Source organism: Rhamphochromis longiceps, linkage group LG4 (assembly GCF_057381845.1).
Source record: "Rhamphochromis longiceps isolate RC_006_pf linkage group LG4, R_longiceps_female_GT1.1, whole genome shotgun sequence".
Classification (NCBI taxonomy): domain Eukaryota; kingdom Metazoa; phylum Chordata; class Actinopteri; order Cichliformes; family Cichlidae; genus Rhamphochromis; species Rhamphochromis longiceps.
This window is the reverse complement of record NC_140560.1, coordinates 9899846-10104596: the sequence shown is the minus strand read 5'-3', so window position 1 is coordinate 10104596 and position 204751 is coordinate 9899846. Positions and strand designations below refer to the sequence as shown.

At 42.3% G+C, this 204751-nt stretch overlaps 12 protein-coding genes and 1 pseudogene across 19 annotated transcripts; 4 read left to right on the top strand and 9 right to left on the bottom strand.

The window, feature by feature from the left end:
* Positions 1–552: 552 nt before the first annotated feature.
* txn2 (thioredoxin 2) lies at positions 553–6853 on the bottom strand. Its single transcript, XM_085403185.1, has 4 exons — positions 6758–6853; positions 3596–3873; positions 1570–1693; positions 553–1405 (listed from the first exon to the last, which is right to left on the bottom strand). The coding sequence occupies exons 2-4, from the start codon at positions 3871–3873 to the stop codon at positions 1289–1291; spliced, it is 519 nt and encodes a 172-aa protein (XP_085259311.1). The 5' UTR covers positions 6758–6853; the 3' UTR covers positions 553–1288.
* Positions 6854–15405: 8552 nt separating this feature from the next.
* On the top strand, positions 15406–22723 carry LOC146671023 (CCN family member 1). Its single transcript, XM_085403183.1, has 5 exons — positions 15406–15648; positions 16873–17086; positions 17759–18202; positions 18675–18853; positions 21643–22723. The coding sequence occupies exons 1-5, from the start codon at positions 15598–15600 to the stop codon at positions 21946–21948; spliced, it is 1194 nt and encodes a 397-aa protein (XP_085259309.1). The 5' UTR covers positions 15406–15597; the 3' UTR covers positions 21949–22723.
* A 1905-nt stretch (positions 22724–24628) lies between these two features.
* On the bottom strand, positions 24629–30486 carry ddx39ab (DEAD (Asp-Glu-Ala-Asp) box polypeptide 39Ab). The gene is made up of 10 exons (XM_085403182.1): positions 30330–30486; positions 29254–29470; positions 28787–28914; positions 26841–27117; positions 26603–26721; positions 26337–26468; positions 26088–26197; positions 25771–25915; positions 25480–25627; positions 24629–25142 (listed from the first exon to the last, which is right to left on the bottom strand). The coding sequence occupies exons 2-10, from the start codon at positions 29459–29461 to the stop codon at positions 25126–25128; spliced, it is 1284 nt and encodes a 427-aa protein (XP_085259308.1). The 5' UTR covers positions 29462–29470; positions 30330–30486; the 3' UTR covers positions 24629–25125.
* A 635-nt stretch (positions 30487–31121) lies between these two features.
* On the bottom strand, positions 31122–35891 carry LOC146671021 (volume-regulated anion channel subunit LRRC8D). 2 transcript variants are annotated; one of them, XM_085405105.1, is made up of 6 exons: positions 35802–35891; positions 35111–35470; positions 33890–34471; positions 33530–33780; positions 32814–33191; positions 31122–32708 (listed from the first exon to the last, which is right to left on the bottom strand). In XM_085405105.1, exons 2-6 carry the CDS (start codon positions 35453–35455, stop codon positions 31586–31588), a joined length of 2679 nt encoding a protein of 892 aa, XP_085261231.1. In that variant the 5' UTR covers positions 35456–35470; positions 35802–35891; the 3' UTR covers positions 31122–31585. The 2 variants fall into 2 exon arrangements, with proteins under 2 accessions (XP_085261231.1, XP_085261232.1); XM_085405106.1 differs by lacking the exon at positions 35802–35891 and having other exon boundaries at positions 35111–35782.
* Positions 35892–39573: 3682 nt separating this feature from the next.
* LOC146671020 (uncharacterized) lies at positions 39574–54724 on the top strand. Its single transcript, XM_085403181.1, has 6 exons — positions 39574–50146; positions 50949–51225; positions 51473–51642; positions 53008–53151; positions 53249–53414; positions 53520–54724. Exons 2-6 carry the CDS (start codon positions 50967–50969, stop codon positions 53714–53716), a joined length of 936 nt encoding a protein of 311 aa, XP_085259307.1. The 5' UTR covers positions 39574–50146; positions 50949–50966; the 3' UTR covers positions 53717–54724.
* A 1163-nt stretch (positions 54725–55887) lies between these two features.
* On the bottom strand, positions 55888–81770 carry engl (endoglin, like). Of its 3 annotated transcripts, none has more exons than XM_085403178.1 (17): positions 81433–81770; positions 79537–79652; positions 78900–79072; positions 77116–77253; positions 76860–77034; positions 76424–76595; positions 74357–74501; positions 73924–74116; positions 73160–73329; positions 72902–73057; positions 70311–70391; positions 69966–70217; positions 69321–69809; positions 67740–67881; positions 67566–67667; positions 58536–58643; positions 55888–57577 (listed from the first exon to the last, which is right to left on the bottom strand). In XM_085403178.1, the coding sequence occupies exons 2-16, from the start codon at positions 79604–79606 to the stop codon at positions 58537–58539; spliced, it is 2565 nt and encodes an 854-aa protein (XP_085259304.1). In that variant the 5' UTR covers positions 79607–79652; positions 81433–81770; the 3' UTR covers positions 55888–57577; position 58536. The 3 variants fall into 3 exon arrangements, with proteins under 3 accessions (XP_085259304.1, XP_085259306.1, XP_085259305.1); XM_085403180.1 differs by lacking the exon at positions 81433–81770 and adding an exon at positions 81038–81391; XM_085403179.1 differs by lacking the exon at positions 67566–67667.
* LOC146671019 (nucleolar GTP-binding protein 2 pseudogene) lies at positions 63420–66060 on the top strand (annotated as a pseudogene).
* A 1853-nt stretch (positions 81771–83623) lies between the features above and the next one.
* On the bottom strand, positions 83624–127991 carry pkn1b (protein kinase N1b). 3 transcript variants are annotated; one of them, XM_085403177.1, is made up of 23 exons: positions 127649–127991; positions 127429–127560; positions 101436–101736; positions 100258–100403; positions 100030–100150; positions 98099–98244; positions 97109–97322; positions 96812–97006; positions 96550–96659; positions 95368–95511; positions 95113–95188; positions 93226–93355; positions 91959–92049; positions 89840–89931; positions 89377–89449; positions 88098–88189; positions 87781–87957; positions 87284–87346; positions 87107–87183; positions 86855–86997; positions 85371–85478; positions 85112–85192; positions 83626–85030 (listed from the first exon to the last, which is right to left on the bottom strand). In XM_085403177.1, the coding sequence occupies exons 2-23, from the start codon at positions 127453–127455 to the stop codon at positions 84827–84829; spliced, it is 2811 nt and encodes a 936-aa protein (XP_085259303.1). In that variant the 5' UTR covers positions 127456–127560; positions 127649–127991; the 3' UTR covers positions 83626–84826. The 3 variants fall into 3 exon arrangements, with proteins under 3 accessions (XP_085259301.1, XP_085259303.1, XP_085259302.1); XM_085403176.1 differs by having other exon boundaries at positions 127713–127991; XM_085403175.1 differs by lacking the exons at positions 127429–127560; positions 127649–127991 and adding an exon at positions 105964–106283 and having other exon boundaries at positions 83624–85030.
* A 3188-nt stretch (positions 127992–131179) lies between these two features.
* prr36b (proline rich 36b) lies at positions 131180–170447 on the bottom strand. 2 transcript variants are annotated; one of them, XM_085403174.1, is made up of 6 exons: positions 170150–170447; positions 153056–153796; positions 152601–152679; positions 142603–142823; positions 137521–140928; positions 131180–134358 (listed from the first exon to the last, which is right to left on the bottom strand). In XM_085403174.1, the coding sequence occupies exons 2-6, from the start codon at positions 153687–153689 to the stop codon at positions 133415–133417; spliced, it is 5286 nt and encodes a 1761-aa protein (XP_085259300.1). In that variant the 5' UTR covers positions 153690–153796; positions 170150–170447; the 3' UTR covers positions 131180–133414. The 2 variants fall into 2 exon arrangements, with proteins under 2 accessions (XP_085259300.1, XP_085259299.1); XM_085403173.1 differs by lacking the exon at positions 131180–134358 and adding an exon at positions 161082–161179 and having other exon boundaries at positions 136366–140928; positions 170150–170442.
* A 7594-nt stretch (positions 170448–178041) lies between these two features.
* On the bottom strand, positions 178042–193416 carry mcoln1b (mucolipin TRP cation channel 1b). Of its 2 annotated transcripts, none has more exons than XM_085403171.1 (13): positions 193203–193416; positions 186940–187187; positions 186611–186772; positions 184810–184966; positions 184314–184395; positions 184109–184205; positions 183900–183999; positions 183697–183803; positions 180302–180451; positions 180065–180166; positions 179829–179951; positions 179101–179307; positions 178042–178767 (listed from the first exon to the last, which is right to left on the bottom strand). In XM_085403171.1, exons 1-13 carry the CDS (start codon positions 193243–193245, stop codon positions 178633–178635), a joined length of 1713 nt encoding a protein of 570 aa, XP_085259297.1. In that variant the 5' UTR covers positions 193246–193416; the 3' UTR covers positions 178042–178632. The 2 variants fall into 2 exon arrangements, with proteins under 2 accessions (XP_085259297.1, XP_085259298.1); XM_085403172.1 differs by lacking the exon at positions 193203–193416 and adding an exon at positions 191226–191734.
* On the bottom strand, positions 187491–190060 carry LOC146671015 (zinc finger MYM-type protein 1-like). Its single transcript, XM_085404995.1, has one exon. The coding sequence runs from the start codon at positions 189891–189893 to the stop codon at positions 187491–187493; it is 2403 nt and encodes an 800-aa protein (XP_085261121.1). The 5' UTR covers positions 189894–190060.
* Positions 193417–195934: 2518 nt separating the features above from the next.
* LOC146671013 (trafficking protein particle complex subunit 5-like) lies at positions 195935–198638 on the bottom strand. Its single transcript, XM_085403170.1, has 3 exons — positions 198489–198638; positions 197455–197727; positions 195935–197381 (listed from the first exon to the last, which is right to left on the bottom strand). Exons 2-3 carry the CDS (start codon positions 197722–197724, stop codon positions 197085–197087), a joined length of 567 nt encoding a protein of 188 aa, XP_085259296.1. The 5' UTR covers positions 197725–197727; positions 198489–198638; the 3' UTR covers positions 195935–197084.
* A 953-nt stretch (positions 198639–199591) lies between these two features.
* Positions 199592–204364, top strand: LOC146671012 (N-acetylmuramoyl-L-alanine amidase-like). The gene is made up of 5 exons (XM_085403169.1): positions 199592–199682; positions 200653–201480; positions 201622–201832; positions 201908–202202; positions 203187–204364. Exons 1-5 carry the CDS (start codon positions 199616–199618, stop codon positions 203199–203201), a joined length of 1416 nt encoding a protein of 471 aa, XP_085259295.1. The 5' UTR covers positions 199592–199615; the 3' UTR covers positions 203202–204364.
* Positions 204365–204751: the final 387 nt, after the last annotated feature.

Genomic DNA, 204751 nt, shown 5'->3' with positions numbered 1-204751 from the left:
TGGCACAGATTTTTATAGCGATACCCCTCCTGAAGAAACCTTCCTATTTATCTGGGGTTGAGAGTGTTGCTAGGTTAACAGTAGCCTGCGACTCCCCGTGGCTCAGGTTGTGTCACCTCCTGGAGATGAAACCCGGATGTTTCATGTTTTTGATTCATGTCATAATTATTAATTTCTGGTCCCTTAAGTGCCAAGTCTTTGGAGACTTGTGGGGGAGAAGATTCTGACACAGACACTGATGATGACTCGGACTTCAGAGTTTAAAGGATGTGTCTTTTTGAAAACTGACCCCAAGGTTCCCAGATAGGCGAAGTAAGGAGATCCAGAGCTACTTTAACTTCATCCATTAGGTAAGGAAAGCTTAATCCCCTTTAAGTAAAAACAACACAAATATCCATCTGGAGCTTATAACTGCATCCCCCGGGTGCTGTAAAACCAGCTGAGGGAGGGAAACTATGGTATTGCATCAGTGTCATTAGGGACAGCACAGCTCCAAGCCTTTGTCTCCATCTCAACCCCACACACAACCACAAACAATCCGTATAAACAACATCTTTTTACTCCTTTATTACTTCACTTGGTCATGTTTCTGGTACACAGAGTTCATTTTAGTAATAAACTAAAAATCTTCATCGCAATTCCCGCTCGACTTCAGTTTTACAGTCAGGAACAGGAGAGAAACACGTGCGCCTTCCTTTCTCACAGTATTAGGCATAACGGTGTAAAATGACTGTGTGCGACTCTGTGATGTTAGAGAAACGTTGCCCTCGTGTGGACACGAGCAGGATCTACATGTAACACTGTCACCAACCTCATTCAGTATTGTCAGGTTGCAAGTTAAATTCCCTGCACCGCGAAAACTATAAATGTTCATCCAACATTGTACACAATGAGTGCAGTAGAGCACATTTATTTTCCATCCAAACTTAAGAGTTTTTACAGAAAACTGTTACACACCAGCTTAGCGAGAGTAGTCACATTATGAAAGAACGTGGAACTGCTGCAAAATGGAGCACACACCCATCGCTTGACTAGTAACAAAAAACACAAGAGGGAGACAGAGAGAGAGCCCGAAGAGACAATGCACAGCTAAAGCAACATGTCAAGGGATAGGTGTGAGCATTTGAGAGTCTGCCAGCTGTAATTGTGGTTAGGTTTTGTTTACTTAATAGTGATTGCTAAACAGGCTCAAAATGGCAGCCCAGGGCTCGCCGGCCGTGCCAGAATCAGAGAGAACAGCATGAGAATGACGATGGTGGGGGTATGGCTGGGTGAGGACAGGTGGATTTCATTGTCCAATGACTTTGCTGACAAATGAGTCCAGCTCATCATCATCTTTGATCCCCACAAAGTGATCGACGACGTCACCTCCCCGCATGGCGATGACTGTGGGAACAGCAGAGACCTGAGGGCAGACAAGGCGGCGCATTGTAAGACAGAACTAGTGACACTTTGACTTAATAAAACATCATATAAATATGATGATAGAATTCTACATCCAAGCACAGCAGAAATTAACCAAACAGGAGGACAGGAGTGCCATAAAGATATACTTAAACTAGGTCTCACCCCATATTCAATGGCCAAATCTGTGTGGTCATCTATGTCAACTTTTGCCATGGCAACGCGACCTTTCTGTTTTGCAACAGCTTTCTCCAACCTTGGTCCGAGGATCTTACAGGGACCACACCACCTAAAAAACACAAAACAAAAGGAGACAAACAGTATTAACTTATTTTAAACAAAACAATAGAGCTCTCTCCCACAGCACACATTAAACTAGTCAGAGAATTAAAAGCACAGATGTCGTTAACACCAATTAACATCTTTCAGTGCAAGGGCGTAGTTAGACTTTGAATACTAGGAGAAGCACAGGGCAAGAAATGCACATAAAAGCTTGTAAAAGGAGCCGGTTTAAGGACTTGGTATATTGCATGCTGGCTCACTGTAATGGCATGCTGGGAAACCTGATGAAAATGGGCCAATGCTTACACACAGTTACACTTTCCCAGCATTAATAAATAAAAACTCTGAAATTCTGAGGTAGAAAACAAAACTGTGCCATCCTCACATCTACCATCTGATGACCTAGAAACTAAATGAGGTCTGCAGTTTGTTTTAACAGACCTTTCTACTGAAGGATTGTTGATTTGATAGACAGCACTAGACTGTATTAATCCTTCTTGTTACAGCAGCACAAGGGTCAGAAAGGAAAAAGTGAATCAGACATATATTAGAAAGTAATAAAAATAAAACAGAAATCAATAAAGTATAAGATTAATTTATACCATGTAGAAGTTCTATGTACTACATAAACCAAAAAACATGTCACAGACATTTTTCTGATTGGCAGGTATTTCTCCTGTGTGGGTACGGTACAGTGTGACTGCAGCCAGGATGAAGGATCTGTCATTTCAGTGACTTTAACAGAAATCTGATGCTATACGATGCATCCTTACTGCAGCAATTTCTGTAACTCTGTTGTTCTAGTTCTGGCTGCAGACTTCACTGTTTGTGCACTTCTAAGTGTTTTGTTCCATTTTAAGGCTAAAGATCAGAGTTCACGTACATACACTTACATCTGGACCAGTCACCGCACATTTACGTCGAGGTCCTCTTATGCTCACAACTACTAACTGCACAGTAGTTGGAGCCAATAAACAAAAACAAAGGACCGACGATACTACTTCCAAGAGTTATTAGGACCATGAAAACCCTGATGCAATCAAAAAGTACCAATAACACAGCAGAGCCCGAGCTAACAGCCTTTTAAAGATTATAAAATATGAGTAATAATGCATCGTGTACTTCCCTGACATCATTATAACTGGACAAGCCCCCCCCCCCCCCCAAAGAAAAGCTTTGAGATGACTGTGTTGAAGAATAAAAAGGTGGCTATACCAAATACTGACTCCATTTTTGTTTCACATAGTGTATTTTCATATATATTTGCATGTTTCAATAAAGCACTGCATCCATTTTGCACTTTCCTAACAACATGCAAAGAAATGAAGGGAGACTCAAAACCTTTGCACAGCATCGTATTACAAGGGAAAGGAAAAGTAGGGCAGAAAAAAAGTCCCCAGTGTTATTTCAGTAACCGCTGTGAAAGAGAGCTAGTATTTAGTAAAAATGTCTTGTGTGAACAAGGCCTGTGGGCTGTATTAATGACAAACAACCTAACAGCTGTGAAGATGCACTCCTATCTGTGAGACATGCTCTGTCTACTGTGGACTTTTGAGCAGCTGTCGTGTAAGCTTACAGGACTTGAGAGTTTAAGTCACCACTGTACATGTATATATTTTTAACAGCACATGCTGTATGTAACACTTGCAGTGTTTTAAAGAGGCGGGGCAGCTGTGGAACAAGGTCTTTTCCAAGGAAAGCGTGTACAAACGCAGCCAAGCGTCAGCAGATATTTTGACTGAACTGAATATTATCTACATTTGCAAAGCAAATCTGTATCTGCATAACTGCAAAGAGCTTTAGCACCAAGGTGACCAGGGTGGGACTGTTTTTCATCCATTTATATTATCCCTAGTTTTATTTAATACGTCCATACAGTCACTCTCCTTGGGCTCCCTGAGGTACTCACTGTGCATGAAAGTCCACTAGCACGGGCAGTTCGCTGTTGATGACCCTCTCTGTAAAGTCCTCGCTGTCCTGCACATTGAAGGAGACTTCTCGGCGGGAGGTGTGAGGCAGGGCGCGAGGCAGACTTCGTGACGGGGAGAGGAAGGAGACCCGGGTTGTACTGGACTGAAGGGATGTGGAATAACAAGAGGAAGCAACGGAGGCAGTGGATGTGGGGAGGCAGCGGATATCGTTCACAGACAGTGTCCAGAGTCTTCGTAGCACGAGCCTGTGAGCCATCTTTGCACAACAGGCAAAGATACAGAAGATAAGTGTTACTTATTCTAATATTAGTATTGCATTTCAGATACTTCTGATTATAAGATTAAAAAATAATAAGAAGAAATGTATCCAAAACCGCTATAGGTCCCATATGTTTAAAAGTAAACATAATGAATCCACTCTTAAACCCTGCCTGAGCTTTACAAACTGGCACCAGTTACTTGTCAGGACTAAAGTTAAAGATATATGAATTACATGGTGACACCCACAATGTTTATTTCCAGCTCCATAATTTCATTCTTGACTTGTACAAAAGTAGTTTTGCATAATTTACTATTCTAAATAACATTTTTTTTTTTTAAAATAGGCTTAAGATCCTTTTTTCCCCCCTTATGCTGCACTTGGTATAAACTGTCGAAATAGTGATACTCCCAGTTTATCCAGTACCTGAAACAAGGTATTTAAGCTCCTCTTCCTTTAAGCCAGTGGTTCTCATACTATGCTGTGGTGTTCCTGCTGGGGCACCTAATCAGTGCACATGGTGCAGGTGGGGCATGGATAAAGTGTAATAAAAAACAAATAAATCATATTTATGTGTGAATGTGAGTGTGAATGGTTGTGTCTATTTGTTAGGCCTGCGACAGACTGGCGACATGTCCAGGGTGTACCCTGCTAGCTGACAAAGACTCATTCACACTGATTGCAACATGTTGGCAGTCTGTCTGTATTTATATGTTAGACAACAGTTATCCCCTAAACTTCAACAATCTCTCTCAAAGTGACTGCACTCAGTCCAAATCAGACTGCAACTGTTTGCAGAAAGGTTACGTCCCATCAGGTGACCTGCGCAATCAACTTCTGATCAAAAGTGGTTGTGTGGTAACCATTTAATCACCACCAAGTTGTAGTACATGAAAAAATTCAATACAATCACCAGAAAGTCACCCGTGTAGATGTAAGGAGGTTGCTGTCCTATTTTTGTTCGTGTGACTGAGCCATTAGCTTGCTCTGCATTAGGAGGCATCTTTGTAAAGCTAAGTGCAACCAGCGTTTGATGGTTTATCAGTTGGGCTGATTTAATGCAAGTTTGCTTGGCTCATCTCATGACGTGAGCCTTCTTGTTCATAGTATTTTAATTTTTTAATTCATTTATCAATACTTGCTGTTCCTGTATCAGTGCAATAATGCAACACAAAATATCACAATACAATGTTGTATTAACCCCCCCACCACACACACACACACACACACACACACACACACACACACACACACCTCTACATGAGAATGGTGATATGACCTGCTTTCTTTGACATCATATTGTCATCAATGCTGTTTGAACTGAGGTTTTGGCTCCCAGGGGGATTACCTGTATATGCACAGACCTTTTTATTTGTAACTTTGGCCATGTTAAATATAAGCATTCGCCAACAAATTCAGAAAAAGCACAATAGGTTTGCTTTTAACACATAAGTAAAAAAAATAAATTAGCTAAACCAGGTAATGGATATTTTCTTATGTCAGCAAATTGCTCATTTCAAAAACTGGAACTACTGGAAATGGTCCGTGTGGTTTAAGCAAAGGAGGTGTCTGGATAGATGGGATAGGAGGCAACAAATACTGGACTGATTTGTATTCGTACACACCTGACACATCTGTCAGGCAAGTTGGAGAAAAAAGTTCAAGGAATAAGATAAGATAAGATAAGATAACCTTTATTAGTCCCACACGTGGGAAATTTGTTTTGTCACAGCAGGAAGTGGACAGTGCAAAAGTTATGACGCAAAAATTAGAATACAATAAGAATAAATACAGTACACAGCTGTACAGAATAGAATAAAATAATATACTATATACAGTATAATAAAATAGAATAATCATTTGGACTGCTTTTAAGGAAAATTATATTTTTTAAAAAAAAATCAGTAGTTAGAACTTCTGTAATGCTACTTTCTGGAGGATTTTAGATTCAGTATTATTTAATTAAATATCAGGATCTCAGCTGCTGGCCCAAGAGCAAGCGCTGAGGTCCACTTGGGTTTAGATCAGGGGTAGGGAACTCCAAGCCTCGAGAGCCGATGTCCTGTAGGTTTTAGATCTCACCTTGGGTCAACACAAATTAATCAAATGATTAGTTCATTACCAGGCCTCTGGAGAACTTCAAGACATGTTGAGGAGGTAATTTAGCCATTTAAATCAGCTGTGATGGATCAAGGACACATCTAAAACCTGCAGGACACCGGCCCTTGAAGCCTGGGGGTTCCCTACCCCTGGTTTAGATGATTATGACATCTTTTCTCCTTTTTTGCAGAAAAAACCTGCAACGTGCTGTGTGCGGGAGAAATAATCACTTCGAGTATCCTCTATAATACACTCACAGCTGACATTGTTTTGAATCACTTAGTGAAAAACTTCTAGTCTCACACGGTTTAAGCTCTCGAGCACGAACTGTTTAATGAAGAATCAGCGCTAATTAACGTGATTAGGGCTCGTGAGCGTCATATAACGAGTGACGTGAACAAACGAGTTTATTGGCAGAACACACTCAGCCACGTTGCCTTGTTGAGAAACACTTTCTTAATCCCACGATGGCTAAAGAGCTTTAAGTATTCAGCATTTCCCCACTGAGAACGGCTCACTCCCCTCCAGCTCTCTGAGGGGTTTTCTCGGCCTGACATCTTGTGTTTGACGCTTTTCTACCGGCAGCTCGCGTGCTCCATTAATCTACGTCACGCATGAGTTTGCCCTCTTCGTCCTCCTCCTCCTCTTCCTCCTAAACCTTCCCCCGCCGCTGCCTCCTCGCGTAAAGCAGCACGCGAACACCGAAACCGGACACTTTGAGAATAACACGTTCTCAAATGTCACACACATTAAAACACGCGCCCGCATTTTCACAGCTTACCTCGCTTCTTCTGTCGGCGCTATTCTTGATCTTGGCCTCGCGGACCAATGAAGTACTTCCGTTTTGGTGCCGCAGGAAAAAAGGGAACGTGCGGCTTTTCAGACGACACAGATCAGTGAGTGGCGCCACCGGCTGGCCAGGTTGGGAAGCACAGGGTCGGATTATCAGCGTAGCATACTTTTATCTACTATATATTAACCTGACAGCTAGTTTTAGTTGTAGTTTATAGTAGGTCTATGTTAAAATATAATTAGAAGCATCATTAATATTAATATTCATATTAATATGAATAATAATATGAAGAAAATTCATTAGTAAAGATTAGCAAGTGTAACTTGTAATTTCCAGTAACAAAGTTTGTATGATGTTTGTGTAAGATGTTTAATTAACCATCCATTTACTAAACAGAGAAACAGCCTGTCTATGAAAAAATAAAATACACTAAAAATAAAATAAATTTGCTATTTATTTTTTATGTATTGTATGTATTTACGTAAAGGTACAATGAAAATAAAATGCTATTCTATTACTGAGCTTAAAAATAAATGCTGCTGCTGGAACTCAAAGACAGACATGACTACTTTAAAAACACCTTACCTTAAACTTTATGTACTTGTCAGTAAGAATGCTGTAAGAAGCACAGATTGATTCATATTTCTGGCGGAGCTCAAATTGAGCAGTCCATTTCTAATGACTTGCAGCACAATGGATTTTGCATATTGTGCAAGATTTGACTCTACACTGGTCTGACACCGCAGGTAGAGTGCATTGTCCAGCCATCTTCTTTCACTATTGCACTATTGCAGAGCTAACACAGAGAGGCAGATAACCATTCACCCCCTACCAACATTCAAGAGTTGCCAACCAACCTCATCCATGCATGTCTTTGGACTGTGGGAAGAAGCTAGAGTACCCAGTGAGAACCCATGCAAGCCGGGGGCGAATATGCAGACTCCATATAAAAAAGACCACCTTGCTGTGAGACATCAGTACAAACCATTGCACCACGGTGGTGTTGTTGGATGAAGTCTGTCAGACATGGGCAAATGGTTTCCCTTGTTTCTAATCACTCTCCTAAGCTAAGTACACAGTCAGCTTCCAGTGGCTTATTTACACAGACCTGACTCTAAGTCTCTCCAAGGCTTCCCAAAATGTCCACACAATGAGACAATGAGCAGAAAAATATAGTTTTAGATTAAAACCTCTGTGGAGAAGCTTTGCTCCTGTGAGCCATGTCTGCTAAGAAGCATCATCATTCCTGTAGTTTTATATAGCAGACACGTCCATGCTTCACCTTCCTTTATTTTTCACATTTTATCACATCAAAAGCCACACTTCCTCCAGGTGGACACCTTTTTTTCTTTCAGTGGAGGGTTTTCCTGATCTGATCAAGGATGTAGACAGATCAAGGATGTAGACAGATCTGTCTACGGGCCTGTTTGAACAAAAGCACTGACAGGAAAGCAGGACTGTCTTCAGCTCTCGGATCTCCAGCGCTGTTTTGCAACATCAACCGCCTGGGCTCTTAGCCAGCCTAGCCCTGCACAAACTGCTCCACTCTTTATTCTGCAGCTCTGGAGCCGTGTTGCCTGCAAACACACACACCCCTGAAGCTTCAGGTAGCCAGTTGCAGGTGTCAAACATACGCCAGGAAACCATGTGCAAACAGCGATGTGCTCAGAGGTTCAGTCCAGAACCACACAACTGGATGCCATTGAGCCTGAAGTGCACTCAGATCTCCACAGATCAGGGGTTTAAACATAAATGTTTTCTCTAGTTTTAGAATGCCCTGAAAGACAAACTGCACATCAGGACAGTCCATCTCCAACAACAACAACCAGTGGGAGAACCAGAGGTTGGCGGGCCAGACTGGTGACCCCACTTCAGACATCAGAGGAGCCTGCGGTTAAAGGAAAGACGCAGCAAAAGAGGAGAAAGAGGAGAAGAGAGAAGCAGAAATATATCATGCCATGTCAGATGTTTCTGACACAGTGAGTCAACAGAACATCTGGAACAGGACAGATGTGATGAAAGGGAGGAAGTTTCTACAAACCACTGCACCCAGGAATCTATACCCATCTTGGCCCTGATGGTCTCCCACACACATTTTTCCCCAGGATGAATGTATCTGTTGATAATAAAATGTTCCTGTTACCAGCCTGCAGAGCTTTCTGAGTGTATAACCGAATGTAAATGTGTATAAATTTTCAATTTGTTGAGATCATCCTCAGTCTTATGTTAAAACCTCAAAGGATCAAATTTAATATACGTATAGTAGCTGTAGGCCTCTGTGGAGTGTGTATGGATGACGTCATCACTGCGTAGCACTCCCCAACAAGAAGCCACTTTGATCTTAAGTGGGCCGAACATGTGAAACTGCCCTTTCTGTCACTGTAAAGATGTTGAAGTACACATTTAGAAAAACATAAAGTGCAGTTTCAAAAGTACTGTCTCAGTTTTTCTATATGATAACGAAATAGTGCTGTAGTAAACAAAAGAAATCTATCATCATAGATAAATAAATGTATAAAACTGCAGAGGAAGTTACGGTGTGTTTTTTATTTCCTCTGTGGACTTATTGTAAAAAGTAGACATTTATAGTACGCAATGGAAAAAACAGGAACTTTTCTGTGATTTAACTCTTTATCATTTACTTCATTACTTTGGTTTCTAATAAATGGGCACGGGGGAGTACAGTAAAAAAGTCCAAAATTGATGCCTTCCTATTCATTTCTCAAAGCTGTCAACTGGAATCTTTGCTGGGCCGATTCTGGCCCCAGGGCCTTATGTTTGACACCCCTGGGCTAGCGCCTCTGCTCATATATGGATCTGGATTTTTTTCCCCTATATATCTTATTCAGAAAAAGACATTTTAGGTTCTTAGTTTGTTTGATCTCAAGTTTTCTTTTAACATCATGTATCCATTTCTCCAGCAGAGGGTGCTGTTCATAGTAGCCGGGGTGGGATGTTGATCAGGCTGAGGCGGTTGGGGCCTGAAACAGAGCGTTGCTCTGTGTGTCAGGACCAGAACACATGAGCCTCAGTCCCGCTTACCGCTCGTTTCACACACACCCCGCCTGCACATGTTTACTCTCAACCAACCCAGACTGTTTGTGAGTGAGGCCCTTTTTTCACCCCCCTCCCCACAAGCCCTCTCTTCCTGCCAAATAAACATTGCACCGGAAATTGCAGGGATTGCTGGGATTTTTCAGGGGGTCCTGGCAGAAAGGAGGAGACGACCAGAACAAGGCTCCTCTCTGTGACACCTTGGAGGTGAGTGGTAGGATGCACGTGTGAGGATGGGGGATCCAGAGTGGAGGGCGTGACCCCTGCTTTAGGTGGTTGATGGGTGTTATCATTACGATACAAACAGGTAAAAGTGACCCAGTTTCCTGTGACACCCTCCTCGACTTCAGGAAGACCAGGAGGGTGTGCTAAGTTAGACCTCAGTGAGCTAAAGGTCAGGAGGGAAGTGATATTCTTGTGACCTTCAGTGGACTCTGCCGTGGATCCAGTGACGGTGCACCTGACCATTCTCCTCTTCTCGTGGCTGTTTATTCCCTCTCCTATCTGCACAAGCCAGCAGTCGAGGGAACACAACAGCCGCCGATGGAGCCGGGCTTTCATAACAGCCCCCTGACAAAGCACACATGAATGGCAGGGTGTGTGCCCTTTGCGTACACAGAACGCTCCCCTCCCGCCTTTGTGTGTGAGTTTTGTCCCAGCTCGCTTCCCATAAATCCCAATGTCTTTACTTGATAATAACAGCCTGGAAAAGCACACAGTATAAAGCCTGTTATTGAGCAGATTGCACCACAAAGATTATTCCACTTGATGACCTTCTGTTTATCTCAGTTAGTGTGAGAGAGTATCCTCTGTGGACAGTCACATATTCTACAGCTGGTGAGCCATCACATTTTAAACACTCTCGCCGCCAGCCTGTAATTAGGATTCTCTGCCTATCCACCACTTCTTAATTATGGTCAGTTAGATCAGATGCATGGTACATGTGCTGTATACACATATGCAGCAATGATATAGCACCAAAGGAAGTTCAAACGAACGCTTTCTCATTTTTCACCGAAGGTTTGCGCGCGCGAGTATCTTTAAACTGAGCAGTGCGCCGTGTTTACAGGACGACGCGTACACATCCTGGTGTGAGTGTGGCTGTGAGACCATAAAGCATGCCAAACGGTGGCAGGCGTGTGCTTAGAGGATGCATGTGCCTGGATGTACACGCACATACGGGATGACACACTTGACAGATGCATGAAGCGTGTGTATATGTGTGTGTGTGTGTGTCTATGTGTTTGTGTATATAAGCTCCCTGTCTTCTTTTCTCAGCTCTGCTCCTATACCGATCTATGATTCTGTGTTTGGGGAGTCAACAGTAGAGTTCCTGTCCTTAGTTTAAAAATAACTTTGGGACTTAAATTCCTTGCCCCCTTCTCATCCTTGCTAACTGGTACTCTCCTAACCTCGCTCTATGCTTGTTTTTCTTTCCCTTTTCTCCTGTTTTGGAACAGTCTGTACCCTTGGTCTCTTTTTTTTCTTTTCTTTTTTTTGTCAGTTATCCTAAATCCGTCTGTGGCAACAGAGAAATGCCTCAAATTACCAAGGGACCGCTAATAAAAAATTCTTTGACTTTTCCCAAAGACAGCCCTATTTCTGTTACAGTTTTTAAAAAAGAAACAGGGTTCTCAAGATTAATAAAGTTAATATACATTATATAAGCAAGATCTAGAAACACTGCTGCCTACTCTGGACCCAGTTCAGCCAAATGGACTGGCTTAATTCTGAGAGCGGTCCATCAGCCACAGGCTAAAGAGGAGAGGGAGCGTTCGGTTGGCAAGGGTAACTTGCTGTTCTGTGAAGACAACGTGAACACTGAAGAGTATATAGAAGGTTTTGGAGCTGCTATCCAGCCTCAGGAGGTAGGTCGTCTGCTAGCTGATTGGTAGTTTGATCCCCTGGCAGTATGTCCTCACAAGTGTGTGCAAGTGTTTTGAGTGCACCTTATACATCACTCATGCTCAATAAAGTTTTTGATACTTTGCTAAAAAAAAATCACAACTTTATTGCGTTATGCTGAAAAATAAACCGATTGCCCCCATATGATAAGAAGCCATGGTGACACAGGTGTCATCGCCCCTTTACACATTGAGGAAAGTTTCTGTTAAAGTTTCAAAATTGACTTTCCCATAGTTTTCCTGGCAGTAAAAATGGGTCTGGGCTCTTATGAGTTAAACTTATCAGCTCCAAGTGATCCCAAATAAGTAGGAAAGCTCTACTCAAACTTCTAAAAGGGTACCTGATGTTAAAATATGCCAAATAAAATATGTGGAGCTGTGCGCTGTGGCGACTCCTTGTGGATAAGGTGAAAAAATCAGTCCATTTGCCATTCAGCGGGTCTCTTTTCAGAGAAGGCCTTGCTTATTTCAGCAAGACTATGCCAAATCCATATTCTGCATGTTTAATAATAACATAGTTCTGCAGTAAAAGAGTCGGGGTATCAAATTAGCATGCCTGCAAGGAGCCCCACCTGCCTGCGGTTTAAACCTTCTGTTTGAAACAGACAGGCAATCAGAAGGAAGCTGGCAAAGGGAGAGTAGCCTAAAAGGTAAAGGAATTTTAAAAAGGCTTGTTACAGACTGAGGATAAAAAGACGGCATCAAGGCCCAGTTTGAGATATATATGAAAATTTAAAAAAAACCCATTCTGCTGGAAAAGAGCATAAAGGAGTCCCTGTAATACTCAGTTTACCGTGTTATTGAGATCAGACACCTTTGGCTACACCCTGAGCACCAGCTGTATCTCGAATTTCTTGGAGTGTGTATGTCCACAATTCTGTGAGTTGGCCGCGCCACTGAAAGAGTAAGAGGAGTGTCGTGGCAGGTGTGGCAGGAGCTCTCCTAAACAAACACTCCACACCTGTCTTCCTCCCTCCTCGTCCTCCTCCTCCACTTCCATTCCCCTCTGTGTATAAACACACGCTTTCTCACAGACACAGAAAGGCGTTTCGTGGCGTTTCGTTCTCTGCAGCAAAGAATCACGTGTGAAAAGTGAGCTGCTTTTGTTCCACTGACCTCACACTATTATCCTGTTCTATCTTTTATTACTCACTATTTAATATTTCCTTGGCTCTTTCCATGTGCCTTACACCTCTCTCTCTGTCTCGCACACACACCCTGTCTGTCATTTATTTCCACTGAGTTGTTTTTGAAGGTTTGATGTGTTTCTCACCTGCCATGGCTTGCCTTTTTTTTTCTCTTTTCCTTATTACCCTCCTGTCCTTTTGCACCTTCCCTTTTTTAATAGCAGCGACAGGGAGCTTTTCCAGCCAACTCTTGTAGCAGTTTGGGTGGGTTTATGGGCTGACGTTCACCGTTGAGCTCAGAATACAAAGGTCACCACTTGCTTTGATGACTATGCCTTCCATCTCCAAGAGACCCAACAAGTTTGTTTATTACATCTGCTGCAGATGAGACTGAGACCAAAGTGGAAAGTACAGATTCTCTGATGAGTCAATGGAACCTAAAAATTCAGAACAACAACTGTATTTCTCAGACTGCAGCGCATATGTGTGTGTGCCTTTTTGTGAGGGTCGGTGCACACACAGAAGCTTCAGCAAAATCCCGTGTTTTTTTCCCTCTCTTCATTTTCTCTCACCACGCTGGGCTTGTTTACACGGGCCTGTTACATCACCTCCGTGCCCTGACAGAGAGAGATGGATTGTGTGGGAAGAGGATGGAGGTTTGGTGAATACATAATTTTAGTTTTCTGTGTAGGCCTTTGTGCGAGTGAGGACACACTGTGCATATGTATAATGTATGACAGTGCATGCTCCTGCTTTGTGGAACGAGCTGCTGACATACAAATGTAAGCACACTTGCACAAGGGGGTGCATGCAATATGTATAATCTACCTTAATTGATGCTTGAAGACTGAAATTGTGTTTTTTAGATGAGAGTTTTCTGTGTTTATAATCATATAGAGTGTGTAAAACAGTGTCTAAAAGGATAAGCTAAGAGCAAGCAGGTGCTTTGAAGCTGCATTATTTCTACTGGCCAGCAGGGGGCAACCCCTCTGGCTGCAAAAAAAGTCCAAAATTGTGGGAGTCTATAGAAAACATGACCTTACTTCTCACTTGATCTAAAAGTGCAGTAAACACTTTCCTGAGGAGTAAGTGTTCTAACTCAGTACTTTCAAATATTTTTGAATACATCATGATGTTAACTTTTTGAATTACGGTCCTATTTACACTAAAATAGACAATAAAGTACGGTATACTTTACGGCGAGCCTAGTTTCTGCAGTATAAGTAAATGGGCTGGTACTTAAACAGTACGTTTCTACTCAACCTGAGGACTCAGAGTGATTTTTACTACAAGCCTCATTCATCTGACCACACACAAGCATCTCCAGAGGAAAGGCATGCAGTGGTTCTACTATTGCTCCACCTATTGCTTGTGATGTTTCAAAACAGGAAAATGGCAACATGATAACCACGGTGATGTCGTCCATCGTTTATTTACAGTTCATAATGATAACGTTTGGCTTTCATCTATTTGGCTTTGACTCCTTGGAAAGGTGTTTCACATATCAATCGATAATTGATTATCATATTTATACTATTAGCACAAAGAGGTAACGGGACAATTTCTTCTCCCGCTGGCACAAATGACCACAGGTTTGCTTAACAATCATTGTAGAGAACAACAAACCCTTCTCACACCTTTCAACTAGCAACCTACTCCATGCATTTGTGTCTCCAGTGAACAGTTTCATGTCTGAGAATGTACTAATGTGGAAAATGTCTACAGTGCTTCTAAAGAGAACAGCAATGTGAGTCCCTAAAAGGGACTTGTTACCTACAAGTTCAGGTACTGAGAATGGCTGGTTTTCCTGTGTCAAAATGACACAGAGACTGTCCAGGCACACATCCCTGGCCTCTCTAACACTCTTACAGTGTACAGATACAGAACTGTTTTTTATGGGTACTTGCTGGTGCAAGTACCCATGAAAACAGGTTGTGTGTGGGAGACATGAGGTCTAAATAGGAACTGATGAATTACACTGATTATTTCAATGATTTTCAGACATCCCTCTCACTCTGTTATGCAGTTAAACCCAGCTCCTAGGAACACTCTGTTCTCCATGTGTTTGCATTTGATCTGCCCAACTCTTGTCTAATAGTATTTTTATAAAGTGGCAGAAGGAAATTCCTAGCTGTTTTCCATGGCTGCTCCCAGTATTAATGTAGCGCAGACGAGCAGCTGCGTATATTTATTTTACTCCTCACAAAGCGGCAGCCGGACAGAGGCTTGCGTGTGAAAAGGACTTTAAAGCATCGAAAATATTATTTTCGCTCGAACATAAATAAATAAACATCCCAGAGCCAGCTCCTCTTTGGAATGTAGTAATTCTGATTTTTTATGAATGAGTGCATTCATGGCTGGCCACGCCCCCTCCCGCAACCAAACCTGTGTTGGAGGTCCAAGCCCCGCCTCCTTCCAATGCCCTCCCGCCCTGTTTTTCTTTTTTTTTCCAACTTTGGCCGCGCGCCTGTGTCCTAATTGGTTAAAGGAGGGCTGGGGTGGGCGTGGTTGCCATAAAAAGAAAGGGAACGATATAAAAACAAGGCTCAAACTTTTGGTCTGTGAGAACTTGAGAGATTGGTGGAAGACGTGTGAGGATACATAAATATATATATATTTTTTGCGAGTCGGATTTTACTGTTGTGGACCAACGCTATTGCTCACTTGAAGGATTTGGGCTTTTCCTGTCACAGAGCGCTGTTTTTAAACGCTCTCCCGTCTTCCATGTGAGCACGCTGACAGCATGGGGACGCTGCTATTATTTGCTGCCTTACAAGTGGTTACAGTCGCTTCGGTGAGTACGTGAAGTGTTCTCCCTTCATGCAAACGCACGAGCTCTAAGGTCTCACGCGCCCGTGCTGCTCTCGTGCTGTCAGGGTCTGCTCTCCATGCTGGTGTTAGCGCTGCGTGCCAAAATAATAATGGCCCAGTGGCTCCCAGCACTGTTAAGATTGTCATCGCTTATTAATACGGCGGCTACTGTGCTTTCTGGTTGGCTGGTTTCCAAATTGAGGCTTGAGGAGCAATAAGAGGTCTTGAGCGGTGTTTCAAGAGGTCCCATGTAAAGTCAGTTGAGTCATTTTACGATTTGTTTGGCGGTTTATTTCCATTACATTTTGTAATGTTACACTACAAATGTGATCACTAGTGTCCGAAGCATATTCAAGTAAAGGGGAAATATATGCAAACTATATAAATGTAATTGGTTACACTCTCTTCGCAGTCTAATTAAATTATCTGACAAGTAAAAGTAATAAACCCTACTATGTGTACACCGGCTTCCATCCAACTGTAGGTCTAAAATTATACCACAGTAATTTTATCCAATGGGTATAAAAATACACTTCGATATGAAGTCGTTCCGCTCCATAAATATCTCAAGGAATATTATGTGACTTTTGGCTGGGAGATGCTTTAACTTACCATGTTATGCACGGTGATTCACGAGTTATTGTTCAGTCTTTGTGTAATGTAATTTTAAACCCTCCCAGGAACCTCAGCAGTGAGTGAAAGCAGTGCCAGTGCTGGTTCTGGCACACCAGAACTTGGCCCGGGTTAAGAGAGTGGCGGCGGAGTCAGGAAGGGATCACTGTAGGTGATCTGACTGCGGACAGTCAGACTGACAGCTCCCTGTGATCCACAGGCTGTGTGATCCCAATAAATGCTGGGAGTGGTGAGAGTGGCTTGTGTGTGTGTCGACACAGAAGGGGGTCAGAAACAAAAGATTTAGAAGCCGGGAGGTGGGGGTCAGTGAACGTACCTTTCATCCCCTCTTGCCAGGCGAATGCCAAGCGGAAGGCGACAGAGGGCTACAGATACCCCTGTGGGGTTCAGGACAGTGCCGAGTATTCAGGCAATATTTTAAGCCACACACACACACGCATTCATACATACACGTTGAGGACTTTCTGTGATCTGGGTAACTTGAGTCAATCTGTTGTCCTGCCTGGTTCCAGTGTGATTTTTCTCTTTATTCCTTTTGGTGCAGAAGGTTAAATTACTCTGTCCCTTCCTGCAGGTGACTGCTGAGTGTCCAGTAGTGTGCGAGTGCCCAGCAGTGCCCCCATCTTGCCCCCCAGGGGTAAGTTCAGTCCCAGACGGATGCGGCTGCTGCAAGGTGTGCGCTGCCCAGCTAAACCAAGACTGCCATGAGGGGCGCCCTTGTGACCACCATAAAGGACTGGAGTGCAATTATGGCAATGATGTGGGCCGAACCCATGGCATCTGCAGGGGTATGTACCACAGAGGTGGCAGAGCAGGGATGGTGGGGGTGGGAAGGGTTGAGAAGTGGTGAATTTTTTTTTTTTTTTTTTTTTTACCCCTGCTTTAGATCAGGCACAGCTTTGGGGGTTGAAGTAAGGCAATGTGTAACTTCAGGGTGGGGAATCTGGCTTCTGAGCCAGGGCGGCTGGGGTTTCTCTTTGATAGGGGCTTGAGGTTTGAAGCCTGTGCCACGTTTCAAAAAACAGAGCACCTTCATGAGCCTGTGACTGAAACCCGGCCAGCCCCGGTATTTATATAAGTGCTGCAGTGTGTACACAAACAGGCCTGTGAAACACACAAACACACATGCACAGACAGTGGTATTTTTATATGTGTGTTTATTTGGGGGTGTTGCTATATAAAGGGGGGTGGGGGTATCCGGGGTGTTGTTTGGGGAGTCCCACTCAGGGTGTTAAGGGAAAGGACGTTGTAAACAAGTCAACGTTCCCTTTCTGGTCTAAGAATAGTGTTTGCTTCTTAAATGTGGAGATGTTGCGACTGTTCTCTCTCTCCTTTCATCTGTCCACCACACACATTAAATACACAGTCACATAAAAGTCTTGCTATTTGATGTCTAAAGACTAAGTGTGTGCTATTAAAAGCGTTCTGACCAGCTCGCCTGTCTTCTCTCTTCCTCCCAGCGAAGGCCGAGGGCCGCTCCTGCGAATACAGCGGTCGGATTTATCAAAACGGCGAGAACTTCAGAGCTGGTTGCAAACACCAATGCACTTGCATCGATGGAGCAGTAGGGTGCGTGCCTCTTTGCCCCAGCCACGTGCCCTTGGCGTCACCTTCCTGCCCTGCCCCGCAGCTGGTCAAGGTGCCCGGGCAGTGCTGCCTCAGCATCGACTGCCACAAGGGAACCACGGTCGTGCCCCCGGTGTATCGCCGACCCCAGCCTCCCGCTTTCCCTCCATACCCTCCATTCATTCCCTACCCAGTGTATCCCTACCCAAAGCCTTTCCCGAAGCCTTACCGGAAGTTTTACACTTACAAACACAAAAAGGAGAAGGATACCCTTGGCAACGAACTGGTGGAAACGGTACGCAAGTGGGGCAAGCCACGTGGAAACAAGCACCTGGCAGGTGAGGAGTTGGTGACCTGCTGTGGAGTGCGCCTGTTTCCACTACACAGTAAAGTGTCCTGTTTACGCTTTATTCACTTCAGCCCGCTGATGCACAAACGGCCTCGCTGTGAGCCGTCTCCCCGGCGTCCATGCATGTGTTTTGGCATTTATGTGAAGCTTGTTTTCCACTGGCTCCTTGCACACCAGAGGTGCTCTTGGTCGCACTCACACACACTGCTCTTTCACAGCACATGCCTCCGTCACCCAGCTTTCCCTGCTCTGTAATCATCCTCTCTGTGCGTCAGTGTTGCCTGTTCAGTGAATAAGGCCAGTGTGCTGTGCATCTGTGTACCTCTGCTTTTCCCTCAAACTTCCCAGTAGCCACTTCACTCCCCCTGCTTAACTCCTGCTGACCTGGCTTCTCTCTGGCTCTCTCTCAATATTTCCCATCATCGCTCTCCCTCACGTGTCCTTTCTTTCATCTCTCGTAGCCTGGAAGCAAACAAGTGATGAGTGCGTGGTTCAGACCACTTCCTGGTCCGAGTGTTCCCGGAGCTGTGGGATGGGCGTTTCTTCTCGTGTTACAAATGACAATGCTCAGTGTAAAATGATCAAGGAGACGCGCCTGTGCAACATTCGGCCCTGCAGCTCCATGTCCATCCCAGTCAAGGTGAGGAATGCATGAGTGTGTTTGGATGCTTTAAAGATCCTTATAAAGGCAGACCTTCTTCTCATGACCCCAGCCACGGAGTTCCAGCAACCAGACTAAATAAGATTCAGGAAAGAAGCGTCTCTCGAGGGGCAGTTTGTATTAATATCATGGCATGTATAAAGCCCCCTCCCCTCGAATCCCTCTGTTGCTGGACCCCTTTTTGATCCATTCTGTCTATTCAAAGTCCTGTTGCTGTGTGAGATGAAAACAGAGGGGAACGAGACCTGTGGCTTCAGCTCGTTGTAGATCAGAGTATATCAAAGTATATCAAAGTGTAGCTAATTAGTTTGAAAGTTTTGAAAATACCATTTCACATTTCCTGCCAGAGGGTTGGTTGTGATGATTGACAACACTCTCAATACAGTAAATGTCTTCATACAGTAAATATGAAAACTAGAATGAAACTAGAGAGAACAGCCTGGCTCAGTTCAAAGATCATAAAACGCTCTAATGAAATCCTGCTTTACTGGAACTGAATTATAAAAGTAAAATTTCAACAGGGCTAAGATCAGAAAGCCTTGCCTGGTTAAACGGCAAGTGCTCAACGCCAAGAAGTAGGCCACAACACATCCTGTAGCTTCATCACAACCTCTGAAGATGCAGAGCGTCAACAGACATACTTAATTACCTACACTTTGGAGTCATTAGAAGACATTAGGAACGTGTAACTTGTAATAAAAAAGTAACTGGCAACGGCCCTATCCTGTACATGGTACAGCTCATGTCATCATCACTTTGATCTACCCAAATATAATAAACCTAATTGGCTTAATTACTACTAAATATGATGACTACTAAAAAAGTTAAAAGCGCAACTTTAAACATTTTGCTACAGGTCAGACACTTTAACTTTTGCATTAATATGAATAACAGGGGCTTTTAATTTTAAACACAGAATTTAAGATGGAAATAACTGCAAAGGCAAACTGTGTAAAACAAACAAACAAAAACCCCCCACCATAGATCATGCAGTTTGTTCGTACAAATACACAGTAAAAGAAACCAAAAAAACATCATGGTGGTGACCAAAATGCTAATACAGAGGCTTCAAAATGCATCTTACTGTGTCTGTGTTTTTTTTTTTTTTTTTTTTTTTTTATATACAGTCTATAATTAATAGATTGATACCTGCTAATGCGACTTTCAGTTGCTCCTTTATTCACGAAGCTGCACTTTTTTTACTGGCTTCATGTTCACGTTTGAACTTTGACTACATAAGTGTGAATCGGAGAACTTTTTGCTGCTGCGACAGAGGAATAACTCTGTCTCCTTCACTGACGTGACACCGCGGCCGACAGCTGCACTCGGTGGCACTATGCTGTGTGATTTAAAGAGCACTTCGCCCACTCTGTTGCTCTCTCACATTTCAAACAAAACACTCTCAGAAACATTTTGCCCCCTGCCTCGAGCCACTCATGAAGCTGATTGGCTTGTTGTGCACCTGTTTCTCTGAGCTCTCCCAGTGTTTGCAGAGCTGCTGTGGGTGTTAATGGAAACAAGTGTCAATCCTTAACTATCGCTGGCACGCTATTCTCTCCGGCGCTCATCTGCTGTTCTGACCTTTTATTTCTTTCAGCCCATTAACTTTGTTTTTCACGTCATGAGCGATGAATAACAAGTTGCTTGATGCTGCTCTATGGTACGGTGGCAGCTCTAATTTCAAGCAAACGTGAAGCCATAAAGCTTTCACTGGAGCACAGTTTTAAACCGGCTACACACCACACCCATGCCTCCTGTGCCAAAGAAAGACTTTGTTAGCAGATTTTATGGATCACCCAGAGAGTCAAATTCTCTAAATATCTCGACAACCTTTAGACCTGGTAGAGTTAAGTATGTAAGGTGAATTTATGCGGTTATTCATGTTCCCCTGACTATTCCTGACATCACTGGATGTCAGGATCACTGGATCACTGTAAGGTTTGGTCCACATTCAGGGTAAACTGGAATCATAGAGTGTATATAAAAGATGAATTTAGCTCTATTAGCCATTAGTTAGTGATTGGAGGGTCTGACCAAAAACTCTGCATGCTCACACAATAGCCACTTGATAATCACAAGGTAAGCCCACAATTAAGCATACTATGTTTTATTAGCTATTTTGATCATAATTTATAAAACGATAAGACCTCAAATCGCTAAATAAAGACTAAAAATTCTGCAAGAAAGTGTTTAAAGAGCTCAGAGATCAAGTGTACAGTTGCCCTGAGAGGTCAAATGCAGTGCAACTTAAGAAAACACCAAGAAAATAGAAAAATGCTGCAAAAGTACACAAAACAAAGGAAGTGGTAGATGTTAGGATTGCACTGGGACGTGCTTTAAAAAAAAAAAAAAAAAAAGCTTATGTTCTATCTACTTTGTCTTCCTCATACTTGTGGCCAATTTTGAAACAATTGCACCTGGATGGTTAAGATGCACAGAGACAGACTGGGGTTTGAACCAGGAACCCTCTTGCTCTGTTTGCTAACTGATATTGTTTATATACATGTCCACCTTTTATATACAGTCTGTGATTTTTGGTGACATTATAGCAGGATCAACATCAAGTTTTAAATTTGGGCACTACTTTATGTCAGTGCCATCAACATCAGTTCATTTACTTTTCACTGGAAAACATTCCCCTTGTGACAGGCTAAACCAGGATGGTGAACAGTACAGCCTCACAGCCCTGCGTGCATGGCTGTAGACACCTGGTGAAGCCTTTTCACTGGAAAAACTGAATTGCTTCTTTCTTCTTTCTCCGTCCACAGAAAGGAAGGAAGTGCTCTCGCACCCATAAGGCCCCAGAGCCACATCGTCTGTCATATGCTGGCTGTAGGAGCACTCGCCTCTATCGGCCCAACTACTGTGGAGTATGCCGGGACGGCCGCTGCTGCTCACCACGTCGCACCCGCACAGCTAACGTGACCTTTGCCTGCCCTGACGGCGAACGCTTCAGCAGGTCCGTGATGTTCATCCAGTCGTGCAAGTGCAGCGACGAGTGCAACCATCTCAACGAGGCCGTAATGCCCCCACAGCTGTGGCTCTATGGGGACACGCACAAATTCAATGACTAGCGGCGTTACCCTGCCAAATCTACATTCCTTCATAAAAACAGACATTAACTCCCCCATCTCACCCCTGCCCCAGCAGTACCCATTATAGAGTAGTTGTCCTTAGTGGATCCATGAGCGGAACACACACCGAAACATTTGAGGATGAATGCGGAAAAGAGGAATGTGTCTCGGACTGGGCGTACCTCACAATGTGGAAACCGCAAAAGTGACCAGGCCCTGCTTTAGTGTAGATAAAAAGCTGTTTCTGGCCTTGCCAGACTTTAAACTGTGAATAAATCTTTGGGTGTAAGCAGACCCCATGTTAGTGCCCAGCTTCAAAAGTTCCCTAGAACTGTTTTTGGGAACAGCTGAGAAACACAGACATGCATAAGTCTTTCGTGTGCTGAAGGATTCACGGTGTGGATTTGACAAACCTGCTGGAATCACGTCTGCGCACTCCAGTATATGACAACTGATAGACTAAGTGACAAAGAAGAATAGGATGGCGTTGGTAGAAGATGGAAGTTTGTCTCAGATGTTTTGACGGGAATGTGGTTTGGGTCATTTTATGGTATTTATTCTCTGGTATTTATTGTCGAGACAGACATGATGACACAGCAGCCTGCCACTGGGGAAGGTGGCGCTGCTATTCTCGGAGAATCGATGTGGCAGAACAACAATATCAGGCGGACAATACTGCTGAGCCCAGAGAGAGGGTGAGGAACTGCCATCAAACCAGGACTTGACCCCGGGCTCAGATTTGGTCAGAAAGCCATATCTAATGATGAACAACAAATGATAAAGGAGGAAATGAGGTATATACAATGGATAAAGTTGGAGTTGAACTTGGTGGTTGGAGGCATAAGTGGGAAAAAATGTCAAAGGTTGTTTACGCAGCTGGACTCATCCCCTCGCCTTGCCTTCACAAGAAACTGAGACATTTCGCGAGCATCCGAAGAACACGCTCGGGATTCTGTCGCCAACAAGTCGACCACCTAATTTGGCCAGGTACAATCCTGACTCGTGATGGCAGAAGGAGACAATCGTCCACTCTGGTTTGTTTTATAAATGAATTTTGGAAAGCTGCGTGTGCCACGGTAAATGTGTTATTTGTGATTTGAAGGTGGAACTGCTCTGTCGTCTAATCTGGCTCGTAACTGAGCAGCCTCTTCGTGTTAAAGTGCATCCTGTTTCTGAGAAATGCTGTTGAAAGGCTGTTCAGTCGTTTCACACGGCTGTGAGAAGAGCTTTATGTAATTTTGTTTTCAGGGGGTTGAGGTCTACAGCTGCCAAATGTCAGCAGGAGCCTACCTCTAAGGAAACTAACACTGTCAAGTCTATCTTCAGGTTGTACGTTACGGATGGCTTAGCCCTTTATTATGATTATCCACCCGACTTGGATGTTTGGGTTGACGTTTGAGCACCTTACAGCAACCTTGATTCACAGCCTAATCTGGTATCCACATACAGATGAGTTGAAATCACGAACTGCCTTTTTTAAAATTACTGTATACAGTGGTAACTTCGTCTCAGTGGAAGCACCAATGTACTTTATCCGTTTGTGCCATAAATTACACATTTTTGCCCTGAGGTGAATGTTTTTCCCCCCCTACCATCTCAACTACAAAACATCTGCTGCCCCAAATCCTTATCAGGGGTTCTTTTTAAACTTTAATTTGCTAAGAAATGTCTTGTGTTTTCCATTGCTATTTTGCCCATGAAGATGCTGTGGTTTTGATATTGTATCTTTAGTTTTGAGGGAAACTATAGTGCAGCTATGTACAGACACATTGTTACCTTTGTAGTTCTATCTGCTGTATAAGGGCCAATCATTATACTGAAGTAGTCCATGTATAGTTTAGCACTGGACGAGGCAGGGTTCAGATCGTTTATGAGCATTAAGTGCCAATTTTGAAAGCTTGATGACTGTAGAACTAGTAGTGTACATTAATAAGTCTGTAATTTTCTGTAATGAGTCATGCTTAAGATCTTATGCTTAAAAAAAAAAAAAGTGTTCCTTGTGATTAACTCTTCTTGGAATCTGGTTAGTTTACAGTTGACTTTAAGAGCTGGAATGAGTTCATCATCGTTTCGCTTTTTAAAAAATAAAATTCTCTCTGACAATCACTGTTGAACATTTATCAAAAGAGGATTTTTTTTGTCACGTAGGTTAAATTATACAGCAACTCTATGGTGTAGCGCTTAACACATCCCCCTAACATGCAGATAAATGCATCTGGTTTAAATTGAGTCAGATCAAACATGCAGATCCAGCTGCTGTGGCGGAGCAGCCAAAGATCTGCAATTTCACAGCTATGCTAGCAGCCCTGCAACGAGCCATACTATGTTAACATTTAGCAGGCATTTCATGTATTTACACATGTACACTACAGTCACTATTTGGTACTAAAGAAAAGTTACCTTAGTGGCAAGATAAATTTGTGTCTGCCCAACTGCACTTAAGATATCAACATCCAATATCGAGTTACTGTGCAGCAATAAAAATTGCAGAGAACCATCACTATGACTCTGCACAGTGATGTTTATCCAGTATTGAATTGTTGCTAAATCATCTAAGCAGATTTCCACTTGTTTAACACTTTGAATTTTTAATACTTAAAACAAAATACCAAGAAAAAAAAATACAGTTAAACAGTGACATGTTTTGCCCCGTCAAAATCTGCAAATTCATCACTACCAGTTCATGTGGTGACTTCATTTATTGGAGGATATTCAGTTAAAAATCCATAGAAAGAGCTGCCATATGAGCCAAATTTGTGTCTTTACAACTTTTTGATTACCAGCCAAACAGCCACTTTTTTTGTACTGGGAAGGAAAACAAAACATCTCCTATACAAATCTTGCTTGGACATAAAGAAAAAGCACAGACTCCTATCACATGTTCCTCTGAAAGTTTCCCTGAAGCTCTGTCGCTGCTGAGACTGAAACCAATGAAAACTGAGCAGAGACAGCATCCTCATAAGTGACCACAACAGTAAAATGACATTTTATAAAAAGTTTTAATTCCATTAAGCAAAACAAAGACAAATTAAAACCAAACCCCCCTAAAAACTGACAATAAAAATAAACGTTTGGTGAACAGAGGAAAGGCAGAGCTTTCAAATCAATGGTGAAGTACGTCTACTTCCAAATACAAGACGAGATCCACGAAGAGCAGACTGCCGTTTGGCCGGGGACTCATCTGGACTGCTCGACTACAGAGGGGGAGAGAAGGAGAGACTAGTTGAGCACGCAAAACATCAGAACGATGAGCAACAGCTGAGCATACCGACGTTTCAGCAACAGGTTAAATATGTGAAGGATTTGAGGAGCGCTTCAGTTAACGTGACAGCACCAACTGTTGCGTCTTGTTGCCGAGTAAAGGTTTACTGCAATTTTCTGTGGGGAACGCTTCAGCATTAACGCAATGATTTAATAATAAAGTGCTGCAAAACTCTTTAATCCACAGATCACAGTGGTTCTAATGTTATTAAAGACATCAGTATGCTTTTAAGGAGGCATTCAGAAATAAGAAAAACCAAAAACACTTACTGTAAGATGAGATGTCAATCTCATCTGGCAGCTCGGCCACATTGACTTCAAAGCGGTCCTGCACATCGTTTAGAGTCTTGGCATCAGTCTCGTCTGACACAAAGGTTATAGCCAGGCCTTTGGTCCCAAACCTACCAGCACGGGCAACCTGAGGGGCGCAGAGAAGGTAAGAGTAAGTCCAAACTGCAACATGGACTACCACTAGCATTCACACGGTGCTTGATGAGCAAATAAGACAGCCAACTTTCCTGCATATGAAAAAGGAGAGGGGCTCAGAAATTCATTTCTCACCCTGTGCAAATAGGTGTCAGAATCTTCTGGCATGTCGTAGTTGAAGACGATATTCACTCGCTCAATGTCCATCCCTCGGCCAAACAGGTTTGTGGCCACCAGGATCCGCCGCTGGAAGTCTTTGAATTGCTGATAGCGAGACAGCCTGAGAGAGGGTAAGAAGGGGAAGGAGGACAGAACCATCAGGAGGATTATCAACAAGCACTCTCTGAAGACTAATGCGTTGAGTTGAAGGATGAGGCCTCCTGCTCTCAAAAATACACAACACATTTGAAGCTCAGCAGAGCATGTTTACGAGTTGAGAGTTTATAAGTCACCTTTCCTCCTGAACCATTCCCCTGTGGATGGCAATGGCAGGGAAATTTTGCTCCACCAGTAGCTGGGACAGAGCGACGCAGCGCTGAACTGACTTGACGAAGATCACCACCTAGAGGCAACGCACGGGCATTAAGGAAGCACCGAGTTAGACCTCTGATGCAATTTTTATTACAGCTTTCAATGAGTATTTGGGACCTTTTGAATACAAACATTAGCTTGCAACAATATAAAGATGTATGTTCCCTCACCTGATTGAACTCCAACACATCAAGCAGGTCAAATAGCTTGCGGTTTTTCTCGCTGTCCTTCAGCTTGCAGTAGTACTGTTGCAGGCCGTGGAGTGTAAGTTTGGTCTCGTCATCCACAAACACCTCCATGGGCTGTACATGAGATAGCAGGTAAGTAAAACTTCAGTGCAGCAGTTTTCAGTACAGACCGAAAGTGGTGGAGATGAGTTGTCTCACAAAAAACAACAGACATTCAGAGGTGAAGCAGCCCTCCGCTGCTTACTTACATCTTGCATGAACTTGCGGCACACTGGACGGATTTCCTTACTCAGTGTTGCACTGAACATCATGACCTGCTTCTCATGCGGTGTGATCCGGAAGATGTCCTGAACATCACGCCTCATGTCTGCCATGTGAAGAAAGAAAAAGAGTGAAAAAAATGACTAAGGTAAGATTCTGACTGACTACTGCAGTTTTGCTGCCGACTTGGTGAAAACTGGGAAGACAAAAGCAAAGAAAAGTCACCTAGCTGCTCCAGCATTTTGTCACACTCGTCCAGGACAAAATGCTTGACGTTCTTCAGACTGAGCGTCTTGTTCCGGATCAGGGCGAGGATACGGCCGGGAGTTCCGACAACGATGTGAGGGCAGTTCTTCTTCAGGACGTCCTCGTCTTTCTTGATAGGCAGGCCACCAAAGAATACGGCTGCTTTTATGGTGGGCATGTACTTGGAGAAACGCTCGTACTCTTTGCTGATCTGGAAGGCCAGCTCTCGTGTGTGACACATGACTAATACAGACACCTGGAGACAAGGAAACACAGATTAAATCCAAAAATCTATCAAAAAGTCAAAGGTAGGCAGAATAATTTGTTTAAAATGAACAGTTTTACATTACAAACGACAAGATGCATTTAATGTTAATGTTACATTTTTAGTGTTTTATGATCATCTAAGCATCTGTCCTTGAAAGAAAATTACATCCCACTGTAGCTATAACACCTTAGACTTGAAGGTCTGCAACTCTACAAGCCAGAACTGAGCCATATATCAACTCTTTGGTGTATAATTTCCACATAACAAGCACAACATGAAAATGCTACTTACAATCAAATAGACTGATGCTATAATACACAACGAATGTCATCCATCCTCTCAAATCCCCAAATTCCACCAGGATCGGCTGCGCTGCATTTCAGCACTGACACGAACACTTAAGCCAATCGACCCTTATGCCTGATTTATGCTTTAGCAGGAAATCTACATATTAAACGGAAACCCCTCTTATCCGCAAGCGTAACATAGAAAACCCAACATGTAGTAACATTTCTCTTGTCAAGTTATGTGGAAGGTTTTGGTGCAGCGTTAAGACGGGTTTCTGATTACGTCGTAGATTTCCCGCTAAAACATATTTTATTGTTGTCCTCAAAACTGCATATCCCAACAAAGAAACCTGCTGGTTATAAGTCACCTATGAAATCTGTTATTTGTATATTAATAAGGAATGTCATGATCCCAGAAATTCATCAGTTGGTACCAATACCAGTAGAATCACACAGCTGGATAGTGAAACAAAATGACTGGCTGGTGCCAGGTACTTAAACTGTTACTAAAACGTTTTAGAATTCTGATCATTTATTTAAATGTTGACATCATTTTACTGACAAGACCCAGACTGAGATGTTAGGATGGCTGCCGAGTAGCCCATTAGTGTTACTAGCAAGTGACTGTAACTCGTGTTAGTTACATTAAGTGAGCACAAACATTTCAAGGTTATTTTACAATGGGGAGTCTCAAACAAAATAAGCAGTAATCTGTGATTCTGGATAAGATTTGTAGGACAAAACTTTGGATGTCACTCTTAACTTATTCGTCCTCAACGTGAACTACATAAATAGCTCTGGATACCAGTCTTTCATGTGCCTTGCTAAATTGGAAGTCCAATTATTGTTTGCATATCGCCTCTTGCTAATCAATTATCTCAGATTTTGCAGCCACCTGAATGCAAAGTAGCTGCACAGCCGACTGCCTTCCTTAAAAAAAGAGACAGAGCAGAAGTTTGTTGCAGTTGCACAACTTTCCATCTTCCACCTGTTCTTTGACAATAGAATACTTTAAACCACATCCTGCCTCCTTTAGTTTTGGAAGGATTTCTGCCTCCCTGCATAAGCTGATGACGAGCACTGCTGCATCTCATAAATCTTGGTATCAAAATGGTACCATGGGTATTGATTCTGTTGGCATTCCCTAGCTCTGACTAAGACTGATTTTGATCAGTCTTGTTTGTGCTCTCTCACAGGTGGCTCTGACTTCAGCTAAGTTAAAAACAAAAACAGGACAACAAAAACATTTGGACCTCTATCAGCTTTTATTGGCTTGTTCATTAATTACCAGACTAATAACATTCATTGCCGATAAATGAAAAGCTCAACATTGAAGGCACAGTCAAAGCATGTTAAACACACATACTAACCTGTCCGTCAACGGGTTCGATCTGTTGCAGGGTGGCCAACACAAACACAGCCGTCTTGCCCATACCAGATTTGGCTTGGCACAGGATGTCCATGCCCAGGATAGCTTGTGGGATGCATTCATGCTGCACTGTGTTTTTAAACAACACAACACAAATATTAATGTTAAGTGCAGTCTTATTATTACCTGCAAATCAATTTCTTTGAACTGCTATAAAGAGCACAAGAGGAGTGGCAGTCCTGCTGGGAGTGGTGCATTTTTTTAGACGCACAAAGCAAGTCAAGCTATTCAAAAATTCTTAATGTATGCAAGCAATATAAGGTAAGCGCTGTTGAAGAACATGCAGACTTACAGCTTTTGACTGGTTCTACCAGTGTAGTGCAAGGGTATGCCATAAACAAACTCAATTGCCAGTTCCCCACTAGTCCCATTTAACAAAAGGTACCAGAACAGTTGAATGCGTCTCACCTTCAGATGGATGCTCAAAACCACAGTCAATGATGGCGCGGAGAAGCTCCGGCTTCAGAAGAAAATCCCTGAAACCAGAGCTGTGGATGGAAACATAGGAACCTTTCACCTCCTTCTTGCCTGCTGGGGTTGCACTCTCGGGGGCTCCTTGAGGCTCCTCATCCTCTTCATAATCAAGGAGCTCGTTGTCAACGTCATTCTCAGCCATTGTATTTGTCTGGAACAAAGAAAATACAGCTGAGTATTAATGATCACTGTCCTTCATCTGTGTCTGTAAGAGAGGGCTCCCTTTACTTAGATTATATGAAGCGAGGTTCTTATTCGAGCCCACTTGTTGCACATATTTTAATACATTTAAAAAGTCTTATTTTATTCTACCATTACAAGGCGGGTTTGACTTTGTGCAACTATGAAAATCGTGGTTGGTTATAAACGTGACTCCAAACATTAGCTCTATTGTGTATAACTCGAACTGAATTTTAAAGAGTAAGCCTGTGGTTAAGAAATGCTAAGCAAGAAAACACGCAACAGAGCAGGCCTAAATATGAATACTCTAGTGTTTTGTAGGCAGAAAATATTCTGTACGACCACGTACACTCAATATAACAAACAAGGTCAAAACCGTAACCGACGATGTCAAATTGACCAAACCGGTTAGCTTCTAAGCGCATACAACACTAGAAAGCCATTGTGTTGCATAACCATTGCTAACGTGGCAAGCTACTCTTCTACACGACAACAACTAATCCGCTACGACCAACTAAATATTCCCAACGGCATAAGAAGGCGATCTTTTCGTAATTGTAACGGGAGTGTTATATGGATGACAAAAAGGCGGCATATTTCGTGTAAATAAGGAAATCTAAGTGGCGATTGCTTTGCTAGGCTATCAAATGCTAGGCTACAAAACGCTAAGTAACACCGCCCCCTGAAACAAACAACGAAAGGTTATTTTTAGCGATAGCAAACACTACTGCAGCCCAAATTAAACAAATATAATTCACAAGCTTCTTTAGGTGAAACGAGACGCGGAAAGCCGCCCAAGCGGGACAATGAAGTAGTTCAAGGATTCCTACCGTTTCGGTGTTAGCTTCGACTGCCCCGATAGATCACAACCGCATGGAGAGGCCTCAGTTAGTTTATACCACCAACCGGAAGTTCCGCCTCGACTAAAGCGGGTCGATATCATTCGCCCGTTTATGCGACCTCTGTGAAAAGCAGCCTGTGATTGGACAAAAAGTGTGCCGCAGTCCGTCGCAGTTGAAAAAAGCGGGACACAGTTGTAGCTGCTCTCCGTAGGGGAGCTCGGGAGGGACACTCGAAATAAATTAATACAGTCACGTTTTGCTGCAATATAAGTATAAAATTAACCGGGATGTGTTTGCGTATGATAATGCAGGCCTGTGACCTTAAATATAAAACAGCTTCCTGGAATTGATTCAGGTTGGATCATTTTGTTAGTTTGTTTTTGTTTCACAGAAATCGTTAAAATTGTATGAAATCTAGACGTTCAAGTCGCGCGAGGCAAAACTCCTCTCCAGGATGTGATGTTAACAGTGTGAAGAAATTCGGACTCCATCAATAAAAGTATATGTAACTGTAATTTCTATGTTTCCTTGCACAAGTCTAAATCAAGCTTTAATTCTGGAAACATTAAGCACTGAGAATTAAAAGTCTTTAGTGCCTTCTAGTGGTCAATGAACGCATTAGTGTTGTACAGCATAAATGTCGTTGAAGCATTACTAACGTTTACAACCTTTTATTAAAATCAGAATTACGAATAACAAACGGGGCGCCAAAGGCCGATAATACGGTAACTGTATTAATAACGAGACGTATCAGTATTTCCAACTATCCAACATGGATACACTGGCATCAGGTCTCAGCTTTCATAATACTTTGAAGAATACTTTTATACAGGAAGCAATCAGGAAGTATCTGCAGATCTGCAGAAATCTTTACAAAAGAATAAATTTTATTGCTCTGTCATCTATAAAATCTCACATTCTTTAACAGGAAAACTACAAATACAGAATGACAAGTAGTGTTATTTAAATATATTAATGGAGATGTCCACACTCATTTGATTTTAACTCACAATTTATGCGTTCATCACAGATGTTCTTATTCAAAAATATTCCAGAAATATTTTTCAATGCAATACAAAGCAGTCCATCTGTTAGTTCTGCATTTTTTAAAAACAAAATGGACAATAAGGGCAGATTGGTGAAGAATTTGCCTGATGCAGTAGTTGAAGAAAAACCTTCTAAATTGTAAGAAACTCCATCAGTGCTTTTATTTTATTATGTCACCAGTCTGATAGCTGTTGTCCTTATATCTGTGATTCCAGAGCAGAAGAGAAGCTCCACTGTGTAGGAGAGAAGTAGGGAAAACTGTCAGACTCGGGCCTGGAATGCTCCTCTGTGTGCGCACCACCTGGGGTGTAAGAGCGGCTCAGGAAGTCTCTGACATGCGGTGGCAAAGAAAGAAAGAGCCAGTTTTCCACCAGGAGACCACCTCCATGCAGCCCTGAGCAGCAGCCCAGTTCAGCAGGCAGTTCTTCCAGATTGTTGCTGCGCAAGTCCAGCCTGCACAGTTGACTTAGAGCTGCAATCTCCCTGGGTAAGAAGCTAAGAGAGTTGTGAGACATATTCAGGGTGCGCAACTCCAAACAGCAATTGAAAAGCTCAGTGGGTAGCCTCTCCAACCTGTTCCCACTGAGGTCCAACTCTGTGAGCAGCTGCAGTGCCTTCACCTCAGCAGGCAGCTCCTCCAGCAGGTTACCGGCAAGCAGGAGCCTCCGAAGGCGTCGAAGAGTGAAGAGCGCTGGAGGAATGCTCTGGAGCTGGTTGTTTGACAGATCCAAGAGCTCGAGGCCTCTAAGCACACCCACGCTGGCCGGCAGTACCAAAACACGGTTGTAAGCAAGTCTAAGACAAGAGAGACGACGAAGGTGAGCCAGACTAAGCAGCTCCTCCAGAGTCCTCAGGTTATTGTGCTGCAGGTCAAGCACCCGGAGGTTGGTCAGTGCTAACAGAGCAGAGGGTAAACGCTCCAGCTGGCAATCCTGCAGATGCAGCTCTGTCAGGTAAACCATCCGCTTCAGGCCCATCAGCACAAGCAGCCTCGTGCCCTCATTCTGGATCTCCAGTCTCACCAAGCTGCTTGCCACCTCGCAGAGCTCACCGGGGATCCGCTGCAACATGCCTCGAATCACCAGCACACGTAGGTGTCGCAACTGGCGTAGGCTCCCCAGTGCCCAGCTACGGCCCACCCCACCGTCACTGCCTAAGCGACCAGAGAGGTGAAGCTCATGAAGGCCTCGCAAGGAGAGGACCCAGCTGGGGATCTCTGATGCCTGAGTGAAGGTAAGCTGAAGGACTTCTAGACGTTCCTGGAGAAAGGCAAGCGCGCTGGGATCCACAGTTGCTGTGCAGTGGTAGAGGTGCAGCTCCCTGTAGTTGGAATGCCACATAAAAGTCCAAGTTAGAGTCTAAAAAGAAGTGAATACTTTAAAAGAAATACTTTCAAAGACTACGCCCCTGCACTGTACAACTCACCTGAGTGAGGTCATGCTGGTCATGTGTGCAGTAAACCTGGTGTCTGCGATGAGCTCCAGTTTGAGGACCTGAAGCTGGCTGAGAGTGAAGAGGGCTGGAGGAAGGCGAGGCAGGGCCACCAGCTGCAGCCTGGAGCGGCCGTCTGCATCCACGCTGATCATGGCGTGCAGCTTCTCCTCCCCCCAGCGCCTCTCTAAGCTTTCCTCCAGCAGCCTGCTCTCACTGACAGGCGACAAAAACACAAAGAGACGCTGGACCAGCAGAGGGTCGTACTGGTCTAACATGTGTATAAGAAAGGCCAGGTCGTTCTTCAGGTCAGGAAAATCTCTCAGGGAGCTCAGCTCCTTCAGTGAATGGAAGGAATATTGCTGCAGAGAGCTGAATTGAATCAAACACACCAAGGCAGAAGAAGAAGAAGAAAGAAAAAACAAAGAGAAACATCAAACAGGATATTTTGTAGCCAAAAACACAGCACTACATTTTTTACCCCTGTAACTAGTTTTCTGATATGCTCATCATCAGGAGCATCATTTATTTATTTATGCTTTTTACATTTAGACTAGTTTCTCTCCTCAAAGCCTGTTAAATCCTGAAGTAGCACTCATACATACTCTAACTTTCTTTGGGCAAAACTATCCACTTTAAAAATATATATTCCTACCTTTTCTGCGATAAAAACACTGAAAAGTGCACCTTTAACATTTTTTTATTCTAACCTGCTTAAAATCCAGGTGAGAGTGTAAAAATTAAGCAGACCATACAGGCCCAGTAAGGTCAGGTAGGCCGCCAGCAGTTTGCGGAGAAGTGAGGAGAGCACGTGGATACACTCGAAGGTGGCGTAGCCCACCAGGGCCCGCTCCTCAGGGTGACAGGTGTGGTTGAAGGACAGGGAGCCGAGAAGAGGGACTGTGTAACTCATAATCAGTGTTACAATCAGGAGTTTGAAAACTGTCTGAGCCAAGTAGACCTGAAGAGGGAAAAATGGGCATCAAGACTAAACGATTCATGGAATTAAAAAAAAATTAAGGTAGCAAAGAAGTTGATCTGTAAATCTAGCAGACTAGAGGATCTCTTACCTTACAAATGACAGCTGAGCTTTCACAGTGGGACCTAAACTTCCTGACCCTTTCAAACAGCGCCCTCGCCTGTTCCCCATCACTTTTATCCAGACTGATTACCTGGCTGTGGCTGTCAGCCATTACTGATGGGCTGGAAGAAGGAAGTTGCTCCCGGGAGTCAAGAGATACACAAGACACAGTGGAGTTACAGGACAGTGTGGAGGGACAAGGGGATGGAGGGGTGGCAAATGCGCTGTCTATCCTCTTTAAAAGTGGGCTGTCTGTGCCCGAGTCTATGCTCGAGTGTCTTGTGTGGGTCACTGTCGGGGAAGTGGAAGTTCGGTGGTGTGGTTGTTGTGCTCGTCTTCCCTCCTCCACCATCTCCTGGATGCTCTCTTGGCGGGCGGCATGAGACAGGGCCTGAGATGTCCAGGGTGACTCACAGCACTTTGCCAAGATGGATAGGAACTGCTCTATGCGGGATGAGGTGTGGGGAAAGTGGAGCCAGAAGGAGCCACTGGCTACCAGGACGAGGGACTGAAGCAAGGCCATGTAAGGGAAGAAGCGGGAGGACAAAGGCAAAGCTTCATGGTAGCACACCTATAGAAACAGGCAAACAGCAATTGATTGTTTGACCACATGGGGGCAGCAGACATACACTGTGAAACATTAATAACAAAGGGTTACCTGTTAACAAAGGAAGAGGATTAGTATAAAAACTGAAATGGGTGCTAAAGTTATTCTTTTTAATTGAATTGATTTGAATGGGTAAAAGCTTAAAATACAGGATACACTGTAAGCCCAGTTCTGTGAGTATGTCTACTCACAGAACTAGACATACTGGTTCTGTGAGTAGACAGAACTAGTATATACTAGTTCTGTCTACTAGACATACTAGTAGACAGAACTACTAGTATGTCTAGTAGACATACTAGATATACTGTTTGCTGGTTTACTTCTATAGGTTGGCTATAGGGGTAAACCATGGTTCTATCTCCGAGGGTTAGTAAGGCTTAAATAAGCAACACCATGAGAGCTGTGAGTGAGCACTGAAACAGTCAAAGTGTGAATCAGAAGAAACTGGGAGATTAAAGTTCCACTGTAGAGCTGAGATAAGCGGTTTAATAACCTGTGGGTATGAGCAGGTCCTTTTACATAAAGGTTCAGAATGTTAAATATAGCTCACTCTATGCTTTCACAGAGTGAATAACAAAAACAACAAAGCCAGCACTACTTTACCTGGCTAATATAAATGTACTGCTGGTACACCAAGTGCGTGCGCCGACCCCGAGGTGCAGAGTGAAGATTTGGGCCGATTTTGTGTGCGTGGTGTATTTGAGGCTGTGACGATGGAGACAGTCCCACATTGGCACTTTTTGAGTGACTGTGATCACTAGTGTTTGTAGTTGAATCCAAAGGAATGCACACTACTCGGTCCCTGGACAGCTGCTCCGTACAAGCCAGGACAGATGTCATCAACATCAGGACCACCAGGTAGTCCATAAAGACCTCCCACCAGGGCTTCAGCAGTTTAGACCTGTTCTGATGCTGATTCAGAGGCGCTAGCTCTGACAGGGAAAACATGGCGTCCTCTGGGTCCTGCAAGATTTGCTTTAAAAATGAGAAAACTAAGAGGGAACTACAGCACTGACCAAATGTGGAAAGTTGTATTATAGGATCACATCATGAGCTAAACTGCAGAACTGAACTACAGTGAATTTTGTGAATATTTAACAGTCAATTTGATATAATACATAGAAAATCTTTTGAAATTTCAAATAGATGTATTCCAGAAAACTTTGAAATGCTGTTGCTAACTAAGAGTAAACGAATTATATATATATAAAAAAGTTCACTTAAGTTCTACTTGGCAACAATGCAAATTGGATCATAACAGTCCTTGTTGTTTTATCCACAGCTCTTCACCTACCTGTGCAAATAACTTCTTCTCTTGCTGTTCTCTCTCTACTTGTGATCAACCCACAGCCGCATTACAGAAACTCCAAGCCGGCGCTGTCTGGTTTAGCAGTGAAAAACTTCTGAAACTTACAAAACAAACTCCTCCTGAGCTGACTGGCACAAGGCTATTCAAAAGTTGCCATGGCAGCAGAGGATGTGTGGCTGAGAAATTTAATTCAATGCTAGAAGCCTGCTCAAGACCCACTGGGGGTTTGCTTGCTCCCTTTAACTCCTTCAGAACTGAAGTAGACAAAAATGTGACACACACAAAAAAACAGTGGAAAAATGTTTCCACTGGACAAAGTGAAAATACTTAATATGCATAATGACGGGAACACTTTACCAGCTTTATACACTGTTGGAAAGTTCAATTGACAACACTTCACAATACAGCCTGGTGAAATCTGCCTCCATAAGTCACCAACAGTAGTTCCCAGTAGGCTCAGTAGAACAAGGTGATAACCAAGAAAAGCGGACAGAGTACTTATAGCTCCACTTTCTTCATTCTAATTTTGCAGTACTAGTAGGTATGCGGGCTGTATTATAAACTACCCTAAGCCTTACTTTTTACATTGTAACTACACATTATTTTAGGTGTCAGCTGTAATATATGTCAGTTATTGTGTTTGCAGCTTCATACTTAAAATCCTTATATGGATTAAAGCAAATAATGTCTAGTGCGTCAGATAAAAGAGGTATAAGGTTGCATAACAACATAAACTACAGTAAAACAGTTAACTGAGAGCATTGTCCAGCAGAGGTCACTGAAGTTACGGTACCGCTCTGACTGCACTCAACTGTAGTCGCACACATTATCTGTGAATGCTCCTCTTGTGCCGCTCTCACCACTTAATTACAAAACCCGAGCTTCTGTAGTGAGACCTTAAAGGTCAAAGAACTTTGATGACCAAAGTTTTGAAACTGACTTGTGAGTATTTTTGTGTGTGTGTGTGCAAGAGAGGGTCATAATGTAAATTTCTGGTGTGTCATTTCCTTGATATTTAGGCCACTATACAATCTGGAGCAAACACTCAAACTGAAAATGAACCACAAGATGAGCTACTCCACACAGCTGGTGTATGTGTGTAAGTGTGAAAACTGTGTGTGTGCGCGCGCGTGTGTCTGCATATGTGCATGCTTTTGAGTGGGGCCTGGTTTTACAGAGCAGAAACGAAAAGTGGTGTGGAAGATGCAGCAGTGGTGGCAAACATTATGTGTGAGCGAGAAATGCATTCACTCATGCCACAGAGAAAAATCTCAAGATAAATTCTGCAACTGTGACTGACGAGGACAGTTCTTCAGATAACATGCTCAGCTTCTCTACGTAAACATTCAAACCCACAATACCGCCCCAGATTGCTGAGCGTTTATTAAATCTAAAAGCTTTACATAGCTGAGAATTGCAGTGCAGTTTTACACCGACTGCATTAGATTTTCTTCTAAAGCTCTCTTTCTCTCTTTGCTTGTATGCATATGTGGGTGTGGGTGTTTGTGTACGCTTATGCTGACAATGGTTATATGAAGTGCTGTATTAGTACCCCTACTGTTTACTCATAACAATCAAAAAAGCTGAATTTGGAAGTCTGTACACTTCTCGCCTTCAACCGTTGCCATCTTGGTTACATAGATGAATGGCAAAGACCGCTAATCGAAGAAACTTCTGGGATGAAGCAGAGTTAAAACATCTTCAAGAAACTTAAAGAAGTCCAGTCGCTTTTCTTTCTAAGCTCCTTAGACCTCTAATCTTTCCTCTTTCTACAAGTTTTAGACCAGTAGAAGAATAAATTATCATTGGTGTTATAACTATGGTCTCCACTAGTTAACAGTGCTAGATTGTTCTACCTTTTAGCTTTGCTCTTTTTGCCTTCATAGTTTGCAAATGAATATATGGAATCCTATGAAAAATTAAGTACTGCTGTACTCCCCACCATTCAATAGGTTGTAGAACCACATTTAGCAAGTTTAACTTAAAATAATTAATCTCGCTGAGATTTGGGCTGTCTCTAACATTGTACTCTTCTTTACTGTGTTATGCACAGCTCTCTTGCGCAGCATTTCAGTTAGGCTGAAGTCCACAAACCGAGCTCAAATCATCAAGACTCTACCACTGTGCTTTAAGAGTTGGTAGGAGGTGTTTGTGCTGGTATGCAGTTTGCTTGTGGTGGTGTGTATCACGGCCAAACATCTCTACTCTGGTCTGGTTTGTCCAAATCCAAGAAATGCAAGAATTCTTATGGTTTGTTCAAATGTAACTGCCAACCTAAGCCGTGCTGCCATGTTCTTTTAGATAGAAGATGCTTTCTCCTGGCAGTTGTTTCAACTCAAGCCTTACTTGTTCAGTCTTTTCTAATTGTGCTGTCATGGACTTTAACATTTAGCATGCTAATTGAGGCCTGTAGAGGCCAAGATGTAGTTTTGATTTATTTCAGTTTTTCTGAGCATTGGCACCATCTGACCTTAGGTTGAGTTTGCTGGGAAGATTGTTTGACATAGACGTGAATGTTTAAAACCAGCAAAGTCCACAAACATCTGCTGCTACTTTCGGCTGATTTAGACTTCTGCTATGAATCTTTGTATAGCCTACAATGTAATCTACGCAAGTAGTTGATGTCTCTGGTATTTAAGCTTTATGTGCTAATTACTATGTGATTGTTTTATATGGCGTGCCAACAGAAAGAAATGCTGTGACTTCTTCCTTCCTGGCCAATCACAGCAGTTGTGGGCAGCTTTGCAGTTTGGTTGGCATACGTCAGATTACGCTGTAGTGTTTCAGAGGGGTTTCGCTTTTCATCATACACACAGTTGTGTGAAAATGTTTCCATGTAACTGTATGTATGACAGATGCAACACATCAAATTATGGCGTTGCAATGGAACTTGTGATTTAGCGAACAACAAAGCTCATTATTTTCTCCAAAAGCTCCTTTGCTTGCTAACATGTTAAAGCTGAAATATCTGATTTCCTGGCTATTTAGAGTCAGCTCACTAAGCATTAAATGTACTATTGACCTTACATTTCTGCAGCATGTAAAGCTGTATATTAAGGCTGTATATGCTAAAAGTATTTGACAGATGAAAGCTACACTTTAGCTTTAGCTGAGGTACCCACCCCCAAGAGTCTGTCCATACTTATTTAAATGGGAGGGCTATCAGTATGTGCTAACTCACAGGAAGAAATTAATGCACTTCCATAAACGTCAGTCTACACATTTAGGGTAAATGCTTGTGTATGTGTAGTGGCCAGCCTCAGCACAGCTAAATGTGATAAACAAAATAATATTTGAACAAAAGTCATTACACAGAGAGCTAATCAACTCAAGTCTTTGTATTTTTCTCTTGTTTTCAAAAGAGAGCATATTATGGTTTCCATGATCTCACTGCAAAATAAACTGAGGTTTTTCTATCTCTTTCGGGGAACGTGGCTACAAAATTAGAAAGCAGGGCTGTGGTGCGATGAACATTACAAGGGGCTGCTATCCTATAAACACCCTCGGTTTCAAAGTTGTGCTCTAAACCCTGCGGCTTCACACCTTTTCAACTGCAATATACACACACACTGTGACGCACTCACACACCCTTGCCCATAGGCAGGGATGTTTTGGGTGGGGTTGAGTTAGGTGACAGGATTCACACGACCATGTCATGAAAAAACATCACAAGTTTGCAACAAACCTCACACATCAAATGGCTAACATCTTTAATCACAAGCAAACAGCTCAGACACCCTTCACAATGATGGCGAGTTTATGGTAAATATTCTGTAACTCCGATGGAATTATTAGAATTAGTAGCTGACTTATGATCAGAAGCAAGGCCCTTTCTGTAAATGTTCAAGACTTTTTAAATAGACACAAAGAAAGTACACCCGCTGTTCAATCTGAACTTTATGTATCAGGATGTAATAAAAATAATTTAGCTCTTTAGCAAGTCTTAAAATCACATAAATACAACTTTTGATGAACCACAAAGCATGACATATTATACCGTGTCTTTGTTTATTTATCTAACAAACACTAAGAAAAAATGTAGGCGCACGTGTGAATAAATAAGCACACCCTTAATTCTTTAATAGGAATTAGGAGGGCAAGAAACAGGCAGGTGCTACAAATCACTTGATTAACTGATCATCGCCAAGTGTGAGCACCTCTATAAAAGCTGACGCTTTGGTTGTTTGCTGGTCTGGAGCTTTCAGGTGTTTGTTAACACAAAAGCGAGGAGGAAAGACATCAGCAGTAACCCTAAATAAGCAACTGTTGCTGTCCATCAATCTAGGAAAGGTGGTATATGAGGTGTAAACAATTTGAAGTCCGTCATTCTACGTTCAGGACAGATGCCAGATCCCAGCAAAATCACCCCAACCCTGGCGTTTTGAGCCAGGCTGCCCACCATGATCGGTCAAAACAGCAATGCTAATGATGTATATGCAAAAAAAGAGAGAAATACAGTATTTAATCACATTATTTTCTCTTTAAAAATGCATTGCAAAGAATAATTGAACTCATTTTACTACTTTTTGTTCGTGGTACCACTGATGGTGTAGCTGAAGGGGAATTCTAGTTTCTTTTTCTCGCAGAAGGAAGGTAGGAGAGAGTTCATTGGGCAATCCAGTGTCAGTAATGAAAACAATGCTAGTTCCTGTATACTGTACTAGCAACTTGGTTTTGGCGTTCGGTGTATGCTCTGCCTGCTAGCATCTTGCACCCTGGTGTTATGTGCTGGACTGTCTCTGGAGCATCTTTGCACAGGGTGTGGCTGAGGTCTTGTCTTGTCTGGTGTGGTAGACCCCAACCTTGCTGGAGCTTCTGCTTTAAACTTGTTACTGTGCTGCCAGGATTAGTGCCTCTGTTCAGTCCAGGATTTCTCAGTATCAGCCACTTCCTCTATCTGCCGATGCATGTCGTGCAGGGGCCTGTCATTTCATGACAATTCCTCCTCTAGCTCCTCTTCTTTCTCAAATTTCTGCTGCCTGAGGTATTCACTAAGGGCATGATCAGTTTTGGCCATTTTCCTGATGTACTCATGGATGTTTGCCGTTTCGTCCTGGAAAGTGGTTCTGACACTCACTAGCCCTTCCTTCCACTCAGCAGTGGCTTCTGTCTCCTCCTTTGGTCAGCGTATTATCCCAGTGGGCTATCTGATGACTGGCAGGGTGTAGGTGGTGATTGCCCAGGTCTTGTTCTTCCCATTCAGCTGACTCCTCAGGACTTGCTTATGTGGTGTTGCAGCTTTCCTAGGTACGTGTTGTTGTCCTCAGTGTTTGCAGTGCTGCCTTCTGTTAGTACAATCTCCTCAGTTCTGACTACCTTCCCTCTCTTTGTTGCCATCCGACTACACTTTCCCACCTTGAATGACATTCCAATGTTATTGCTATAGATCCTAGTGGTATGGATCAGGGAATCGATGTCTCATTCACTCCTGGCATACGGCTTGTTGTCATCCATGTAGAGGAGGTGACTGATGTTTGCTCCATTCTGTAGCAGGTATCTATTGGTGGGGTCCAGGCCTGTGCAGAACATCAGCAGGGACAGCATCTCCTTGGTAATCCAGCACTCGATGGTCACTTGTGCTTTTGGCTTGAAGTTGGCCTCTAGTGTTGTCCGCCACATCCCCATCAAATTCCTGATGAAGGCTTTTAGGGTACTGTGGACAGTTCCAGGCATTCCAGGATCCATGGATCAATCCAGTTTAATGGACCATGAGGAGTGGCCATTAAAGCTGCCCCATAGCCTGTATGATTATATCGACAAAGAAAAAAAGTTAGTTTGAACTACGTCTAAGCCAGATTACCAGTATGTCATTTTACCAATCCAGCCTGCATGTAAGGCTCAAAAAAAAGAAAAGAAAAAAAGAGCTACATCTCAGAGTCTACAGGCCTCAGTCAGCATTTTAAATGTTAAAGTTCATGACACCACGATTAGAAAAAGACTGAGCAAGTATGAGAGAAAGCCTCTTCTCTCTAAAAAGAACACAGCAGTACAGCTTAGCTTTGCAAAGCTGCATCTGAACAAACCACAAGACTTCTTTGGACAGATGAAACCAAAGTGGAGAAGGTGCCCACATGAACCTGGGCACATTGCTGTAAGTGAGAAAACCATGAACTCCTCTGTGTACCAACGTATTCTCGAGTCAAATGCTTGGCTCGGTAAAGCTTGGCTAAAACTGGGTCATGTAACAAGAATAAGCAGAGGAGCAAATTTACCACAGAATGGCTGAAAAAGAAAAGCATCAGTGTGTTGCAACAGCCAATTCAAAGTCAGGGACATTAAGATAGCTGTGCATAAACAAATACCCGCAAACCTGTAAAGAACAGCAGGCCAAAACTCCTCCACAATGATTCATGGGACTCATAAAGATACACAGAAAATGTATCCGGTTGTTCAGTCTGACGTCACTAGCCGTGTCTGGGTCTAAACTCCGCTGCAGGTCCATATATCAAACGATCACTGTGGCATTACTGAGAGTTGAAAAACTGTCTAAAGTCTTTCATCTTTAATAAAATGATCAGCGTTCTGCTCTACCAGGTGTAACAATTGAGTTTAACATCCAGGCATCCATGAAAACGGAATTTATGACATTTAACGGAGTTAGAAGTTAGCAGGGAGTTAGCTCGCTAGCTTCTATCTAAATACAATATAGCATGTCCTGACTGCGGGGTTTTGGAAACAAATTAAAACATACAGCTTTCTTATCACTTCCAGCATAAATGAAGACAGAAAACTAAACAGCAGTGACGTTTGTAGGGTTACTGAAGTTTGGCTAGCTGGTATATAATGATGTGCTACGTGACCGCTAGCGACATAGCTATGTTAGCATAATATAAACAAGCTAACTTTTTTTCCACTCGATAAAAGTTAACGTGAGTTTTCTCGGTGGTCAGAAACAAATGTAATCGCATGGCAGGATGCTGTAAAAGGACCAAACTTCAGCCAGGAGAACAACTGAGATAATTCATCTACAATACAAAGTTAGTCATTCATATACTGCTGCATGGGCTGGGCTGTAGTTACATCCTAAGGTTTTAAAAACTGAGCTTAAATAAATGATTAGTGGTAATAAAAGCCGAGGGAGGTCAACAGGGATCACTGACTGTTTTAGGAGCTTTTTGAGATCAAATAGAAGAAAATACATAGCATTAAACATGTTAACAACACAAAAGCCATATTAAACGCAGACTACTTTAGACCCGGAAGTAGGATTCGTCGCGTCATCACTGAACAACCGGATTACTGCTAAAGATGGTTCTACAAGCTGCTGAATCATGGTTTGCAGTGCTTTTGCATTTGTTTTTTTGTTAAAGAAATAGAGACGGTGTAATATACTCTAAGATTGTACATAGATAGCTTTAAGACTTGGAAAAACCCAGATAATAAATTTTTTGGTATGCCTGTAATCACAGGTCTATTTCCTTTTAGAGCTTGTGGTTATATATTTAGAGTCTCTCTGGGGATGTAGGCAGCAGCTGTCTTGGGTACCTTGTCATTGATGAGTTCTCACACCCCCTTACCTTTCTGTAACCCTGCTCTGTCATAGTCACGCAAATCTCAGTTGGATGAATGTGTAGGAGTGGGGATGCCCATTTGCTTGCTAAATTTGAGAAAATTTCTGTCTCCAATATTGTCATAGTTACCATAATTTGTTTGTCCTCCTTACACAGAGTAGTGGCAGCTATAGTTAGTTTAGTGGCGCTGCGTTGGGTGGTAAGACTACAAACTCTTCTGGTTCAGTAATTTGTTAAATGAAAAAATGTGAAAATTTGGTTTTAAATTGAATCTGTGGCATTTTCAATCTGACAGCAATTGATTGAAAAGAGTAGGAGGATGTGATAAGCGGTAACACAGAAAGAAAATACCTCAGCAAAATACCTCCTTCCTGTTCAGTGGGTGGCACAGGCCTGGTTGGAAGTATTGTGGCTTTGCTTTTGTACATGGCCCTGTAATATAGTATAATATTGAGAGCTACAGCAACCAGTTCCCATGGCTATAGATACAGTGTTACACAACATAAGTGCATCATATCGTAAAGCACATCTGGTGTTTTTCCTGCCACTGCTGCGGCCCTTTTATGTTACTGTATATAGCGCTTTGTACTTTGACGAAGCGCTTACTTGACACACACTCAGGACATTACCAACATCGGCATCAAATTCTCACAAAGCTGTTAAACTTTTACGATTTCCTCCCCTCAGCTAAAAAAGAAACTCCTGAACTGTCCATAACCTTTGCTTTTTTGCCAACCAGAGTGAGAGAAAGTTGAAAAAGTTGCGAGGAAATGAGTGTAAAACGGGTGGGTGGGGGTAAACTGTAGACACAAGAGAAGCTGTTGGCCGTGAGAAAGTGGCATAGCGCTTCATTCGTCAAGTCCCCTGACTGAAACCACTGCAAGCCACCAGCCACAGCAGCTACACAGATAAACAGCAGCGAGACTGTAGGCTGACCTCGAGGCTGCCTGATAACGTGAACCTTCTCTTCCTTTGATCGTCGATAACGATTCATTTGAAGTAATGATGTCATTAAATGTGCTAGATACACCCACTCTGTTCTTGCCAGTTATAAAAAAGTACAAAGACTTTTTTCGTAATTAAGTTGCTGCATATGCAGAATATCCAGAAACATCGCTGAGATGTGCTGTCTGGCTCAGTGGCTCTGAACATCACATATTATGGAAAGTGATCCATCTTAAGCTGTAGTTTTTAAGCTCGACTAACCTGATGTAGGTGTGTTTGCTCACACAGCTGACTTTTCTCACATGGTCTGGTGCAACTTTGAAGGATATAATGGATTTACTATTGGTGCACTGTCAACCTGATGTATAATAATTAAAGATGGAGCTCAACTGCATGCTAGATTAAGCTGAAGAATAATCTGTCACTTGTTGTTCTTGCATTTTATCTCACTGCTAAGTGTTTACTTAAATCATCACTATCAGAGACTTTGCAACCACCATGTGATAAAACCAAATGGATGACATCAGCGCCCAAAACGCAACTTTCTGTTCAGCGTTCTCCCTTTTGTGGTACTGTTTTTACCCATGTGACCAATTAATTACAATATTTATTCCCCTATGTAGCAGAAATACAAATCTTAGAAAAATATCGCTTAAATGGCTTTTAAGGTCACAGAGGACACTATCCAAGTGTTTTCAGTGGTGTCTAATTATACAAAACTGACCCATAAAATAAATAGCTGGTGTAAAACATTTCATAAAGTAGTATCTGTTTTGAAAGAGTTCTGAGAACTATGCTGCTAAATATCTATCCATTCATTCTCTTCTACTTATCCAATCCAAGTTCATGGTTCTGGCTAACACACACACACACACACACACACACACACACACACACACACACACACACACACACACACACACACACGCATACATACTGTATGTGCGTGTGTAATGACCTCTTTCCCTTGTTTTAGTAGCTGCTGGGGTGTGGAGGAGGGTAGTTGGACTAAGACTGAGAGAGTGACAGTCGGAGTGTGACAGAACGGAGCAAACACCTCCAACGTGTGTGTATGGAAATATAAATAAGCACAGAATCCAAATGTGTGTGTGTGTGTGTGTGTGTGTGTGTGTGTGTGTGTGTGTGTGTGTGTGTGTGTGTGTGTGTGTGTGTGTGTTTGGGGTCTGTGTGGGGTCTGTTTTCCTTGTGTGTTTTGTTGAGTTTAGCTTCCCTCGTCTCATTATTCCAGATTTGCTCTCGCTGTGTTTCCCACCTGTTTCCTCTCTGCCCCGCTCTCCCCTGTGTATCGTCTTTGCCAGAGCGTACTGTTCAGTTCACCAGCATCATTTTGTCCCATGGTCTTTGTACCGATGTGTCTCTTTGCCCTGTGTCAGTTTATTGGTTCAAACTTGGGTTCTGTTTTGATTTCTGTTTTGTCTCATGTTGGTTTTCAATCAGTTCAATAACGGGCTCGCCTTTTGTTAGCCTCCATCTGCCTCTGCGTCTGTACCTTGCATCCTCCAGCAACACATACTGACATTTGGCCCACTCTTCTTTGCACAAGTGCTTTAATTCAGGCACAATAGAGAGTTTTTGAGCATGAATGTGTGATGGTCCTGGGTTTTTGACCCTGTCTTTATCTTTTTCGACTTTCAGATTCTGTTCATTTTTAAATATCTTCCGTAATTAATTAAATCCCTTGAGTTTCAGTTTTCCTGCCATCATTTCTTCCCCTGTCTAATGTTTCCAGCTAACCACCCACCAGCTGCAGTGATAGCTAGCCACCTTTCTGAGCCTGCTTTATCTGTTTTGCCATCCTCAAAGAGCAAATGTGGTCGCTGGTAACGCCTCGGTAAGCCTGAACACTGCAGCAGAAGTCAAGCACCGAAGGTCTTCCCACCTGGGTCAGTCAACCAGGCTGTGGCTAGCTCTGAGTGCAATCAATGCTAGGTCCACTCTGAGGTTCCGTCCTGGATTGATTAACACAAAGACTGAAGACACTAAAGACAAGAGCTGCTAGGTGCACATTGTTTTTGTAGCTGTGTCAGTCAGCACTGGGCCCACAGAGTGTTTCGCTGCTAGGTCCCAGTGAGAGACTGAATGTGGGCTGGCAAACCCAGAGACTGAGCACACTACACCTGTCCCAGCTGCGAGGGTGAGGGCAACCAGGCCACAGCCTCAACCCCAGCCTCCAGAGCTGCCTGTTGCCCTCTGCAGCCCCAGCCTCTGCAACCAAAGCATCCTGGACCAGCCTTTCTGCTTGCATCTACTGACACCAGGCTTTTCGCCATTGTTGACAACAATGAACCTCCTGAGGTATCCTGTCAAAACGTGAAAGTTGGTATCCCGACTTGTGCCATACAGATGATAGAGGGGAGAGTATGATAGTGCAAGGATAGAAACTGGAGCAAGGAAATGTAAGTAAGAGTTAATTTGAAGTTTCTCACAAGGGAAGTATAAAATGGACACACCGCTGAATAGATTAACTAAAAGACAAACACGGGAAAATAAAAAAAAATCACATAGAAATATAAATTCTGGGTAAAGAACAGAATTCATGGTACCATCAATACAGAAAGTCATCTAGATACTGAAACCCCAGTCTGCCATCACACTACCAGCACCAGGCGTGACTGTTGGTATAATGTTCTTTGTGTGAAATGCTATAATGCTAGTTTTATACCACATGTAATGAGACTATATATGTATGTGTGTGTGTGTAGTCACTTGAGGTACTGTAGTACTTATGTCATGTTTACCTTATAATAAAGGACAAGTAAAATATAAAGTACTATACTCCAGACTATCACAGCGAGTAAACATCTGGATCAAAACAAAAGGAAAATGAACTTTTGCCTACAATTGTTTTTTCTTGCCTCGCTCTGCTTCAGGTTTCAGGTTCCTAGAAAGGCAGTTTTCTGCCACCATCGGGGGAACGAGCAGCCCCTGAACCCCCCAAAACAAATGAAGTTGAAAACCCACCGAACCCACCAGCCCGTCTCGGCTCCCTGCACTCCTCTCGTCTGCTCTCCCTGAAAGCCCCTGGGAAAAGGTTGCCAGCCCCCCACCACATCAACCACAGTGCTCTGACATGCCTGTCTTTGTGCACATCAAGGGGAACTCAGCTTCAGTTTGTGTTGCTCACACCAGGAGTCAGATGAGTTGCTTGCAAAAAATACAGCCACACGGAGAAAAGCGTTGGTTTCAGTTCATGTGCCTTTGATTTGATTTCAGTCTGAGGTCAGATTCAGGCTCCAGAAGATATCTGTTCAGAAATGCCATTTTTTCCAGTTGTGTCAGTGAGAACTTGCATTGGGGAATTCTGACAATTTTGCTGACAATTTGGCAAAAAAGTCAAAGAAATTTCAAAGTCTTCTTTGTTGTTAATGACAGTCGAACTCTTAAGCAGTGACTAACATACCTTAGATACAAAGGTAGATAGGATAGATGATAGAAGATGTTTTCATCTTGTACATTTAATTACTCTTTGTGGCTGACATTTCCAGACAAACAAGGGTATTCATCTTGTAAAATGATAAGCAATAGTGTAAAATTGAGAGGTCGTGTGGAGTTTATGAGATATGAAAAGCGTGGTACTTTTCCCAAGTAAGTTTCAGAGAAACAGCCGAGAGTTCGTCATGCCCACAGGGGGCACGCTGTTAAAAGCTGTACAAACAGGGCAAGCTAACATCTGGGCTAATTATAATCTGCATTTGATCAAGTGCTGTGGCTTCTACTAAACTTACATGCCATCTGCACATATGCTGATTGTAAGTGTTTTTTATGAATAGTAACATCTTGAAGCCTGTAAGTAGTACAATTTAAGAATTTTTCTGCTGTCAGTCAAGGGGTTTGAACATTTTTGGGGCTAAAATTTGGGCAAAGATTCAAGAGATTCCGCTTTTGCTTAGCATTCGCACATGCAAGCTGTAGAATGAGCTGTGAAATTCTGATCTATTTCTGTCTGTGCCTTCAGTTTGATTGGTTAATGTTTTTCTCTCTTCTGTCACTCGAAATAAGCCCGATCTTCCCTGGGAGGGTGTTTTTATCAGACGTGGTATTTTTATTATGATCAAGATAAATGAAGAACTGATTAGTTTATGATACTGATTTCTGTGATATCAGTACAGATAAAGTAGATTTTTTTTTTTCCAGTCTTCTTTAAGCGTTTTAGAGAATAGCAGACATAGATTATGCTGTGCTGGGTACATAAAGGGTAAAGTACTTCCCCTTCAGTTCAAGGAAGGTAGGCTGTGTTTGATGTACAGTGAAAAGCACTAGTTTTTGCCTTTGCCATATATATGCATATTTATTTATTACTTTTCTTGTAGATTGTAGATTTGGTTCTGGGAACCATAATTAATATAATTTGGGATCATTTTTACACCGAAAATGTCACATGTTTGTAAAGTGTGTTCAAATGTTGGGGTATTTGTAAACTATAAGAACTTGTACATTTCCATGCTGGAGTTTAGTTTGGCCTGTTCAGGCGTTTGGCAAACTGAGACAAGTAACAAAGAAAAACACAAAAAACAGGGGCAGCAGATGCAATTTATATGATAAAAACAAGTCATTTTAGCCAGTTGCTAGGTGAATGCTAGGCAACGAGATGGTGTCATAATATATCCTGCATAATTCAGCTTTTGTGGATATGAAACTAAAACAGTAGGAGTGTCTAAATGGTAAAAAAAAAATGGATCAGATGATTGCCAAGCAACATGATGACATAGCTGATGTAGATGAGAACCCTCAGGAGTCTAAAGACGTACAAGGAGGAATCGTCTCATGAAGCACCGAAACACATAGATAGAGATTTGGTGCATGATAACAATGTGAAAACCCTTTTTTCACTTGTACTTCAACTAACCTTTGCAATGCTTTAAAAATAAACTGCCTCTAGTACCTCTTTCAAACTTATTACTTTGGTTATTTTAGTTAATTCTGGTAACTGTATAGATGGGCGGGGGTGCGTCTTGTCTTTGGAAGAAGAAAAAGGAAGTTGAATAAGCGACACAGTGACTCAGCTATTTTGCCTTTATTTTATTTACAACATAATTTATTAATTATTTACATGATTAATTCCTTCTAAACATTTACAAAGTGTAGCTTACTTAAAAAAAATATGATTACACATAAAGTGTACGATTATACCATGTAATGGAAGGTTTTTTAAGGCTGAAAATGTTAGCTGTATGGGTTCAGGTATAATTTAGGGAAGAATAAAAAATAAAAATATAAACTAAAACTGTGTGGGATAGGGGGACACCACATAAAACACTCCCACACGCTCATACACACGACAGGTAGGTCTACTGTGTAACTGCTACCTCAGTGTCTCAGAAGTAAAGGTTCAGATGTTCACATGAGAACAATGAGATATTCAAACTTTCCAGAGAATGCTTGGTGTATTTACAAGTACGCCCACATATATAGTCATTAAATCCAGCAGTGACACAAGCAAATTTCTCCCACATTAAATAAGGTTTCATCGTGACTTTGGCATCATGACAACTTAACTGATAGCCCCAAGACACCAGCTGATCAACCCTTTCTTTTATAATTTTACATTTTTATTTATTTATTTATTTTTGTTTAGGTTTGTATTTTATTGGGGTAAAAAAAAAAACACAACAAAAACAAAAAACTCCTATAAAACGATGCTTACAGTGAAAATAACTCATTTTTTACTAATAGATGCGAACGGGTCAGGGCATTTTGCCACCTCGTGCCTCCAGTCAAACAATGTTCAGCAGCCTTTCAAAATCAAATCAAATCTCTTTGTGTCATGTCATCAGTCGATGGGTGTGAGAAAGTGAAAAGAGGACGTTGTTAGCTACAAGGACACAAGAAACACTTCAGCTGCGCAATACAGAGGTAAGAAGAGCAATTTATCTGGTATCCACTTGTTACTGTGTCATAGTTAATCTCAGCTATATTTTTCCACATTTCTATTTGCACCTAAAACATGACAAAAGTAATCATCTGGTGCACTGTGACATTTGTGCAGGATATTATTTCAGAACATAGCGAGGTTAAAATATTGTTACCTACTGTCACTCAGGCTAAAGCTAGCGGAAGATTTAGAGGCAACATTTTTTAGCAAGTTTAAATAAACTAGTTTTACATCCATGCTGTTGCCTCGCCTAGTTGTCTTTTCTGTTTTCATTTTCAGGATCTTCTCTTCCTTGTTAAATAAATGAAATTTTATAATGCTAAATTTCAGAGCTACAAATATTCGCCCCTTATGTGGTGACTAAAACAAAAAAGGTCGGTCACAATATGAATCAGTTGTTTTGTGCACGCACTTGTTTCATTTTGAAAATGTGCGAGTCAACATGCGAGGTCAAAATCCTTAATGGCGCCGCTGCTGTTATTGTTCTTAAAAAAAGAGAGAGAACATCTAAATATATTGTTTGCACTTCAAATAAAAGTATAAAAAGTAGCAGAAGTGTCAGTTTAGAAGATGTATGACACCACAACAGGGTTATCCTCACTGAGGGCTTTGTGCAGGTGGCAGGCTGTATTTCTTAAGGAAACCTCAAGCTTTGGCATTGTAACTGAACACGTACAGGTGCACGACATCTAAGTGCACGAGGCTCTAAAAGTGACATGAAAGAGTTGGCTTATCAGACTCCTGCAGCTTTCTGATACATGATTTTTTTTTGCCTCCCATCAGTTCAGTCGACACTCTGCCATGCCAAGATCGTTCCTCGTCAAGAGTAAAAGGACTCACCTCCTCAGCCCGTCTAAGGATGCCTTTAGACAGCAGTGCCTATCCCAGAGAGATGCTGAGGTGCCAGTGGCTGGAAAGGACGGCAGACGTCCTGAAGATGCTGCGCAGCCTTCGTCCCCCATCTATGGGGTCAAAGATTTTGCGGCCGAAGCCTACTTGCCGTGGAGTCGGGTGGCGGTCCGATCTCACAGTGACCCCACGCAGGACCGTTGGCCTTCAGGTATGAATATTTCTAGCATTGTTTGTGTATGTCTGTGTATACCTGAGCTTGAAATACTACCACAGTAAATACGCAATGTGTGTCAATGTGGCTTGTTATTTAAAACAATACCAAACGGATTCCGGTTACACCAAAGTTCTTTGTTTTTCTTGTACTCAAAGCCACAAAAAGAAATGCAAAAATGGTTCAGAATGATTCACACATCAATGAACTAATGACATTTGTATTCTCATTCTTAAAAAAAAAGCCCCCTTGGAGAAAATAAACGCTCCTCTGCTGGTCTCGCCGTGGTTGGCAGACAGACACCAAGCATCTGAGAGAGAGCGAGAGCTGGAGAGACTGGTCTTCATGTTAGTCAACCACACATCGCACACTGACCTCAAATCCCCCGTCAGTGATTGCCCGCTGTGCGAGAAGGTAGGAGGCCTGTGGGTTGTGAGAATTATTAGTCTTTGCTGTTGATGTTCTTATCAGTGTCACAGAGAAAAAGAAATCACAAGTGGAGAGAATACTCTGAACCGCTTCATCTGTCTGTGCGTTCTCATGAGGAGGAATTTGAAATGAGTCCTGATCTCTCTAAAACTTTATTGATAAGAAGGTTTTGTTTGCATTTAGAATGCACGCGTTCGTATACGATCATAAGCTGTATGCTAAGTTGGAAGCTCATATCCAGAAAAATCTCTCTGCTTTTTGAATCAGCATCGATGACAGTCTAAAAAACGTTTATGCTGTTTAAATTGAACATCATTTGTAATCAGCTGTCCTGTTTCCTAACTGGAGCTGATGTTGGATTTTTGAGCTCACACTGATTTCAATAGTCTATAAAAAGACATAAAAGATTAAAAAACAAAACAAAACAGGATTTTGTTGTTGACCCTGTTTGTGTGAGCTGGAAATATTTGCTAATGCCCTCCTGGACAGAATGATACGGAATATTTGAGGATCTTTATAATAATTTCTAAATATGACAAATGTATTTTTGGCACATCTTATTATTGAACAGATGACACATTTGCTTATAACAGCGGTATGTGTTCACAAGTTTTAACTATTTATTGTGATTTCTAGCAGCATCGCAAATACAAAAGGTTTATTATAATAGATAATTAATGCAAAGCTGGCTGACGCCTAAGCCGCGTGTTCTCCAAATATTAAGAAAAGACCTTTTATTACCTTTATTCAAATGTTTTGCTGAAGATGAAATTCAATTTAAACAATCGAGGTGCTTTAACAGGCGCCGTCTGGAAACAAACGAAGAGTGAGTGCAGTGTTTGCAGAGCATGCTTAGAAAGCTGAAAGTAACAGTTCATGCATCAACCTACATGCGCCAGTCAGATGCAGCCTGCAAGGAATATTGCCATTTACTTTGGTTACTCACAAAAACAATTGCACTTTTAAATGATTGTGCACACTGTTTGAGCACCACTGGAGAATTGGCACAGCTGTAGCTCATCATGTTTTGTGAAAGCTTTGACATTTTGGGAAATGAGATAGATGAGATAAGTTATAACCCAACGACTGGAGACGAGAAGGAAGCAGCCAGCCCAGCTCTGCCCTCGGTGCCAAAATCTGCTTACAAGTGCCTCTCGTTGTTTTATTATGGATCGAACAAATGAAATGCAACAGTACACTAACATTAGACACTGATTACTTGTTGCAATCGTATTTCCAAGGCAATGGCGTTTTGATACAAAGCAATTTTCCATACTGATGAGCTGTTTAAATTCCCCTTATTTAAATAGCTTCTCACTAGTATTCTTCTTCATTGTCTGCCTCCCACAGTCCCTTTCAGAAGTCTTAATACCAGGAGGTGGTCTACAGGTTTGTAATGTTTTCTCTTCTCCACTGGCAACATCCCCCACGGCCACAGACATCTCCCACATGCCCTTTGGCTTCAGAACAATCAGCAGCTATGGTAGAGCTAAGGTACAGTAGCCTGATAATACTCAGACTCATAATAAGCTGAACCAAGCTAATCAACATGGTTCTTAATAGCTGTGTGTTTGTGTGTATAAATGTGCAGGAGCGTAGTTTTGGCTGCAAGGTGTGCGGAAAGGTGTTCAAGCGTTCGTCCACCTTGTCAACCCACCTCCTCATCCACTCAGACACTCGACCCTACCCCTGCCAGTACTGTGGCAAAAGGTTCCACCAGAAGTCAGACATGAAGAAACACACCTTCATACACACAGGTGGGTGAACGCAACAGTTTGATTTAAACCTTGCTCTTAAATGCTCCAGCTCTGAAAAAAAAAAAAAATGTTCTCCTGCCCCCTTTTTTTCCCTCATCTGCTCAGGTGAGAAACCGCATGTGTGTAAGGTGTGCGGTAAAGGATTCAGCCAAAGCTCCAACCTCATCACCCACAGCCGAAAGCACAGCAGCTATCGGCCGTTCAGCTGCCCCCGTTGTCAGCTCAGCTTCCAGCGCAGGGTTGATCTACAGCGCCACCAAGAGACGCAGTGTGGTTACGGGGACATGTACACTCAAACCTGAGCCCATGAAGCAAAGAAAGTAAAAGTGGGCAGGGTGACATCTGTTGTAAATGTAAAAGTCTGAAAAATATGCTTTTAGTAATAACATGCTTAGAAGGGAATAAAGGCAGACTGGTTAGCTTGAAGAACTCTACAGGGACATCTTTGATTAAAACTCCCAAAAGTCATTCACAAATGATGATAAGGTTATTTTCTAAAGATTTTTTGCAAAGCAAACGTGTTCCGAAGGTAATGAGATGTTATTTCCATTGCAATATACGTGCGCCTGTGCGTGATTGTCCCATTACTGACTGAAGAGCATGCTTAATGTCCTGCTGCTGGGTCATGACACAGAAGACTCACAGTGATCACTCACAGGATTCCCCTTGACTACTGCATGCACATGAAGTCTAGTTTGAATTTGCTTTATAAAAATAAAATAAAAACACTTTGTTACCATTTCAACAGCACATTTGGTAAAAGTGTTTAAAGTTGCAATATTGTTACATTAAAGTGGTCAGTCGCTTAAAAAAGAACAAAAGACATCCTTCCTGTTTTGGTATATCAGCCGCAGAGTTGTGTGCCTTATCTTTAAGCTAATTGAAGTAATTGGTGTCTTGCAGTTTAAAGCAGCAGCAATGGCTAATTGAGAAGAAAAACCAACAAAAATCACACAGGAACTGTTTTCTTTCTACACCAACCAGCCATCTATCTTAGCAGGTAGCTCCAAGACAGGCCGTGCTTATGTGAGCACATGTGTATTAAAGTGTACTGAAGATCTACCCAGAGTTCAAGTTTAAGAATGATCACATCCCACCCAAATGTCAGCAGGTTCAGCAGTTTAGTTACAAATATGAGACACATATTTGTAACACAGGCTGCTGGGCTGAATTGCAAATGTGCGTTTTCATATCAAAATGTCAATGTTTCTATGCAGCTGCTTTCCTGTGATGTTGTGCTTTAAACTATGACCATAAGACATGAAAGGAGGCTTCCATCATTAAAACCATTTTCTTTATCACATGAAACGAGAGCTGCTGAGTCTTTAAGCTCGGAGTCTGTCCCTACACAGCTCCTGTCCATGTCAGTCTTCCGTTAATCACGTATTATTTTTTTAAATGTATCAAATCGGACAATAATAAATATCAAAGTAGACTGAGAGCTTAAGTCCCCTGTAATTAAATGTAATTTCAGTGTATTTTATTTAAAACTACAATCTAATTATATTTAGCTACAAAAGCTTAAAGGCAGTGACACTGGTATAAGGTGGTAAAAAGTTTATTATACTGTAAGTAAATTTAAGTAAGTTTAAGCAGATGTAAATATTGTGAATGAATTCTGGATAGCGAGCAATTTCATGGTAATTTTGGGAAAAATAAGCAATATTTTCCAATCTTAAAATATGCTGTCCTTTTCAAGGCTTGGGCCATATTATGGAGTTATTATGTTCTTTACATCTTTATTTCATATTCATTATGTTGATGTGGATGATGGATTAATTATTATTAATTATTAATTATTCAACTGTCCTTTTATTTTACCACTATAAATGTGACAAGGACTGATCTGCCTTTCCAACTTACCAAAAATACAGTTGAAATTTGCAGGCTTATATGATCCTGTAACGATAAAACCAAGAGCCAAGTCTAACTTTTTTCACTATGACTGTTTAAACATAACTTTGAAAATGAGTGTTTGCTTTCCTGTCAAACACTGGAAAATTAGGCAAAGTTAAACCGCCCCCTAATTCAGCCTGTGTCCCAAAAAGGAAAGCGTACAATGGAAGATACTTTTCAAGAAAATGATCAAGATATTACACAGTGCTTAAAACTACTTCGATGTCATTTCTGTCTCCTTCGCTGTAAAGTTCCAAGAATTTGGTCCACTTTAAATGAGTTACAGTATCATTATTGCTTTGTTTCCTGTAAAAACCTGACTTGTTACCCCCTTATTCTAGTGTGCCTACCTTTAAGAATCAGTAGGTTAATACACTGAATTATTATAATTTCAAATAAAATACATCAAGATTCCATTTAATGAAAGGGAAAATCCACCCTTAATTTACTGACTGTATTATAAAGTGTTACCAATTAGACTTTTTCCAATAAGTGCAATACTGTTAAGTTACTGCGTTCCATTTTCCCCTGCTGCTTGATAGTGTCATCCTCTGCGTGTGCAGATGGTGTTGGAGAGAGGACAGGACGGATGGGACTTAACAGTGAGATGTTTATTTAGGATGGGTGAAAAACCAAACAAGAATACAAAACAAAAGGCAAAAGGAGACTCAGACTAACTAAACTGGGCAAAAGTAAACACTAGGAACACAGAACATGGAACCTGAAACATGGAGGGAGGTGAACTGACGTCCCGGCGAGGGACAAAGAGGAACTGACACAGTGAGGGTGATTAGGGAAAGCGGCGGCACGTGGGAACACAGGAGGGACAAATTAGGAATAACAAGACAGAGGAAACCAAACTGAACACAAACATGAGACGAGGGACTGCCAAAACAGGAAGTAGCACGCCCACCAAGGGGATAAAAAACATGGAAACACACGACAGACTGGGGGAGACAAAGGATGAAACACAGGGAGAAGAACGTGGAGAGCACAGAGTCAGGCTGTGAGAGACAGGGCGAGAGACATGACAGACGGGAGGGGACACCAAGCAACAAACCACAGACACCAGATCATGGGAGCGGGAACATAAACCCATAACCCTAAAGTAACCCTAAAGACCTCGAATAATATAGCAGGGAAATGACCAAACTCTACCATTTCTAGTCACAAGAACTAAACAAGAAAACCAACTTAATAAAATCACAAAATACATTTAACAAGATTCAAAAGGTCCAAAACACAGAACACAACAAATCGATCATTTCTTGAACTGAAACATCCAAAATGGAGAAACAAGTCTGGTCTTTTTTGCACGGTAACTGCCACAGTCTGAACCCCTGAGCAAGGCACAGAGATACATTTCACACCCAGATGCTGTCTACATCTCTTTGATGACTGCAGGATGTAAACATCAATGGCTCCGTCTCCGGTTGAGCTGCGAAACAGCCCAGCAGCACTTCTCAGTTTTCAAAGACAAAATTAAGGTTACTGCACCTTTCAAAATAAATCAGCACAATTGTGTGAAAGGTGTTACTTTTGTTACTTCAAACCCAAAGATAACAATCAGCCACGGCATGTTTCCCTTAAGCTTTACTAAGCATGTTTTGTCTATGACTTTGACGTTATGGTTATGCTGTTGAGATGGTTACATTTTTTTGAGACACGAGAGAGAAAGATTGAGGCAGATTTTAGCTTTAATACGTTTTATGTTTCCCACATACACAAAAGATTTCGCACACAGATAAATGCAGTTTTAACATCCAGCTGATTCACAACATAAATAGTGAAAACAAGTGTAAAAAGCTGACTGTTCAGACAGGCACACTGTGACCTCATCTTTGACCTCGCGTTCGCTCTGTACGGGCAAAAAAAATAACGTGGTTTCAGAGTGACTCGCTCGACCATGTTTAGGTTCTGTCAGATTCATATATGTGCCTCCACATGTGATGATTCGCTGCTGCTTTTGAAATGACTCTGCATCGAATGGTTGACAACACCACACAAGACAAAGAAGCTCCTTTTCACTTTGAGTCAAAACTCTTGACTCTTCGCTGCGATGAATAAGCGGCGCTGTATTCACTTTAGCATATACAGTATCAGTCTCTTACATTTCGGATGCACGGCAACGAGCCGTACTCGTGAGGAGAAATGCCCACACATGCACGCACACACACACACAAAGAGAGAGACAAGGCAGCTGCACACACAGAAGTTGTTGAAACCTCTGTCCCAGTTCTCCGTTCTCAGATTTGCAGGAGGAAATCCTGAGAAAGAGATAAAAGAATAACACTGTTCAGACCTATCGGGCATATCAAAGTTGAAATCTGCAGGTGCTCGACATAATGCTGATATATTTTCTGGAAACGACGGCGCTTCTAACCACAACAGTTTATTTTAAATGCACAGCTTTGACATTAGGTCTTTGCAGCCCAGCTGGAGTAAGACGTACAGTTCAACGGCACGGCGATAGATCCACACTTCTTTAAGTGAAACATAGTTAGAGTTTATAAGCTACCAAATGCCACTGTCGCTTTCACTTTAATGGTGGTTCAGTCATCACCCTAAAATAACAAGTGGTCTTATTAAAGTGGTGAAGTATATCCATGAAATTGTATTTTTGCACTAACAAGCTCATTCCCAAAAAGGTATCAGACAAATACTTGGGATTTCTCAGTATGGTTTGCAGTGTGTCCTCAAAAAAATTGAGGAAACTGGACAAGTCGAACGCAGCCACAGCCATCTGTAAAACACGGCGGAGGCTCTGTCGTGGCTGGAGGTGCATTTAAGCCAGATGTGTGGAGGATATTGTCAAAATTGATGGAATTATGGAATTTTCCTTAAATACAGCATCTCCATGCATGCAAGCGTTTCATTAAATTGCTGCACAATAAAAGAAATTAAGGCTGACCCAAATCCTCAGCACAGCAATGTAGGTTAACTGTTGATTCTAGATTGGCTGTAAATATGGATCAGTGTCTCTCTGTGTTAACCCTCCCTGGCAACCTGTTCAGAGTATACTCCTCCACATGACATGTTCCCCCAAAAGGCACCCTGTGAACCTCATAGTGATGACCAAGTTTTATAATTCCCCCTCAAACTAGAAAGTCGCACTGATAGTGAAATCAGAATATGTTCACAAAATGTAACAGTAATAAAATGTGTGCTTGACACAGTGTAACACATTTAATTCCCCTTTGAGTTACCTTCACCATCAGCTCTTACCTCACACTGAGCTCGAGGACTGATCAGACACTGAAGGCGGGTTCCAGATGTTTTGTTCTCCACGAGTCTGGTCTGTTAGATGATCTCTATAAGATGCTGGCCGCTCCGCTGTGGAATAATACAGAAAATATGCAGATAATAAGGTGTATCCTGTTTTCCATCTTTGAAATGAATTTGGGTTTACTGCTAAAACTGCTCTCTGTTCAAAGCACACGATGAAATTTAAGTTATGATAATTTGGAAGTTTCTAGCAGCGTGAATACATCCACAGATTGATATGCTTTAATTTCTGTGCCTTCAAACTGAAAATGTGAAATATGTAGGGATGGGTATCGTTTAGGTTTTATCCGATACCGGTGCCAAATCGGTACTTTTGAAACGGTGCCGGTGCTCAAACGGTGCTCAAACCGGTGCTTAAAGAATGGAGAACACAAAATTGGTCCAAAAACCTCTCATGTTCAGCTGGTTTTTGTAAAAAGATAACAATGTTAGCCTTTTCTGCAGCTATGGGGCATATATGGTATCACTCTCGGCTGGAAGCAGTGCTTAAACAATGGAAAAAACACAAACTTTATCCAAAAACCTCTCATGTTTAACTGTTTTCCACTTTTTCTTTGGTCATTTTAGCCTTTTTGGCCAGGGTGAAGGGAGTATCTGCCATCAAACAAGAAGACAGCCGCATGTAGCTATGATGATGTTTGCTAGTTCACCTTACATGCATTAATGTAATAACGTGGTTAGCCTACTCAACGTAAATTACACACGAACAACATTAAGCTACTCACGCAGAGAAGAACGGCTGCTGCTGCCATCATCATCCGTCATCATTTCTGCTACACTGGCAGGGCTAGGGGCCAGGACTCTATTCTTCGTGTTTTTGGGGGATGTTGCATAACAGGCAACCCACCCACAGTAGATGTGCTCGGTGTGAGGTCTCGCAGCAAGCTATGTCACTACCGGGAGTTTTCTTTACGATGGGAAAATGTTTTATTCTGTTTCTTTAAGTTCCCCAAGAAGTATGATAAATGTGTTTTTATGATAAATTTGTTAATACTTTTAGCTAAATTTTATATCCATAAATGTAAGTTTACTAACAAAACACCATATTTCTGTCATTATTTTAAGGATGTGGAAATGTACATACAATCAATATCAGACTCCACCAACAAAAAGGCTCTCAAAACAATTTATGTATGTGAATTTTTGCGTGTATTCTTATAATTGTTACCTTTTTCTTTTACCCCTGGCTTTGTGTGTTCATGTTCTGTTGTTTTGTATACTTCATCTGTTCGTATGTTGTATACTCATTGTTTGTTAAATAAAGTTTATTTAAAAAAAAAAAAAAAAAAAAAAGCTATGTCACTACCCGATCCGTACCGGAAACCCGATCGGTACCCCGCATGCGCAAATCTTACGTCACTTCCTCTCTTTGCCAACATTGCGACATTCAATATATTTGATTGATTTCCTGGTTTAAACCAAATGGAGCTTGTAAATCTAGAATAGACTATTGGCTAGGAAGTGACATCATTCTTAGCCACACTGTAAAAGTTGCGATGTCAAATGCACCTCTATCTGATCATTGCTTTATTGAACTGTGCTTAGAATCGGAAATTAGACAATCAAATAAAAGAACTTATTGGAAGTTCAATGCCAAACTTTTACAAAATGAAGACTACTGCAACATAGTCAAAAAAATTATAAAAGATATTATGGCTGATCATCTAATTGTAGGATATATCAATAAATGGGAATTCATTAAATTCAAAATTAGAGAATTTAGTATTCAATTCAGTAAAAACATAAGTCAAAAGCAAAGAGAATATGAATGTAAATTATTCCAAGAAATTACTTATTTCTGTAGTAAAGATGATCTAAATACCCAAGAAAGGAGTAAACTTATGGAGTTGCAAACTAAATTAGATCAGCTCTACCTAAATAAAGCAGAAGGAGCTTTTGTGCGTTCACGGGCCAAGTGGATTGAGGAGGGGGAAAGAAATTCTTCATATTTTTTTAATTTAGAAAAGAGCAGACAGAAAAGAAATTTTATATCTTCTCTGTTAATTGATGGCATTGAATGTGACGACCCTAAAATTTTGGAGAATGAAACTTATACATTCTATTCCAATTTATACTCCTCACAGTTCTCCCAAGCAGATTGTGATGTCTTTTTTGATCAAATAGATAATCTGATCCCTAAAATTGATGAATCATTTAAGGAATTATGTGAATCTGACTTCAGAATTGAAGAGTTAGATGCATCTGTTAAGAAAATGGCACTTAATAAATCCCCTGGTCCAGATGGGCTTACAGTTAATTTCTTCCAATTTTTTTGGGAAGACTTACGGGAAATTTTATTCAAAGCTATACTGGCCAGTATTGAAAAGGGAGAATTGATGTCTAGCATGAAACAAGGATTAATTACATTAATTCCTAAACCAAACAAAGATAAACGACAATTGGATAACTTAAGGCCCATAACTTTATTAAATACAGATTATAAAATTTTCTCTAGCTCAGTTGCAACAAGGCTCAAACAAGGGGTTTCAAGTATAATTAGTGAGACACAATCAGGGTTTTTGAAAGACAGGAACATTCATAATAATATCAGATTGGTTTTAGACTTACTGGACTACAATGATCTGATTAGTGATGACAGTTTTATTCTTTTCTTGGACTTTTATAAAGCTTTCGATTCAGTAGAACATCCTTTTATTTTAGAAACACTAACTCGATTTGGATTTGGGGATAAATTTAGGAAGATAATAGATATACTGTATAATGATATAAATAGCTCTGTGTCATTAGGCTATGGCACTGGTAAAAGATTTAGCGTCAAAAGAGGAATTAGGCAAGGGTGTGGACGCTCTCCGTTGTTGTTCATAATGGTTGTGGAGATGCTCGCAATTCTAATTAAAAACAGCAGCGTTGCCGGAATTGAGATTATGGACAATTCTTTAATAATTAGTCAACTTGCGGATGACACTACTCTTTTCTTAAAAAATGAACATCAGATTCCCCTGGTAAAACAAATAATCACTACATTCTCAAAAGCTTCAGGCTTAAAGTTAAATTTAAATAAATGTGAATTATTGGCATTAAAGGAGTGTAATTCACAATTACTGTACGATATAAAGGTGAAGAAGGAGGTAAAATATTTGGGCATCACAATTTCAAAAGATCACAAAGTCTTAGAAAAAGTAAATATTTTAGATAATGTTGACAAATGTAAGACAATCCTAAATAAGTGGTTACAAAGAGACATCACAATTTTTGGAAGAATATTATTAACCAAAATGGATAGTTTATCTAGATTTATATATCCAGCTTACTCTCTATCAATATCGAATAAAGTTATTAAAACAATTAATAGCTTGAATTTTAATTTTATTTGGAGGAATAAGTGCCATTATATATCTAAAGATGATTTGGTTAAACCATACATTGAAGGCGGTGGAAACGCAATTGATTTTGACATAATGAATGGTGTTTTGAAACTTAAATGGTTAAAATCCTTCCTAAATAATCCACACTCCATTTGGTTTTTTATACCAAGTAAGGTCTTTAACACACTAGGGGGTATCGACTTTCTCCTAAAGTGTGACTTTGAAATTACTAAGCTACCTGCTAAACTCTCTGAATTCCATAAACAGGTCCTTCTTTATTGGAAAATGTTATTTAAACATAATTTCACTCCACATAATAGCCCAATTTGGAACAATAGATATATACTGATGAACAGAAAATCTATTTTTATTCAAGATTGGTTATCAAAAGGTGTTTGGGCAATTGCCCATTTTGTAGATGAGGAAGGACATGTTCTAGGACATCAAGATTTTTGCCAAAAGTTTAATATCCAATGTTCTAAAAGTAAATTTAATCGGGTTATAAAATCCATTCCATTGTCACTTAAAAACATAGTTGTAAATGATATAATATATTCTGACATCTCCCCCAAGTTAAGGCAATTATATATAGATGGTATTCGATTTTGTGATGTTAAATGCAACAATAAGTTTCTTAGATCTTCATTAAGGAGTCTTTATTCTCCAAATTTACTTAGACGTAATTACATATTAAAAGATTTCCAAAGGGAAGAAATTGAAAAAATAAGAACTGATTATATCACCTTCCCTATCCCTCCTAAAGGGAAAGAAGTCCAATTTAAAATCTTGAATAAAATTTACCCGACAAATAGACTCCTTAGTGATAGATTCAAAATAGAAACGGGTAATTGTGTATTTTGTGAAACAGAAGAGGAGGATTTGGACCATCTATTCTTTTTGTGCAATTTTATACAAATATTTTGGTTGGATTTTCATACCTGGCTTTATTCCAGTGGGATTCAAATTACCCCATTTACCTTAAATATGATAATGTTTGGAGTGTTTTTGAAAGAAAAGAAAGCTAATTATGGTGTTAATGTGTTATTAATCTTGTGTAAGTATTTTATACATAAATGTCGCTTTTTTAAGATTAAACCAACACTGGCTCACTGGAAAAACGACCTAAACCTGTTGGTTAAATCTTTGACTTTAGTTAAAAAGAAAAAGGCTGCTTTTTTTGTTTCCTTTGTAGAAGATTTTGATTTAGTGAGTTAATAATCTGTTAATTTATGTGACCCCATCTTTATATTTTATTTTCACTATATATGAAAGTTGCTAATATGTAAGAAATGTTTATTCTCTGAATCTGTAATATATGGTGCATTTTGTTTGTATGTTTATATTACTAATAAAAGAAAAAAAAAACAAACCAACTTATAGTACGCACCGTACGTAGTACGCGTAGTGCGCGTACTTCAAGCGTGCAGACCCTGAATTGGGACACAGCCTAAGTACGCACGCAGGAGCTTTCTGATTGGTTCTCACCTCCGTCGCTCTATTGATGATGTCCTTCCTGTTCACCCTAAGAACACGTGTAGGGTGTACATTTTCGAGCTGAGGGGAATAACGGCAACAAAACATCGCCGTTCAGACACCTTCGTATTTTTTTTCTGTGGAAGGCTTTACCGAGTAAGAGGGCAACATGGGGAAGACACGGTACAAGGGGAAAAGCTCAATAAACCCCTCAACATCCAGCAGCAACCCCGATCGAGCCAAAGGTGCTGGTGGAAACAACATGAGGGACCGAGCCACTATCAAGCGGCTGAATATGTACAGACAAAAACAAAGATGTGATAGCCGTGGAAAAGTCGTCAAACCTTTACAGTACCAGTCCACAGTAGCTCCGGGAACTGTTGCCAGAGTTGAACCTAACATCAAATGGTTTGCAAATACCCGTGTGATCAAGCAGTCATCCCTCCAGAAATTCCAGGAGGAGATGGAGGCAGTAAAGAAGGATCCATATCGTGTGGTGATGAGACAAAGCAAATTGCCTATGTCCCTTTTGCACGATAGAGTCAAAGCCCATAACTCTAAGGTTCACATTCTAGACACGGAGGGTTTTGAGAACACTTTTGGACCTAAGGCTCAAAGGAAGAGGCCCAGTCTTGTTGTGGGCGATGTCAAGGACCTTGTAGAGCAAGCTGAGGCCTCAGCCCTAAGTTATAATGCAGAAAATGACAAAGACCTGGTTACCGAGGACACAGGGGTCCGGGCGGAAGCACGTGAGGAGATTTTCAAAAAGGGTCAGTCCAAGAGAATCTGGGGAGAACTTTACAAGGTGATTGACTCATCTGATGTCACCATCCAAGTGCTGGATGCCCGAGATCCTATGGGAACACGGTCTAAGAGCATTGAAACGTATCTAAAGAAAGAGAAATCCTGGAAACATCTGATCTTTGTTCTAAACAAGTGTGACCTTGTGCCCACCTGGGTCACGAAACGTTGGGTGGCTGTTCTGTCTCAAGAATATCCCACTTTGGCTTTCCACGCCAGCCTCACAAACTCATTTGGTAAGGGCTCTCTCATCCAGCTGCTCAGGCAGTTTGGCAAGCTCCACACAGACAAAAAACAAATAAGTGTGGGTTTCATCGGATATCCAAATGTTGGAAAAAGCTCGATCATCAACACTCTGAGGTCAAAGAAGGTTTGCAATGTTGCACCCCTCGCTGGAGAAACGAAGGTGTGGCAGTACATCACTTTGATGAGGCGCATCTTCCTCATTGACTGCCCTGGTGTTGTCTACCCCTCAGAAGACAGTGAATCTGATATTGTTTTGAAAGGAGTAGTTCAAGTGGAAAAGATCAAGAACCCAGAGGAGCACATCGGTGCAGTACTGGAGCGGGCCAAACCAGAATACATTCAGAAGACCTACCGCATCCCTACTTGGAACTGTGCTGATGACTTTCTTGAGAAACTGGCGTTTCGCACAGGGAAACTTTTGAAGGGCGGTGAGCCAGATCTCGCCACAGTCTCTAAAATGGTATTGAATGACTGGCAGAGAGGACGTATCCCCTTCTTTGTGAAACCCCCTGGACCTGAAGGGGATCAAGAGGATGAGAAGCCACTGCCAGTTGCAGGACCGTCGGAGGTAGTAGAGCATGTGCAGAAGGAACAACCAGACAATCCGGACGCCATCTCAGAGGAACGTGAGGAAGAACAGCAGAGACAGAAGGAACAGGTCCAGAAGATTCTGGCTAATGTCAGACAAAACGTTGGCAAAATCAGTGTGGCTCCAGAGTTCAGTGAGGAAGACTTAGTTCCCATGGACATGCCTGATCTGGACATGTCAGATTTTTCTGGCTCTGATGGTGAGGAAGATGAGGGCACAGAGGAAAACGAAGGCAAAGAGGAAGATGCGACAAGCGTTGAACCAGCTGATGAAGTGACTGACATCTCTGAGCCCACAACCTCTCAGACTGAAAAGACAAACGGCAGCAAGAGTTCACGGGAGGTCATACGTGAGCTGGATGTGAAAATCGCCAAGTACAAGCAGTTTCTGGACCGAGCCAAATCCAATCGCTTCTCTGCAATCCGGATACCTAAGGCGCTTTCTGACAAAGTGTTCACAGACATCAAGACTAAACAGTCAGCAGCGACTAAGCAAGCACAGAAGAAAGCTCCAAACCAGAGGGGTAAAAAGAGGAAAGCTGAGGAGGGTGAGGACCTGGCCCAGCCGAACAGACTCACGTCTAAACAGAGAAGAGCAATGGATCGTGCTCAGAGGACGAAGAAAGTTGGCGTACGTTATTATGAAACTCACAATGTGAAGAACAAGAACAAAAAAATCCCAGCATCAGGCACAGAAGGTCAAAATACCAAGAAATCGAAGCACTAGACTGGAGTTGAATAAAATAAAACACACATGTAAGAAATCTGTATCTAAATTAGCCTGAAGCTATTTTTATTGGGATAAAAAAAGGTTGGCAGAAGGTGGAACACTAAGGTGGTCTTAATCAACTTGATGCCTTATCTTCATGACTGTTGTAACTTTGTCCCCTCAGTGCAGAACTGTATTTGAATGACATTTCATTCATCATATACAAGTGTACTGCTCTCTTGACGTTCAAGAGCAATGTGCAGTAGTTGTTTGAAGTGTACTTGTTATGCCAGAACAATAAAACATTTGTAAATTAAAAAAAAAAAAAATAAAAAAATAAAAAAAAAAAAAAAATATATATATATATATATATATATATATATATATATATATATATATATATTTGATTGATACGGTTAGCGCCCAGTTAGCTCCTAGCATTTCTCAACAGCTCTGCCTCCTTTTCGACTGCCCGGGACATTTAAACAATGGATAATCCGTATGCAAAGAAATTCATGCTTTTCTCCTCAACAGAGAGCGTCCCCCGATTGAGCAACAGCGCCGTAAAATAAGAAGAATGGCGCCTAATTACAGAGTTAATAATGCAGACTTTGTAATATCTCACGTGTAGATTCATCAGCCAGATTAAGTGTTTACTGACAATTGACAGTGATAGCGCACATCATCATCACTATTCCAACAATCCTCTCCTCACAGACAAGCATAAACACACTCGACTATCGCTAAATCAGATTTAACACACGTTTGTAATGACGATAATTCAGTTTATAATAGGGTTTATTCGCTCGGTCAGCAGGTGGCGGTATCCTCGTACACTGGAGAGTAAACTGCTATTAAACGAACAGAAGAAGAAGAAAACATCTGCACATGCGCGGTATTGATCGGGTAGACCCGATTTGTAGAGAAGGATTTGTACGGTCAGACTTTACACATGCGCAGTAAGGATCGGAGAGTCCTGATCCGTAACTTTCTTTTTATTTTTCGTTTTTGTCTACATTGTACTGAAACGCTTCATTATTGCAAACATTTTAAGATATACTTGTTATTCTTAACATCTTAACTCTTACTCTGACCCATAACTATCGTAAAACGCTACGACCGGAAGTAGAAACCTTTCGCGCATGCGGGGTACCGATCGGGTTTCCGGTACGGATCGGGTGGTGACAAGCTATCAAATACGGCGCATTTCTGGGCTTTTAAAAAAAACGCTATGCGTCGCCAGGTATTTCATCGGATTTGAGGTGTTACCTCCTTTGACAGTATCACAGTATCAGCTTAAAGCACTTGTTGCAGGCTGCTGAGTTTGCATATTTTGCTGTGAAGTACAGCCAGACTTTTGACCGCTTCGCCTTGGGCATTTTTAATCTGTAGCTCTGCTCTAAAAGAAAGTACGTACCTGGACCCGCCTACTATCCTCGGAAACGTAAAACGATTGGCTAGAAGTGTATCACAGCTCAGGAAAAAAAAGCACCGAAATGTGCGCTGCTTTTCGGTCTGAACCGTTTATGTCAGAACCGGTGCACACCGGTACCCATCCCTAGAAATATGTGAGGTACACAAATGAACAATGCACGCACAATAAATATGTTTTAGATTCTGATCATCAGGAAATACAATGATAATTCTGTTACTGCTGATATCTGATATAAATAAGTGAAAAATAACTAAAGATATGATTTCCTGTGCTGCTGTTTCTTTCATAGACTTTTATAGAATAGTCTGGGAGCAGTTGGTGTATAAACCTGTATTTAAATGAAACTTGATAAGATGACAACATACAGAGAACGCACAAGCTGCCTTTGTTACCTGTATAATTATAGATGAACCACAACCCCCCCATCAGACCGACACCCATTACAAAGGCTGCAAAGACAAGTCCCATCACTGGTCCAGTCTCCACCACCCGGTCTAGAGTCAGAGGGTGATATATTTTAAAGACAAAGACAGTAACATCACCAAAATACAGTAAATGATACTCACTGCTGTGCTCTGGCTCTGGTCTGGCCGGCGGAGTGACGCTGAGTCTCTTGATTCTTTGGCCAGTAGGGTTCCTCATTTTAGGTGACAGTGAACTAATCGGGTGGGTGACCACCATGGGTCTGGAGAGGTTTCTGATCTCACACTGAAGTGGGAATACAGGAAAAGGTTTATGCTTTAGTTATACTGGCTTCACCTTCCAGTGCCATGATATCAGAGGAAAACGTAAGTGTTAAAAAGCATAAATCATAATAAAGTAATTTTAAAAAGAAACTAAACCGTTTCAGTTCTAAGGTTTTATATATCAGGGTATATTAAACATACTCTGGTCCTTGGCAGGTATGAAATTAGGTAAATATAACCTCAGAAGTACAAAACAAGACATGAACCTGTGTCATTATTTATTCAACAAAAATTAGAAAATTAAATGTTGAAGCTGTGTGAGTATATCCCATAATTCATTAGCTTCTGGAATCACCTTTTGAAGTCAATTCAATTATTTTTATATAGTGTCATATCAAAACAGTTGCCTCAAGGCAGTCTGGTATAATAATAATATGTTTTTTGTATTCTTACAAAGTTACTTCAGTTAATTGAGGTTTGCAGGCATTGATTTATGCACAGCTCTCTTAAGGCCCCATCACAGCATTTCAGCCAGGGTGAGGTCTGGATTTTGAGCGGGCAGTTGCAAAACCTTGATTTTTTTACTTTTTCAGCCACTCTGTAGTAGATTTGCAGCTGTGCTTGCAATCATTGTCTTGTTCCATGACCCAGTCTGGGTGAAGCTTTAGCTGTTGAACAGATGGCCTACTGTAGAACAATTTGGGATACAGAGGAGTTCATGGTTGACTCAGTAATTACAGAATGCTGGAAAACAAACCCAAATCATGAGGCATTTGGTATTCACCAAACACGGTGTTGTGCATTATAGCCAAACATCTCCACTTTGCTCCTGTCCTTCCAGAGGACAATTTTCCAGAAAATTTGTTCAGATACAAATTTTCAAATCCAAGTAATTCTGCCATGTTTGTATTCCAAACAGGTCACACCTATTCAGTCTTTTTCTAACTGTACTGCCGTGAACTGTAATATTTAACATGCTAACTGAGTCCTGCAGAGTCCGAGATGTAGATCCTGCGACTTTTGCAGTTTATCTAACTATAGGACCTGAGGAGGACCAGATTAATTCCCCTGATATACAAAACGATGTCCTGGTGTTTACCATGACTCTACTACAGAACTATTATATAAGGTTGCACATTCAAACGTGTTTTTAGCAAATATTTGGCTCTTTATTGTTTTAAATAAAGCTGACCTACTTTCTTACACAGCTTGGTGTGAAGGCTAACACGGTTCACTTTACCTACATTTTTTAAAATCTAAGACTAGGTATGCTAACTGGCTCCTGGCTTTAGGTTTCTCAGTGAGCTTTCAAACACATAATGGTTATCAATCTTCTCATCAAACGCTCCACAAGGAGCCTAACAGGCACTTTTTACAAATGACCAAGCTACAGTTTCCCTGCTCCATCTTAGTGCTTTTGACAAGATGATTTATTTGCTATTTCTTCTGGGGTTTTTTTACCTGATGCCCGGGTGATCTAGATAGAAGCAGAGGCATGCGTGGCCTGCCCTGACAGTCATTCTTTATAGTTTCCTTCATGGGTTCCCCTCTAGTTGTGTCAGAGACACAGAGGCGCAGGCTGCAGTGGAGGAACTGCATTGAGTCGTTATAAACTGGTCGTAGAATGAAGCTGAATCTTAAGGGCTGTATCTCCTCTCTCACACTCATGGTCCTCTTGTCTCTCCCTCCTCCACTTTCTGCTTTTTCACCTGTTTGATCAATTCTGCCATTTCCCAGGCCCTCTGTCTCTTCCGTTTCCTCTACTGCTTCAACGTTATCTTCAGTCTCCTCTTGCTCATGTTTTGACTTCGCACTGAAGGTCAGTGAGGGGTCAGAGGAACAGCCGTTACTTATCACAGTCCAGAAAGGCGATTTTTTGGGGTCTGAGAAAGAAGAGACTACACATGACTTCACTTCCACGACATCTGCGAGGGGTGCTTTAGCTGAAATCTGCAGCAGAAAAAAATGATGCAGAATATATCATAGTTATAATTAAGTAGCTTTCATGTTCATTAGATGTATTTAAAAAAGTAAGCTGTGAAGAAGTTAGTGTGACAGTTTACACCACAATATCAAATTGAAGCAGAGAAAACACATGAAAAAGACCTGGACATAGACACGCTGGTCAGCGGTGATGACACACGGACCAATCCGCCTCTGCTCGTAGCTGTCTGTGACAAAAAGCTCCAAAAGAAGAACAGGCCCAGATCTGTGTCTGGGTGTTGGGAAGTGGCTTAGGTCTGGGGTGGGCCACAAGCCCTCTGGCACCCAGGGGACCAGTTCTGTCTGCACAGTGTTTACATTCTCATTAGCAGCAGCACTGCTCGGAGGGCCAGGGACAGCAGAAAAACAGCTGAACTGAAAGAAAACAGCGCAAGGTTATGTATGAAAAATCTTGCATGAAAACTGTAAAATATAAGATGAATGTAAACAGACACACAGACGTCTCACACGTATGCCAAGTGGACCTTTGGACTTCTCAGTCTCATTGAGTGAAAGGATGGTCTGAGGTTTGTCCCTCCATAGTAACAGCTGGTCAAAAAGGACAAACAGAGAAATCAAACTCAGAGTCACTCTCAGTCTCCTTCTCCTGGGGCATATCTTTCCACTATGAAAATGAGTCTTTCAGGTGGTGTTTTCCACACAAAAATGATAAAATATACAAATAGTATCAATACCATCATAATGTATAAATTACATTCATCCTGTGGTGTGTAAGCTTAGTTTCATGCCCTCTGCTATTTTCTGTTTCTGTTCTAAATTTTTACTCTGATGAGGCACTAATGATTGGTCAGTATAGAAACCTGCTACTCTCATTACCTACTTTGACTTTACCAAGTCTCGAATGTTCCCAAACTTGCTGCAACTACATGACAAAAATCTAACTTTAGAAGTTTGTTCCAGCGTCTTTGGCTTTATTCCTTGATTAGACGTCTTTCAGAGAGAGTTGTAAAAAAAGTTGTTGAATAATTTGCAGATTAAAGTGACTATAACTAAGGACAGATCTACTGAATTTTCAAACATAGTTGCGCTAAAGAGTACATTGAAAATGTTGGGGGTGCAGGTACCCCAGACCCCTCTCTTCAGCTACACCCCTGCTTCAGTGATCTTGGGCCAACCCATTTGAGAAAACCTGACATCAAGATTTTCATGTTTACAACCTTTAGTCTTCTTCAAGGCCCATTTATTTTTCTGTGACTTTCATCAACGTAGCAAGAAGGTTATATGTGTCATGATCAAGAACGTAAAGTAGATGGAGGAAGCTGAGGGATGTTCTCCCACAGACTTCTACACAACCAAACTTTTCTGAAAACCAGAAGAACTGCCCCCTGCTGTCCATTAAAATTAATACAGGTTTAAGGTACATCCCTCTAATATTTGCAGTCTATGTTCTAAACGTTCTCATCTTTTCTGTCTAGCAAGGTTGTTAGAACAAATGCAAGGAAGAGGAATCCTGGAGAAGATTGTTCACACTCAGCTGATAGACTATCTAAATGATTTTCAAATTCCAGAAGCTCTTCAGTTCGGCTTTAAGCCGTTTCACAGCACAGAGACAGCTCTCATAAAGGTTAAACATGTCTTTCTTGTTTTGTTGGATATGACTGCTGATTTGACACAGTGCAACATGACCTGCTGATCTCTCGACTACAGCATTGTGTAGAAATTTCCGGCACTTTTGTGGATAAAATCATATCTCTCTAACAGGAGCTTTTGCGTTAAGTTGAGTTCGGCTTCATCCTCTGTGGCCCCTCTGCCATGGGGTGTAGCGTAGGGATCTATTCTTGGGCCACTAATGTTTTCATGTTTTCCTGCCACTCGGTGCGATCTTCCGAAAACAAAAAATTGAATTTCCAGGCCTGACTTGGAAACTGTCATCTATGCTTTTATAACCTCACGCTTGGATTACTGCAACTACCTTTTAATAGAGGTTGGCCAGGGCCCTCTGTCACTCCTGCAACTGGTGCAGAATGCTGTGGCATGGTTTTTAACTGGTAAAAGAACATTTGAGCACATTAATTTGCTTCTGGCCTCCTTAAACTGGCTTCCAATTGAATTTAGGATCTATTTTAAGATCCTTTTACTGGTTTTTAATTTGTTTTTACTCATTTTTAATTAATTTTTATTAGCTGGCCTTTGACTTAGTGGGTAACTGACAAGTTATTTTATTGTTATTTATTTTTTGTATTTATTATTCTTATTGTATTTTTTATATTTCTGCTGTACAGCAGGGCCATGTGTTGTTTTTAAAGTATGGTATGCTAACGAAGAGACACGAGGACGGATGAGCTGAAGCTCGCTCACCTGCTTCATCAGCTTTTCAGCCTTCCTGCCCGAATTCAAATTGGCCCAGATTGCCTCTTCACCTGCATTAACCCGCAGTCTGCCTGACTATCTCCAGCCAAGTCAGCCTCACCAGCTCCAGCGTCATCATTACCTCTACAGTAATAAATGTGGTTCAGCTTGTGGGTTCAGCATTTGGACATAATTTGAGTTCACTGCTTCAGCACAGTGGCCTTAAGCCTGTGTTGTTTGTCTGTTTTTCAATCATGTTTCCATCCAGCCTCCCACCTCTGAGGGGACATTTGCTCTCACTTAATTTGCCTCTGCGCAAACACCCATTTTAGGCTTGACCTCAGCAGTGTTCTGGTCACAATGACCTGGGTCGCAAGTCTTACCAGGACAACTTCCACTTAACACAAATTCAAGTGGCTGTTATGCACCACATGCCTTTTTTTCCTGTACCATGAGTAAAGGACATTTGTTTTTGTTTTGAACGCAGACGCTTTCCTAACTGTGTTCTGAACGTTTTCCTGTTTGTCCTGTTTCCTCCCTTCAGATTTCTTTATTTCTTTATTTTCTGACAGCTTGTTTTGAATTACATCCACAGCGATGCAGATTTTTTTCGAAGACAAGATCTGTATCATTCTTTCCCTCGTGTGACAGAAGATATAGAGAGGAAAGTTAGGGTTCAAGTAACAAACAAAGACAGAAAATTCTCCAAAGTTTCAATGTTTTGTTGTTGTTGAAATGTCTTATCTCACCATGTTTTTGTACTGCACCCCTCTAGGCTCTCCCAGGAGCAGGCCTTCTGTCCCACAGGAAATGACTGGGAACACTAAAAGGAAATGGCTCCCATTGGACTCAGCCTGGCAAGTCAGGTCACGCAGAGTCACGGCAGCCACCGGGACAGACAAGTTCTGAAAGAGAGCACTGATGTGAGGCACTACAGAATATCACAGTGTGAACAGCTGCTTTAGGTTTGTCGCTGCTTCTAATTTAGATTTTAAAAAAGTTAAGACCTGCAGAATGCTTCTGTCCACCGTCACGCTGAGGCGTCCGCCCTCACAGTTCACTGTGAAACCCTCCCGGCCTTCTCCTGCTCTGCTCCCACCATTCAGCCACTGCCTCAACCTGCGCTCCTCTGCCTCAGGAGGCCTTGCAACCAGTGGATTCGTCACTGCAAACTTACCTGTGATACAGAGAGGAGATCAAGAGATACAACCATTCACTCAAACATCAAAATCCTTCATTCAGCTGTAAATACTATATGGAATAAATACTATGAGTAAATACTATGGAATAATTTAAACGAAAAAAGACCAAACAAATGATATATACTTTCTTTTGAGTGAAAAAACGAAATTCAAATGTTCAGTTTATACAGCCCATTCTCACTCCTGAGGTGTAACATCCTGACGATTTGTCACGTCCTGCGGCGTTCCTGAGGAACGCGAAAGTTGACCTTCTGCGTTCTTATGCTACGGTTATGGGTGAAATCCAGTAGAATTACGGTCCCGCGGTACTACATGTTCCAGCCATCCCTAACCTTAACCAGCACTTTAATGGTGTTAAATAGTGTTTGCCAAAGCGATTTAAGCAAAATGAACGAACATGTGTAGATTGATTCCAAAAGGTTCTCATGTTTCCTCATTTTTTCCGATCTTGTCATTAAGGGATGTGTTGGGTGCCCGGAAGCGTAACATGTTGACGATTTGTCACGTAGCGTAAAATATTACGCTTTGGAAGTGAGAACGTGTTGGTTCAGACACAGAAGAGTCCCGACCTGCTTCTCCCTCAGCCAGCCGGATCACAAAGTGATTGGCCAGGTCGGCCTCAGTGTATGAGGTCACCGTGGTGAAGCCACTCTCACGGGCCCAAAGGAGAAGGTCCGAGATGCTAGACAGGTCAGGGTCGAGTGTGCTGGCCACTGTTAGGCCAGGCTCAGGTGGGTAGGGTGGAGACACGCTGTTGGAGGACTGTGTAGACAGCAAGATGAAGCATAATACAAGTAAAGATCAAGTAGAGTCAAGGACACTGTGGCACAGAGCAATACAATAAAGTATTTTAGACTATGGCCAGTAACGCTAGGACCAGTTCTTTTTGGATTTGGTCACAATGAGAATGATTTGTAGCCTTAGATTCCTGTTAGCTGTGTGTTAAAAAAACAAAACAAATTCCACCACGATGGTGATGTAAATGGCAGCTGATGCCCTTACATGAACAGAGATGCGACCCTGGACGCCATGAGCAGTAATGGCCCAGTTGACGGGCACAGAGCTGCTGAGAATCAACACAATCTTGTGCGCTCTTGAGTCGGCCACTGGAGGCACAAGCGATACAGTCACCTCTACCTGCATGGAGCTGAAGAAGAGTGGACAGAGAAAACAACGTTTAACCCAAACGGCATCATCTGGGGCCAAATAATTGAAGTAGTACAGAAAAAAAAAACCCTGCAGTTCCTTGAATCACCACAGGGGGCGACTCTAGAGTTGTTCTATGTCAAATTATCCAACTTTAAACTAGTTTCAGTACCCTTCATAACTACTCTATGATGGGTGAATGTATTTTAAACTGAGCTTTTTATACTGAATTAAGCCTTAAGCTTTATATTATTAGGGGCGTTTCAGGGGGGTTAGGGGGGTTATGACCCCCCCCCCCCCAATAATCAGACCCAACCAATATAAGCCCCCCAATAAAATTATGAATTATCTTGCATAAATAGGCTGTTGATTTTCTTTACTCATTTCAGGTATTACCAGCAAATTAGTTGCATGTTTAATCATCTCGGAATTTGTGTTTGTGCTGTTGGTGAATTATCTGATAATAATATTAAGGCTTACTTTGTGGTTCATTGTACTAATATACTGTACACTCTGAAGTGTTTTTCTTCTTTGTTAACCAATGTGCAGGTATGTGTAGCAGTGTAATGCAGCCTCATAACCAGGCTTGATAAAGATACCTGACAAATAGAGGTGGGTTTAGAAATTGATTTCCCCGATTCAAATAGATTTTAGCGTGAGTAAAGCAATATCGCTTCATGAAATCCTGAATCGATTTTTAAATATGAATGTATTTTTCCAGAAACACCAGAATCTCAGCTTAAAGCCCACAAAACAATTTCAGCGACCACCAAACAGCTAAAACGAGAGCAGAAACGGATTCTGCAAAAAGACGTAAACACAAAGCACGGATCGTTCAACCGACATCTCACAGATTCTGATGCTGCAGGTTTTGTCGCTGAACCAGCAGCAAAAGATCAAAACTACGCTTCACGTTTGATAAACATCGTCACTAATTCCCTCTTACTTTTGCTGTTTTGCTTCCACTACGATAAAATCCCACTTCCTGCACAGCTTTCTCTCCCTCAGTGTACTTCAAGAACCGTTTCCCATCTCAAATCTCGGTTTTCTGCATTATTCGCTTCCTTATTATGCACCAGTCTACTGTTTTGTTCAGCGCTGTTGCACATTGCTTTTTCTTTTATCTTAAAAATAACCTCCGACAAGAAAGCCTAATTTCTGATGTTCATACCAAAGAAACTTAAACTTTTACAAAATATGCCAAATTGCAAAACGCTTAGCTGTGTCTCTAATAAAACCTCTGTAACTTTGCTCAGCCTACATCAGGTAATTTTCATATCTTGATTCACGGTTTTCTTCATCTTTTAATTTTCTGCAGAATATTTTTAAGGCGGTTATCTGCCATAAAAAGCCAGGCCAGGAAAATCTGCATCATGTTTTTCTGTATTTTATCCTCCGTTACTTTTACACGATGCTTACATCTCTGATGAAGTCTCACAAGTATCAGCTTTCTTTTTATACATAGATATAAAAATGTGGATATGTACTGATAAATGATCAGAATTATAATATGAATTATAATCATAATATTACAGAATAATACAGAATTATAATATTATAATATGTCTGAGTCAAAATTGAATCAAATTGGGACCTTGTGAATGAGAATTGAATTAGTTGTAGAAATCAGTGACGATATCCACCCCTACTGACAAATATCATCATTTCTGCCTAGAAAAAGCAAGATGGAAAAACCCAAAATGCTAAAATAAAAAATAAGATAAGATAAGATAAGATAAGATAGAACTTTATTAATCCCTCGGGTGGGTTCCTCTGGGAAATTCGACTTTTTTTTTTTTTTTTTTAATGGCAAACAGTGAAACAGAAAACATTGGCTACCATCATTTATATACAGGCTTTGTGGCTGTAAATAGATTCTAATTTCTGCTTTTGCCAGGACATCAAGTGGTTGCTTGTTCTCACCCACAGAGGCCTGAGCCTGATGAATGGAGCTTGATTACGTGGACCTCAGGGCTAGCTCCACCTACATTCAAGTGGGCACAACCGTGCACTTCCTGTGGCTGCAAGTCAGAGGTCATGTAGTTGCGAGAGATGAACATGGACTGCAGCTGACACACAGCAGGCAGGTTTGGATCTGTAATATGGAGACAAAGTAAGAGAAAGTTTAGAAATGGAAGCTGACCTAATGCAAAAGTCTGGTAGAAGCAAGAGGGGAAATGACTCATCTGACTCATAAGCCATCAGATGCTTGCAGATGTTTGGATTCATCATTTGTTTATTTTACCGTAAACTATTTTTCATTTGTGGATATTTTTGTGTATAAAAACTGCAAAGCTTAAATACAAAATCACCACTAAATTCGATTTTTGAGCACAGGAATGTGGATTTGGTGGCTCACCCTCTCCCAGTTGAAGGTAGACTCGATTGCCATGTGATGAGTGTGTCAGAGAGGACAGGTTGCCATGATGCTTCAGAACCCAGCGATGCAGCGCACGGGGACGAAAAGGCAATGAATGCACCGTCTGGACGTGCAAACGCAGGGCGCTGGACTGTACGCTGGCGTTTGAGGACACCTAGCAGTTGAAGGCAAATTTATAATGAATGAAACTGCAGAGTGCACTCAATCAAAACTGCTCTTCTGCACAATGACTGACCTGCACCAGGACCTGGAGGTTGGAGGGCAGTCTCTCGGCCTCCAACCACCAGGTAACTGGGACTTTGGAGATGAGCACTAGGTGGACAACCCTCATAGGAGAAGGAGACAGAGACAGAGGCTTCATCAGCACTGTCACCTATAGGGAGGAGAGGAAAAGGCAGTCCGCTGTACGTTCAGCACTTTAAAGGATAAATGTACTTCAGACAGTTAGGGTAGCTCCAAAGCTAACTACATGTAGCAAACTTAACTTAAAATACACCAAACACATTTACAGCACTTGTACAAATAAAAATGTAACAAATAGAATGAAATAAAACTTATTTGTTAGTCTTGTATTTGTGTGCCTGTGTAAGCAGCTAGAGCAATTAAATACATTTCAGCATTTTTGGTTGGGAAGCTAACGCTACTTAAAATGTTTGGTAGCACTTTATAATATGACCCACAACTAACAGTGTAATTATATGTACCTACAAAGGCTTCCCAGCAGATACAGTAGAATAAAGGGGTAGAAATTCAAATTTTCACAAGAGAGAAGAAATAATTCTATTGTAAGAGTCGAGGTTTCCTCACTTTACAGCGTAAGTGTAGCTTGTTTATCCACTAAATTACCCAGAAGTCACACGTCTTACAACTACTTACAGTATATTTATTTCTTTCCTCTCAGATCATCTCACGCTGTGTTTTTTTTAACATGGCAGTCAGTTGACTACACTCTCGTGGACTCTGCAGTCACAGATCTCGATCCAAAAGATCACCCTTGGGATGTGGTGGAATCAGTGATGCAACTGTGTCGTCTCAATATGGATCAACATCTCTGCAACCCCCTGTTACAGCTACAGCTATGCCTCAAGGAAGAAAGGTAGTTATAAAGGCAATGGTGGTTCCAACACAGTTGTAGCAAGATGTACCTAATAAAAGGGGGAGGGAGTATACATCTCCAGTGTCACAGTGTACTAAGCCTGTAATCTTTTGCACAAATAATCGTCTGTTCACCATCGTGTTTGACATTTCAGTTACATTTTTATCATAATTAGTCATTCTAGACTTACAGGAGGTTTCATGGAACTTTGACCCTCTTCCTTCCCCCAACAAGTCACAGAGGTTTCTTCCTGTTAAAAGGGAGTTTTTCCTTCCCACTGTCATTAAGTATTTCCTCAAAAGGGGGTCATCTGATTGTTGGTTTTCTCTGTATTTTTGTAGGGTCATTAGCTTCCCATACAAAGAGCCGACTGTAAATGTAATTTCACACAATATAAATAAAACTATCATCATCAATCATCAGTGAGAGTTTGCACCATATTTAAAGAAATTCACTCAAGACTGTTGTGACTTTTATTATAAAGAAATGTCCACAAGATCATGCTGAGACTTACTATTATTTATTTATTTTGATGTTTTCCCATAAAATCTGCCTTTTTATAACAGAATCAGCTCAGTGGTGCTACAGTGAAATTCTGTAGGTAATGTCTTTGTGATATAAAGGGAATTAAATGGATTTAAAAAGCTTATTTGAGATAGTTGAGATGTTTAAAGCTAAACATTATCATCACATTTTAAAGGAAAGCATTTGGCAAAGAAACCTTGTTGTTCATGCGTGCTTCTGCTCTTAGTTTACAATCAATGAGACTGATTGATCAGCAAGTGACTGGAATCACATTTTCCAGCTTTCTTATGGCCTATTTGAGTCAAAACTTTAAAGCTAAAACCCGGACTCAAATAAAAGCCCCCCTGCTCCTGAAGCCGGGGTCCTTGGTTTTTGCTAAGTAATCGTTAGCCGGCTACCTTGTTTTCTGGGCTGTTGGTCACTCTTCTTAATGCAATGACATGAGTCTCCTTGTTTCCGCGTTCTCTAGCAGCACAGCCGGGGCCTGCCTCGAACCTTTCCAGCAGACCCTGAACAGGGTGTCGAGCACCCACTGGACCAGCCACTGAGCAGTGCAGCTCTCCACTCTGAGCTGGAGAGGAACAGTGCATGCATCACTACAAAATGTGTTAAACCTGAAATATATATGCACAGGAAGTACATTCATATCTGCTGCAGCAGCGTGATCACTGTGTAAAATAACAAATAACATGAGACATGAGTGCTTCCCCATGCAGGCCTCGCTGAGTTTCATTGTGAAACATTGTGTTTCTTCTCCTCCTTTCTCTCCCTCTAATGTGTGGGTGATACAATACTCTGATGTTTCTACATTTGCTCAAATCCCCGCCTGGGGGTGGGTGGGAACTTGTCCAAGAAAAAAACTATGTAGCAACTTTCACTTTCATTCTGACACTTCAAGTAAAGACCTTTGACTTGGGCACAGGAAATACCACATTTACAATTCGCTATGTCTTCACGACACAATCCTCATTGTTGCTGGTCTAGAAGATAAATACATCTCTTGCTGTGTCTCCTGCTGGGTGTCGTTGGACTTACCTTCTGGGTGCTCCAAGAGGAAAGAGAGAAGGAATAAAGTCCATCCAAGTCCAGACAGCGAAGGCATCATGACAACTGCTTCACCAGACTGACCGAATGCTTTTTTAGTGTAACACCTTAAAAACACAATCAAACATGCAGTTTATGTGTGATTTCTAACTCAGAGTTATCTCAGTATGCCTGTTTTTCGCCAGAGCAGAAAAGCTTCAGATAAGTTTGAAGAAGAAGAAAGTGTGTACATTATTGTACTTTATTGAGCCCCGTGGGGAAATTGCTCTCTGCATTTAACCCATTCACTCAGTGAAGCAGTGGGCAGCCATTGGGCACCCGGGGAGCAGTGTGTAGGGACGGTACCTTGCTCAGGGGTACCTCAGGGTAGCTGTTAAGGGGAATCGAACCCCCGACCTTCCGATCATGGGGCAACCACTCTACCTACTGAGCTATCCCTGCCCCCCTTGATTAGTAATGATCAAAATAGGGACTGTTGGTTGAAAAAAACAAGCAACCTTGATATACTCCCCCTGGACACATTATTAGAGACATCTGTTCAAATGGCCATTAATGTAAATATCTCATCAGCCAATCACATGGCAACAACTCACATTTAAGCATGTAGACATTGTCTGAGCTTCAGACCAGGGGAGAAACCTGACTGATGTAACATTGACATGGTCGTTGGTGCCAGACAGTGTGGTTTGAGTATTTCAAAAACTGATATTTTGCTTGGATTTCCCCAAACAATGATCTCTAGGATTTATGTAGAATGGTTCGAGAAAGAGACAGCGGCAGCTCTCAGGGAGAAAATGCCTCACTGATGTCAGAGATCAGAGGAGAATAGCTAGAATGTTTCGAGCTGAAGACGACAATAACTCAACGACCACGCTTTACAATCAAGGCATGAGTAATAGCATCTCTGAATGCACAACTCTCTCCCACATAAACAGGACCTCATCTGTACCCTTAATGATGAGTTTTGATACCTTAGTAAATATAAACAAAGATGTTGTTTGATGAACATTAGAATAGTTAATGTGTTTTTCCAAGTTTAGGTGCATCAGCAGAGACCACCCTCAATAATTTCTGATGCAAGCGCAGTCTATAACAGAAACTGCCCGGGTCAGAAAAGAGATTCAAGCGTCACTCTTAGTAGGCTTTCAAGGATAAAGAGTTAATGTACCCATCAGCTGATGGGGATAACACACCATCAAGTAACATCATGGATGTGCAGCAGCTGTTTGTTGCTATCACATTAATATGGGTCCAAAACTGCTGGCAGAAAACTGCTGAATAGAAAGGTGTACCTAATAAAGTGTCAGTTTAAAAAAAATAAACATTTAATAGCAATAATTAACAACCAATCAACCAAACATGTTCCTCTGGGAAAGAGTTTTACAAAATGAACTGTCACAATAAAAAAGTCTTTTAAATAATATAAAAAAACTTTCGTCAAATGTATTAAATCAAAGCTTTTATCAAACCATCCTGACTTAAGTGCACTGACCTCTGATTTACTCTTCTCAGCTTGTTTTTTCTTTTTGCTCGCAGAAATGCGCTGACATGGAGCAGAACGTGCTTGAGCATCAGTCTGATCCATGCATGGTCCACGAATTTACTGAGAACCAGTCCATACTGCTCAGGAAATCATGCAAAACATCCTGAGCAGAACAAACACGCGCTCTGCAGTCTGTGTGAGAGCTGCTAACTTGATTCATGCTTTAAGATAGTGAAACATGGAGACTGGTGTTCTCATAAATGTATTTTTGTTGCTGCTGTTAAATTCCAAGAAAGTTCCGGACAGATAAGTCGTGCTAGTCGAGTCTTCAGGAAATTGCAGGATTCCTAAAAACTCTCTCCCCTCCAGCGGTCTGCGCTCTTGGGGTGAATACAGTCACTCACCTGCGGCTCCTCGAAGGTACAGGCTGACTGCTGGTCCAGCTGTTTGCTTCAGACTTCACTGTATTCACAACTCTGCGCACACCCCTCTCATTTCCTAAACACACTATCACACACCCTCAACATGTCAAACAGACCAAATACAGAATAAGAATAAGGAAAAAAAGCGCAACTGTGCGGGCCATCGGGCATCTTTAGCCCGCTGAGGTGCGTCTTGTAAGCAATAGATTTCTCCGGGTGAAATTCATTTTACACATGGAGTAATGCCGAAGGGGAGGGGGTGTCGGGGGGTGGGCAGCTGTAAAGAAGGGGCAATGGGAGGGACTGCGGGATGGTGTGACAGAGTGGAGAGAGAAACGGCGAGGAGAGGAATAAAAGGCTCTGGAGACGTCTCCAAACGTAGATGGTAACAGGAAGGAGGAGTAGAGGGAGAGAAGGAGGGAAAGAGGAGGGAAAGAGGAGGACCAGGGTGGACCTCAGAAGTTTGACTGGCAGGGGAAATGTGAGGGTGATAACGGGAGGCGGGGTGGAGGGTGGTGGGGTATTTAAAAAACAAAAACCCAGACACACACAAACACACACATTAACTGGTGTGTCTTCTTATCTGAACCTCTGAAACACCTTTCTAAAGAAAACATGATAGCAAACCAGTGAAAGCCCACAGCAGCTTCTCCCCAATAAGCAGCCTGTCAGAGCTTCATCATCTATTTTATGTGTGGGTGGGAGGGGCTTGTAAGATCTTGTTTTTTCTTGGCTTTCAAAGTGGAAAGAAGTGATAACAGTGAGCATACATTGTCGAGGTTGTGATTTTGCTCACCTGAAGACCATAAGAACTGCGTTCACAGAGTTTTTAGCTCCATCTTTGGTCTCCCCACTCTCACTGCTGAGCCTGCTCGCTGTCCAGTGTGGTGTTGAATAGGCAGTATAAAGGCTTTTTGCCTTCTGGCCAAAAATTTTACTATGGGAAAGGGAGTCTGCACCAAAGCTGTAGAGTTGTGAGCACAACAACTAAATAAGGAGATAATTCTGCTATAAATTTCAGAAAAGCCAAAGAAATCAGGCGTGATTTCATGTTGTTATGGACGTGTAGACAGTCCAAATACCAAAGTTTTGCATGAGACAAAAATCTTAAACTGTGCTTTAACAAATGGGCATATCTTCTGAAATGTGAAGCCGACATGGATGTGCCTGAAACCTAATGTCTTTCTAATGGTCAGCAGGGGAGACTCAGCTGGCTGCATGATGAAAACACAAAACCTCAGCTCCCTCTCTCTTAAAGCTTTCCTGATGAGTCGTGGAGGAAAATCAAATATCACCTCATGATGTAGAGTTTCAAAAAACCCAAACAGATTACTGCAGATCGTGCATTTCTCTGACTTTTACAGTGTCTACATCCTTCTTTTTATATACAGCCCATTAAATAAACCTGAAATGAATCAGGGGGCTGTACCCAATCAAAATACAAAGATTCTCATCATATCATTGTAGATGTCACAGTAACAAGATTTACAGTATTAAAAGACTTGTCTAGTTTCCTCAGATTTTTTAAGAACAGACTGCACACCATGCCGACCTCTTTGTAAATCACCTTGTTGGTGCAAAAATCCTATTTTATGTCTGTCAAAGTGTTTTATCTTAGAGTCAACTAAATAAATGGGAACAAACTGTGGTTTAGTGACAGGCTGCAAGTAAATAAAGTGCAATTTTTAAACATGATCTGTGTCTGTGTACTTTAATTGCATAATAGTTCCCTTAAAGCACCAATAACGATACCAGCTGGGACCCTGAGTAACTCAGACATGTTTAGTCATCCTTTTACATTTTACCTGTTTTTTGTTTTTTTTTTTCCATCTAGGCCTTAGTGAGCAGGGATAATTGATCCACTCCCCAAATCCAAAATGCTGTGGGGTCAGTGCGACACAAGAAAGAAATTACACGCACATCTGTGTGCTGCTCTCCTGCAAATCACCTTTCAATTAAAGCAATCACAGAAACTCCGGATACATCTGCGCCATCGCTCAGTCAAAACTCTTTGGACTGGTCTTTCAGCTACATTGTTAGTTTTCATTTTTATTTCATTTTACTTATTGTTTAAAACATTTCCATTTGGTTTTTATTCATTTTAATGCCACTTTTAGTCCTTTTATTTATTACAGTACGGGGGTTTTCGGGTATTACGATAAACACCAAACACTTTTAGCCTAACAAACTGTTTGTACTGAAGCTTCCTGAGGCTTGTTGACAAACATCACTAAGCTGATATAGAATTAAAATCAAACACACTTTCTGATTATTCCAAGTTTATCTTAATTCTGTAGGCTCAAAACATTTTTTCAGGTTTTTGTCTATTTTTTCGTTTTTCTTTAAGTAAACAAAACAAATTCTTCACACCTCTTTTTGAGTTTATTTTTAGTTTAATATAAAACCACAAACCTATCGTAAAGAAACATTTTCTTTGAGGAACCTGGAGTTCAAATCATTTCTTCTATCCGGACCGATAGGTTTCCTTTATCGCTCACATGCGTGTGCGAACAATTTGCTGATGTAAGAATATACAGCAGACGTGTGTGTTGTTGGGGGGGGGGGCATTAAATCACCAAATTTTCCAAAGTTTGGGTTCACATTTTTACTGAGTCAACACATTTCACCAGCAAATGACAGAGGAAGAAACACAGATGGGGGTAAAACAAAACTTTAAAATCACAAAAATTGTAAAAGCTTCCTGTCTCTGAAAAACGATTGGAGTCAAAAATCTGTGTTGTACCAAAAGTCGGTGGGAACGCAACACAAAGACGACTGAGCAAGACCGTCCACTTGCTCCTGCCTTTCTTTGGCTTAATCAAAAGAAGAGAGCCCCTCTTTCCTCTGGCTCCCCCGGGTGGTAATGTACGGGTGGTGCATGATTGCGGATCACGTGGATACATTCATGACTGAGGCAGAGGACAGTGCACATGGCTAAACACACACTGTAGCAGCAACAGACAGCAGAGATAAAGGGACGACAGAGTGTAGCAAATGCAGGAAAAAAAGAGCGCTTCCTGTCAGAATCATCACATTTTTTTCACTCTTTGTGATTTTGAGGCTCTGTGAGCGTTTCAAACAAACAGCAGGATCTGATAACCTGGATTATCTTCAGTTCTTCTCGTGACCTCCCCACCCCCCCACCCTCAAGACAGTCTGTTTGTTACTGCCTGTGTTTGGAACGCGCAATCATTGACGCTCGGCCCGGCCAGTGCTTCGTCTCACCGTGAGCACGCGGAGAAGAGAGTGCTCCTCGCTTCTCATCAACATCAAGTTCCTCTGTGCTTTTACAGCAGCCTTTCACTTCTCAGTCTCCTCTCAGAGTCTGTGGCTGGCAGTGGGGAGCTAATAACCCTTTGACCTCTGACCGCGGAGCCTAGCAGAGGTCAGAGACGTAGTCAAAATCCTTAAAGTAATCTTGCTCCCTACGGGAGAGGGCTCGGCGCTCGCGGGGTGGCGTGAGAGCGGGAGCCTCGTTGGTGAACTCCTCGTCGAAGTTGCTGACGTCTTCTTTCCCCACTATGTTGGGAACGAACGGGGGCGGGACTTTTCTCTGCAGGAGTGCCTCCCAGTCCATTACCTGAATGGGATTTAGGTTTAGGTAGCTGTCAATCAACGTTCTCGCCAAGGAAAAAAAAAATATGAAAGAAAAAATGCTCACCCTGAAAAAAGGCTGCTTTTTGACCTCTTCGGCATCCTTTTCTCCAGAACCGAGACGTCTTTCGGGATTTCTTCTCAACAGCTAGAAAAAAACAAAAATGTCACTTATGAGCACAAAAAAACGTGAAGACATATCAAAACCTTCCTAAAAATCAAAAAGAAAGCGCTATATAAATGCAATCCATTATTATTATTATTATTATTATTATTATTAGAAATACACAAAAGCCCAAAATAACTTTAAGAAAGCATCGTCTGACCCGTCTCATGATGCCGATGGCCTCAGTGGTGAGGAAGCGCGGGTAGCGTACTTCATCGTTCACTATGCTGTCAAAAACCTCCTCTTCATCATCACCTGGGAAAGGAGACTGAAACAAACATTATACATTACACATCTGTAAAATATAACGTTTTATTCAACTACATTCTGTAGCATACTCATCATTAGTTACAGTGGTATTACACTGTAACTAATGACAAAATGCTGACTTTAAGTAATTTGATTATATGTAAATTTTTCATAGAATATTGGTACACGAGTACAATAAAAATGTTACATTTAATGGAACCTGGTCAAATGAAATTTACATGACGGGTGTAAATTAAATTAATGATTCATTATTATGATAAATAAACATGGAGTTTATATATTTCAGCTGCTCTTTTAAGGAGCTTAGAAAGAAAAGCATCTGGACTTTTCTTTCTAAGCGGATGAGAGGTGAAACGTCTTTAAGCAACTTAAAGACGTTTCACCTCTCATCCGAGAAGCTTCTTCAGTTCTAGGGTCAAATGGTGGAGAGTCACAGATTTAAGCCCTGTGGGAGTGTCCCCCCCGAGAGGGAGAAAGGACCCCCTAATGATCCTCTACCTAACCCCATGAGCCAAGGTGTGAAAATGGATGTAGGTCACAATCAGCCAAGGTTTGGGGTGAACTCACTGTAACCCCACCCTATCATGTGATTACCTGGACGTAGAACATTTTTCTAATGCATAACAATACACCTGAAGCAGCTTAGCCACCATCCTTATTTAAGTAAGACAATAACCAGACCATGTTACAGCACTAAAGAGTTTGGATGCCTAAACACCCACTGACTACCTCTGCTGCACTATGACATAAAAAGTCTTGATGCCCAATCATCCAGGTAAGTAAACCTCCAAAAGTTGATTCTGTTCAAGAGACTGAAGACTGAGACTGAGGAAATCACGTGGATGAGTGACGAAACGTTTTTCCCACTGAAAGTGCTACGTCCCGATGAACAGAATCAACGTTTGGAGATATGATGTATAAGTCCCACATCAAGCACGAAAGAGAAAATATTCTGCTTTCAAGCCTTAAGCTAACAGCTTCATCTGCTATCAAACGTTTTAAAGTGTTAGAAACAGTAAACATGCCCCTGTCATGACTTTTTATGAAACCTAAAGATGGCATCTTCAGTGTTAGTGTTTCATTTTTTGTCATTTTATTTGACATCCAGGCAGGAGATAAGAAGCTCGAAGAAAGATGGGTATTCATGACATTTACACAACCTTTTCCCCACTCCTGTCATGCTCAGTGGGAAGCTCAGAAGGTAGCAAGTTATGTAACTCTGGGAATCGGGGATCATCTGATCCTCTGCCTCTGAGCTTGGGTCAGCGCTACAAGGATCATTTACCCTTTCTACCCTAACAACAATCACATGGGTGAGAGCAACGTCAGGAGAAAATGGCCTCTGTGTGAATGTGGTGACTGACTAGTTCTCACCTCTCCCACCAGCATCTCATACACGAGCACCCCGAGGCCCCACCAGTCGACTGCCCTGGTGTACGATGTGTCTGTGAGCACCTCTGGGGCCAAAAACTCAGGAGTCCCACAGAATGTGCTGGTCCTGTCTCCATAACCCATGCCTCAGAAAAGAAAGAAACAAAGGGTGACCAACGTGTGAGGGTTGAGTCAGATTTAACCAAACAGAAGGGAACAGAGGATCAGTGTGATCAGCATATGATGAACACTCACCTTCTTTACAAAGCCCAAAGTCAGCTATTTTAACATAACCCTCAGTGTCCAGCAGCAGGTTGTCCAGTTTAAGATCCCTGATGGAAGAAAAGGAATCAGATTTATGTCGACTACTTCAAAGAGAAAGGAAACGCGTTACGTGTGGAATGCAAAGACGGAGGCGATACAAACACTCACCGATACACAATCTTGTGGTCATGAAGAAACTGAAGACCCAAGACCACACAGGCAGAGTAGAACCTGTTGTACAGACGACAGAAAGCAAGAGACGCAGAAGAAAAGTGTGAAGCATGACTTCAGTCCCATTCCTCCAGGTGTATAAAGTCTACGCACCGAGCCATTCATGAAAGAATGAGTCACACTAAAGAGCTCGCTGAATTCAAGCTTCGGTTTGTCAAATTTCTTCCCGCCTACATATCCCACAATTAACCGTGTTATTGTAGAGTGGAAGCTTTTACGACCCACAGAAGCTCAGCCACAAAGGAGCCTACTACACAAAGTTGCAGTGCGTGAAAGTGACAGACGCTCTGTTGACTCAAAAACTGCTTCAAACTTCCGTACACATTAACATCAGCGGCAAAACTGTGTGCCGGGAGCTTCATGGCATGGTTTCCATGGCCGAGCAGCTCCTGTAGATATGTGTAGGTATACATGCACGACAAAGCAGAACTCACACAGCACGTTGCTCAGAAAAGACGTCTGCATGTATGTGCATCATGAGGTCTCCTCCTGCCGTGTACTCCATGACAAAACACACATGTTCTGGCGTCTGGAAGCATGCAAACAGGTTGACCAGGAAGGGATGGTGGGAGCCGTTGACGATCTCAAAGATCCGCTTCTCACACATCAGACTGGAGACGGACAGACAGAGGAAAGGGGGAGGGACGGGGAAGGAAGGGGGATGCACATGAGACAATCATTGTGTAATTATGAGGTGAATGAGCTCTTGTCGTGCAGCAGAGATGTGGTTAAGGTGGTAAAGCACAGCTACCTCTCCACTTCATCACGCGCGACGATGTCTCCTTTCTTCAGGGCTTTGATGGCGTACTGGCTGCCTGTTTTTTTGTACTCCGATAGCAGCACCTGAAGAGTCCAACAAAAGCTTTCGTTAATCACTTCAGAGTTTTTGTTGAGTAACTCTCTGCTAATGGAAATGAACTGGAAAAAAGTAACAGAAGGCAGGTGTAATTCTGTAATTTTGTCTTTGTGATCAAAAAGCATATCTAATAAAGAACTCAGTACTCTCCCTCCTACCCAACCTGCCTCAGCCTGAAACCTAAAGCATTTTTCTTTTCAATAAATATGAACTTGGAGCAACCCTGCATTTATCCGGGAGGTATTTTTGCAGTAAGTGTGAGTATTTAGGGAAGTATGTTAAAATAGCCTGTATTTGTATAGCGCTTTGGTGGTGGTGGTTTATTTGGTTGATCGCAGCTCTTTATGTGTTCCTTGGGCTTCTTTTGACAGTATGAATGGACAAATTTGAGCTTTATCAGTATTTTCTGACAAGAATATCTTTGTACTCTGCAACTAAATTTGGAACGGCCTTGAACTATGTCCAGGCTGGCTGAGGAAATGCCAAAATGTTTTATCTTACAGACACATGAAACATAAACAGATTTCACTGACAATTCTTATGGGTAGTTATTTATTTACTAGTTTATATTCTCCCCGACTCAGCTCAGATTAGCAGGTAATTTTGTTTGTGGCTCCAAACACCTGTTGCCAATAAGGAAGTTACAAAGTGCCCCCTGGTGGACAAATAATGCAAAGTCAACACTCGTAAAACGGTTAAAGGGTGCTTCCCCCCATCTCTTCTATCATTTTTAAATGTTCATTTATCTGCTGTAATAAATGAAAACGTTCTCAGCTATTTACATCAACAGATCTTAGTTATTATAGATACAGATATATAGATGTATATAGCTAAGATCAGCTGATATACTGGTTAAGATTAGTAGATATGATCTGCCACTCACAAGTCGGTTGGATTCTGTGAAAAAGCCTAGAATTCAAGGCTCATAGGGGGTGTAATACCGAGATCTAATACCAAATGTATGATGGAAAGAATAAAACTGTTCAGTGTGCACGTTTCATCAATCAAACAGTTATTTCACATGCCCACTTGAATGAGGCCCACAGAGCTAAAACAGGCTAAAATGCTCCATGGAGCTGCATGGAGCTTGTGTTTACTGACAGGCTGCTAATATTAAAATACTTATTTACACAACAGATGTGTATTTTATCATTTTGAAAATGAAACACAGTACCTTCCCGAAGTGGCCCCTGCCGAGAACAGCGATCAGCTTGAAGTCCTGCAGGGAAAGAGGTCCTTTGCTGGGCCTGAGAGAGGGAAATTACTATTATACAGCAAATGCAATAAATGTCTTTCATAACGTTCAACAAAATCTGTTACATACACCAGAAACTCGCTTTTTTGTTCTGCGTTTTAGCGTCTAACACAGTAAAGCATGTCTTATTCTGGGGTGACATATGCAGTAATCCATATTAATGATGACTCAGCGTTAAAATCAGGTGTTAAAAAAAAGAGGTTACGAAATATGGCCATATTGTGTGAGGGGGTGTCTTCCTGGTGTCATGCTGTGCTGGCAATATTGCAAAAGACATGCTCAGGTGTGGGTTCAAGTGTGTGTGTGTGTGTGTGTGTGTGTGTGTGTGTGTGTGTGTGTGTGTGAGACAGAGAGAGATAAGGATCTTTGTCTATTTCTGCACCTGCTTAAAGAGTTGTGGGATTGTGATCTGATTGGCGTCTCCTGAACAGGGACTTCTGGTTTGGACGGAGGCTCAATGACCGGCGTCTGTTCCTGTGATAACAGGGGAGGGGAAATGTGAAACACCAGCATACTGAATGACAAGAGACACAGGGGGGAGATAATACCAATAAGGGAATACAGCAAAAAGAGGGCAACATGATGGAGAACATCTGTAGAAGCAGACAATCAGTCAGTGATGCTCATCGAGCCGGATGGTCAGATCCCCCTGTTGGCCGACAGCCTCGCTCCTCCCCTCTCCCCTGTCTTCCTCGCTCCCCTCTCACTGCTAATTAGTTGTCTAAAAACATCAGAGTAATTAATCTCATAATACTTCAACCCCGCTGAACACACCATCTGCCACGGGCCCCTCTGGGTCTCTCTCTGCTTGTCCAAATCTGTCTGTCTTCCTCCCTGGCCTCTTATATTTAAAGTCACACTAGCTCTGCTGGTATACAGTGTACTGACAAGCCATGTTGCATAAAGTGTATAATTTGGAATATTACATTTAGAATGCAAGGAATGAAATCACCAAATTAAAGCTTATATTTGAAAAGATGATATTTTGTCTCCTTGTTTAGTTCCTGTAATAATGTAATATTATTTTAAGGGATCATGGTGCTTTAGTAAAGACCCTACAATAAGACAGAGAAAACTCAGACGACACCCTATGAGCAAGCACTTGGTGACAGTGGGAAGGAAAAATCCCTTTTAACAGGAAGAACAGGAAGGGTGTTCCCATGATGCATTGAGTATTTCTTCTTCAGTCACCTTTCTCACTCACTATGTGTTAATAGACCTCTCTGCACTGAATCATACTTCTTATTAACCTCTGTCTCTCTTCCACAGCATGTCTTTATCCTGTTTTCCTTCTCTCACCCCAACCGTTCCCAGCAGCCGTCCCTCCCCTCCGTGATCCTGGTTCTGCCGGAGGTTTCTTCTTTTCCTTCCCACTGTCACCAAAGTGCTTGCTCATAGGGGGCCATATGATTGTTGGGTTTTTCTCTCTATGTATTATTGTAGGGTCTAGCCTACAAGATAAAGCGCCTCAGGATGACTGATGTTGTAATTTAGCGCTGTATAAATTAAATTAAATTTCTTTCACATGCTAAAATAACAGAAAAAGGTCTGGTAGCTCGTTGCCCAGACAGTCTTGTATTTTTAATAATGTCCCTTTTTTCTACAGTAGAACATTTTTACAGTAGATACAGCAGATACTGGAAAAAGAGGAAAGTTTTTGTCATTTAATTTTTAATCTACTCCTTATTTACTTTGGTATTTCATGAATGGTCGTGGAGGAGATCTTAATCAGTAGAAAAAGCTGCAAACTATAAATATATAGTTAAAAGTTCAAAATCTATGCACTCCTTTACTTTTTCCAAATCTTTCCAGTGGGCCGGATTAGAATCTCTGCCGGTCCAATTCTGTCCCCCGGGCCTTATGTTTGACATTAGCCTATTCACTTATGTGATGCAATTTTAAATAAATTAAATGATTTAATGTCTCTGGATTTAAACCAGAATAAACTGTGTATTTTTGATAATCGTCATAATCTTTAAAGCAGTTCCTGAAAATTCTTTTCCTTGTATTCTTACTAAACTGCATTGTTTTTAATAATAACTGTTTCCCTTTCATAAGTAAGTGAAAATGAAATAAGTTTAATTTTCAGGCTCAGTTGGTTCTTTGCTTCGCTGTCACAGCTCCTCTATATTCCACCTCTCTATTCTTCACTCCCACACTATCACCCTCTGCAGACTGTGTTCTTCACACTGGGAAAATCACACAGATTTGGACTTGATCAAATTAAAGCTCCCCTCCATCCAATTATGTCTCATTAAAGCTGTCTCCCTGAGATTTCAGTTCTCCATTTGGCTAATTATTCATTCTTTCTGTTTCTGTCTCCGCTCAGGCCCCGGCTAGGCCGGTCTTAGATTTCACTGCAGCCCACAGGAAGGCAGCCTGTATGACAGGGAGCACTGTTTTCAAGACAGAGGCTGCAGGTAGGAAAACAGGAAAATGGTAACGTGATAGTATAAAGATGCCCATCTTTTCCCCCAAGAGAATCTCTGCATCTCACTCACCACGGGAGCAGGTGAGTCCACTACATCTGTCTTGACTTCAGGTTTTACCAGATGGTCAGTTTCCAGGTTTAGCTTCTCCACTGAGATTTCCCTGCAGAGTGCACAAAATAAAGAAAAAAGAAATCAAACTTTGTGGAGGCACAAATAAAAGCATTACCGTATTTTCTGCACTATAACCGCACTTAAAATTCTTTAACTTTCACAAAAATCGACAGTGTGCCTTATGTATGAATTCTGGTTGCGCTTACTGACGTCGGACCGATTTTATGTGGTACACGGCGCTCAAAAATCTGTCAAAAAATGTTTTAGCAGGACTTTGGTAAGCTATGAAGCTGCACCGCTTGATGGATTGTCGGAGCATTACGGCCACCGTAGTCAGGAGCCTCGCGGAGTAATCTGGGTCCAAAACTCCATCCGTTTCAGGTCCCAAAGTCAAATGAACACTGCGGCATCACTGAGAGTTAAAAACTGTCTAAATTCTTTCATCTTTAATAAAATCATCAGCGTTGCTGCTTTACCAGGTGTAACAATTAAGTTTAACATCCAGGCAGCCATGAAAACAGATGAACGCTAACTTTTTTCCACTCAATGAAAGCTCATGTGAGGTTTCCCGATGGTTAGGGACAAATGCAATCGCATAGCAGGATGCTGTAAACGGACCAAACTTCAGTCAGGAGAACAACTGAGATAATCCATCCACAATACTGCAACAACATGGGAATAGAGCAGCTGCGAGAAAATTCAACATTAATGAGTCAATGGTACGGAAGTGGAGGAAGCAAGAAGAAGAGTTGAGTAAAGTTTGACTTATCTGACTGTTTTGTTTTGCTTAATGCGCCTTATAATCCGGTGTGCCTTATGTATGAAAACAGACCCGTTCATCGACAGTGCGCCTTATAATCCGAAAAATACGGTATTTACTTTCTGGTAAAAAATGAAAATGAATACACCGCCAACAATAAACTCAACTTCAAGAATACCCGCTCAGGTGTAACTCACGCTGTCTAAATGATGCAATAATAACAATAATAATAATGACAATATAAAAATATAAATAATGGCAGACATTAAAAAGTTCTTTAAAGCTACATAAGATCCACCACCCATTAGCAACTGATCCAAAGTGGTCAGATATTGATTCCTTTAATCAGCTCTACACTGATCAATGACCACGACTTAAAATAAACATATCCTAAATTAATAACTGAAATGCATTAAGGCATACCATATGCATTTCAGTCCACCTGCAGACACATTAGTTACATACCCTGCACTGGTTGTGAGCGGGCTGCTTGTGAAACTGGGCGCGCTGCTTCCGCTCGGGATGACGTTCCTCAGCAGGCGGACCCAGGTAGCGATGTCCACGTTCATCTGACGGGCCCGCAGGAAAGCTTTACCTAAACGTACACATTGCCAAATGTGAAAAAGAAACTCTTCAGCTTCAGCTCAGCTGTCAAATGACGTGACTCTATTGCATGTGACTTTTTCATGTGAGTTTTTTTTTCTTAATTTTTTACTGCTTTTAACTTGTACTTTCTGCTGTGATAAAAAAAAAAAGATCCCACATGTGGGACTAAAAGAGGTTTATCTTACCTTATCTTTAGAATGTGCGTCTCGTAAATTAAACAGATGATATTATTTCAACTCCTGTGGTTTTATAAACAAAACTTCACATGCAGCAGGCTTGAAGCGAGTAAAATAATATCTTAATTTAGAATAACTGATGTATGTATCATTCAGCAATTCAGTTTATTTATACAGCACCAAATCACAACAACAACCACCTGAAGGTGCTTTGTAGTGTAAAGTAAAGACCCAACAATGATAAAGAGAAAACCCCAAGAAAGCCCAAACGAAGGAAAACTCCCTTTTAACAGGAAGAAACCTCCAGCTGAACCAGGCTCAGGAAAGACTTTGCTGCGACCACAGGGACACAAAGGAGCTAGAGTTGCTCACCTTGCAAATAGTGGCCGATCCACTTTACCCACTAAGCTATACCAAATAATTTTTTAAGACATGCATCCCTTTTCCTTTTAACCCAACGACATCTGAATGTGTGAATGTGCAACCCGCTCAGACCTAACAACATGCAGTAATGATCACTTTCAACATGGCACAAGTGAGAAAGTCACTCAGAGTCACTGAGGGGAAATTACAGTTGTGCACTTGTCTCTCCGACATGCTGAGTTGTCAGCTTAGCTAACAATAACTTTTTAAACAGGGGAAAAACCTGCCATGTGACACACTCACTTTAAGCCTCCGACTAATCTGACAACATGCTCAAAGTTTTCCTCTTTGTGTTCAAAAAGGCTTTTGAACTAAAAAAAAAAAAAATTCAGAGAGAGCAAAACAGACAGTTTAAAGTTTTTGTTGGAGGTACATACAGACCTCTCCAAAACCTCCTCTCATGTTCATGTCAAATTTTGAAGCATAAAATCTTCACCACTGCTCACCAGTGCTGGCAATAATCCCAGTTAACACTAATAGGAGCTGCTTCAGGAAGCTTTTTGTTGCGCATTTGTTACAATTCTGCAGCATCAGATGACAGAAACCTCTCATTATCTTCTCCAGAGTGAAAGGGCTGCACACATTTGCATGCAACGCAGAAAAACATTATTAATTACCAAAAATTAATTATCCCCGACTTGCTGACAATGTCTAACAGCAAATGACACCAAGATCTTTACTTCACAAAGATGATCTCTAACCTTTTTTATTTTGCCAAGACAGTTATGGATGTATCCCTATAACCTCTCTAATTATTAAGGCAGCTCCAAAAAACAGCTGCAGTTAAGAAAACTCTGACCTCGTGCATTATGCATCACTTGGTGTACTTTCCATCAGTGTGTTCTGAGTACGTCTGAATGAAGCCGTGAGGAGCAATCATGCAAAACGGGTCCATGTCTGAATGACAGATCGCAGTCACAGACCGATAAAGCCAGCGGTGGTGACTTAACACACACACGCTTCTCATTCTTTTGTTCACTGGTGGATTCAAGTCTCTTTTTCCACAAGTAGATGGCGCTGCAGAGCACGTACACGTTTGATCCGCTTGTCAAAAAAAATGTGAAACAAGAAAAGCAGCAAGCTGGGAAAAAGATTTTAAAGTCCAAACGTGGATATAAAAAGGTTGTGTGTGAACACTGGAGCATACCGTGCTGCTTAGAAAAGACTTTCTTCTGCCTCTGGAGTCTTCGGCCTCTCTCTATGACTGGATTGAAGAAGGTCACCTGAAACATGCACAGTTACACGTTACAACTCTAGTCTGCGCCTGAGGTAAAAAAAACACAGCGACTGTGTTTTTTAGGTACTTTTGTGTTTTAGTGTTTGCAGGCAAATATGAATGATGAGGAGGTTCTGATGAGACTAAAAGGGAGCTGTAATGTTCACGCATGTGTCTGCCCAGTACCTCAGCCAGCAGCAGCCCCTGTGGCTCCAGTTCCAGCTGGACTTGATGTCTTTGGTTGTCCAGGAAATCCTCCAGCTTCAGGTACTTCAGAGCACACAGGGAGCGATAATCTCTCCAGTACACAGCGATCTCCATCTCCCTGGACTAATCACAAAACACGAACATTCGATTGCTTCGATACATTAAAAAAAAACAAGTCCGCAGTTCTGCTTCAGGGAAACCGTGAGAAACAGGATCTAAGCTCATGCTTGGTTATCGCTATAGGAACGACATTTGCAGCTCAGTGACAGTGTAAACATTTAACAGGCAGTTTCTTCATCGTGGTTGTGCACTGTGAATTTGCTCCCAGATTCAGGCTGTCAATGCAGAACAACACAATCTTCTTCACTATCTTCCTAACGCCCCTCTGCTCGCCAGATTTGCCTTTCTGTGACTTGGACAACTCCCTCCTCCCCACCAGAATGTAAATCTGGTTGAATGATCATAATTTTGACACACTGGAGGAGATCCAGTGGGCGTTACAGAGGCACAAGGACGAAGAGGGCAAGACTTCCAGGGAGAGATTTATATATAGCAGCTGTGCTGGAAATCGTCCAGTAGTGCACTAGAACAGCGGCCCCCAACCTTTTTTGCGCCACGGACCGGTTTATGCCCGACAATATTTTCACGGACCGGCCTTTAAGGTGTCGCAGATAAATACAACAAAATAAAACTAGTACCGGTACCGAAAAAAAGAAGATTTATTTATAACACAAGTGAAAAGACCCAGGAAAACCAAGTAAACGATAAAAACGATGACAAAATAACGCTGAAAACTGATAAAAACCCTGAACACCATACATTTCACACCTGAGCCTCAACTCTTTGCGGCCCGGTACCAAACGACTCACGGACCGGTACCGGTCCGAGGCCCGGGGGTTGGGGACCGCTGCGCTAGAAGATGATACTGAAGGGGAAATGTGTGAATTTAAACCAAGTAAGGAATTGGAAACAAATCCAAGTGAAAAGAAACAAAACAAAATCTCTGCTCTACTTTAAAATGAAGGTATTTTTCTGGGTAACAACCCATCAAATGCACTGTAGCTAATGTAAAAGCCCATGGAAAGCACTGCTTGACAGCTTAGGCCAGAACCACAGTATTTCTGTGACAGTGTAACAGATTGAGAGTGTGCTTTGTCGTACTCTTTCCAGCTCTAAAGTGAAGGTCTGGTCCCAGGCCTGCTCTCCAACTGTTCTCCAAGCTGTCTGACCCACCACTGTGTTCTCCAGCTTCAGCACGGCACTCACTTCCGCTGTTAAAGATACACAAACACTAAGTAAAAATGTCGACTGCCAACCGGGGGCTGCATTTTATTAAATTATAAGCCTCAAGTGTCAATTTGTTTTAGTTACTACAGTCATCTAGAGCTTAATTCAATGGGAAAAAAAGACCAGGAACACTTACACGAGAGGTCCTCGTTCTTACTGGGGATCTTGAGGCTCATGCTGCTGGTGCTCCGGCTGTAGAGGCCGCTCAGTTTGAATGAGGAGCGTCCATCTGGTGTGGAGTAAGAAGGCAGAACGACAGGGGTCCCTCTATTTCTCCCTGGGACGACCTCCAGCAGTCCCACACAGCCCAGAAGACGAACCTGAAGACTGCCTGGAAAGAAAAGGCAAAGAGGAATTAACCTTACGTTTTTGAATAATAAACTCTGACTGAATATGCTGAAAGCTGTTTTATTCTCCTATTTATTCTGTCTACCTGTAAGGGGTGATGGTTTGATCAGGGTGCTGTACTGGTTATGGACATATGGGGTGCTGTGACGGGAGCTGAAAGCTGAGGAGGAGGCCAGCACTAGCTCCTCTTTGATGAGGCAGGCTTTGGGATGATCCTCAGGCAGCTCCAGCAGTCTTTGTTCCAGAGAGCATCGGAGCAGGTCCAGACGCTGGGACGAGCCGCTCAAACCACACTGAGCCTGCGGAGCGCAGAAAGAATACAAAGCTGTGAGACTGGAGACAGATTTCAGATTCTTTTTAACATACTGTCCTGTGCTAACGTCTTTCTTGTAAATGGTGAAAGTCTTGTCCTTAAAAAACCGGAAAAATCCAGCAAAGACCTGAACCAGGACCTGAGAGATTAACAGGTCTGTGGGTCAAATGGGCTTTTGGCTGAACCGTCAACTGTTCACTGAAGCCTCATAAGAAATGGTTTCACTGGATGCTTCAATAAACTGCTGCATCCACTTCCTATTTTTCTTGCAAAATGAGGAGGCTAAACTGACATTATTTAGCAATGCTTAAAGGAAAAAAAAGTCAGAATTAGAAAATGTAACCAAATCTCTTTGAAATGACTACTCTGGATTATGTGGATGTGTCTGCACCAATAAAAGTACAGGTTTTTGCTTCTGCCTTTTCCAAAGAAACACTGACACTTTAAGGATTGGCTCAGTATTTAGGAACAAATGTTATGACTCTTTCACTTTCTTTCAAAGAGATACGTGACTGATATCACCACAAAGGTACAGCTAGTAATTGGTTAGCATTGTTGGACTAACATATGAGACTGGTAATTGTGAGAAGCAGCTAGCTGGATCTGTTTAACGGTAACAACATACAGCACAGAACTCAGCATTTTCTATTCCATCTACCCAAAGGAGAGACGCAAATGCAACTTTTTAGGGTTTAAAACAGATGATACTGCCAGGACTGTAGATCTCTGACCCAGATAAAGTTCAACCATCTCCTCTCTGACCTCAGCAATGGCCTTCTTATCTTGGACCTTTCCCGCACCCAGCAGTCGCATCATGTTCTTGGCTCCCTCAGCCATGGCGTGCTCCACACGGTAGTGATGCCACAGCTCCTCCACACGCAGCTCCGCCCCACACAGGTCCGGCTTACCTGGGACAAGGTGTGAACAGCACACAACATGAACAAAGGGCAAAAATGACTAAATATGACATAGAAACAGAAAGTGTAACGAGGCTTTTTTCCAACGATGCACTGGATCCTTTGTTTCCATTTGCTCATAAATATAACCTTAAACACTGTGAGAGTTCCACACAAATCAAAATTTGCAGGAGAAATCTAATTAAAGACATAAAACAAACAAAAGATGTTTTACACTTGGTCACCCCAGGCTTAAACCTCTGTGGTGGGGTTTTAAAGAACAGGCTGTTGATCCTCATCAAGCTGGAGACGGTTACAGAAGCATATCTCACGAATTTGATCCTCACCAGTCAGATGTAAGAATGTGTGTAAGAGCACTGTAACTCTCCACAATCTGCAAACCGGTCAGTTAGCAATGATTAGCTAATTAGCCAGGAGTGTTAAGGCCTGGGTAGCTTCCAAGAGGATAAAAGACATCTGTCACGTTTATGAGGCCACCATCATCATCACTGAACACGAACAGCGTGCATTGCAGGTCTGCAAGCACAAAGCACTACTCTCATTAAGGAACCATGCTAGCTTGCTTGAATGAAGGCTAAATGATCTTTAGATCATTTGATCTGCAGCTCATTTAGATGAAGGCTGTTTAAACAATGCTGTGTGGATGAATGAGAGCAAAATGGATTTCTCAGCCAGTAAGACAACAATCTCTAAACACACAAGTTGCTCTACTAAAGTTTGCTTAAAGTCCTGACCTTAATCCCACAAAACTACTGTGGAAATATCTGAGGTGAAAGGCTCATGAGATTGCAGATACCCCCCACAGACACGTAACATTTGATAATTTTGTCTCATGTGTCACAGCGGTACAGAAAGTTTTTCCAAGAGAAAGGTTCTGTAGTATCGTAGTACTCATTTGACATTGTGTTTTTGTCTGCCTCATTTAAAGCCTCTTTTATCTCTGGTTGAGGTCGCTGCCGACTTGTGGAGAAACATCTGACTCATTTCTGGCGCCAGTAAACGCTCCACCGTGTCAGCTAGCTCGTCTGACACGCTGGGTACATTGTGCGCAGGTCCTTGTGAGTGAGCGTGTAAAATAAACATTAAAGCTTAAATGCAAAGACTTCCACGGAGCTGAGAGGAACTGGAAAGTTGGGTAATGCCCTCAAGAGTGACTGCATTTATGCACCAACAGTCATGTGATCCGCGTTAACATAAAAATGGCAAACTTGGCAGTTTTAAAAAAAGCTGAAGAAGCAACACGCTGGAAGAAAAGTGGCACAGACCAAAACAAAAAACATCTCCCCAATCGAAGTGTGTGTCTTTAAGTCAGCGAGCTTGGTGTCCTATCTAGCGTCGCTGCTGATCTGAGCTTTGTTTTATCCTGCCTGCTTATTCTCTTTCATCTCTCACTCCTTCCTTCCCAGCGCTTCGCTCTGTTGTCATCTCTGACTCAGTCCTTTCAGGCTCACTCCCTTCCTGGCTCCCCGCATCTGCCCGGCCTGCTCTCTAACCTCTGTTAAATGAGCCATGGCTTTTAGTTGTTGGGCAACATCAAGGGGATGCAGGAACATCAATAAGACTCTAACCTGAGAGAGTGAGGGGGCTGTAATGGACACTGCGCTTGTGTGTGTGCGCGTATGAGTGTGTGTTTTTGACTGGAAGACTATACGCTGTGAAGTTCTGAACCAAGAATTGATCCGCCCGCATCATAAAATATGCAGTGTTTATAAGCTGAAAGACTGACAGGTGGAGTAAAGGAGGAACTGAAAGATGAGACAAAAGCACGATAGGTACTTTGGTTGTCCTCAGACTGCTCCGTTGCCTGCATGGCCTTTCGGATCTGCATGCGGATGATGTCGATCTTTGTCTTGCTGTCCTGCAGCATCTGCTGAGCAGTCTGGAGAAGCTTCTTGTCCTGAAAAGTGACAAGAGATCATGTCACAGGTTGAACACCGGAAGGTGCAGGTGACAGTAAACATAGTGAGTAAGACTTTTTGCTGGTGGTTGTGCTAGTTCAGTTACCTTGGTACCGCCACTGGAATATATTGGAATCATGTTCTCTGCTCCCTGTTTGACTTTCAGCTCAATGTTCAGTTGCCGCTCCAAAGCAGCTATGCGGTGCTGATTGGTGGACGTCTGGTTGACGGGTCCTGGAGACTTATTTGAATCTGGTAACAGAAAGAGAGTCGGCTTAGGAGGTCAGGTTGCTTCTGATGCAGTCTTTCAAACATCACTTTTGTCAAATGGTCGGACATGAAGCTAAAAACTGTGTGTAGGTTTTCTTTTGGTTGTTTGTTTTTTACTTGTTTTACTCCATAAAAGGCCAACACACAAGACATTTATATGTTTTTACATATTTCCTGCCTAAGGAGGCATCAGGTTTCAGTTACAAGTGAGTAAAGTTTATATATAAAGACACTTTCAGATCGGTATTTTCCATCCATCCATCTTCTTCCGCTTATCCGGGGCCGGGTCGTGGGGACAGCAGCCTAAGCAGACAAGCCCAGACCTTCCTCTCCCGGTCTACTCCTCTAGCTTGTCCGGGGATAACACCAAGGTGTTCCCAGGCCAGCAGAGAGATATAATCCCTCCAGCGTGTCCTGGGTCTCCCCCGGGGCCTCCTCCAGGTGGGACATACACCTCACCCAGGAGGCGCCCAGTAGGCATCCTTGTCAGATGCCCGAACCACCTTTCCTGGCTCCTTCCAATGTTTTATGAAGCATAAATCTAGTAGCAGGAATCAGCTAAAGCTAACAGACTTTTTTTTAATTCCTGACTTTTTTTTAGGAAAAAAAACCTAAAGCTGAGTAATGCACCTTATAGCTGAAACGGTGCATTACTCAGGCTTATGTTATCATCACATCATAACTACAGTTCTGGAGCTCGATTAAGGTGTTGTTCATTTCTTAGTTTAGTTTCACAACTGTTTTATAATCGTTAGGCACCATGTGGAAATATGAGTATGGAAAGGTGCTGATTTGATAAAACAGGAATGGAACCCCTGGTGCCAAACAATTTACCTGCTAAACATTAGCACTGATACTATGAGCATGTTGGTATGTTAAAGCATTTAACTCAAAGCTCCAGCGTGCCTTATTAACATCTCAGTGTTATCTAAAAGGAGGAAACACAAAAAGGCCTCCAGCAGCACAGGCAACATGTGATGTATGCTCCAAATCAGATACAGTAAAGCACTGTACCTTTGTTTTCTTCATGGCCTTTGACCACAATGTGAGCATCCAGCTCTTGGAGCTGAGCCTGGAGTGACTCAAGCTTCCGCTTGGAGCTGCGGAGCTGTGAGTCCACCTGCTGGGCATTCCTCTTGTCGGTAGTGGCCCTGCGCAGATTCTCTGCACCCTCCTTGATCTTCAGCTCCTTGCGGATCTCTCTGCGGATCTTCTCGCGGTGCTCATCCAGCCGCTGCTGCACACTGGAGTCTGAAAAGTCTGAGTTTTGGTCCAGACCGAGCTGCTGGAGCACTGACAGCCTGTCTGTGTCACTCTGAAAAAGGGAAAAAAAAGGAGATGGTTGTTATTGTTAAAGAGCCTAAAGAGAAGGGAAAGGTGATTTCCTACAAGAACATGAAAAAAAGGTTCTATATTTAGGTTGCTGTTTATGAGAAGGATTATTCAGTTTGACCTAAGAAACTGATTTGCAGGGTGACGGAGCAAAGCTGAGGTTATGACAGTAAAAGCTGGAAACAGTCACCCTGCACATATTTGACAAAATGAAGCACTGCAGGATAAAAGGAGAGAAAAACTGTACGTCTGTGAGAGAATCGTCAACATTTGACACCTGCCAAGCTGACGTGGTGAAGCAGCATCAAAGCAGAGGCAGCACTTAAGTGTGTAAAGAGCTGAGTGCTCACATCAGCTCTCCTGCTGATCAACACTAACCAGATTACAGAAGATTAGAACAGCAACAATGCAAACTAAAATCAATCAGGGTCTCCTTCTGGATTGGTCACTAGTAAGCAAACATAATAGTAAGCATACATGAGATGCAATATTTAGTAGAGGAGAAAACAGAATATCACCAGATGCACAAGAGTTTAATTTGAGCTTATTTCCAGCATCATTTTTTTTTCTTGGTCGCTAATAAAACAGTTTTACATGATTAACAGTTAATAATCATCCTTATTTTTCTTATACTGGACCTTGGTGCAGCCCAGCAGTTAATCCTATGTCAGAAACAAGCTTTTTTCTGCAAGCCAACTTTCTGTGTGTTTCAAACAGAAAGTCTGAACAAAAGGTGGACGGACTGTGTTGATCAGAAGAGAATACAATAAGATGTAAAAGAAAGGAGGAAGATCAGGGGTGTCCAACTCCAGGCCTCAAGGGCTGGTGTCCTGCAGGTTTTAGATATCACCTTGGGTCAACACACCTGACTCAAATGATTAGTTCATTACCAGGCCTCTGCAGAACTTCAAGACATGTTGAAGAGGTAGTTTAGCCATTTAAATCAGCTGTGTTGGATCAAGGACACATCTAAAACCTGCAGGACTGGAGTTGGACCCTCCTGTGTTACACGTTACATTAGCAGCTAATGCTAACAAGCTTGGTTACCAAACTGCATCCATAGATTATGCGTGAGCAATACACAATCAGATACCTGCTAATATTAGCTAGGAATAGTACAAAGTAACAGTTTCACTCACAAAATCAAACTAAAAACTTCTTGAATGGACTGTACAATTAACCACGCAGGAATTTAGACTGACGTTTTGCAGATATGTGATTGCTAGCCATCTGACATTAACTCTTCTGCCATTCTGGATGTTTGACAACCATGATGGCAATGTAGGGTCACGTGATTAAGACCTTGAGACCAGTCAGTAACCATTTGGCAACCAGTCGTAAGGGGAAAATGAATATTCCAACAACCAGTTGCTGAGTGTTTGCAGGACCTTGATGGGAAATCCTTTGCTAAAGCCTCAGGAAAACAGATATAGAGAGCAGTCAGTGACCTCCTGACAACCACTGGTAACTAGGGAAAACTGTGTATCTCCAACCAGCTGTGATTGCTTTGATCGGTAGCAGACTGCTGTGGTCACTCACAGTTTGAACACACTAACTTTTCTACAAGCACTTACCAGCTATTCTCCAAGCAGTAGTGAAACTGTGAAAAGTGTGACACAAAACGGAAACGGAAAATGTTTGCTGGCACAGTAAAAGATGCACCTTCCAGTACTGGCTGCACAATTGTTACTTAGAAGACAAATATTCTCCATTTCTGGTTTGTGTCACAGTTTCTCAAGTAACTGTGTTTCTCTCAGTTTCTCTCAGCAAGTATTTGCAGTCATGTTGACAACTTCTATCCAAACTGCTGGCAACCATGCCAATCTGATACTGACCAAGGCAATCATAAGGATGCTTTTGGTGGAGGACCCTCTTTGTGACCAATTTCATCTAGTGATAACTAGCAGCCTCAAGGACACATTCGCCAATCAGTTAAGAAATACATATTTTTACCTCAAAATATCATGTCCAGTATGGTAAGCAACTCGTGTGCACGATGTCACGTGAGAAATCTCTACTATTTTTAACATAATTTTGTTAAAGCTGTTCCGAAAGGCAACAACAGCTATGGGTGACACTGAGTTTTACTAAAAAACCCTGCAGACAGACAGGCACACAGCCCTAACCCTAGCTAGCAGCTGAACACATAGCTGTAGTAGATGTTCACAGCACAGAACAACACTCTATGAGGAGGTCAATAAAGCTAAAGCTTAAGTTGTTTAAAACAACTTTTAAACAACCCAGAAATATTAAACAGTTATCATAAACGTTTACCTGGCTGCCACAAATGTTCTCATTAGCTTTTTAACTCTTAGCAAATACCCGGTACCACGTTAGCCGCTAAGTTACGATTAACCTAGTGGCTATGGCTAAAATGAAAAGCTAGCTAAGAGCTAGGCAACAAATATTATCAGGCCTGCACATCTGTAATGTTAACAGACAGCCTTAATTTAACAAGGTGGCTGTAATGTATGAGTTACCAATAATAATAATAATTTGCAGCTAACTGGCTATACAGATTTAAAATAATTTCTAGCAGGCATTTCTATTTCTTCCACCAAAGTAAACCTATAAAAATGCTTATTTCATTACTGAAGTTGGACATTTTAACATGGGAGCTTAACATAGGCATTGTTCATTTAAAAAACATATACGCTTGACAGAAAATATGGGAAAGCATGATTAACCTGCTCTTTTAAATTATGTGCATGGATTAATTTAAAAGTTGTTAACAACAGCTGTATCAGTTGTTACAGGCTACACCTTCATCAACGCGGCTCCAAAGAAGAGTTTGACCTCTGCCTTTAAACTGATTTAAGCCGGTTGATTTCTCTCATATTTCGAACTCAGTATGATGATGATGAACAGGCGACTGGAAGTTAACTGGAGACAGCAGGCGAGAGTCATTTGATGGGGAAGAACTTCTATGTGTACCAACGGCTGAGCATGGAAGGTAGACAGAAGGAACCTGTGAATCCGTGGAGCTAAACCTTTATGGCAGCAGATGGGAATGGGCACTGATGCATCCACAGTAGACTTTAAAAATAGGAGAAGTTGGCTGGAAAAAAGTTCAGAGATACTAACTGAACCCTCTTCTGCCAACATGAAGAAAGCGGAAAGTAAGCATTTAAAGGCATACAACAGGAAGTGAAGCGTTTTGTGGTGTGGCTCCGCTCCTGAACGTCAGATAATCTCCAGCAAACTCAAACTACAGGAAACGTCTTTGGCAATTTGGTCAAATTTGTCAATGCAACCATCATGAGATAACCATCATTATCTTACCCTTTATAGATGCAGCCCATAAAACCAAATAAAACCTGATGACACTAAAAATGAAACAAAACATTTTTAAACAGCAAAACCAAGATAAAACTAAGTGAATTCTTTAAAAACTGTTGTAACATCTGAGGGCTCTCAGCTCCACTGTGCTGGAGTTAAAAGACGAGCTGCTCAGGGCCTTTCCCTGCACTGTGCAGCCAGCTATCCAGCTTAGCGGATCTGATTACAGCCGCTTAGGTCTCCGTGTCCATCCAGCCACACACAGGCTACGGCTACAGCACTGTTCTCATTAGGCCATAATCCATCGGCAACACAATGCACGACAACCAAACCACATGGCACAGGCCGAGGGCTTGTGGGATTTTAAAGCAGATTTAATGCAATGTTACGTCACTGCACAGCTCTGAAGCAATCAAACTGAGCGTGTCTCACTTGTTGTTGAAAAAGGTCAACTATGTTATCTTGCTTGGTCTAGAAGAACAACAGACGCACTATTTTTATACACGTATACAGAAGTAGGCATGTACGATGGATGCATACTGCTGTATATTATTAACATCGCTGATGATGTGGCAGACCTGAACAGCATGAGCACGCCAGCAGCGGCCATTCATGGCAGAAAAGAAAGCGGAGCAACCATGAACTGCAGGAAGGGAGAGTTTGCACTCTGACGTAGTCCTGCTCGACACAATACAACTTAATCCCTGGTGTTTTACAACAAAGAACCTCTGGAGTGAGGTATAAGACAAATCAGGCAGCAGGGTGAAATCACAACAGTGGACAGCAGTCAAAATTCACAAGTGATTCGCTGTGAGACAGTAGATGTTTTTACAGGAAATGAACGAGGAAACTGACAGAAAAGAGAAGGGCCACAGTAACGCAGGGAAAGAAAGCGGCGGTGTTGAGGCCTGCTCCGGCCACAGTGGCCTACCGAAGACTCTGGATCACCCTGCTCGGGGCTATCAATCAACTGATCCCGTGGCAGGTCTTCCAATGCACAGTCCTCACTGGCCATCTTTGGCCTCCCTCCGGCTTTGCTCTTGGGCCACCACACACACACACATACACACACCCAGCACTGACAGCAGCACCAATCAGACAACACAAAGTCCTACTCCTGCCTCCCCCAAATCCAGGATGTCCTTCCCGCCAGGAATCAAAAGCCAGGCTAAATCTGGAGCGAGTGAACAAGGTGGAGGAGAGGAAGAAAGAACGGCATAGACCGAGCCCCACCTCGCTGCTTCCTGTTCTGCTCTTTGCCAGATAGAGACTGAGGCGTCATGCACTCTGTACACACACACACACACACACATTTAAGTGGTTTTGTAACTGAGAGAGCTCACAGTCACTCTGCTTCCTGCTACCGAGTCCCCATAGCTGAGAGACAGGCTGTTGTGATAGAGTCTACTACCAAAGCAAGTTCTTGTGTATTTTTGGCATATTCGTGAATATGGAACTATGATACACACACAGATTTTATGCATCCAGGTCAGAATTTCTGCATAGATAATAAGACACTGTCAGAAAAAGTGTTGGATTAAGAAAATAAACCTCTAAGTGAGTAGGGATGTGTCAAAGGACAAGCTGATGGATCTGCATTCCCTGGGATAAAGGCTGAAGCAAACAAACTCTTCTCACTTGAACACTAAGCCATGGATATTAAAAACCTGTGCACGGAGATGGACTTTGCCTGCAAGTCTATTTGAAGATGGCACAAAAAATGCTGAGCAGTCACTTCCCATACACGAACAAGCAGTGATCGCACATCAGCAGCACTGACTGATCGCGGCTGTTCCTGAGGGCAATAGATGGTCTCACTGCTGCCTGACTTCTGTACTCTTCCTGCCAGCGAGAGACAAGCAGGTCATGGGTTTATCTGACTCAGATGCTCAGCAGCGCAGTGGCACTGACCTTCCAAGCCCTCACTGTGCGGCAGATAGCCGTCTCTGGCCACCGTGTATCCACCATTGCAACAACATGAGACACGAGAAGGGAACCAACAAGCACACACAGTGTGGCATTTAAAGAGGCACCAAAGCACATCCAGTTCTTCATATTCCCGCATTTTACAGCAAGGGGAATAGGAAGTGAAATAAGATGAAGTTATGCCAACCTATGCAAAGCACAGGCAGTTAGAAATGTTCTGATAACAGATATCCACACTGTGAAACATATCTGTGTGCGGGTAATAAAACATTTCCTTACCGGGCAGCTGTCACTCTCAGTGGCTGGTGTTTTGCGTGGACTGGTAGCTGCGGAGATAACAGCCCCCATGCATCCATGCTGTCTCTCACCTCTACAGATATGGCTGAGATGTCATCATTAATTCGACAGCAATGAAAGTGAAAATTTCCAAACTGATCTCAAACTATCTTGAAGCCTGTCAACACAAAACTGTGTCTCATTGTGTCTGTGAAATCGCAGGGTGTGCAGCTGCTAAAAGTGTACTGACCACATTATCAGGAACTAAGATCATATCACTTCGCTCTTAAAGTTACAGTCAGTTCATCTGATTTGGATTCAAAATTAAAACATAAAATTACTGTCAGTAAACAGTGCCAACCCTCAGCCTCCAAGGAGATCCACATAATGTACCAGTTTGAAAATCCTTGGTGACTTCCTTCATTGGCTATTGCATTCACAGGATTTTCTTGACCTCTGACCTTAAGGTCAAAGTCACTGAGATTCAAACTTGTCTGAGATTTTTAACAGATACATATAATATGAATTTAAAAATCCTCGGTGGCGTCTTTCACAAGTTATCAAGTTAACAACATTTTCACAAAACTTGACCTCTGACCTCTGAAGACCTCTCGGAGATTTTTCGGAGATTATTATGACGACATATTGATGAAAATCTGTAAAGAACTTTCACTCTCTGTGCTGCTGTTCATTTCTAAGAGCTCTGAAACTTTAAACGGGATATATATTTAAACGTTAATGTTACCATCCCATAGCCTAATAAAGGACATGTGGAAATTGTCTTACTTTGTTGGCAGATCAAAGTGAAATTTGTTTCAAGTTGCCCATATAAAATCCATTCCCCCAGCAGATAATCTACACTGCACTTAAAACATGCTGTAAACAAGAGAATCAGTGAAAACGTGGCACTTGCAGTTTTAACCAAACAGGTTAACTCATGTTCAGCATCCGTTACCATAGTGATTTCGCCAGATAAAAAGAGAGTGACAGAAAGCTCGGCATAACTTGCTAACCCATTCATCTTGCTTCGTACTACACCCCTCTGAAACCCAAGGTTTTTTTGTTCTATTGTAAAACACAATACAGCACTCCTTCAAAATCTTCTCTCCGTACAATATGTCCAGTCGGGCCGCTATTTTTAGATCGCTCTACAGAAGTCCGGCTCTGTCCCCTTGCACTTGTGCATCTGTGATGCAGACTGGATCTCCACTGTGTAAAAACAGGGAGCTTTCAACTCGATTTTTTTTTTAACTGTTGTTAACTTAGCATTTTAACAACTGTTTATAGCAACTTTTTACAAAAGGAAAAAACACCTCATGACAAATTTTAAGGCTTTTACTGCCTGAGCAGAAGTCTTGCTCCCCTGCCACCATGTACTCACTGTTTAGAGAGTGAAAGAAGGCTGTGAACAGCAGCAGCAACCAGACTGAGAAAAATAACAATTTTATCTTGGTATTCAGCATGACCCTTGATGAGTTTGAATCGATAAACTTGATGACACAAATATCTGTATGAAAGAATAACAGTTTAACTCAGTTTTTCCTTGTTTGGCACCTTGTCCTCCATCAACGATCAACACCTGCTTGTTATCCATAGCCTTTCTGAACAATGACAGTGTGTTCAGAGCAGGGTATTTTTCCGTGACCTGGACCCTGCCTTTCATCCAACTGTCTCTGCTGATCTTCTCACGACTGGCCTGGGGAGTCTTAGCACCCCTGGCAAATTGAAGGACTGCCAGGGACTGGAGGCCTTAGACAGATGCTCAGACAAAAGTCTGACATCGAAAACATCATCCTGGCTTAATGAGATTAAAACACTGTATAAATTTTACATTCCATCAGTGAATTGATTAGATAAGAAAATACTCCACATAGACTTTGCCATGGCGATATAATAGGACGAGATTATGAATCTGAGAGAGGAATTCCATCCATAATTAAAATACTAGTGTTTAGTCCTCCTTGATTTTATTTTAAAGTTAAGTCACTGCTAACCGGCTAGCACTGGATCTTCTAGTCTTATGTTTTTCCCACCACATCATGGCAGATTTCAATCAGTCAGCTGCTCATCCAGCAAGAACAAGGACCACCGGCTAAAGTTGGAATTGTTTCTAGATGAAACAAGCCTATAGGTCAAAGTGTGGAACAAAACAACTCCCAACTGCTATCTTCATCTCTCTCTCTCTCCAACCCCTTCTGTCTTGGCCTGTCTGTATTTTCTTTGCTTTATACCTATTGTAATAATAATAGTGTTGCTCCCTCTTTCCTCTCTTAAGCTTACCGTCCATCCATCGTGCACATATCTCTGGTAACAGAGGCTGCCCGGTAACGCCGGTGGGTGACAGAAAGCTATCCCTTTGATTGAGTTTTAATGGCCTGTCAACTCATCTTAACTCATCTGGAGTTAAAAATACAGATTAGGTCCATTTTGTTGGAAGTGCAGGCGGTCAGGGAATGCTTCATTCTGTGAGCACTCATTTTATTACTCACTCGCTCACAAACACCTGCAATTCACAGGCAACAATTGTAATGAGGAGGCTTGGGAATGGACTTTCTTACCTGAATCAAGTTATGAATAATTTAATAAATGAACCCTAAGCCGCGTTTTGCATGAGGAGGCGTTTTTGTCCCTGAAAGGGGGACTTGTTGGAAGTTGAGGAAAATTCATTTTCTTTCATAAAGGTTAAAAGTGAAATGCAAGGTCATGTTGTCAATTTTATTATGTGCAGATGTGGGCCATTTCTAAAGAACGTCTGTAGTGTGATAAACCTCACCTGAGCAGAAGTGGACTAAACAGAGAATTCCAATTAATCCCTGCACTTACAAACACACACACACAAACACACTTCTGCCCAGCAGATAAAACAAGGCAATGGATACCAACAGAAAACACTGAACAAGCTCGACCACAAAGATACATTAACTCTCATTTCCAAGACTGACATCCACAAACACACAGGCCTAATGTACTGTAACTGATTGGTAATGAATAAAACAGCACTGTAAAGGACCATGTCAGTTGGATGTTGAGGGTACTAAGAGGAGGAAGTGTTGCTCTGCATGATGTTGGCACAGCAGATCAGAGGGAAGTCTGCTTTTGGGCTTCAAAGTTAACTTGAGGACACTGTTACAGTCAGCGAGACTGAGCCGACTCCTATGTGAGCCTAGTTTCACTACCGAGCAGTAGAGTTAGGTATGATCTTTGATGTGACTGATGCCATTCTGTCCACCAAAAGCTACAGCAAACAGATCAATCGCTTATTTTAGCTTTTGTCTTGCATTTTGTTTTCTTGCATTGCACGGGGATAAAGTGGTAATAAATACGAGAGAACCAGAAATAATGGGGAATCTCAAGCCCCCCCAACTTACACACTTATCCTGCATTCATCTACATTACATTCCTGGCCATTTTAAGACATTAAAGTAACAGGGTGCAAAATAGCATCATTAATTGTCAATGCATTGCAGATTGCAGACAACTGAATTATGTTTTCTTACCCATCGCAATTTAACCCTTTAAGACCTACCATAGAACCAAGTCCGCCAGAGCTTATATTATATTTTTACATGCTGTAGTGCCATTTTTGGGAGCAGGTTGCTATACATCAATACAACCATGATAGCCCAAATTTTAATAATATGTATGCATTAAGTGCATAGTAATTACATAAATTGCAAAAAAGTGCAATAAACTACAAAAAAATTGAAAATCGTTTTTGTTTTTTTAACATATATTTCTAGTTAGAGAAATTTAAGAGGCTTATCCCTTAAAACTGTAAATACAAAAAAGTTGCACAAAATAGTTTCCAACCACAGCAAATTTATTTTGAGTATCTTCATAGTTTTATTTTTGAAATACACCAATTTTTATATACTGCAGAAAAAACAAAAAACAATCCTATAATGCAAATCTGCAAAGAAAACAGTGTGTGCATCAAAATAAACTATTTCCAGCAGTGCAATTTGACTTCTAAGCATCCCAGAAATGACACAGAAAGTCATAAAGTCAAACATAATTTTTTAAAAAACACCAGTATAGGCTTATAAGGCCTTGATGGTAAAAAACTACATTTCTGCGAAAATGACGTCACTTCCGGTTTCGGGCAGGTCATGGCGGACACGTGATAGTTCACGCTGACCTCTATTCCAACATAGGAAGTGTTATGAACAGCTGATCGGATCGGCAAAGCGTGTTTCTGGAATATTATTTTTTTGTTGCTGCAAGTGCTTTTTATGCAATTTTTGCAAAGCTATATGTGGAAGGAAACCGTGACCTAGGACAAGCTGATGGCATAAGATGTAAGTACAACTCCTCCGGTTTCATATGCAAAAACAATAATTGCGCTTTAGTAATTAGTTTAGTAATTAGTCCATACAAGTAGATGAGTCAGTGAAGCTCACTTCTGACCGATGAAAGTGATATTGAGATGAGTTGAGGATATCCTGAACATTTCTATTAACATTTCTATTAATGCTGTCTTTGCCTCTGTTAGCCACTGTTAGATTCTGTTAGCTGCTGTTAGATTCTGTTAGCTGCTATTAGATTCTTCTGTTAGCTGCTGTCAGTGAAACTTTCTTTGAAAATTGTTGGACATGGACATTTAGTGAATAAACCTGTCATATGATGTGAGAATGTAATCAAATTCTTTATCAGAGGGAAAGTTTGATTTTCAGGATACTCGAGCCATTGAGGGGCATAATGTTAGCTTAGAACCAGCTGTAGCTGTATTAACTAGCTTGTTATCAACTGTCTGGAGAATGGATGGTTAGGTTTTTTCTTCATCACCATCAGTTTTAAACTCTGCAATTGTGTTTGACTTACACAGCAATATGAGCATTTTTGTTGGCATTTATGACTCAATACAGCCCCAGTTTCAAAAAAGTTGGTCCACATGTAACCTATGTTTAAACAGTAAATAATATGATGATTCTCTAAAACTAATTGGCCTCTATTGTGTAGACGCTATATAAGCTCCTAGGTAATTTAGTAGGTGTCAATCTCTTCATCTTCTAGGAGGAAAATGAAAAAAAGTTCCTTTTACGTTTAACAGAGAGCATGCATAGTAATAGCTGGCTTTGTAGAGTATAACACATGGAGTTTTACCATGCAAGAAGGCTGCGGAAATTGGGAAACATACAGTCATGCTCAATTTTAAATATCAAATATTCTTCATTTAATCTGTTTTTCGGAAATGCACAAACCTTATCGCAGTGAAATACTAAATCACTGCAGTTCCGTTTTAAGACCAGGAAAACATACACCAAACAAATCACAAAATTATTTCAGCCAAATTCCCAGCTGTTATAAAATCTGTATTGGGATTTAAACTCTTGCCCTCTATGAATGAGTTAACTGCTTACAGAATGTACCTTGGACTGTGTCTGTGTGCTGCCTGTTAATCCCTAAAATCCCTTATATTCCAGGGAAATTCTCTAGCCAAATCTCCTTTTTACAAAGTGTAACACTGCCGTACGTATATGTGCTGTACTCTACTGAATTCACATTTATGAGGGGAGAAGATTCGCCACGTCTGAGCAGACAGGAGACAAAATGTGCTCCGGTTTAGGTCACAAAAAAAGTGTCTCGTGTCCGAGTGCACATCTGCCTGCATGGCCGTGAGTTTGTGAATGTGCAGCAATGTCCGCTTCACAGCCGGGGAGGAGCTGATCGACATGCACGGCATCGTTGTGAAAGAGTCTATCTTCTCAAGAGACTTCAGTAAACACTAATGTGTTTGTGTTCCTAGCTTTGTCCATTGTGAACTCTCCTGCAACAAACAGGCGCTCTGTTCAGGCTCCTCAGGAATAAAACAGCATAAAACCCCGAATGGGAAAAGCTCCACAGTTCTCATAATTAATATGGCTCTGTCTTGCATGTAACAGAAGCTTAAGGATAAGATAGAAATAAAAATGACACAGTTGAAGGATTGTGACTATTTCCAAAAATACCATTCTTTTAAGTCCATTTTACTCCAACCTTATATTAAATTTTGTGTGCAAGGCAACATCATCTTAAACATTGCTTCTATGTAGTATATTTATATGTCATTAACATGCATGAAATAAGACATCCAAAAACAGAAATTTATTGAACTTCTCAGATAAATAATAAATGACAAAAGGAGCAAGGCACATTTTTAAAAAAATACACTATTTACCGCATTTATTTGCATCAATCTTATTTCAGCTCAGTGTGAGTCATTACTGCATACTGCTGTTATTTATGGTCATGCTAGACACGCACTGAGGGAACCTCCTCTCACAAAAACACACTCACTTAAGTTTGAGTGTTTCTGATGATGACATGCTATGTTACGGTAATAACACAATAACACCTTCCTAATAAGTGCTAAACTGAACAGCAGGAGCGTGAGAAAGAGAGGAAAGCATTGTCATTGTCACTGAAGCTTTTCTGCTGCATACTGCAGAAAATCTTTTGGTATAGCCGGCTTAAAAGACCTCCAAACTGCTGACCTTTTGTTAGTTCTCCTGCTAGCTGCTGCTATAATGTGGTGAGATGAAAACAGAATAACCGAGGGAATAGAACAGGTGGTTTCCACCCACTGTTTAACCAATTCGGTCTTTTAAATTTGTATCAGACTGATTGAAATCCCAGATTGGTGCATCCCTACTTGTGGGAAGTTATACATCAAGACCACCCCTTACAGAGTAGAGGGCCAGTGATGACAGATTTGGCGTTAACTAAGTAAGAAAGGACATGAATCAGAGGAGCTCGTATGTAAGCGGGTTGTAAAGTGGCTTGCAAAGCTGTATGCAGGCTGAATCAGCTAAAGCAGCAACCCGTACATGAGATTTGAGGTCATATATGTGACATTCATTGCTCAAGAGTTGTCTACCACATTGACACGGTAAAGCCACTGATTGCTAGGCAGAAATAAGCATTTCCAAACTGGCTTGCAGTGGTTCCTGACGGTTGATCTTGTTGCTAGCACATTTCCACATTTTCTTGTAGTTTTTCATGTTTGTCTGCTCTCTACCTATTAGCTGTGTGGCAGAAAAACGTAAGAAAGTGCAAAGCGAATAGAAAATGGAGACGTTGTAGCCAACGTGTTTAAAAGGCACAATTTTTCCTTTGAAGACAAACAGTCTCCATTTCTGGTTTGTGTTGCACTTTTCGCAGTTTTAAAACAGCTCGGACAGTATTTCAAGACCATCCCTTGCATTCAAACTACAACCGCAGCAAAATACGTTTTTGACTATCGGTTGGGTTGCAGACCAGTCTCTAGGTCTGTATGACACACACCTAGAGAGTGGTCTGCAACCACCTGGCAACTACTAGTTGTAAAGCAACTTGTTGTTGCTGGCAACCAGTTGGGGAAGGCACTAGGAAAATTATGCCTCTGTTGCTGGGGCTATAGCAATCATTTTCATAGTGCCTTCCCCAACTGGTACAGCTAGTGGTTGCTAGGTAGTTGCAGACCAGTCTCTACGTCTGTATGATTTTGGCCTGCTTCACTTGAGCCTATGCTGCCACTATGATCGTCACATGTCCAACATGGCAGACAAGTTAGTGTCACGTGTTTAGTGGTCACGTGTCTGCAAAACCTTGATAATACACACAGAAGTGTATCGGCTGAGCCATCAGCTTACATGAGATGGTATTATGCAGCTTGCTGGCTGAGCTTGACCCCTGGTGTACACGAACAAACGCTTTGCTTTTGGAGATTTGTAGTTATTTGCTTTTAGGCTAGCCTATTCAGTATGTTTTTTAAAGAGCAGCCCCTGACTGGCTGAGAGGTAAAAAAGGTCAGTGGAAATAAATGCAACAGACATAACCCACTTTTCCCTGAATGCACCACTGAGATGCACCTGCATATAAAAAAGGCAGAAAACAAAGTTGTTGACCTACAACAGTCAGCCTGCATAAGGGTGTTACTCAGAGGAGAACCCATGAGGCACTTTGCAGTCAGAACTGCTTTAACTCCATGCCTTTCTCCATATTTAAAACTGATTTCAAGTTGGGTATGGGAACGTATGGTGCATTACACTCAAAAAGACTGAAAATATATGGAATATTAAGAGCTCTCAAAATAGGAGAAAACGCAGGGGAGGTCACAAAGGAGAAAAGGCATGTGATATCAGGTATTGTAGGAAGTGAGGTAATGTGCATAAAGACAGAAGCCTGAAGGGAGAGGAGGAAATAAAAAGCTGATTCGGTCTATAGATTAAAGTCACACAGGTAGATGGTACAGCCCCATTTAGCAGGAAGTAACTTCCTGCAGATTCGATTTTAAGAAATTCAACTTAGTGCTTCTTTGTGGATGCTCCATAACTGAAATCTCACAGGAATCCCGCAGCCTAAAACGTGAATGAGGTACAACTGCTGCAGGATTTGCCCCATTACTGTACTGTACTTCCTCCCCCCACCTCCCCCCCAACTTCCTGGTATAAATCCAAACTCAGATGTTGTGTAAATCATGCACGGATGTCCATGAGAGATTTCATCAGAAAATCATGTGTTTTAAATCTAAGGTTATTAAGATGTCATCCTGCAGCGTCTTCCGGCCTCTTGCTCCTGAATCTAACGGGTCAACAACAGGCTTTGTGACACATGCTTTACTCAATATGCTAACATGTCACCTACAGTGATTATCAGAGGACAAAGGGAGCGGAAAGAGACACACTGTGTAATGGAGTGGCTGAACCGGCATGATGGTAATGGACGAGGAAGATTAAAAATGATTATGGCAGAAGGGCTGAGGGGGATAAGAGGTCCATTCTATAATGCAGACGATTATCCCTCTTTACTGATGCTGTTGATTATGACAGCGAAGTGCTTAGAGCGGGAGGAAAAAACAAACATGCAGAAATGTTTGCAGATTTGTATGATCTTGGTTGCACTATAATGGCTAATGAAAACAAGACTCCATTCATCAGGTCAAAGTAGTCTGCAGAGAGTAGTCTGCACATGATGTGGCACTTTGATTTTTCTGCTGCTCATCTGGGGTTATGCAACGGTGCAATCCTGCAAGGGAATACTTAGTACTTACTTATTCAATATGCTTAGGAGCACTGCATGAACCTCACTTTTAAAAAGGCTCAAAAAATAGCTAACAAAGCATTATCTAGGGACTATTTTCAGATGTGGATTCATGCACCAGCAGCAGATAAGCATGTGTGGATATGACTCAAAATAAAACACTGTTCATATTTCTAAAATAGCACGTCTGACCAGCAACCACTAGGGGTAAAAAAAAAAAATGCAGAAGAGCCAAAAAACTGCAGTCCAACCATGCTCACAGCCATGCTAATGATGCAAACAATAATGCTAAATCATTCTACCAAAAGCTCAAAAAGTCCTACTGTTTAGTAAACCCATCTTATGGGCGGTTTATACGTCAGTCAAAAGGATCCTGTGCTCTCATTAGTATTTACTTCAATCACTCACTGTGAAGATGAGAAAAAAATGTATTCGAGACCGACTTCACAACACCGGCACGCTACAGCTGTGGCTCAAGAGGTTAAGCCGGGTCTACTTATTGAAAGGTCGTGGTATGATCCCTAGCTCCTCCAATCTACATGTCGAAGTGTCCTTGATTACGACTTTGAATACCAAGTCCCCCTGATGCATGCAGCTCCACTGGAGTGAGTTTGTGCATGAACCTTAGAATGAAAGCAATGTACCAATGTGTGTATGAATGGGTGAAAAAGACTTTGGGTATAAGTGCTCAGCTAGAGTAGAAAACTGCTCTAAAGTACCAGTCCATTTCAGCAGCTTGAAGTTGCTGAATATGACTGACTTTCTATCATTACTAATCACCACATAACCGCCTGTTTGCAGTCTATCAGCAAATCAAGAAGTGCATCTTGGAAAAGTGAGGGTCTGTGGGGACACAGGTTTTGGATACACTGATAACACTTCTTGTAGGATCAGTTTATTATTGGTTCTGGAATTTCAGCATGTGTGTTGATAAGAAGAAAAATATAAAAGTTAGAGCCATGTGACAGCAATTCTTTTATACAATGTAGTACTGCTGGTCGGAGCTTATCGGAAGAAAAGGGTCAAGCCAGGGATCATAAAAGTCCGAGACTGCCCGTAGCATATCACAATACGTATCCATATCAAAGCTGGTGCAGCCTGTCAGCTAGTTCAGTACCAGAACTATGAGTCAAGCTTTCTCTTTTCTGTCTTCTGTTGGCTTTCCCTCTTCATTAAAGACTATTTATGCTTCTCCAGTTACAGCTTTCATCATATCCCGTGAATTGTTGATATCTTGGCGGGGGGGGGAAAGCCCAAACTAACAATGGCACCTGGGTGCTTTTTGTTCCTCTGTATCCCACTGTTCCAGCAATTCAACCTCAGAGACTTTACTAACAATAGCTGCAGTTTGGGTTACATTCTGAAGGGTGGGCTTGTTGTCGGGCTAACCAGCTACTACCTTTGTCGCTCCCTCTCAAGAAGGTAATAACAGAATTTTTTGTTCCACTTCTCTCAGACTTTTACGGCCTCTGGGTGGACAGAACAGACAGCTCGCTGTTGCAAGCGACATCATGGCCGACCACGCTGCTGTTCCCACGAAGCCTCAGCGTGGCGAGCATCTTAAATCCAACACCACCCCTGCAGCGCTACACACCGGCTATCACATGACCTCTGCACGGTAGCGTGGCAGCTCATCTTATTGCCTCAAGTGTAACCACAATCAGGTCACACAGTACAGGTTCCTCTTTCTCTTTACTTTAGCATGTGGCAACTTCATCGTTTCTACCATGTACGTCATTTTGCAACACAAAGGTCTCGGCGTCCAGCTGCCATGTGCTGTCATGATTTAAGTGAAATAAGTCCGAGTGTTCTGAAATAAAACTTACACTTTTAAAAGCTTGCTGATGCCCCAAGTCTGTTTTCTTTTATTGATTAAAACCCCAAACAATCAGATCTTAATCAGTCAATCTGATGTTGAAAATGAGCTTTAACTCCAGACCCCTAGCTGATTTGATCTTTGTACTGTTAGCAAATGGCTCTAGTTTAAAATTGCATTGTACTAACAACATTATTAATAAAGCCACAGGATCAATATCAAGTACAAGAGAGAGGACTGGCCAATAAAAATGACCAGTTTTAACTTTATGTGGAAGTCCAGTGGAAGTGACCAGGATTAGATATTTCGTACATAAAACTGATACATTTCTTTGGCTACAAAAAAATGAAAATATCTTTCAAGTAGTTTGAAAAATGAAGGCAAAGTGGTGCTTATACATAGATGGCTGCCCATCCCTGGGGTTTTTCTCTTCCCAGTATAAGCGCTTGCTCACTGGGGGTCATCTGACTGTTGAGGTTGGAGGAGGACTACAAAACAACTCAGTCTTTATGGTCTCCAATATTATTGTCCCTAACTTTAAAAAAATGCACGTTTAAAGTGTAGCTAGGGGTGTGTCTAGACTTCACCTCAGCTACAGAGACGTCAAGCATGTGTTTGTTAACAGCGCTTCTTCATCTAATATTTGTGGTGGATGTGGTGTTTGCTGGCCGTGTTGCCCCCCCCGAGTATAAACTTGTTCTAAATGTGAACGAATGTGCAGCAGCCGGCATCAGTGACAAAACCATACACAGAGAAAGGGCCAGACCACATATAGTCAAAAGTAAAAATAATTTTTACCTACGTAATTTCCTTCTTCAGTGTTGTATTTCCTGTCCTGCAGTACAATAATTAGGTTAAAAAAGTACTATACATCTGATTTTGCTGTCTGAGGACAACATATGGTTTACTACTTTATCATATCTTAAGCTCAAGCTTCATCACTTCGGACACAGTTTAAGGAAATAATGTTGCCACAAATCCATGAAAAGACTCATTCAGATGACATTTGAACATCTAGTACACATTATGACACGTGGAAAAACTCATATTTACTGATGAAGATTATTCCAGCTTCTTAACAAACTGCACTGAAAATGTTTTTTCTTATTTATTCTTTGTTTTTGTTTTTATGATAAAATATGGAGTTATCTATCTTGTGGCTTCGCCTTTTTACCTCAGTGAATGGTCTGGCAGTGCCAAGCTGAGGTAAAAAAAAAAAAAAAACACAGTCCAAGCTGTTTCACAAGCTCACCTCAGCCTCAGTGCCCTCTGGCATCACAAAACTACTTTAGCAACCAGTCGGCGTTGATGGCTCCCTTCCTTTGTGACCTTCCTGTTCTTGGGTAATACTGGCAGAATTACCACTTCCAGAAGGAACTTACAATACGCTGCGCTAACATCGTTTCTCCAGCTTGTCCTTCTTAGCGGCACAATCGTGTAATACCACAATCCCTTAAGGCTCTGAAACACTCACCAAACCAGCTTAGAAAAAAAGCAACAGTCTATGCTGATGGTTTTCTCCAGTCTTTCTGCTGTAGTTATAGTTTTGCTTGGTGTCATAGATAACTAATCCTCTGAATGTCTGCCGGGTGACTGCAGCATCAGCTGGTTTGCAGACTGGTCGGCTGAATTTAAACATGACTGGTGAACTGTTGGGAGGTGCAGCCATTAGACTGGAAGACGGGGAGTCATGAATTCTAGCTGACATTTATCAGATTTTTTTCCCTACTCTGGCATTTAAGGTGTTAGTATTGCTCTCTGGCACTAATTGGGACTTCGTAGCTGCACCCTAATGAGCAGTGCTACTGCTAGACACATCTATTGGCTTTATTTATGAATTCCATTAAGATTTGTCCATCAATACTTCAGAAGCTGTAATGCAGCAGGAAGCTTGCCGACTGGCATGCCTGTGAGACAGACAGATTTCTGCATACACAGTGTAATCCTGGATTGAGGCAGGAGGGGCTGGATGCTGGGGGGGAGGTGGTTGTATATGTGTTTGTGAGCCTGCATGGGTGACTGAGGGCTCTAATGCTACCCTCCAAGGAGGTCAGAGACAGAGTTGAAGTCCACAGTCTCATAATCCTATTATCCATCGCAGTGGCAGCTGGACACATAATTTTGAGCGTGATGCAAGACATCACCGAGTACTACGACACATGTGCTGCCATTAGCCAACCTCATCTAGCAGCGCTTCTGCACGTGAGTATTCTCAAAGTCGTCAAATGCCATTAAAGACCGAGCCGCTTCCCCTCTCTTGGATGATCGATAAAAAAGTAATTTGTAGCCCTCGTTCCTACAACACTGAGAGAAGGAGCAGCGGCAACTCTTCTAACTTGCCTCGTACAGATAATAACTGCAGGAAACCAACAGAAATAAAGAATTCATGAGGGAGAGGCCACAGAGTGTATATAGCAGCTCCCAAGCTATGTTATCAGCTCAGTGCAGAAAGCTGGATTTACACTTCTTACAGCCATCTGATGAGAGACTGTGGGTCAGCAGATAAAGAGGCTGCAAATCGATAAATGCAGGATAGAGATGGCAGAGACGCGCTAATAGTTAAGCTATATTCTCATGATCTCGCGATCTCATTCAGAGAGAAACAGTCATTTTAATTGTTTTCTTTAGAGTGAGACCAAATTCTTCCATCAGTGCTGCCTTAATAACATTCTGAGGAGAACTAAAAGGAGGGGACTGCGATCAAACGAGCGCAATCACCACATCGATGTGTCTTGGTCCAATCTGACAGGTCCTATCATCATTACCAACATGGCCCCTTGATCTCAATCAGCCATTGCTTACTGGCTGTGTGCCGCTGCTGCTGCTGGCCTGCCGGGATAATGACTGAGCCGTTTGTCATTGTTACGCAGGGAGAATGAATTCATCATAGTGGGCAGAAAAAGCTCAATTGCAGCCCAGGCTACGAAGGAGGAATAATGGATTCAGTCAGCGGGCTTTATAAGCTTGAATGTGTCATCAACGCACCGGTCACCAGTCAGTTATCATCTCTGTGTGAAGTTTAGGAAACAAAGGGAAAACTTACTGCTCATGCTACTTACATTTTTTTAAAAGCACAGTTATTTTTATGTAATTTAAAAGGGCAGTGGTCATTACTTTGACAGTAGTATATTGATGAAATCAGTGATCATGAATATTTGTGTTAATTTAGATAATAATTGAGTTCAGTAACCATCATTCCTTTGTTCCAGCGACACACTGATGCAGCCTTATTATATTTTAAGGCTCATTTATCATTATGTTATCATTATGTCTTTATCAATTATGTTATTAATGTGCAATATCACTGATCACACTGCACCTATGCTCCTCAGATGGCATGTATGTGTGTATATATATATATATATATATATATATATATATATATATATATATATATATATACAGTGGGGCAAAAAAGTATTTAGTCAGCCACCGATTGTGCAAGTTCCCCCACTTGAAATGATGACAGAGGTCAGTAATGTGCACCAGAGGTACACTTCAACTGTGAGAGACAGAATGTGAAAAAAAAAATCCATGAATTCACATGGTAGGATTTGTAAAGAATTTATTCGTAAATTAGGGTGGAAAATAAGTATTCGGTCACCTCAAAAAAGGAAAATCTCTGGCTCTCACAGACCTGTAACGTCTTCTGTAAGAAGCTTTTCTGTACCCCACTCGTTACCTGTATGAATGGCACCTGTTTGAACTCATCATCTGTATAAAAGACACCTGTCCACAGCCTCAAACAGTCAGACTCCAAACTCCGCCATGGCCAAGACCAAAGAGCTTTCGAAGGACACCAGGAAAAGTATTGTAGACCTGCACCAGACTGGGAAGAGTGAATCTACAATAGGCAAGCAGCTTGGTGTGAACAAATCAACTGTGGGAGCAATCATCAGAAAATGGAAGCCATACAAGACCACTGATAATCTCCCTCGATCTGGGGCTCCACGCAAGATCTCATCCCGTGGGGTCAAAATGATCATGAGAACGGTGAGCAAAGATCCCAGAACCACACGGGGGGACCTGGTGAATGACCTGCAGAGAGCTGGGACCAAAGTAACAAAGGTCACCATCAGTAACACACTACAACGGCAGGGAATCAAATCCAGCAGTGCCAGACGTGTTCCGCTGCTGAAGCCAGTGCATGTCCAGGCCCGTCTGAAGTTTGCCAGAGAGCACATGGATGATACAGCAGAGGATTGGGAGAATGTCATGTGGTCAGATGAAACCAAAGTAGAACTTTTTGGTATAAACTCAACTCGTCGTGTTTGGAGGAAGAAGAATACTGAGTTGCATCCCAAGAACACCATACCTACTGTGAAGCATGGGGGTGGAAACATCATGCTATGGGGCTGTTTTTCTGCCAAGGGGACAGGACGACTGATCCGTGTTAAGGACAGAATGAATGGGGCCATGTATCGTGAGATTTTGAGCCAAAACCTCCTTCCATCAGTGAGAACTTTGAAGATGAAACGAGGCTGGGTCTTCCAACATGACAATGATCCAAAACACACCGCCCGGGCAACAAAGGAGTGGCTCCGTAAGAAGCATTTGAAAGTCCTGGAGTGGCCTAGCCAGTCTCCAGACCTCAACCCCATAGAAAATCTGTGGCGGGAGTTGAAAGTCCGTGTTGCTCGGCGACAGCCCCAAAACATCACTGCTCTGGAGAAGATCTGCATGGAGGAATGGGCCAAAATACCAGCTTCTGTGTGTGCAAACCTGGTAAAGACCTATAGTAAACGTTTGACCTCTGTTATTGCCAACAAAGGTTATGTTACAAAGTATTGAGTTGTATTTTTGTTATTGAACAAATACTTATTTTCCACCCTGATTTACGAATAAATTCTTTACAAATCCTACCATGTGGATTCATGGATTTTTTTTTTTCACATTCTGTCTCTCACAGTTGAAGTGTACCTCTGGTGCAAATTACTGACCTCTGTTTTTTAGGTGGGGGAACTTGCACAATCGGTGGCTGACTAACTACTTTTTTGCCCCACTGTATATGTATGTATGTTTGTGTATGTATGTGTGGGTGTATCCGTACGCATGTGCATGTATAACTTGTACATATCTTTCTTGTGTAAATGTAAATACCTGTGTTATTTTGTAGATTTACAGAGAGATGCCAAACTGTATTTCATTGTTTTTCTAACAGTGACGATAAAGAGCTATTCTATTCTATTCTATTTTAGGGTAGCTGAACCTGATGTGCAAGACACAACAATATATGGAAAGTAAAGTGTCTGGCCTTTTGGGGTTTGATTAAAACCTAAAAGTGAACTTTCTTAAATGGACTGGTTCTTATATAGCGCTTTTTTACTCTTCTGAGCACTCAAAGCGCTTTATACAACTTGTGCATTCACCCATTCACACAAGCACATTTGTCTAAGTGCTTTTTTTAGCTAACATTCACACACATTCATACTCCGATGGATGCATCGGAGAGCAATTTGGGGTTAGTATCTTGCCCAAGGATATTTGGCATGCAGACTAGAGGAAGCCAGGAATCAAACCACCAACCTTCCGATCAGTAGGTGACCTGCTCTACCACCTGAGCTACAGCCACCCCAAAACTTCCTTAGAGAACCACAGGTTCCGGGTTACACAAGTGCATACTACTCCCTCCACAGAACAGCACAATTTGGCTTACAGGCACATGTAAGTCTGCCATTTGAGTACCTGTGAAGCATCCGATTACTCTAAGTGAACACTCAGATGTTGTCATCTTTTCAGAAGTGCACCAGCATCTCACTCTTAACTTTCTCTTCTGGTTACTCAGTTTGGTCTATTCTGTGAAGGGAGTAGCACACACCTGTGTGTGAACTGTTGTTTTCTGCATTTAGTCATTGCTTCTTTAACAAGCACGACAGTTTTCTGCTATACTAAAACAGTTAGGTGATTATAATGATCAAATAAATCACTGATAAATGATGAACACTTCATCATGCCACAGAAACAATGGAGTGTTTGCTACTAAAAATATGCCTCTATATACCTATGTCGATATCTGAGTAAAAGTCATAAATGATTAATGATTCCTTTGATCATCGTCAGTTACAGTCCACATCAGCATTACGTTATATTAGGTGGAAATAGTGTCTTTCTCCTAATGACCCTTAGTTTTTTAATCTAAGAGGAAGTCATTTGTGCCTACGTCAGAGGAAACTCTACTACTACTGTTACTCCAACACAGGTTGTTTTTCCAAGCATTGCAGTCACGATATAGTAATACTGGGTTTGAAAAATAAGGTGGAAATGCAGTATAGCTAAAACTTGGCAAACTCGCCAGAGTAAAATTATACTGTTTTACCACCAAACCACCGTCTTCCAGCGTTAATACCGCTATAAATAATATATTATTAAAGTTATAATTAGTTTATAAAGGCAAACTACTTCTCTAAGACCTGTGCCCCCCAGCTGTGTGGAGTCTTTCATAAACTGTTTATGCTGAGTCTGAGTCTGCAGAGGGTCCCGGTGATGTGGAAGACATCATGCCTCGTCCCTGTACCAAAGACGCCTCGTCCCAGTGGCCCCCAGGATTACAGGCCCGTGGCACTGACCTCCCACATCATGAAGACCCTGGAAAGGCTCATCCTGGACCAGCTGCGACCCATAGTAAGACCACATCTGGATTCCCTTCAGTTCGCTTATCAGCCTCGTCTCGGAACAGAGGACGCCATCATCTACCTGCTCAATCGTGTCTACACCCATCTGGACCAGCCGGCGAGCACTGTGAGGGTCATGTTTTTTGACTTTTCCAGTGCTTTCAACACCATCAGGCCGACCCTCCTGGGTGATAAGTTAGCAGCGATGCAGGTGGATGCTTCTCTGGTGTCCTGGATTGTTGATTACCTGACAGGAAGACCACAATATGTACGTCTCCCACAGTGTGTGTCTGACAAGGTGATTAGCAACACAGGGGCACCACAGGGGACTGTCCTCTCCCCCTTCCTCTTCACCCTCTACACCACAGACTTCAGCCACTGCACAGAGACATGCCATCTTCAGAAGTTTTCTGATGACTCTGCGGTGGTTGGATGCATCAGCAGGGATGATGAGACAGAGTACCGGGCTGTGGTCAACTCCTTTGTCACGTGGTGTGAGCAGAATCATCTGCAGCTCAACGTGGCAAAGACCAAGGAACTGATCGTGGACTTCAGGAAGACCAGGAAACACTTGACCCCTGTTTCAATCCAGGGGGTCAGTGTTGACATTGTGGAGGACTATAAATACCTTGGAGTACACATTGACAATAAACTGGACTGGGCTAAAAACACCACAGCACTTTACAGGAAGGACCAGAGTCGTCTCTATTTTTTGAGGCGACTGAGGTCCTTCAACATCTGCCAGAAAATGCTGAGGATTTTCTATGAGTCTGTTGTGGCCAGTGCGATCCTCTATGCTGTTGCATGCTGGGGGAGCAGGCTGAGGGTCGCAGATGCCAACAGACTTAATAAACTGATCCGTAAGGCCAGCAATGTTGTGGGGATGGAGCTGGACTCCCTCAAGGTGGTGTCGGAGAGGCGGATGCTGTCCAAGATAAAGACAATGTTGGATAACACCTCCCACCCACTCCATGACATGCTGGTCAGTCACAGGAGCTCGTTCAGTGAGAGACTGAGATTACCGAAAAGCACCACTGAACGACACAGGAAATCATTCCTGCCTGTGGCCATCTCCCTGTACAACGCATCCACTTAACACACTGTTTGCTGCTACAGCTACACATGTTTCTTTTCCAACTATTTATTTATAAGTGACTTATGTATGTATGTATGTATATATATATATGTATATATTGTACTATTCTTAGTTAGCGTATTGTCTGTCTTGTCTTAATGTTGGTTTAAAATGGAGCACTGTAACAAAAAATAATTTCCCCCAGGGATCAATAAAGTATTCTGATTCTGATTCTGATTCTAATCGCAATTTTCATTTTATGCTGGTGGCAGTTTGAGTAAGGTACTTCTTCTGAAAGCACACATGACTGAAGGCAAACTGAAACGTCTTTGACCCATATTGTCTGCTTCTGTTGATCCAGAGATAGGCAGTGTGCTTTCCAGTAAACATCAAAGGAACCTTGTCCTTGAAAAAAGCCATTAAATGTCAAGGAATACTTGAGCTCTCGCTCACAACAAATGATTCAGCAGTGCTGTATAATTACTGCGATCTGACTAAGTGGATTTCTGAGAGAAACACTTGCTGGTGCCTTATAATAAAACCCAAAAAACATAACAAAAACAAAACATATTTGCACTTGCAGCTGAAGGCCACAGGAAAGACGGGTGTCAAATCAAACACGCGCAGGTTAATGCTTGTGTACAGAAACAGGAAATGTGAGTGCTTTGTGGTTCTAATTGCACGCTGTCACACATCAATCACAAGCCTTTCTTATAGCCATTTCAGCTGTCCACATCAAGTAAAAGTATTTCATACTCACAAAGAAATCTGCACATGCTCTCTGCAGTAGTTTAACTTTGTGACTGGGGTTCTTAACCGCAGAGTGCTGCTGCTTAACCTGCTCCTGGAAAGAGCTGAGCTGAAGCGTCCTTTAATTTTTAACATCCTTCTCCACGGTGTCCTGTGCTGAACTGATACTAGGGTAGCTGTGAGCCAACCACTCCGAGCTAGACCTGCGGCTCTGACACGACAGCACCCTCCATGACCCACCCCTGACTCCACCCGAGGGCAACTGCTGTGTCCCACAGAGGGAAGTCCTGCCGCTTAATTTGGCAAATCAGAAGTGTAGTAAAACTGGAGTGGAAGTAGAAAGAGCAGCACTTCCCCCCCTGAAAATAATATGACTAAATGCAAATAAGCTGTTTGCAGATGTGGATTGTTTACTAGACTTGGTGCTGATTTTCTAATAGTCCAAATAGAAGGTCTTTAAAAGGCCATGCCAGGCAGCATAGCTTTAAACAAGGATCAAAAGTAAAACGATTCAGTGGATGAACAGCAACTATTTCCATCTTTGACTCTGGTTCAGCTTTTCCACTCACACGACTCCTGGATGCTATCAGCATCTGAGCTGAGATAAAGTCTTTTAATTAACTCTGGCACATCTCTCACTAAATGTAATTAAGCTGTCTCGAACTGTGTATAATGCAAACTGTAGCCTCTAGCATTTTGGGCAATGAGTGGGCATTACCTGGTACACTTTTTTTTTTTGGGAAATGTGCCTTTTATAAATCTCAACTCTGTGGATGTACCCCAGCAAATTCATCATCAGGCATCAAAAACATTAAGGTAATGTTTGCTATCACAGACGCCACACATACAGCGAGCTTGTAGTGATGGGAGTCAGCTAAAAACACATATGTGCATGCACACAGCAGCTTTCACACAGCAAGCAGGGAAAAGTTGGAAACTCACTTGTAGCTCACTGAGATTGGCCATCATGCCAGCGACAAATGAGATGACTTCTGCTACCGTTTGTCTTACTTTACAGCCCTCGGATCATTGCAGCACCAGTGGATAAATGCAAAGAGTCCAACGTTGGAAGTCCTGTAAAAATAATAATAATAAGTTTAAAAAAATAATCCGTGTAAAGGCGCAGTCTGATGTGGGGAAGGTGGGTGAATAAAATGCTAACATGGTAACGTCTGGAAAAACGATAGAGAAGCAGGTGGACAGTGGAGAGAGGGGCAGACCATCACCTCCTGGTAGCAGGACGTTAACTCTCGGACTCCGGGCTGCATCACGCAGACAGTGCGGGCTGTCCTGGAGTAGTGTGAGGGAGAGCGCTGCTGCGGGGATCCTTCTCATCGTCAGGGGAGGAAAGCCCTGTGAGGAAACCCAACACCCGCCAGGATTCACTGAAACACCCAGCTCTGCTGCCTGGAGCAAACAGAGGCCATCTTCTCCCCGAAGCGATGCGCTCCGGCTCGGCTCTGCGGGAAGCTGGGAGCCGGTTACTGTTGCTGCTGGGTAGGGAACACAAGCGCTGAAGGAATACAGAGAATATAAAAATGGGACTTCCTGCTCTGACCTTCAAAATAAAGTACGCATCGGCGATAACACGCACAGTGCACGGAATGCAAAAGAAATTTGGTTCTTACAAAACTTTAGGTTAAAATAACCGTGTGGAGACTTTCTATAGCTGCCACACTCACGGTGATATTTGTATAGAAACTGGAGCATACGCACAAAATCGTTTTTAAACCATTAAAACAAGCGTTTATTTATTTTTAACCAACTTACCACAAAACAGGAAGTCAGTAGTCTGAGTACACAGGGAGAATGAATAGTACACATAACAGACCAGTCACACAGGACAGACAGTACTGCATTAAACACTAATGCTGTGCTTTACTGCTATTTGTGGTACAGATCTGACACCAAGTAAATAAATAGTTAACGCAATAAAATACACCGTTCAGCTTATTGTGTATTTTGAAAACCTGGTATGTTTGTCTCTAAAACACTTAACCTTTCTGCTCCGGGCTATAAATAAAATAGAGGTGACAGTCAACACAAAAAGGCTCAGACATTTTTCACAGTGCGTGTTTAAGTTTTTTATTTTATTTTATTTCCAAAAATAAATGTGTTCAACATAATCCAGTGGGCCACATACCGAAGTTAGAGGATAGAGACAAAGTATCGATCCTACTACGCTAGTATCAATCCGATGCCATTACCAGCGCTGATACCAATACTATCAATATTTGGATCGATTCTCCCACTTCTATTAAACACAGCGGCATAAACACACTAAAGAGGAGATATCACTGTTTGAGCTCTTGTGGGAGCATACGGCATTTATTTCGAATTGTATGTCCCAGTAGTTAATAAATAATCCCCCCATCAAACGCTTTAATTTGGCAGCGAAGTCGTGTGGGATTTTATTTTGAAACCAGCACAGCCTGGATCTGCTGTTATTGCGGACTTCTTTGGTCAGCTTGACGCAGCTGGAAAGAGGCGCAGACCGTTGCGGCAGCCGAGCGCCCTCCTGCTTTCATGTGAGACCTGTTGATCACATTTGAACGCATCACCGTGCTAACCTGGTTGTAGGAACACTAAACTTCATACAGTCAGTGTGTGACTGTATGAAGTGTGGATCTGTTGAATTTGTGCACTGCAGCTTACTGTGTAGGCCTGAGTTAAAATAAACTGATGATGTCACTTCTTCTTATAAAATCAGTGTAATGGCCCTTTAAGCTGCTATAAAGGAACTATCAGTTCATTTATGTTTATTTATGTATTACCAGTGTATTGCATTCCTTCTCTTCTACAGGATCAAACAGCTCCTGGTGCCATTGCCAAATCATGCCAGAGGGGAAGACTGGGCTGCTTACCCTGAACACTACAGCTGTAGATGAATGATGAATTGCGAATTTGATGTCACTGCAGCAACAATATGACCACTGTGCAGCCAAATCTCCTCAGTCAAGACAGAAGGAAGAAAAACTTTGAACCTCTTTCTTATTCATGCATTACATTATTATGAATGAACCACAATGCATACTTTGTGAGTGAACATTTTTAATCAGGTACCCAAAGAGTACAGTTTTGTATATATGCCGCTTTTTATTTAGGACCAAATAACCAGGCCAGCGTGGTTTTTTATTATTTATGCTGTTCTGTGTGTTTTTCTGCCATGTCAAGCTATGCTGTCAGCTCTCAGAGAATAATGTGACCTCTGACCCTGCATGCTAAAGGATGTTCAACTAGAAAAATTGTAGAGGGTGAAGGCAACAGTGATCCTTGTGGTAATCGTAACACGTGGATCATTATGTCCATATTGTCCTCTATATCTCACTATATTGTCACATACCTGACACAGACGTTGTTAAGGTTAGTTGATGTGTGAGCCGCCACAGCTTATGTTACACACTGTAGCTCATGTTGTGAGGTAGACTTGCTGGATTCAAACCTCGACCTGTTGTTCCAAAGATGCCACTACACCATCCAGCTATGTGTGACATGGTTACTTATTGTGTCATTTTGTGTAATTTCAGAAACCGCTTATGTCATATTAATGGCAGGCATCCTAGAAAAGCAATCACTCCCATCGGGATGCGAAATGGGTCCAGACTATACCAGCAAAACAAAACTCCTATTAAAAAGATAGCAAATATAGTTATTTCTGTTTAGAAGTTAATGAGGTCGTACTGTATGTATTTATTGACATGTTAATCTGCAAACTTACTGAACTTTAGATATGTAGTGAAAAAAAGTGTGATTTTGCATCTGAAATGTAGCTGAGTAGAGGCAACATTTAAAATACAATGGAAACAACTTTAAAGAACTACAAACTATAAAAGGGTTTGATGACACAGCGAGTTCACTCACCTTGGTCTAACAAACCCAACAGACGGCTGAGGGAGACATACAGGGTGAGTGCAGACTGTGTACACCCACACTGTCTTTGTGGATGGATTATGGCTGAGCTCAGAGTGCAGGAGTAGAACTGGATTTTATTTGTGATACAGATTTCTGTATGAACAGACAACTGGTGATATTTGGACCTGGGATTTTTATGGAAAACAATATTTTCCACTAAGCAGTGCAATCATATGTGTAATATGTGCCATCTACAGTGTACACACAGTCTTCAGGTACTGGGTTGGACTCCCTTTTGTTTTCAGAAACACTTCAATACTTCACAGCACAGATTTGTCTGTTGCACTTCCGTGATGTTCCACCTCATCCCAAAGATGCTCCATTGGATTGAGATTTGGTGGCCGTGGAGACTTGTTGTGTTCAAGAAACCAGTTTATGGCGATTTTAGCTTCGTGACACTGTGGTCATAAGAGATGGGCATGGTCAAAAACAATACTAAGTTAGGCTGCAGTGTTTAAACAATGCTTAAATGAAGAAAGCAGCTGGTGAGTGTACATTGAGTTAACCCCTCATTGGCTACCGTACACATGTAACCCCGAGCAAAGGTCCTCTTCTCTTCTGTATGAAAATAATCCGACTCAGTGTTTTTGAGTAGCTGCTTCTCATTTACATCTTTTTTAAAATTGTTTGTTTTTCAAATGACGTGAATTTTAAAACAAGACTATAACCAATTGATTTAAAGCAGTTTTATTTACTATTGAAAGCATAAAAGTTTTGACATTTTATACTTTAAAATGATCTGGAACACTGGCACAACAAAGAAAGCTTCTCCAGTACTAAAGAAGAGGATGACGATCACTCGCACACTGAATATCAAAATACTGAGAATGTAAACAGCAATTTTGTATAGATTCATATGAAATTCAATAGCAAAGGTACACAAAAATATCTGTGTAAAGTGGCTTGAGGCGGAGTAGACTGTACTTTGACAATAAAGGTGCACATATAAGTCTAATCACACATGCACTAGTTACGCTTGCTTGTATGTTGGTCTTTTCAGAAAAAACAAACTCTTAATGATATGATAGAAAGCAGCATACGACAGCAGAGGCCACATAACACATGCATAGTCCAGCTGTAGTACAAATATTTTTGGAAAACTATATTCTGTATGCACTTTGAAATATAATCTGCTTTTTACAATATTCATTTAGGATACTTCAGAATCATATAAACGGGCACTTTGCTTACAGTAGCAGTAGATAAAGGAAAAGCCTATTAGCTATAACACAAATTAAATGATGTCACTGCAAGAGATTCACAGGCTGTGTAAGTGGAAGAATGGGTCAGTGTGCCACACGTGCTGTCAACAGGTGGCAGTGTTTCTTCACTTCGATCATCCCAGACAGACATCACCTACCTTGTGCAGACACAAAGAGAAACACAGGTGCTTTTTTTCTCTTCACTCAACACATTTAAATATCAGACAGGCTGCTATGTTCTCATTACCTGACTGATACAAGTAAACACCTCTTTTAAAAAATATGATAACAAAGGGAAATATATAGAAACTCTTCACAGACTATATTAATATACTTAATAAAAGAAATATAGAGGTTGGTACTTGGCCTGCCCTCCACCCTCCAATCCCCACAGCCTCAGAGTGGGTGCATTGTCTCATCTCCGCATCTCCTCTTCTTCTCCCCCCACCATGATGTCATCTGTAACCTCGGAGACTCCCTGAACACTGGGTGACCCAGGAAATGAGGTTATAACTTCGGAATGTGTGAGGGGGGCCAACCAGCCCTGCACCCTTGTACGCCTTCCCTCACCCCTCACAGCAGAACAAGGAGCGCCCTTCTTCTCCTTAACGCCTCCCTCTTCCTCCGTGACTGACAGCTCTATTAAGTCCATGAAAACCTGCTTGTCGAGTATAGTCACAGTAACACTGAGCAGAGACTGGTGTTTGTAGGGGGACACAATACACCGATTTAGGTATTTCACTATGGGGATTTGGGGAGATGTAAAAGCCCAGAAAAAATATTCATCTATCAACAGTACTGGCTATGTAACACAACACTACTTACCTGTATAAATACTTTGGCAAAGACCATAACAGCGAATAAACAACGGTAGAAAACCAGTGCAATTTGTCATAGCTCAGTCTCTCGTTTGAGAGAGCGACCAGTGTTTGGTCTAGATACAAAAGAGACAACAACGTGGAGCGCTGCACCCACACGACACAAGAGACAACAGGGCTGCTAAAGTAGATCCAGCGCATTTCAGAGTAAGACAGCTGAGGACAGATGTTAAGTGCTTCTGGTAAGGAGAACATGCTCTAATGTGAGGCGACAGTATGACAGTATGCATGTCTGGGTTACAGTAATCAATTACATGGGGTCATCTACAGCGAATATGTTCTACTACAAGTAATGACATCTGTTGAAGACCAGGTTGGTATGGTCTTATGGTTAAATCAAGTATCCGGCTTAATCGTAAAATTCTCGTATGGCTTCATTAACGATGGCACATTAAATTAAGCAGATCAGATCTGTGAGAGGAGTTCAGTCGTATGATGCACGCTGCTCATGAATAACAGCGTGAGATTTTGGCACAGCATTAGACGAGTAGATCAATATCACCCTTTTGGCTCTGGTGTGTGGCTGTATGTAGAAAATGCTTCCTGCAGCTCTCCTATTTGTGTTCCAAGCCCCTCCCATCGGTGAACCTCATCACATGAACTCAGAGCCTCCAGAAATCCACACCAAATCCTGGTGTCAGCAGTTCATCACACAGGAGGGGACCGTTTAACCCCATCAAATAAAGGTCAGTTGTCGTCTTTGTGCTTTGCTTCCATACAGATTTATTTGTGAGCTTATTTGGATACATTTCCCTCCATCTTTGCCAGTAGATTTCAATTTCTTAGAATAACTGTGGCTCGACTGAGCTGAACAGCAGTGAGAGTCGTATCAATCTTCTCACCTAACCCTGTGCCAAAAATTAAAAACAGATATTCATAAATATGTGAAACTGTTCCTCGCACCGATTTATTGATGTGCTTCTCCGCCTCCCTTGTTCAGTGATGGGTCTCCACCTCGACCACAGTCCAGTCACTGATTGGGGAGCTGCCCTGGCTGTCTGGGGAGTAGCTGCTGACAGATGTGACTGTAGCGGTAGGAGGGCTGAACTGGGGAAACAAACTGGGCCACATGCTGCTCTCCAGGGGGCTTAGGGTTCCCCCGGTCCCCACAGGGAGGAGGAGGAGCGGAGGGCAGTCTGTATCACCAGACAGCACCATGGTCTGGTTGATGAGCTGCTGGACCATGTCCACCTTCTTATTCCATTCCAGTTCTTGTGGGGGCACCGGGCGCAGGTGCTGCTGCCGGTGGGGGGACCGCCCCCTCCTTCTCACCTCCCCTCTGGCTTCGTCCTCCTCGTCGCTGGTTTCCATGGCTTCGTAGATGGTGCAGAGCCCCGAGGAAGGGGAGAGCATCACTCCGGTCGGGCTCCTCCTGAGCTGCTGTTGCTGCTGGATCTGTTTCTGCTGCATGCGGTACTGCTGCTCCAGCTCCAGCTGCCACTGCAGGACCTGCCTGCGGTGGCGGTGCTCCTGCTGTTGCTGCTGCAGCTGCAGCTGGAGGAGCTCCCTGCGCTGCTTCTCCAGCTGCTTCTGTTGCTCCAGCCTCAGACGCTCTTCCTCCAGCCACTGCCTCTTCTGCCTCTCCTGCACCTGGCGCTGCTGCATCTCCCTCAGCTTTTCTTGGTGTTGCTCCAGCCTCTTCAGCTGTTCTCCGCCAGCGTGACCATCAGCAGCAGCAACGGTCAAAGATGGAGGGGGAGCAATTTTGGCAAAATGGGCAGCAAGAGTCGGATCAATGGGCCTCCTGTTGCCCGGGACCATTGCCAAGTAGTGACCATTCGCTATGGGAGCTGCAGCAGTGTGGTTCTGGTTCTGGTTGTCTTCCTGTGAGTGTTTTTGCCATCTGTGAGCTTCATCCACTTCATATCTCTTCCAATCTCCTGTGGGACAGTCAAGATCACTTGGTGCATCCGTTATAGATGCATGCATCAAACAGAACGGGTGGTACAACAAGGGGCCAGGAAGGAGGAGAGATCTGACACAAATGCAAAAAGGTGTAACAAAAAAAAAGGAACAAAAAACAAGGGAAGGGGCTTCCAAAATAAAAGCGATAGAGGATGCTGAATACCGCAGCTACAAACCGGTACAATGAAACACATCACACAACACTCAGTGCAACATGTTTCCTCTAATGTCACACCTTTGTTTCATATAGGACCACTCGGTTGAGTAGTCTGCACCAAAATCCCAGTCTCACATTTGAGGTGTCATTCTCAGGAACATGATGTCTGTCATGCAGGACAGTGGTCATATATGTGATTCACAGTAGAGTACAGACAACGGGCACATGGGATAGAACTGATAAAAAAATATAATCACAGGAAGTTGATCATATCAAGATAATGTGTGGTTTTAATCATGTGGAAAAGTAACTTCAGTGTACGGTAGAAGAAACGGTATAATCACTGAAGTATAATCACCAAGTCAGGGAAGCACAAACCTGAATCAAGTCGTTCATGGTCTCATGAATGTAAATTTAGTGTTTAGGAAATGACAAAAGCTGGTATTTTAGAGACATCTAAGCTACAGCTGTGTCAGTGTGTGTGCTGTGGGGTATGTTCCGGTCAGGGTTTCAAGGAAGAGCACGAGGCCAGACCAGAGAGGAGATGGTACTATTTATATCTGCATATGTAGCGAACGAGGATGCAGATTCACCTCATGCCCTTCTGCGCATCTGATTGGCTAAACTCAAACAGGACCTGCATTTTAAGCAGCACGAGTCATCCAACTGTTTTATACCTGCAAGCTTCTTTGCAGCCCACCTCCATTCCACCTCCCCAGTTTATATCACGGCTGACTTAATGTCATGTTCATCATAAGTGGTTTTTCTGGAGGTGGGGGGCTTCTTGGCATGTATGTAAATAAAGAGCAGAGACGCCCCCCCCCCCCCCCCCCCGTTGTGCATTACTGCAGGAGGGAGAATAATCAGAAATGATGCTAAATGTGTTCTGTACAGTTTTTGAGCACTGGTAGCCCGATGAATTCATGCCTGGGCCCCTTTATCTTTGTGAAACAATAGGTACAATCTGCTACTACAGCTGTGACAACTGATGGTGGCAATGTGACAAGAAGTGTAGCAATGTGCTTGTGCAAAGACGAGGAGGAAGAGGAACTTTAAGCGATCTTCTTAAATGCTTGTTTGTAGTGTAGGAGTCCCATTAAGCTGACCTTCTTCTGATTGGCTGCTGCTTTTCGGTGGGGCTTCTGTGCCAAGTCAGAGCTGTAAGCCTGACGTGAACATATTAAGGTCATATTAAGGAAAAGTATATTTTGAGGTTATTATACAGCTCTAGGAGTAGAAAACTATCTGAAACAGAGTATTTAGAATGCTTCTACTGACCATACTTAATACTGTGGCCATGTTTAATGTGAACATCCACCAGTGTGTGACAGTGTGTATGTGACGGAAAATCATAATAGATCCATTTAAATGTTTTTGAGGTGTGACAAATGCGTCTCTCACAGAACAGCTTTGTTTGTTTACAAGAACCTTAAGTGAGAGAGAGTGTCAGAGAGAGAGTGCGCTGAACATTGTGTTGGCGGATCTGAAAAGTTGACAAAGGTGTAAGCGTGCTGAAGATCTTGGATCGCCTTTTTACTTTGACCAAAATTCCATCTAGACACAACACCATTGAACAATGGCCACATCACTTCCTGTTTAACAGCAGTTCCCATGGCGAAGAATAAGAGACGCCACTTGGGAAATACTGTTGCATAAAAACACACACACACACACACACACACACACACACACACACACACACACACACACACACACACACACACACACACACACACACACACACACACACACACACACACAAACACAAGGAGACGAGTTCAGACATGCTCGGATCCATAGGGAAAAAAGGAAACAGGAACAAAAATGCCTTGCAATGATGTTTTAATGGAATTTTGAAAGATAACCTAATGTGAACCATTCATTTCTGAACATCATGTCTAGTGTAGAATTGTTGCAAATTTCCAGGTAGTACAGAGTCTTTGTTAATTAAACATGCAATATACTGTTGAAATAGTAAACCAAACGCCCACTATGAAAAGGTTTCAGAGAGTGTAAAGCTGTGATGTGGAGCTTATGTAGCGTCTCATCACGAATAAAAAGGCTAGCCGTTAGTTTCTTCTTGGAACACAAATGATCTGCTAACTGAGGCTCGAAGCTTGAAGCCACTTAACCAAACGCCTGAAACACATACCGTACGTGACTGCACGTTATATACCTTAACAACCTATGCAAAGAGCAGTAGAACCTCTTGAAGCACACATTAAAAGCGTCACCAACTGCAATCTATTGACCGCCCCCCCCGCACACACACCTACTTCAACTAATCCGTAACGGCAAAATGAAACCTGCTGTGTTAATATCTAGCCTTTATTTTGATAGCTAAAAGTCTTGAAAGCAGAAGACAAACAAATAAAAGAAAAAAGCGACTATCGCTATGGTGCTGTTGAACATGGAGTGTGTGTACACAGGGAAGGGGAGGACCAGGTTTTAACAGAAACCAAAACAAAACAAAAAAAACCCCAAAAAATAAGCAAATACAAAACAACAACAAAAATCATTGACATTTGATTGGTAAAAACAGTAGGATAAATACACAATGAGTCCATATTATTCCGTCTGTGTGTTGTCTTTTTTTTTTCCTTTTCCTTTTTTCGGTTTAAAAGCTCAGTCACATTGGACCAATCAGTCAATACCCCATCAGGGGCTACAGAATAAGCAGGGTTACTTAAAAAGAACATCCTACTAGAAAAATGGAGTTAAGCCATACACTCATAACCGTGACCATAACAGTATGAAAGAGGGAGGCTTCATTTAAAAATTGCTACAGTCATTTTTTTTCCTTCTCCTTTGTTCATTTTTTTAAAATCTTTTTTCCTACAATCTTGCTCTCCTTTTTTTTTTCTTCTTCTAACCATCTAACCCAATTGGAGAGAAAACAAAAGAAGAAAACAGGTAAAAGGGGGAGGGTTGCAGGGAAAAGGTGCATTCCGGGGGGTAACAGGAGGGACTTATACGTTACCTGCCAGAAAACTATCAGTCTTATCAGATATGGTAGAGTAGTAGGATGCCTGGTTGTCGCCGGTGCCTCCAGATTCCTCGGCCTCGACTGGATCGATGTCCTTCAGCTGGTCTGCTGCAATCTTCCCTCCCAGCATGTAGTGGTGGTCATCTAGACTGGGATGGTTGTCCTCCGGGTGACCCAAAGGCATCAGATCCACAGATCTGCCCAGCAGGTCCTCTGCAAGGGCAGAGGTGGCAGCTGGTGGCAGCGTCAGCTCCTTGATGAGGGAGGGGTCTTTGGCCTCCTCTGGCAGCTGCTCCTCGTTTTCCAAGGAGAAGATTCCAGGGCTCTTCCCGCAGCTCTCAGCCATGGAGTGGGCGTTGGAGTTGGATGTAGTGCAGTCGAAGCCGTAAGACGCTACAGAATTGGCTGACTGAGGGGTGGCCCCGCCCCCATCCTCCTCACCCTCCCCAGCTGGTGTGTCCCCAGCCTCTTCGTCCTCCTCGAGAGCGGGCAGGCTACACGTCTGAGGAGGACTCTCAAACCCGGCACTTTCATCTACCATCATGGGTGCTTCAGGGTCATTTATTTGCATCTCCCCTTCTGTATCGCTGGCCTCGTCTCCCGAGGTGGAAGGGGAAGAAGGGGCGGATGCAGGAGCAGTTGGGGGTCCGGTGCCCAGGACCTCGTCGGCGGGGAGCGTCTCGGCTTCCTCCTCTTCTCCGTCGCCTTTTTCTAAGTGAATACCGAGATCCTGCTCCATGTCAGGCTGAACCGAAGCAGGCACTGGGGTCTGCTGCTTGTCAGAGCGGGACTCGACTCCAGAGCTGCTGTCATAGTCACGGAGTTCCTCTGGTGTGCTTGTCTCGCTGCTGCTCTGGGCTGCCAGAGCCGTGCCGCTTAGAGTGCTGGACTGGGATATGCCTACAGGTGGGGCAGCAAGTAGGGTGGGAGCCTCTGCAAGAACTGAGCCCTTCGTCTCCTCATATGATGACTGATGAAGGTTGGTTTCTTGCTCCATCTCAGGAGCAAAGGATGGGGCGCTGACGTCCAAACATGCCTGGGCAGGAGACTGGGTGGGCGCTTCAGACTCAGCAGCACCGTGGTCGGACACAGGGCTGGGGGAGGAGACGGAGAGCAGTGAGGCTGGCTGAGCCCAGGTATCACAGAAGGGGTTGGTCTGGCCCCAGGAGGATGCAGGGATGGAGGGCGGAGGACCCGATTGATTGAGGTTATCTAAATGTGCCTCCTCATTAAAGTCATCCTCATTCTCACAGCTCTCCATCACTCCTTCACTGCGCATTTCCACGTCTTCATCCTCTTCCTCATCTTGCCCTTGCTCCTGGAAAACTTTATGGTGTTCGTCTACCCTCTCAGAGCTCAAATCCATATCGTCCACCCGCTCATCCTCATCATCCTCGTCCTCTTCTTCATTGGCTAGGGTTTCCACATTGGGAGAACCCATGAGGTTACCATCTCCCTCAGAACCACGGAGGCTAGTGTCAACCAGGGCATCTGAACTCTGGGTGCCCTCTAGAATTGCGGTATGCTGGGTGCTACTAAGGTCTGAGACCCCCTGCTGTCGGCTGCTGGTGCAGCTGCTCACATCCTCGGAGTCCATCCCAGACAGCAAGTCGTCACCGTGCCACCCTGTTGAACCTCCAAAGGCAGAGGAGCGCACTTGGAAGTCATCAGAGGGCTGAGACGTGCTCATGTCAGTGATCAAAGACGAAGGCTGATAGCCCAGTCTCCTTTGTTCTTCATCATCATCATCCTCTTCCTCATCATCATCCTCGTTGATTTCCTCATCAGCCTTTTCCACGGCCTCCTCCTTTTCATGAGGAGAGATCAGGCCTCTGGGGCTGAAATCATCCAGAGGGGAGGCACCCAATAAGTGAGGTTGCACTGTGTTATTAAAGGCCTCGGGAGCTGCGGGGGTATGCATAAACAAGTTTTCCTTCTCTTCTTCTTCCTGCTCTTCGTCCTCTTCCTCCTCTTGTGTCTCCTGAGCCTCAAACTGCTGGCACTGTTCCTCTTCTCTCTGGAAGTTCATCATACTGCTTGGAATTTGGTTTATGTTCCAGGGATCAGAGTGGACATGGGTGCCCAGGAGAGAGTAGGCATTCTGTTGGTCTCTGACAGGAGAAGCAGGGCCTTGTGGGGAACAAGGAGGAGACATGACTGTAGTACCCAGGGAGTCGTTGGCAGGCTCCTCAAATTTGAAAGGATCTATCTGTGCAGGGAGCTGAACACCACACACTGCTTCATGGACCGGTTCTGCCTCCTCCTCTGCTGGTGGGTCAGACAGGAGATCTACAGATGCCTCGGGGGATGGTTCTTCTTCTTGATGTGAAATTAGTTCTTGTACAGGTTCTGGTGTTGGTTCTCTTACGGGCTCTGGTGAAGGTTCCCTGACAGGCTCTGGAGTAAGTTCTCTTACAGGTTCTGGTGTAGGTTCCCTTGCAGGTTCTGGTGTGGGTTCCCTAACAGGTTCTGGTGTAGGTTCCCTTGCAGGTTCTGGTGTGGGTTCCCTAACAGGTTCTGGTGTGGGTTCTCTTGCAGGTTCTGGTGTAGGTTCCCTGACAGGCTCTGGTGTGGGTTCTCTTACAGATACTGGAGTGGGTTCCCTAACAGGCTCTGGTGTGGGTTCTCTTGCAGGTTCTAGTGTAGGTTCCCTGACAGGCTCTGGTGTGGGTTCTCTTACAGATACTGGAGTGGATTCCCTGACAGGCTCTGGTGTGGGTTCTCTTGCAGGTTCTAGTGTAGGTTCCCTGACAGGCTCTGGTGTGGGTTCTCTTACAGATACTGGAGTGGATTCCCTGACAGGCTCTGGTGTGGGTTCTCTTGCAGGTTCTGGTGTAGGTTCCCTGGCGGGTTCTGGTATGGATTCCCGTGCGGGTTCTAGTTTTGGTTCACAAACTGATTCAGCCACTGGTGCACAGACTAGTTCTGGTTCTGGTGTGAGCTCTGCTGATTTTTCTTCAGGAGTTGTAATGGATGGCTCCACAGCTAGTTCTGCAGGAGGCTCTGGTTGTTCTGGCACAGCAATAACAGCTGCTGTGGCAGCAATCGCTGCCGCAGCAGCTACAGCTGCGGCAACTTCCTTTTCAGGTTCAGCGGCTGTGGCAGCTTTAGGGGCGCGTTTAACAGGAGTTGGTGTGCTGCTTCCCACAGTTTTCTTGGGGCTGGAGGTCTTGGTTTTGGAGCCAGGGGTCTTAGCTGGTGTAGGCTTGCTCTCTTGTGTTTTGGGGCGGTTAGGTGTTTTGGTGTCTGCTGGCTTGTTAGTAGCAGGCTTTTTGGCAGTGACCTCTGATTTTGAAGCGGACTTGGAAGTCTCGGATTTTGCCGACTTCGTTGTAGAAGAAGGGCGAGTAAGGGGGGAGTCTGCAGGCTTTTTGGCTGCTGGCGTGGAGGGTTTGGTGACATCTAGAAAAAACGCACAAAAGGGGTGGTTTAACAATGTGATATTGTAGAAAATTAAAACACATCATTGATGATTAAACCCACAGTGTAATGTTTAACACATTTGCATAATGTACAGTCAAGACCCAAAAGAAAAAACCTTAGAAGGGTTGTGTCAGGAAGAATATCCCCTATAAAAATCTGCTAAATCAAACAGGTGGATCCATCTGCTATGGCAACCCCTTGTAAACAGGAAGCAGACAAACAACGTTTTATTGATCCCTTCAAAGTCACCACTGAGTTTTCTGTAGTTAACACTGTAATCAGGCCAAATATATGGAATATAAAATTGAAATTAATTAATTTATTCATTTATTGTGAGATCTCAGACCCATAAAACACATATCAGTCTTACACATAATTATAACATACTAGAGCGGGCAGACATAAACACATTTTATGTTTTAATGTTTTATTTTTATATCCATCTGAGGAAATGATGTGATCACTTTACTTTGGACAACACTTCACTCCTGTTTTTAAAGTTCAGCCACTGCTCACCAGCCTGTTTTGTCACAGGAGGGCAGACTGTACAGGTTGCTGTGACGAGTATCAGTGTCTCTGATCCTGTTTCAAAGCCAGAATTCAATGTCTTGTTTTGCTCTAGAGTTCTGCTGGAGGGCCACTCTAACCAGACTGGTGCTGCTTGGAGTCTGTCCACAGGATGAGGAATATTTTGCAGTGGCCGCTCCATTCCTGATAATTACAGTCTGTACGGTACAATTTACTTATTTATTTAAGACTAAGAAGTGTGACGCCTTTCATGTGCATGCATATGTGTGTAGTTAAAATGTACTCCTACAGTACTTCTCTATCTCCACTCCATGATATGTTAACAGATGATCTCCTACCACTCTTACACCGATGACATCCAGCTGTACCTTCGATTTAAAACCTGGTGATCAGACTTGTGGATGCCTAAAGTGGCAGTGACAATGTCATGCATTTGACCCAAAACATGAATGAAGTCTTAATATTCAGCTCTGCTACTGCTCCAAAACCTCTTTGTCTTTGGTTTAAAAGGCACAGCTGCCAGTGGTGGGCTGACAGCTGATGCTAACAGTAGTTGTATTGTTCATTTTCTCTTTGTGGTTATTTATTTTCCCTTTTGTCCCAGTAACACAGACAAAGACCTTTAACACACCATCCCTGAATAAACACTCATTCAGAAGTCCATTTTCCCAGCGCACAGCAGGGAAACACAGGTGTTACTAATGACGTTAATTAACGCTCATCTGTATTTAGTGCAGAGCTTTTATCAAAACGATTATTCACCCCTGTGTTTACCTACTAGTGCATGGAAAACGTTTGTCAGAAACATCATCTCGACTCTTGTTTTGTTACAGGTAGTCCTATTTCCTCTGCAGCTGGTGCAAAATGCGACGAGCAGGCTTCTGTACAGACTAGCACCCCATCACAACTTTTCCAGATCTGCTTTTTCATTCATTTATTTATTTATTTTTAATCAAGGGGTGTCAGTTGTTAGCCCAAAACTATGGAAGTACCCATCATCCAGAGCTTTATTCATCACTGGCATCTTAAAAACATCTCTTTTTCTTTTGTGTTAGTAGTCATAATACTTGCTATTAATTGGTATCAAATGCTATTGTGTTTCTTTTCTCATTTCTTTTTCCTTACCTTTTTTCACAAGGGTTGTGGTTTTGGATGTTTGAGATGGAGGTTTGCCACCAGAGGGGGTAGTGGAGGTTGGTTTGGGGGTAGCCGGCTTGGCGGCGGCAGAGGGAGTTTTAGGAGTGGCAGGTTTGGTTGTAGCAGGGGAGCTCTTGGCGTTGCTGCTAGTAGGTGGCCGAGATGAGCCCGTGGCAGGACGAGGGGATGAAGTTGTGCCGGTTGTAGGCCTGAAGAGACATAACAGAGAAGAAGGGTTAGCAAATACTAAGCTGCACTACACAATATGTCCAAATCACGAATGAGACCGACAGTGAAATGAATTTAACAGACAGTGAATCCCCTGGTTACAGAACTCAGGGAATGGAGATTAACTGAAAGTGACTCAAGCATTTGAGTTTTTAAAGTCACCCACATCTTGGGGCAAACATCAAGTCTCACCCTGACTGTGTGCTGATCAACCCTGTGCTCCGAGTGCTTCAGAACGGCTCTGACAGCGAGCAAGAGCTTGACATGTCAGCAGCAGACACTTCTACTGCTAAAGGGTACTTAAGAAAGAGCACACACAAGCAACAATGCTTGCATAGCTCACAACACTAACATTAAACATACATAATATTAATAATGAAAGCAATATATAATGACTGATTTGCAATCTTTCTAGACAACAAAGGCTAGCCATCTATTTTAAAAATGAAGTGCAGAGTAGTGCAAACATCTTCTGTAATAATAAATTAAAGCATGTGCAAATAGCCAACGCACTGACCTGATTAGCTGTTGCAGCAACGCTAAATTCAATGAGTCAACGGGTTCACATAAGGTAGACACCTATTGAGACTTACCTCTTAAGGACAGGAGGGTAGACATGAATGATTCAGAGGTGCCTGAGTACTGATTTAAAAGCCTTTACATTAGTTCCCTGTCAGTTTTTGTAAGGATTTTCAAAAGGCACACTAGTAATGCACCATCAGCGCAGCCCCTGAGGTGCTTTGGCACAAATTCATTTCATTTGTTTTTATTTTTTTTTATAGATGCAGGACAAAAACTTTGGAGCAGTCAGAAAACACGTGACACCAACCTAAAAGTGCCAATTAACCCTCTCCAGGCAGACGTTGCAGATTTGCAACAGTTAAGAACTAACAACCTGATTACCCCACATACATATTTTATGAGTTTCTTTTACTCAGAAGTACCACTGGACTAGTATGAAAGCAAACTTTGACTCCAAGTCCATGACAAACTCCTCCAGGGACAATCAAGTTGTTGAAGGTGAGTCAGAGCGGCCCCAGAGAGGCACACTGACCCCAGTTGATCCCTCCTTGCCCACTTCCCTCCTCACATGGGGGTGATTCTTTGGGGCAGCGTGCGTCAGCTCTGCCTGCTCTGGCTCTCCTGGCCTAGATGCTGGCTCCTATGTCACGTCTGAGCGAAGTAACCTACATCTAGTAGTCCTGACAGGGCTGTGGTGTGCAGTCTCTCGGGCCCACGCTACACTAACTGCCTGTTTCTAAATAAAGAATTGAGTTAATACTGGCAGAAAGAGAACAGGCAGCGGGAGGGAGGTGGAGGGAGAGTGAAGATGCCTGGGACCATGTTAATCTTTAATACTGAAAGGAGAACAAATATAACTCTTCCAAATCCAGCAGCACCAGCACCACCCCTCCCCTCAGCTGGAAGCACGGGCTATGTTAAAGGCACGCTCACTTCATAAAGGCGAGGAAGTAGCGTGTGCTATTCACAGCCTGGCAAATGTACGGGAATACAGTGTGGCAACATGAAATGAGAGTGAAAACCTGATAAGGGTGTGGTGAACTCAGAGGTTTAAAGAAGCTTTTGCAGTTGATTCACATCATGCAAGCTCTGGGGCAGTGAAGGTGTGTTACTAATAGTGAGGCTGCTGGATCATGTCAGGATCGTGCTGATCATTCTGAGCTGTGATTCATTGTTTTAGCATGTCTGACGCCGACTGTTTTCTGCTAAATCTGGGAGTTAATGTTGCTCACGTTCTAGTGCGTTTGCTGTGAATTTTGCTATGGAGGCAGCGTAAAAGCCACATCTCAACTGTAAAATCCCGCCTTAGTGAGTAAGATACTAAGATTTTAAGCTCTCAAATTTAGAATCTGTTCTTCAGGACAAAAAAAAGATGATGTCTGAATTAGAGAGTGAAAGATGGGAATTACAGGGAAAAGAGAATGGGGAGAATTAAGAGATAGAGACTGGCATTAGAGATGAAGTATGCTAATGGGATATTCAGAGAGAGCATTCATAGTAATCTGCCTGATAAAAGGAATGTGGATAATCCAAAAAGGCAGGAGGACTTTAAAGAGCGCTGGAAATTAACCAGGTCACTGAAAAAGAAGGAGGCGCGACGGAGATGGAGACAGAGACAGTGAAGGAGATTTCTGTTGAGTTGTAATGCGTATCTACTGGCTCTCAGTCCAATTTACTTGGATCAGTATTTCTTTACTTGTGTTTATGTTCTTTTGTTCTTGCACTGGTTTTGATTATTTATTACCATGATTTCCTTCCTCATTGTTAAACATGGCCGTCTCCACATCCACAGTATTGTAAGACTCCATCTCACAGTAGAATTAGATCTTGTGTGTTCCAAGATTAGTTTACCACAACTTGGCTTGTGGTGACGAAGCCTAAACACGGTGATGTTTGCTTCTGTAATTAAGCTCTCTTGTCAGCCAAATGACTGAGAAGACTGCAGGACTCATTGTAGTCTTTAAATGATGCGCCTACATTTAACTCAAAGGGCAGCTTGTGCTAAGGGAAAGAAGCTTTGTTTATTGTTCTCATCCCACCACAGGCCTCGCTCAGAGAAACACTATAAATTGGGGCTAAAGCAAATTGTTCAACGCGACACCGAGAAATGGACCGAAGCTGAAAAATCAGATGACTCTCATTGCTACAGGCGCGCTGTAAAATATACTTAAAGACGCCCGAGGATCACTGACGACACTTCAGCTGAGAAAGGATTGCTGTGTGCAAAAACATGGCTGCCTGCTGGTGGTGCTTTGTTGCGATCCAACGGGATTCGGGGCTATGATTTAAATAATGAGATCGACAAAAGGGGGAGGCAAATGAGTAATCAGGAGCAAAGCAGCCGTGCAGGCAGACATCTTCCCTGCAGCACAGACGGCCATCTACGGTGGAGACGAGCTTCCTTCTCCAAAGACAAGCAGATAAATTAAAGTATGATGCTGTGATAATTAAAGAGGCAAGATAACCCCTCCATTAAATGAACCTGATCAGAGCTCTGCTCCTTAGAGCGCTTGTTCCTTTAACAAGGTGTTTTTATTTAAGACAAAGGTTGCAGTAGGGTAGCCCTAAGCAATGCAGGTGTCACACTGCTCTGCAGCAGGAAATGAGCACCTTGAGGCTCCATGATTCATAACCTGGATGAAATTTCATCTAAACCTTATCTAAATGTGAATCGAAGAGAATGATCACTGCAGGCAGGGTACTACACTTCAGTTTATGTGAGGGATGTGTGCGACTTCTCGGCATACTTAGTTGGTTAAATGAAAGCACAGGATCAGATACATGTCAGATCTAACATGTTATCCAGTCACTCGCCACTACTCACTGCTGCAGCTCTCACACACTCTGAGGGGAAGTTACAAACGAGTAAGGTGGAAGCTAACACAGACGACAGCTTGATGGTTCTGCAGTACTTTGATCCACGGATCAGCTGTTGTACTTCACGCAGGCTGCGTCAGAGCAAAGTGCCGTATAAGCACTTGACAAAAGTATTCTGCGCTCACGTGTGGATGTGCTAGCTGTAAATGATTTATGCACGCTTCAAAGTGCCACACATCTTGTCTTGTGTTGACAGTGTTTAACACGTCTGTTAGATTTTGCTCAATTCTGGTGGATTTCTATTTTCTTACTAGACTAGTTTCCTCTTGTTTAACCCTTTATCACAGAAGTATCATACAGGACATCTGGCCTCATTTTATAACTCAGGCTGAAAAAAAATGCTACTTTGATACCCCAACAATCCTGTAAAGCTCAGCTTCTCCCCAAACAGTTTTTTTCTACCTTAAACAGTAACGGCATTAAAGTCATTTATAGAGCGCTCGTAAAATGGGCCAACTGCCAGAACCATGATAAATACAGGCTGGGTTAAATGGAAACATCTCCAGTGGTTGACCTGTTTAACCAGGATGCAGGGTGGATAAAAACATATCACCTCTCTAGTCTTTGAAATGTTTGACTAAAAACTGCAGTGTTTGAAGAACTGCCACATGTCTTTATCATGAGTGGAACACCCACAAACAAGTCTGCCTCACATTCAATCATACTCTGTCCCTCCCTCCGATTACTAAATCCATTTAGTAATTGGCTCTGCGGCTGCTCCCTAATAACATCATGGCAGCGGGACTCTGCTTCGTGGAGTGGTTGGCCACACCCGTGGCACGGGGGAAGATTTACAGCCTGCGCTGTGCGTTGTTTGTCTTCATATCGGACTGCTGAACACTGTGTGGCACGAGCTGCTGCTTACCACACAAACCGGTGTTGGACCGTTACATCAGCAGTAATTTGTTAGATGACGAGGAGGGCTGCATTCATTCCCCTCCAATAAAAATTTATCATCCCCGAGGGACCATCAGCGAGGAAAACACCATGACTAATGTGGGAACATGGGCAGCTGAGTGGGCAGCATAAAGGTGATGAAAAAAAAGACCCTGATAGCTCAAAGGCTACCACATCTACTTCTCTGAGTGCATTTATATAGCACTGAATGCCCTTGATCTGTCCTCTGATTTCCAACAGGGCAATTTCTTTCCTTTTGCTTCAAGCAGAGTTAACCTCTGCTCCTTCCTCCTTTCTCCACCTCTGTGCCTCTTTCTCAAACACTAATTTGCTGCATGTAGAGCCCTAACACGACAAGCATCTCTGGCAGCAGTGACGGGAGCTCATCAGTGACGTATGCGATCGCGAAGCATCCATACTCCACCGCCACCATTTTTGTCTTCACTACGCCACAGCTAGAGACGGCAGAGCAAGCAGGAGAACCCGGCTCGGCGTCACGTGACCGTGTACTACGTGTCCAGCGCGCGCGCGTACGACTCCCTTCCCCCCACCTTTAAGTCCACATCATACACAGCAATATATCGGCAAATGAACACATGCTCTGCATTCTAATGACATGCTGTTTCTCCAGTGCAATCATCCGTGCACACACAAAAGCACCTATAAGGGGAATGCACAGTGTGCTGCAGTCTCCTATTGGGCGGTTTTCATGCTAGACACCAGCACTCAAGTCTCAATGCAAAACAAGAGAAAGGCAAGAAATTGGTAAATATTCATGCACACAACCTAGGACATATGCTACTAGCACACACACTGCTGCATGTGTAGGTAATATAATGTTCAAAGATCCAACAGTGATTTCCACTTCCTGTGTTTTGACACAAATATTTTCCCTCACATGCTACATGCTGTATGCAATCAGCATCAAACAGCAGGTGCACATATAACACGTACACACAATTTAATGAGTGTCCAGACACAAGACCTTTATGAAAAACAGAGACATGCACATACTATAAAGTGAGCAGGTAGCTATACTCATGCACATTGCAAACATGCTTAACAAGTTTAAGCTTGATGCTGGTGATGTACTGCTGACACAACAGGCTTCATCTTCATTGACAAAGCCATCTTTCTGGTAACTTTAAGAGTGCGATTACGAGGTTAAAGAGAACGGAAAGGATGAGTTACAAGAAAGAGTCCCTGCTGTGTTTAATGTAACTCAATTTTGCAAAAAAACAAAAAAACAACCCCAAACCCTCCAGCTCAATAGAGAAGTGGCCTCAAATTACATAGATTGATGTCACTCTGTGAACCAGCATTTGCTGTTTGTCTGATAAGTGAAATCTGCTTTGGATGGAATTAAATCAACTGAGTAACACTGCATAAATTGAGAGCCCCAATGTGTTTGAGTGTGTGTGCGGCAGCAACAGGAGGAGAGTGCGTCTGATGTGGCAGTTAATGTGTCTGTTGAGCTCTCCCCCACTCTGCCGATGGTAGGCCTGAATTACGGAGTGAGTGAGGTAGGAAAAGGGCAAAATCTAATTAAAGCTGAAATTTATGGCCCTGTCAAAGCACATCACATTTACTAAAGCAGACATGCACATACACACACTTAACAAAGCATGCCCACAAGGGTACAAGGGGCTGTCAGAAGAGCCAATCGTGACTAATAGTTATACTTCTCTCATGGGGATTCATGGAGATTTACTGCAGGAGGAGGCTTCTCTGGACTACACATCCAATGCATGAGCACATGCACCAATAGCACTGAATATCGCATCTTATAGATGCCTATAATTACAACCTCAGCTCAGTCTTTTGAACAAAGTGTTCACGTTACCTACTCAGGCTATTAGCTAAAGATTTAGCTTGGCATGCTTACAAATAATAATAATAATAATAATAATAATGATAATAATAATAACAGAGAATGTGTTAAGAATTCAATGTAAAACATGGATATTGACATGGATTGACATGAAGACTGAAGTCACGCTGGATAATAAATGGATTTCACCCTGCCAGCTCTGCGGTACAAAGCCTTTGTAATGACTGATGGAGGCGAAGTGGGAACAGAGCAGCCTTTAAATGTCTGAAATGGCAAATCTGGCCTCAAACCGTGACATGGTTGATGTGTGTGGAGGTGGGGCGGTTAGCTAATAATGCTGTGCTGGATTAATGTAACAATATCCACCCTCTATAATGCTAATTGTGTGACACAGACTGAACAGCGGATGTCTGCACGAGCACTATGGTTGACAGGAAAGAGTGAAACGGGTGAGTTTATTTCCACTTCCAATCTCTAGCAGTGAGTCATTGGTAACCTTACTTTTACAAAGCAACGAATTAGCACTTAGCTGACCTGAGTGTACCTGAGATATCAGCTTAACAGATGCATTTTTAAAATTTCTTTCAACTGGAACAGGAGGCTAATAACAACGATTAGCTAACCTGTTACTAAATTCAAGCAAAATTCAATTTTAGAAAAGCGGAAAAAAAAACATTTTAGCCATTGGATGAAATTTTAAAAAGTAAAGAAGAGGCGGGATACGTGCAACTGTGTTGCGAGTCTTGATAATAAATCGTTCGCCCATAGTTTGGGCACTTTACAGTGTCCCAGCTAGCAACACACAATCCCACAAAGACAATAATCTGAGAAGGATCGGGCAGTGTAAGCGAGTAAATAAAAATCATCCAGCATCTAATAATCATCAGTCAGTGCCCAATAATTAATAAATGTTAAATTCATAGTTAATTCGCTTTTACTATTACCAATCAATAAATTCTATATAATGTTATGTTTGGTGCCCAATAAAAGGAGGGAACGACAAGATTCGGATTACTTTGGGACATATAACATTGTCTGTGCTGTGTATTGATATACTCTGTGTTTGTTGTTGGTTTGTGATAAAGGTTTCATTATTCATCAGTGAGCCTGACCTCACACCCAGGCCATGAAACACTAGCTGGTTAGTCAAAGCTGCTGGCGTGTTAGAGATACCCACAAGGCGTTAGTCCTGTGATCAGTGTGTCAATTTACTGTTTATTATTCATGGGGTATATAGAGTGTTACAGATTTCTAAAGCTAATGTAAAATTATTATTACATGTTTTAAAGTGTTATGTGATGCACAACTAAAACACCTGCGAGTGAGTTTCATCTGCATAGATAAATTGCTGATTAAACACTGGTAATGAACTAACTACTGAATACAGCCCTAACCCTGATAGTGCTCATGTGTGTTTAATGGTTTTATATTTACAAGGAGTGGAGACTGATGCACAATGGTGGGACGTGACGGAGCCGGTCGGTATAACAGAAATGAAATCATCAGAGCAGTTCATAAACACTGCACATGAGTATTGTGCACCGCAATATAGATTATCAAAGTGCCCTTGTGTAACTCGTTTTAATAAGATGTTTGTACATCAACCATTGCATAAAGCTGTAATCTGAGTGTAATCTCCTCAATCCAACTGTTACCTGTGGCACAGGGAGAGTGAGAGAATGGACGGGGGTGGGGGTGGGGAGGATCTAAAACACTTTGCGGGTCAGGTGGGAGAAAGTGGTTGGCAAACCAGTGTGTGCTGGGAAGGAAAATGTTAGTATAGTGAATAGTATTAATACAATATATAACATACTGTCAGTGATTTAACAGGGGAGCTAGCTACAAACAAAATCGAGCTTTCCTCGGTCATATAAGGACCATCTTCGGGAGCGGGTATAGCTCACCGTAAGGCTATTATGGCTCTGCACTTTCTCCCAGCTTTCTTGTCTTCCCTCTGCTGTCCAATATAAAGAAAAGGCTTTAAAAAGGCTGTCTTCCATTCTGTTACAGCAGCAGATGTGTGTCTGAAAAGCATTTTTAATGTCAGCAATTATGATATTTGACTGTTTATAATTCCTTAATTTGCTATTGAAGAAACGTAATAAAGAGGTTTATCTGGATCATTCAGGTAAGGAAATCCAATGAAGTTGATTCTGTTCATCTGGATGTTGAGTGAACAGACCCTTCTGCTGTTGAGGAAGCAGCTTAGCTGGTCTTTCTTGTTATTAACCTTTCTAAATATACTGTTACCGCCGTCATGTTAGCACAAAGTTGCAAAAAGCAGTGGGCTAGCTTAGCCTAGCCTAAAGAATATGAGAAAGAAACATCTAACCCCGACCTGATCTAATGCTTTCTAAGCCCACTAAGCACTTTGTGTCTAGTTTGAACTCTTTTAAGATGCTATTTTTGGACACTTGCTTTTTGGGTGGATTAAAAACATGTTATAACAAGATACTGTAATTAGTGAACTTCAGAGGAGTTAGTGGCCAAGAATGGTTATTACCTCTAAACTGAGCTAGGCTAGCTATTTAATTTGATATCTTTCCAATTTACTATTTTCTGAAATGTCCAACTTTTAGCATCTTCCTGTGAATGCTTACATGGTCGATCTCTCAGAGGCTATTTGTTTACTCCAAATAGTGCAATCTCTTTGAGATGGTGTTTCGAACTCAACAATGGGTCTACACACAGACATACCAACAAGATGACATAACACGACAGGGAAAAAAAGGAGGCTTTGCATGAACAAAACAAACAAAGTCAAAGACGAGGCAGAAGGATCAGCTATTCAAAGAGCAGCTTGAGTCCCAAAGGCTCCTCTGCCCAATCATGATCATCGCGGCGTCAGACAAAGGCCTCCTTCAGCCTCCTCGCTTGGTCTGTTGCCAAGTCACCTCAGGATTCGGCACCATGCATACAGCGTGACTCAGGTGAGGAACACATGTTGATCTGATTTCCACATAAACATAGTGTCACAGCACACACTGCCACACAGAAAGAGCGCAAAAATAAATAAATAAATAAATAAATAAAAAAACACCCCCAGAAAAATATCTTGTTCTTCGTTTCATCTTCCCAACGCTCATCCTCCTCTCTCTAAATCCCTCCCCAAACTTGTTTTATTAATAATGCTGTATAATGATGAAAGCCTGCAAGGCATTACTCTAAGGCTTGTTCTGACATTGCCTCGTTGCTGGCCTACTTATGCCCGGCCCCTGTGAGCCTGTATGTGGGGGACCATTGTCCCCGATTCCCCCAGGGTGCTCTTTCTTAAACAGCGCCCTCTTTGAACCTGTAGCCAAGTGAAAGCCTTTTGAACTAACTGCTTCTCACTTGGCACTGAAGAGAATTTGTAGTGCTTAGCTCAGTCCCTGCAACTCTTATCAGTTTGGTCATATAGTTGCATTTGCAGCTGTTCTGAAGCAAATTTTGAAATTTGGTAGCAGTTTTCAAAAGGAAGAAAAGAACACTGAACATTTTTGCCTGGAGGAGTCTGCGTCTGCGTTATAGATAGCAGCCTGTGCTATCTACAAACGCACAGAAAGTATCTTTGTGTGTGCTTGTATGTGTAAACAGATTCACACACTTGAGCACGGCTGAGGCTTCAATCCAACGCAAATGTCACACCTACCTGGTTGTCTTGGAAACGGGGGGCTTATCAGGTTTGGGTGAGGCAACAGAGCCGGGCTTGGTGGAGGCAGGCTTGGGAGCTGGAGACAGGACAGGAGAGCAGAGGAGGGGAAAAAAGCAAAAAAAAGAAAAAGAAAAAGACAGCAGTGTAAAACAATAAGAACATTATTATATGCTGTAGTAAAGAAGTTTATAATAATAATAATTTTCCTCAGATATAGGTCAGGCAGACAGCTTTTATCCAGTGTGTCACAAGGATCTAGGGCAAAAACATTTATAGTTTAGCAGGAGTCACTGTAGCATGTCTAATATGTGAGCTGAATTCATCTGACGAGCAGCTATATGCATATCATCACATTACAATGAGCACTCCTCATTAGAGCTTTGAAAACATTTGCTAGAATGCTAGAATTATATTTGTCTTTTCACGCTGATCTTGATGACATTTTCACCAACCTGGGGGCTTTTTAGCTGCTGCTGCTGCAGCGGTATTGGATTTGACACCATTAGCATTTGTGGATGGGGTCTTTTTGGCTGCTGTCGTTCCGGTGGTTGACTTTGCGCCGTTGGTGGCAGGAGCGGCCCCTGTGGCTTTCTTCTCAGACACTTTAGCCAATGTTTTGGAGGCTGGGGCGCCGGCAGTTCCTGTTGGTTTTTTCGACGAAGCTGAGGTCAGGGTGCTCTTTTTGTCCGCTGCAGGCGTGGTCTTCTTAGCAACACCGTTGGTCTGAGGTTTGGACACACCATTTGCGACGCGGCTCTGCGATGTGTTGGGCCGTGAGCCGGTTGCAGCCTTGCTTTGAGTGGTGTTGCCGGGTTTCGTCTTGGTCGCGGTCTTGTTGGTACTCTTGGCTTTGGGGTCTCCCGAGGTCTTGTTGTTGGTCTTGGCAGCTGGGGTTTCCTTGGCCTGGTCTCCCTGTGGTTTTTCCTGATCTCCTTCACCCCCCAGCTGCTGTGGCATCACCTCTGCCACCCCGCTGGCTGCCTGATTGGGCTCCTGGTCCCCGGGTGGTGCGCCATCATTCACGGGATTGGATTCCAATGTTTCCATTGGCTCCAGCGCTGCCGTGGCAACCCCATCCGGCTTCATCTCCCCTCGAATGGCCGTGGTCTGACACTGCAAGGCAGGGCTGACTGGGGTAAGTTGCGCGGGACGGCCACAGGTCAAGATGCGTTCTGCAGATGTTAAGGGTTAGTCTGGAAGGAGAGAATACACAGAGAAGCTCAGTTAGTCAGCAGCAAGACCAGACATGAAAAGCTCTCGCTGCTATCAATAGATGGAGGCCCAGGAATGTTGGTACCCTCAGGAATCAGATAAAGGATAAGCTTATATCTTCTAAGAGCTTCAGCACCACACATTCAGAAATACTTTTACATAAGTATCAGAGAGGTGGGATAAAACTGTAAATGTGCAGAAATAGAACAGTATGTCTCATTAAAGTATATAAGGGGGGACTAAACTTCTACAGAATATGAAAAACAGACAAAATTAGTACCAACTAATAGCAAAATGTGCATGAAGTCTCAGGAGTTATAGAGGGAAGGACAGAACAACATGTTTACTGCAGAAACAACACATTCTACTAATAGCCTTCATTCATTTCAAAGGCAGCTGCACTGCAGTTGCAAACGGTCCCCTCTGTGGCACGAAAAAGCTCAGTGACACACTTGGCCAGTGTTGCTGTGATGGTTTTTTCTTACTGCAAAAGACATCAAAGTCACTAGTGTGGAAGACTAGTTTTCTAGGATAGTACATTTAAGGGAGTGCAAAAAAAAGTTTATCATGCAGATTTGCATGCACACACACAAATGTACAAGCCACCTGCAATAAATGTTAAGACAGTCAGCTTTTATAATGGAGGAGAAAAGTCAACACAGCCTGCTTCCCGCTACCGGGCTAAAATGGTTATAAAAAGAAAAGTAGCACGAGGTGGGAGAAAGACTTAGATGTGTTTGCTAACTGGGTCAAGGCAAGTACAATAAACCCAATAAGCCCAAAGGCAGGCGGCAGTTTGACTGATGGTATGCAAACAGAGCAGTCTAAGACATAAATGAACATGAAGCATATGAGGCCTGAAAAAGGTCACAATCTACAATAAAATAGGTCCACATATCTAGTTTTTCCCCTGCTACTTTTGCAGGGATGGATCAGCAGAAAAGGACAGACCTTCACAAGTTTAAGAGCGGGGTGGGTTGGGAAAAGCAGGAAACTGGCCTGCTGAAGTTTACAAACAGAGCAAGGAGCCGGCTGCGAGGAAGGCTAAGCAGTGAGACAAACGCTTAGGCAATACAGAGGCCGGCCCAGAGGAAGAGGCTTGGCCTGTAGAGCATGGGAACAGAAAGAGAAGGTGGGAGAGAGAAAGGGAGAAAAGAGATGGGGAGAAAAGAAAAAAAACGCAAGACAAAATGAGATCACTATTGGCTTATGTTTGCTGGTATGACGTTAGGACCCAGACATCAGTAGTCATCCCAGTTTCCACTGATCTAAACTTGTATGCGCACACTCACTCTCCTATTTCGAGACGAGAGGACAGACTTCATCTTTATGCCGATGGCTTCCTGGAACAATTCCCTCACTCACTTCATCTTTCCTTCCCTCATCTTCGGTCATCCACTACTCATCCCCTAAACTCAATCTCAAATGTCAAAAGGCCTTCTTTCTTTCTCTATTGATCCTTCCTTTCTCCCAACCATACCCCCCATCCACCCACTCCCCTTCAATTTCCTTCCTCCCCCCCAACTGCTCCCTCTCTCCCTCCATCCCCTCTGTTCTCTGTTTGGTTTTGCACAGATGGCCGGAGCAGCTGAGCAAGGCCAGAGGGGGAAGGAGAAAAGGATCCGTGTATCCCAAACAACACATAAGAACAGATACACACAGCTAGTGCAACAGGCCACTGCTCAAAACAAGCAAACAGGCTGAGAGGGAGCTGACGGGTAGCTGCTGGGAGGGACTCATGGTCACAGGAAGGTTTTTAAATGCCACGAAATGTGGGTGGTTGGTCACAGATTTTACCAGAAGGGCAGGGTGGGTGATGAACAGGGAACGGAGCAAGGTCTGAAGCAAAAGATTTGGGTTTCATCATCTGCACTTGTCTTATTCAACATTTTAGGAAAAACCCTAATCTGCTTTTTTTGCCTAAGATTAGATTTTAGGGATGATTCATAAAAATGGATGTGGATGTGCAGTATTCAAATGCCAGGCTAAGAGTTTTTGGGTTTTTTTTGCAAAGCTGACAGAGCAGACTGGCTGCAAGATCCAGTTAGATAGTCAGAGTTATGCTACATGGCGGTTGGGGGGTCAAGCCATGAACAACATATTTGCAAACGTGTGCAATAAACTTGTGATCTTGTTGCCTCTGAAATGGTTGCTTTGAAGACGGGGACCAGGCCTGTAACCACTCATAGTTGGCTTCCATCTTCAAAGTGACTTTGGTACGTCAAGATGGCAATAAGACAACAAAAAGACAGAAAAGTCAGTCTGCTATCAGTTTACAATTGAACGGAGTCAAGCGGACACAATCTGTTTGCAATAATATGGTGATAACTGTGTTAAATCAGCAAAAATTGCAAATCCTTTCTCATCTGCATATACAATCTTTCTCATTTAAAACTTTTATTCAGACTCCAGCAAGAACTCTATAGATTTGAAACAGAAATCCCACCACAAATAGAGTCTGCATAAAAAATATATGTGCTTGGCAACCTTGCTTTATAGTCAGTGTACAACACAACAAGTTGGCAACCAGTTTCCAGTTGTTCCGCTCATAGCCACAGACTGTGCCAAAACAGATTGCAATATGTTGTTAATATGTCTGTGTTAATAATTAAGTCAGGTGACCGGTGGAATTTCCTTACAACCAAAAGTGGTATTAGGGGCGTCGAACTGTAAACTTCTGGGCACCTAACATCTATTTCTTTGAAGAAACAACCATCTGATGTTATTTATTCTAAATCCTGCTCCACCAGGTGAAAAGTTTTCTATAGCAATATAACGTGTGGGGCTAAGAGTAGCAAGACAATACACTTTGCACTGAACACTTCCACATTTTGTTCAACAACAAAACAAAACCTCATTCAAGTTTTCCCACTTCTAACCTTGGGCAGTTCCTTTGTTAACAGAAAGCCATGTGATCAGCTTTGTATATCTAGAGTTTCATTACCCAAACGTCAAGGCTTCATTTCAGAGTTAAGTCCATGAGTAAGTACAGAGCTAAAGTAGTCACAGCTAGTTTAGATATATCTGACAAAACAACCAGACATATCAAAGACAAGTGAATGTTTAAGTCTTCAGGTAATGACACCAGGTTCATTATTAAATTGTTATATGAGAGCAGTTATTTTAGACCATTTTATTTTCAATTTAAGATTGTAGGTGACCTACAACATGACATACTACACGAAGAATCAGCAAGAAAACACTCCCTAGTAACAATTTTAGTAACAAAGTAACAAAATATTTGTTTAAAAAAAGTAAAAGACAAAAGCCTGTGTATAAAAAAAATCAGTTCAATTCAAATTGAGTTCTAGTCAGCCACCTCAAGGTATATTGGGAGGTAAAGATCCTAAATAATACAGAAAACATCCCAACAAACAGATGACCTGCTATGAGCAAGCACTTGGCAAAAGTGGGAAGGAAAAACTCCCTTTTAACAGGAAGAAACGTCCAACAGAACCAGACTCGGGAAGGGTTACGATGCTCGGCCACTTGGGTTACGGTGAAGGAGAAATGACCCCAAGAGTGCAAATCAGCAAAAAACATCCAATCATAAACTTAAAATGAGATCCAGACCGATACATCTTTAGGCGAATATCAGCCTACTAAAAGATAATGATATCAGAATTTTTCACCTACAAAATTGGTGAAGATATTTTCTCCAAAATATAGTCAGGCTCTAATTAAAATTGTCACTCTTGGCTCACTAATGACAGATGAGAAATATATAAAACATAAAGGGACAGAAGAAACATATTGTAAAAACAATAAGCCACAATGCAGGATCTTGACACTCTAATCCCTTTAGCATTTTATTCAAACTCACCACCCTGGTACTCCTTAATCTTTAATACAAATCTGGAATAGCTATTAACACTGTGACCTAACGTGACACCAAAGTGAACCAGGAAATAAGACTGTATCTAATCACTACTCCTTCCTCCTCTCTGTTTCTCAGACTCTGGTGTGCAGTTTATGTTTGGCTGCCGCTCTTCCCACAGCAGACTACAGCATCTGGCCATGATCTTCAATTCACTGCTCCTCTCCAAATTGTGTGTGCGTGTTATAGAGGGAGATAAATCCTGAGTGCATGTTCACAGCCACAGGAACATTTCTCTTTCTCCTGCAAGTTTCCAGATAGCTGTGAGATTGTACTCACAGCTATCTGGCTCTTTGGCTCACACACCCTCCCTGCGTCATCAGGATCATCAGTCAATGGTAGGCATAAACAGGCTGGAAACCAATGCAAGAATGTATGTTTTCTCCCCCCATTCGCTCTCAGAGAAACTGACGGAGTGAGGCATCCAGGCCACATTAATACACTATCGTGATTCCAGAAGCTAAATAAACAGAACTGAAGTTTAAGAGTTCATGTTTAGTTTGCTGCCAAAATGAAATTGCCTCCTGGACCTTTAATACTCCAGTATCCTGTTAGTGTTTTGCTTTTTATTTGACCTGTCTTTTCATCAGCCTTTTCTTGCCACGTTCCTCCCCCTTAAACTCCTTGGCTTCAGTTTTTTCGGTTGTTTTTGGACTATTTTAAGAAATATGAACTCATTTATAAACTACAGTGTGCACTTTCCCATATTTAAGCCCTTGAGCTTAAACATTTCTGCTATACAGTCTTCCTCAATGTGTTCCAACAGCTTTACTATCCTAAATTTCAACCTTAATTAACGTGTCTTTCCCAACTGAAACATCTTCATTGCACTAATGCTATTACAGGTTTTCATTAAGCCTAATTAAATTAAAAGCAGTTATAATTTTCCTGTTGCTGTGGGGGCAACATTTTAAAGGCTAAGCGTGATAAATGAGCATTTTCAGACCTTGTAAAATAATGTTACAAAACACTGGACAGCTGTTTTCTACAAGCTGGGTATAATAGTTGATTTCCATTCGGCGTGGTCCTTTTTTTATTTATCTACGGAGGATCTTATTAAGAACACCTCCTTTCCAACTTCATGCTTTACATTTCCTCCGATGACACACATTTGTACAGCTGTGAGGCATAATTCTGGCATTCTCTGAGCAGCCTTACTAAAGCAACTAGGAATTTTTTTTTTTGTTTCACTGGCACTTTAACTATAGCAGCTGGAGATGGTTTTACATTCAGAGAGCTACAATGAGATTACAATAATCTCTCTTACATTATATAATGACAGACTTGCTTTTTCCCCTCCTGCAAACAGTGTAAGTCTTAAACCTATATCTTCTATGTTGAGTTTATCAGGTAGAGCATTCTCTAGGTAAAACTGCCCCTAACACTTGTGCTGCTGTGCCAAGAACCCACACCGTCTGTGAAATCTTACATAATACACAAGCAGGCATTTTTATCCCACATGGGACAGAATGTATTCAATGACCTGAGATGTAATGTCTTTAGATTTGAGACAGATGGCTTCGTCAGCTCCATTTCAAAAATGTTTCACATTAGACACAGTGCACTGTGTGAAATGTTTACACCATAAAACAGTTAAATCTGAGGAGACTTTCTGGTCAAACTACCTCAGAAGAAGCAGCTGCTTCTCAGCTGCCCTGACCTTCCATGGCCTGAGCAGCACACGAGTGCGGGCGAGGGATCTGCTGCAGAAGAACTACTTCCTTCACAAAGAGTGGGTTAGATCAGCTGCTGGCTGTGTCTAACTTTGTTTACATAAAAGGTTAATTTTTCTTATTTACCTAAATAAGGCATCTGTTACAATTGATAGCAATATATACCCAAGGGAGATTTTGTTAGGTACACCTGTTCAGCTGCTGAGTAATCCAATCACATTGCAGCAACCAGCCGGCAGTTCTTTGGGTAAAAATGCCTCGTTGATGTCAGAGGAGAATGGACAGACTGCTTTGAACTGACAGGAAGGCAGCAATAACTTAAATAACCACTTGTTATAAACAAGGTGAGCAGAAGAGCATCTCTGAACACATCGAGCTTTGAAGCAGATGGGCTACAGCAGCAGAAGACCACACCGGGTTAGAATATAACAGATTTAAACCAACAAATGCTCAAATGTAAAGAGTAAACAAGGAAACAAGGATGAGTCTTTTTAAAGGGTTAATTTAGCTGCTTGGCTTGTTGCACTTGTGACCCTTTTTCATCAGTGCTGAAACAACAGCTCCTCTGAAGAAACAAATATGCAGTGAAGCAGGGATGTTAAATCCATTTTACACGGTGGGCCACATCCTGGCTGAACTCCCCTTTCTGTCAGTGTAAAGAAATCTAACTACACATTTAGCTGAGATGTCTTAATATAAGAAAAAGATGTCATCTCAACAGTGTTTCTTAGTTTCTCGACATGAAAAGAAACAGTGCTGCAGTAAATGAAAGAAATGTGACTTCAGCTGTAAGAAATGAATGTGTAAAATTACAGAAACAGATGAAGAGAAAGCTGAAAATGTCCTATTGGGGTTTTGTTTTTTTACAGTTAACCAAAAAAGGTTAAGAGTTAAGTTAACAGCTGCCGACAGAGGATGAACATACATCTCCACCCTCTATGTCTGAGTGATTATCTCACAGCAAACATTAAATGTCCACCCTCTGTGTTTTCAGCATTGTTGACTTTGTAAAAATGTGATTGTCGGCCTCTGCAGTGGGTCATATGCTCGCAGCGTCCAAGCGGCGTCCTACACCGAATTCCCTGCGAGCCTCAATGATGAGCTGCGCAGTAACTGAGAACAAAAGAAACCCACACAAATACAAAGACAAATGCACTGGTTCAAGCGTGGAATCAGCAAAGACCAAAAATGGACTCCTTTTTTTCCCTCCCTCCCATCGTCACCCTCACACACACACAGCTCACATTCTTTGTGTGATAACCATTCACTGGACGAGAGGCGGGGTCCACCCTGGCCGTCCATCACATACAGGCGGTGTGATAACCCCTGTGTCAGATTCATGGCCATGTTTAAAGTTCAGCTACTACAGTCCAAAATCCCTCATATAGTTTTCTGTGTACTGCGAGTGTGTGTGTGTATATAAACACAGAATGTTGCCAACGCTGTTATCAGCTGGTGTTTTTGAAGCTGATCTCGTTTTTGGGGCCTTGTGTCTACACCCAGCCTCTTGCAAGTTTGCCTTCATGCAAACTGTGATATTTGTTTATGTTGTTTATTTGGTTTTTTTATTACACTTAATAAGCCTTAAGCTCATGATGGGCCAGCCAGCTCTGCAAGGTGAGATCATCCTCCTAGGCATCATCCCTTCCTAATTCCCACACTGGGACATAAACAAAACGTGTGTGTGAGGGTGTGCGTATATGTGTGTGTTCTCACTTGTGCGTGTATCCCAGCCACGCTACAGTGTTTAGACCAAAGCTGTCAGTACTGGAAGGCATCCAACTCTGCTGAGGGATCGAAGCTTTTCTGACTGTCTAGACACAAAAATGGCATTTGTGAATAATCAGGTCATCAGCATAGTTAAACGGAAACCCGGTATTTCAACCCCACCCCCCACCCCTATCTTTGTGCTTTTTTTCCATCGACTACGATCTACTACAGTGTGTATGTGTGTATATATCAGCTGTGCTTATTGGGAACACAGCAGCTTACATTTAAAGACTGAAGAGGGAAAGAGAGAGATGTTCTTAATCACAGCAGGGTTGCTTTGATTCATTATGCAGATTAAAATTAATAAGATGCAGCGTCGCTTATAAGCTAAATGATAAGCGAATGTCAACTGTGCTCCAGCACTGTGGTCTGCCTTCACATCTAATTGCAGACTTTTGGCCTATTCTACACAAAAAGACTAAAATCAAAGTGTGACACCCCCACCCACACCCACCCCCTTCCCCATCCCACCTTTACCAAAGCCGACCAACTGCCCGAGAGCGTGTATGAGTAGCTGTGGTGGAAAGACAAGTCTGCTTTCACAGTGCACAACTGTGTACACACACATATGCATTCTGTGAGCCTTCTTCTCTCCTCGGGGTGTACTCTAAATAGTAGTCAAAGGGAGGGATTGTGGGGGGAGGAAGCAGTGATGGTGATGAGTGCAGTGGGGGTGGGGTAGGGGAGACACAAGAAAAGATGCAAGAAGAAAAAGCGAGCTTGTGTGGATGATGTAGCACGCTGCTAACGCTGACACGCACTTGCCTGAGCTTGATGGAATCATTCGAGGCATAACTGATGTCTCTTTAAGAGGATAGATGGTTCAAGCTGTAATCTATGTGATTAATCAATCTTTTAATTTATTTCATTTTTAGCATTTACTTTCTCTATGAAGATGAATATAATTTCAGTATCTTTGCTTTATGCCGCTTACTTAACTTTATGTTTAGAACAGCCTAAAGAGTGGTAAGAGAACTATTAGTCAAAGATTTGGAGAAAGTAGAAAACAATCAATGAAATCTGCAGTTTTTATGTTTAGTAACTATTAAATTATTGTGAATTATGGTCTCAGCATTAACCAAAATAATCCTCAATGTGATTTTGGTGGCAAAGCAAAGCAGCTCTGGTGAGCAGTGAGAGGACGGGACATTGGTGGGTCAGGGCTAGTTTTTAATGAGCATACGGTGGCCTTTGACCCTGGATTTGACCTGCTTTTATCTCCATAAACACAAGATAAAGGAGAGTGCTGTGTGCTCTTTAACACCCCTCCTGCCTCTGCCAACTGCAGATTTACTGTTGCATTTATAAAATCAAGTAAATTCATATTCATATTTTCAATGATGCCACACAGTTTGGCTGTCAATCTAACGTTGTCTTCTGTTCTGCATTTCACATTCAATGGCATAAAAGCTCCAAACTTCTGTCTTCAAAGCGCGCAAGTCTGCAGAGCTGCTTGAATAATTTACGGCTAACTTGCCTGCAGCCTCACTGCTCATGGGTGAGCGGGCTGATGCAGACTTGACGCAGCTTTACTTGTGACTGAGACCAGAAATTATCGAATGAGGTTGACCGTAGGCATGGAATTACGGTTACGTATAACTCCTGCTCTCTGAAAAAACAAAGAAGGGGGGGAGAATGACACATTCAAGATGCCACACGCTGGCACGGTGCCTCAGATTGTCCATTTAACCTAGTCTAAATTACAACAAGTAGCCTCAGTCAGCTCTCCATCCCCAATCACGAACACTGGGCTCCATTTACTGGATTTATCTTTGAAATGGATATTTGCATGATCCTCCATAAAACCCATGAATGTCTTTCTAGCTTTTCCAAACTTTTTTAGAAAACATTTTTTATACCATTAAAAGTTATAGTGGTTCAAGAGACTTAGGTTGTGTCTGTAGTAGAGTGTAGTTCTAAACTACAAATATGGAAAAAACAAATCTCCAATAATCAGCTGCCTCTCCAGTAAGCCTCTGATCCTGCAGGTGTACCACAGTCCAGGACTGCAGCTGGAGACAGCGGTCTCCGTTTTGCTCTGCAGTCTTGGTAAGCTCAGTGTAGGGACACGTGAACAAGTTCTCCACCTGCTGCAGGTTCTCTAATGGAGTGGCCACTAAGCTCTTGAGGACTACCACTGCCACCTGCGGCCCAGGACAATGTACTTGGAATCTGACCAGGGGAGACTATCTGGAGCGGCGCCTTGAATGACACAGAGGATCGCCACAACAGAGACTGCTCAGCCAAGAGGGGATAACTACTGGGTAGAAGCGAATGAAGATTCAAAAAAAGAGCGTGGCCATTCTTTTGCTTGCAAGAAAAATACTAAAGTGAATCTGCAAATATATCTGGGCTTATATGTGTGGGTAACACTGGTATATGTTTCTTTGTTGAAAAAAAAAATAATAATGCAAAATAAGAGGTAGAAGAACTCATTTATTAGTGGGATACAAATCACACCAGCCTTTATTTGAGTCCTCATAAGACAGGGATTCAATTGTGTACAAATAAAGCCCTGATACAGAATGTGGGTTTAAGATATGGAGAAGAGCAAATACATAGCAATGATGCTGAGGAGGCTGGCAGCGATGCACATCAGAGACATCTGACTGCTGAATGTTTCATCAACTCTCAGCCACGTCTTGGCAGAGTACTAACAACAGCAGCATCAGTCACTGATTCAGACCCAGAGATGAGATATTTCCTTAATTATACACTAACAGGTACTCTATAGTATCCTTTATGACTATAACTCAGTTGGCACACGGAAGTTAAAGTTTATATCACTTCATCGCTGCAGCCACAGACTCACGCCTGTGCCACTTAGTGGGCTGGTTTTGTTGCATGTGACTGCCTCTTCCGCAGCTTCAGCACTGAACATAATGGCTGGCAGCTCATCCATGAGATAAGAGACTGATTAATACCAAACAAATCCCCATGTGCATGATGAGGATGTGCATAAGGATGAAGGAAATAAACTGATAGGTATGCGATGTAGTGGCTACGTGACACGCCGATAAATCCAGCTAGATGGCTGTGAGTGGCGCCGCTACCTTAATGCTAATCGCAGCTTTCTCTCTCCCCCCCCCCCCCCTCAAACACCCCCAACATGAGGTCAGGAAAACCGCCTCTGTCCCACACACACAAATAAAGTGCAAACAAAGCCTGCCGCTCTCCATGGCATTCCCCACAGACCGTGGGAGGGATGAGTGAGCAGGGAGAGAGAGACAGAGTGAGGAGACAGCCAAACGGGAGGAGGGAGACACAGTGAGCTTCCAAAAAAGTCTTCTGCAAAGTGAGAAATCTGGCTGATAATGCAACTTTGTTTCTTTTTTAACTCCTCTCTTCTTTTAACATTTTTTGTATTCCCAAAACTCCAAAACTAGATCACATTATATGTGTTTTGATTGTGATTGTCCAGCTGGTTGTGGACATTACAGGCTCTGTAACCCTTTATTCTATTTACCAACCTGTCACGGAACAAATTTATATCCTTGTCAGTGGTAAGTGCTTCAAATTTGACCCACTTAACATCTCCAACATTTAGTTCCCTTGTACCTGCTACAAGTTGCTGACTTTCATTAGCATTTTAATGGCAGCACTCTTACTCTTTTCCTGTGTGCACACAAGATCCAAGAGAGCACTATTATGCATTTTCCTTTTGATCTAAGAGTCGTGTACTTTACTACCTTAAGTCTGATTTATGTTGTAGCCTGGCATCTTTACGTTCCACTTTCCTTTGATGATGTTTACACCCTTGCTAGGCATTAAAATATCTTGCATTTTTCTCCCAGACATCACATGGAAAATGTACCCAAATGGATGGAAATACGATTAAAAGAGAAATATTTTAAGGACGTGGATGCCATCAGTTCTCCAGACCTACCTCTTATAGATGGCACGACCAAAGCGAACATAAACATCTACTGCCTTCTTTGCTCCTTGTCAAGTGAACTCCTTAATGGTGTATAGTATAGTCATTCCTACCGAATGATTTCCAGTTGTTCCCTGGGCTGCTCAGTAAGACAAAGTGAGGCATGAGAAATACCCTGCAAGTCTTTTTTCTACTTTTCTTGGCTGAGAGGGAGCAGCAGATTGTGTGACAGTCACCTGGATCACAGAAACATGTGATCAGAAAGGCTGGCACTAATCCTTAGGACTCTTCAGGGGCACTAAGATTTTACAATGTCATCAAGTGAGCAACTGAATTAAGAGTTTACAAGCCTATAAAAATATTTTGTTAATGTTGTAAATGTGATAAAAAAAATATAATAACAACTACTGAACAATTTTAAAGCAAAGGGTAAAGAATAATAATGCGCACAATATGTCCATGCTGTATAGTAAAAAACCCCACCCACACCAAAGAAAAGAGATAAAACATATACACAGTATGCAAACACTTGAAGCCTTTGGTTCTCATAGTGTGGTGTGGTACAGGGAAACTCAGCACCCTGGGGACAGGAAGATTAACACATGACAGAGCTCATTAACCCTGGACAAAGAGATGCTAATCTTGAACAGTTAGCTTCAACTGTCCACAAACTGTCCACAGAAACAGAGAGAGGGGCAAGGAAGGCAGGCAAGAAAGAACAAGGAAGGAATATGAAGCAGTTAAAGGGGCCGTAGTATGTCCCAGAAAGTAGACAATACTGTGTGGAGCCAAGGCTAGAGGGGCAATCAGCCCCACAACAATAAGGGTGGAGACAGAGCCCAACTACAAACAACGGCCCCAATGGCGAAGGCCCTACTCCAGTCTGGCTAAGCTCCACCGCCTGCAGGGGCAACCAGCAGGGCAGCGCAGAGCTCCACTGTGTGGATATCGATCGCACAGGAGAAAGTGGGGAGCCAAGCAGGCAACTCCACAGATGGCCAGGGCAGTGAAGGAGACAGAAACAGACAGAGGAAGTGCATTAGTGAGGCAGGTTCCTCTGATGCTGTTAGCGCTTCCCCCTGGGAGATAAGAGAGATGTTGATGACATGGTTTTAGAGAGGACAGCTTTTAAAAAAAAAAGAAAAGAAAAGAAAGAAACACAGAGAGAGACGGGGGACCTAACAGAGAATCTAAAGCTAATTTGTAACTTGAAGAGCTGCTGGATCATCTCCATAATGGGCCGTCTGCCCACAAACAAGCTCCTCTCAGGGGGTAAATGAGATCAGGCCAGCCCAGGACCAGCTGGTGGCTTGGATCAATGACACCAGATAGACCAGATACAGAGACAGGGGAAGAGACCAGAACCGAGGCATCTGGAGAGAAGGGCAGAAACGCTGCTGCCCAAGAGGCTCTGGTGCTCTCTTGAGATTCACAGAGGGGGGACACGGACATCCGCACGCAATGTACAACCGGAACGTCTCTGTCCTTAAGAGGATTATGCCGTCACGTTTTAAGTGGAACGTGGCACGTTCCAGATGGAATCTGATCTCTTGCAGGATGGCAGACAGGTTGCATGGTCAGGCTGATCTGCACCTACAAAATACATCCTTCTGAGAAGCACACATCTGGCCTTAAAACGGCACATCTGTCCAGGACAGAGACACTTATTTGAGCAATTCATAGGAAGTTGGTGATTTATGTTAGAGCAAAGAATGAAAAAGACAAAGCAAGATTGATGTCAACAGGGTAAACTGATATGACTGAGAAATAAATTGGCTGTTACAGCTGCTTATGGTAAGCACCAGTGTCAGGCCCAAATGCCTATCATTCCTGTTGAGCCTGCGGTGAGGGTAGGCTGGCTAGACACTAATATAATCTTGACCAGTTTAGCCACAAACACACGGCAATGGCGATGTATGGACGACGACATTGACTCCATTATCTCAGAGCCAAAATTGTTAGAGGAGATTGGATGACTAAGGATAGAGCAACCATCAGTCTGGACCAATTTTTTAACTATATCGGTGACCAGATTGCACCAAAACGCAAAAAAAAAAAAATCAAGGCGCCACAAACACAATGTGCAATGACAAATCTGGTCTTGAAGCCTAGCAACAGGGCTGTGAACCATGTCCATTATCCAGCCTCCCACCAGAGGAATTCAGAGAGCCCAAACACAGCAAATTACTGCAGCTGCTGGCAAATACAGTCTCAAAACCACGTCGCCAGTTGCCAACTGCATGCCCTGACAACTGCGACGCCACCAACCAAGGCTGCTATCAAGGCTAGAGCAGCTAGACGACAGCAAAGTTTATCTCTTCTTTGTCCTCACTGTGAAAATTCAATGCGGTGCCCGTGGCGGTTTCCTCAAACCTCAATCAGCCAGCAAACAAAAGGAAATGCAGCCAAACATACTGTTTCTGTTGGTGTTTTGATAATCTCCAAACAAGAAGCTATTGTGCAGCTGTTGCCATGGATTAAAAGAGAGCTGTGGGGCGATAGTGGTAATTTCTAATGAGGCCATAAAGTGCAAGGGCCATGGGTTCAGGCTGAAAAAAGCTCGATGACCAGAGGGCCAGTTTTGTCCTTGTCACTGCTGAGAAGTTCAGAGCTGGGGGGGTGTCATTCTGAGTCACACACCCACCAACACCAGGCCTTTGACTAAGGGCGAGCTGACACACAGGTCTATTAATGCAACAACCATCTCCCCCTCTCAAGACCGAGGCATGGGTCGAGAGGCCAGCTTAGGGCAAAATAGGTCATTAGAATTTAAATTGCCTTGAAACAAATTCTGATGAAAGAGCTTTTCTTTGAAAAAACTAAAACAGGTATGCATATTTCAGATATTTTAGGTATGTTTTGCACAGACAAATGCAGGGGGAGAGAAACAATTACTGCACAGTTTCTCTCAGTGAATCTGCAAGACCTAAGAAAGCATTTATAACATCCTTCTTTAAAAGATATGAGCTACAACCATTAAGTTAGCTAAGGAATCTCATTACCACATGGTTCCTGTTAATGGGGCTCTAGTATAAGTATGCTCATTCACAGTTCAAATTTATTTTGCTTTATTTATTTTTATTTATTTAGTTCATCCACTGTCTGAAAAAAGCTCTTTTAGCCATCTTCCCACTATCTTAAATGCAGATGTCTTTTGATTGGCTGCACCTGGCAAAACATAAGATGGGCGTGGTTTATTTGCCTGAGCATGACCATATTAGGACTACCTGCTCTCACTGACATCATACAAAGCCGAGAGTAGAAAAAAACAGTCTGAGACATTGTGATTAGTGTTACATATGGTGATTTTATCATTTAAAACTTTGGTCAGGTTTATTTTAAAGTGATTAAGTACAAATCTGAAGCAACTCTTCATTTCATTTAGTGGACACATAGTAGTAGTAGCGGTGCGGGCTATGGGAGACTATTTGAGACAGCGACACTTAGTCCTCGTGCACCGCTAACACTGTAGACACCCACACCCTTGATTCCAGCTCCAAAAGTAGACAAAAGACAGAGGGATAAATGTTAATTTTCTAAAAGATGCAATACAAACAAAGACAGAGAAGATACAACTAGAAAGAAAGTAGATAACTCCATCAGATATTTCCTAATTACAATGATCGGTTTCATTGTTTAGCTTCTGAAAAATCTCCCTCCGCACGCACACACACACACACAAACACAATGCCTCTGGCATTAATCTCCACCCTCCAAGTAATAATCTTTCTGAAACATCTTAAATAACTTCATAAAGCTGAGTGTGGTTTTCAATGGCAGATAAATTTAATTTCACATGATTGCATTAGGCTGCATGTCTGTCCTCCATTTGCCTGCCTCATCCCACTGACTCCATGAGTCAGCCATTCTCTCATCCACGCACCAGAGAGAGAACAAGGGGGGGCGGCAGACTCACGGATGGCTTAGCCCACCCCCTGACTTAAGAGTCCTGGAGGGTCTCCAAACCCCAAGCCTGAAAAGTGTCCGTATTAGTTGCCCTGGGATGGCGTTTCCTCACGGTCGATCGCTGCTCATTATTTGACCAAGCCGTGCCCCACCAAGGCCACAGAGCTCAAGACAATTTATGTCCCTTGTCTGAGCCACCGCTGGGGGAAAAGAATACACTTGTAGGCTGAGGATAAAGATTTTTAATGCTTGCATGTTTGCAGTTTATTAAACGCTCTTGGCAAGGCTTTGGGAACTGTCAGTGTTTTCTCCTCCCTATTGTTCAGCAGAGAGGGAGCTTAATCTGTCTTGCTGCACTCACTCACCCCCCCAAACAAAAAAAAGGAATCAGCGAGGGAGCCCCTCCAGCCTTATGCCACAATAGCTGATCACTTTTTGGAGACGAGGTGGTGGTGATGGTGGTGACATTAATCACCTCTGATTACATGCCAGCATGAGACTGTGCACAAACTCTCTCTGAGATTTACACTCTCCCTGCAGGATCTGCGCAGAGATTTGCTTTAACATGCTCCAAATACGCCCAAAGTTGGTCTGTTGAGTTAAAACGAAAGCTGCAAATTTATTAGCACGATATCTGCCAGCTTCTTTCCCCCCACTGAGACGGCTGAAACATTGCTCAGCAACTCACACTAGTTGGCTCATCACAGAACAATGGGCAACCGCGATGGAGGATGGAGAAGGAAGGAGAGGTCAGAAGAAGAGAAAGTTTAGAGGTTAAAAAGGTGGATAAACAGTCACACAGCGAGAGGAAACACTATGAAAATAAACAATAGCGTGGATTTAAAGGCATTTAGCTTTTTTTTCAGCTTTGGTCTAACAGGTCCTATGAGCACTTGAAGCTACCATGCAGCCTGCCACCGCCCCATCAAGCCCCTTTGCACGGGAATCAAAGTGACTGAAACGGAGCGGCTCGCCCTCAAAAATGATGAAGTGACACTAAAACAAACCCGTTTGTACATTTCCGACGCAAATCCAGTCACACAAAGAGCAAGCCGGATTCCACTGCGCTGCTTAGCGTTAATATAAAAAACACGAGTAATAACACAGTAAGCAGAGCAGACACTCCGTAACGGACGGCAGAAAAGCATTTTAAATTGTGGCTTTTAATTAGCTAAACATGACTTATTGACTGACAATAGCATGCTAGCTAAAGCTAAAGAAATCTCGACCTTACCGGTTAGTGCAGCGACGAGCTAGCAAAATCCTCTCCAGCTACGCCCAAGTGTTAGCCGGTACACCCAGACTGGATCCTCGAGTCCGGCAAAAAATAACGACAGAAAGTGAGGATGGGAATTAAAAACGAAACCGGGAATGAGGGGCGGGAGAGCTGAGCAAATAGAGCCGAGACGTCAGACAAAAAAAAACTTCTAGGTCTCAAGCGTCGTTTTTCACAAGTGATGCGCGTTCCCTGAAAGGAAGAAAGGAGGAGAATGAGGCTTTGCTCCTCTCACACACACACGATAGTAGACCGGTGAACGGATGGATGGACAGGCTGAGGAGAAGGCTGACGCCGCCTTCAGGTACCCCTGGAAAAAGTGGGAATTGGGAAAGGTTTCCGTATGAGAGACCCGCTATAAAAAATTAAGTAAATCTGTAAGTAAATCTATAGCAATTCGTAATATTTGACTGATACTGATAATGTGAAGGGATCGTTGAATTTTTGTTTCGTTTTTTGCCGTTTTACCGTCAGTTAATGCTACTTAATAAAATGAATACCATTTACATGTCTCGAAGAACAATAAACTACATAAAGCTTCAGTTTGCAGCAGGTTAGCAGGTAGACCATTTTTGACGATGGGTAACAAACAAAATCCACAAGCATCACCAAATAAATAAATAAATAAATAAATAAATAATAAACACGTATTATTATTATTATTATCACTATTATTATTATTATTTTAAAATTTCAAGATAATCCTAGGACATTATCAAACCATAGATTCAGCCCAAGTGAGCTAGTTTATGTTATTTTACTTGTTATGCTCATTTTTAACTCCATGTTTTTATTCTTTGATAACTAGATCAACATAATTACAGCCATCCTCCTCAGGGAGCCTGCCCTAGCTGTCACAAGGTAGGTGGGTCCAATGCTGACACAGGGGAGAACTCCACAGAGAAAGGACTCCATCCCAGGACCTTGCTGTGAGGCATCAGTGTTAACCACTGCACCACCATGCAACCATGCAGTTATCTGATAATAAACCCAGTTTTTCTTATACCTGGCATCCCTTTTGAGTTCAGTCTGAAAAAGAGTTTTAGATTCATGTTAAAAAGTAGGTTTGAACAAGCAGGTGGGTGAGGCCTGCCTGAGATGACCATATTAGGATTACTCGCTCTCTATGACATCATAAAGAGTCATGAGCAGATAAGGCCTGTCTAAAACTGAGAATTTAAAAGACACTGAAGGCTGACACGTTGTCTCACAGGGATTATTGATACATATATTGGCTTTATTATTTGAAACTTTAAATTGTTTGATTATGAGGATTGACTATTTCAAGAGCAAACAAATGCAAAGCAAAAAAAATAAAAGATTTCCTGTAATGATGTTGATGAGATATAAAGTAATCAAACAGAATTAACAAAACTCCCACAGACCCACAGAAGACATGTCACGCCTGCTCTTAGAACTGAAACTGTATAATTCCACATTTATTGAGAAATAAGCATGGTGAAACACACGAAACAGGTGGTAGAGAGCCTGGACAGGTGGAGGTTTGGACTGGAGAGAAGAAGGATGAAAGGCGGTAGGATCCAGACAGAATACATGTGTGTGAATGAGATGGAGATGGACGGAAAGGTGAAGCTGCAAGGAGTAGAGATAGTGAGCATAGGTGAGTTTAAATACCTGGAATCAATCCAAGACAATGGACCGCGCACAAGAGAGGTGAAGAAGAGAGTCCAGGCAGGGTGGAGCAGTTGGAGATGAGTGTCGGGGGTGATTTGTGACAGAAGAATAGCAGCAAGAGTCAAAGGAGAAGTTTAAAAGTGAGTGAGTGGTAGTGAGACCTGGTATGATGAGTGGTTTGGAGACGGTGGTACTGATACAAAGACAGAAGGACGACTTGGAGGTGGCAGACCTGAAGATAGTGAGATCTTCCCTGGGAGTGAGCATCATAGTCAGGATTAGAAATGAGTACATCGCAGAGACAGCTCTTGTTGAGCAGTTTGGAGACAAAGTCAGGATGTTGAAGATGGATCTCCCAGGCAGGAAGAAAAGAGGAAAACTTCATAGGAGGTTGCTAGGGATATAGATGCTTCACTGTGACAACCCATAAAGGGAACAGCTGAAAGAAGAAGAAGATCAATTGGAAACTGCATCATGTTAAAAAAAAAAGTACTACTCTCTATCGTTCTGTGAGTCTGGGTCTTTCTGTGTTGCATGGCAACATCTAGCACATCCCGACACCACATGTTCACTGGGGGAAAAGAGGAACTTACACTCCCAGTACGTCTTTCGTTTCGTCCTCAGAAACAGGAGCTCGCTATGAGTCCTTGAAGGCAGCATTCACCAGGACAGCGCGCCATACTGAAATTGAAAAGGGTGAATAGCAGCAGAGCAGCTCTGCTTTCTCTAAGAGGAGCCAATCACCTCCCAGGCTGGGGGATTATTCAAATAAAGGATGATGTCACCTCTTGCAAGTCACCCTACTCTCTTGTCCGAGTTTCTCGTGGCTGTCTGTTGCCCTCCCTCTAGGCCCCTCAGACCCTTTTCTTCCATTCTCCATGCTCGACTGAACACACACACTCATGCACGCTCTCTCTCTCTCTCACACACACACACACATTACTGCTGCACCCCATTCATCAAGTTGCCTGCATTGTCTGCCCTCGGTGCTACTGTTGCATCAAGAATTCAAAAACCTTCAGTGCATTTCAGACCTGTTGATTGTAATATCTGGAATATTTTTCATGTTTCTCCTTAACAGGTTCATCTCCCACAAGGCGTTTCCAAATTGAAATTACATTTCTTTTGTTTTTTCTGGAAGGTCTTGAACATTCTTTTGTCCTCAAAGTCACATTTCCACCAGCCAGATCCCAAATGCCCACCTGCCCGTCGCGTCAGCCTGTCCCAGTTGGAGCGAACAAATCTCAAATTGGATGACACTAATTGAAAAGGGTGAGGCAGCCAGCGGGAAAGGAAAAGGCAACTAAAGAGCAGAGCGTAGAGTGTGTCTGGCTTTTGGTTAAAGTTGCACGTTTTCTCTCAAGTCACAAACAGATACCGGAGGGCATTGTTTCATTCCCTGAAAAGCTTTTGTTTCTTGTGCAGCGTGCTCTTCACCAGAACAGAGCTTTTCATCAGACACAGTCTGGGTGGGCATGCCGCCTGTCTGTCTGTCTGCCTGTCTGCTGCTGCTGCCTCTGCTGCTTAGCTCCCAGCAGCCGCCTGCCTCCTGTCTGCATGAGCCAGGCTTTTGTGTGCTGGTCTGTTCTAAGATAGGTTTCTTTTCATGTCCAGCCTGTGGTGTGCTCTTCCTTTTCCAAGTGCTGAATAAATCTCACCTTTTCCAGAGGTGAGATTTATTCAGGCTTGTGTTTCTCGCCTGAGCTCAGGGCGGAAATGTACGACTCGATGTATGACACTACGCCGATCACCTGCTTGCATGAAAACCTGTTATCGCCCTTTATCCCTCTCGATCAGATGTCCAGTGGAAGCTTTGTTTCTCTTCCTGCAAAGTGGATTGACCTCAGATTTGTGTGTTTGAAGAGGGTGTGTTGTGTTGTCTCACACCAACAAGAAATCCTGCAAGATTAGTTAGTTGCTTTTTTGTTTTGTTTATTCAAATGACAGATGAAGATTACAGCCACATACTGTAGAAATGTGTGAATTTTGTCGCGTCAATAAAGAATGCAACTAAATGGAAGGAGACCAGGAAGAAGGCAGGGACTCGGGTGCGTTCGATGCCTGCTAAGTTGATGCTGACGGACGTATTGGCATGGTTAACCGGGTGCAACAAAGAGAGGAAGGCGGTGGTGTGCGGCACCGGAGACAGGAAGAGGCAGGGCCGTGTACCCTGCTGCACAGTTCCCGTGTTATTTACCTCATTGTTTTTTTGTCCACACAGCCCGCAGTCCAGCTGGGGCGGCTGCAGCACAAAAGGGGCTGGCGCTCAGTCAAGCCCCCCCATCAACAAAAACCAAACAAATCTGGCCGCTGGTCAAGAGTCTGCTACCTTTTTTGCAAAACTCTTACACAACACATTAGTTATTTAACAAGCAGCAGATACAGGCATGCTCTAATTGTGTTTCACATATTCCAGCATGTAGCAGTCAGATTGCACAGAGGTCTTAATCTCGAGTGTATCTGATGCATCCCAGTGTTGGTGTCGTCCCTGTGTCATTATAATTAATGTTGGTCCAGGTTCAGCAGTGCAAGTCACCAGTCATGTTGTTATGATGTCATAGATTTCCAATGTGGAAAAAACAAACAAAAATGGGTCGGGGTTAGGGTTGGGGGTTTGAATGTGGTTGTGGTTAGGGTTATGGGGTTAGGGTTTGGTGTGATGATATTTCTGGGATGCCTGAACCGCCTGCAAGTTAGGGGTTGAACGGATTGATCCAAATGTCGATAGTATCGATACCAACACCGGTATTGGTATTAGATCGATATCATCACAACATGATCGATGCTTTAGCTTATTTGTCTCCTCTAATTTCAGAAGGAGACATGTCTGTGCAAACACCGCTCCTCTCCTGCTGGTACACTTTGCGCTGCCCTCTCCTCCCTGCTCTGCTTTTTTTAGTTGTGGTGCAGTCACATGACTCGGCGGTACTGAGCAGCAACATGTAGGCTCAGAATTTGCACATTTGCCCTTTGTTTTGAAAAATAAACCTCATCTCATAAATCATGGCGCACTGCTCTCCTGTACATAAGCTGTCTTTATGAGTAAAAATCATCGGTAATGGTATCGGCAACACCGGCGCCATTTATTTGTTATCTGATCAATATCAAAATCTGCAGTATAGCACACCACTGCTGCCAGCCCTCTCGAGCCACCCAGGAAAGCAGCTGGCACTAAGAGACACACCCTTTATTTTCCCCTAAAGATATTCACAAATCAACCCCCTTTTCAGACAAGTGTCTCCCAAATGCATGAGAGCGATCACCCTGCACAGCACTTCACACTCCAATAGCATGAATATCATTATCTCACAAACAGGGTGTGTACGTGTGAACAAATACCAAGCGGATGCAGGTTAGTGCACGCCAGTGCAGCTGCTGCTCTCTGTGCACAGCGTGGACTCCCTGAAGACAACAACGTGCCAGCACTGCATGTCATTAACATACAGGATGCTTCTACAGCCACTAAAAGGCAACATGTGATGAAGGAAGGCAACGAGACCCTCATTAACGCGCCATCATCACACAGCAGGCGTGTTCTTTTGTGTGTATCTGTCGCCCACAGAGCACGATAGTGATGATAGTGACAGTCATATCTCGTTGCAAGGATTCATATCCACTGTGGTTTTTGCTCTGGTCCTTTATTCAAAAAGGCCCTGGTCAACTATATTTGGCATGCAAATATAGTTGACCAGGTAGAAGCCATTTGCAAGGCTTCGCCCTGCAGCCTGCTTTCTCTTTGGGACTGTTTAATCAGCTCCAGGCTAAAATCTGATGATGTTAAGAGCAGGCTGGCCAGTTCCTCAGCCAGCCCTTGGCTGCATCTTTGAGTGAATAATTGATGCAGGTTCTGAGGATATTGGAAAGCTGTAGCAGCTCACCTCACTAAGAGGAGCATCTGCTTTGATCTTAGTCTATCACATGCTATCTACTTCCCATCTTCACTGTGTGGTTTTGATTTAGCTGAAACAGCCGCCCGCTTCCTCTATTTATTTCATGCTGAGTTGCAAGGTAGTTTGTGATTATGGCAGACTCAAAGTTTTAAGTACTCTACTCAGCGTAATTTAGCTTTTATAAGGATGATGTTTTATCCCCCCGCTCTTGTCCACCAAAGTGCCTGTGTTTTGGCTTCCTGTTACTTCCTTATTGCTTCGTATTGCATAGATTTCCTGTGACTGGTTGGCAGTTGGCTTCAGACAAGAGCCTGCTCTCTCCCTCTAGTGGTGCCAGACTACCACAACACAGCACAAGTTCATCAGACTGCAGTGCAAGTGTTTATTTTTTAAACTTTGCAGCTGCTAAGTTTCAGACATTTTGAAAAGAAAATATTGTGTTATTTGTTTTCATTCACATAAATTGCCCAATTTATTTAGGATTAGTCCAAGAGATGTCATCAGTGCTGACCGAGCCACGACATTTTTTATATTCTTTTTTATTTTGCGTTCAGAAGACACCATCTTCACAAAAAAGAAAGTAAAAACCTGTACAAATTCCTCAGACTGGCAATCTTGCACTTTCTCAAAATTAGGTAAAAAATAATTAAGACAGCATGAAAAAAAGCAGCCAAATAAACACAGTGCACAGCTGTTCCCATTAAATCAAAACAGACTTAAAGAGCTTTTCTACAAGTGTCAGGAGAACACTAACAAACATGTTGCATTTATAGTGCATTGTTCCACTGTGATATACAACTCCTATGTGGCACATTATATCACTATTCTAAGTTGTGCATCGGTCTTTAATTAAGAGGAAATAAATACGTCTGCAGAAATGCCATTTAAAAAAAACCCTCTTTATAATTGTAAACAATATCAAAGAAAACAAATAAGTTTACATTAAAAAGAATACAAATGCCAGATATCTGTTGCATTTCAAAAACCCCTTGTTACTGTTGTTCTGATCCAGTTTTTGTGCACTGAAAGCCGTTCATATCACCCTATGCAGCATACTGCATCTTCACCACTACTTCAAGTTTATATAGGTACTTCAAGAGATGTCCTTATCCATTCATGAATAAAATAATGGAGCCATTTCCCACATAGCTTCAACAGACAGAGTCTAAGTGAACCATTATTTAAAATAGAGACACAACTATGCTGCTTACAATCCAAACTAGCATACAAAGACAAAAAGTATTAGCTATATATTTCAAGAAATATTAGAAAGGAAAATTTTTGGACTGGCATTTGACTTTTGGAGATTTTCCCTGTAATATTGTTATACTGTACAGCTGTGTAATTAGGAAAGAAATGAGGGGGGAAAGAGTAAAAATGAACAAGAACAGTTAAAACCAAAGTCTTGTGACTGTAACGTAGCTATAAAAGCTACTAGCCAAAACTGCCTTAGTTAAAGCAAATTTAGCCAACTTCTTCTCATTTACAAGAAAATGAAAATTCAGTTTTGATATTCAGGCATCTTAGTAACTGAACTATACAAAAATAAGTCAATACTGTAATGGGGAGGGGTGAGAAAACATTACCCGCTAAACAAATGCTGCTAAAACAAAATTAGCCTAGCTTAGCAGAGTAGCAGTAAACAGAACCAGAGCAATTCCTGTGAGATCACATGGTTAAGCTACATTTAAATGAAACATTTGAATGTATTTTTAAACCATTAAAAGTCACTGGCTGAAAAGAACAAGAGAGGGAAGGGGAATCAAAAATTCATTTGGGTACTGAATAGTCTCCTTCATTTTTTTCCTTCATTTTTTTCTTAGTCTAACAGCTACAACAAATTTAAAGATTTTTTTAGTGCAGCCATTCTGACATTAAATATAAACATAAATGCAGGTATTAAGGAGGAAAAAAAATCACTGATGTCATTAGACAGCGCCTACATTTACATATTTCATTGCTAAAAGGCTGCTGTGAAAAAGGTCTACTACCAATTAACATAAAAAGGCATAAAATTATTTATCATCTTCAGTAGTTACTGTGTGTTTGTAAGGCAGCACATTAACCTCACATGTTCTAGCAAAGCACACCCTGCCTTGCAGTGCATTAGCACAGACCTACACCTGCCACCTTATAGCGAAAACGGCTCATACATATTGATGACTAGCCGGTTGGCCGTAGGGCTTGTCCTTCCTCACACGGCTATCATCTCCTTCCAGTCACAGGAGGACGTGAACAATGGAGATGAGGAGCAAGCAAACTGAACTGGAGTGAAAGAATGGCCTTGACTGTTAGCCAAAGCACATGTACTGCAGTTAATGATCAATCTTTTTTTTTTCCAGTTTGCCTGACTTCACCCTTATGCCTAAATTCCACAAGACATACATATATTTACATAATCAAGACGTATGAAAATCCTTTTGCCTAAGTAGCCATGCGAACAATAAAATGATCATGAAAACCCTGTAAATGGTTGGTCATTCAAGCGAAAATGCATCCTAATTTGACCCGACAGACCCGGTGTCCAGCCTTTGTTTACCGACATTATGCTTCTAGCCATCAAAGCCTGACCAACCTGACAAGTCAGAAAGACAATAAATTATTCATACAGTACAGTACAAAAGCTGAAGCAGGTAATTGGGCCTTTAAGTGTTCAGTGCAATCTACCGTTCCAGCACAAATTAAAATGCAAAATTCAAACAGGGTCAGCAGGGGACAAAGTAGTCCAAGGTCACTCAGTTCTGCTTCAAGACATTAATCGTCCCTCTTTGCTGGGTGTCTGGAAAAAGGAGTGGAATAGCAGTCAGCTACTGGAGTGGAAATATGGTGCTTTAAAGATGGAGGGAAAGAAAGACTCCCATGTCCTTCAATGTACACACTGCTTACTCCCTCTGTGCTTCTACTAGGTCACTGTCCTCACCACTCACAGCAGCAGAGGAAGGAGCATGATGAGGCTTCGGGTGCACGGAACTTGCCAGAACTGGGCGTGTCCGTGCACTGTGCAATGAATGCATGTAGATCTGTGATGTGTGCCTGCTCCTGTGTTTGGGCCTGCAAGAAGACAAAAAAGCTGCAAATTTTCAAACTGCTATTGTCACTTACTAAATAAAGTCCCCGTATTTATCGGTAAAAATAAATCAATACATAACTGCACAAGTATCCTGCATTAATGTCGGATCACATTTACCAGTATTAACCAATAAGTATGATCATTATCTTGATTTAGCAGATTGGCACTGGGAAATTGGCAAAGTAGAGGAGACGTTGATGGGAAAAAATTTTGTTTTTAGATTTTAGCATTTCTGTAACCCAATTCATATGATTAGAAAAAGCACTCAAACCACCACCCAACAGTATAATAAAGAAACAAAGCAGCAACTGTACCATGATGGTGTCATAAGCTCCGGTGATGAGTGCGATGAAGAGTGACAGCACCATGTAGATGAAGAGGGAGATGAAGGTGTAAAGGTAGATCTGGCTGAAGGTCCACACCAGCGTGCTGCTGTGCTCCATCTCAGCGAATGTTACAAACATGTCGTCTCCATTGATCAGAGAAAACAGGCACTCTGACACCATGGACAGGGAGCGAAACTGGATACATGGAGTCCAAGTTAGCACAATCATTTAAAAAAGAAAGTTTTGCAGTCTTTCAGTGTTTTTATTTATCTTTTTGGCACGGACTACAAAATTGACTTCTAGAGAATGTTTCTGTGTGAAAGGCAAATATCAATTAATTTCACATTCATTGAATTAGGTAATGTACGGTATTTTTGATGCACATATTAGCATATTTATTTTTTTATTGAGTCATTTAATTATTTCATTTTATTCATTTTGTTTTTAATTTCAGGAAAGCTGGCCCTCCATATATTTCCACCAGAATTGATTACATTATTTTGCTTGCATGCAAAAAGCAATATCCTAACAAAATGCTGCCTGATTCATATTTAATAACTATCAATTTTCTCCTCCCATTAATTATACATAGCTAAAAAATGACATGCTGGGAGGCAGTTTATCATAATTAGGATGCTCTGACATGCAATTCTGCTCTGAGTGACTCACGCCTGCTCACTCCTCCTTAGAGACACAGCTGTGTGTCCGTGCATTACCTTTGCATGGTAGGGCCCCAGCACTATCCAGCCACAGAAGCAATATCCCAAATAAATGGCGGCCGCACAGCAGCAGAAGCGGATGACATTGGGAAAAGCAGCTCTTAGAGTCACAATCAGGATCTGTGGGAGAAAGAGACCAAATTAACTAACTGTAAATACATTTTAAAATATTATATAAAAAAAAATTGTGTTAAATAATATTTTCCATATTTGTGTGTGTGTGCTTGACATACATTGTATTTCTGAAAGAAGCTGAGGTAGCGGATGACTCCCACCCACACCAGCAGAGTGGATGTTCCCAGCAAGATCCCACAAACATCATATGATGACAGATTCTGCATCACAAGGAAGACATCATTACTTATCATAACTTACTGAAAACTGGGAATTTTACATCTCAGTAGGTGAATAAAAAAAGAAGCTTCTTTTACAGTGTGCACAAAGCTGCACACCCTCTCACATCTTGTTACCTTGGACTCTATCCCAATTTTGATGAAGCTGCCGATGATGGTGAACGTGTCACTGACGATGAGCAGAATGTACCAGCCGTTGATGAACTCCATCCTGTCTCCCCAGCTCACGCTGCGGCCCAGTTTGTGATTGAAAAACTGCACGTACTCCTGGGTAAGGAGATGGGAGATGATCAATGGGGCTTTAAATGTGATACACACAACCGGAAAACTGGGAGACCGTGAAAGGCATTTAACTACTTCTCTTTGCCTGCGTGACTTATCATTATGAAATTATATGTGTTGAATATATGGCATCAGGGGGCAACAGTGTTTGTATTGCAGGATGTAAGTTTTGCTGTGATCTCATTAGCGCCACGGCCTCCAGGCAAGCGCTTAGAAAAATGACAATCCAGCAGAGCGAGCAGTGCAGACCAGCCTCATCTTTCACAGTGGCAAGCAAAAATCGGAACTTCTGTAATCACATTTCACGCATGATGACTAACTTGATACACTGCACCCTTGAGAAATGTAATGATAAAGATTTGAAAGCTCATTTGCGGCTCGATATTTTTTTTTCTGAGGTTTTCATTTTGCACGATTTGCTGTTCAGAACAATTCATCTCATCCTGGGTCTCTTTGCAGCACTTCAGTTCATCCACTGAAACTTTTTTGCTTCTACCTTTAAGCCAACTTTCTTCTGATTGGCTGCCTGTGAAAAACAGAAGATCTTAACAGCAGGTGGGCGGGGCTTATGTGCTCACAGGTAGTGCTGTGTACCTGAGATGGCCATATTAGGGACATCTGCTCTTGGCAATATTTTTTATGTGTCCTCATTTGGTTGTTAATATGACACCATAAGAAACTACAGTTCCCCAAATGACACTTAAGGCTGACTGTAAAAGGGGTTCACTTCCACAGACACTGTGAAAGATGTGTTTCACCCACTGGTTTTAGACTCCGATTTGAGGCTTTAATGTAACCAATGCGATTGTATTTGGATAATAATAATAATAATAATAATGGATTGGATTTATATAGCGCTTTTCAAGGCACCCAAAGCGCTTTACAATACCACTATTCATTCACTCTCACATTCACACACTGGTGGAGGCAAGCTACAGTTGTAGCCACAGCTGCCCTGGGGCAGACTGACAGAAGCGAGGCTGCCATATCGCGCCATCGGCCCCTCTGGCCAACACCAGGCCAGAGGGGCCTGAGAGGGAGAAGTGCTAAGTTATCCATAAAGTGTACGAGTGCAATGCAGACTCTTAATTAGTACCTCAACAAAAGTTGCAACTTCAAGCAGTCAGTCCACTTGGGGTCCCATTTTCCTCCTAAATTTGGAAATATCTCACCCATTTCCATTACTGTGCTAAAGTCTTGAGTCACCCCTCTTTTTTTTGGTTTATATTTTGTGAGTAAAATAGGTGCAAAACTTTATTGAAACATGTGCAAACATACATGGAAATAGAGTAGATAAGCCAATGGTATGACCATGTATGACCAGGTATGCTACACTAGCAGCGTGTTTGGGATCTTTGTCATACTGAACAATGAAGCTGTTGCCAATCAGATGCTTTAACAATGGCGGATCAAAATATGATGATGATGTCACTTTTCTATGTTCGTAATTTCATCGGTTTTTGACGAGATATCCAACATCACTGGCTGACATGCAGCCCAAACCAGGGCAGAGCCTCCACCATGCTTTACAGTTGTAGAGACTCATTGTTGTACCTCTCTCCTGACCTCCTTTGTACATACTGATGAGCATTTGAACCAAAATTTTCAAATTTGGATAAAAGACCTGATGCATCTCTCAGGTACTGTGGAAGGTCTGTGCTGGAATTTTTTCATACTTCGTAACCTCCTAGGACCTGGCGTCCACATATGCGGATATCACATTTTGGGTTGTCTAGACCAAAGTATTAAATTTTGCTCTACAACGGCCTGATATCCACTTACGAGTACACTATTCAATTCAATTCAATTCAATTTTATTTATATAGCGTCAAATCACAACAAAAGTCGCCTCAAGGCGCTTCATAGATACAGAGAAAAACCCAACAATCATATGACCCCCTATGAGCAAGCACTTTGGCAACAGTGGGAAAGAAAAACTCCCTTTTAACAGGAAGAAACCTCCGGCAGAACCAGGCTCAGGGAGGGGCGGCCATCTGCTGCGACCGGTTGGGGTGAGAGAAGGAAGACAGGATAAAAGACACTGCCACTGTTCTATCAAAATCTAAAGCAAATGTCCTCTTATGTGAATCTCATTTTTCTCAGAAACAAAAATCAGGTAAAAAACAAAAACAACCCCCCCCCCCGGTAATTCTTTGTTTTTACATTCATCAGGTTCCAATCAGCCCAAATAGCAAAGAGAAACTGAAAATACATGCCATGAAAGAGTTCAGGTCTTAGGAGGTTAAGACACGATTTTCAGATACTGTTGAGCTGCTGTAGACAGGTTTTTAGGCCTGATACTTCCCTTTTTGTCTTCCACTTGTCCAGTTTCCTCAGTGTTTTAAGTGACTGCACAGCATGCCAAGATAGGGAACGTTTTCCACTAATAGATCCTCCGGGAATCACCTTGTTGATATAAAAATATGGTTTTGTGTTCATCACAAAACTGTGATATTTTTCATAGACTCAGCTAAAGAAATTGGAACAAACAGTTTTTTGGTGTGCAGAGACAACACCTGCTCATCCCTTGAGTTAGGTGACTTTCTCATAGGTCAGTATTTCTTAACAAAGAAAAAAAAATACTCTTAAAATGGTCAGGTACAAGGACGGAACTAAAAAGAAGTGAAAAATCAGCGAATGTCCAAAGAAGAAAGAAATCCTTGAGAACTATCGTTCAAAACTACTAGTCTGTCTCCTTGAAAGCAAAATATAAATAAAAATAGACTTTTACTGTAAGAGACAAGACTCAGTACTGTAAATTGTATTAAGACTTAATGTATGCATTATTAAAAAAGCTAGACAGTCTGGCAGGAAGGTTCTTTTGACCAGGCTTCACTTCCTTTTTTGTGTTCATGGTGGTCGTGCATTACTGTGCGGTTACATACACAAACAGCCTGTCCTTATCTGAGCTCCACTTTTGTAGGTCATTGAACACTATTTAACAGGTATTTGTGTGTGTGCAAAGGGCCCATGCAGTCTATGGATGCATCTTGGTATCCAAGCTAGCTAATGTTGACTGATAACCTATCACTCTGTTCTCCTGTCCAAGTAAGATTATATGTTCTCACGCCCAAAAGAGGCAAACATTGAGACAGCCAAAATGCCAAACCCAAGGCTTCAAAAAGGCAATGTCAGTCGTGCTATGTGCAATATCCATTTCAAAATATACATTTCATAGGCTAACATCACAAAAACAAAAAAATACAGAAATTGTTGGCCAGTTTTCTTACATGCTGCAGGAGGATGCCTCTGAGGATGGAGCGTCCACACAGCAGCAAGGACAGCACGCAGACGATGGCCACCAGCACATCAAAGAACTCCTGCGCATAATTCTCGGCTGAAAAAAGAGGACAGAAATAAAAGGGATCAAAGGCAATTAAAATAAATGAAGCGGCAGGTAAATAAATATCACCCCTAACCACCAGTCACTCACCACGTCCAGTCACATTAGGGTCTTTACACTCCTTAATGGAGGCACGGTTCTGAAGACTGATCGTAACTTTACCGCTGTGCGCCCTGTTATCCATCACAATCTGACGACAAAAGCATGAACCACGTAACAATTAGCATGTAAAAAACAACATTTTTAGTTTTTCTATTCTGTGGGATGTTGACTGAATTTGAGATCATAGAGGAGCTCACTGTGATAGCAAAGGTGTAGCAGTCCGGGATTTCATTATTTATAATGGTCTGAATGTTGATGGCCTTCAGCTGGAAGTCAATGGTGACATTGATCAGCCTGGGGAGGAAAGAGACATGCTGAGGATTCAATGTGCAGAATTCACATTGCAAAGAAAAGCAATACCTCTTTAATACCAAAACACACAAACATAACAGAGTCTCTAACTTGTAAAACAGGAGAGTGAAATTCTTGTAGTCACTGTTTCCTGGAGCAGCGCTGTACGTCAGTGGGTCCAGTCCAATACAATCTGGAAAAAGGAAAATCAGAAATAGCAAAAGAGGAACTAAGTCATACATGATTTTTTCCATATCACATGAATGCCACACCACGGTTTATTTTTACCACTACATTTATCATGCATTAGCCATAGCCATCTGCCAAATCAGCAGATGTGCGCAAATAACCCCTTTCCCAGGACCGGACACAGTATTTTTGCTACTAAAGTGGAAAAAAAAAAGGTCTGTGTTTTTCATTACAGGACTCAAGTCTTTAAAAGTAGGGCACAGTTGCAGGGCACTGGAGCAATAACACAGTGACTCACTGACACTATTGGTTCCTTAAGGGAAATACTGGCACTTGAAGAATGTGCAGACAGACGTGTAACAAACAAGTAGACTTTAAAACATAAAGAAAAACAAAATCAAAAGAAGGATTATCCTACCTGTGACAACATGTGGGTCGATGTCAAACGTGTCATTGACGGGGTCAATGGTGCCCCTCCTAAAGTACCTCTGACAGAGGGAGAGCGCGCTTCCGTTAACGCCGACACCCGGCACATAAGCGTACCGTCCCAGTGAGATCTGAGGTAGAGCCAAGTACTGAAGAGGGAAAGAGAAGCCGAGAGGTGGAATTAAGCTCGAGAAAACATCTGTCTCCTTTATGCGATGTTAAACTTTTCACGTTCAGAAAGTAACAATGAAGCTCTCACTAAAAAGAACGCTGTTCAGTCAGGATGGCAACACGATAGCGGCATCTCTTTCCAGAAATATGTCTCAATTACTAGAGGTGGAAATCACCAGACACCCCAAGATTTGATATAATTCCGATAAAATATTATTGCATTTTTATCACATTTATTAACTTTGTGTTATGTGCTTGGTATGGAATAAGATATGTTACGATTTATCACCAAGTTGAACTTTGTCAATATCTTTTTTTACAGAATACAATGAAGTTATTTTACTTTAATTTGAGATTACAAGCACTGTCACTAAAACCTGCATTAATGTTGCCATAAGATTCAATCTGCAATTGCATGCAAAGTGTTTCTGGTAATACACCAAATAACTGTGATAAATTCTCTGAAATCGCATCTGTTGCTGTCTACATAAACAGAAATTCACATTTAACAGGAATGTATATTTAACTGCGCTCAGTAATGTTCCTGTTCTACAGGAATATAACCACAATACAACCAGCTGCCAACCAGTTGAGTCAAGCCCACTTGAGTTGTTTTCATTGACAAAGAGTCATTCAGACTGATGGCAACATGTTGGCAACATTTCTGCTTTTATAAATTAGACAGCAGTTATTTGCAAACTTCCAATGATCTCTCTGAGAGTGACTGCAGTCAGTCCAAGTAAGACTGAAACTGTTTGCAGAAAGGTTGCCTCCTGTTGGGCGACCTGTGCAATCAGTTGCAGAATGCGAAAAAAAATCTATACAATCACCAGGCAGCCGCTGCTTTTTTTATGGATGCAAGGAGGTTGCTTTCCTATTTGTGGTCATGTGACTGAGCCATTAGCTTGCTCTTAATTAGGAGGTAGCTTTAACAAGCTGAGTGTGTTCAGTGTTGGATGGTTCTTCAGTTGAGCCCATTTAATGTAAGTTTGCTTGGCTAACAACATCTCAGGATGGTGGCGCATGAGATGAGCCTTCTCATTCGTAGACTATTTTAATGTATTTAATAAAATCTCAATATTTGGTGTTCCTGTAGTGATCAATGTCAAAAATATTGGGATACTCTATTGGACTGACTTCCCCCCACCCACATCTGTTACTGTGCATAACCTACAGCAGCAACTTTTTCCATCTAACTACTACATCCACTTCTTCATTGTCTGCAAATGCAGACAAACAGACGTCATTTGCAGTCTGTGTTTCTGCGCTTATTCACACACTCAATTCTAAGCTAAGCTAGTAAACATTGTAAACAATACAACTGCTAAAGATAATAGCTCAGCTAGCTTTGCAGTAGTCCTGTTTTCCCCTCAAGCCTATGATTGACCTTTGTTTTGTTGGGTTTTTGTGTGGAGTGGAAATCTGCAGTCAGTGTTACAACAGTATATTAGGGTCCATTGTAAGTAATAATACCATGAAAAAACACTTATTAATATCAAGCATATCTAATGTATGCATGGCTTAAAAAAATCATTAAAAAAATCATATTAAACAAAATTCTGGTCATAATAATAAATCAAGAGATCTCAAAATGTCTCTTAAAATGGTTATTAGCAGGCTACCTGCTCTATGGCAAAGTTGATGTGGCTGTACATCTCCATCTGTGTGTGGACAGCGTGGGGATTCTTGTCCTTGTAGCCCTTCAGGAAAAGGTGCTTGAATGCCGCTGTGTTTTCCTCTTGAAACGTCACAACCATCTGGTTACTCAGTCCAAACATCACCAACTAATAGACAGAGCCAGAGAGCACAGGCACAAGACAAATGAGCTGAAACACTCGGGCAAATGCAGAGAAGCAGTCGCTGCACAGTTAGAATAAAACACAGGACATGATCGGGTATTTGCATTCTGAGCCTACAGAGTATTCATGTTAAATCAAAGGGCTGTATCCACCTGCACAGTCACAATGATGATTTTCAGCAGCTGCAGGCCAAGTTTGAAAGGCTTGCGCCCCTTTGCATGATACTTGTCACAAGGGCTCATGAAGAAATACTTGAGTTTCCTCCTCAGGGCCTCCTCCTCTCCTTCTTCCTCCTGCTGGAGGAGCTTGGAGCCCACCAGGGTAGGAGGGCGGGAGCTGCCACTTCCAAGAAGATCCTGGGAGCCATAGCCTGATACGGAGGAGAGCAGCTTGTCCTTCTCTGTTAATAAAATCATTCATTTTGGAAAGAAGCTCAGCATTAAAGAGGTACTCAAGACCAGTGGCGTGCACAGACATTTTGGGGGGCAAGTGCTCCAGGGGGAAAAAAGGGCACTTTTTGCATATGTGGAAAACCTTTTCTTTTTATAATAAAAAAAATCGCACAGGTTAAATGCAATTTGACTTTTATTTCAAAACATTCTCTAAAAATCAAAAATCACACCACAAAAAGATAAAATCTGTATCCAACTCTAAACTATATACATACATATTCTCAAGTGTCCATTAAATGGAGTGTACTGCTCTAAAGAAGCATCCTTCTTGGTGCCATGTCTTTGTAGATGTTGATGACCTCGTTGTAATTGATCTCCATATCTTTCTCAATGGCCAACAAGAGGAGATCAGACAACCTTTCTTCTCCACACAAACTTCTTAGTTTATTTTTGATTATTTTTAGCTTTGAAAAAGATCTTTCAACTGTCGCAGTTGTCACTGGTAGTGTTGCGTAGATCTGAATCATTTTGACAAAGGCAGGAAAGATCAGCTGGCCATTGTTTTCCCTCAGTATCAGAAATATTTCTCTGAGGTCTTTTGAACTAAAGCTGGAGTGGAAGACCTTTAATTCTGTTTTGAGCTGGTCCTCATCTTCTCCATAGAATTCACAGAGGATGTGGACAGCTTCAATGGCTTCTGGGTTTGGTGGGCCTACCCAGTTAGCATGCACAGTTAAGGGCTGGAAGGACTGAATGATTCTGGCCGTTGGGCTTCCAGTATTGTCCCCTTTGAACCTCCTGTTCAGTTCCCCAGTCATGATGTCCAGAAAGGTGAAATATACACCACTCCTGAAATATGCCTCCACTGACTCAAACTGAGCACCTACTTGAGACACTGTGGTGCTGTGTTGGAAACGCACTGGAACTTTCCGCTTTCTCTCCTGACCAGGCACCACGGTAGGTACTGGAATGTTGAAACTCTCTGCCTTCTCTGATGCACATCTAAATATCTCTCCAAATTTCTCCTCAGACCTCATGGTTTGCAATGTGTGAAGCACACCATCAATTACCTTGTAGGCAGTGGAATGGTCCAACCCTTCTTCCTGCAGAGAATCTGATGCCAAAGCAGTGACTTCGAATACTGGTGTGGTGATTTCCATGCAGAGAATGAACATAAAATTAATGGCATTTCTGTACATCTGAGCATCACCTTGGGCCAGGTTAGGTGGGTCACTGTCACTGATGTCATCAAGGAGCATCAAAATGGCTTTCAAATTTCTCTGAAGTGCCTTCAGTGCTTTTTCCCTGCAAGCCCATCGAGTATCTGACAGCTGCTGGAGCTCCATAACACGTTGTCCAGGAAAGAGAGACTCCTGAAATTTGACCAAGGCAGCATGACGCTTTGGGGAGCCTGAGCAAAAGGCATACAATTTCTCCACCAAGTTGAAAAATGTCACAAAATGCTTGCTGGACTTTGATGCCTCCACTAGTACCAAATTGAGGCAATGGGCTTTGCAGTGCACATAGAGGGCCTTCTCATTGTGTGCACGGATTCTAGCTTGGAGACCTTTATACATGCCACTCATGTTGGCTGCTCCATCATAGCCTTGACCATACATGTTCTTCATCTCTAGGCCATTCTTTTGCAGAAGCAAGAACACTGTATTCTCCAGCTCCTGGCCTGTAGTTGTATCAACATTGCACACTTCGATGAATCTCTCCTTTATTTGCATATGATGAAAATATCGCACAACAAATGACACTTGCTCTTTGTGTGAAACATCAGAGGTTTCATCAAGTAGAATGGAATACATTTCAGCCTCTTTTATTTCACGTTGTATCTCCTTCCTGATGTAAGTTCCTAGTGCTGCAATGATGTCATTTTGACTTCTGTTGGAAAGCAGTGACACCTGGGGCCTTGTCTTGGTGGCTTTAACTGTGGCAATTTTTTCCAAATGCATTTTCAGCACACTATCGTAGCGGGAAAATACATTGACTAATTCATGAAAATTGCCACGGTTATCACTGGACTCACTCTCATCATGACCTCGGAATGCTTGTCCCTGACGTGCAAGATACACTGTTAGGTCAATTAATCTTGTCAGGATTTCTTTGTTTGTCTGCCTCTCTCGCTCTCTAACTTCCACCCCTTTTACGTCTGAAACATCAAATGCAGACTGAAGGGCCTTTTTCTGGAAATTGATCCATCTAACCATGCTTGTCATGTGCATCTCTGCGCTGGAGTGTTGTTTGATTTTTTCAAGAGCAGTACTCCACTTTCTGATGCCATCAGTTGTCCAGGCTGTTCTGCTTTTATATTTTTCATCCGAGAGGAAAAGCCGACAACTAAAACAATGCATTGAATTAGCAGTGGGTGAGTATTCCAGCCACACATTAGCAGAAAACCACTGTTTCTGGAATGATCTCCCCTCAGTTTTTGGGTAAGGTATATCAGGCTGACATGGGCCCACATTGCAGCACATTGAAACGTATCTGTCATTGCGCTTTATTTTAAATGTATGGATGTGTGTTGGATCTGTTGGGTATTGTAAAGCTGCTAACTTTGACATTATGTGATCGATCTGTTCTTCCTCATTGTGGTCTTCAGAGAGCACTACATCAGTGTCTGTAGGCCTAACTGAACCTGTTGCTGCATTGGTCGCGGCTTCATCTGTTTCTATATCTCCCTCTTCTGCTATGCTGGTAGATGGCATAGAGCTGCTTCCCTGCTGTGACTGACTACAATGGAACAATAATAATAATAATAGTATTATTATTTATCATAATAATAAGCTTAAACAGATAGTTTTAATAATAACCCATACTGCAAGTCTTGTAACATAGAAATAACTTTCGTAGGTACAAAATAATAGTTAGCTCAATGCCTGCTGATTAAGTGTGAACAGCTTTTAAGATTTTTCAATAGAATTAACTGCAAGGAGCAGGTTACATTAAAACATTAAAATAGAACCTGACTCTGCCCTTGACTCTGACCTTTCATCTTCATTTTCCTTTGCTTTCATCCAGGAGAGCAGAGAACTGCTTCCCTGGGCTGCCTGTTGTAGATCCCTTTCTTTCTCCTTTCTCAGCCTCTCTTTCCTAGGCATTATACTTGCTGAAATTAGTAAATAAATAGACCAAAATGTATGAGAACGAATAAGACTGACTGTGGTCATTACAAGAACAGGGCAGAATGGTCGTTTTCACAGGCAATTGGGAACTGCCTATTTTTCCTTTAGCAAATTAATGTGTTAATGTTGCCAATATGTTACACCAAAAAAAAATTAACATGTCTAACCAGTGCTTCTCAAAACTTTTAACATGCACCACCCCCAACACCGTACCCTTCAAACTACCAATAACAACGTCACTGTTCTGTCACAATCAGGTCACAACACAGTGCGTAAATGTCTGCGAGCATCGCTGAGTCAGTAACAACCAGTTAGGCTAAAGACTGCATCTTTAGACAGTTGGACGGTGTTCTAACTTTCTCACAGGAGACACCTACTAAAGACAGTCAAAGACATTAATTTCAATCTTACCAAAGTAGGACAGTAGTTGACGTTAGTTATGGAAAGGCTAATCCACAAAAACGGAGAAACGTCCATAATTCTATTATTCATAATCATGTCAAGGTTTTAGGTTTTTCTGCAGTTCCATCTCTAAAAAGTGTGATGTCTTCCCGTCACTGACTTCAGTTTGAAAACTTTGTATTTATTCACAGATTTCCGTGAGATCATCCTAAAATTTGTAACGAAAAATGGGCTCAAAAGAGCCCTCTGCCTAACGGCATGTAGCCTATAGCATAACGTGATATTTTCAATAGTGTATGCAAAAAGGTCAGAATTGATGGAGAGTGGGGTTGCCTAAATGGTTTAGGTTACATTTTAAATGTGTCGTTTTTTTGTTTATCCATATGGATGGATGGAGGGGGCAAGCTGGCAAAGTTTGTCATGTGCAGTTTCTGACAGGCTACTTCACAACAAAACAATTGCAGGTTGGTCTTAGAGGGCAAACAGAATAATTTCACTCGATTCATGGGTTACCTGACTGGTTGGGAAGGGAAAGAGCTGCCGTGTTGTCCGCCGTGGCTCCCAGTCGCTATAGTTAGCCTACTATGCCTACTCCAAGTACTCCTATGTCATGCCGCTGCTACACGCCTCACAACAAATGAACTGCGAGCGTGTTCACGTGACACGGTGACAGTGAAAAAGCGACAGGGTTCGGGTGTCTTTGAAGAAGGGGCACAAATCAAGCCATTATTTTCACACCTTTTTAAATCGCGCAGCTTTAAAAAAAAAAAAAATCACGTCTTTCAAAAGGGCACTTTTTTGGACTGAGGGCAAAAGGGCAAGTGCTTCAGCACCACCTCGTCTCTATCTGTGCACGCCAGTGCTCAAGACATTATACATTGCTGGGTTACTAACAAGTGACAATTTGAATTAACCCCTTTTATCCTGGAAAAGTGGTTGGAGAGTGTCTTTAATTCTGTTACTTAGCAGTGTTAGCTGGTCTCCCTGCCTGTATGTGGTGCAATTTCACAGCTTAGTATAACCAAGCTAACGCTGGCGGATAACTTTCATGTTTAAATGTGTAAATGCTCAAAAATGATCCAAGCATGATCCAAGATTACCACTTGTAGCTCCTGAAAAACAAAAATCCAGTATCTTAATGATTATATTACATAAAATCATTAAATAAAAAAGAGTTTACAACAGATAAAAGCCCAGGTTCTGAAAAGCATGTTTATTTATACAATGAATCCTTCTTTGGTTCTTCATAATGAATTACTGTGGCATGGAGGCGATCAGCTTTTGACACTGCTGACGTGTCACTGCAGCTCAGGTTGCTTTGATAGTTGCCTTCAGCTCGTCTGTGTTTGGGGTCAAGTGTTTCTCATCTCCGTCTAAACAGTACCTCACAGATTCTGTGCGGCCTTAAGATCAGGTGAATTGGTTTGCTAATTAAGCACGTGTCTAAATGCCATTTGGTAGTAGTTTTGGACCCACTGGCACCCTGCTAGAAAAGGAAATTGGCATCTCCATAAAGCTTGGCAGTCAGAAGCATGAAGTGCTCCACTCCAGCAGATGACATGGCACCCCAAGTCACCACAGACTGTGGAAATGTCACACTAGACTTCAAACACCTTGGGTTCTGTGCCCCAGGTAAGCTCTTCTGACATTATCTCTGGTTCAGGAGCGGTCTGACATCAGGAACGTGACACTTGCAGCGCCGTTCTCTGCCAAGTCCTTGAATTGACTTTTCTCAAGGTTGCAGTCACCCCTGTTGCTTGTGGACATTTTATTTTCCTTCCTCAACTTTTATCAACATGCATTCTGTGAACAGCAAAAATAGCTGTCTGTGGCTCATCCTGCTGGCATAGAGGGAAGCCTGTCAAGTCAGCAGTCTTCTCCTGATTGCAACTGCATGTTCTCAACTAGACTGACAGACAGGCAGTATTTATACTGTATCTGAATGGCAATTCCCCCAAAGTCGAAATAAGATTAAAAAAAAAAAATTCGAATTATCCTGCTGGGTCTCTTAATAGAATTTTATAAATTGCTTGACTGTAGAAAGATTTTTATGTGATTATCATCAAAACAAACATGGCTGAACTGTCCATGCTATTCGATGACGTCATCTTGGGCTCGCTAACTGTGATGATTTTAAGAACCACCGGTTGTAGATGTCAAGGCGGAAACCTTTAAAGCGTTTATTTTCAAAACAATAAAAAAATAAAAAATAAAACTTTAAATGTCCAAAATCGGCGGAATGATCCTTTGAGCCTCGAGTCACCTGTGAATAAATACACGGAGCGGACGTGTTTCTTTCATTGTTCGATATCACACCTTAGCAAATTTTCACAGATGGACCCGCCTCTTTAAAAATAAATAAATAAACAAATACATGAAAAATAAAATAACGTAATATGATGCTAGCAAATAAATGCGTACCAATCCGTGGTATAAAGAGTGATACAGGTGAAGAGAGATAATAAAAGAGAGGACTGAATGTTGCCAAACCTGTGGCGCTGTCTTGGATGCAGGTGTAACTAGAAGATGCCATGGTGATGCGTTCACGTTCGCACAGGAGCAGCGGAAGGGTACATCACACTCATAAAAAGCGAGTAGAGAGCAGACGCGGGTTCATATTATTTGTTTACATCGTAAAATAAAAGACGATTGCTGTCGCAGTCTGCGGATGAAACATAGGTAAACACATCGCCGCTTCCTTATGACCACGTGACTCCATCATGTGACTAATGCCTAGCCTGTAAAGCTATTGCTGCTGGGAAGACTAAAGACGCAAACGCCAAAAAATTCAGGGCAAATGTTGAGCTAATGTTCCGGTTATTACTCATTTTTTGTTTTGTTTTATGTTTTATGACAGTTTTATTAATTAAGACTTAGGATAAAATAATTATTGTTTATTGAAGAGAACTTACGTTTGCGCAAGTAGTTAATAAGTTAAGTCATGGTGAAGGGAAAGGGTTTTTTCGCTTTTTGAGAAATACTGGTCTCATAAAGAGGATCTGAGGATTCAGGAGTGAAGCAAGATTAAAAGCCAGGAGATGGCAGTAATGCAACATTTTTGGATGCAAGCTGCCGTTAAACATGAAAGAAGAAGAATAAGAAGGCCTCAGAGGTTATCTAAGAGCATATTGGGAGCAACAACACCATGAAGCCCAAAGAACACACCAGACAGGTCAGGGATAACGTTATTGAGAAATTCAAAGCAGGCTTAGGCTACAAAAAGATTTCCCAAGCCTTGATCATCCCACGGAGCACTGTTCAAGCGATCATTCAGAAATGGAAGGAGTATGGCACAACTGAAAACCTACCAAGACAAGGCCGTCCACCTAAACTCACAGGCCGAACAAGGAGAGCGCTGATCAGAAATGCAGCCAAGAGGCCCATGGTGACTCTGGACGAGCTGCAGAGATCTACAGCTCAGGTGGGGGAATCTGTCCATAGGACAACTATTAGTCGTGCACTGCACAAAGTTGGCCTTTATGGAAGAGTGGCAAGAAGAAAGCCATTGTTAACAGAAAACCATAAGACGTCCCGTTTGCAGTTTGCCACAAGCCATGTGGGGGACACAGCAAACATGTGGAAGAAGGTGCTCTGGTCAGATGAGACCAAAATGGAACTTTTTGGCCAAAATGCAAAACGCTATGTGTGGCGGAAAACTAGCACTGCACATCACTCTGAACACACCATCCCCACTGTCAAATATGGTGGTGGCAGCATCATGCTCTGGGGGTGCTTCTCTTCAGCAGGGACAGGGAAGCTGGTCAGAGTTGATGGGAAGATGGATGGAGCCAAATACAGGGCAATCTTGGAAGAAAACCTCTTGGAGTCTGCAAAAGACTTGAGACTGGGGCGGAGATTCACCTTCCAGCAGCACGACGACCCTAAACATAAAGCCAGGGCAACAATGGAATGGTTTAAAACAAAACATATCCATGTGTTAGAATGGCCCAGTCAAAGTCCAGATCTAAATGCAATCGAGAATCTGTGGCAAGATCTGAAAACTGCTGTTCACAAACGCTGTCCATCTAATCTGACTGAGCTGGAGCTGTTTTGCAAAGAAGAATGGGAAAGGATTTCAGTCTGTAGATGTGCAAAGCTGGTAGAGACATACCCTAAAAGGCTAGCAGCTGTAATTGCAGCAAAAGGTGGTTCTACAAAGTATTGACTCAGGGGGCTGAATAATTACACACACCCCACTTTTCAGTTATTTATTTGTAAAAAAAATGTTCGGAATCATGTATGATTTTTGTTCCACTTCTCACGTGTACACCACTTTATGTTGGTCTTTCACGTGGAATCCCAATAAAATTGACTCATGTTTGTGGCTGTGATGTGACAAAATGTGGAAAAGTTCAAGGGGGCCGAATACTTTTGCAAGCCACTGTATAGAGATATCACTCATGTCTGTATATGAAGCAGTCAGCAGACTGTTAGCTTATTTTAGCATACAGGCTGAAACAAAAGGGATGCTAGCTCTAGTCACACAACCACAACTTCTGATTTCCGCATTCAAAATGTCTTTGTTATATTGGGTAACACCAGAACCAAACTAAATCAAACAACCACAATTTCCTCTTCTTACTTATACTTCTCATATTTTTATTAAGGGACACAAATGCATGAGTTGTAAACCTATACTCGGAGCTTTCCTCAGTAGCATTTAATGCCGCATGGCTTATTTGGAACACAATTTCCCATGAGTCTCTGTCCATTTCAGGTTAATTATGGCTTCTGTCAGATACATCAGGGCTGTGTGGTTGTAGGAGTCACGCCTAAGCCTGCTTTCTGGTGGGCTCTAGGAACATAGATGTGCTCCCAGGCTGAAACTACAGAGTTGTAAAATGGTCATTCAGCTAACTCACCATCTGCAGAGGAATGGTTTATTTCAGAGCCCATCATAGTCCTGATAGACCTCAGTGCAGCGTTTAATACCGTTGAACACAATATTTTACTAGAAATTAGAACACACTGTAGATATTAAAGGTTCTGCGCTGCAGTGGGTTGAATCATATCTATCGTGAAGATTTGAATTAGTTCATGTAAATGGGGAGCTTTCTTCACACACTAACATTCACTAGTGCTGCGATTTGTTATTTAAAAAAATGAAATAAACCCAATGTTAGTTATTGCTATAGACATTACAGTCAGACCTGGAAATGACCATATTTATTTCCCTCAGTGTAACAAATAGGTCCTCTGGACATAATATAAATTATAATATTCAGCGCATGTTTTAAATATCGTTAGCTTGATAGCATAATTGCCTAAGTCATTTTTGGCCAATGACATAGGCAGACGGACAGGATGATGCAGCAGTGGTAGGGGAGTAAAGTTAGGCAAAAATCTCAATTTGACCAAAAAATGACTTAGGCACTTATGCTATGAAGCTAACGATATGTCTGTGTTAGTATAAGCTAAGCAGCTTTTGTTTGCTTAAAAGCAGCCATGTCATCAAAAACAACCACAACCTTCCAGTTTTTATTTGTAACATGTAAACATCTTTGTGTTACATAATGACTCGATGACAAGACACTAAATACAAAAATGTATTTTAAATAACACTAAACTACTTCCTCTTTTCCACAGATGCTGTTTAAAGAAAAACAATTCAGCTTAGCACCGCAAAATTTCTGGGCCCAAGAAATGTATAGATTTGTAAGATGTAGCCTGGTGGTTGCGTTGTTAGCACAGAATTACTAGCCCCAGATTATGAATTATTAAAAACAAAACAAAACAAAAGCTGAGGCTGAGCTGGAATGAAATAGAAAACAAACCATGGACTCATACATCCACTTGATCCCACTTATCCAGCTCAGGTTTGCAGGGAAAACCTTGAACCTGTCTCCTTAAAATATTTTGTCCCTAAAAACAAGTCATGTGGTGATTCATTGTTGGTTATGATTTAATATTATCATAACCAGGGGTACTCTACTTTGTTGGCCTCCTGTAGCCAGCTTGTAGACTAAAACAATAATAATCAAATATTTTTAAAAATGGTGTAAAAAGGGCTGTCAAATAGAGCCCCAATGTTTTGTTTAATTTTTTTACATTCCTGTGACCATTGTGGCATGAAAGTTTATGCAGTATGTTTACGCTTTAAACTTTTGTCTGTTGCAAATATGTGACAAAAGAAAAACTACAAAATAAAACCACATCAGGAGGCAAAACAGGAAGGAGATGATCCACGAAACCATGTAGGTGCATATTTTCTGCTCATGAGGCTCAGTACAGCACAGTGATCCATTTATATTGTCACCCTGTCTCATCAGTTACCACAAGGAGACACTTCAGATACAAACACCAGCCTGGGCCTCCGTGATTTCTCCTCATCCTGTACAGATTTACATAACAACTCCCCCCCTCCGATCTTTCTTATCTGCCATCCAAAGCCTTGTCCCTGGCTATAACTGACTCGTTAAACTTTATCATCAGCGTGGTGCCTTTGTGCCAGTGGGCAGTGACCTTTGCGGGAAAGCCACTGTGTGTGAGGATGGCCTCCACGATGCCCGCGGTGAAGGCGGCGCAGTTCAAGCTGCTGTTCTCCTTGGGCACGGAGATGTACGCATTAATAAGCGGCTCTTTCTCTATGATGTAGTACGTCTTGTCATCATCGTTGGCCTGCTCCAGCTTGTCAGCTTCCTTTCCAAACAAGGACTTCCACACATTAACCTAAAAGCAAGATGACTGTTAAGAGTTTGAAAATAAAAAAGGGTTACTCATGCGTGTGATTACATTTGCTCACCTTGACAAAGAGGAGCATGTTCAACACTTTGGTCTCCCTCTTCCCGTTCTTCTCCCTCAGCACCAACACATCCAGCATGCTGGCTCCCACGCTCTGGCCCATATCTGCCAGGCGTGTCTGCAGCTCCGACACGGAGTACACGCGGCTCTGACAGTACTGTACCATCTCGGAGAACAGGAGCGCAAAGGCGCTCAGACTGACTTCAGTCTTGGGTCGGGTCAGAGGGCGCTCAAGGATGTTGGATTTCCCTCGAGTGAAACGGGTGTCCATTTTCTGTTGGGGAGTAATGGCAGTCAGTGGTTTACATGTTCTGATGCAGACGTTTTGTTTTGGCAAGATTATGGAGCGCACTTTCATGACAGCTAGTGGAGAACTGGCAAAGGCTTTATACTTTTGTGTTGAATCTATGTAGACCATCAGACATCGCTTGCACAAGTTGCTAGCATTTATATTTGAGCGTAGTGTGCTATGGCTCTTCTGTCATTTGATTACTTTTTGGTTGCACATCACCAGCTTCCAGTATCTCCTCTTTCATAGCCTGGTGTGCTTTCCCTCAAGTAGTGAAACAAGTTTATTGTGTCAAATATTAGAGACTAGCCTTTCATGCGAATACAATTTGCGATGTTCAATAAAGGCAATATACATTAGTGAACCGCAGGGGTGCTAATTTAGCTTTTATATACTGATATGCTAAACATTTACAAAAAGGAGGCACTAATAACATGGGAATAAATGTGTGACCGCAGACTCACAGACCTCTCATTAAAAAATGTAATTCCAGGTATGACTTCACCACACAGACACACGTTACAAGCTTTTTGCAAACACAATGGACCTGCTGAGTTTCTACAGACACGACAGCTGATCAATACTGGCTGTTAGCCATCGCGCTACAACTGTTAGCCGGCACTACCGATAAAGATTATCTTACACATAAAACAGCAGGAATGAAAAGCTACGCTTTTACACAGAGAGTATAATATTCTGTAGCAGGTTTACTCATTTTCAGGGACGTCTGTGTAACATAAACGCACCTTGTCAGAGCTAAATCAGCTGATGGTCAGTTTTTCTTCCTCCTCTCCGTCTTCTTCCTGCTTTGACAGCTCAACATTACCAACAGTTAAATTGCATACCGCCATCTAGTGGCCGGACTCTTTAGTGCAACAACACACTGCACCCTGCTTTCCTTACTTTTTACCTATATTTTTTTTAAACAAGCCATCTTCATCTGGCATTAACGACCATAACCATATTGACGTCTCCCTTTCCCCCCGAAAACATAACCTAATTTTTCACAGCTATTATTATTATCATTATTAATAATAATAATATTACTATTAGCACAGTTAATTTTAAATAATTACTCTGGTCTTACTGACTCCACCATGTCCTTCTCGTTTCTGCTTTTAGAAGATCTTTTTTATTTACATCACTGACCTTTATTATCTGCATCCCAGACTTTCTGCACTGGATTTTACACTTGGACCTCCACTTCCTGTTCTTGTAATCATGGCACAGTTGCAAAAACCAGTCTGAAACTTTTTCTCTTGACTTTCTGCAGTGCGTGCACATGTACTGTGACATGATTTCCAGCAATGATCGTGTCACCATATAAACCTCAGTGAACATGAAGATCTTTGTTGTACATTTCTGCGGCTGCTGCTGAGAACACACGTGATTCATATTTTTGGGGGGGACTTCCACAGTTTTGCAGCCCAGCGCTGTGTGTTTTCTCCACACTAACATGAACATGTGTATTGCCTCACAGTGGACTCCCAGTGATTTGTACTGTAGTGAACACTCTTCTGCAGTCTGCTGTTATTTCCAGAAGCTGCGGCACGCAAAACGAGATGACTGAGATTTATTACAGAACTTGAGAAATTCTCGAAAATGTCCAAGTGGATCACTGTGAGGTACACGGAAAGACCTTGACCGCTGAGGACAAACCACTTCATGCTGCTTATATTACAGGTGCCAGTTTCCCACATTGCTCAGACGGCCACACCAACAGATTAAACTGAGGCCTATCTACTCTGTGTATTTGTGTGTGTGCGTGTACAACTGTTACATAACCACTCCCTTTACTACATGTGATAAATAAGAGAGAGCCATTAAGGCAGACACATTGGAAGTGCGGAGCTGAAGGTGTTCACATCTCAAGATGGACAGAGTCTGCTGGAAGCTGAGCCTGGTCTTTCTGGTGCTGTTGGTCAGCACGTGTGTGGAGGGTAGGGTTGCTTCACTGTTTTCACCTGTTTTATGAGCTCGATTGTATGCATGTATTCAGATCAAGAAACTGTATTTGCTTTCATTTTCTTTCTTTCTTTCTTTCCCTTGTTGACTAATTCCTCGCTCTACTTGCGTGTCTACCGGTCCAAACTTCTTTCAGTTTAAGGACTCGATTCTAATCTTATGCAAATAGAAAACATACATTTCCAAGGAGGCGATCAGCTTTTATCATTTTGATAACAAAATCTTTTTTCATTCTTGCCAAAATAAAGATTTCAGCTGCCCAACAGGCTGGGGCCTCCTTTGTCATGTTTGCTGTTTTTACCGTGATTCATTTGTTTTTTGGAGGGTGACAGGTCTGGGGCGCATGCAGGCCAGTTTAGTCGCACCGGGACGGTTTTTCCTACCGAACCGTGCTGCTGTAACACATGCAGGATGTGGTTTGACATGTTCTTGCTGAAGTAAGAAAAATCTGCCCTAAAAACCAACCAACCAACCAATCAAAAAAAGAAAAGAAAAGACAAAAAAAAGTATTTTTGGAAATGGCTTTGTGTAAGACTTTTTTTCTGACTCTTCTTTTTCACATCTGAGACCAAGAAATGGGCAAAATCGTTCTCAGCCTGATAGGGGGAGAAATGTCAGCTGTAGCTTGGCCTAAAGTCACTTCTGATTATGCTGAAAAAAGATTTCTGTGGCTTTTTCCTCCAACTGTTGGTTTCATTTAATCATCGAGACAACTGCTGGAACAGTTGGCTGGCCACTTTACTTCCCACTTGTTGAGCATAATAAAAACACTGCAGGCAATATTTGCCTTTCTTCAGTCAAAGTCTTTTAGTGCCGCTGTTCTCCTCGCCACGTCTCCTTTGGTTAAATCAGTTTGTGTTTAAACTTAGAAACAAAGGAAGGTTTGTATGGGGGAGAAATGATGGGCTTTAGTTTGAATGACAATTTTTCTTTTCTTCTCTTCAGCTTCATTTTCATATCGGATGGAAGACTTCATCAGTGCAGTAAAGCAGGTGGAAGATGAGGACCCTGGGTCAGAGCCGCTAGCTGTGTTGAAGAGGCTGCGGCGGGCAGCTGAGGTCAATGACCCGTTTATTCAGTACTTCCTTTTCAGTGATCTCTCTGGAGTGCCTGAACTGGCTGCTAACCTTTCAGATTACATTAGAAAAGCTGTGCATCACAGGGTGACAGAAGACGCCAAAGAGGAAGGGGTGGTCCTAAGTCCTGATGGTACCACTGTTGCCCTCAGACCGCTCCTCCTGGGCATCGAGGCCGGTTTACTCGCCAAGACTCGAGGACGCGTTCGAGGTCTCTACCTACTTGCTCTGGCCAGAGATCTGGGCCTTTCCCTCAGGCAGAGTCCAACTGTGACGCGGCGTCTGGGACCCGACGGCTGCTGGGACAACCTAAGCTCTCCTCAAGTGTTCACCCTCTCGGACAGCCCCTCCCTGCTCACCACCGCTCAAGTCAACGGAGGCATGGATGGCGTCGTGCTGGGGTTGGAGGTTTCTGACAAATCCAGACGTCCTCTCAAGCTCAGCAGTCTGCTGACAGAGTACTACTGCCACCAGCTGGAGGGTAAAGGACTGGACACCGCCCCACGCCTCATCAGCCGACGCCGCAGGGAGAACTTCAGACAGTTGGTTGTCCCGCTGCTGCTGGCCAGACAGGTGGTGAAATCTGTACAGCTGCAGCAGAGTCTGACAGGACAGTCAGATATGGAGAGGAAGGAGAAGAAGGTGCTGATGAGAGAGGTGAAGGAGGGGATGAAGGAGTTTGTCCATATGTACATGGGTGAGCATAAAACTTAAAACACAGACCAAGTGAAAGGTTTTAGAACAGCAGTGTGGTCTGTGACCATTACATAAGAAAGTTAAGAAGATCCATCAAAATACGAGCATAACGTCACATGTAACAAACTCTGATCTGTTTCAGATTGCCCACCCATCGTTCCTCGGTGTATGTGGGGTGCAAAGCCGTACATAGGAACACCCACCAACCTCTCGCTGCCTCTCTCCTTCATGTTCATCCACCACACTAGCACGCCCAGCCAGCCCTGTCTGACCTTTGAGCAGTGCTCTGCAGACATGCGCTCCATGCAGCGTTTTCATCAGGAGGACAGAGGCTGGGATGACATCGGATACAGGTACGTAGACGTTTTCACACGTGACATCTTCGCAACCAGCTCACACCGTCTAAGAGTCTCTGTCCTCTCCAAAAGCTTCGTTGCGGGCTCCGACGGGAACATCTACGAGGGCCGAGGATGGTACTGGCAAGGAGCCCACACCCTCGGCTACAACTCTGTCGGCTACGGCGTTTCCTTCATTGGAGACTACAGCAGCATTCTGCCCTCTCAGCACGCCATGGAGCTGGTGAGAGACCAGCTGGCAAGCTGTGCTATCATTGGCGGGCGACTCATACCCACTTTTACCCTGAGGGGCCACAGACAGATGGTGAACACCGCTTGCCCAGGAGATGCTCTGTACAGTGAGATCAAGACCTGGAAACATTTTGGGGTATGTAGGAATTTTGAAGTGTGTGTGTGTGTGTGGCGTTTTTCACCACAATGTGCCAACTAATTGAAAATGTTTAGACAGATCCTTACATCACTACTAAAAAAACTTTGATGGTAATCTAGTCTTTCTTCTAGGGTTACTAAGGGGTTGTTGTATATATATCAGCTAATGAAATGTGTTATCAGACATTAGATGGGTTGCTATGCAGCTTGTTTAACTCAGTGATTGTCCTCTGATAATGCCTTAGTAAGCATTTAGAGCATTATAAGTTAAAATGCCTATTTCCCCACATGTATATTAAAACTATTCCTGATGTGATACTCCAAATTGTTGCCATTGTGGGTCATTAACGTGACTCATCACTGCGCAGCACTTTTTCTTTAATCTGAAGTCGATCAAATCTCTCTGGCCTTATTCACCTTCAGAAGTAGACGAGTTCTCCCAGAACGTTCCACAAAAATAATCCACTAGTGCTTCCTACTCCTCCGCCTTCCCATCAATGACACATCCAACCACTGCAGAACTGTCAGAGTCTTTCTGTAGGTGGCATGACCCAGAGTTATGGAAGGCGTCTGAGGTGTACAAGGTGAACAGGAACGGAGAAAGTGTAGTCCCCAGAGGAGCTCCCGCACTGCACATCGCCAAATCAGGCAGAGCCGTATCTAATCTCACAAACTGCAGTCAGTAGCAGTGGCTGAATCATGTTAAATGCACTTGAGAAATCAAAGAAGGTGACCCTCACCATGCAATTTCTGTCTAGATGGAAGGACACTCTCTGCAGCATGTAGGTAATAAAACTGTGATGCTGTGAAGCTCAAGTTAAGGATTTTAAATAGCAGCATTAAAATAATTGCGCAGGTTTTTGGATCTGCAACTTTTCCTGATGTAGCTCCTAGTCAGGGAGGTGAGAAACCCCCTCCCATGCTCCACTCTTTTCGGCCTTCTTATATGACTTACTTTCTTTTCTTTTGTTCTTTTTCTTAGGATGTCCAGAAATAAAGAGGCTGGGATAGACCAGAACATCACACAACAAATATTAGACTTATTTTTATGGGCTGCTTTGTTGTCATTTCTTTTTCACTCTGTGGCATGCGTTGCATTAAGTAAGTACCTTTTTTTGGGATTCCATCAGAAGAGCGATTAATATGATGATGAAGTACATCCAATGCAAACTGCTGGCTTTAAAAAAAAATTCTTCCTGAAACAGAGACTGTTGTTAAGAAAGATTTTTCTTCAGTTAGTTTTTGATATTCTTCTACGCGACATCAGCAGAAGTCATGTATTACAGCTGATTTGCATAAGTGTTCTCTGGCTGCTGACATTGCTTGAAATTTCTGACCGCTTCTCCATGTGAAATTCCTTCTGTTGCAACATGTTTGAGGCTTTTCTTGCATGTGCTGCCCATTCCGAATCCCCCACAAGATTTCAGTGGGATTCAGATCTTGGGTTATTTCACAACCCTCCATTTCTTCTTTTTGAGCCATTCCACGGTGGATTCACCAGTGTCCTAAAGATCCCTCTTCTGCTTAAACTTCCATTTCTGGTTTAACTTTCAGACTTTTCACATAATTGAATCAATGACCAGAAGCTGCTCTCCTCTTTGCCTGTATGTTACATGAGAGCATGCAAAGCCTCTACCAACTTGCTCTGGCCAGAAATCTGAGCCTTTCCCTCAGGCTAGTTTTGGCATACAAAGCCATTCTCTCCGTCTTTGCATGCTTTCCATGCAGACAGAATTTTAGAAACATGGACTTTGACATCAACACTTACAAGAGGAAGTCCTCTGATGACATTTTGGGGTTGTTGTGAAGACTCCTTTTTGTTTCTTTTTTCCCAGGCAAGCCATTTTTTTTCTTTTTTAACAGTGAAATTAGTCATTTGAAATAATGTGGTGATATCTGAATAAAATGCCTCATTAAACTCACATTAAAGTCAAATGCTTTGCTGAAGGTCTCTTCAGAGCTTGATGTGGCAACAGCAAACACTTCAACAGCAAAAAGGACGGCAGACCGGCGATGTCAACAGTTTGCAATAACAGGACCCTGGGCTGGAATACCTGAATGTGGAGCTGACTGATGATGGTATTTTAAAAAATATACTTACTGGAATCATGGAAATACTTCAGGTTGTCTGATGTTTCTTTCTTTTGACTGTCACTTTTATCTATCCTGTTTCTGTTTCTAAAACGATCAAGACTTTGCTTTTTCAACTATACAGCGAAGCATTGATTTCCATGAGATGGAGTGTGTCACATGACTGTATACTTGTGGGTTTTATTTTGGCAATAATAATATACTATGTGTTATAGAAGCTGAATTAAAGAAACAAAACTTTACTTTCATAAAAAAAAAATCTGAATACTTTACTCAGCTTATATACTTTCACAGTACTTTACCTTAGTACTTCACTTTTCAGTTGTTTCATTATACATTTTCAGATGATACACTGACTATACTAAATTTCAATTATTTGAAACTTTAAGGTACTACTTACATCATTTCTTTGGCAATGCATTATAATAACCGTTATTACTAAAGGGTAAACTGACA

Coding starts and splice junctions, on each gene's coding strand:
- prr36b (XM_085403174.1), bottom strand. CDS start 153,689: ATGAAGCCGGATGGGGTTGCCACGGCAGCGCTGGAGCCAATGGAAACA. Junction 152,680..153,055: donor AGCAGCTAAAAAGCCCCCAG/GTTGGTGAAAAT, acceptor TCCTGTCTCCAG/CTCCCAAGCCTGCCTCCACC. Junction 134,359..137,520: donor GACTGATAGTTTTCTGGCAG/GTAACGTATAAG, acceptor ACTGTCCCACAG/GAGATTGGAAGAGATATGAA.
- LOC146671023 (XM_085403183.1), top strand. CDS start 15,598: ATGGGGACGCTGCTATTATTTGCTGCCTTACAAGTGGTTACAGTCGCT. Junction 17,087..17,758: donor AACCCATGGCATCTGCAGGG/GTATGTACCACA, acceptor TCTTCCTCCCAG/CGAAGGCCGAGGGCCGCTCC. Junction 18,203..18,674: donor TGGAAACAAGCACCTGGCAG/GTGAGGAGTTGG, acceptor CATCTCTCGTAG/CCTGGAAGCAAACAAGTGAT.
- engl (XM_085403180.1), bottom strand. CDS start 81,117: ATGCTCAAGCACGTTCTGCTCCATGTCAGCGCATTTCTGCGAGCAAAA. Junction 77,035..77,115: donor ACCTCCAGGTCCTGGTGCAG/GTCAGTCATTGT, acceptor TTCAACTGCTAG/GTGTCCTCAAACGCCAGCGT. Junction 69,810..69,965: donor ACCAGCGTGTCTATGTCCAG/GTCTTTTTCATG, acceptor TTTCTGCTGCAG/ATTTCAGCTAAAGCACCCCT.
- LOC146671012 (XM_085403169.1), top strand. CDS start 199,616: ATGGACAGAGTCTGCTGGAAGCTGAGCCTGGTCTTTCTGGTGCTGTTG. Junction 201,481..201,621: donor GTTTGTCCATATGTACATGG/GTGAGCATAAAA, acceptor GATCTGTTTCAG/ATTGCCCACCCATCGTTCCT. Junction 201,833..201,907: donor TGGGATGACATCGGATACAG/GTACGTAGACGT, acceptor CCTCTCCAAAAG/CTTCGTTGCGGGCTCCGACG.
- ddx39ab (XM_085403182.1), bottom strand. CDS start 29,461: ATGGCTGAGAATGACGTTGACAACGAGCTCCTTGATTATGAAGAGGAT. Junction 26,722..26,840: donor CAAAATGCTGGAGCAGCTAG/GTGACTTTTCTT, acceptor TTCACATGGCAG/ACATGAGGCGTGATGTTCAG. Junction 25,628..25,770: donor CTGACACCTATTTGCACAGG/GTGAGAAATGAA, acceptor TGCGCCCCTCAG/GTTGCCCGTGCTGGTAGGTT.
- LOC146671015 (XM_085404995.1), bottom strand. CDS start 189,893: ATGCCATCTACCAGCATAGCAGAAGAGGGAGATATAGAAACAGATGAA.
- pkn1b (XM_085403175.1), bottom strand. CDS start 106,047: ATGGCCAGTGAGGACTGTGCATTGGAAGACCTGCCACGGGATCAGTTG. Junction 92,050..93,225: donor CCGCTCACAACCAGTGCAGG/GTATGTAACTAA, acceptor TGCACTCTGCAG/GGAAATCTCAGTGGAGAAGC. Junction 87,347..87,780: donor TTTTCTGAGCAACGTGCTGT/GTGAGTTCTGCT, acceptor TCTGTACAACAG/GTTCTACTCTGCCTGTGTGG.
- mcoln1b (XM_085403171.1), bottom strand. CDS start 193,245: ATGGCATCTTCTAGTTACACCTGCATCCAAGACAGCGCCACAG. Junction 184,396..184,809: donor CGACCCACATGTTGTCACAG/GTAGGATAATCC, acceptor TCCTTTTTCCAG/ATTGTATTGGACTGGACCCA. Junction 180,452..183,696: donor GAGGCATCCTCCTGCAGCAT/GTAAGAAAACTG, acceptor CTCCTTACCCAG/GAGTACGTGCAGTTTTTCAA.
- LOC146671020 (XM_085403181.1), top strand. CDS start 50,967: ATGCCAAGATCGTTCCTCGTCAAGAGTAAAAGGACTCACCTCCTCAGC. Junction 51,226..51,472: donor GCAGGACCGTTGGCCTTCAG/GTATGAATATTT, acceptor TTAAAAAAAAAG/CCCCCTTGGAGAAAATAAAC. Junction 51,643..53,007: donor ATTGCCCGCTGTGCGAGAAG/GTAGGAGGCCTG, acceptor TGCCTCCCACAG/TCCCTTTCAGAAGTCTTAAT.
- txn2 (XM_085403185.1), bottom strand. CDS start 3,873: ATGGCTCACAGGCTCGTGCTACGAAGACTCTGGACACTGTCTGTGAAC. Junction 1,694..3,595: donor CTAGTGGACTTTCATGCACA/GTGAGTACCTCA, acceptor TGTGTTTTTTAG/GTGGTGTGGTCCCTGTAAGA. Junction 1,406..1,569: donor ATTTGGCCATTGAATATGGG/GTGAGACCTAGT, acceptor GTCTGCCCTCAG/GTCTCTGCTGTTCCCACAGT.
- LOC146671021 (XM_085405105.1), bottom strand. CDS start 35,455: ATGTTTTCCCTGTCAGAGCTAGCGCCTCTGAATCAGCATCAGAACAGG. Junction 33,192..33,529: donor CTCACCTGGATTTTAAGCAG/GTTAGAATAAAA, acceptor GATTCAATTCAG/CTCTCTGCAGCAATATTCCT. Junction 32,709..32,813: donor ACCAGCATGACCTCACTCAG/GTGAGTTGTACA, acceptor TTCCAACTACAG/GGAGCTGCACCTCTACCACT.
- LOC146671013 (XM_085403170.1), bottom strand. CDS start 197,724: ATGGACACCCGTTTCACTCGAGGGAAATCCAACATCCTTGAGCGCCCT. Junction 197,382..197,454: donor ACATGCTCCTCTTTGTCAAG/GTGAGCAAATGT, acceptor TCTTGCTTTTAG/GTTAATGTGTGGAAGTCCTT.